General features: G+C 41.5%; 16 protein-coding genes, 1 long non-coding RNA gene and 2 other non-coding genes across 25 annotated transcripts; 7 read left to right on the forward strand and 12 right to left on the reverse strand.

Annotated features, from left to right (window-relative positions):
- Positions 1 to 23,002: 23,002 nt before the first annotated feature.
- dhps (deoxyhypusine synthase) lies at positions 23,003 to 29,623 on the reverse strand. Its single transcript, XM_070923083.1, has 10 exons — positions 29,493 to 29,623; positions 27,957 to 28,156; positions 27,567 to 27,719; positions 27,321 to 27,442; positions 27,016 to 27,112; positions 26,725 to 26,811; positions 26,238 to 26,343; positions 26,051 to 26,154; positions 25,697 to 25,822; positions 23,003 to 24,215 (listed from the first exon to the last, which is right to left on the reverse strand). Exons 2-10 carry the CDS (start codon positions 28,149 to 28,151, stop codon positions 24,120 to 24,122), a joined length of 1,086 nt encoding a protein of 361 aa, XP_070779184.1. The 5' UTR covers positions 28,152 to 28,156; positions 29,493 to 29,623; the 3' UTR covers positions 23,003 to 24,119.
- Positions 29,624 to 30,689: 1,066 nt separating this feature from the next.
- On the forward strand, positions 30,690 to 31,146 carry LOC139300340 (guanine nucleotide-binding protein G(I)/G(S)/G(O) subunit gamma-12-like). The gene is made up of 2 exons (XM_070923393.1): positions 30,690 to 30,782; positions 31,021 to 31,146. The coding sequence occupies exons 1-2, from the start codon at positions 30,690 to 30,692 to the stop codon at positions 31,144 to 31,146; spliced, it is 219 nt and encodes a 72-aa protein (XP_070779494.1).
- A 535-nt stretch (positions 31,147 to 31,681) lies between these two features.
- On the reverse strand, positions 31,682 to 35,464 carry fbxw9 (F-box and WD repeat domain containing 9). Its single transcript, XM_070923669.1, has 7 exons — positions 35,320 to 35,464; positions 35,078 to 35,222; positions 33,382 to 34,384; positions 33,136 to 33,284; positions 32,825 to 33,028; positions 32,668 to 32,733; positions 31,682 to 32,481 (listed from the first exon to the last, which is right to left on the reverse strand). Exons 1-7 carry the CDS (start codon positions 35,439 to 35,441, stop codon positions 32,407 to 32,409), a joined length of 1,764 nt encoding a protein of 587 aa, XP_070779770.1. The 5' UTR covers positions 35,442 to 35,464; the 3' UTR covers positions 31,682 to 32,406.
- A 4,785-nt stretch (positions 35,465 to 40,249) lies between these two features.
- On the reverse strand, positions 40,250 to 50,894 carry LOC139299736 (transportin-2-like). Of its 6 annotated transcripts, XM_070922610.1 has the most exons (24): positions 50,796 to 50,894; positions 50,173 to 50,248; positions 49,692 to 49,841; positions 49,304 to 49,410; positions 48,207 to 48,340; positions 47,583 to 47,664; positions 47,304 to 47,426; positions 46,930 to 47,048; positions 46,566 to 46,626; positions 46,198 to 46,369; positions 45,733 to 45,885; positions 44,871 to 45,096; positions 44,512 to 44,683; positions 43,887 to 43,973; positions 43,693 to 43,800; positions 43,434 to 43,592; positions 43,208 to 43,295; positions 42,801 to 42,899; positions 42,170 to 42,205; positions 41,512 to 41,607; positions 41,344 to 41,419; positions 41,018 to 41,117; positions 40,844 to 40,918; positions 40,250 to 40,357 (listed from the first exon to the last, which is right to left on the reverse strand). In XM_070922610.1, the coding sequence occupies exons 1-24, from the start codon at positions 50,892 to 50,894 to the stop codon at positions 40,250 to 40,252; spliced, it is 2,706 nt and encodes a 901-aa protein (XP_070778711.1). The 6 variants fall into 6 exon arrangements, with proteins under 6 accessions (XP_070778711.1, XP_070778713.1, XP_070778710.1 ...); XM_070922612.1 differs by lacking the exon at positions 42,170 to 42,205 and having other exon boundaries at positions 41,512 to 41,601; XM_070922609.1 differs by lacking the exon at positions 42,170 to 42,205.
- On the reverse strand, positions 48,090 to 48,158 carry LOC139300842 (small nucleolar RNA SNORD41). The gene has a single exon (XR_011598862.1). It is a non-coding gene; the product is annotated as a small nucleolar RNA SNORD41 (small nucleolar RNA).
- A 113-nt stretch (positions 50,895 to 51,007) lies between the features above and the next one.
- On the reverse strand, positions 51,008 to 51,074 carry LOC139300841 (small nucleolar RNA SNORD41). The gene has a single exon (XR_011598861.1). It is a non-coding gene; the product is annotated as a small nucleolar RNA SNORD41 (small nucleolar RNA).
- A 2,137-nt stretch (positions 51,075 to 53,211) lies between these two features.
- Positions 53,212 to 62,525, reverse strand: il12rb2l (interleukin 12 receptor, beta 2a, like). The gene is made up of 15 exons (XM_070922425.1): positions 62,498 to 62,525; positions 61,932 to 62,024; positions 59,128 to 59,272; positions 58,855 to 58,997; positions 58,513 to 58,655; positions 58,137 to 58,278; positions 57,478 to 57,554; positions 57,122 to 57,359; positions 56,756 to 56,950; positions 56,371 to 56,475; positions 56,118 to 56,252; positions 55,264 to 55,425; positions 55,005 to 55,074; positions 54,529 to 54,634; positions 53,212 to 54,313 (listed from the first exon to the last, which is right to left on the reverse strand). Exons 2-15 carry the CDS (start codon positions 61,996 to 61,998, stop codon positions 53,915 to 53,917), a joined length of 2,127 nt encoding a protein of 708 aa, XP_070778526.1. The 5' UTR covers positions 61,999 to 62,024; positions 62,498 to 62,525; the 3' UTR covers positions 53,212 to 53,914.
- Positions 62,526 to 63,821: 1,296 nt separating this feature from the next.
- rln3a (relaxin 3a) lies at positions 63,822 to 64,868 on the reverse strand. The gene is made up of 2 exons (XM_070922426.1): positions 64,709 to 64,868; positions 63,822 to 64,108 (listed from the first exon to the last, which is right to left on the reverse strand). Exons 1-2 carry the CDS (start codon positions 64,866 to 64,868, stop codon positions 63,822 to 63,824), a joined length of 447 nt encoding a protein of 148 aa, XP_070778527.1.
- A 4,517-nt stretch (positions 64,869 to 69,385) lies between these two features.
- rfx1a (regulatory factor X, 1a (influences HLA class II expression)) lies at positions 69,386 to 79,276 on the forward strand. Its single transcript, XM_070922424.1, has 18 exons — positions 69,386 to 69,746; positions 69,985 to 70,094; positions 70,179 to 70,274; positions 70,487 to 70,771; positions 70,983 to 71,080; positions 71,177 to 71,600; positions 72,320 to 72,501; positions 73,319 to 73,438; positions 73,681 to 73,814; positions 74,529 to 74,647; positions 74,959 to 75,065; positions 75,180 to 75,331; positions 76,115 to 76,212; positions 76,846 to 76,995; positions 77,464 to 77,672; positions 78,697 to 78,850; positions 78,980 to 79,025; positions 79,116 to 79,276. Exons 1-18 carry the CDS (start codon positions 69,386 to 69,388, stop codon positions 79,274 to 79,276), a joined length of 3,006 nt encoding a protein of 1,001 aa, XP_070778525.1.
- A 4,571-nt stretch (positions 79,277 to 83,847) lies between these two features.
- LOC139299639 (far upstream element-binding protein 2-like) lies at positions 83,848 to 91,499 on the reverse strand. The gene is made up of 18 exons (XM_070922468.1): positions 91,371 to 91,499; positions 90,565 to 90,667; positions 90,306 to 90,365; positions 90,021 to 90,056; positions 89,810 to 89,869; positions 89,601 to 89,672; positions 89,452 to 89,509; positions 89,031 to 89,202; positions 88,666 to 88,764; positions 88,481 to 88,579; positions 88,287 to 88,389; positions 87,127 to 87,248; positions 86,610 to 86,903; positions 86,167 to 86,279; positions 85,946 to 86,034; positions 85,379 to 85,588; positions 84,157 to 84,344; positions 83,848 to 83,980 (listed from the first exon to the last, which is right to left on the reverse strand). Exons 1-18 carry the CDS (start codon positions 91,497 to 91,499, stop codon positions 83,972 to 83,974), a joined length of 2,016 nt encoding a protein of 671 aa, XP_070778569.1. The 3' UTR covers positions 83,848 to 83,971.
- A 2,079-nt stretch (positions 91,500 to 93,578) lies between these two features.
- Positions 93,579 to 103,352, forward strand: atad5a (ATPase family AAA domain containing 5a). Its single transcript, XM_070923303.1, has 22 exons — positions 93,579 to 93,629; positions 93,743 to 95,559; positions 96,079 to 96,157; positions 96,292 to 96,450; positions 96,631 to 96,775; positions 96,863 to 97,123; positions 97,396 to 97,544; positions 97,887 to 98,037; positions 98,141 to 98,461; positions 98,614 to 98,710; positions 98,913 to 98,995; positions 99,089 to 99,225; positions 99,313 to 99,490; positions 99,658 to 99,825; positions 99,933 to 100,175; positions 100,283 to 100,347; positions 100,475 to 100,664; positions 101,232 to 101,386; positions 101,517 to 101,690; positions 101,724 to 102,388; positions 102,546 to 102,704; positions 102,803 to 103,352. The coding sequence occupies exons 1-22, from the start codon at positions 93,579 to 93,581 to the stop codon at positions 102,879 to 102,881; spliced, it is 5,526 nt and encodes a 1,841-aa protein (XP_070779404.1). The 3' UTR covers positions 102,882 to 103,352.
- A 550-nt stretch (positions 103,353 to 103,902) lies between these two features.
- Positions 103,903 to 108,291, forward strand: adap2 (ArfGAP with dual PH domains 2). Of its 2 annotated transcripts, none has more exons than XM_070922745.1 (11): positions 103,903 to 104,141; positions 104,553 to 104,677; positions 104,794 to 104,885; positions 105,121 to 105,209; positions 105,479 to 105,591; positions 106,452 to 106,601; positions 106,709 to 106,792; positions 107,032 to 107,094; positions 107,403 to 107,480; positions 107,592 to 107,820; positions 108,097 to 108,291. In XM_070922745.1, exons 1-11 carry the CDS (start codon positions 104,054 to 104,056, stop codon positions 108,123 to 108,125), a joined length of 1,140 nt encoding a protein of 379 aa, XP_070778846.1. In that variant the 5' UTR covers positions 103,903 to 104,053; the 3' UTR covers positions 108,126 to 108,291. The 2 variants fall into 2 exon arrangements, with proteins under 2 accessions (XP_070778846.1, XP_070778847.1); XM_070922746.1 differs by having other exon boundaries at positions 106,455 to 106,601.
- Positions 108,292 to 109,272: 981 nt separating this feature from the next.
- Positions 109,273 to 124,858, forward strand: LOC139299610 (mitochondrial Rho GTPase 1-A-like). The gene is made up of 21 exons (XM_070922427.1): positions 109,273 to 109,309; positions 110,867 to 110,925; positions 111,178 to 111,259; positions 111,467 to 111,510; positions 111,613 to 111,666; positions 111,838 to 111,890; positions 112,607 to 112,715; positions 113,618 to 113,719; positions 114,394 to 114,492; positions 114,738 to 114,846; positions 114,966 to 115,086; positions 115,660 to 115,744; positions 115,935 to 116,080; positions 116,265 to 116,365; positions 116,589 to 116,719; positions 116,954 to 117,037; positions 117,182 to 117,304; positions 117,403 to 117,605; positions 119,588 to 119,710; positions 123,141 to 123,284; positions 124,458 to 124,858. Exons 1-21 carry the CDS (start codon positions 109,273 to 109,275, stop codon positions 124,573 to 124,575), a joined length of 2,127 nt encoding a protein of 708 aa, XP_070778528.1. The 3' UTR covers positions 124,576 to 124,858.
- Positions 124,859 to 127,760: 2,902 nt separating this feature from the next.
- LOC139300655 (uncharacterized) lies at positions 127,761 to 128,793 on the forward strand. Its single transcript, XR_011598848.1, has 3 exons — positions 127,761 to 127,842; positions 127,955 to 128,032; positions 128,224 to 128,793. It is a non-coding gene; the product is annotated as an uncharacterized lncRNA (long non-coding RNA).
- A 549-nt stretch (positions 128,794 to 129,342) lies between these two features.
- c17h17orf75 (chromosome 17 C17orf75 homolog) lies at positions 129,343 to 133,317 on the reverse strand. The gene is made up of 10 exons (XM_070923736.1): positions 133,060 to 133,317; positions 132,631 to 132,705; positions 132,066 to 132,191; positions 131,732 to 131,860; positions 131,463 to 131,523; positions 131,255 to 131,374; positions 130,939 to 131,003; positions 130,694 to 130,833; positions 130,496 to 130,599; positions 129,343 to 130,100 (listed from the first exon to the last, which is right to left on the reverse strand). The coding sequence occupies exons 1-10, from the start codon at positions 133,200 to 133,202 to the stop codon at positions 129,885 to 129,887; spliced, it is 1,179 nt and encodes a 392-aa protein (XP_070779837.1). The 5' UTR covers positions 133,203 to 133,317; the 3' UTR covers positions 129,343 to 129,884.
- A 615-nt stretch (positions 133,318 to 133,932) lies between these two features.
- Positions 133,933 to 139,165, forward strand: LOC139300326 (BUB3-interacting and GLEBS motif-containing protein ZNF207-like). The gene is made up of 11 exons (XM_070923372.1): positions 133,933 to 133,973; positions 134,398 to 134,524; positions 134,618 to 134,756; positions 134,838 to 135,008; positions 135,191 to 135,266; positions 135,369 to 135,439; positions 135,601 to 135,755; positions 135,941 to 136,039; positions 137,387 to 137,614; positions 137,799 to 137,940; positions 138,403 to 139,165. The coding sequence occupies exons 1-11, from the start codon at positions 133,933 to 133,935 to the stop codon at positions 138,564 to 138,566; spliced, it is 1,413 nt and encodes a 470-aa protein (XP_070779473.1). The 3' UTR covers positions 138,567 to 139,165.
- A 3,513-nt stretch (positions 139,166 to 142,678) lies between these two features.
- LOC139300757 (zona pellucida sperm-binding protein 3-like) lies at positions 142,679 to 144,837 on the reverse strand. Its single transcript, XM_070923938.1, has 8 exons — positions 144,466 to 144,837; positions 144,257 to 144,372; positions 144,067 to 144,170; positions 143,824 to 144,001; positions 143,562 to 143,679; positions 143,381 to 143,466; positions 142,848 to 142,951; positions 142,679 to 142,737 (listed from the first exon to the last, which is right to left on the reverse strand). Exons 1-8 carry the CDS (start codon positions 144,835 to 144,837, stop codon positions 142,679 to 142,681), a joined length of 1,137 nt encoding a protein of 378 aa, XP_070780039.1.
- A 1,323-nt stretch (positions 144,838 to 146,160) lies between these two features.
- Positions 146,161 to 148,635, reverse strand: LOC139300219 (zona pellucida sperm-binding protein 3-like). The gene is made up of 10 exons (XM_070923237.1): positions 148,243 to 148,635; positions 148,049 to 148,164; positions 147,869 to 147,972; positions 147,612 to 147,786; positions 147,391 to 147,508; positions 147,235 to 147,317; positions 146,980 to 147,149; positions 146,679 to 146,837; positions 146,447 to 146,545; positions 146,161 to 146,369 (listed from the first exon to the last, which is right to left on the reverse strand). Exons 1-10 carry the CDS (start codon positions 148,633 to 148,635, stop codon positions 146,161 to 146,163), a joined length of 1,626 nt encoding a protein of 541 aa, XP_070779338.1.
- Positions 148,636 to 159,884: 11,249 nt separating this feature from the next.
- tnrc6c1 (trinucleotide repeat containing adaptor 6C1) lies at positions 159,885 to 196,746 on the reverse strand. Its single transcript, XM_070922814.1, is given in 22 exon segments — positions 159,885 to 160,421; positions 160,509 to 160,648; positions 160,752 to 160,825; positions 161,563 to 161,781; positions 162,189 to 162,299; positions 162,778 to 162,927; positions 163,430 to 163,606; positions 163,791 to 163,955; positions 164,052 to 164,292; positions 164,485 to 164,568; positions 164,807 to 164,926; positions 165,270 to 165,419; positions 165,671 to 165,889; positions 166,233 to 166,310; positions 166,443 to 166,609; positions 167,232 to 167,426; positions 168,184 to 168,348; positions 169,143 to 171,665; positions 179,513 to 179,866; positions 189,708 to 189,729; positions 190,641 to 190,743; positions 196,715 to 196,746. Coding segments are annotated over 21 exon segments (5,817 nt in total). The 5' UTR covers positions 190,704 to 190,743; positions 196,715 to 196,746; the 3' UTR covers positions 159,885 to 160,021.
- Between the last annotated feature and the right edge of the window lie 22,209 nt (positions 196,747 to 218,955).

Below are 218,955 nucleotides of genomic sequence, written 5' to 3' on the forward strand. Positions count from 1 at the left end.
TGCATTTTAAAGAGTTTTATGGACACTGTGACATTAATGATTGTGGACATTTGTGGGAGTTTTGGCCCGTCAGTCAGAGGAAGCCCAAAGTCGGCAGAAGATCACTGTGAAAGAGTTGAGACCCTCCACTCCAGCCCACGCACATGTTTGATAATAACCACTGGCAAGGAAAAGGATGGCTGTGTGTACTGGTTGTGTGTATCCTACATGTATTATTACCTTTACATAGAGCTAAACTGATCAGCAGATCAGCCTTGCTTTATTCAAAAAGTTTTCATGTTATCATAATAAGTTTATCACCACTAACCTCTTTTCCCAAAGTGCTCCAGTGCACATGTGCACAACAAAGGGAAGCACCACTGACATGACATGTATTGAAGAAGAGAGGAAAATTTCTCAGGAGACATAGCGCGATGAATGAGTTGAATATTGGAGAAGGCTTGATGTGCACAGCAGAGGGTAAACTTACACCACAAATAGAGGCCCCTTTTTGGCACTTCGAATACACAGAGTAGATCCAGGCCGTTTTATGGTGGTTGTTTCTGACTATGTCTTAGCTTGGAGCAGTAACTTCCTGTGGTCTCCACTGGCAGGTCAGAGCCAAGAAACAGTCCGGCACATAACCCCATGTAAAACTGCAAATTGTCGTTTTTACACTTGTTTTGTACAGATTAAACAAATGAGATATAACGTGTTAATTAGTGAGCTTTAGAGGTGCTGGTAGGAGGGTTTTCTACCGTTGGACAGAGCGAGGATAGCTGTTTCCCACTGTTACTGCTTTGAGCTAAGCTAACTGGCCATGCAGACGTGAGAGTGGTATAGATCTTCTCATTTAACTTTCCACCAGAAAGCAAATAAGAGTATTTCTTAAAATGTCGTACTATTTCTTTAATTAAATAAGGGTTCAAAAGTGCAGCTAGCATATTTGAGGGTAAACCTAGCCATAAAAGAAACACACAGCAGATAGTAATATGTTGGGGTGAAGGGATGTGATCAGCTACAGCATGAGCTGAGTGTGAGCAGGTTGTCGGGCAGAGGGAGCGTAGAGCAGTGCTGGAGAAGCACACAGTGAGGTCAGAGATGCTCTGGAGGATCTAGTGAGAGACGGTGGGAGCCATGGAGCTTACTGAGGATTATTATATACACATACAGGGACAGCTGTCGTGCACATGCTCACACACATTTGGAGCGCAATGTGTGTGTGTGTGTAGAGAAAGTATACATGCCACAATCCGAGCAATGTTGATGTAATGCATTACAACAAGTGTTGCAAGTTGAAGAAATGTCAGTCATCTATGTGGACATCTTGTCTTTCTTTGTACCCATGTACGCCCTTACTCGTACTCCATTAAACATCAGTCTGTGTGTGTGCAGTAGGGCTCATTCTGTATGTTCAGTCACAGTCACAGCAAAAATAAACTCTTATGTTACCATGGCTGATGTATATACAGTAAAAGCATACAGTATATATGGCAGGTTGCATTTTTTCAATAAAGTGTGACAATGGCGTTTTTTGAATACATTCAATTGTTGTCGTCTCTCGTGCTTTCTCTGTTCTGTCCTCCGTCTCCTGTAAGCTCAACATTTTGTTTTCCATCACTCTCATCTCATTTTCTCACATTCATCCTTTTTTATTGCTCTCTCTCTCTCTGTTACTACAATATCTCTCATTTGCTCCCGTTTCCTCTCTTTCCCTCTCAACCCCCGCTCTCTCTCTCTGTGTCTCTCTTGCTGAGGATTACGCCGGCATAAAGTTTCAGCCTGTTCTCCAGCAGCCAGCTGCTGTCAGCTTTCAGGCCACACAAAGGTCAAAAAGAGGTCACAAGTGTTTTTGTCTGTGTGTGTGAGACGGAGACAAGTGTGTCTGTACTTGTGTATTTCCATTGTCTGTGTTGAGGTGTACAGTATGTCGTATTTTTTGTCTGTGTCTGCATCTTCATTGATTCTGTATGTATTTATTCTTATATAGACAGTCGTGGAAGAAGTACTCAGATACTTAAGTAAAGTACTTATACAACAATATAAAAATACTCAATTACAAGCAAAGGACTATCATTTAAAATCCTACTTATGTAAAAGTTCAGAAGTTTTATCAGCAAAATGTATACCAAGTTTCAAAAGTAAAAGTATTGGGAAATATTTTACTGTTGTAGCTGGTTTTAACTGCTGTATATACAGTTTGGTAGTTCTGTCCAGTGGTCCTAGGGGTCCGACCCCTCCAAAGTGTGACTCGATAAATCAGAGGGGTCCTGAAATGATTAATGGGGTAGAAAACAAGACACAACAATGTTCTGCTTCACAAGTGTGTATTTATGTTTTGTACTTTGCTCTATCTGTGTTTGTGAAATATTGGGTAATTTGGGCCTTGAACAGTTATTTAAGTGAAACCATCTGAGAAGTTTAGAGGGAGAAACTGCTAACAACTCATAAACATCCAACTATGATCAGCCGGTTAGTCAGGGTCATCATATATAGTTGTTCACATGTGGCCCAGTACACTAATTGCCATTATGACACTTATCCAAAAATGGACAAGCACAATATATCAGTCAGTTAGGAAGAAACAAAAAAATAACAAAACAAAAACATCACACACAAAAATACTGTTTGTCCACTAGGTGGCACACCATCAGCATTTAGCATCCAGGAAGTAAGCCAAACCTCAGTAGCGTGAGGCTGTGGGTACATCCAGTGCCCTACCTGATCTTTGTCGAAATGTAATGCCACACGTGGGCACATTATCAAGCTCCCTGGAGGTTATGGCAAGGCCGAGCTGTGACGCCAGCACATCAAAGGACAGGCCCAGTTCAAAGCAGTCTGCAATTTCAGAGCAGTAAAAGCAAGAGAACAGAAGCAGAGAATAGAGCCACAGGTGGGCACTTTCTGTTTAGCCTGTCTCAGCCAATGCAGGCATTTATACTTACTATTGATGATAGATGATTGCTTGTTTCGCACCCTAGGTTTCTGTTCTCCTGCAGGCTCCTGGGCTTTAATTTAAGATTTCCATACAAACAATTTTCACCTGCACTTTTTCAGCCTTACTTTGAGACTGTTTTTGTGCCTCTGTCCTCTGATCCTGTTCAGTATCCCACAATCCCACCCAAGTTAGAGTGCCACCCATGTGACAGTACCAGGGCTGCCTGGGATGCAGCGGTGCCCGCAAGGAGAGAGAAACCGGGGGGGGGGGGGTAAGGGAGGGGGGGTTGCATCCCCATGGCAACTGTGTGTTTTTGTTAGCGCTCGTGAGTCAGACAAGCAGTGACTCACAGTCAGGAGGAAACACACACACACACACAGGCACATTCATACTCACACTCCCACTCACTCGAAGGGAAGCCAAATAAGGACAGCTACACCAACATGCACAGAGAGGGAGAGCAAGAGGGCAGGAAAAAGAAAAGAGAGGGGAACGAGTTGGATCATTTTTGCTAACCCAGAAAAATCAAGAAAGGAATTAAAGAAAAGGAAAAGTTGCAAGAAAGAAGGATGAAAGGAGCAAAAACAAACAGCCTTGATAGGAGAGTGCATGCACCAAAATGGAGGGAAGCCGAACAGCTAGAGGGCACGAGTGCGGGCACATACCCTCTCCCAAGAGCACCCTTCACATGGGTGGGGGTAGCGGAAACACACACACAGACACACCCAGTTTGTGCACACCTTGGCTTAACTTGCTAAACCACCCATTTATTGTCTGACGCCTACACATTTGGGAAGGCCACCTGGTTTTGCACAGCATACTTTGTATTTATTTGATTTTGCAAATCTTTTTTTGGTTGACAAACTGGAAAAAAGAAAGCAGTTTAACAAAGCTGAGCCAAGATGTTTTTCAGACTACAGAGCTGGTCATGTAATGTTTTTGCATTGTGAAAATGAGCAGTTTGGTTATTCCTGTGTTCGTCATCTCCGTCCCTTCTGACTGATGGGTTTATTTTCCCATGACCTGTTGTGTGAGAGGAGATGACTGACTTTATTTACACTGAGGAGTCTGCAGGTTTATGTGTGTGTAGGCTGTGATTTACATTCAGTCACAGACCATGGCTCATCCCACACTAAATGTGTGTTTTGGCTACCGTTGACCCCGATAGTGGATCACGCAGACCCCTCATTGTCCCTGCAAAGATGTATCTGTGTGTTTTTACTGCACCATAAAAACTGATGTACTGCGAGTTCTCACTACTCCACTTCACAAAGTTGACAACTAACTTCCACTCAGCAGCTTTATCACTCCCTCTCTATACCCAACATTTTTCTTGCCATCTTCATTCACTTCAATTGAGTGAGTTTAATTGACATGACATAGCTTTGGTACTAATACAGTAAATAATGACCCACAGTAGTATGTTATCACCATTATCTAAATTATAACTTTCTAAATTCTTTCACAATTTAAAACAAATCAAATAAATATGTCTCACTGTCTCTCACTTTGTTTGTGTGCAGCTTTCACCTACTTGCTCTCTGTACCTCTCCAGTGGCTGAAGTTCAGCTTAAAACAGCCAATCAGAGCCCAGGGTTGATAATCCTTCTTGTCAGCTTTATCTCCGCAGAGATAACACGCTAGAAGTATCACCTGTCCTCCAACGGCTGTGGGTTGTTTCACGTAACCTGCACCTTTTTTTAAATTCTCCTGTCTTTTTTTGGGGGGTGGGGGTGTCACATACTTGACTTCGAACAAAGCTCCGGTTAAAAACAAGATGCCTTTCTTGATAAAGATCTTTTTATGATTAAAGACAGATCCTCCCTCGTCTGGTTTCCTCCCTCCATCTCTGCTCCCACATACGACAGGTGAGCAGCAGGTGGAGAAAGCATGGCATGGGGGTGGGAGGTTTTATGGGTTGGAGAAGGGGGAGGGTCAAAGGTCACCGCTAAGTGGGCATGCCAGCTGGGAAGAAAGAGCGTTGGAGGCTGATGCTGGAGCCGGGAAGCTAACGAGGGAGGGCGGAATGTGGTGCAGAGCTGTTAAGGGTACAGGAATTGGGGAGAGTGTGCACGCCTGTTAACACACAAGTGATTAATGAGTCGGAGGAAGTCACCCGGCCGTGTGTCACTCCAGATGATGTCAGCGGTTGAACGGAGGAACAGAAACACCATATGGCCACAGATAGGCTTCCTCTCTCGTTGACCACCACAAACAAACACAGAAAATGACTGTCTTACATGTACAGTACACTACTTTTAATCAGTTCCTCAAACCGAAAAGACAACACATCCATAGACCGGTTTCACAGCTATTATTAAATAGCAACTAATTTGTCCTGATGGATCACTTCTCTTTCTTCTTCCTCTTTTTACAGCCATTAACAACATTGCTACCAGCATTTGATTCATAATAAATTATTACTGCAGCTGCTGTCGTTAACCTGTTTCAATCTTTCTCCTCCCGCCGACAGGGAGGGGCGAAAGACAGAAGACACTGTGATGATACTTGGCATATCTGTTTTTAATCTTTCCTTCTCTCTCCTTGTTTCGCATCTGTTCAACGGGGTTTCACCACCAGCCAGACCCCCAATAGCTGGACCGCTCTTCATCTGGCCCGGCTGGTTGGTCAGCTGGTTGGTCAACAGACTGATTGGCTGGATGTCTGATTGGCTGCCTTGCTGGAAGGATGGATGGATGGAGGGATGACTGGCTGTCTGTGTCAGCAGAAATGCCAAGCAGCCATGAGGGATTGGATGGAGGCGCCACTATCAGAAAGGGAGTTAAGGGAATGGGAAGGAGTCACATCACATAAAAGAGTTGAGGGGTTGTGTAAGATAATGAACTGGCGTTGAGTGCAAGATGTGAACAAGTGAGAGGGGCAGCAGTGAGGGTAGTGAGGACAGAAAGAAAAGCGAGCAAGGAGGGGGGTTTGTAAAGGTGGTCTTGGCTGGATATTTTTAGCATGTGGAGTGGGAGAGGGCGGTATCTTCTCAAGGGGTTTTTCCAGAGGAGTATATTTAGAGCTGGGGTGTGTAAAAAGACAGAGGGAGAACAGGAGGGATGTGCACTGTACACTAATGCCAGTCTGATGTAAGAGTTTGCAATAGGACCACACACATTCCTTGTATTCTCTCTGCGGCACGGCCCTCGCTTTATCTGCCTCTTACTCACTCACATCTTGTCCACTCACTTGATCATATAGAACACATACCGTATGCACGTAACACATCCTATACATAAATAAATACAAATCCAACACACACACACGATGTTTTTCACATGTCAACTCACACTCACAAAGGCCTCTCTCAAACTCCAAAACATGCAGTGTACACACACATTCTTGACCCAGTTTTGAAACAGGGGAGTAGCTTCTCAAGAGTGAACGCCCTGCAGACAGGTGGAACATTTAAAACGGTCGATGCCCAACAGCTTTTCAGCACATCAACTAACACCAGGCATTCCAGACACCACAAATCAGACAGCGATTTTCCAAATACTAAAGCAGCTAATGTGGTATAAAGTTGAAAAAGAGAAAGAAAGAGAGAGAGAGAGAGACAGCTGAAAAAGCAATGCTAATAATAATGAGAGAAATGAGAGAAGAGAGAGAAAGAGAGAGAAGTGTGGTCTCTATATAGCTTGCTAAGGATAATAGCATGCATGCTGGCTCGGGCAGACAGAGAGAGAGAGAGAGAGAGGAGAGCGAGTGCACAGCCGCAGTGACGCCATTGTGGTTCCGCAGTACTTCCTGTCTACCGCCACAGTGTTTGTGTGTCTTGTCTCCACGGCAACTGCCAACACATAAATACCAGAGAGAGGGAGAGAGAGAGAGAGAGAGCACAGGAAAGAGAAAATAAGGACAGACCAGTCAAAGTCAAGTGGATCCATTTGGAGCCTCCTTGCTGGCTGTTTTGAGCTCGGTTAAGATGTGCTGGTCTTTGGGTGGACTTTATGACCAAGTTCTGGACTGGTTTCCAGTGACATGGTCCAGCATGGATGATGTGTAGAAAAAGTTATGGCCTCAAGTGTCCCAGGACTGGGTCAGGGCTGGATGGGGAAAAGGAGGCCCGGGAATGGGGGGAAAAGTTCCCGAGGCTGCTAATTCAGGGTGGAGCTGAGGAGAGAGATGAAGGATTGACTGGTTGATTCAGGAGGCCTCCTACCAGCTGACATGTGGCTCAGTCCTCTACAGCAACCCTACACAATACTGCTACCAGGAGCCCTACTCAAGATGCTTAGCACCTATTTATATACAGAACAGTACATTATAGAGAGTGGAAGTAAATCCCCCCAAATGCAGTGCATCAAATAAAAGATTAGGTTTTACAGAAAGCTATACATCTAATAAATAAATTTAACTGAGACTAAGGAAACCTCATTAAAAATCCCAATGACATTTTTATAAAGCAAATAACTTTCCATCCATCTTTGGAACAGAGCATTTCTCAGCAGTATGTTGTGTAGTGTACTGTACATGTCAAGCCAGCTAACTCAGCTAGTTCAGCCATGTCTGTAGTAACAGCAGGACAGAGAAGACTTAACTGTGTAGAAGGCTACAGGTAAGAAGTTGGAAAACTATTTAAGAAAAGAGCGCCTGTGGATTTTGTGTATGTGGATGAAGTTTCGATGACATAAGTACCTGTCCTGCTACACTGGTAATTTTTATGAGACCGGTAGTTGTTTTGTATGCTAACAAATGAATCGTTGTTAACTTTTGCTAAAGCACACTTAGTGGATGCTGTTTTGACTTTGATTACGGAAAGTAAATCCCAGAAACACGTTTCATTTTTTCAGAAAGACTGATGATTCAAGTTAGCGAAGCTAGTGGAACAGAGGCTTGCCAGGAGGCAATGTGAGAACATTGTATCTCTATTTACTTTATTGAGTTGCATACCAAATCATCAAGACATTTAAAAAGAGAAAGGAAGCCATCAATAAATGATAAAATTAGATTTGAAAATCAAAAGAGTGGCTGCTAAGAAAAAATAGAAATAGAAAGAAAGAAAAAACAACATTGTTGATTTTACAGCCTGTAGTTTTTGTTCTGTATTGTTCTGAAGGTCAATATTTGGACTTAAAAGTATTATCTGCATGTGGTGGAGGTGCTCTGGATTGTGTTAAGCAGTGTTTCAGACCTGGACTGGCTGTGAACAGGACATGAACATGTACCGCTCTCCTTAACTGTAAGAACTTTTTGTCAATGTGTCCTTGGGTAAGGCAGTGGCAGGGCTTCTCCGTGACCACGAGCAGAAGAACCCTGTCAAACTTTTACGTAATAAGAATGCGTCTTTAGCCACCGTGTATGGTTAAATAAGGGTAATGCTGATACCTCACAGATCAGCTGGCACCCATAGCAGCTCTTTCTCTCATTCTCCTGCATTTCTTTCTTTCTCCAAAACCATTTTCCACTGTGTGTTGCATAATTGGCTCTGACTCACCATGACAACCAAATGGAAGTTGATTTTATTTATTTTTTTACTCCCAGACCCTGTGACCCCGATTAGAGACGCTTACTGTCCTCTGACTCACTGTCTAAGATGGTCACTGAGCCGAATGTCCCGTGTGACCAGTTGACACACACAAATCGAAACATGTACTCACACACATACATACAGTACACATAATTTGCAGACACATAAGATCAAATACGTTTTGAAATATGAATGCACATGTACAGACAGACACACACACACACACATAGGTCTGTACTCTGACCTCTGAGATCAAACACCAGAACATACTATGGAGCATATTTCTCAATGAAATATTAACTAAAGATGACTCCACAAATTCACCCACTGGAGCTCATGATCTGCAGTCCACAGCAGCAACTGACTTATTGTACACATGCACACACACACTGAACACACTTTACATTCACAGCTGATAATGTTTTACAGAACCATAAAGAACATGTAGTATGGCCTCAGGAGAAGAAAAAGAAGAAGAAGAAGAAGCACAGAATTCTCTTTCAACACCATTTTCCAAATACCACTACTGTACCCTCAATGCCAGCAGGAATTATTGCAGAACGTTGCGTACCAGAGTTTGCTTTCAATAAATTGGTGCTGGTGGAAAAGTTGCAAGATATGGCCTCCTTTTTACAGTTTCATACCAAGTTTATTTGGATCATGTTTCACCCAGGCCAAAAGAACTGGTATTGGTCTGAACTTAAAGTTGTCTTGTCTTCTTGTGGTGAGTGGCTTTTGAAAGCATCTTTGTTTCATCTCAGTTATTACAGTACTGGTGTTGCGTGCGGCTATGCTAATTGTCATCTCTGTGAGGCAAAATGAGAGGGGAGTGTGCACGACACGCATCGAGGTTTAGACCACAGAATGGAGAAGGAAACAGGGTTTTTTTTTCTTTTTACAAGAGATGAGTTTATCACATATACGATCCAGAGAAACTCTGTCTCAAGACTATTGATCTATCTGATTATTGAATCACACATAGACCTTTTACACTATGTGAACATACGGTCAGCGTTCATGCAGTGATACAGATGCACACACATATACACAAGGAGAACAATCATAACCAAGTTCATTCACACCACAAGTCATCTTTGCTAGCTAACAATCAGAAAGTTAAAGTATTCATTGCACTTCATTCAACCCGACTGTTATGCAAAGTCGTAAATCCCCTATGAAGAAAACATAGAAACAAAACATTATCCCATCTGAAGATAAACGATGTGTCGCGGTCATGTGTCTTACTGGCATAGTCATTTCACTAAGCTTGAGTGTATGTGTTGCTAAGAGACGCGCAGAGTGTGTATGTGTGTGTGTGTGGAATGTGTGACGTCCGCTCTCTCACAGGGGCGTGGTTGTCTGTCCAGGACTTCGCAGTTCACACACACCCAAAGGCTTCAGGGGAAGAAGGGGAAGTCATAAAGCCTCTAATAGCCCCTCTCTGAAGCTCGTGTTACTGTCTCCCTGTGGGGGGGGGGTGTAGCTGGGGGGGGGGGGGGGTTCTATGTTTGACAGGTGCAGATCAAACCAAGCTTGGACAGAAACACCTCACACACACACACACACAAATACAACAGCCTAACCCAGATCTGAAGTTGCAAAGACCATGTTTCTGCTGTTTTCTTCCCATGAGCAGTCATGAAACCACCATTACTGGTGATTTGAATCATTATTGATGAGTTATATTCTTTATCAGCAAAATACAGGAAGGAAGGCTTTCTCTTGCTATGACAGTTGCCACAATAAGTGTCACTCTAACTGTAGTGCACTCAAATTACACTTTTAAGCACATCTATTGACTCATACCCTTAGATCTCTCTCACTCTGAAAAAGATTTCCATATTGAAATAGCGTCTAGCTTTAAGTGATCTGGAAAAATCAGCCGTGCTTTGTCTCTTTTTGCTTAGATACTGTAACCCTGCACCCCTGCCCCAGTTAAAGTACCTCTCTCAGCATAAAAAAGCAGCTTCAAGTTTCACCGAAACAAAAGACAAGACCACTTCACACCAACTTTAGCATAAACATTCAGAATTGATAAGGTTACAACTTATCAAAAAAACAAAAAACTATTTCGGCATGGGTGTATATATATGTAGTGTCAAATCATAAGCTTCTTGTTGACTGCACACACATTTTCATTCAAAGCAAGATCCACAGCTTTGATTTGACTTTAGGTAAACAATCATCTTAATTGTTAATAATTTACCTTGGTTTTATATTTCCTATGTGCCTCTATTATCAATTATCTTATGAAGACACTCATCCACATTTGCACACACAAATATGCATTCTTGGATAAAAACCAAAATAACTTGTCAAACATCTCAAAACTTCTTTGCAAATTAGTACTGAAAGCATGTTCTGACATTTAAGGGTCTGAATTAGTGTCTTTAGGATAAACGTGTTCACTCTGATGTTCTTTTCTCAGATAAAGAGAGAAATGGTCACTATCTGCTAAGAGGGATGATTAAAAACAAGCAACTTTTTGCAACTCTCTACAGAACACCTTCAACATACAAGACACTGTAACAAACTCAGCATCTCAGTTGTTTGTCCACTGAAACACTGCACATTAAGCTCGCTCCTCTTCCTGCCTGCTATTGACTCAAACAGCCTTTGCTCATTTATTAGCAGCTGCGCAGCCAATTATCTCCCTGCCCCCTTTCCTGTGTTCGAGCAGCAGCCTCGGCCATGCACAGGGGAGGAGAGGGAGGAGAGGGGAGGGAGGCAGAGAAGAGACGAGGAAGGGGAGGGCTCCTCTCCTCTGACATCGTCATAAAGGAATCCCCTGCACTGGGCTGGGCCCGCCCACTCTCTTACTCTCACCCTGTCTGGCTCCCAGACACACTCCTGTCTGCACAGTCGAAGGAGAAACAGACCCACGAGAGAGAGACACGAAGAGTGGGAGACACTGAGAGAGAAAGAGAGAGCGAGAGGGGGGACGACAACTGTGAAGTTCAACTTTGAGTGTGACACTGGACATCATGAGGAAAGTGAGGTTGAGACAGAGGAAAGGAGTAAAAAAATGCTGTCTCAGGTAGGTGCAGCATCGCGTCTGCCTCTTCTCAGAAGTTGATTGTTGCCTTTTTACTGTTTAATGACTTTATGACCCGACAAACCTGTACGCTTTTCTTTGACTTTCTTTTTTTTTTGTCTCGAACCACTGGTCTTCCACAGAGAGGCACTTCACACTCACTTCACAGCAATTCCTGCAACCTGTTGATCAGGAAAGATATTTACACGGAGCAACAGTAAAATGTGCCTGCTGTTCAAATGTACTGTAATATTGCCACTGGAATATTGCCCTGATCTGAGGTCTGCCACTGTGGATCGGCTCCATTACAAAGGTCAGACGTAAATAGTTCCTTTGAATGGAGTGGCTTAATTTATGTCTGTCTTTCTGCCTGTCTGTCTGTCTGTCTGTCTGTGTGTTTGATTTAGGGATTATATCTCCACCCGTCTGAATGACTTGCTGCATAATTGCTTTGCCTCTACCTGTTTGTCTGCCTTCCTTTCCAACTGCCTGCTTACAGTATGTATGTCATCCATCTACCCATGCGTGTCATCTATCTGTCTACATGTCCATCAGTCTGCGTGCCTCTCCGCGGGGTGTTACTGGCAACGCAGAGTGGGAATAGAGGTCATAAAAAGTTCTAGACAAGCAGCCGAGAGACGTAATGGTAGTGGTGAAGCGAGGCCGGAGCCGCTCAAACATTCCTCTCATTGTTCAGAGGCCCTGTAAGTCTGCGAGCTCCCAAACCTCCATGAAAGGAAGGGAATCCAGCAGCTACTGTAGCTAACCCAGTTCAGGGCCGACTGTCTCTGTCTTGCTGTCCGCCGTCCTGTCTGGTTCCCCTCTGGGGGTGTTGGTATGGACCAAATTGGGCAGTGGAAGGCGAAAATGACGCTGAAGCACAGAGGAAAGACAAGATAAGAATGAGTTAATTTAGCCCCACAGGGGGGGATCTGTGGCTTTGCTCTCTATGCGCCTGACTGTGACTTCAGATAACCTCTATGCCAAAAGACATGGGAAAGAGGAGAGAGGTATTGTAGTTCTGCCTTTTATAGTGAGGAATCATTAGATTGGAAAACCTACTGGGGAAGGCCAAATGGATGAATGGAGGAATAGATGGAGGAAAGAGAGAGTAGAAGGAGGAGAGAAGGTGGGGATTCAGGACTCAAGCCTTGGCTTTGGTGGGGTGGCTGGGTGGGTGGGTGGATGTGCCCAGCAGCAATCTGTAGGAATGGGCCCAGGCTCAGGAAACCGTGGCGTAGTGGAATAAAAGTGTGTGTGTGTGTGTGTGTGTGTGTGTGTGTGTGTGTGTGTGTGTGTGTGTGTGTGTGTGTGTGTGTGTGTGTGGAGTTTCTGCATCCATTTGTGCATGTGTGGTTCAGTGGCAGCAGGGCGGCTGTACACTAAGTACAGGGCTGGTGGTGGTGGTAAGGGTGTTTGGCAAAGACTCAGGCTGAGGATAGGGTTACACGCATTGGGCTGCAGGGAACGGACCACGGGCTTGGGCTGGGCTCTTCACTGCTGAGGCTAGCTTTACAGCCCGAACAGACTTTGAGCTTTTCTCTTTTCCTTTTTTTTTTTTTTTTTTAAATCTGGAGCTGGAAATACTTTTTTATTCTCAGACTAATGTCCCACATGTGGTGCGTTCCATTGATTCCAGGCCAGCCAATGAACGTTCCCCCCTTGATTCAGGAAAACTGCAACAGAGAAGGTCCATAGCAGAGCGCGAGTCCTTGTTTGAATGTCAGTGAATGTCACGGCCTCAGCAGTAATTACGCCCTCACAAGAAACACGGAGCAAATACAATCTTACTCACATGCGCGCACATACCCAGACACACACACTCTGTCTGGTGGAGCCAGGGTGTGGTACAGCGTAAGGTGTGTGGGTTCAAAGATCTACGTTTTAAGTTGGTGGGATGCGTACTGCATTTTCACCACAGTTTTTTGATAGTTTTGCAGATCTTATGGTTGGAGTTAGGGAACTGACAGGGCTGAATTAGCATCTGCCCAACAGAGAGCTATGCCTTTGAAAGTTAGGTTGTTCTGCTACTACTAGACACTGAAAACGTCTTGAAAATGTTGTGTAATTTGCAGAGGAAATGCTGCCACAGTTTCTGTTGTGTCAGGCATCAGCCAATACTTTTCCACGTTTGCGTCCTCTGTTAGCCACGCTCTGCACTTATCAGGGCAAGGTGTAATTGATACGACAGCAATTATGAAAAGCAAATGTTGCATATTGACACTTTAAGAAGGGAATTCAGACGTTATTGTAACCCTTGTGCTCCAATGTTGACTTAATGTCTTGGACCATTGGACTTAGATATATCCATTTCACGTGAAGCTCTGGTTGGAAACGAACTCTGTAAAATTCTCTGATGCAATGGAAAGATACAAAAATGATTTGTTTGTTTCAGTCTGATACATAATTATTAATGAAGCGCACAATGGCAGCGTACAGGCAGCCTGTGGGTCCCCCCGCTCACTGTTTGCTCTGTGAAGCGGTTCACAGCCTGGAGGTGTGAACGATGTCAGATTGATATGTATTTGTACTATTCCTGCTTTATGAGACAGGGTGAGAACCCAGCTAACGCACATGCCATGTTTGCCCGGCAGCCCACTGACATAACTATGTTTGTTTATTGATAGCGAGTATATTATGTACGGAGAGGCAAGACTGCGTCTGGCCTGTGAGCATGTGTGCATTTCTTGGTGCATCTGTGTGTGTGTGTGTGTGTGTGTGTGTGTGTGTGCACAAGGACATAGGGAGAGAGAAGATATGTGTTGAAACAACAAGGGGTTGAGATCCAGCTGTCTCAACAGAGGCTTTTCCACTTAACTGTGTGCCCTTGTGTAAACGGCAAAGTCAATTCTGAACTCTGGCTGAAGGAGAGAGACGCTCTGAGAAAACAGCCAGTGGCCACGTCTACACTTGGACCTCCATACGTCATGTGCCCGAATATAAACTTAGCAGAACACACACATCGCGTAAACTGTACACTCTAAAACCATCAAAGCACCCACACACAAGGCCATACGCCATGAAGACACTCTCTAAAAACATTTTGACTTTACTAGGGTACATCTGCTGCCGATCGTCACTCAGTGACACTAATTTTCCTATTCTACGCCTCCATCAGGACGCAACACGTTGGCACAATTGTAAGCTGCCAATGAGTAACAGCCCACATGGCAGAACCTTATGATTATTTCTAACCATAATAAAAATCCAATTTGAGGGGAGTGTAACAACAGGATTCCCTGGCTCTACCGTGGGACTAAAAAAAAATGCCAAATGCAAAAGGGAGACATGTTGAGATCCTCACAGCGAGCGTTTGAGGTGAGGTGTTGGACAGCGTGCGTCAACCAGAATGCCGTCATTACAGGGGAAGGGAAGGAATGAGCTCATAGACATTAACGGCTGCGGGTTCGACGGGGGGAACGCGAAGGGGAAGAGAGAAACCGATGGAAAAGATGAAAAGGCAGAGAAAATAACACACAAGATGAACCACTGCCAGATGAAAGGATGGCGGGATAGAGGGTTTTAGGTTGATGGAGGAGAGGAGTTAAAGAGGAGTTAGCACACTGTCTTTGATGGGTGCTGGGGCCTTAAACGACCTCCTTTCTTGAGACGTCTTATTGTGACCATGTGGAGACAGACCGACCAAAACTGAATTTAAGGAGACGCTTACAATTAAAATCCAACACAAAATGTGTAAAGATTCACTTTTATGTAGATATTTTAGTTTTCAATGAACTGAGCGACAAAAAAAATGCTTTGCGCCACATTGTGAAAATAATACCTCTGATGTCTTAGCTCTAAAATTACACTAATCTAGCTGGGGCCTCAAAAATGCTTCACATGCTATAATCTGTGAGAGTAGACATTCACAAGACATTCATAAGAGAGAGCAGACAGAGAAAGAAACATCGGTTGTCTAATTATTTCCTAGTAGCACCAAAGTCACAGTGTGTTCTCAGCGGTTGTAATTTGGTATTATTGGTTGATTGGACCACAGACTGAGAAAGAACATTGGCCTGGAGGAAACTAGAAAGCATCTGCACACGAAACAGGGTTTTTATTCTGTGTCTGTGCCTAGTTTTAGGTTCTTAAAGACTGGAAGACAAGTTTCTTTGTTGAGTAGCATTAAAAATATTGAACTTTCTTAAAAAATGTGGCACAGAATAAGATGTTTTGAGCTATTTTGGGAAAGCTCTTTCCAAACTCTCAGACCTGGCAGCAGCAGATTGGTGACAACAATGATACAGCGTTAGTGAGTTCACTGTGTCCCTGGCACAGCTCTCCAGCAGGCCCACAGTGACAACAGACAGCCAGCTAAAACTTATTTAGAGTCTGGAGTTCCCCAAAAGTGTCCCACTGACTCATACCTTGTACATGGCAGAATATTCATGCTGCTGAAAATAAAGACACTTGAAGAGGATGGCAACAAAAAAAAAAGCATTCAACATGGATCTGAAGCTTGGACCGGCATTCAGTTATTTAAATATGTCCTGTCCAGACAAGTAAAATTCAACAAAAAGGAATTCAGAGTAATAAGTTCTGCTCCAGGGGTGATGAGTGTATGTGCTTCTCCTTCTGAGCTGGCATAGGATGTTATCAGATATCACTTGACAGACAGTAATAAGAAGCAGTAACATATAAATATAGTATCGGTTTCTTTACACAACATAAAGAATTCCTGACAATATCTGAAGAAATTTAGCAGTAGCTTAGCAGCAGAGGAAACACGGCCCATTGCTCTCCAGCCTTTTTTTTTCCACACAAAGGGGCACAGATAAAGGGGCAGAAGTAGAACAGAGCAGGGCAAAACGTCTTTAAAGGGAGTGCCACTTGACTGGCCACTTCCTTCTAACCTTATTCTCCATTCTGTCATTGAAAAGCTATTTTTATAAGAGGCCACGGGAAGTCTGGGAGTTGACGAGAACCATGCACATAGAGTACGCACAGGGCCGAGAAAGCGCAGTGACTGTGACCTGTGAATGACAAAGATGTGGCACATCAGACTACTGTGATAATTCACTCTTTCGCACAGAGGTATAGATGTGTTATAGAGGTAATCTGGCAACAACAAGATGGCAGCATTCAGTATTAGAGGCGACATTGATGGAGGTCTATTATGGTGTTTATTATTTGTTTTTCTGCATGCTTTGAAGTCTCCCTCTCACCACAAACTGTCTAGTTGTCTCTGTTGGCCAGGGGAATTCCTGGCAGAGTGATTTTTGAGACTACAGGACTGAATCACATTGCCAGGGATTTCCAATGGCTGACATGAAGAAAGCAAGCTCTTTCTCACAAACACACACACACACACACACACACACACACACACACACACACACACACACACTAATTTGGCAACTCACACACAGTCACACCCATGTTTCTAATTTGCATACTCACACACAAACACACCCATCTCGCTCTCTGTCACGAACAGATGCTCGTATGACCTGGCTGTGCGGCAGCAGGACTTAACCCACATGTGAACAGTGAGTGTCTGCCATGTTCACAGTGGTTAAGTTCTGCCGCCACAGGGCTGCAGCCTGCAGGGGGAGAGTAAAGGTCAGGGAGGGGCCGTACTGCATCAAACCACTGCTCTTCACAGCAACACCAGACTTCAGACGAGCACGACGCCATCCACTGCAAAAAGCTACTCACTATGGCTGACCTGGAGCCATTTTATACCCTCTAAAGACCCTAAGATATTAAAGCTCTTTAGATATAAAGTGTGTTTCCATACACGTTTTTATGAGCATTTTCAATTTCAACAAGGAGACTGTAACCTTTCTCAAATCAATACATTAAACAAACATAAATGCCATATTTCCATTACATTTTTAACATGTTTGTTTGAAGTTTGACTTGCGCTTTGAATTACGTCATCTCGTTGCACCTTCTTCTTCTGCAATGGTTTAATGACACCTGACTGGAGAATTAGTGCCACCAGCGCCCACATCCTAATATTAGTAAAACACGCACACACTGGCATTTTCTTTTGCAGATTTTCTGGAAATTCGGTTAAAATTTGTATTAAATACAATGGAAACTCAGTGCCAGTTATCATGAAAACTATGTATCCAAGTTTTCACGTTCTCTTTTTAACACAGTCTGATATTGTCAATAAAGAGTCAAAAACGTGGTTTTCATTTGCAAGATTGATTGATTCTTGGTTTCTCTTTTCACGGGCCCACCAAAGATACACACCTGATCACTTTTACCGTGACAGCATGTGTTGAAGGGTCTGATATGTGTGTGGTTCACAGATGACTCACTTTTGTGTTGTGAAAGCGTAAGGGTGGCCAAGAGGGATGTGTGGGAGCAGGTATCACGGTCTATAAGCTTCTGGTAATAACTGGTAATCTGTTGAATTGGCTGAAATCGTGCAGCTTCAGTGTGTCAGTGTCTGCTAAATGTCAGCTGTCTCATTAGTGTCAAGGACCGCTCCTGCTCCTGTAGGGCGAGCAGTATGTCATCTTATGTCATCATTTGTTTCGCTGGCAGCCAGGGTCTCTAAGTGGTTGCGTGCGTGTGTGTGTGTGTGTGACTTTGTTTGCATTCATATTTTCTTTTCCACTTGTTGATTTCTGCATGAGCATCAGTGTCTACTTGTTTGACTTGTGTGCATTCGTCTGCCCCCCATCACCCCCTACTGGGTCGGTCTCCTGTGCCTGCTGTGCTGATAATCAGTGTGTGACGTTGGCTGGCTCAGTTCAGCAGGAACAGGGGACTGGTCTCATTTCCACACATACAGTATAAACACACAAACACACACACACACACACATACTGCTCATTTTAATACCACTATAATGACTGCAGCCTGTTATGTCGTCTTAAAATCTGGATGTGTACGTGCATCTTTTTAAATAAATCTATTTTGAAATGACTAACAATATTATTTTAGTCAATGTTAAACAGTGATTTGTCTCGCTGTATTCGTACTTGCAACGTTTTGTCCTCAACAGATGTGTACACACACAGTATGTAATGAAACACTTCACCTGGATTTATGCCTGTTGTCTTATCACATTTACAGGCCATTAACACACAATTACAATTTTCATGAAACCACATAAGCTATTTGAATCAAAAATCAATGTCAAAATAAAAAAAGTGCATATCTTAATTTATCTTAATGTAATTTTAAGAAGGTCTGCTGTAATATTTGCTTTAGAGTTTTTGTATGTGTTGCTTTTATTTTTTGATGACTCAAATTGTGTGTCGTTTCTCTTCATTGTCTGTTGTTAATATCATATTTGTAAAAAAACTAAATACAAGGGGGACAGAGCTGCAGTTTCTTTATATGTGGTTTTGCTTTTGAAACCAAAATGTATAAATAAATACAAAGCTGATACTATGTGTAGTTTCACCAACATTAAAATGAAATATCATTGAAATAGCAGTATATGTGTCTTGTGTTTTTTCAACCATGTCTTCAATTATATAATAAATCATAAACACAATATTTAACAAAGAAATCCTATTCACCCTTCACCACCGTTTTTCTTCTTCTCTTCTCCTGGTCAGAAACAATAAATCCAATGCTGTTTTTCATTCCAAACTAAAATTTCCAAGAGATTTCTCTGAAAACAGTAGTTCCTCCTCTCAGCTTGTGTCATCAGTGTAATACGCTGACTTTTGTCTTTGGCTGGAATGAAAGTCTGCATACTCTCATGGAACCTGACCTGATTCTTGACCTAAATCTTTGATGGTAAAAATTGTTTTTTTATGATGTGTTGCTTTGGTAAGTTCACAGTACAGATATGAAACATTTACTTTATACCTCTTGTGAACTCAGACTGCACTGTCTGACACTTTTTCCACACATTTGCGCAGCTGAAAGTCTTTCCAAGGTGTTGACAACAGAGACATAAATCAAGAAAACTGAGAGACAATAATCAAGTTTCATAGTACCATGTTACTGTCAATAAAACATTGAGGGAAAACACACATCTATTCGTAGGCAGACATAAAAAAGAGAGAATTGAAAGCTGCACACTCGTAACTGATCCATTGACAACGCTCAACACTCAAATTACAGAAAGAATTCAAAAATACAAATCTAAATCTACAAAAAATAATGTTGCAATTCAATAGTAAAAGTCAATTGAAGAATGCAAAATTACTTCAAAATCTTACAAGTTTTACAATATTTTCTAGTCACCATATTCACCTCATTGCTTTAAATATGTATCTCATAATGTCAGGAAATGTTAAGATATATTTGTATAACAACACATACTGAAAAAGCTAACTGAACAATCATTTCCTTTAAAGAGAAATGAAAAAGCTGCTGTCATTCCTTTACCTTCTTTAACATTAGCTTCATCTTTTAGCTGCATCATAACATTATTTGTTATGCATTATATGTACATTACTGTACAATTTCCCCCCGGGGATCAATAAAGTATTTCTGATTATGCAACTGTTTTGTGTGCATTGGAATGGATTAAACCCTCTGGAGTCCATATTGATTTAGTTTAATTGTTGTCTTTGTTTAGCACCTTTTAAACTGTTATTACCCCGCATTGCAGGGTATCTATAAACTCAGCTTTAAGTTTAACATAAGTATAAAGCTGCCAGGAACCTAAAATACATGAAAAATGACAGGCGCCTATAAATATTTATTATAGAACAGTTCTATGTTGTAAAAAAAAATTGTTTCTCTATTTATACATACAAATATAGCAGAAAAAAGAAATAAAACTATAATACAGTATATGTACATTTAAACTGATTTTATCCCAACTCGTGTTTATGCCTTTTTCATTGAAATTAATAATTCAATTTTGAAAAATGTTTTATGGTCTTGTGAAAACCCCACATCAGCACTTTCAACAGGTTTTCTCAGCTTGTCTCTACATGATAAATAAATACTTGTGCTATTGTAAATAATAATAATTATTATAATAGTAAAAATAATAATAATGTTCAGTGTATTCACGGATGAATAGACAGACTATTATTTAAACTATCTAAACGTCAGAGAGGTAAAGGGTAAACCTGTCACCGTACATCCTCTTTATTTCCCTGTCACCATGGTGACCAGTGATAATGCATAGTGGCTTAGCTACGATTATAACAAATTTGATGTAAAACGGTGACACGGCAGTAAGCAGTCATCCGGATGTTTGTCCTTGCCATGTGGTTACTATAGCAACAGTGGCACAAGGCCGTCATCAGCCTCAGCCAGCTGCGTCAGAGGACGAGACGGCGGTTCAACCGACTACTTCCTGTTTGAGAAAGCAGCGTGAGGTAGCACACCTTTCTCTCCTCCATTTATCAACGTCTTTACGCGCCTTCTATACATTTATGGCTCTATTGTGCTCCTTGTATATATGACTGTTTATCTTTATGCCTAAATCAGCCCCTCCTCGCTCTGCAAATGTCTTTTTTCTTCCCTCGTTACACCCACGTACTTGCACTCCCTCACCTGCCGCTACCTCCTCAGGTTGGCCAATAGGCTTCCGAGGTGAGTTCCTATGGCAACATAACAGGTAAACAGAGGTGGAGATAAGGCGCCACGACAATGCAACAGGACAGGACACTCACCTCCTATTATACACACAAGGGCGTTCATTAAAAATGTAATTATATTAAAACCTTTATATTGTTGTTGCAATATCCCTACTTAAAATAATTTTGTCTCTCAAATTGATATTGTCTTTTTAGGAGGGGGGGTTGCGAAAAAACAATGTTTGTACTCTTTTCAGCCCTGAGTAGTGTTTGCAGGTATTCCTTTCAGGCTGCATACAGATTGGCCAGAGTGTATGGTTCACTCATTCACTACTCCCTAGGCAATCAATAGTAACCCCAGGAAATTGTTGCCAAGGGAATAACTAATGGGAAGCCCAATAAACAATAAAACAATTGTGAGCAGTAATTTCAGATTTCAGACACTTACCATCATTTTGTATCATCACTGACAGCTGTAGAAACAGTAATTTTCACACATATAAAATGTGGAGCAACTTTTTTCCTTCCATCGTGGAATTTTTGAGGGCACTATATAGTGGGTACATTTACACATTTACACATTCAGACTCTCAGATAAAATGGCGTACACTAAATGTAGTGCACTGTATAATAACTAGAGAGTGGTTTCAGACACAGCCCTTCACCAGTAAGGTAAACCAGACTGTATGTAGCCTGAAAGGCAAAATCCAGGGCTCGTAGTTGCTGGTAAGCTGCTTGTTGCACTCATTGGTGGGAGTATAAGGGAAGGTGAATATATCAACATTTCTATCAGCACCTCTCTTCTGTTATCTGGAATATGGTGGTTGGACATCATGAGGACACCGTTAAAAGACAATTCAAAAATTAACCAGAAACGATAAAATTGAGCAGGGAAAAAAAAACAGGATTTTGATAAATATGCAAATGTGCACAAATCTGTCCGCTGTGTATTTCCTTTCTTTTCCCTCCACTCCTCACAGATGCACCCCACCCTGCAGCTGTGCAGCAGGTCAGCTCTCCCTCTCCCTCTGTCTTTTCCTTCTTCTTTCTCTCTCCTTGTCTGGCTCTTTGGTTCTCACCACAAAAAAAAAAGCTGCCAATCTGCCCGGGAGAAGGCATAATTGCCATTATGACTGCTGCGGCCCTGCACATCACACACAGTGTACTGATTGTTCCACAGAGGAGGGGGGGGGGCACTGTCTGCTCTGTGCAGACGCCACACAATATTATCGTAGCGTGACTACAGCTCATCCACACACACACAGTCTCTATCTCACTCTTTTCAGCCCTCTCAGTCTCCCTGTAATCTTTCCATTAAGCACAGAACAAACATAAGTTTCTATAGGGCTGAAAATCCATACACCGCTGCCTTTTTAAAAGAAATCTTCTAACTGTCAAGCCCTGGGTAAACACACACTCACACAGTGCCACCGCCAATAGGAAATGATAGAAGGACTGAATGGAAAAGCAGTTTGTACAAAGACAGGAACGCCCAACTGGTGTGTGTGTGAGACACATGGGGCTGAGGTTTTGGGAAAGTTGACCTTATCCCAGTTCCAATTCCAATTCTCCATCTGTTTCCAAAAAAGAAAAGGTCTCCATTCCCACTAAAAAAAAGACACTGACACTTTAAACAACTCTAGGAAAACAAAACAGGCTTCAGTGAATATACTATATACACATTTGATACAAAAACTACCCAAATTTCCATTACAAAGTCTCCAAATATAACTGGGTTGTGAATGCAACAATGACAGCGATTAAACAGAGGAAATATCCACTCTCACAATAGCAGATTGATGCATTGAGATGGGAAACGTCTTTATCATCGCAAATAGATTATGTGGTTGATTCTGCTGACAGTTGAACGGGAAGGAGCTGAGAGTCCCACCTACTGAGCAAACGCTGACCACACATGCATAAGTTGCTCTTATGAGCCCCTCGGGAGGATCTCACAAGGTGACTGGAGGCGCTCACCAGACATTATTTGAGCTCTGAAGCAGCATTCGCCACTCAGTGGATTGTAGCTGAGTAAGTTGGATGTGAATGAGATGCTTACAACTGTTTTTTTTCTTCTTCACTTTGACAAACTCTGGCTGCAGCAGCGACAGAGTGCACAGTGCTGAGGTCTGTCTTTCGTTTATTAAGAACAGATATGGCAAAAGGTTGAAGGCTGCGTCAGAGTTTACAGAACTGATGTTTGAGTCTCTCAAGTACAAAAACAAACAGGTTATAAAATGTAAGGTTTATAAAAATAGATAAATACACTCACCTCACACACCTGCAATCCAATACAACTGTTCTGCCAGAAAGTCTACTTTTATTATGCCTATAATGTTCAGTGTTTGTTGACACTGTGATAGAGGTGTTAGTTATTTTATGTTTCAGCATTGAGGTCATGTGTGTAGTTAGAAATGTGTTGAATTTACACATTTCCAACAATGTCACCAAAAAGTGAACATTATAAACTTTTTTATTATTATTTAAAATGCAACTGAAGAGCTTCAAACTTTATTTAAAATTCTAAATATTAGTTTTCATTATGTCTTGTGTGCTCTGTAATGCAAAAAATAGGTATATCCTTTTATACAACAAAGATCACAAACATAGTCATGTGAAATTACGTGGGTCCTTTGTGGCCATCACACACACCTACTGTACTATTTGTAATAGTCCACTAAAACCCCATTTAATACAGGAGGAAATTATTCATTTATGATTTATTAAGCTATACAGGCACATATTCTATCCTGTAACAGTGACAGTAAGGTAAAGGTTTGGATAATATAAAAACTGAGATGCAAAATGGTAATATGCAAGTGATGTGACTGTTCGTCAAGCCATAACTAAACTGAAACAAATCAAAACTTTTGGCGAAATAACAAAGCCTCATGAGTCTCACAAACACTCACACAGCTAAAAACCTGATGCAGTCTAAACAGTCTCTTTGTACATGCAATAGCATGCTACCCATGCTATTTCAGCTATCTGAATAGACAGGGAAAAAACTGTACTTGTTTTAGCAAGTAAATATTGTTATGGAAAGAATAACAACAGGAAACCCTCACCACTGACTCCCATAAAATAAGGTTTTCAATTGCAGCATCGTATGCAGTGCTGCAACTGAATATTCAACAGAAATGTTTATCAGACTTATATCTGCACTTAGTCAAACAATGGAAGAACCAGAGGAACAAAACTGGTTGTTGTTTCTAACAGAGCATTTAAGGAGGCAACCATTTAATCTGTTTTCTTGCCGGCAATCAGCTTGTCAGCGTGGAGAGCGAAGGTCTCCGCCACCATCAGAGGGAAGATTAAAGACGCATCTGCATACACCTGGGAACAAAGGAAGGAGCAGCGTATCACTTTTCTGTAATGTTACATACCCACTATACTAAACTGATGCCAGTCCCTGGCCTTTTATATTTATGTTTTGGTGCTTTGATGCCACCCTGCACCCCTTGGATCAAACATTGTGCAGACACTGCCACCTTGAGGCCAAAGCAGGGACCACAGCTCCTGGTGACCACTCCAAGCATTTGTTAGAAACATCAATTTTCTTTCCAGTTTCAACGGTCCAGCAAGCTATATTCCCCTGGTTGCCAAAACGATGTTGAATTAAGACACACAGATTTATGACATATAACCCCTATTTCGGACCAAATGTGTTGTTTACTGAAGAAGTTCTGTCACACTGGCATAATGCTGTCTCAGTGTCACTGCATGTTTGAGGAGATGAGATTAGAAGATTTTTCAACTAAAACATCAACAGTTAGTGTTTGATGTCAGCTAATCACCATTAAAGAGCAAGGACAAATCCACATCTGAAAAGAGTTCAGGTGCATTATCTAGGGCAGGGGTATTCAACTAAAATTCGAAGAGCATTTCCTCAAGCAAAGGTCCGGAACATCCTAATGTCTAACTTGCGTTGTGATTTAGTGTGATATATATTGAAGTAGCCTAGTAGTTGTATCAACGTCTGCATGTAATCAACAAATGACTGTCAAATCAAATAAAGAAAGTACAATTCAAAAACATTTTGACAATACTTATTGTTACTTAACATTGAACTATACAGGTATACAATGCTGTAGATATGTATAATGTTCTTCTCTCATTAAGTAAAAGAAGGGCTGCATTTAAAAATAAAATAGAGAAAATAAATAAAATAGCTTTTGAAAAATTGTGCATCTTAAAATAAAGTGCTTAATTTTTGAAAAACAAAATAAAGTGTAGCAGCAGCTTGAGTTTCCCTTTTTCTTTGTTAACTGTTTCACATCTTGACTTAACAGTCTCTCTGCCTGTATTGTTCACTCGTCTTATCGTCTGTCACTCGCCTCTCACCTCTCTCGTCTGTCTGTATTCAGTCGCAATGTTCATCGCCTGGAATGCACAGATTTGATTGGCTGAGTAGCATCACATGGGCTGGCTTAACTCATATGCAATTGGTCTGTGAGTTTCCTGATCCGCTAAACCAGTGCCGTAAAGACTAGAAAAGCTGCGCCGGTTAAAATAGAAGCGCCCCGTCAAAATTTAAAATCCCTTAATAATTTATTGATTATAGGTCTGGGTCCGTATAGGATGGTGTCTGGGTCCAGACTCGGACCGCAGTCCGCCTGTTAGTGACCTATGATCTAGGGGCTGTCAAAAAGCATCTGGAAAATATATGAAACAACTAAGTGAAGCAGAAGAAGGGAAGACATCTCACAATAACTTCAGGAAGTTATACGGAGGATATTATTATAATAATTTAAGCTTAATGTTGACATTAGTCTTGGTGTGGTCATGGGTAATATTGCTGGAATCAATATCTGTACCTTAACGGGTTTGGCATCCATTCTGATCTTGCCCCAGGACACAGCCTCATCAGGTCTGGCTCCAGAGTCAGAGCCATCAAACTCCTGACCCGTGTTCACAAACACTGCATAGTCAGCTCCATTCCTCTGGAAGGAGACAGAGCAGAGACAATGTGTCAAAAGATCTATGTCGTGAAGTAAAAACTACAATATTTCCCTCTGAATTGTAGTGGAATATTTGAGGAAATGCACAGTTACATTCCACCACTGATGGCCAACTTAATTTCTCAAAACTTTGCATAATTGTATACAAAACCTGATGTGAAGTCATGTATGAGTGATAGAAAGTAATAAAGATCACATGAAGTTAGTTACCATGAGATTAGCATTAGATATATGATGTTTGACCAGCCCTCCTCCCAGGATGATCATTCCCGTCCTTTTGGCAAACACCGCCTGGCTGTTCAGCCTGCGAATATCTGGGGGGAAAAAGTCCACATTCATGATATGACCAACAGATGACAATGAGACAGCTGTGGTGATCCTGTTCTGTTGCTTTTACCTTCCACTATGTCCAAAACCAAACCAGGATTCTTAAAAGAGTGGAAGTAGATCATGTCGCCCAGAGAGCCGTCTGTCAGGGCAGGACTGAACACTGGAATGTTATTCTGAAACAGAATTCAACAGTATATTTACTGACAGATACAGTGATCAAAAATACACTGTACATACAAACTAAACAGGGTAAGTAAGGCCAGGAAGTAGGACGAGGAACAAAGCAGAATAAAATAAAAGTTCAATCAACAGTTTCATACTGGATTTCTAGTCCACTGATTTCACTAGTGCCCACCAACCAAAGACACCACAATTCATTCACAATCCATATAAATTGGATACAATTTCTGAATGACAAATTGTACTATGCTTGCAGATAAACTGACTTTAGACTTCAGACTTATCTTGACTAACTTCAGACTTCACACAAACTCACTAATTAGTTTTTGGTTCCATTATGATGTAATACATTACCAATATAAACCAGTACTCACCTTGTATGCCCAGTAGTAGACAGACTCAGTATTATTGATCTCCTTGCCAAGCCGATGGATCATTTTGGAGGGAGTCCAACGGGTGCCCTGAAATAAGAAGTCAAAGGTCAAAAGGTCAAAAATCACATGATGTAGACACTGGAACACCCTGACTGTGCAACTTTGTGGAAAACATTTGTTTTTATGTGACGACATCAAACTAACAAGTACAGTGGTTTAGCCTACTACATACCACAGGTTTCCACTGTGTGCAATAGACAAACAATATCCTATTCACTCAGATCGACCCACCTCTGTGTTCTGCTCCAACAACATCTGATCCAGGATGGGCATTAGCCAGTCTTCAAACTTACAGTAGTTGTCATTAGGCACCAACAGATTCCCTATCCTACATCCAGCAAAGACAGAGGAGGAGGGAGAGATGATGGGATTGAACTGGGACCAGACATAAATAAGCATCATGTCCTTTGTCATTTTGAATGTCAAACTATTTCTGTAAGGCTCAGTGTAAAATGCCACCTTTGTTGCAGTTACACACCTCAGCATTATTCTGAGGATGTGAATTTGAGAGGTGTATTGTATCAGTAGTTGCCAACCTGTTGATGCCCCTCTGGCGGAGGTCCTTGCCAGGCAGGCTGAAGTCTCCCAAGTATGTGTGAGCAAGACACTTGATGAAATCCTCCTCTATGCCTCCAGCTGTGGTTACAATCACATCCACCTAATACAGAGTAACAAGACAGATTCTGATAAACTAGTGCCCCTGTCGAATTGGTTGATTGTTTTAGATGTTGCCTGGGATGTAACTATGGCCTGGATCATTATGACAATTGTATAAATTGCACCATTTTGTGCTCTGCCAGGTAGCGGATGCTCTCTCTGACTCCAGAGCTGATGAGGTTGGAGGTGTAACCCAGGAAGATGGTGCAGCCCAACTTTGGGGGTAATTCACACTCATTTCCTTCATCTGCCTCCACTGGCTCAAGACGCTTCTCTATCTGTGGGCGTGGAGGCATTAGACAACAATGGTCAACATTCATAATAAAGACAATTATTATTATTATCATTATTATTTAGTGCTGTGAACCCCATCGATAAAGTCACATTCACCTCAATTGTACTTGGGTGGGGGAAGAAATCCCAGAGACAAATACCTCATCTGTATGGCTAACAGAGGTAAATGAGAAAAAAAAAATTCTGTAAGATACAAACTGCTACAAAGGCATTCCTCTCACCATGTGGTTGATCTCCTGGATGGCCAAACCCAACCTGCTGGCCTGGAAGCCTGTGGTGAGGTAGGACTTCAGCACTGCCTGGTGATCAACCCCCTGGTTAAAGTCGTAGCCTCTGATCTTGGGCATGTCCTCTGGGAGGTCACAACTGGGCTTAAGGACAGCCTCCATGGCAACAGAAGGGGCATGGTCTGCCATCTTTTCTGCAAAAACAAAGAGAGCATGTTAGTGGAGTGGAGATGCCCAGTAGAGCCCTGATCAAGTAACAATGGATGTCATCTCTTCAGTCTGTGGTGACAGGTAGCAGCTTTGCTCTCACTGACATGTACAGAAAAACTGAGCCATGACTGAGCTCCCCAGCTACTGAGCAACATGTGCATCTGATGCATGAACAGCTGAGAAAAGTTGATCCTTGCTTATTAACCCAACCTCACTGAAAGTTTTCAAAAAACATCCTGAAGAACAGGCTCCTCAGAAGGCCTTTGGGCATTGGCCCTGATCAATAGAGAGGAATCAGATTCAGTGGGGGCAATGTTAATATTTTGGCATATTTCATAAGTACAATTATATAATGGAACACAACTGTTATACGCCCATGAATATCCAGTTTAACCAGCCTGAGGCTGATTTTGCTGTGCAAACGCAGATTGGAGACAAGCCATTTGTTTACTGCAGTGTTTGCACATACAGTGGCTTAAGGAGAGTGTTCAGACCCCTTTACTTTAGTGCTCTATGTGTTATAGATTTCATTTAAAATAGGTTCAATTAACTTTTTACTTTATTCAGAATCTTTATTCAGTACTTTGTAGAAGCCCCTTTGACAGCAATTACAGCAATCTGCAAAGTGGTGGAAAGTAACAAAGTACATTTTCTCAAGTACTGTACTTAAGGAAGTTTGAAGTGTTGTCATTTACTTGAGTATTTCTATTGTATGCTACTTTTTACTTCTACTACATTACACAGGGAAATATTGTACTCTTTACTCCACTCTATTTATCTGACTGTTGCTGTTACTAGTTACTTTACAGATTAAGATTTCACATACAAAACATATGAAAAAAATACCATGCACTGTTAACATAATGAAAGTGCGACATGTGGGTGTTGACAGCTATAACGTCACTAGTTATCGTTCTAGATGTATAGCTTCTCCAAACGAAAGACAGTCCTGGTATATTTGAAAACTGTCGGGCAAGCAAGCACAGCTACTCAGTTAAAAACAATAACGACAACAACAACTTTACAGCAACACAATTCACCTAAACGTATCAAAAAAAAAAACGTTTTCGCCCTGTTGTCAAGGTGTAAAACTCCGCCTAACGTTACTTATGGGGAAGTTGTCGTTCATTGGACAGGGAATAACTTCGATGTACATATTGCACATATTGTGTTTAATAGGTGCAGAATAACATCGATCATAACACGCAGAATCAATGTGGTCTGATGTTAGCTAGGTGACAAGCTAACAGTGAGCTGATCTTGTCCCATCGACTGGCTTTAATCATGACTAAACGTTTGAAGACAGCGATGAAAACATACCAGTTCTTGAAGAGACGTCAGGTGATGAAGATGGTTAAGTAGTAATCAACTGTCACCAAACACAACGAACACGGTTACTGATGATTTGCATTTCTGTAAACAACTCATGGGTTGCCTGCGGCAAACGAGCTTTTCACTACGGAAAGTGCGAAGGGACAAACATGACCAATCTATTTCTGCGCAAATCCCATTAGTGAACGTTTTATTTACCTTATTCGGTTATTTTTATCATTAAAAATTCAAAAACTGACGTAAACTTATTTAGTATTGATGATATGGAGTAAATAAAAAAACATTAATTGTGAAGAATGGTTTCCGTCACAGTTTTACATTACTGTTACGGTACATGAACAGCGTGATGGTCAAACCTGAACGTTACTTCAGCTGGACAAAGGTGTTTTAAATTATTACAGCACATTTTAAATGCTCATTATATGTTTTACAGGTAAAATGTCACACAAAGTAACTACAAAGTGCAGCTTTAAGCTAAATGTAGGGGTAGATATGACTATATTTCCATCTAAAATATTAGTTATTAGTATATATATTATTAGTATAAATTCTGAAACAATGGTAATACTCAAGCACCAGTTTTTAAAAACTGTACAGCACTTGAGTAAACATACCAGTCCTTGAGCAAGTGTTTTTCTTTAATGAACACAACCCCTTTAGCAGTCCCTTATCTGCACAGATTTAATAAACATGAGTGCATCATTTTTGACTACCTGTATTAGTGCCCACTAAAACACATTTAGCCAAATTAATAAAAACTTCAAATGTCCCACCTTTCTATTACTACATAAACAGACAAGTCAGCTGTACATTTTGTAAAAAGTAAACATTCATGTTGTAGCTTAAAAGCAGAAAGCATGCTTGAAGCACAGCATAATGCTTGAGCCAATAATCTTTTCATCGCTGGTGGCTGTGAAGTGATGTGTGATGTTTGTGACATTTCCAATACTGTGCTGTATGACCTTTTATATCACAGAGCCTTTGAACTGCCCCCAACAGTGAATAAAAAGGGGGGGTACAGGTGAGAAAAGGAAAGTCAGGAGCTTCTCTGACCAAACTCTCCTGCACAACCCTGCCTGGAGTCAACTCTTCAGATCAGGTCATTTTTCCTGCTGCTCCTTTTGGCGGAAGAAGGATATTGAGTTCAGATTGCAGGATTTTTGCTGAGTCTTTACACTGAAGGCAATGTCAGGATTGGTGTGCAGCAGCAACAGTGTTGTTCAGGCACAAAAACTGCTGGATCAACTTCGAGTGGAGGCAAGCATGGAGAGAATCAAGGTATGCAAGAATCTGAATAATCTGTTTAGTACATGTATGCTGGTTTCACATCATCATACACCTGAACTGCACCACTTAAGATCAGTTGTTTGAAGATTTCCATAGTTCGGAGCATACTGACATGCTTCATGTCTCTATTATTAACATCCAATGTCAAATAGTTTTTTTCATTATACTTTCAGTATTACAATGTATGAAATTCTGTAAAATGCCATCCTGTCCACCTTTATCCTGGCAGATCTCCCTGACAGCAGCAGACTTGGTCAGATACTGTCAGGATCACAGGCGCAGCGACCCCCTGCTCACCGGCATTGCCGCCTCGTCCAATCCTTTCAAAGATAAGAAGACCTGTGTGCTGCTTTGACTGTCATGAGTGGAGATGACCAACACATAACAGACTGCCATATGGACAACTTCTGTCTGAGAGTGCAACCACAAATTTTCTACTGTCAAATGTGGACAAACAGTTTATTTTAGTATGTTAATCACTTTTTGTTTTTTAATTTACATCTACTTTTTACCTTAGAGAATCTCCTTTGAGACCTAAATTAAAGACAACACTAGGCATACTGCACGTGAGGAGAAAATGTGGAAAGTACAGATAATTGTTTTATATTGGTAATTTCTTTTTTTTTTTTTTATAATTTTCTCACTTAAAGCTTGAATTACTATTGCTCCTTTACATAACCATATAATGAATGTATGTATTACAATAGTAAGAAATGACATGGGTAACTTGACTCAGGTCACTTTAAGAGTTGTTCAGGTCAAGTGAACTATTTGAAATTATAATATGTGCTTTGTCCATTCTAAACATTCAGCACAAAGCTGTTCCATCATAAATCCCCAAAGGGCAGTGAACAAATCCAGCCAATACTGACAATAGAGTTTCAGGCCATTTAATAGTCTTTCAGTTTTCAGTGTTTTAACGGATGCATCTGTAGAGTAGTGTGCAAATGATTTTAAAGTTAGATTTATCCAAGCATTTAGTTATACATTGTTAAATAACACACACACACACACACACACACACACACACACACACACACACACACACACACACACACACACACACACACACACTGCATATGCAGACGTACCTACAAAAAAGATCATACTGATTAGCACTGCTGAGTATGTTCAAATAAATAGCTTTAGTAGTATAGTGTCACAGAGGGCTTGGATTCAGATATTTCAAGTAACTAATGCTTTTTGCATAATGTCAGTTACTGTAATGGATTCACTCAATCTGTGAGCATGTAAATACAATAAACTAGTTTCCATTCCACGCTGTTTTTCTCAAAACACAGTGTCTTTGACAGCTTTTAGTACTGGCACAAACTGGCAAATAAGTGCATGGGACAAACATTAGCAATAAACACATTTCATGTGTTCACGTGTTTTTTGTTTGTAGAAAACTCTCTCAACAAGATCACACAAGGAATAAAAAAAAGGTTGAGGGCTTTTGGCTGAGCCAACACAAATGACCTTTTTTTATGTAATGTACTTGTTGTTTACTCCGTGCATTCCATTCCGTGCTGAAAGGCCGGTATGGTGTCGATAGCCTTCAGCTCGTGTCCACCTGCCTTCAAGTCTTGCCTCATAGTCTGCAGGTCTTGCTCTTTCATTTTCTGGGCCTCCAGACTTCCACACACACATCTCCTGAGGCTACAGCAAGGACTCCAGCATCCACACTCAGCTGACAGTTGAAGACAAGACAGACCAGTGTGGGTGAGAGAGGGAGAAAAATGTCAAGAAATGAGAATGAGCCCAGATTAATTAATTACGAATACCTTTAAAAGCAGAGAAAAACACACAAAAAAAACAAAGTAAGGTGATGGTAAACTATTAAAATGATCTATAAGATGTGGTACAAAGCACTAACCCCATTGACCCCAGCTTGGTGATGCAGTGTGCATAATGTCCTTGGAGGTGCACAAGGGATATGTACCTGCAATCCAGACAATAAATTACAATTTAAGACTGTTCAGTAGCAGAGTTAGCTAAATAGGCGAAGTAACAAGAAACATGCCTCATCTTACCTTGACAGTACGATCAGATGAACAGGTGTAGAGGCTTCCAGGGGACCTGTGGATGCCAGTGACTAGAGCTGTGTGACCCACATCAAACTGGGACAGGGGTTTTAAGGTCCCCGCCTGCATGGAAAAGGAGTGGAGCATGCCGCTGTTGTCTCCTGCCCACACTTCACAGCCACTATAGCTCATGGACAGCAGGTAAGAGCTCAGCTAGAAGTGGAGGGGTTGGTTGGAGTTAGTTGTGGTATACAGGTGCATCTGAGCATATATATGCACACAACGCAAAACAACACGCGTGTCTGTGTGTTTGCATCTACCCGAAGTCTCTTCAAGCCTTTGCCTGCCCTGCGGTCATAGACAGCCACAGTGCAGTCTTTACTCCCAGAGATGATGTACTTGTCATCTGCAGCTAGGCACATTACAGCGTTACCATGGAGACGGAGGCTTTTCACCAGGGGTTCAGCAGCTGTGGACAAAATTATGACATAATCAACCTCAGAAACCAAGTGATTTGTCAAACTGCCACTATATGGAAATGGAAGTCATATGCTAAACCTGCTCACCTCTGGTGTCATACATGCTGACCCTCTTGTCAAATGTACCAGCCAGCAATACATCCGGCTGACAAGACAAGCAGAGGACAGCGGCCCCGGCCCTGATCAGGCCCCTCTCTGCACCACCTGCCTGTAGGTCCCACAGCCTCACTGTGCTGTCGAAACCCCCTGAGGCCAGCAGAGGTCCCTGAGCTGCCAGGCACCAGACCCAGCCCCGATGGGTGCTGAAGTCACCCTGCCCTCCCAATGTGTGCAGCAGCCTGCCACCAGAGCTTGCATGTAGATCCCACAGTTTAACATTCCAGTCTCTGGAACCTGTGGCACAAACTGTCCCCTCTCCCCCCACGAGGAGGACTGAATTGACCTGGGCAATGTGGCCTGAAGGTAGGGTGATGCACTCAAGTGCTGGGGGTGGGCTAGGACTTCTGGTGGGTTGACATTGTTCCATCTCTTCCTGTCTGCCATTACGCAGATTCCTGGGGTCTGCCAAGCCCTCTTGTTGATTAAGAGCACCATCTTGCCCCTCGTCAGCATCAAATACCATCCTGTGGTTCCTTTCTCCTTCAATTAGTGCTGCTGCATCATCCTCCAGTCTCTCTTCCAACTCCTCTCTCAATCTTGCCAGTTGGTCCCCACCTACAATGGGCTGCATTTCACCATCCTCACCTTCCATCGCCACCTCCATCCCTTCATCAACACCATACGCAACCTCCTGCGCAACCACTCCCACCCCGTCTACCTCATCGTCTCTACCATCTTCCTGTCGTTCTGGTTCCCCATCCTGCCCTGCCCTCACTTGTTCCCTTTCCTCCTCCTCTTGTGTCTGTCTGGCTACAAGGTGAGCTTGGCCTGTCCAGCAGGTTATCAGCTGCTCCATCTCCAGGCAAGCAGAAGGCCAGTCAAAGTCCTCCCTTGGCCCCACTGGAAAGCCAGCTCGGGATCCAATTAATCTACGTGCCCGGAGCTGCCAAGCGGTGCTGTCCTTACCCACATTACCCAATGCATGACAGACCTAAAAAGAGGAGGAAGAGGGATTCAAGAAAATATCCAATATCTGCAAGACTGATAAAGTTTTAAAGGTTCCCTGTGGAATTTCTGATCTCTAGTAGCAATATGGAGCAGTATTTATTAATGTGGCCCTGTTTGTTTGCCAGGTGCATGCGCACGGGTATGCACATTCACACAGACAACATGATACACATTCCTGCTAATGGTTTCACATTATTTCAATGATCTTAAGGTGGTGGTAATGCAGAGACACGCAGCAAACAAAGGCAGGGGAAGAAAACTGCTTGCTAGTAAACATGAATGTAAACAATGCAGGATTTAAAATAATTAAAAATCAGCTTCACAAATGTTTTATGATGAAGGAAATACATTCAACACTTTTGTTAGACCTAAAGGATACACACAATGCATTTTAATGAGCAACACTCAATGTAAACACTTTTTTTACAAGACAACTCCACAGACTACCTTTAAATTAAGAAATGTTGACTCTGGAAATCTATACTTGCTTCATTTGTCAAGCAAAAATAAAAAAAACACCTAAATGACATCAATGACACACTATTATTTTTCCTCGTCACTTTCAGGAGTATACAGTGAAACTGGGAACACAAATAAGCAAGAATATTAGAAGACAAGACATCTTTAAAGGAATGTTATTAAAGTGATGAGCCAAAAAAAAATCTTTAAAACAAACCTTTGGCAGCACAGTGATGACACACTGAGCAGGAAGGTGCGAGGCAATGTGGGTTACCATCTCCCATGGTAATGACAACAAGCCACTTGCCTCAGCAGAAGGTGAGGGACCATCTACTGAGGATGGGTGACCAGGAGGCAGAAGACTGGAAGGAATATGAAGAGCAATGTGACTCGCTTATTAATCTCATATCCTTAGGCGATATGAACAGCCAGTTAATTAAGGGTGAAAGAAAGTCTTACCTCCGTAGGTCAGGCCCGGAAGCTTCACTGCCCGGAGATTTCACAGGGTCGGGAGATTGTCCATCCTGGTTACCGTTCGTCCCTGACTCCGGTTCATACAGGTTAACCCTGACCTCAGACATCACCTTTTCTCCTCTTGGCACAAGACCACTAACTCATGTAGCTACTGTAAGCCAACATTACTTTACACTACATTTATTTTGTATTGTTGGCTAATCTAAAATATTGTGACAATGAAACGTCGACAAAATGTTAGTTAAGCTAGCTCTTTAGGGCTTAGCCTAGTGTCAGCTAAATAGCGAAGTTAGTTGGCTACATTGGTAACGTTACATTTCAGAGATGACACTACACTACTTGAAGAAGGCTTTAGCTACCCATGAATAATCCTTTTCTTTTCGGTTTAACCGGATAGCGGTATCTGCTACAGATGTTTGTTAAATACATATGACAAAAGCCTGCGTTACAGGACAAAATGACTAACTTAACGTTAAGGTAACTACCCTACAGCTGTAACGTTAGCATAGAGTGCTGCTAGCTATGTTCTTGAAAACAAGCTCAGCCTTTAGTCAAAAGTCGTCGCCCGAGTCAGTGTAACAAGACTGAAATTTCGTGTAGCAGCGTTGATGCAGGGATATAGTGCTGCAGGAATGACTCCTAAAACACTTCCGGTTCCCTCGTCTCGAAGTCAATGGGTTTTTGGTTAGATGACTGAAATGAGGTCTGTGGTGAACACAAGCTTAAGAGATTTCAACGTTTTGTTCTACGACATAAAATACGCCACTGGTGAATTTTGAAGCTTTTTCTTGTCTTAAAAAGGCGGTTGCTAACAAGTGGCTAAATAAGACTACAGTGGTTGTCGCGGACATTCAAGCATAGTGGTGCTGATGTCGAAGTAATGTGACCGTGGTGTAGTTTGTTTATAGCCTAACATGAGCTTTTTACTTCTGGCGATTCATTTACGCTTCAAAAATCACAAGTGGTGTTCATTTCTGAAGACTATCTTGTTGAACCAAACGTTTAAATATCAAACTTTTGTTTGCCACAAAGGGAACCAGGGCGATGCTAACATCCGGGTTTGCCTACAAAAAACGTTATTTAAATAGTATAGCATACCTGTAACGTTTGGTGACAAGCATACATAAACATATATGTATATACACATATGTACATATATCTACACACACATACATATACATTGCTGTATATATTTTTAACTTTATTTTTCACTTAAATATTGTAAATGTTTATTTTTTTATTTTACATTTCTTATTTTTATATTTTCTACATACTTTTATTTCTAAATTGATGCTGCTTTCTAATCTTGAATTGGAGCACCAGTACTGTTAAATTCCCCCCCGGGGATCAATAAAGTATTTCTGATTCTGATTCTGGAACACGTCTTTATTATGTGAATTGCGTATTTGTACACAAACCAATTTGTCAGTGCATTAATTTTCATTTAAACGTCACTTTAATTCAATGAGGGTGGCAACATTTCTTCTAGCTCACCAGGAAGCGAGTGCTACCTGTTGTGGTTTCCAGTTTTACCGAAAAAGATCCAGTTTCCGTTGATCACACAGAACACCATTTTTAGCCGACTCAAAGCTTAATAGAAAAAAATTTATTTTCCCCTATTCACAAAAATTAAATAAAAAGGGATACATCAGATAACATCCCACCTGCACCACAGTTGAGCAAAAAAAAAAAGAAAAAAAAAAAAGGTACTACATCAAATTCAATTGCCAGCCTTGATATCAGATTGAAACAAAGTTATTAGTTTTCCACATTCTTCCCTAAGGTATGCACCAAGTACAGACTCTCCTTCAGTCCAACCACATCAAATTTGACATAATCAAATGGTCCGCTATAAAACAACGAAAACAAAGTATTCTTTAAATAAAAAGAATAAAAAGGAAAAAAAACTTTTAAAGTCCAAAACAATTTGTGCACTGGGGCACAAAAAAACCCCAAAATAAAATAAAAATAAAACAAATAAAAAACAAAATAAATAAATAAAAAAACTGTCACATGAGCATCAAAATTAAAAAAACAAAACAAAAAAAAACTGTGGACAACTTGCATTTAAATTTACGTCTGTATATAGCTTAGTGTATCACAACATGGCGAGTGGTAAAGCCTCAACTTTTTTACGAATTCTTTGTGGCACAGGAGCTGCATCCTTCTGAAACATTAATGAATGCATCACCAGGAACATCTGTCCGGCCTGTGATCAATGAGTGGCCACTTCACATCTCAATGCTTGCCTTCCAGTTACACCTGGAGAAGATGCCATTCAGTATTCACCCTCTAGGGTGTTGCGGCTTACAAAAGTGGTCAGGGATCCAAAACACAGCACACACATTGTTAACATCTGTGCTACAAAAAACTCCATGTCACATTGGTTGAGTGGGGAAAAAAAACACATCAATTCTTATTTTATAAAATACATAATCTATTGATGTGAGCTGATGAGTGAGTCAGGAAAACATTTTAATCAGGAAATAGATTTTGGTGTTTTCCATTAGTGACGGTCTTCATCTTAGGAGATTCGAGCACCCTGATGATCAAACTGATGTTAACTGGCAGGCAAATGTTGATACTCCCAGTGGCCACTTGAACTCAGGCATGACTCAAACTATGCCCCGGACATAACTTTATTGTAGGGCTGGTGCAAAGTTACATCTAAGCATTACTCGCGTACACACCTTTATAGTAAAATACCAACAGGCAAACAGCCATACACACACTTCCATTACAACCGTCCACTATGGACAATGACTAAATGTTAAAGCTGGATAAAGACCACCACTCTCTCAAATAAGCTAACCAGTGTTAGGGGAGAACTATTAGGACTCAGACTCAGTGTATTCCCAGGCATATCCTACACAGTATCAACGGGTGAATATATGGCAACAACTATCACTAGTTTGATCATAAGCTGGAGAAGTACCTTATTAATCCAGCAGTGATTTGAATTGCCATTGACAAAGCTCTTATAAGGTAGATCCCTCCAAAAGGACCTGTTATAAAATGACTAAAAAAAGGAGCAAGACTCATTGAAAAGCATGCAATGTCCATGACAAGGAGAAGCCTTGATGGCTCAAGTAGCCATCATTTAACAAAAAGCTTAGATGAAAAAGACAGGGACATTCTCAAACACAGATATGGATTGACAGGTGCACTGGGACTTGGATCCAAAATACTGCAATTAAGATGTCTCCCTCCTCTTAAATCCTATTCAATCCATTTTTAGAAGGAGCTACATTATAAAACTATGTTTAGAGGCCTCAAGTCTTACCCTAGTCATTTTACCATTGCTTAACATTATGCTTACTTTAGCAAGCCATTAACAGTCCTAAAATCACTTATCAAAAAAACTATCTCAAGATCAGTATATTATTACTGTATGTCTTACATTTGAAATTCTAAATTTCTTACAAAAGAAAAAGTGCATTATATCAGTAAGAACCAATTCATTCTTGGTGATGTCTTATCGCTCTCATTAAGTCTGTTTTGTAAATACTCTAAAAACAAAGCAGCAGCAGCAAAAAGGATTCTCAACTTGCCTACAGTATTTGAAATCTTGTTGCAGTGAGTGATTCTCCAAACAATCAGACATCAGCTGATTGCTGTATTAATCTACCTATAGTTGGTCATCACACACACGCACAGCCTCCATTAAACTATAGGGACATTGACTAGACAATATGTATGAATGGGAGGACAAAAGAACCAAGCACCTGACAGCTTCAAATTATGGCAGCCTCCCCATACTGACGACAATTCATGTAATAAATCAAGTGAGCAACAAGACATTCACTCAAACATGCGTCACTTAAGAGGTTATCATATGCCATGCAATAACTTGGTACTGCGGTGGTAAAACCTTAGAGGACAGACCTGTACTTTTTTTTTGCCTCAAATGAGGGCAAAAAAAAAAAAAAAGAAACCTATGATTCAAGGGGATTTCAGCAACCAAGGGAAGAGGAAAGAAATTAAATTCAGCTAAATGTACATGTGAAAAGAGAGTAAGACCCATGTATATGCACACCAAATGGTCTATGTAATTTCGCCAGTAAAAGGTGCAAATAATTTGTGCACATTTCCTGCATTGTTACATAGTAAAAGCGTGTTTTTTGTTTAGCCTCTGGCACGAGCCTGTTTAAACGCATCTACATGTGCGAGTCATTCTACTGACTACGTGCATTGTGGTATTTGGGACTGTGGCACCCTATGCTGGTTCAGATAATTCCTTTTTAATGTACCTATCTGACACCCCCCCTCCCCTCCCAGCCATTACCTATCTTAACAGAATAATCAAATCGAGGAGGGGAGGTCAAAGCCAGCCCCTATTTTGTCCTCGCCTACCTAGTATCCCTGCGGTGCTGTTGGCGAAAGTCACTTTTGAGTGTGTTGGATTTAGTGAGGCGTTTAATCCGAGAGGTATATGTATATCCCCAGTTTACCCTCCCACACCCACCACCCTCCTCCCACCCTCCCTTACAGAGACACACAGGGTGCGGGGGGAAAGGGGGCCATCCGCTGAGTGGAGGATCAAGGCCAGTCACAACCCTCCAGCTCTCGTTTCTCCCCACAATCTGGGCAGTGCAATGAGTTCCCCAGTAACCCTCCCCTACATTAACCTGGAAAAAAGACAAACAGGAACGAAGAAAATAGGTTAAAATCTTATGAACACCTAGTAAATGTAGAGGTGATATGAATGGTTCAGGAGTCAAACAGATACAGTTGTGTGGGTGAAAAGTGTGATTCTGGATCAGAAAATTCATTTGGGAACAAAATGTATCATTGTTAATCAATGAGCTGGGAGTTTCATCATTTCCAGAAGGGGGTTTGGGGGTTTGTGACGCAGAGACGTTTGCTGGACATACCTAACAGGTTGGTGTCCTGTGTGGACCAGGGGGCAGTTGGGTTAGACGCCGTAGCAGGCTGACAGGCGCTCCTTCAACAGAGGAGGAAACTGCTCAGAGAACTGCTGCCAGTTCTCTTCCCCGACCTGGTCCTTGAAGCCATGCAAGATCTTGGAAATGAACAGACAGACAATCACAGATGCTGACTAAGGTCTAAAAAAAAAGAAGAAAAAACAAGAAGTTGCCATGCCTAGTTACATTTGCTAAGCTATGATTGGACAATGGTTGAATCAGGGAAGGGTTTAGCAAACAGTCAGTTGTCAACATCCACTCGATGCCTTGATTTACTTAAATGAGTGATGCTGAGTTATCACTTATGCTACCTTGAATGTGATAATTTCACAGTTTTGTGTTTAGGAACATCTGCTCTCCCTCCTCAAACAGAAAGCTCTGCCCACACTTCTCAGACTCAAAATGAATCCGCACCATGTAATCAGATTTCGAATGTCTGATAAGTGATCATCATTGAGTGTGGTGAGCCAGTAATACACATGGGGAGGGAACAGTTTAATGCTAGTCATCTAAAATACCATCAGATCAATGTGTTTGATAAGATGGGATCAGTGATGTGGTATTCCTTTTGATGAGGAACTCACCTTATAAAACATGTCTCTCAGGTCATCCTTGGGGTTGACCCAGGAGGCCACCGCGTCACAGAAGAAAATGAAGTCCTGGACAGAGAGGACTAGTTACTTAATTTAACAGTGAGGTGGAGCACCCCTGTCTCTCTAACCACTGTAACACAACAGCTTTAAAGCATATCACCTCACCTGCACCACCCCTGCAGGGTTGACGCCTATCATCACACAGATTCCCCGGAAGGCTGAATCCTTCTCCTCGTTATCTCTGATATTCCTCAACGATGTGCACCTGAGAAGAGGTACAATAAGTTTTAGTTTATCAATTCAGTCGCTCCAGGTCATTAACATGACTTGAGGTGTGTGATATCTGGATCAGAAAATAATTTGGGAACAAAATGTATCATTTTGTGTCAATGAGCTGGGTGTTTCATCACATCCAGAGTACATCTTATTTTAAATCAATAAGCTGGGTATTTAATGATACCCAGATAATAATGTTCACACATCTGACTCACCATGGTCTAATGAATTGCTGCAGCTGTGGTGCCACTTCCTGTGGACAGACGTAACCCAGTCTGCCAATCGTAATGGCTGCACACAGGGAGACAGAAGAAAAATTCACCATCGCCCGACATTTGAAAAACATCCCAACTTATACTGTGTGTGTATGACCGTGTGTGTACCTGTGTTTTCCAGCAGAGTCTTGGGTGTGTTGGGTCTATTGATTATCTCTACCAGGTGTGGCAGAACCATGCCCACATAAGGCTGCATCTCTGCACCTATAGACACAGCAGAAAGAGAACACACCATTAACCATCGGAGGAAAATGGGCCACCTGCAGTGTGGATGTCATGTGACAACTGTCACAATGTTACAGTTTTGACTTTGATGCCCATCAGGCATGAGACACTGAGCTTCGCCCCTTTTCAAACCACTAAGAGCAGCACTGAGTAAAACAAATACAGAAAATTCCTGTAGAATGAACAGTTTTAACTATGGATTCCTTGGTCATAGTAATAACATGATGAAATGAATGAAATGTTTTCAGAGCCTTCATAAAAATCTAACCAACGCGGTCTCAATATATCAAACAAGTGCAGTGCACGTTGAAAACGGGCCGACAGCTGCCATCATTGATATAAGGTGTCTGCAAATTCAAAGTCATCAACAAATGTAAAAGTGTTTATGCAAGCAATTCAGGAGTTGGCGCAACAAAAATAATTTTATAGCCTTTGTGTGATTCTTTGGGTAGTTTGTAAAAAAAGAAGACGCAAGTCACAACATCTCTAAAATAAAAATCTCATTTGATTTTGCAGTGTTTGGTCTAAAAGATACGCTCACCAGGACAATCCCTTGTTTGCTGCTTGACACTTGTGCCTGTAAGGAGATCACACAGAGTGTCACTGGCTGACTGGATCATGCACAATGGCATGCACGCGCACACGTTCACACAATACGCAAGCATGTTGAGGTTGGTTTTCGGTGCTACGCCAATACATGGCACAAGTGTTACGACAGACAAAAAAGGGACACAGCACACTGCATGACCCACAATCAGGCAAAGTTTGCCAAAATCACATTTGTATATAATGGTCTGAAAAGGATTTGCACATGTCTACAGATAGAGAGCTGTTCTGCCAGGAGTGAAACATTCCAGGTTCCAGGAATCCCATTTAATGGCAAAGGGAAAGACGAAGGCAGTGCGTTTTGCACAGACCTGCAGACTGGTTTGCATATGTTACACTGAATCACACACAAGCTTGCACGCATGTAAACCCGCATGCAAGCACTCAACTGTGCCACCTAGAGGTGTGCAATGTCTGGATCAGAAAATATTATGGGAACAAAATGTATCATTTTGTGTCAATGAGCTGGGTGTTTCATCATATCCAGATACTGGGCACTTGTTTGCAGTAAGCGCAACCAAAAAGGAAACAGAAAGGACATTAACATTAACAACCTGCTTTCTCACCCATTTGCATGGAGATCTCTCCAATGGCCCAGGTAGCGTTGTTACACACCGAGATAAACTCTGGGTTCAGGTTGAGCCCCAGGATGGGCATAAACTCAGCTGGAGGGAGGACATGGACACAATGGTTACAATACAAACAGAGCGACATCCAATCACACACACACACACACACACACACACACACACACACACACACACACACACACACACACACACACACACACACACACACTTCCTTTACAATGTCCCAACTGTAACAGTCACTCATTCAAGACATGGGACCATCTGTGGCTACAACAAGTATCACAATCGGTCAATGCTGGGTGCTCCCCGATAACCAGACAGTAGAGGGCCTGTGATGTAATTCAATCTACCTGTGGCAGAGCAAGTCAGTAAAGCACACTCACCAATGCAGGGCTTAACATGGGGGAAGCACGCCTTGGTTAAATCACCCAGTAGAGCAAAGGAGCTTTGCCTCACCTCAGGCATGGTATCCTGGCAACACAAACCAGACACCTTAGTGTTATACTTGTACAGTAAATATGTATCAAACTGTCCTGATCCATGTTTGGTTGCATTTTTTCCCCACATCAATCAAAATATGGAGAGAAATTACAAAAAACTCCCTCTTACCTGCATGCACTGGAAAAGCAGGGTCATGATGTTAGAGCGGGCCACTAGCTGTTCCACATGACCCCCCAAACCCTCAGCCAGGCCGCTCAGCAGATCCAAGGCCACAATCATAAAGTCCTTGTCAGGGGCCTCATACTGATCTGGGTGTTGGTTGTACATCTGTACAGACAGGGCAGATGAGCTTCAATGTCTCTTTGCCTTAAAAAAGATCCCTAAATATACAAACGCATTTACTTTGTGCGTGTGTTTGTGTTCTCACCATAGCCTGAGCTAGTGTCTTCTGGACTAGTGTGACACAGCGCTGGTAGACAGGCTCACAGTAAGGCAGAAACCCACTCTGCAGGGCGGTGGCTACTGATGACAGACACTGAAAGAAACACAAAGGTGACTTGTAAGAAACACAGACAGGCACAATTTGTTGTTTAGGATGTACTTCAAAAATCAACTTCTCACCTCTAGTAGTGGGAAAAGATCCTTGTCTTCGTCCTTCAGCTCGTTCCACTTGGCAATAAGGGGGGGCATCAACTTCTGAATGTACTCCTGAGAAACAATATAATTTGGTAAGATCAGGGTTTCCCTTCACTTTTTAAACTCTTCAACAAAGATGTGATTCAAGGTTTAAAATACAAAAGATAATGTAATTTGTTTTTGCAGAGTTAGATGGGAAGATCCATACCACTCATCTAGACTGGAAACAGGGAAACAGCTAGCCTGGCTCTGTCCAACGGTAACAAAATCTGCATACCAGCATCTATAAAACTCACGTATTGGCATTTTTTTTGTTGTTTTTTGTTCAATTGCACAAAAACTAATGCATAAAACAAATGAGTGGCATCAATCTTCTCATGAAACTCTCAGTAAGAAAGCAAACAAGTGGATTTCCCAAAATTATTTACAGTTAATTGTGTGCAAAGATGATTCTATTAGCTAAAGCTCTATTAGGGGCAAAAACAATCTATCAAATCTATTTTATGAGAAAAACAAAGGGGAAACGCTCTCTCTCTCTCTCTCTCTCTCAGTATGATCTTGCATGTAGTGAAATACCACAGAGTGCAGGTCTAAATTTCCCAGGACTTACAGGCTGATTGAGGTGGTGACCCACTGAGTCTGCCAGGGTTCCTATAGCATCGTAGAGAATGAGGAGATTCTTGTGCTGGTACTTCCCGAAGGCAAACACCAGCGTGTCCAGGATAAAGCTCAGGTAGGGCACCAGCTCTGTGCACGCCTCCTCCTCCAGGGTGGCAAACGCGCTAAGATGGACCAAGACGGAGGACATATTAATATTTCATCTATATATATGGTTCTTCCAGTCTATGAATGATAACTGCAGGATGTGGATCAGAGAACAATATGGGAACAAAGTGTATCATTGTTAATCAATGAGCTGGGATTTTCATCATATCCACATACGAAGGAGAGGAGTGTGAAGCTGCTCACCTACAGGCGGCCTCCTGCACTCTCTTGTTGCCATCCAGGATACGTTTAAGAAGCTCTGTCATAAGGGGTTTGAGGTAGGAGTCGGGGGGCTGGGAGACCACCCAATGTGCATAACGACTCAAGGTCCAGCAGGCAATGGAGCGCACCAGGGCCTTTTTGTCGCATAGACACTGGATGAGGTGGGGGATCAGCTCCGGCAGGTAGGGCACCATGCCCTGCATGCAGCCTGAGGCATGAAGAGAGGAGCCAGTAAAATAAATAAATAAACAAACAAACACAAGGGGAAAGGAGAAGTTACAAAAGATTTGCCCTTCAAGAGACCTTCTGCCATTAAAGATTAGGGTAAAAATCTTATTTAATTTTAATAGTTGCTTTGCAAGTGTGAGGTTTGCTAATTGAAATATTTCCTATTAGTCTCTTTACCAGAATATGCAGATATACTTTGTATACATTTACTTGCTGCCCTTTGCCTTAATTTTCATAAGACAGAATTATTTTTACTGCATTTTATCATGAGCTCACTACCAATGGGAACATAGTTGCACATGAGCATTATGAACTAGATCCCTAATTGCAATAGAGAGCGTTAGTGCCATGTTCGCTGATGAGAACATATACTGCAGGAGATGTGTTTGAGAATGAAGCGTGAGCTGAACCATGAAAAAATGAGTGGGAACTGAGAGAAAAATACCACCATTGTGCAATTGATACTAGCCCCCAGAGCCTTGGCAAATCTGGATCAGAAACAATAGGAACTATAGGTATCATTGTAAATCAATGAGCTGGGTTTCTCATCATTTCCAGATAGCTTGTGGCATTTCCGATAAAGTTTATGTGAGAACTCTTGTCCTGCGAGTCTTACCCTCAGCTATGGCCCCCAACACCAGGATGCCAGACTCCTTGATGACCCAGTCCGGGTGGAAGAGCAGACCTTTCAGGAGCGGCAGGAGGTGGGGCAGTAGCTCGTCACGGAACACGTTGGCCAGCACATCCAGTGCTGCGGCTGAACACTTTCCTACATCGAAAAGAAAACCCCAATTATAGCCTCTTAATCCTCCAACCTGCTGGTCCTTTGTATTACAAGTGACCTGACAGCAGATGTTTTAATTTTATAGAAACTAACTGTACTTGACATCTGAGTGTTTCCACTCCAGTGTTTTTGTAAGACTGTTAAACCTATGCTACATTTGAGGAGTTTAAAGGGACGTGAAGACTGGAGACGATAGGCAAAGAACACACGATGGATTCAGACCTAAAGTATGACAAAATGTACAATAACCCTCCAAATTTTGTAAAGCCTCAGTAACTGCATTTCTCCATCACTTACGCAGGTTCCAGTCAGACAGCGTGTCGTCATCGTCGTCATCATCATCTTCGATGTCCTCACCCTCTTCACCCTCCCCTCCTTCATGCTGCAAGGTGACGGTGCGCGACTTGTGAAAACGGGGCTTGATGTCCTGATCGCTATCTGGTACTGCCTCGTCCTCCTCCACATCACCCTGGACAAAAACATACAAGTTTTACTTCATATGTCCTTTTTGGAACTTACTTTTAAAAAGAGCTCCAGTTCTAAATCATCATCTTCCTTCCGTATTTTGCTGTAACTTTGAAATGCAGACTTAAAGTCATAGCGCATATAAGGGCATTTTTCAGAATAAGGTATTGTAAAACCATACAAGAACGAAGATAGCTCACCTTTAATAGTATGATGTCTATCTCTGAATACTTCATCCCATTTACCAAGATAGGTGTTAGTCTATATTAACAGAGAGAAAAGGAAGAGACTTGCTTAATCAAAACAGTCATCAAATCTCATGAACAAGTTGATAAGTGGTGATGTTGTATTAAATTATGTTTTCTTCTGTTTCTACCTTCCTTAAAACCCAAAGAAGGTATAACAAACTTTTACTGTGATAACTTAATATTTCACATTATAAAACAAAAATAAACAAAATACACAGGCATATAAATATATCAACACAGGCTCATGCTGATCATTTTTGTCATCTGGCAACACAAAACACAGTGCATGAACAGTAGTTAATATGCTACTACTCACTGCACCAGGTGTCCGGACAGCATCTCCTTACAGATGGGCTGCTCTGCTAAAGTCAGCCAAAACTCACAGGCCTCCAGAGCCACATTCTCATCAGGGTCCTGGGTTCTCTGCAGCATGTACTGCAGGAGATCAGAAAAGTACATGTGTGACACTTAAGTGTGAGCTGACACACCAAAAGATGAGTGGGTACAGAGCAAATCTGGATCAGAAACATTAGGAACTATAGGTATCATTGTAAATCAATGAGCTGGGTTTCTCATCATTTCCAAATGCAAGATTAATTCTGAGTGGAGTGAAATATGAACGTCTCCCACGTTCAATTACGTGGACGTAAAAGATGTCTACAGCTGATTGGGCAGTTGTCCAACACTTACCTGGATGATGCTGTGCATGTGTGGGATGAGACGGTCAATGCGAACCTCCAGTAACATCACCAGGGCTCGGCACACGTTCTTTCGAACCTCAGAGTCCTCATCTGCTGCCAGCGCAAACAGGCTCTAGTAGTGGCGGGGAGGAATAACAAGAAAAAAATTATATATATATAAAAATTGGGTTGAACAAAGCAAATTTCAAAAAATGAGGGAATGACAGAGATCTGGTCTGCTATTCAAACACAGCAAAGATTTACATCGGTATTCAAATACACAGCTCACCTCTATGAAGGTGTCAATGTTGTCCATTAGAGCCTGGGCTCTGCCAATGATGAACTGGTTCACACAGGCTATGGCATGGGACCTGCAGGATCAACAGGAAAATTGATTAAGTCAGTGTAATATGTTAACAGTCAAGGTCAACCAAAGGTGGATTAATGATGAAAGAGTGTGTTAAAATGCATAATGTCTCTGTTTAACAACCAATAAACAGCAACAATTGGTCCTCTTTCACACACAAAAAGAGAATGTATTTAAAAAGCCTTGACACCTCAACTTGCACAGTGCTCATGTTAGTGTGATAAAAAAAAAAATTCATTTTAGTTTGTGTGTTGGCCAAAATGTTAGTCAAACGAGCAACACTGAGGCATCACCTAAGCTTCTTTCTGGGCAAGAAAACTGTTGAAATGCCACTTACAGTGTACCCTCTAAGAATCATATTTGCAATTAATGCAACACTTTAAGTTGTATGTCAGTGTGAGGGGTACAGGGACAGTAAAATCAGAATATCTGGATCAGACAGTATGAATACCAACACCTTCATTGTTAGTCAGGTGTTACATTATGCATCACGCCCAGATGCAAATGACATAACAATCAATAATGAGTCCCTATCTTTTCCTGTACCTAATCTTGGGGCTGCAGTGCTTGAAGAACTGAAGGAATTTAGGTATCATAATGTTGAGGGGTCTGTTCAGAGCGTCGCTGTCCAGCAGCTCTGACGAGTCCTCACAGATCTTCTGCAGTGCTCCAAACGAGCCCTGAGACACGGACATACACAGAGAGGCTGTCAAATCAAACGCAAACATACAGGGACAGAGGAGAGAATGAGACTGCATCAGAGATTACAACTGAAGCAAAAGTACTGAATGCACTGTGCAGACTTCGCTTTTCAGCTCAGTGTTTACAGGAATAATTTGAAGTAACAAATGCAAATCTTCTCAGTCATGTGAAACAGATGCAACTAATAAAATTTCTATTCTATTTGTCATTACTTAGAAATTCAAGACGATTTCAGTGGTTCCTACAGAGATGACAATAAAACTAACTTGAGCTAATCATGCCTATATTTCATTCATGTGTGCCAGTACCAGAGATGTATGGTTCCAGTATGCAGTTTAACAAGCACATCTAGATAGCAATAATTAATACTGTTGGTTACACCTGTGCCTTCCCTATGATATCAATCCTTATCAAAAATGGTATGGAAAGGAACAACTACCTCCATATTAAAAGATACTCAGCCTGTCAAGAGGACTGCTGCTCTCCCAAGTGATGTTTGAAAAATAAATCCCAGTGTTTCATACAGTATCACTTAAATGATTCAAAACATTGAACATTATGAACAAAAATCATCCAAAAAAAAAAATCTGATCATGCAGATCCACCCATATAGGTGTTTTCCATTATTTAGCTTGATTAGACGTCTTCTCAGGGGGCATGTATAAACTATGGTTGATTGACATCTCTCCCACTCTCCTGTTTGTTTTGTTGCACCTGCCAGGGTGGGACAAATCAAACCTTTATCATTTGTGTCTGTACTTGAAGTTTGGGGACTTCAGGTAATTCTCAGCAGAGATCTAAATAAGCCAGAATAAGTGAAAACACCTGTATGGGTGTGTAGGGCTTTAAAGAAAAGTGACAACCCTGCTCTTATATAGCACAAAGGGGGACACAAAGGGGGAAGACAAAAGAATAGAAGGCAGAGCAGGGTAGGTGCAGACCTCGCAGGTGTTGTAGTCCTCCGAGTTGAGCAAGTTGCACAGCTGGGGCAGCAGCTCAGGCCACGTTTGAAGCTCTCCCTTGGAGGCAATAGTAGTGATCAGGATGCCTAGAGGAGCAAGAGAGGCACAGATAACAGACTTCAGATAGTGATTTATAATTAATAAGACCATAAGCAGTTGCCTTAGCATCAGCTCTGGATCAGGCAGTATGAATACAAATACCTTCACAGGCACTCAGGTTTGTTGATTTTATGCATCATCTCCAGGGAGTAACGGAAGGAAAGCAGGGGAGGAGTAGGTGTAATGGGTGTTTAGATGGAAGCTAGCCCTCAAAAATAATTGGTGATGGAGAACAGCATTAAAGCCACACGCAGACACACAAACTCACCAATTGTGGCACGGATGAGAGGCGAGGGGTCACCAATGTTGTTGAGACATTCCTGCTTGATGAAGTCAGCAACAGCTGGGGGGAAGTTCTGGTAGTGGGCCTTAACATTGTTCTTCAGTATCAGACCACTCAGAGAGCGAGTCGGCTCGTCTGAGGAGATGGAGAAAAGAAGAAAGGTGCCAAAAGGTTGAGAGAAACAACCAAACAACAAATAATGTTAGAGTGTATTTGGAACATGGTTGCTACGATATTGGATAAAGGTGACCAAAGCCTTGATTTTACGTTTTGTTTTTTTACACTATTCAAATGGATCCTAAAAACAAGTATAGATGCACCAATTAGGTATTTTCCTGTCCACATACCAGTCCTTTGGTTATTAGCCAATTAGCCATACATAGCAGTGCTCCTTTTCTTTTTTCAAATAAAAAATCTGTCATGTAAGGCTGAGATATATGTGAAAACACATCTAGCTACTACTCACCTTCAGTTTTGAGTCGTGTGAGGACAAAGATGAGATAGTTGTTGAAGTCAGGGAACTGGTTGAGTTGTTCAAGTTTCTAGTACAGCAGTTAAGGACCATTTCACTTTAAAATTCCAAATTACTACCCATTGATCTCTGTGTTAAGTGATGTGTTTGACAATTGTACAGTCAAAAAGAAAAAGCACAAACATTTTCCTCTACATGGAATCACTGGCATTTTCCTCATATACAATATTTTTGGATGGGTCACCCAAATTGTTTTTGTATTTTGTACAGTTTGTTATTTTTAATAATAACTCCATGCATAAATACAGTTAAAAGGTGTAAAGAGATTTAAAAGTATCTATGTGCAATTGTATACTTGCAAAAAAAACACTTCCCTAGCTTTGCAGCTGACTCAAGTGTCAGATATCAGAGGCTTGCTACCAGCACATGAACAACTGGCCACCCCCTCCACTCTGGGCAACAAAAGAGTAATCAACAAGCAGAAAACACTCCACTTCCAACTTAATATGGCAGAAGTAACAATAAATCAACATGGTAAAGGTTAAAATGTAAATCAGTGAGAATATCATTAATTTGCTCTACTATGCCCACCCTCGGATTACACTGTAGTAGGATACTTGTTGGACAGCTCTCTGTGTGACTGTGTTCGGTGATTGTGAGTCTTTGAGCAGCTGGAGGACCTGCTGAAGTCCCTGCTCATCTGGCTGCCACTCCATCCTGAAGAACACACATACAAAAATCAATCCAACCTACATGTTTTCCAGTGTATTCTTATAATGCACATAGATTAGTAAATAGGACTAAGGAGAAATAGGTAAGCAAGTGGCCTCTGGATCAGACAGTATGAATACAAACACCATCAGTGAAGTCAGATGTTTTTAATGCATCATCTCCAAAGTCCACATGCATATGTATGCGTAATTTATATACAGAGCACAATATGAAGCTCCATTGGATGCAAAGTAAAGTCTTTAACACCTTTACGCTATACAGATTCCTAATGCAAATCACAGACTTTTGAACTAATATGCAAAATGTCTATAGCACCAGACTTTAAGTACATTTAACCACACCTATCATGGGTTGTTATTTAATATCAAAAATGGTCCTATGCTGAGCATTTCTACAACCAGTCACTGCAATATACTACTAAAAAGGCCCCTGCTTAATAATCTGAAAAGTTACATACACCTCTGAAGACACTACTTATTGTTGTTTTAATATAATCAACTCATGTACAAAATGGTTGAGGAAGAAAGGGAATAAGCCAAAGGTTATATGTAGGAAGTTGGAGGTGCACATGGTGTAGGTTCAAGGTGCACATAGGCCCACTAGAGCTGGGTTAGGAGTAAAATAAACACGTAGCAGCGGGTGGCCTCGGAATCCCAGCATGCCAACACCTAAAATTGTAATTGGAAATCGGCTTGCGGCACAAAAACGAGGACATTAGACAACATGACCAGCTAAAATCTCTGTGACCCGGTTTAACCGCTCCAAGTTAATCCAACCCCCACCCCCACACCACCCCGGCCTGTCGGTCTAAGTTACAGAAACGCTTTGTATCTTCATATTTCCCGTTCAAATTTCAACACCATGCTTTAACGTTACAGCACGTGGACCCGAGACTTGTGATTTACCTGAGGGGTCGTGCTCAACTGTGGTTGGTCAAAGTGCGAGAAAAGTTGTCGGGGAACAAGTTATAGCTAGCTATGTAGCAGGGCCGCCTTCCCAGGTTCCAGGCTAGCAGTCCGTGTGGTTCACGATAACTAGTTACATTTCAGTGCACTGGTTAGTTTACTCTTACTGTAACGTCCATTATCGATGATTTTATAGGTTAGTTGCGTACCATTTGAGATAGCTATACACAGTTGACCTGATGCTATCTAAGTTGTCCTTCTTTCTAAGGCCTAGACGACATGGTAGTTCCAGACTGGGTGGTCACAATGTGCCCGGCATAAAAATAGGTAAATACCACCTTCTGCTAACCAAAGAACGCCCTGTACCAACTCATCCTTCAAGAAAAAAATAACATCTGTATGGACGTGTAAATCATCACGGTTAATACAACGTTAGCAGACAGTAATAGGTACAAACTTGGCGAACACGTTTTGCAAGCTGGCGTTAGCCGCTAAGCCGTCTGAGCATAGCGTTTGACTAGCAACGCTAATGCTACTAACCAGGCTAATGCTAAATAACGGACAGCTGCTTTGATATTCGCTTTATCAGAACACCTTACCCAATGAGGAGGTCCGGTCGATGTAATATGTCTAAAATGTTTGTCAAAGTACAAGCGTAGCAATACTGTACGTACAATATTGACTTGAAAGAAGAATTATCAGTACTGGGCCGCTCCTCTCCCGTGCTTCGTAGCGGTTCCTCTTGTTCAAATGAGCACGCCGATTGAAATTGACCTATGGCGGCTTCCGTTCAGTACACATTTCGCTAACTTCGCGAGATTACTGGTCACATTTTTAAAATAACGGTTAATAATTAAGTGCAAAATAAACATACAACAAACAACATACAACAAATACATAAGAATGGTAAGGATTAAATAACGTTACAGTACATTTATACATTTTTATATCATAGGTTTTGATCAGTAGCAACGCACGTAATAACTCAACTATCTTCTTTTTCAAAGATCAAATGAAACGTGCAACATAAAAAATCACAAGTTCAATTTAAAAAACAATATTTATATTTAATGCATTTCTTATATTTTTGTTGGAATTGGACATTTTATATTGAGTAGGATATTCACTAGATCCTTTGTCAGAGTGTATCCTATAGATTTCAACAGTGTTCCTAGTAAACAATGTGTTGTTCTGTGACATGCTGCTGGATAAAGGTGATGTGTTATGTATTATGGCTTTATATGTTTTATTACTAGGTGTAATACTTTATTTTGGCTGTGCGATGATTGTGCTATATGGAAATACTGTACCATATTCCAGCAGCTTGGCTGTGTTGTCACTTACGTGGACTGAATTGAATAAGTTAAAAACTCTGAGGCCAGACACACATTAAAACTGTTTTTGTTTGGGGTTTTTTATCACTTATGACAGCTGTATGTATGTCAAATATACATTAATTCATATACATATATTTCTGATAATGTTTAAGGTGCAACAATGTAAACAAAACATGCATGTGGATGAAATACAGGAAATAGCACCTGAACATTTTAATTCAGTGGGTTAAAATAGCAACAGTTCTTGAAGCTCTGTTTTTAAATTGTTTTAGGGTGGATTTTCCTTTTAAATGTATACAATATACTTTTAATAATCCACACATAATTTAATATTGTGTTTCCTGAGATGCTTATACATAAAGTATGATCGTGTATGAGCAGGTGCTATCAATGTCAGTGACAGTGACTCTGCATACTTTATTTTGGGGCTCAAGTTTGTATATGCATTTGTGTTAGGCTCAACATAAGACAAAAACAGGGGAGTTGTAGCTGAAATGAGAAAGGTGAACACCATATGGTGAAACAAATGTTAATCAAATACTAAAACAAATAAATGCAAAGGGTGGAAACCAGGGTAGAGAGAGAGGGATTGCCTTTAGCCCTCCAATGATCTGAGTCAACCCTCCAGGGTCCTGTAGAGAGAGGCTACAGAGGCCTGTCCAGAGGGTCATCTTATAAAATCTCATTTCCACATTGAAAATGTTCTGCACATTTAAACAAATACACATCTGAAATGAATATCCATAAGCCAACGTGGAGAAATCATCCAACTTCCAGTATTTCCAAAGCAGTGGGCATGAAGTGCTTTTCATAACCTGTCGTCAATTGTTCTTCCTCTGATGAGCTCCAACAATCCCCCCTGTCCTCCTCCTTCTTGTCCCTCTCCTCATCAGAGTCAACCATTTTGCTGTACTCCTCTCTTCCATATCTATGATCTGTCCTATGACACTTCTTTGTGGCAGTATCCCTCCTCTGATCATCTTGGCAGTCCATCTGTGAGCACCCATCTCCAACCACTGGCCTAGTTAATCTGTCATGGTCTGAGGTTTTCTCCATACAGGACTTGAAAGCCCAGGGCTGGATTTCCACAACCTCCAACAGAGAGATCTTGGGATGTGGCTCATAGATGGGAATGCAGATCCAAGTCAAGGGGTCGTTAATCTACAGGGAAATCACACAGAGACATTTTTTTTTGCATTTTGGCAATACACAGTAACAAACTTGACTACGTTGGTGAGCATGTAGTTGTAAACGGGATACCAGTGGAATAGCAATATGATGGCATTACTCAGGAACAACAATCAGTGTAAACCCTGTTCAGAGATGAGACCACGGCTTACAGAAGGCAAAGAAGTCCTATAATGCCAGCCTCTCACCTGGTGCTTCATCTGTCTGAAAATATGGCTATTGCGAGGATCTGGCACTTTCTCATAGAAACACGGAGGCACCAGTGGACACCTTTTGTTTTCTCCTCGACAAGCACTGGCAGACACATAAGTAAAAAAAACATGTACATTAATATATTCTTAGCTTTATTGTTCATATCAACATTGTATGAGACGAGATTGGTGAGAATTTGAATTTAATATCCTTTTTATCCTTGCTCTATGCACACAGTTTTAGCACCCCAGAACTGAATAATCATATTGTTTTTGCTTGTAAAAGTATATCTTAAAGTCATACGTTATTAAGGAAAGGATAACACCACATTTTTGTGTGAAAGTCAAAGTATTTACCAATAAAAAAGAAAAACTGTGATGTACCGCATCTCTAGATCAGACAGAGATAGGAGAGTAGAGATTCAGAAGAATAACATAAGTAAAAGACAAGTAGTTTAAGATGACTATCTCACCTGAATAAAACAACAGAAAAGCATATTACAACCAGAAATATTATTCCAAGCAGGGCTGGTATTAAGTGTGCTGAAAAAGAGAGAGAGAGAAATGAGATGAGAGAGATAAACTAATACAGCCTGAAATATGTTTCATCCAGCTATTATGTTGTAAGAAATATCAAATTCCTCTCTTAAAAACTCTTAAAACTCTTTGTCATACAGCTCATCCTAATATCGTCACATGCAACAAGGAAATAGTTAAGATGTGATGCAATACCAAATCCTTCGTGGTTCTTGGTTTTGAACCTTGTGGTGGTATTTGCTCCAGGCCCCGCCACTGTCACAGCTCTGATCCACACATCATACTCCTGTCCTGGACTGAGATGCGGCAGCTCAAAAGTCTTATTTCCATGCTGTGGGGATGCACTGACATTGTACACTGGGAGAGACAAATTGTTTGGAGTGAGGTTAGTTAGTCAGAGAACAGCTGACAGAGACACACCAAACTGACAACAACTTTAGTTTGCTAATGACTACTTTGTGTAAAGTACTGAACATAAAGTACAGCTGGGGCTGATGGGAATGTCATTGGTTTTGCAGGTATTTGTCATAAACAAAAGAATTGGACAATTAATCAAATAAAACAATTTGACCTAATTATGGTACTAGATGAAAAGTTATTTTTTACTAAAGTTATTAGAACTCATCCCAAGGGTGACATGAATGTTTGTACCAAATTTCATAACAATCCAATTGTTGAGGCATTTTACGTGGCCCTAAATGAAAGGTCAGAGGATCACCAAAGTTATAAGGACACATCCTCTGGCAACCACGAATGTCTGTGCCAAATGTAGTGCCAATCTATCAAACAGATGCTCTAGAGAAAAGTTCAGGGGATCATCAAAGTCAGTAGGATTTATCCTCTGAAAACCATGAATGTGCAAAATGTAATGGTAGTCCATCTGATAGTTGTTGAGATATGTCAGTCTGGGCTAAAGAGGTGGACAGACCATCATTGCCATCCATAGATGATAAAATGACAAATATATCTGATCCATCCATACAAAATCTTTGCAAAAAGCCCATGGGTTTCCTTTGCTAATAACAGTGTTATATATTGTTGATATGTACCGTTTTGCCTGTCTACTCCTATTTGGTAGTACAGGATCACCCCATTCTGCTTTGAGAGGGGAACAGGCTCCCAAAGCAGGGTCACATGAGTGGCAGCAATGGAGAACACCTTAAATGATGGCACTCTGGAGGGGACTGAAAAGTGATTGAGAAAGGGATATGAGGATTACAAGTTTATCTTCCATTTGATATGAGGACAGATGAGAGGTCACAATTAGCAAACAAAAGTAAAGAACAATGCATAAATACTTACTTCCTTGAAGAGAATACCCAAGAAGTGATAAAAGGTGATGGGTTTTATTGCTGCATGATACTGTGAACAGTGACACTTGGTAGGGCGTGTACTTTTTAAATTGACCTGTAGGTGGAGACACACATCAGAGTAAGACAGCCATTTTGAAAACAGCCAGCACAAGTCCAACCATAAAAACACTTTTCCAGTCCTTTTCCAGTGATTTTTAAGAATTCGCTCATCAAGATGAAAGTGTAATCAGCAATCATCAATGAGTGATGGTTTCTAAATGAATGTTCTCCAACACTTTCTGGGGCAACTCAATTAGATGTTTGAAATACTTAGGCAGCGTTGTTGTATAAGTAATCTCTACCTCTGGCTATGAAAGAGTCCACATCAAACAGACCTTTAAAAATTCCTGTTGTTTGGTTTTTGTCCACTTTAATCCAATCAAATCCTTGGCCTGGAGGAGACCCGGCTTGTTTGTACTGCACCACATATTCCTTCAGGTTGTCAGGGGGCCGAGATGGCAGATCCCAGAACACAGTGAGGTTCTCTTCATTCATTCTGAGGTGAAGAGTTTGTGAATTTTTCTCTTTACCTTAGCAAGAGACAAATGCTTTGTTAGTTCTGCTGAGAAACAGGAAAAGGAGACATACAAATTAAGGAATTAGAGAATTAGAATTTTCCAGAGAGGAACTGAAAATAGTGACCATAACCTCAACTCTAACTTTTAACTTATAGCTTTCCATACTTTTATGACAATTGATACCTGGTATTTGCATAGCAAGATAAGAAGGCACTGTGGCACCATGAGCGTTGTAGGCAGATACATTGACTGACGATACATCCTTTAGAGAGGAAGTGAAGTGGCATTGCATCTCATCACACACCAACTGGCCCCTTGGCTCAGCTGTGGACACATTCACCAGCACCGCAGTGCCGTTATTGTAAGACAGTCTGACTTCATATCCCAGAATGAGACGGCAAGCCCGAGATATAGGAAGCCTCTGGATGGGATGAAGAGAAGGAGAGGATAGCGAGGGGTAAGTTTGCAAAGTGGGACTCATTGTGGGTTTATCATTTCGATCAGAGAATAATGACTGTGACGGTAATTTGTTTACTTACCTTCCAGGTCAGACCACAGTCAAAGCTTGCAGGGTATATCCCACAGTCCCTCCATACATCCAGCTCTCCAACAGGGGCTAAACGAGAGAGGGAAAAGGACAGCAAGAAGGAGAGAAAACCAGAGAGATAATGGCAAAATCAGAACCCAATGGGGGAAGACGACACTGGTGGGGTGAATCAGATTAGAGTTTAATCTTTGCAGACTTACTGTCACCATGTTACTGTACATATTGACACTAAGATTATAGAGTGAAGAATGTAATTATGGTCATGTGTCAAATTAAAGGAACTGTTCAGCATTTTGGGAATTACAGTAATTTGCTTTTTGCTCAGATATAAATGAGAAGGTCGATACCACTCTCATGTCTGTACAGTAAGCTAAGCCAGTTAGTTTAGCACAAAGACTTTAAACAGGGGGAAATAGCTGTGGTAACAAAATCCACACGTCAGCACCTCTAATGCTCATTTCTTATTTAACTCTCCGCAAGACAATGAACAAGCGCCTTTTCCAAAATGTCAAACTATTCCTTTGATGCTTTTGAACTCAACAGTTAAAAACAACTTAAACAAACATACGAAACAATAAACATTTATCTATAACCTTTTCCAAATTCTTTGCCATGCTAAATTTGGAGACCACATCCCAAATGAGGACTCACCCGTCTCTGTGCTTTGCATCCTGTGGATTGCACTCCAGTCACTCATCAAGCCTGTGACGCAGGCACAGCGAACTTGAAATTCATACACTGTGCAGGGCTGCGGACTGTCAAATGTATAGCTGCCATAGAATCCGCCCTCCTCCTATGTAGACAGATAAAAAATGAGCTTCAACATTTATTCAGTTAACAAAGCTTTAGTCAATCAACAATTTTCAACAATTTCAAAACAACAGTTTTTCTTGCAAGATTATCTATTTTCAGGACTTTCATTAATTCATTTATTCATTCATCAGCACTGTTAACGTACTCTATTACACAGTGTGGACTATGTTGAGAGGAAGAAAAGGAAAATAGTGGAAGCCTAAACCAAAGACACCTCAAGCCAGACTTGGTCTGCCTCAGTCCGATGTCGGACATCACAGTGTCCCAAAGAGAACTGCAGCTGATCACAGGTGGAAATCCAGTCAATCTCTAATGGCTCCTGATGACTCGATTTGACTTTAGGAGGGGGCGGCTTGACTAGACACAGAGACAGAAACCCAAATAAAATTTAATTAATTTGAAGATAAAGTTAGTACCAACTTTTTTCCATTGAAACAGGTCAGTTATTTTGATTTTGGTTGTCAGAAAGGCATCAAGTACTACTATTACTATTGTTATTATTGTCATTGTTGGTGGCGTCTGTATTCATGAACGAGAATGTGCAGGACTGACTCACTGATGTCTGCTGTGTTGAACACAGCCTCCTGAGATTTGGCAGAACCGTCCTGGTTGGTGACCCAAACACGAAGTTCTCCGTTAGAAAAGTGTTCACGATGGATAAATCCATTCAAACCTGTCCCACTGATCACATGCTCCTCCCTGGAAGACAAGACAAGACAATACAAGAGGAGTAAAACAAATTCAGAAGGCATCTCCCAAAGTCAGCAGATTATTGTCATCAAAACTCAAAACAGATGACTAAGACATGGAATATTTTGGTTGTGTTTACTCAGTATTTGCCTGCTCCCAGTGCAGGGTGTAGTTAGTGGGGATCTGAGGATCCGGCCTTGGATCCCAAGTACAGTGGATATATACCCAACAGTTTTTCTCATCACATGGGATGTAGCACTTAGGAGAGGGATGAGCAAGAGGACCTGTAAAAACAAAGAGAGTAAGGGATAAAACCAAAAGTGATTGTCTGTTACTGAGTACTTCAAAACTAATAAAAGAAATAAGACATTATCTTGTAACAAAAATAGCTTCAACTAAAACTGAACATTATAATCTTCATGAAGGTAGGATTTATTGCAGGGCTGTTGAATTAGGCCTTTAAATGTCTATTGTACTCTCCAAAACAATACATGCAGATCCATTGTTGGGAATTGTTGGGTCTCTGTAAATAATATTCTAAAGAGTACGGTTGTAACGGGTTGGTATGGGACCCAATTGCGGCACAGATACAGGCAGGTATGGTTGGTAATGACTTTTATTTTCAGCACGTGCAGGGAATAATGCAGACAGGTAAAACTGGAAACAATGCAGGTCTTGCTTCTGGCCGTTAACCCCCGTCATATTATTATATTCGTCAGAGACGTCCATGGCGGGATCCTCCTCCCCAGCATCAGAGGGTGACAGAGGTGAGGAGAGAGGCAGACTGTTACAATGGTCTAGACCTGCTCTATATGAAAAGTGCCCTGATATACCTTCTGTTATGATTTGAGGCTATATAATTGAATTGAACTGAACTGAAGCAATGAAGTTAGGGGCAGTGGCACATACTTGATCCAAAATGCCACCACCATGAGTCACAACAAGCAGAGGTACTGACCCACTGAGGCAATCTTCCAGGACATTATGAGTCACAAAAACGAACTACCAAAGTATTTCAAAGTAAATATACAGCTAAAATAAAAACATGCATGAAAGTGGCATGAAGACATCAAAATAATAGCTTTGAATAGATTTTAGAGATTTCTAGGAGCAAAGGACCTTAGCTCCTAGGAATCTCTAAAATCTATTCAAAGCTTATACTCAATTCAATTCAATTCAACTATTAAAGCTGTTATTGCTATTATTAATCTCAGCTATTATTACAGATGTAACTATCATCAGTCATATTTCCATCATTATTATAATTATAGCTGCTATTTCTACTGCTAGTGCTGCCATACATCTCTGCCTGTTTGCTTGTCTGCCTGTCTTTCGTTCTGTCTATCTGTCTCTCCCCCTCTCTCTTTCTCCCTCCCTCTCTCTCTCCCTCTCTCTCTCTCTCTCCAACCCAACCGCTCAAAGCAGATGACCGCCCACCTAGAGTCTGGTTCTGCTCGAGGTTTCTGCCTCTTAAAAGGAAGTTTTTCCTTGCCACTGTCGCCAAAGTGCTTGCTTATGGTGGGAACTGTTGGGTCTCTGTAATAACATTATAAAGAGTCGGTCTAGACCTGCTCTATTTGTAAAGTGTCATGAGATGACTTTTGTTGTGATTTGGCGCTATATAAATAAAATTGAATTGAATTGAATTGAATTGAATTATACCCGGACCTCTGACCCCTAGCCCAACGGCAGCTCTGTTCTCTGTTCCTTTCTGAGAGCCACTCAAAAAAAGTCTCATTGTTCTTTTTTTCTTGGGGGCAGGGTTAATAGGATAAGATTTGGATCTGATTCAAACTTAGACATCCCATCAATATAATTTCATTTTGCATGTGTGGACTAGGTTTAGCAGCACTAAATTACTTGTATTGCCAGATCTAATGATCTGCATTGTAAACATTACTCCAGGTGACGCCATATGACCTTATTTATGTCCATCAGTGTTTTAGTCAGATAAATGTAACTACAAGGAGACAATATAGTAATAGTAATAACAAGGAGACAGAAAGAGAGAGAAGATTAAACAAAGAGAAAAATACAAAAAAAGAGTCCTGTTTACTCATACGTGCATCGGCCCATACTACCACAAACACACACACACGTACGCCTTTTTTTCTATTCATCATAAGACTGTCACCTTTACCCATTTCTCGTAAGCCTGTAGACTTTTAGTGGTGATCAATGTGATGCTTGCACACTGCACATTTCAGGGAAGCACCCTGCCTGTAACACTAACAGGAAATGAGCAGACACCAGTTTGGGTCCCAGTGATTGCGCCCTTCCATTGTCACCACTTCCTCTTAAATACAGACAGTATCGCAAAATCATACGGGGTAAGTCTACAAAGACAAAACTTGCTTGTTTTAGCCTTAAGAGCCCTTCATTAAAACATGTTAAGCTTGATATAAAGCCTTCAGTGTAAGCAGAACATGTGCTGCACATAAAACAGCCAGCTCATTCTTTACTATAAAAATTGTAAAAAGACAACCCTCAGTATCAACATAGAATGCATGAAATATACAATAGATGTACTGTATATTTTGTTGGGGACTAATTTTGTATTTTTTTGTGTTTTGTACTTAAATAGTGATACCAAAGCTTAGACAAACTCCTTTATATTGGATTAACATGTGGGCACATTTGAATGTTGTAGCTGGTTGAAATGGAGCTAAGTTGACATACTTTATTTACCCATGGGTAGTGTGTTCTTTAACAATACATCATTTCCTACAAGGTGCTCATGTATTTTGTATGTAAAATCTTACTCAGCAAAGAAAGTAGTATTATATAGCTGTTAAATAAATGTAGAGTACAAATGGCAACATTTTCTTCTGAATGCAGTGCAGTAAAAGTATGACATAAGCAAAGTATAAGCACCTAAGAATAGGAATAATTCAACTTATACAGTATTTGAGAAACATGTGCACAAGCCTTGAATAAGCCTACCTGCAAAACAATTTGGCAGGTTGACCAGCAAGATGGACAGAAGCCATCTGGTCCTTAGTGTGGCCATTACATTTGGACCCAGGCCTCCAGTGCCTGTGGAAAACACACACACACACACACACAGAAAAAAATCAGCCACAGAAGCTGTAGCCTGTAACAACTACATTCCTCCAATCCACGGTCTTTGTTAGTGTTTTTGACACAGTAACAACACAAGAATCAGCTACAAGAATCACCAACACATGGAGTCATTACATCGAAATATAACTTAGGTTACTGTAAGTTACACTCTGCAGTTTGGCATAAATAGCCTACATGCCGACAGTCTAACTGCCAGACACAGGTTCCCGTTAGGTGTACTCAAATGTAAATGAGCTAATAACGAAGTGGTACATGGCTAGTACATGAACGCACTGCGATAACAGTCCAAATACTCCATATAAATTAAAGTTACAAAATCCGGATGTCGTATCTGAATATTGTTCTGTCTCAAATTGCTGTTCAAAAGCTGTTTTGTTCTTCGATATTAGCTAACTGTTAATAGCTGTCAACTATAAATGATTTACCTCATTATGAGACACACTGAGATTCCCGTCGCACATTCTGCAGCGGTATAAACACGGTTTACAAAAGAAAGTTTATCTGGAAGTTGAAATTGTCGGTTCAGTTTACCGGGTGGCTCCGCCCAATTTTGGAATTGCCGGTGACGTGAGCAAACACGCGTGCGCGTACACACACGCACACCCACACAGCAGCATTGAGGAGTTCGGGACATTTAGTGTCTTCACATAGAAATAACACAGGCGGCTTGTTAACAGAAGCAAACTTTTTGTGATAATACAGATTTCCCACATGATAAAACAGTTACAGATAAGACTGAGCTTTTCTTATTTCCATTTTATGCTACTTTCCTCTACTCCACCACAATGCAGAGGGAAATGTTGTAGTTTCTACGCCACAGCAGTTATTTGACTGCTGTACACTAGTTCTTTTCAGATTAAGATTTGACATTAAAAAGATATATGATAAACGTATAAAATACAATGCATTGTTGAAGATCAAACCAGTGGTTCCCAACCTTTTTGGCTTATAACTGCTTACAAAAAAACAAAACAGTGTGTGGTTGAGGCCCATCGTTCAAGTGTCAACAAGGCTAAATTATCCTCAAATTAATCTTGTGACACTCTGGATTGGGAACCACTGGACTAAAATACTTTACTGTATATAATGTAGGTAAAACTAGCTCAGTATTAACAACGTGACAATGTATGGTTACTACAGGGGTCATTTGTATGCAGATACTTTTATTTTTGATACTTTAAGTACATTTTGGTGATAATATTTATGTACTTTTACCCACTTTTAAAAGCGGGACTTTTACTTGTAATTGTATATTTTCATTTAGCACTCTGTGTGAAACAAATGCAAAATACCAACAATATACTCATAATTTACATACAAGATTAGACATTATGACCTGTTGTCAAATGATCATTTTATTCCCTTGAATTCGCAGTTGGAAAGCAAAAAAGAAGCAAAAGAAAGTTTATTACAATGTGTATGGCAGTGGTTGGGTAGGACAAAACAGCTTTGCAAGATTGAACGATTAAGGCTGTTCATTACAAAGCCTGGAATAGATTTTTAACAGAAATATATATATAAACATTTCAAACACATGGCAGCCCTTTCCATACACTTCACATATACTAAAAATAACACAGCAATTCAAACAGTTACAATGGTTTAACCAAAAGACATTGGATATAAAATGACCTAAGATTCACAAAAAATGGGGGGAAAAAAGGTGAATGTGTGTGTGTATATTTGTGTTGGTTTGTGTACTTATGTATGCAATATATGTGTATTGACTCAGATGGCGAAGGTTGACTCTCAGCAAAGGGAGCTGATCTCGCTCTTGCTGCAGCCCCACTTGCAGCAGGCATTGGACAGACCCACCACCACGTCCCGGCCCTTGCGGTCAGCCTTGCGAAGGGCTTCCAGGATCTCCTCAGTGATGAAAGAACGGGTAGGCCTGCTGAACACTCGCTCCTGGTCGTCTCTGGGTGAGAAGCTTGAATCTCTGTTCCTTTGGAGGAGACTCTCCACCACAGAGTTCTGACTCAAGCCCTCTGAGGACTCCTCCTGACGGGAGCTGAATGGGTCCTCTGAAACATCCGCTGCAGTAAAATGGGCAAATGAAGCATTAGAGAATGTACTCATTAAATAATAGCCTGCCTCTGTCCATTATCTGCAATGTTGTTAAAATAATTTCTGAAAAAGGCATGATGGAGGAAAAGAGAGTCCCAGGGACATAATTTTAGGGTCAAAGGTTCAAAACTTACTAATACACAATATTGTACATCTAATGACATTTTAAATGAGAATTATAGCTCTCTGATTCCAGCATTGATTTTCCATATGGTAAACACTGACTAAGCCAACTATAACAAACAACATGAACATTCAAATGAATTGTAATTAGTAGTATTCTCAGAATTTCTTCCCCCTACATTGAAGTTATCAATGGCACATGCTCTTCTGCACAATTGTACATGATCACAAATGAGCAGCAGAAGGTGAAGACAAAAACTTCATCATGAAAATACAATTAATTCACAAGGATCGGGGGGGGGGGGGGGGGTTGATCTCATACAATGACTGATTATGTTTTAGTCAGTACATTAAATAATATACATAGTCACCAGATGAAATGCTAACAGTGATTGTAGATAAGAGACATCACAAAGTCAGTAATGGTGAAAATGTCAGCCCCTCACCTGCACTCCTGAGTGACCGTCTCCATCTTGAACCTCCGCAAGTGAAGATGACTGCCCGGATGAACTCACGGCCACATAGCTTCACCCCATATGTTGGATTGTCCATTGGCTGAGCCCCAGCCACCAGCAGACACACAGCCAGTACCAAAGCTTTCCACATAGTACCCAAGGTATATAGTGCAAAATAGAGGTGGTAAAAATGACAGGAGATTCTTTGCTTTGAGCAGCACTTAGCTTTCTATATCCCTGCTTGCTGGAGCTATGACTTTCTGGGTGACCCAGGCGTGGTTTATAAAGGGGTTTGGAGCACTGCAAGGGAGACATGCATACTGCGCATGCAGGCCTTCTCTGAGAGAAGAACAGATTTGAAAGAGAGATACAGTCAGAGACCTTTATGGAGACAAAAAGCGGACCAAAGGTGGCATAATTAATGAATATGTCAGAGGCCTCAATGATCTAATTGTGTTTCAGCATGAGAAGCACTTTTGTCACCTTTAATGTCCCTCAATATTATGACTTCAATGGATCCCTCTTACATTTAATATGTAAAACATTCCATAATCATGGGTCATGTAGTGAGTGTGAATACAAGGACCATATTGACATTAATAATATCAACCGAAGGTAAAAAGTTGGTGATATAATAAACTTTTATAGCATACTGGTAAATTACAAGTCTGTCTCCATCTATATGTTTCCCATGGGGCATGGCAATTTCCTTTGTTACATTGTGGCTATAAACTATAAATTGCTAAATCATCATGTCTCTTGTCCCCAATGATACCATAGATTGTTGTATAAGATGCATGGATATTCTACGAGCTAAATAAACTAGTCAAACAAATCAAAGAAAATCTGACAATTTATTTAAATTGCAAAATGAATCTTCAAGTTGGCAGCTGACACCAATGAATACACCATGGGGATATTCAACACGTAGAGCAACATCTTAAGTCCTAAAGGAAGAGGTGCATTGTCAAGGTCATTCCTTTCAAAAGTAAAAATGATAAAACCATATGGTGAACTGACATTGCCTGAACACTTTCAGGCCTAATTACACATGTTGCCATGAATTCCCCTGATAAGATCTAACACTTGCTGACACCACTATAGGAATATATTTAGGCCATTGTGACTGATATCACAATTATTTACATCAGTTTTGCCATTTCATCTACAAAAGACCATGTATAACTTCCATATATATTATTTTCCCTTTCTCTTGAAAATCGCTTATTCTGTCATCTCTTTGCCAAAAGGTGAACTGGGAGGACTGAGACAGGACTAGTGACATTTTCAAAGTCAGATAACATAGAAGTCTTATTATGAGTCAGACAAAAATAAAACATATTTTTATCTGTGTATCCACATAGTCAAAGGTCGCTCGTTTAGGAAATTACAATGGGGATGATGAATTTGTAATTAATGTGATGATAACAAGCAAACAAAATGGCATTTTAGGAGGGTGTCCACCCTGACATTCATTAACACAGTGTCACAGAAGTGACCTGCGGAGGTCACGGGAGCAATATGAAAATGCAATGGCCCGTACTTTTTATAAATGTGTGGTGTATCAACAATATGTACTGTAGATATTTGTATATAATCTGGTCCTATATGCTATATAATTTGTTTTATGGGGTGTTTTTGGAATGATTTACAAATTACAAGTTTGTGTTACAGTACACAGCAGGCATTGTCATTTATGTGTTCTGTCATAACTATAAAAAGTGACTTAGGGTAGTAAAATGGTTATCCAGGGCTAGCAGTAGCTGGTAGTGGGTGATTCACACTGATATATCACACAGAAATATATGTTCTGCTATCAGATGTGTTGTGTTTTATCCTATAATATTATACAAAAATTGCTGACAGAAAATTTGTTTCTTAGCAACACTGGTACTGGAGCTAGAATACCTTGCTGAAGTGAGATGAAGTGAGTGTGTGTCCAACATATTTGTAAAATAAATCTACAGTATTAGGAAGAAGACTTAATCAAAAACAAACTGTCACTAGAATCAAATCACTGTTCCTTATTTGTCAGATAAGTCATTCAATTAAGGCCATTCACTGAATGAGATTGGTTTCAATGTATCCAAATGTACCAGACAGATGTATCATCACCAAAGACAAATGGGTAGTACATGTAGTAATTGTATTGGCTATTGCCACTCTGTTTTAAATTTTAGATAGAGTTACTATGACACTATCAAATCATTAACTGCAGAATTTTGACAAGCACTAAGAAGAACCTATTACTGTCACTGGCATGGCATCCGCCTTAGTTGTAAAAATGTAATGTCTATGATAGACAGGGATGTTCCACAAATGGGCGTGGAATGCTTTGTAGTAAAAAAAAAATGCTGTTCCTGTGACTTTAAGACAATTTGACAGTACTCAGCCAATCACAGCAAAGAAGGGGGAGGGAAGGGAGCGGGTGGGTAGCAACAGTTGCCCTGGTGAGGACGAAGCGCCATAGCCACGGTAGCCCTGGCGACAAGAGCCCAGCAACGAGAATCAACAACAACAACAACTGAATCCGCCATAAAAATAAAAGAAGACATTTTACCGGTGGGAAATACACACGTGGAACCAGAGGTGAAGCTCTTTACATATAGGAAATATTTTATGACCAATTATGCTTCAACTGAATTGTGCTATTGCCTTTTTCCCTTGTTGTTTCAGTAGCCATAACAGGCAACTGCCTTCCAGTGTTAGCTGAGGTTAGCCTGCAAGCTAGCCGTCTTACAGATAGGGTCAGTCGAGTCCGTTTCTTGAATGGGGTAGTTTGCGGCCGAAACTCATTCCAGTGACACTGAATTGTGCCTGCCATGACGACGCAGCTACAGATGCATACTCAAGCAGGCCGTTGTTATGGCGATGTCAAATGCAAAAGGTACAAAATGGCGGTTGTTGTAGAGACCAGTTAGCTTGCTGCCCGTGTTACCTTGCTAGATAGCTACCATCAGTGCTGTCACGACAGACGCGTGCTCGCTTCTGCTCATCAGCAACGGTCACTCGTACTTTTTAACGATCATTTACCTGCTTTCTGTGGCGGTTTAAGACATTATGTTTTTTCCAGCAGCCGGTACAACGCGAAACCAAGTCCCTGACTACATGACGTGAACTACCCATAGGGGAGAAATTAGGGTAACGTTCGTCAAATTAAAAGAGTGACTACTTTGACAGTTTTGGGATTACTGTTAAGGCAAGGGCAGAGTTGTAACAATCACAGGCAACTGAAATATCGTCCTGTCGTTAATGGAGAGTTGAAGAAGCTGGGGCAGGTGGCGGACATTTAACATCTAATGGGCGTGGCGAAGGAGAGCGTTTTGCAGGTCCGAGTTCAGTGTAACGTGTTTGTTCACTGATTTGCTGTATGAGCAACTTTATATATTTGTAATACGCTTTCTTGTAGCAGGTTGACCATTAACGTAAGGATTATGAACCCTCATTTGGTTTTGAAAACACAGATGTAGCATAGGTTTCACTTTCATCTGTCCTATCTTTTTTTTTTTTTAATCAGTTGACAAACAAAGATGAACAAAGGCACGAAGTTTATAAGTTAGTATCTAGAATATTGTATTAAAAATGTCAACAAATTAGGGACAAAGTGTACATGTAATCTCGTAATTGTGTGTGACTTAAAGCATAACAACAGCCTGCATTGCAATATTAAAGCAATGTGGTATGGGATTTTCCCATTTTGTGCTACAGGCATAACTGTATATGTGAATGGCCTTAGGATGTGTGATCACATTACAGGTAATGAGACACCGAAATGCTTGTTCCCGTCAATGCTCGTCCTCCCCCACATTTCCACATTAGCTGCACCACCAACAGGTCAGCCACAGTAGTACCTTCTTCTTACTCATTCATTTGCATCTAGGCAACAAATGAAAAGGTTGAAATATTCCTAATAGTCTCCAAGATATGAACTGTTGACCACAGATTAAAGCTAGTTGAAAAAAATAGGGAGGGAAATTGTGATCAGATCACCATCTGATTTACACTTTTAAGAGATCATGCAACAAACATTACATGCCTCATGTCCAAGTGTTGCCCATGACATTTTACAAGTTGGACTCCAGACTCCAAAATATTAATGAATTACTCTGTACTGCTAGTTATACATACAAGTAATATTTTACTAGAAGCTGTGATTCATTACATTTTGTTGAGCTACATCCTCCAAAATGGAGAATTGTACCCCTCCTACCTACCAAAAAGCTAGATCTAGATCTAGATCTCTATCCCCTGCCTTGTCTCTATCTTAATGATTATACAGTGACTTGAAAGATCGAATGACATGTTGTTCTAACAAAACATAACCTGGAAACAAACATTTAAAATCTCACACCACCCGTCTCAGTTTTTTCCCACAGGCAGTCAGGCTGCTGAATAGCTAATGCGCTGCACTGATCACTTTTTGTAAACAGCATGTATGCAATGTTAGTTGTGAGTGCACGGGTATATGGTGATATGGGTGGTAGGTTTTAAATGTTATTGTATGGATGGTCTGTATTTATTTATGTACACAAAGAATGAGAGAGTCGGGGCACAATAATTTTACTGAACCTGAACTTGGGTTGACCATTTCAGACATCCCTAATATTTACTAGGAATGCAAAACTAGTCACCTGTTTTTGTTCCATAGGGTGATTCCCAGCTCCAGTAATGGCCACCTCAGGCTACGTAGGTGAGATCCAGCCGGCAGCCCAACCCCAGGGGACTGGTGTTAATGTCACAACAGGGCAACCTGACGCAACCTCCACCCCTCCAACTGCCACTCAATTTCTGGCTGAGATTCAGACTACTGTGGCTACTCCCACTGTTGTCACACCCACAGGACAAACTACTCCCACTGATCAAGCCACATCCATCACCAATCAGAAGCCTGTAGCTGGAAGTCAAGCCCAGTCCACAGCACAGGCCCAGCCAGCTCAGACACAGTATGTGACTGCAGAGATCCAGGGCTCCCCCACACAGTCTGGAAATGCTCAAAGCACTCCTCAGTACATTGTTGTTACAGTCACAGGTAAGGGCTGAACATCACATGCCATTATATCTCATTGGCACTAACAGACCAGGTCAGTTTAGGGCTTTGCAATTCTACATGCAAAGAAGCAGCATTTACATAATCAATCCATATTTTAGCAGTTACTCCTCATAAAATTTGAGTTGCTTAAAGATGTGTCTTATAAAGGAGATTTAAAGGAGATAAAATAATGTCACCAACTTGTGAATGTATTTATATTCCCATCTTTGTCCTTCAGAGGGCTCTCTTCACTCAAGTGACAGTGTTTCGGACTCTAGCCCCCCTCCAGCTGTGGTGCAGACAGGAGTTCCCACGCAGGTTGTTCAGCAGGTACAGGCGGCTCAACAGGTAAAACATGCACATACTTACAACACAACATGAAATTAATGTTTCTTTGACTTTTAAAACTATATAGTATTTTCATCTCAACAGAGGTCTGTGGTGCAGGCCACCTCTCAGATAGCCAAGACTGAGCCAGGCACCCAGCTCAGTGTGACCAGTCTACAGCCTGTTCATATCAGCCCGGAGGTAAGTCAAACACACACAGTTCATCATTGCTGGTCAAATATGATGTCTGATAATCACTTGTACCGTCACTGACCAACACACATTTGTGGAATACAAACAAACAGGTCATCACATGTCATCACACATGCGATATGCAAAACCTTCCTCACATTTTGGCGTAATATTAGTCTCTAATCACATCTGTGGTTGAACCTGCCTCTGCTGGCTTCCAGCTCCTCCCTAGCACTGAGGTGACAGCGTTAGTCAGAGTTAAGAATCTAGAGGAATGGCAGATGCATCATGAGATAGGACAGCCAGAGTGCCTGGCCTGGGCATCAGCGGACCACATACGAGAATGCTGCGGAAAGCCCCTCTACCTCCCGTTGGACCTCCTTCAGTATTATCAGTCACTGTACTTGCTCTCTGTACATGCGGAGAGAGAGATTGGAGCCTACTCTGCAGTCACAAGCTCAGGCCCTGATCAGCCACCACTGAGGGCTACAACTGCCACTTTCCAAGTAGGTCAGGGACACAAGGGAGACTGCTGCTATAGAGTGAAGGAGACAGAGAATCTACCTGTAGCTAAGAAATGTACATAAGTTATAATTGCAAAAGAAAATATACATGAAAAATTTAAAAATTCCCAGGTGATGATACAGTTAATATGGTCTAACTAGGCGGGCAAGAATTTATTGATTTTTGTGTGTGTATGTTGTGCCCTCTCCTTAGGTCCAGCAGCAACTCACACCAGTGCCAGTTCAACATGTGTACACCAATCAAGTGCAGTATGTGGAAGGAGGAGACACCAACTACACCACCAGCACCATGTTAGAATAAAACAGTGTCCATCATCTAACACATGTCCAGGCAGAACCTTTTCCTTTTTACAGTTTGTAACACATCTTTTCATGTCTTTCATCCAGTCGTTCCAGCGCCTTCCCTTACACTGACACACCCCTGTACACCCAGACCACAGCTGCCCAGTATTATGAAGGTCAGCCAACCTCAGGCTCACAGGCCTCCACCCCTGGTACACCTCTAACCGTCTCTGTGACTGCTGGCACAACAGGGGGTGTGTCCATGTTTGTGGCCCAGCCCACCAGTGCAGCAGGGGGAGGGGCCACTGTGGTGACCACAGGTGGCACCACCAATGGGGCAGGGGAAGGGGCAGGCACCAACGGTGGAGCAGCAGGCAGCTATGTGATCCAGGGGGGTTACATGCTAGGCAGCAGCAGTGGAGGGGCAGCTGGCAACAATCAGAACTACTCACACACCGCCCGCGCCTCCCCAGCCACTGTGAGTATTACAGAGGGCGAGGAGAGTAGCGTGCCGTCGGCAGACAAGAAGGTATGCAGAGGCGCCAAGCGCAGGAATTTCTTCTCGTTTTGTTCTCATCCACACAACCCTTTGGTGGCGCACACTGATGATGTCATAGTTTTGTCCAGTGGAAAGCACAATTAAAAATGTGGAGATTCGTATTAGTACCAGAAAATATTAGCTGCGGATGATATAATACTTTTAGTATTGATGACAACAACACTTGGTATAGCATGCAGTATTTTTAACTGTGATTTCCTCTTCAAAGAAAACAAAACCATGACCTCATCATTTTCATATCATTACAGTGCATGTGACAAGGGGCATTTTTAATTTGCCTGAAATGCCCCAACACTATATTGTTCATCCCAAATTCATCATATTGAACCCCATATGATAATAGTAACCAACCTATCTTTGGCAAACATCCCATCAGTATTCCAGGTCATTAATTCATTGCATACCAAAGTTGTATGCCACGGCACGCAAACAAACGTATTTGTGTTTTCATTCCCAAATGATCAACAAACAGTAAATGTGTATGAATTTGTTTATGTTTTTATAATTTGTTGATTAGAAAAATGTGTGTGCATGTACTGTGTATTGAGCTGAAAAATTTGGAAAGTGTGTTTGCAAATAAGCGTGCATATTTTTGTGTGCACATATGTTGATGTGCGTTTTCCTGTTTGTATCTATTGGCTTTGCTAACTGCACCAGCTATTTTCTTTTTTTCATTGCCTGCGTGTCAGGTACAGTGGTTGCTGGACAACTATGAGACAGCTGAAGGAGTGAGTCTGCCACGTTCCACCCTCTACTGCCACTATCTGCTGCACTGCCAGGAGCAGAAACTAGAGCCTGTTAATGCTGCTTCTTTCGGGAAACTCATTAGATCTGTGTTCATGGGGCTACGCACACGACGCCTGGGCACACGGTAAGATGGGTGATCAGACACCCAAAAGTCAGTTATAGAAGATAGACCACACAGGGGTGCACACGCACACATGCAACCCATTTATATCCGCTTCCCTGTATGACATGACAGGATTGTATATATTGACAGTGCAGATTTTTAAATGTAGTTTTCTTTCAAATGTGTTTCTGCTGACAGAAACAAATTAGACAGAAAACGCTGTCAGCATGACATCACAGAGAGAGCAGGCAAAGAGAGAGAGACACACAGAAGTGCAGAGACAACACTTTCTCCCACAATCTCTCCCTACCACAGCGATGCACATCAGCAGCACAGACATCCTCTTTATACGCACTGTATGATACTCATGCATATAGATCTCAATTAGTGGACACCCATGCAAAGTTCTCTGCAGGAGACCAATGGAGATTTTTCTAGGAAAATCTATAAAGCTCTGTGGAGCATTGCAAAGTGTTTGCCTAAAATGATCGTGGGAAGAAGTGTGGGAAGAGATGAAGACAGACAGCTTGTGAGTGGGTGAGTGAGTTTGAAAAAGGAGGGGAGAGTGAGCAAGTGAGATTGACTTTTTAGAAATGTTTGGTAATAGGGGTTTAGTTAAACAATGCAGTATACTATATGGTTATTGTATTTTATGAAATTATGATTTTTAAATCAGTGTGTGCTGAGACTATGTATGTAGGTTTGGGGCAGTTACCATAGGTTCATATAGACAATATAACCCCCCGTTTCACGTCCTCTTGTTTTCTCCTGTATAGATGAACTAAGGGAGATGCAGGTCCAATTCTATTTTAAAACATATTTTATGTGTTCCTGACAGGGGTAATTCTAAATACCACTACTACGGGCTGAGGATCAAGGCGGGCTCTTCACTTCTCCGTCTGATGGAAGACCAGCAACATCTGGCCATGAGGCAACAACCCTTCTCACAGAAACAGAGGTACACACATAAACATCCCTACACTACACTCACACATCTATTGTCAGCGTGTCCATTTCCTACATACAGTTGTATCACTGACTCTCACACTATAAATGTTATTTTAAATTCTCTCACAGTGCCAGACATCTGCTATATAATAGGACAGAATTGCCATTTTGTTTCACTTAATTCATCATCTTTGTGTAGATCTGAATGTTTCATCTTCGCTATCTTATGTACTTAATCCCCGTTCCTATCAGGTTGAAGCCCGTGCATAAAGTAGAGGGAATGACCAATGGCACAACATCAGGAGCAGCCCAACAGCAGCAACAGCAGCAGGGGTCAGGGCAGGTGGACATCAGCACCCAGGTTCAGCAGTACCAGCAGTTCCTAGGTGAGTTCAGTGAACAGTGAACAAATGCCTACAGGTATGAAAGTGATGCTGAAGGATTTGCCTTAAAGAATATTTATAATTCTGATGGTATTATTGAGAAAATACAATATACATACCAGAATCAGAATCAGAATCAGAAACTGTTTATTGCCAAGTAACATACATTACAAGGAATTTGCTGTGGTCTGAAGGTGCTATTGATTCGATAACAAATAAGTAGAATATAAAAAGTAAAATAGAATAAAAATAAAAAATAAAAACAAGATAAATAACAAACAGTGCAGATAACAAACAGTGCAGTTTTGACCAGAATAAAGTAAAGTGTCCAGATAAAGTGTCCAGTAGGGGGTGGGTGCGTTAATGTAACGCAGGGGGGACAGGGGTGATGTACGTTAATATAACGTATAGCTTGTGTTTGTGTTCTGGGGGGGGGGGGGTGTCAGTGTGAGTTTGTCAGGTTGACTGCAGAGGGGAAGAAACTGTTTTTGTGGCGGGAGGTTTTGGTCCTGATGGACCGCAGCCTCCTGCCAGAGGGGAGGGGGTCGAACAGATGGTGTCCGGGGTGGGAGGGGTCGGCGGCGATCTTCCCTGCTCTCCTCAGGGTCCTGGAGGAGTACAGGTCCTGAAGAGATGGAAGGTTGCAGCCGATCACCCTCTCTGCAGCAACATATAAGATGATATTATTTACAGTTGATACTGATTCCTGTGTTGCAGATGCATCCAGAGCTCTCCCAGAGTTCCCAGACATCGACCTGCAGGGGAAGTCTCTGCCAGAGGGCATTGAGCTGGAGCACATAAAGAGCTTTCAGCTGCTGTACAGAGAACACTGTGAGGTAACCGACTGAAAGGACATTGGTTAGCTGGCGGGCAACCATTAAGTATTGATGAGGTTGCCTCTTTTATCTAGTTGTCAGTGGAAGACTACTTTGAATGAAAGTACCCACTGTAACTTAAAGGGTTAGACAATAATAACTGAACGTTTGTAAGTCATATTATTAGACAACTGAGGGAGAATATTTAACATTAAACTGATCCTTGTTTTCCTTACTTTGTGTCAGTCCAGTTGATCTTCTGATAATCTATATGTGCTCACTTATTTATTGAAGTCATTGAAGTATAAGATGTACTCTCTGTGTTCTGTCAGGCCATACTAGATGTGATGGTCAACCTACAGTTTACCCTGGTGGAAACTCTGTGGAAGACCTTCTGGAGGTTCAGCCAGAGTCAGGCTGGAGATGCCACGTTGGCTGTGTGAGTGGTCAAGACTTATAAGCCTCAGTTTTTGTCCTAAACATGGTAGTTATTGCAGAAGTAGTGCAATTGTATACAAAATGCAGGAAATTAAAACTGTATGTGTGTTGGCAGTCACGATGAGTCAGAGAAGCGTCTCCCTAAGTCTTGCCTGGTGTTGCTGTGCAAGTATGAGCCTGTGCTGCGCTGGAGTCGTGACTGTGACAACAGCCTGTACCAGGGCCTGGTGGAGATCCTCATCCCTGATGTCCTCAGGCCCATCCCCAGTAAGGCTCTACAAGAAGAATGCTTATGTAGTAAAACACCATACTGTGAAATATTGAATGGTGCATAGAGTAATAAGCACATACACAAAATAACAAAATAACATGTAACAATAATTTTACCTCAAAAATGACCACACAGAAGAAAAAATACATTTTCATATCTGACATTTCTAGATAATAAATTTGTCCATTTACTTTACTCTCTTGTCAGTAGTGACAAAATAATTACAGTTGCCATGAGAGCATATTTGTCCATACATACACTATTTGCCTGTACAGATAAAGAGTTATTCTCCAACCTTAGTGCCAACTGGAAGTATTTAGAATGAACCTATGAGAGAACAAAGCAGCCGAACATTTCACTTAATATAAACAATTCTACATTCTTCTATAAGAATTTTCTTTTTCTTGGTAGAAACATTTGGACTCATGAACTGGAGAGCACACCGTTTTCCCTTACTGCGTGCCCCCTCTTCTGTGGAAACTTATTGGAATTTAGACTTATTTCCTTCAGTTTCAGTTTCAATTTTAGTCAGACAAGTTCTTTGAACACTACTATGAGAAAGAAAGGATCTGTCCTTTGATCCTAGGTCTTTGTCTTCCATGTAAATTGGAATCACATTGGAAGTTTGGTTATGCATTTACATGGCCAAGAAATCTGTTTGTCCAGCAGGAACCTAGCTATGTGCACCAGGTGTTTGATAATCCTGTATACTGGTACATTCTCAGGGGAGAAGAAAATAAAAACATGAAGTGACCTCTCTTATCTCTGTTTGCCCCCAGGTGCCTTAACTCAAGCCATCCGCAACTTTGCCAAAAGCCTGGAGAGCTGGTTGACCAATGCCATGATGAACATCCCTGAGGAAATGGTCCGCATCAAGGTACAGTCCCCATGTAGCAGCCTGCAGTTGGTGGAACAACATTTTTCTGAGACATGGAACAAGCTGCTTTTTAGGCCAATAGGATCAGGCATTGCAAAACCATACTTTTGTTGAGATTGATTGCAAGCTCAGAAATTATTAGGTGTAAAACTAAAACCCATTTTCTGTCTGTGAGTTTTCCTCCTTGTGGTTGTGTAAACACAGGCTAGAGCTGATTTTACATAAAATACAGTCCCATTATTTGCCAGCTCGGCAGTGCAGCTTTTGTGAAAATAAATGCAGCAACATTTCTAGGTCCATCATATTCTGAACAATTATTTCTAATGGGAAACAGTCTCACTATGAAGTGTTTTCACAGTGTGAATGGACTACTTCACCAGTATTATTGACCCTGACAACGTTATGTGCTTAAGTGAAATACAAGGTCATGTTGATAAATATAGTCCTGCAACACTTAATCAATGACATGCATCTCTTACATGCCCCTTCTACTCAGGCCCAGGCCAGAACTGAACATACAGTACATTGCTCACCCTAAGTACGCCAAAAAAGTGTTAGATTAGGTTATTTGTAATGGTTATGAAAAACATATTTTTGATGTTCTTTCATCATTTTCGCCTCGTGCTCTCTCAGGTAACGTCAGCCAATGCATTTGCCCAGACACTGCGTCGCTACACCAGTCTGAACCACCTCGCCCAGGCAGCCCGGGCTGTCCTCCAGAACACAGCCCAGATCAACCAGATGCTCTCTGACCTTAACCGCGTCGACTTTGCTAACGTCCAGGTTGGTTTAGTCTCTAAACGCTGTGTGCTGGTAGCATTCATGTCACCTCACATGAATTTCAGTGTTTGTGGTTTAATCTTGCATTGTTTTTGGTGTCGTGCATTGACAACTATTTCTACTGTAACATGTGGTTTTAATGAGGTTTCATGTGTTAGTCATTCCATCACAGCAATCAGTCTGTCTTTTCTGCAACTTTCCTACCCAGGAAATGTAAACCAAGCCCTCTAGCTTTTTCTCAGAAACTCAAGTAGAGCATATGGTTGGACATAGAATCCCACACCTGGAAGTGATTTAGTGTCTTGTCTAGAGACAACTTGGCAAAAAATATATTTCTTACACAAGGACTTTAACCTGAACCTTCGGTTTGAAGGATAGTCTGTCGCCCCGCTGCCCCTTACTGGTACAACTAATGCCAGGTGTGACTGCCTCTCACTGACACATTGCCCTCATCCTCTTCACCTTTTGCAGGAGCAGGCTTCATGGGTGTGCCGGTGTGAAGACCGCGTTGTCCAGCGGCTGGAGCAGGACTTTAAGCTGACTCTCCAGCAGCAGAACTCCCTGGAACAGTGGGCTGCGTGGCTAGATGGTGTGGTCTCCCAGGTCCTAAAGCCCTACCAGCAAAGCCCTGCCTTCCCTAAGGCTGCCAAGCTCTTCCTGCTCAAGTGGTCCTTTTACAGGTGTGATAGGAAACATTTGGACATTTTCATTCCCATTCTACTTAGTTGTCTTTGTGAGCACATTCTATGCTCTTACAACGGTAAATCACTGTTGTGTATGAACTGATATGGCTAGTATGAACAATATTATAAATTCACAAAACAGAATGGTATGAATTTGTTATCTTGAGATATTAGTGTGATAAATCCTGACCACAAGTAACATCCACTAATGCTCATGTCAGATCAGAATTGCAATCAGTTTAGTTGCACATAATCAGCTGTAGTGAAAGGAATCATCAGGTAATCAAGTAACTAAAGCCCTTTTCATACATGCACCTCTTAACGTTAATCTGATGGTCTAAATAAGCATCCTGGTCACTTTTACATAACAACGGCAATCTTACTAGGTTGGACCTAATCACATTTCCGTATCACTTTCAGCACGGCACAAGTCTGAATTAAATGCTGTTAGGTTAATGTAAAGGCTGCAGAGGCACAACGTAACACATGCACAGAAAGAGAGAGAGAGGATTGCAGGTCTTGTATCGCCTTCGAAGATTACTGTAATAAATATATTATCTCAGTCGTCATTTCTGATGCACAAAGAAAAAAATTTGAGTTGTTGAGTAGGTCAGTTTATAAAATGTATTTTTCTATCACAGTGCCACTGGGGCAGGAGGTTAACAAACCCTCTTACAGCCACAATAATGATAATGCTTTGAACTTTGTCATAGTGGTATGCACTGAGACGAAGATGTAGCTCTCCTCCGGTTAAATCACGAACACAAGGCGTTCTTTTGGTTACAGGCATTTATTTTGCACATCCGTGCTGTCAACCATGCCGTGAGAACTTGCTGAACATTTACAGAGACACAGGTATGCTATCACATGAACTTCGTGAGCATATCAGCACAGCAGGTCAATTAACATATCAAATAGGCATATCAAATTCCAACTTAAACTGACTCTGATGGCAGCTACAGAAGAAGTTAGAGAACATATGTGTAGCAATGGCTGAATTCCCACCATCTCTGCTCTCCAGTTCCATGGTGATCAGGGACCTGACCTTGAGGAGTGCAGCCAGTTTTGGTTCCTTTCACCTCATCCGCCTGCTGTATGATGAGTACATGTACTACCTGATAGAGCACAGAGTGGCCCAGGCTAAAGGAGAAACCCCCATTGCTGTCATGGGAGAGGTACCAACACATACACATATACACACACACACACACACACACACACATATATATAAATTAAGTAAATTAAGTATATAAAAAGAAAGTAAGCAATATTTACAGCACAACATATTCCTCTCTTGCCATTAGTTTGCCAGTTTAGGCCGGGGTCTAAGCCAGCTGGATCCTGACAAAGGTAATTGAACTATTTCTACTATCTCAGACTAACTACAGTCATGTTTCAAGCATTGTTTGTATCTAACTCATTTACCCATGCCTATCCCAGAAGAGGAAGAGGAAGAGGAGGAAGAGAGTGATGACGAAGGCCAGGAGCTGTCCCTTCCCTCAGATGGTGGCGTGCTAGGAGAGGAGTCTCTGGAGCCGCCTGCCAAGCTGGCCAGAACTGACCAGAGAGTCCTCTTCACAACCGGATCAGCTGACAACTAATCACAGAGTATCACCACTAGACATGGGTTGATTATATTGATTATACACACACACACATACACATATGTACAAAGTACACTAATTTATACACTTGACACATGTATATAGATCTTGTAAATGTGTGCACACTCTCGCTGCATACTGTAATTGTCTCTCTTGTTTACGCACACACAATCAAAACACACACTCGATCAGTACTGCTGCTGCCTGGATGGCACAACCACCTGTTGGCACCATTGATTCAATACACAATCATTGGCATTGCAATAGGATGTGGCTTCAAAAACCAGACTCTCTCAATGCAAAGAGAAACACAGAGCATTTTAATCCTCAGTTGCGTTGATCTGTAAAAATGAACTAAAGCCAGGCATGTTTTTTTTTCTCTCTTGCATTGCAACCTGTAGCCTCGCTGTCTCCTTGCTGAGAAACCTTTGCTCACCCTAGATCCTCCTAAAACTGTCACTGCCGTATTGAAGTGGTCTTGAAAATACTGTGATGTGTGTGTGTGCAAAGGTAACTCCTACAGGAGGAGGGTGCAAAGTGGACCTTCAACATTCTGCTGAATTTAGTTGTTACTAATTCATTAAATGCTGTGGGAAGCTGTGTCTTCAGAAGGGAAGTGACATTTGTGAAAGACAGCAGGTGGTTGGGATCTTTGGGTGGGTTTGTCTTGTTTGTTTGTGTGTGTCTGTGTGTTTTCTATATGAGCACTGGGGTCACACCGCTCTGCTGTTACTGTTGCTCCGTGGAGGCTGACTGAACATGCTTTTTCCATGATGGTGTGTATATATGTGTGTCTGGTTGTGTGATTGTGAGTCACGCCAAGTGTGGACTGTTTCTTCTGTAGATATTTTCTAAGGCATTCAGGTTTTGATTTGGGAGACGCGTGTAGATTTCCTGTTTTGATTTTATTCGCCTGTAAAGAAAACGTTCTTGTGTTCTTGGAGTGCCTGTCGCAGCTGCTACACACACTTGTAAAGATAAAGCTAAGGCTGTGGAATTGGGGCTCCCGTTTGTTGCTGCAAAAAATCCTCTCTTTTTTTAATGAACATATGGTTCCACGAGAGAGGTACTGTATGTGTCATATTTTTATGTTGCCAAGTGCTTCATTCCTGTCCATCTAATATGTTCCTCTGTGGCCTCATTTTCCTTTGACATGTCATTTTCTTGCCTTAGTTTAATATATTTTTCCATGTGTGCCAAACCTGTTTGCTTTTATCCCAGATCCCATTGTTTTTAAATCATCTTTCTATGTTTTAAGGAGGACTGTGCCTGAGTAAGAATGGTGATATAATTATATTCTACTGTATATTTATCCACTATTTTGAATTTTGTTGTCACTAAGTGAACCTCTTGTGCAGTGTATGGTGCTGTGTTGTCACACATTGTAAGCAACCTTTGTGTGCATTATTGATTTGTGATTGTACGTTCAGTTATCAATCCTATATCATATCTGATGACTTTTCCACAAACAGGCTAAGGCCCTGCCTCTTTGCACATATTGACTAATTGTCTTTCAAGCTCCAACAGAGTTATCTGAAATGTTTTTTATTTTCTTTGAAGTCTTAGATGTGTTTTTAATGGTGGGGTGCAGGTGTTAGATTTCGTGTGAACACTCGTGTGGTTCAGAGAATTTGGTGACAGACGAGAGATCTGATGGCTCGTTCCGCACAGTCCTCCACCGACACTCAACTTCCTCCACTGTGCTGTCATCTCACTGCGTTGCCGCCCTCCTGCCAATGGCTTTGTTTTGCTTCAAACATCCATATTCTTAAACACTGTTTGTCAAGATTGGTTGTCGTAAACATGTCATTTTTTGGATTTTTAAATACAATGTCTTTAAAAAGCTGCGATGCATGTTTTCAACAGGCATTGGCAGCCTCAAACCAGCACATCATCCTTTATATTGAGTCTAATGCTACCACAGCTGAGTACATATCACTCCAGTCTTTTAATCTACAGCATATAGAATGGCCATTGTTTACCCAGTAAGAAAAATGTTTAGTCATTTTTATAGTGCATTGTTTCTTATGTACAAAACAAATTGAGAAAAAAAGATGTTCAGTGGCAGTGTTTTATGAATTTGGTCTGCTGTAAGTATGACTGTGCCTTTGGAGGTGGTAGAATGCAATTCAGATGTTTTTAATTTTAAAGATATAAATTAAAGAATTTTTAAAATTGCACTCTTGTACATTTATTTTCTCGAAGTTAAGCAAAATTTGATTTGATTTGAACAGTGAGTACAGTCAGTCACACGTCTCAGTGCATCAGTATTTATAATCTTTGTGGTAGATAGCTGACATGCAGCCACACTCTTACACTTTGATAAACAGACTGCGGCTTCCTGGGTCGTACTCACACTTGCCTGTTATCACTTCTGCTACAATTTACGTGTGAAATTCAGAACATACACTGAAATGATGAGTACATTCAGTCTGAGGTTTCTGAGATTTGAGTTCAAATATCTCAGCCACATTCAGATGACTGGAAAAAACAATAAAGTGTCTTAAACTGCCAGACCAAATGGGACTCACAAGATGATCCTCACAGATTTTTGATGGATCTTAAGTGTAGACTCAGTTCAATATATTTTTGTCAATAACTGGGTTTAATCTTTGCAGTGCTAAGTAATTAATCTGAGGACTTATAGTGACATCTAGTGGTGATTTATCTGTGATGACAGTGGACTTTTATGTATATACTGTAAAAAAAACAAAACATGAAAGACAACAAAATGCTCAACATACATTTGAAAGTAATTGACGTATGCCCCTTTTTAATTCAGAGTATTGCTGCTGGTGGTCATCTATTAACAATATCAACACTGCTGCCAAAGGCAGGCTCACAGCTGCCATTCAGAATACAAGAATCATACCTGATACATCTCTGTATGTCAAAACCAACAACCTTATATTGCTGAATATATGTACATATACAATATATCTTAAAGTGGGACACATTGGAAGACTAAATTTAATTCTGTTACACACAAACAATGGCTGTGGGAAGACAAAAGATCAACAGATTTTTGTTGGCATCCATAAAAACCAAAAGGTATATAAAGTAAAAAGCAATCACATGCAACCTTGAGATTAAACAAAATCACAGCATGGTTCAAATGTAGTTTGAATGAAGCCTTACATGACATGTTCTCCATTGTAGAAGAACCTGCAGCTGTACAACTACAAACGACAGACCCTCCACATGAAAGTCACTACACTTTAAAGACACTGCATGACAAAGACAGATATGCAGTTGCCTCAAAGTGAATGCCCACAAGCAGTATGTGTTGGTTTTAAAAAGGTCTGACAATTACTTTTGAGTTTTCCAAGTAATATTCTTTCCGTTTTGGCCTTCCGTCCACAGTAAGCCGGCATGTTTTCAGCTCGAAATCAAAAGCTCTCAGGTAAAAAAACTCCTGAATGGACATTTCAAGAGGCAAGAGGTGCTTGAACAGCAGTGTGTGACAAATATGCCAAATAAATAAGTTCTAAATCATGGCGTCATAAACCAAACATATTGCTCTCTGTAGTGATCCTCACACTGATGGGTATTTATGGCAGGGTTGTTTATTGGAAGTCACTTGTTTCCAAGGCCAAAAGAAAAAGATGCATAACCTGGTGTACAGCGCATTAATCCTGCAACCTATGAACAATCAAAAAAATCTTTCAATCTTCAAGGACTCCAGGACGAGGTCTAATACCTGTCATAGTCTCATTTTATCATAAACCTTTGAACCCTTATGTGAATATCTGGTTGCAAAACCAGATTTGCACCTTCATCTCTCAAACTCATGGCTTTGCATCTTGGTGAATACTTTCACATCATTACACACAGTTCAGGACCTGCATGTCACACGTAGACCGACTGAAGCTGTTGTACAGGTGAAGGGTGGCCCTGCCTTACTCTGTGTAAGTGTTTTATCACCTACCTCTCGCAGCTTTCAATAGTTATTAGTCATCCCACATGCACGAATCAACACTTCTATTTGTACACTGTAAAACTGGCTCACTCGTACAAAATACTGCGAGTGAACACATCCATAAGCAAAAGAAAAACAATCCAAATGTACACAAGCTTAAACACCATGCAAGCCCCGGCAGAGGGAAATGTGACAACTTAATTAAAAAAAAAAAAAAAAGAGAAAGAATCAAAACACTGAGCAAATCAAAGCTTTAAAATGATTTATCTGATGTATTCCCTGTACCAGATACACAATATGATTATAGTCCTAATAGCTCTGTGCAATTCAGTAAATACAACACAGGGGTGTGAAGGTAAGTGCTTTAAAATGGAACTTAGAAGTCTTAAGAAGTTAATAAAAGGAAGATGAGATAGATTTATTGGCAACTCAGACACCGCCGCAATGAAGTAAGCACTTCAAAGCTTCCATGTTCATAATGACATATATAAATGTATGTTGAGGCATTGAGAAGCCGTGTACCTGTCAGGACGGGATTATCAGTCTTCTCCCTCCCCTCAGCAGCAAAGCACTAGAACGTTTGTTCAGTTCACATTTTTATTAAAAAGTATCCAGGTGGTGTTTGGTAGCAAGGAAGAGTTTCACTTCACCTCACAAGAAATAATGATAAAAAAAATCTTAACAGGCTAGACTCTGGCCTTGAGTTCAGGGTCGTCTTCTTCATCCCGTTGACTCGATTCTCTCCGGCATCAGAGGCCTTCTGCCATGAACTCTCACTGCGTCTAAAATACAAACAGTGGAGAGGAAGCACATCATTTGAGTGAAAACCACTGAAGGATCAACTTCTTACTCTAAAAGTAAAATGTATAACTTTCAGATAGATAAAATGGAAACCTCCGTGTCACATACAGAAGACAGAATGATTCCACAGAAACATAATGAAAACCTCTGTACTAACCTGTCCTTGCTGGGGTGTAGCTGGCTGTCCAGGGGCCTGTCCTGTCTGTCCATAGTACGCAGCCTGCTGCCTGTAGTACTCCGCCCAGGCTGCGCTGTAGTCTGGCTGGCCCCCTGTTGTGGATGCTGCTCCCCCTGCTGCTCCTGGGGCTGCAGCTGCTGTCCCAGGGACAGAGCCACCTGCCTGGGCTGGAGGTGACAGACAAAAGAGACATGACCCAGCTCACCACTACATTCACGTTGACTTAAAGACAAGCAGTAATTTGTGTCCATATCCATACTAATTCTAGTCAGGTTGTAGTGTGTGACAAAATGAAGTATAATCAAACCGGACAGAACGCGTACTACATTTATTAGAATAAATACATTTATTAAAAGTATTAAATATGTCAATTTGTGAAGTCTAATTGGCAATGAAAGTATGTTGATTATTATGTAGTATATATACACAGTAGAATTAGTATGTAGTATGGATTTAGAACACAGATGTTCTCTGAAGGTGTTACACTGCCCGCCATTTTTTTTCTTTAAAAACATTTTATTTATTTATTTTCTGCCGTAACAAGAGACCACCATCTTCCCCTCTGTCTTGATAAGAATACATTTGAGGCGTTAGTCCAAATCAGTTTATGGCTGGAAAAAATACAGACCTGGATACAAGAAATGCTGAATTAGCTAATTAATAGACAAAATAATATTTTATATTATAATATATTTATCATAATCAATAATAAGAAAACAAGAACCCTAACCTTTTCACAACATCATAATTTTGATAATTTGTCTTTCATCAAAATAAATTTGGGGTGTAACTAACTAAATTATTTTCAGTATCAATTGATACATTTTTGATTAATCAGTTTATCCATCAGGTGAAAAATCAGGTGAAAACATTTAAGTGCTTATTTACTGTGTACCAACAGTCCAAGATTTAGTGTGATATGAAGCGAAGAAAAGCAGCAAATCATTAAAAAGTTTGAACCAAAAATGTTTTGACCGTAATTACCAAAAAATACTAAAAACAAATAATTATTAAATTGTCAAAATTAAAATAGATTATTTCATGTGCTTTGTCTTTTTGTGTTTCACTGCTGCACAACTAATTGCCCTTTGGGAACATGATTTATTTTTCTGTTGATTTAAATTATTTAAATCACATTTCATTTTCTAGTAGTAAGGGTAAAGCAGGTAAAGTTACAGATGGTGTTCTTTGGCAAACTCACCCATCTTCTTGTAGTACTCCTCCCAGGCCTTGGTGTAGTCTGGCTGGCCCCCCGGCGTCTGTGCAGGCTGGGTCTGGTCCCCTGAAGTTTGGGCACCTCCAGCTGGGTTAGCGGGGTACTGGGCTGGCACAGCCCCCGACGACGGCTGCTGGTAGTACTGAGCGTAGTAGGCCGCCCAGGCTGCGTTGGGGTCATTGGCTGCTGCCTTGCCTAGAAAAGATGCAGGGTGGAGGGGGTGAGGTCCTCATAGGTTGAGGGTGAGCCCCTGCTACTGGCCTGGAGACCGGGCTTGGAGACCAGGGGGGAAACAGAGACAGGGTTAGCCAGAGCTGCTTAAGGTAAAGACACTGCATCTCATCACAACATTTCCATCAGTACTCCTGCTGACCTTCCCAGATTTAGAAAAAAAAAAATCATTACTCATCTGAAATGACTGGAAGGGTATACAGTAAAACCTATAGCCTGGGATGAAAGTACTGTAGTAGGGAAGATGACAGGCTAAAATGTGCAAAAATAAACATTGATCCTTGAAAACCAGGAGAGCCAGTGAAGTCAAACGTGACTCACTGGGGTCATGGGGTGCCTGAGGCTGCCACTGCTGGTAGGTGTTGCTCCAGCCCTGAGGAGTGTACTGGTGAGGACCTGGAGGACCACCACTGAGGACAAAAGAAATGGTTGATTATTAAAAACCTCTCAGGATCATCACCCTGACATGATGAGAACAATGATCTTCTGAAATGCTACCTTAAAGCTATACAAACAGTTGCTCATTAGTTGTAGCTACTCACTGTGGTGGTCCAGGCGCCCCAGGCGGTCCGGGGTTGTATGGATTGGGGTTGTAACCCATTGGACCAGCAGGACCTGGTCCACCTGGACCCGGGCCAACAGGACACAGAGGACCCTGGCAGACATGTCATAGTCATATATAAAATGAATGTACAGAGAAAAAAGAAAAGCATTTGAGATGCTAGAATCAGCAAATCTTTCGCATTTTTGCTTAAAGAATGACCAAAATGATTATTCGATTATCATAATAGTTGGCAATCAGTTTATCAGCTAGTTGAACAGTCGCACAATGTGGTGGTGTTTGTAAAATAATCTCATCCAGGATACAATGAATTAAACATCCTTTGAGAAAATTAACTGGAGATGCGACCATCTGTGTTCAGGTGAGAACTCCAGCTTCTCTTCAGTTTTCTTACATGTAACTAAAAACAAGAACGATAAGTACCTCAATCTTCTCTTCAATGAGCTGCTTGGCGTGGTCGATCTGCTGCGGTGAGCCCCGAATGATAAACAGCTTGAAGTTGGGGTCTCCGTTGGGGGGCGGCTGTCGAGAGATTTCCACAAAGGCCCCCGTCTGCTGGTTGATGGACTTGACGTTCTCCCCTCCCCGGCCAATCACGAGCCCACACTTATGGGCAGGAATAGAGAAGGTCATTTCCCCTCCAGGGGGCCCCCAACTGCCTTGTCCTCCACCTCGGCCCCTGTTGCCTGCAGGCATGCCCGGAGGACCTGGGGGACCCTGTGGATGAAGGAGAGAGAAAGCCTCATACATTTACTGTCACCCACAGCTGATAAAAATAATACTTTACTGTGCCTACTAGTTTTCAAGTGAACAAAAACATGTATTAGAGTGTGACAGTTGTGTGTGTGTGTGTGTGTGTGTGTGTGTGTGTGTGTGTGTGTGTGTGTGTGTGTGTGTGTGTGTGTGTGAGGAAGAGTGTGTGAAGAGGAGTGATTCATACCCCTTGTCCCTCCTCCCTGACCCTGATGCTCTGCAGCAGGTCGTTGATGATCTGGGCAGCATGCTCGCAGCGGTCAGGGGGACCACTGATGTGGGCAATCTTATCTGGACCAGTCCCGTCATCTGTAAGAAAGGTTTTAATCTGCATTAAGCAATATTTTTGTGTCTATATTCAGAATCAGAAATACTTTATTGATCCCCGGGGGGAAATTGTACAGTACCGGTGCTCCCATTCAAGAGTAGAAAGTAGCATAATTTAGAACTAAGAGTATGTACAAAATATAAAAATAAGAAATAGAAAATACAAAATATACACATTTACAGTATTTAAGTGAAATGAGGTAAAAATATATACAATATATTATATATACTAAAGTGTGTGACTATATATGTATTGCACTTAAACATTTAGAATAAATAGTGAGGTGGTGTATGAACAGGTGAGGTAGATACAGATTTCCAGTCTTTTCCTGAGTGTCTGACACTCAGAGGGAGGAGTTAAATCATTCCTGCCTGTGGCCATCAGGCTGATGGCCACAGGCAGGAATGATTTCCTGTGTCGCTCTGTTGTGCATTTGAAATGTGGAAGGGTCACTTGTAGTGCCCAACCCACTGAGAATCAACACCCAACTCCGTAGCTCAAGACACCACACAAGCCGGGTGTAGGCCACCTCCTAGTGGTCAAAAATCAGACAGTTCAACACAACAAAAAGGTCATGTCACTTGTTGTTCTCATGCCACTGTTGGATTTTTGCAGGCACACCCCTCGCTCAGACATTTTTCCAGTAAGAAAGGAGGACACCTGCTACACACACACAAACTCATGTGAAAATACATTTACATAATTTGAGAATTTAGAGTCAGCTGCCTCTAACAGTTTTTTTTAATCGTTAACAAGGTAATTGTTCTGGTGTGTTACATATCTTTCATTTACGTTTATCATTATGTACAGGACAAAAAAAGTAGAGTATATAAAAGAGGAGCCATGAGGCTCCATCATCAACTAGGATAGAGGGTCATTTATGGTTTCTTTTTATGAATTGGCTTACTGTGTCAATTAGTGGCATGAGAACCTGAATGTACTGTTCATGCTAAATATTACATCAACAAATGTGGAAAACGTATAAATGGAACCATTATAAAATCATCGCGGGGTCCTACCTTGTTTGAACTGTATCCTTACTCCAGCATCATTCTGGATTTTCTTGATCATCTCTCCACTGCGCCCAATAACAACACCAACTGAGTGTCGTGGTACTGGGATCTGAGTGGAAAACAGAATATTTTTTTTAAACTTGGATTTGCTCAAAGACAACTAATCCCAACTCTAATCTTGCTCCCACATACAAACTCACATCCATGCCTCCTCCCATTCGGGAGCTGAAGTCATTTCTTTCACTAAAGCCACCATGGTCTCTCTCCCTCAGAATCTCCTGCACCATCTCCTGGGCTTGCTGAAAAGGAAAACATGATGATTACAGTACATGGCAACTCAGCACCACAAATTTATTTTGATCTTGAGATGATTTAATAAATGCACCTGGACTTTATAGGGATCTCCGATAATGCGCAGTGGCTTGTCAACGTTGGGTCCCTGAGAGGCATCCTGGATCAGGATCATCTTCACCCCTGCACGCTCCTGGAATATCACACAATTAAACATTACGGTTATGTACGTGTTCATGGTTGACAGTAAAGGAGTATAAAAATGTATATTTTCTGGCTCTACCTAAGAGCCTTTTTGATATATAAAACTAAAACTAAAACATACTGCATTGGAAAATTGATCTGAAAACAACTTTTTTAAAAGTGTTTGTTCAGTAAAACTATTTTGTCCACCTCCGAGTACACATCCATCAAAAAAACAGTTTCTAAAAATGCAAAAGCAATAGCCATGTAATGTACCTGTAGCTGTTTGATGGTCTCTCCTCCCTTGCCAATGACAAGGCCAGCCTTGCCAGCTGGGATCATCATCTCATGCACCGTGCCGTCCTGCCCGTTGGTGGACTCGTGATAAGAAGAAGGGGGTGTACCCCTCCCTCGTGACACGATCTCATCCAACAGCATCTTGGCTTTCCTAGCCGGGGAAGAGCTGAACAGTTACTCCATATCCATATTACAAAATCATATCATTAGCCCTTTATAAGTCATTATATGTCATCCATGAAAGAATGGGACTTCAAACAAAGTGCATCATCATTTAAAACATGTTTGAACAGGCCAAACACACATATTTTGAAAACCTTTTGATGTATTCTAGCCTGCTCTCATTTCTGACAAATGTTAATACAACAATGAGACTATTTGCATAAAGTCTCAAACTTACTGTACAGAGTCAAGGGAACCTGTGAGAGAGACGCTCCTCTCTGGAAGGCCTCCGCTGTCTGGACACACACATAGCATACATATGTAACTAAGTTTAACACTAAAAGGAAAATAAAATTGTAAACGACAGAAATATAATGCAGACAGTACCTGGAGCTATCTGAACCTTGCAACCTGACTCTTGTTGAATCTTATTGATCTGTTCACCTCCACGGCCAATAACTGGGGGCAAAGAGAGAGAGCAAACTGTGTGTTGTTGGTGGGTCACACACTTGCAATAGTGGCATCTATTTGTTTTCTTATATCACAGAAACAGAGTGGCATCAATAAGTGTTAAAACAGAGTTGGGCTGCACTCACTGAGTCCCACCATGCTGTCTGGTACACTGTACTCCTCTGTGGTGGAGGTGGGCCTGACACCATCAGCAAGTGAGGATGAAAAAGAGGCAACAAATCAGGCAATAGTAGATTTTCTAAATGCATGTTTTGCTACAATCTTGTTTTTCTCCACTGCCATGACACAAATGTACTTCTACATAAAACACACAACTGAAAGCTATGAGATCTCACCTTTGTTGTGCAAGAGCAGCTAGCTGTGCACCAATAGCTGAGATGGGATGGGAACAGAAAGAAAGAGAGAGTGAGAAAACAGAGCATGGGAGAGGTTTTGGATTACTCATGGACTGTGAGAGACAGATAGAGGAGGGGAAGCATGGACAGACAAGGGTAAAGGGGCAAACTGCTGAAACAGGAATACTGTACAACCGGCAGTCTATATTAAATTCTGCCAACTGTGAGTTATAAACATCACAAAACAAAAAGTAAACAGAGCATAAAAATAGCGGGATTAGCTCACACAGTGCTTTGGCTGAATCCAAGTCACTCTGTGGAGCCAGCTTCTTGCTCTCCGGTTCGTCTGTCAGGTGAGGAAAGGACAGGAGGATTACCTTCTGCATCTAAAGCCATCATCAAGCAGCCAATACAGAGGTGGCTAGCATTTACATGTAATCATTTGGCAGACGCTTTTGTCCAAAGCGACGTACAAATGAGGTCAAATCTGAGCCACAGTAGATCAAGGAGACTCTGTTGAGGCAGTCAAGTACAGTCACCGATACCTGCATCTTCCAGCTGTCGTTTCTGTGCAGTGAATGGAAAGCCATCTGATGCAGTGTTATTGTTCAGGGTAGGTCCAGCATCACCCCCGATCTTAGCTGCAATCTGAAACACAAGCGTACCATTCACCGTGACAATGGAGCTATGAAAAACACTACTCTGGCCCTCAAATGTGCCCACACATTAAGACTCCTGTATAAGCTACACTGAGCAGCTTACAAGAGACTGCACAGCCTTTAGCAATATCTAAGTTAACATTCTGATCCCATCTTTAATCTCTATTACCTATCTTATAATATGAACATCATAATGTAAGACTGGATAAAGTCGCTATTACATAGTATATCATAATACATTAATGTACTGGTGCCTTGTAAGTTATTTAATTGTCCAGTTTGATGTCTATGACAATTATCTGCTTGCCATCATACCTGCGTTACTTTTACATCAACCACCCCCACAGCTAGTTTAAACGTCTTCTGTTACTACTGTCATGCCGTCTCTTCATTGATTTAGATTTAGATTCAAATCTAGCGAATTTGAATTTATGTACCGATATCCCAGTACTGTGGGTTTGTTGGGGCACACGCATAGTATTTCAGCTAACGTTAGCTAATGTACAACAAGCAGTGGCGTGACGCAACTCGCTTATTTGTGCTATTACGAACAACAGTTAACACGTAGATATGTGAAATCAAAATATTACTCCCCGTGTTATGTGTCAAACTGTGTCAACAATATTAGCCCTCAAGCTAACTATTTAGCTAGCCCTCCCTCCAAACATGCTCCTGACCGTCACATCCCTCACCTGCCGGGCCCGCTGCACCGCGTCCGCAAACGCATCTTTCTTGATGCCTCCTGCTCCGTTCCCAAGAGCTGCCTGCCCGCCGAGAGGGGCCCCGGATCCGGTTGTCGGAACCGCATTGTACTCCGACATGTTGACCAGAAAATAGAAGAGGGAAAGTGAGCACTGGATGATCCGAGCTGCGCAGCAGTGGGAAGGAAAGTCAAGAAACTGACGGGGCAGGGAAAGCAACGGAGACACGACGGCGGCCGGGAAGGTCCATTCGCGTTCTTATATCTCCATGTCATAATAATTCAAAATAACTTGGGGCATGTTACATTTAATTAGTATTTGCTTTAATGAGATCTTGTATACAGCTTTTACTTACAATATTTACTGTTTGCTTTCAGATAAGGAGAAAGTTAGATGTTAAAGCCCACCTTCAGTTTTGTGAAACATTTATTTTATTTATGAAAACAACAAGCAATGGCAATTTCACTGCTTGTTTTCCCAACCAGACCACATCAGACCAGGTCCAGTTCAAAAAACACTATACTTAGACATGTCAAATCTGAACTAGATTAATCCAGATAAACTACAGACACAGTTTCATATTTGTATACATTTTCATTATTTTCTGACATTTGATAGACCAAATGATTAATCGAAAAAGATATTGTCACATTAATCGATAATGAAAATAATGTTAGTTGTAGCTGTAATTTTATATAAAAGAATAGGCTGTTACCAATTCTATGTATAACAATCACAGATTACTGAAGGTAGTTTTATTGTAATTAACACTTATCTTGACAAATATTTTCCCTCCTTTCCCTCTTGTTAAAAATGACAAACGTATTTGACAAATGTGATCAATCGCTGAATCAGTGAGAATTTCATGCTGAATTGGCACAGCCAGTAGATGTAGCTGTAACTTTTTCCCCCTCCATTAAATGCGACACCACACGCCATCTTTGTTATGGGCGAATGACGTCAGGCGATGACGGACACATTTTCTTCCCTGTGATTGGTGGAATTCGGTCATACCAAAGGTCACGTATATTTGGCGCTCTTCATTCATGACCAGTCTGGCGCGTTTTTGAAAGAGCAACATACGTCAAGAAACATGTATTTTGAACTCCTACTCAGAACAACTGGGAAAATATCCGTGTAACGTTTTTCACTTTGCGTTCATGTATCTGTGGCTGACATGTGGAAAATGTTTGGACCACTTTTGGGACTTGTGAGGCGCGGAGGTGCTTTGAGAGTAGCACCTAGCGAAGTCTGTTAGCTTGTTGTTTTACAGTGCAATGTATATGTCTGGTGGCAACAAACAATTGTCCGCCTCACACAATGAACTTTGCCGCTGTTGATCATTCACACACACGGGGAAGTGAATAAGAAAAGGCAAGAAGACGATCTCTGAAGTTGCAGCTACTGGTTCAGCTTTATCGGTGAGTGTTTTCCTCGACCTTTGTTTTTGTGGTTGCCCGTCTTTCATATGGCACAAACACTGGAAGATCTACTGAGCGCCATGTCAGGAAGAAAAATGTAATTTTTTATGTTATTTGCTGTTCCTGGCCATCTAAATGAAATTATATAAATATGCTGTAAATAAGCATTTTATTGCTTCACCAGAACTTTTAACTTCTTGCATAGTATGGTATAATTGTTGTTTCACAGCACTCTGTGTTTTACAGGGCCGTTTAATGTTCACAGTATCAACAGTGTCTTTGTATACAGTCTATGTGTCAGATAAGGTGATGGTTGATTTTAAGTAAGATATAAATAATGGACTTTAAATGGTGCAGTACATTTGTTTGTTGAAAACATTCACAGTCGTTGAGTGTTGAAGCACGAACGGTTATTGAAAACACTTATAATCTGTTAAACAATTATGTAAAAGTCATTATTTTCTGGTTGTTGGGTTCAAACAATTGAAAGGGCATTGTGTTCATTATCCTTTCATCTTTGAAGATAACTGTTGTGGAACATTTGCCTTTAGTCAATAACTCTGGTAAAGAGAGGAAAGATGGGGAGAGAAAGGTGAAGCGTCCCAGCTGGAATTGATCCAGGGACAATGAGTTTACATGGCATTCGACCTAGACCACTGAACCACAAGGAAAACTAACACTTATTCTGAATCTCTGATGTTCTCTTCTGTGATTTACTGCTCTTTCAGACATACATGGGCATAACAATGTTTTCTTTTGCTTTAGGTCTTGTCAAATTATGGCTGGTGTTGTGGCCATGGCATCTGTCATTGAAGACTTTGACACCCAGGTATTTCTATGACACTGATTTGGCTACACATATCATGCAGTAGCTGTTGCAAAGTGTTTTTCTTCATTCTTATGCATTCTCATATTTGATTAACTTTGTCGCTCCTATTACAGCCTTGCAAGAAATCTCGCAAAGATGGAGGCAGCCCTGTTGTCAAGACAATCACAAACTATTTCTCTCCTGTACCCAAGTCTGTGGAGAAACCCTTTTCTCCTCCTCGCTCCAACAACATCATGGACTACTTCAGCCGGAAAGCTCCGTCCTCTAAAGAAAAGACCAATTCGCCAGAACAGTCAAAGGAGAACTGTCAGACGTCTCATCTTGCAGAAAAACACACCAGCCCAGAGGCAGCAGTGAGACAGCCATCTCAGAAAAGGAGTAGAAAGGCCAGCAAAGCTGCAAGGAAACTTGTGGGGGCTGAAACTGTTAGCTCCACAGAGGAGGAGAGCTGTCTGATTGTAGAAGAACCACACAATAGCAGAGACTCAGCAGCAGAAGCAATCAGCAGCTGTGGTGTTCTTGGCAGTGATACAGCAGCCTTGTTGGCCCAGTTTAGTACTGAGGCTGGTATCACTGTGGGAAAATCAGAGAGGAATGCCACTAAGATTGTATGTGTTGAGCAGGCTGAAAAAGATGACCATCATGAAGATGGTTCCAAATGTGGGAACAATGTCAAACTTACACCAGAACTGATTAGTATTGAATTATCTCCAGTCGTGAAACCGGTCAAAACTGTTGCAAGAAATTCTAGGAAGAGGCAGCAACAGGAGACAAAGCATTCAGAACCAGAGGAGAATGAAGAAGAGAACACCTTGTGTGATGTTAGTATGGAGGTCAATGTGGATGAGGCCTCTCAGTTAAACAGCAGCACAGTCACGATCTCCTTTGAGGATTTTGTGCGGAGTCAGAGACAGGTCAGGGGTGAAAAGGATGTAGAAGATGAACAGCGCAAAGAAGATGAAGGTAAAATCACAACAGAGTCAGAAGAAATGGACACTGACCAGTTGGACATCCCTAAAGCTGAAGAAAATGTAGGTTCTGTGGAGCTACCTCTCCAAGTCTCACCCCAAACTCTCACCATCCAGGCTGAAGTGCATGTAGTCTCACCTAAACAGGATGCAGCCAAGGTGAAAGGAAAGGAAAGGAAAGGACAGTTAGCTTCTATCTTCAACAGGAGAAAAGGGGTGATGAGCCCTGCAGAGGTAATATCATCTCCTCACATAGAGGCTGGACACCAACTTCTTTCTACCTCTCTGACTGTCAAGCGGAAATCCAATGTGGTTCTCCAAGAGGAAGATCTAGAGCTGGCTGTGCTTGAAAGTGAATCCACGCCCAAGTGCTGTGAGGCAGAGAGAAAGCAGTTCATGGCTGCCTTCAAACAGCCCAGTGTGGATGGTTCCAAACCCAAGCCTGGTAAGAGCCAGGGCAAGCAGAAGCAACCTGGAGAGAAGGTTTTGGATGATGCAGACAAAGTTGCTGAAGAAGACATTGTAAGTCCACCCACTGTTGATGAAGTCCCTGCTGCCTCTCAGGAAAACAAAGCAGCTAAAAAGAAAGCAGCAAGAAAAGGCAGAAAAAAAGCTAAAGAAGAAAAGGAGGCAGAAACCCCTACACCTGCCACTGCTCCCATGGAAAAAACTGAGGCCACAAGTGTTGAGGTTGATGATAAAAGAGTGGAGCCTCCTATCACCTCAACTCCCTCCATCCCATCGGTGAGGAGGTCCAGAAGAGAGACTGTAGTCAAGCAAGCACCTGAGGTCAGCCCAACAACTCCTATAAGAAAAACCAGGAGAAACAATGAGTTGAAGGATGCTGCTTTACCTAATGACAGCCCTGCAAATATGTCCACCCCAAAGATACGCAAGTCCAAACATGGTGTCTTTGTTGCGGAGATGGTGTGCCCACCTGACACAAAAGAAAGTCCAATCAGGTGACACATGCATATAGTTATTATTTAATATTATTACACATTCTATGCATCTATACACCCAGTTGCCAGTTTATTAGGCATACCTAGCTAGAACTAATAATTTTTAAGGCTGTAGTTTGTGGTGTTGTTGAAGTTCAAAGCATTATACAGAAAGGTGTTTCTGTTATTTAGCCTACACTTATTGATATAAATGGGGTGGACAAAATAGTAGAAACACCTGTCAGTTATGCAACACAATACAGGTAATCTGCACCACAAACTACAGCCACCAAAATGATCACAAACCTCTCTAAAACCGTTTAAACAAAAAACAGAACATTATAACCTTCATGAAGGTAGGATTTATTGCAGGACTGTTGTATTAGACTGCATTAGTTTTAGCTAGGTGTACATAATAATAATAATAATGATAATAATAATAATAAACTGGTAACTCATTGAGTATGTAAATGTTAAGGTTATTCTTAATGTTGCCTATGTTTTATATGTTCTAATTTAAATGTTTTATTTTTTCACAAGGATTAGATTTACCAGACTCCATAAAAACATGTCCAAGGCTGTAAGTGGAAGTGGCATAAACAGTTCTTTGGCTACTAAAGTAAGTATGATGTGTTTTACAAATTGGACAAATTCTAGATTTAATGAATTGGTGTACTGACTTGACAAGGAACTACATATTTAAAGATCATAGTTATGAGCTGAAGATGATGAAATACTCTTCATCTTTTTCAGGCATCAAATGACTCTAAAAAAAGGAAGCAGGCAAAGAAGTTGGTAGAGAAAGCCAAAGTGATTCAACAGAGTAAAAAAACTGCTGTTGAGGAGAAGGGCACCTTAAGGCGTTCCTCACGCACTGAGACCTCAACCAAGAAAAGCTACTGTGAAGATGAGGTACAGTTAAAGGCCAACAAAACGCATGAATCACAATATTCACAGGGTCAATGGAATAGTTAAATTTTTTTTACATTAATTGGTAGAGTTACTGAAAGGCCATTATGTTGACAGTATGTCATCCAAAAAACTAACTTGTGTATTCTCTAATCTTTTTCTCATCGTGGTTTGTTTTGTCAGGATTCTGTCATCTGCCTGGAGGAGGACCAGACTGCCACTTCTCAGATGGCACCAGAAAAGAGTAAAACCCAGAAGCCTTTACGCAGTCTCATTGATGTTCTGGGAAAACCCACACCTGTTGGCAAAGAGGCCAAGGCTGTCCCAGGTAGTCTCACCCACTCTAAATCGCCATTTACTGTTTAGCATTTTTGTTGAAATCTCATCTAATGGTGCTGTATTTTCTTTCTCACAGGCTCCAAAGTGGCCTCGCTAGGCCAAGAGAAGACTTCTCGGAAGGGGTCGGCGGTGATTTCCATCTTTGATGAGAGCAGCCGTGAAGGCTCTGAAAACTCCCAGGATGATGAGCAGTTCAGGGCACGCAGAGAGTTCTTGAAGAGTGGTCTGCCTGAGTCTTTTAGGAAACAGATAGCCAAGACCACTGCCACCAAGGAGGCCTACTCTCTGTCCTGTTCCTCTTTTCAACCAGTTATACACATGAAGCAACCACCATACGGTAGGATGTTCCTTTATAGAAATACACATGTTGTCATCTTCAGTGGTGGAAAGTAACTAAGTTAATTTCCTCAAGTACAATTTTGAGTCGACTTGAGTATTTTACTTTTACTTTACTGTGGAAATATAGTATTTCTACAGGGTGATATTGCAACTTTTACTAAAGTAAAAGTACCTTATCCTCAACTGTCATCTAATAGGGTTAGTTAAATAATTGAATTATTTTATTTTATTAAGAACCCAGTAAAACTTGTTTTTGTTGTGTTTTGACAGATTGCCCTCTTTGGAGCCTACTGTGGCCTGAGTCTTCATTACTGCGTCATTTGAAAGAGCTTTGGTGCCAAACATCCAGCCCTCCTTCGTCTGTCAGTGGCTCTCTTTGTGTGAGGACAGATCCAGCCCGTAGAACCTTTTGTGAACGGGTATGTTGAAATGACTGTAATGACCTGATTCTCTTGGCATGTGTCTCTAAATGTTCAGGGTCAATTCCAGACCAAGGCACATCAACTTATTGGGGATTTAGTACCTTAGTACCGTAGTACACATGTAGTAGGATCATTATTTCAGAACACATTTGTCTAGTTTGTAGCTGCTACTTGTCTGCCAGTATAGATTTGTTGTATTTAAAAAGGCTAATACAGAGAGTCTACATAAAAACACACACTTAAATGCTTATTTCTGTCTAATTTGTTTGTATTTTTGTGGATTTTGTGGTTGGTTAACAGCAGACACAATATTTAATAATAGTATTTGTCCTTTTGAAGGGTTCTGGCTGGAGGCCGGAGATCTCTGAAAGTGTTCGTCAACTTCTAATGGAGGAGGTCAGCACCTCTAACCCTCCCTTTCCTGTTCAGATGTTCATCACTCGCTTCCTGAAGAGGCGCACTGACCACCAGCAGCAGTGCACATCCTCAGGTAAAATAGAAGACCAATATATACATAGAGTCCGAATTAGACTATAATCAAAATGATTCCTATCTATCTCTATCTATATCATCTATTGCATGTTACTTAATAGAACCAGAGGCTGTAACCAGGGTCACAAGCACCACACTGCCAGCTGAACCAGTTGGAGGGAAGAGGAAGAGAATGGATGATGAAGGGGAAATGACCGTGAAGATGGCAAAGAAGCAACGGGCCAACTCTTCAGAGGAAAACATTTCCACTCCTGAGCCAACAAAAAGGGGAGGCCGTACGAGACGAGCTCAGAGATCCAGGCTGGAGGAGGGGGCGAATGAGAAAGCTAAGCCTTCAGTCAAAACAGCTTCCATCCCATCTGAAGAGGACTCTGTGGTAGTGCTCGATGACTTGCTTTCGGGAGAGGACACTGGAAAAAAAGGTGAGGCAACAAATCGGAATCACCAAATTTTTTAATTTCTTTTATAACTATGAATTTTGGGATCAACCAATTTCATCCAATTTGAAAACCTGAAAAAGTGATTCCCAACTGTTATTTAAAGCCTCAAACTCAGTCTTTGGTTTGTTCTACAGATATAGTGAAGGAGGACATGCTATGGACAGACAAATATCAGCCACAGCACTCAAGCGACATCATAGGCAACACTGCCTCAGTGAGGAGGCTGCACAGGTGAGGAACTAAAACATCTTTAATTTTACTGGACCTGCATAACAACAGTAGTCACTGTATTTGCTTTATACTTTATCTCCTAAATGGTATCAGCCCATTATGCAAATTTGCACAATGTGGGCTTGGGACCACCATTGACATCATATCAGGAACATGGGGGTGAATGTTTATGGGGGTTTTTTTCTTCTTTTTCTTTGTACAGTTGGCTAAAGGAATGGAAATTCCGTGCAGATCGAGAAGAGAGAAAAAAGCAGAAAGACAAGAAACAAGAGGAAGGCAGCAATGGTGGGAGATTAGAAATATGCCTTTCTCTTCATAACTGCTTCTGTTGGCTTGATGCGTGTTTGTTTTGACTGCATGATGGCTCTTTGTGTGCAGACTCAGACTGGGACTGCGGAGAGGAGGACCCCCAGGATGGAGAGGACATGTTGTGTAATACAATGCTCATTACAGGACCCACTGGAGTTGGAAAGACTGCTGCAGTCTATGCTTGTGCCCAGGAGCTGGGCTTCAAGGTACATAAACTACAAAAGCTTCAAGGTACATAATGTAACTACAACACTAGGATTTAGCATTCCCTAACTTCCCTCTGGTCTCCCAAGGTATTTGAGGTGAATGCTTCATCTCAGCGGAGTGGCCGTCTAATTCTGTCCCAGTTGAAGGAAGCCACTCAGTCACACCAGGTGGACAGTCAGGGGGTCAACGCCCACAAACCCACCTACTTCAACAGTTACGGCACAAGCAGCAGTGCTGGCGCTCTCAGGCCTGGATCCTCTCCCAGTATGTACAGAGCTAACATTGGGTTAGGGTTAGCACTGTTTCTGAGTTGCTGCCTTATGAGAGGATCTGTTTTGTGCAGATTTAGTTTGTGGTTGGATTTGTATACAGTACAATATTACAAGAGGGAAAAAAACTATTGGAGATTGATTGTTCTCTTCATCTTCCAGGAAAGGTTAACTCTCCTCGTAGGGTGGTTTCCTCTCCCAGGAAACATCCCCAGTCCCCAAGAGGTGCTAAAAGAGGAGGCCTGGCTCCCACCTCTTTATCAAACTTCTTCAAAATGGGTCGACCGACCAACAAGGAGACACCTAACACTAAGAAGAATGAACAAACAGGTAATGTGTCAATTTTTTACTTATATGATGATGTATCATTCGTGAAAAGTCTCTCTGAACTTTAATAGTATCTATTCTTTCTCTCTCTTCTCCATCTCTTCATATAGCTGCTTCCAAGAAAGTCATAAAAGCAAATGAGTGTGCCAATAAGCAGAAAGACCCTGCAGTCAAATCACCAACAGCTACCACCCCTAAAGAGAAAAACAATGAGGAACAGAGCAAGAAAACTGCCACATCTCTTATCCTGTTTGAAGAAGTGGATGTTATTTTTGACGATGACTCAGGGTTTCTAGCTGCCATCAAGACATTTATGACTACTACCAAGAGACCAGTCATCCTCACTACCAGCGGTGAGTAGATGGAGAAAGGTCCAAGGCGATGTCTTACTGTTTGGCCTGTGTTGATCGTATTTATTTATACTATGCCTGGGTAAAATCAAATCTTGTACGTTTTGTAGATCCTGCTTTCAGCACCATGTTTGATGGCAACTTTGAAGAGATCATTTTCAAAACGCCCTCAGTGGTGAGTGGTTGATCTCTAAACATAAATGTTTCACTGTTTATCTTGTGACGTTAATCAAGTGGGAGAGATCAGTTATCAAAGGTTAATTTTAGTGCATCAATCAGTTCTTCTTCTCTCTTTGGTGCAGTTGGATGTGGGCAGCTTCCTGCGGCTGTTGTGTCTCACAGAGGACATGAGGACAGACCTATTGGACATCAGATCTCTGCTCAGACTCACTGGCTGTGACATCAGGCAGAGTTTATTGCAACTGCAGTTCTGGACTCGTAGTGGAGGAGGCCACGATGTAACCAGGGCAATGAAGCACACTGGCAAAAATGGTAGGGAGATAACCTGGAGGAAATGTGAAAAAGTTGGTCTAATAATTTGGTTTTGCTTCATTTATATTTGTATTGTTTTGTAGATGTCAATAACTTTGTCCATATTTGTTTCAGATGAGAAGAATTTTTAAAATCAAAGCATTTCTGTCTGCTGTTGACCTGGAGAAAGTTATTAATGCCTTTTTAATTCATCCCATCTGGACTACTGTAACTCCCTATATTCTGCACTCAGTAAAAAAGCATTAAATCGTCTGCACTTAGTCCAAAATGCAGCTGCCCAAGAAGGGAACACATTACCGCGATTTTAGCATCCCTTCATTGGCTTTGCGTTGCTTCCTGAACACAGTTAAATGCGTTATTAATCACTCACAAAGCTTTAAACGGATTAGCTCCAAGCTATATCTCTGACCTGCTAAGCCCTTATGTACAATGGCACACACTTAGGTCAGCAGAAAAGGTTCTTCTCACTAAATCTAGACTTCATTTGCTGTTATTATTATTATTATTATTATTATAAATTACCTTTTAACCTAATAAGTAATTTAATTTCCATCGTTCTTTTTAAAGCTGAACTAAAGCCACAGACTGATGAGACAGCAGGCATGTCTGAGTATGCAGCGACGGTCGCATCCACTCTTCCTCCTTGTGACAGCGGCTGCACTGAGAGTATGCTGGGCCTGCTGAATATTGAACCTGAGAGAGACATTTGGGAGCTGCTCAGGGTAAACTCTTATTTACCACATACACTGCTTACAGTCAGAACATGTAATAAGCGAGATCTAAAATAATGTCCTCTTTATGATTCATATTGCACTTGATTTAAGATGTTGACTTGGTATGTGTTGTCAACAGAACCAGAATCCAATGGAGGAGGCGTTATGCTGGGAGCTGCTGACAAACAGCAGGCAACGAGGAGTGGACCTGCTCTATTCCAACATGGAGACACTCTTACCTCTACCGCTCACACAGTTGACTACCTCTACCAACAAACCGGAGCAATCTGTCTCTGTGTTACAAGACAATCCTGTAAATCCAAAAGAGCTACTGTCCACCTGCCAGCAGGTTGACATGCTGCCATCCCGTGCCAGGTTATTGCACACTGCAGAGTCAGGGGACGATGGCAGTCCAGTGAAAATGTCCAACAGAATGAGGAAGAACAAGAGGCGGCACTGTCTACCTGACCAAGATGGACTGCACTCTGACTCGGACTCAGGAGACAGTTTTCTATCTCTCAGCAAGCCGCAGGGCGCTCCTCAGGAGAAGGAGGAAGTCAAAGAGAGTTTAGTTTCAGAGACAGTGAAGAGGAAGCCACTGACTCCTGAGGAGCAGATAAAAAGTGTCCCAGTCTCCCAATGTCTAGAATCAATAGCTGACTTTTTTGACAACATGTCCTACATGGACTCCTCCTTGCTTGTTCCTCCAGTAAGGGGTGACAGTTACAGAAGACTGTCACCACTCGGTGCAGTGGTGAAAGATGGTATGACGGATGAGTCAAGGGTTGAGATTGACAGAGGGAGCTGGGAGAGAGGAGAGCTCATGGAAATCCCAGCTTCTGTGGAGGCTCTGAGCTTCCACAAGTGTCGGGATTCAGTAGCAGGGGCCTGGGACAAAGCCCAACAACTAGAAGGGGAGCTGGGAAAGGAGGCTGCAGCAGAACTCACCCTCCCTGTGGCTGCTCATCGGGAAGGTCACAGCTTCACTCAGGACAGCCCCTGTCAACCACAGTGAGTCTGCCTAGTCTGTCTTTACACAATGTTATCAACTGTTGTACAATATGAACTTCCTGCACTGTGACCCAGTCAGTATGATATTGGTCACAGAATAAATGAGCTATAACTCTGAGTTAAACCATTTCAAAGAAATGTAATTGATATGTTCCAGACTTGTACAGCAGAGGAGGGAAGTGATGGAGAGTCTGATGTTCAAAGGAGTGTTTGGTACTCTGGGCAACAGACCAGCAGCTGCTCTGGACTACTTGCCAGCTTTACGCACCATCTGCAGATCAGAGCAGCTGAAGGAGCAGGGTAAAGTTAAACGAAGGTGAGGTGGGACACGGTGCATGCATGCAACTCATGCAAATACTAGTCTGTTGAAATGGTTGCAAAGAAAACTGAGATGTTTTTTTTCCCCTCCTCCAGGTTCCTGCACTACTTAGACGCGATCCACCTGGGTCTTGAAAAGAGCACTCTACAGCACCTCGCTGAAGACTTCCCCTAAACCATAGAGGAGGTGTCCTCATGATCACACAGAGGCCTTGAGCACAAATTGGCATGTTGAGGTCCATAGGTTTTGGCTATCACATTGGAAGAAGGAACACATGTACAGGCTGTGTTGTGGTGCGAGGATGAATAGTCGGGCAACAACATACATCAGTGTTGCCTTTTGTCTTTTTATAGTTCTGACCTAGGCATGAGATGAAGTGGCTAGCTAGTCAGAGGTGTGTATGCACAAATGACTGTCTGGTGATGCTTCCACATATTTCTTCTAAGATGGAAATGACTGAAACACTGAATACAGAAAAGGTATTCTCACCTGAAGGGCACCCAGCTAAATAACCTCAAATGTCTGATTCAGCACATGTTGTGGTGCTTTCAAAGAATGCACTAAAGATTACTACTTTGTATATTTTTTGTAATATTAAGCTGTGCTGGAGTGAGTTTTTTTTTTGTACAGTAGTGTTTTATAATTGAAGCCTCATTTATTAATTTGCTTTGCATTTGGCAAAGTGTTTTTATCAAGTAGAAATTGCTTTTGAGGAGCAAGTATGTATCATTAATGATTTGTAAGAGATTAACATGTAAAATAGACTTTGCTTGTGTATTTGTAAAGGCTGTGTGTAAATTTTCCACTCAAAGTACTGTTGATGCATTTCTGTTCAAGTTCATAAAAGGTATTAAGCTTTTGACAGTCCTGCTATATTTGTCATAAATGTCACTTCACATTCATCACAGTGATTTTTATTTTTATTTTTTATTTGATATGGGGGGAGTTTAAATATGTACACATTATTCACAGTGGGTTTTGTTGTGACCAAATAAAGGTTTATCACAACCAAATAAATCAATTGTCTCACAATGTATGCTTAATTCAGTGTCTATGCTGACATGAGTGTGCTTGATGGATTGATCATATTTTAGGAACCGGCAGAACATGAAGTGATGGCTGTTTGCTTTGAGTGCATAATTACCGCCTGACGCTTCAGAGTAGGGAGGTCCGCGCGCGTCTCATTTGCGTTGTGACATCCAAAACTTATCTGTCGCAAGTTCCAGCTTTCATAGGGACATTTTGTCAGTTGCATTTCGCCACGTGTGAAACTATGTGACCACCATGTTTAGATACGACAGCGGGATCCATCGTCGTGTGAGAAGAGACCTCGATTTTGTACCGAAATGGCAAACCGAGAGAGAAACAAAAAGATCCTGCTGGAGCTGCTGAAGCTGCCGGTCAACAGTCGCTGCGCTGACTGCGGCTCGCCCGGTAAGCAATATGTTGAAAAGATCACTGTTCAGTTTATGTGTAAGGCTACATTCACAGGCACCAGTTTACTTTTAAACTTATTTCAGATATATTTTGTTCAACGTATATATTGTGTTAAACGTTCCCCAGGTTCACTATTATCAGCTGGTACAAAGGTGAGTTTTAGTTTGTCACCTCATCATGAGGTCTGGAAGAAAGTCTTCATTTCATGAAATGTAGTTTCAAGGTGATACAGTACTCTCATGGCACATATTCCTAAAATGTTTTTTATTTATTCAAAGACAAACAAAACCTGGGACTTTGTAATATCCCAGCACATGAACACAATGTACAAGGCACATAGATTTTAGTGTTTCAAGTAAGGGGCCCCAAAGTGTTGCATTTGAATCCCACCCTCTCTGCACACCTCAGATCCAGAATGGGCATCCTACAAGCTGGGTGTGTTTGTGTGTCTGACATGCTCCGGCATCCATCGCAGCCTGTCCAGTCGGGTCAAATCCATCAAGCTGGACTTCTGGGAGGATGAGCTGGTGGAGGTACGGACTGCTTTATTGTGTCCCCACCTCCTATTGTTATGTTAACATACTATTATTCAGCTCTGTGGCTGTGACCATGTGTAATCTTTATGTGTGTCTTTTTGGGATCTGGGAAGTTCATGAAATCCAATGGCAACGCCAGCGCCAGAGCCTTGTATGAGAAAGCTGTTCCAGTGTACTACTATCGGCCCCAGGAAAATGACTGTGTGTAAGTATGGAATATTTTTTTATGTGTTTATGAGCAACCACAGACTGCTGACAGGGCAGCAACACTTAAAATAGAGAGAAGTGCAACTACTGACTGTAGAAGTGAAATATAGATGGATTTCTGCTGCTAGACCAAAGCTTAATGAATCATGTTCTTGTTGTGATACTGTAGCTTATGTTGACTAGCTGTGTTTTGTCTGTCTAAGAATATTTTTATGTTTGCCCTTGAACCGCAGTGTCTTAAGAGAGCAGTGGATTCAGGCTAAATATAAAAGAATGGAATTCACAGGAGAAACCAAGTATCCACCACTTTCATATACCACAGGTGATGTTTTCACTGTTTACTGTAGAACATAAATCTTTATCAGGCTGTTGGTGCACAACGAATATGAACAATGTGGTTCCTCATACACATGCAGAACTATGCAGGAAAAACCTGTTCTTTGCGGTACAAAACTGACAGGAAGTGAAAACTGGCCAGATAGTCACTCAATGCAAAACGTTTGGCCGTGTGACCTAAATGTATTTATTCTGAGTAAGACCTGTGTGTATTGAAGCACGTGTGACTCAGTGGATTTGTTGAATTGAATCCAGGTTTCTATGAAGGGATGCTGTGGAAGAAAGGGAAAGAGAACACACAGTTTCTGAAGAGGAAGTTTGTACTGTCAGAGAGAGAATTTACCCTGACTTACTACAACAAGGAAAATGTGAGTTCCCTGCAGCTCTGACACAGCTGAACTGCACTGTAAGGCATAAATGAACAATGACTTTCTGGAAATAATTCAAACTCCTTAATACAACAGGATGTGGAGTTGATATTAATATTTCTTATGCGTGTGATGTAAAGGCATTTGTTTTGATTAGATCTCTTTTCTCTGTAACTTACTGCAGTTTTAACTAGCTTTTTAACTTTATTGTCTCATTAAAACAGCAATTAAAATGTTAGTTAGTCTATGTTTTTTTCCACTAAGACAAAAACAGAAAAAAAGAAAAGAAAAACAAGACAAGAATCTACAACCATGCAAGTTGTGCTTTGAGCTAAATGCAAAAGTCAGCATGCTACCATGCAGGTATAATATTTACCCAAGAGTACTCAGTAGTCAGTACTACATTATTACATGAGTACTCAGTACTCTTGGGTCCAACCACACCCACATACTAACATACTGGGATACAGTGATCTGCGACTTAAAACGAATGTGGGCCAGAGGCATAAAAGGGGGTGGGGTGTGGGGAGCCAATGACCCTTCCCTACTTCCTACCCCCCTACTTTCTGATGCCCTTGTTTGGACCACACCCATCTTCGAACTTGGCCTTCATATTGATCTCAACTAGTTTCGTGACTGCATCTTGCACAGTTGTGACGCTATGGCGTTGACAATATCTGTTCACAGACAGACAGACAGACATATAAACACCACACACAGACTCACAAGGTGAAAACAATACCAGCCACACACTGTTGTAGCTGGTAAAAATGAGTGTAAACAGCAGCATGCTAATTAAATCCAGTTGTTGTATCCTTTCTACCAACTCTGAAGTGCACCTCTATATATGTGTGTTCTAGGAGTCCAAAGGCCCTAAAGCTGTAATCTCCATCAAGGACCTAAACGTCACCTTTCAACCAGAGAAGATTGGTCATCCTCATGGACTGCAGATCACCTACCAAGTCAACGATCACACCAGGAACATCTATGTCTATCACGAGAGTCCAGAGGTGGGACTGCATAATTCATCCAAAGTATTAATAGCAGGTCTTATACTGATTGTCATACAGTAGCTTTTGGGCTGTGGAGAAGCTCAGGGTCTCTTCTTCTACTCTAGGAAATCGTCACGTGGTACAACGCCATCCGTGCTGCTCGCTATGCGTACCTGAAGACAGCATACCCGACTGGAAGCGATGAAGAAGTATGCATCAAACCTTCTCAAAACCAAATCAACTGACAAAATGTTTGTCACCTTTCATTAACTCCTAGCTGTTGATGCACTTTTACTTTTTCTTACTTGAAGAAAAATAGCAGTTTATTCACATCTAATGCAGTGAACTTTTACTCAGAAGCCAACAGCAATAAGAAGAGAAACTTCTTGCCTCTTTTCACTTTTATCTTTTGAAACTTAACACATGTACCTTTTTGTTTCTTTGTCAGCTGATACCAAAGATAACAAGAAACTACCTCAAAGAGGGATACATGGAAAAGACAGGGCCACTGGTGAGTTATTAAAGAACTAAAAGTTATATACAGATGTGTTCTTATATGAGATTTATTTGTACTCTCAACTGCTACTTTCACTTACACATGCATTGAGCAAGAGTTAGAGTTGTTTGTGACAGTAGCGGTACATTTGAGAGTGTGTTTCTGTTCCTCCTACATACACAAACACACTTGAATTACATTTTTTGAAAGAAGTGATTGGTATGATAGAAGGAGTTGAGGAAATGGAGGTTTGGCAGAAAATGTTGAAATATATACTGTCATTTTTCATTTAAAGGGTTAACATAAAATGTGTATTTTAACAGCAAAAGGAGCCATTCAAAAAGAGGTGGTTTATTTTGGACTCTCAAAACAGGAAGTTGTTCTACTTCAAAGGCCAGCTGGTGAGGACAAAACCTCTTCCCATTCTAACCCAATGCTGTGCAATATTTGTCAAGCAGTTTAACCACCATTATGTTTGAATGTTGAATGCGTTTTCATTATTGTGAATGTAGGATGCAGAGGAGTTAGGGGTCATTTTCATCGGCACAGAGAGCAACGGTTACTCTGTGAAGGAGTGTGTCCCAAAGCATGCTCGGGGAAACAAGTGGAAGTATGGTGTTATGATGGTGACACCGGAGCGACACTTTGTCTTCATGTGTGAGCAGGAGAGGGAGCAGAGAGAGTGGCTGGAGGCCCTCAAACAGGTCCTGTCCAGGCCCATGGCACCGCAGGATTATACCAGTAAGCAAGGCTAGAAAATACTACCCCTAGAGGATAATACTACTGACTTTGGTGATACAAAATTTTATGGCAATCCATCCAATAATTGACAGATCAACATGTAAAGTGACTGAGTTATCTGGGTTTTTCTTTGCAAAGTTAGTCCAGACAATGCACCTGTACTCACGTGTTCATGCTTACATAAACCTGTACACAGCACCTTAGAAAGTTGTCACACTCATTCATTGTGCATCCAAATGACCCCACTATAATTAATACTCTTGTTTCTTGTTCCAGTTGAAGCCAACATCAGATATAAAAGATGAACAACAGAGGTGTGTCAACAGGATGATGGGGTGACGACAAGTGATGAACTACTGCAGCAAATACAGACCTGCTGTCACTGCACTGTATCAGTACTGACTGTTCACCATGTTGCTCCCAGTGCTGACTCTCATCTTTGTGTTGTATATAAAGCATCTTGAACCATGACTGTGACCCACTCCCTTTAACTGACACTGGATCTGATGCTCAATCTCAGACTTCATAAAGTATTGTAACATCATGTAAAGTCCACTCTTATGACCAAACATACATCCTGTCACTAGTTCAGTACCGTTACATTATTATGATGTTTCTTAATTCTTAATAAAAAATTATACATTTTTCATTAAATTCCGTTTCCCCCCCCCATTTTACAGTTGGGATAACAGTGTTTTCCTACACACACACAAACAATATTTACAAATGTAATCTTTTGCATTCATGACTTCAGCAATATGCACTATATGAATATAATGTAAACAAACAAAACATGTAAACAAAACAATGTGTTATTTATAAAATTGAAGCATACCACAACAAGACATAACACTAAAAGTTAATACATCTTAATACAATTTTTAGACTATTACTCTTTACTAATGTCACATTAAGAATAATACTATTCTTAATCTTTTGTTTTAAAAAAGTATAATGATAATAATTTTAAATAGTAACCGTTTTGATAATTTACTGGGGCGGAGCCGTGAAATGCAGTTCCTCACTTTGGCGCCAGAGAGAAGAACAACGCGTTTTTAAATTTCACACGAGGTTTGTCCTGTACGGCTTGCTGTAGTTGCCGGGTGCTGGAGGTCGGGCATGCCCATGATACATCCACTGCGAAATGCTATAGAAGCGCCGAAAAGACTGTGATTAAGATGAAATTGTAGAGAAATGTGCCACAAACTACCTCTTAAATTGCATTTCTGCTGAGCTGAAAAGCCGCAAGTTGAGAGGAAGCGCGTAGAAAACACGGAGGAGCACCGAAAACTGTCCGTCCGTTTTGTCCTACAAAGGCGCCCAGAGTTTGACAGCGGCAGGAGTTCACTGCGCAGGCCTGACGTTAGGTAAACTGCTGGTGGAGGACGGCATCCGAAGGACTATATGAAACAATAAAGACCGTCCTTTCTGTAGAGGGAAGCAAGTTTAAACATGAGAAAGGACGTGAGGATACTACTTGTAGGGGAACGTAAGTAGCAGGTGTCTTTAATCCCGAAGCAGTCAAATGCTTAATTAGCTAAAATGCTAGTGAGGGAGCTAGAGGCTACAGCTAGCAGATGCACTCAGTGAATATAACAAGCAGTGAGATTATATATGCAGTGAGGGGCTGTGAAACCGGCTGGTTATTCCACAGTGTATAAGAATCATACACAGTAAGTTATCCAAAGTGTATGATTAGAATGAATATCTATGGCTTTGGTTTCTATCTGGTGCTGGTAGTCAATCAATTATCACATGGTGCATGATAGCTGTCTCACGACAGTTCCCATGTACTGTCATGTCTTGATCCTTAATGCATTACTTCTCGGACATAATCTGAGGATGAGGCTTCTACTAAATGTAGTTTAAATAGGACAACATATCAATTCCCCCAGGTGTAAATTGCTAAATTGTTCAAAAATGTTTCTAAATATGATAAGCATTATGAAGGTGGTATTTATTGCATGCCTGTTGTGGACTTGCTTAGATTGTACCAGAATACCTAATATGAGCTGGAAACTTTGAATTTAACTTGTAGACTAGTGAAAAAAAGATAATGACATAATAAATTTCATTCTGCAGTATAAAATAAAAGTATTATCTATTTTTGATTGATATTGACTTAAATGTTTATTCGATTAATAAAATAGTTGCTGATAAAATTCCTGTTGATCGACTAATCGTTTCAGCCCTAGATGGCACAGAGATGCTCTGTATATTACGCAGAATTATGGGTAAATAGTTTGTGATTTCAACATCTTGACCTTTTCCAGGATTCTGGGGTGAGAGCAGAATTAAGCCAAAAAGGCATCAGATCCCATCCTCCCTTAACTGTGTTTCACCTGGTCTGTTTATTCTCTTTAAAGCATGTGTGTTGTTGGTACTATTTATATTTTCATTTTGGCTCTGCAGGACAGCCTACATTGCCACATTAGGCAAGTTGGAACTGACTGTTCCTGAGAGAGGTGCAGCCAAAATGCTACGTGCCTACTTTAGTGTTGTGAAGTTCAGTAGGGTACAGTTTGTGGAGTCACACAGATAGCCTGTCAAGACACTGAGGGGCCAGAGGTACTGCAAACTAGGGAAAACAGAAACAAACAGAACTTGCATTCACTTTTTATTTATAATTAAATAGAATAATATTTCCCTTTTTATAGTTGGAGTTTTGCATTTCCCAGTGCAAAAAAGGAAAGCCAGTTGTGTAACCGTAGGGATACTTATTCAAATATTAATATATTAAAGAAATATAGGTCATTCTTGAATAACAGTGCAGCTCTTTGGCCAATCTATCTATCATAGGCTTAATATCAGACCATATTTCTCTACCTTGTATTGTGGCTTTTGTACGTGCTGGAATTTAGTAAGTGCTCATTTGAGAACCATGGCACTTGGTTGCAGCTCTTGTCTGTGCCCTTTCACTTAATACATTACCCAGACTGCTCAATATAAAATAGTAGAGAGCTCACATGTTAATGGCCCATTGTCAGTAAAAGACACAGGTGTAATGTAAGATTGTAATAAAAATGTTTTTCCTCTGCCCGTACAGCCAAGGTGGGGAAGACATCGCTGATAATGTCTCTGGTTAGTGAAGAGTTTCCTGATGAGGTATGTATCAACAGCCAATCAGATGATAGATACATTAGATATCATCCTTGTAGCTGTTTGCACTTGTATTCTGATCATGTATATTGAGGTTGGACAGTTAATACTGTATATTTGGCTGACGAGGGTAAAAAGGTGAAAATACAAGATATACATATATATACATATATATACATATATATATATATATATATATAATATTTCTTGAGGCCTATTTGTTATCAGATGTTTTGATAATTGTCCTCTGTCTTCCAGGTTCCTCTACGAGCTGAGGAGATCACCATCCCAGCTGATGTCACCCCAGAGAGGGTGCCCACACACATTGTGGACTACTCAGGTAAATACTCCCACTACTACAGACTGCAAGATTGATCTCGTGACCACACTAGGCATTTTGACTGGTATTGGCTATATAAAGCCCAGTCCAATACTTATTGATCGCTACTCCATATTAATAGGAATAGGTTGATTTTTTTTTTTTTTTTAAAGTAAAGCTTGATAACATGTAAAACACTGTACTGATGTGACTTTTTGACACTTTTAGAGGCTGAACAGTCAGACGAGCAGTTGTACCAAGAAATATCAAAGGTTAGTTTGACTTGGTTCTTACTCTTATCTAGTCTTGTGATGTCTGTACCCCATGTATTTCCTATGTACATCACAAGTTATTATTGCTATTTGTTTTTACAGGCAAATGTTATCTGCATAGTTTACTCAGTCAACAACAAGAAGTCCATTGAAAAGGTGAGCATGGTTTCTCTCTCTGCTGAGCTCATCAAATACGTAACTGCAGTATGTCTGGAATTTGAAACAGGATGCTGCATTTGCTTATCATCAATCTGATAAAAATTAATTTGTGTTTGTAATGAACGTTTGCCTGGCTACAGTGTTTGATGTTGTGCTTTACTCCCCTAGGTGACAAGCCACTGGATTCCCCTCATAAATGACAGGACAGACAAGGATAGCAGGTGCGGCACTTTAATAGATGCGTGTTTGTGTACAAACTGTGTGTCTGTCTTCCCCTTTGAGTCACATCAGCTAGGCTGGTGATGCTGCATCTTCAAGCTTATTAAGAACTTAATGTTAAAATGGTTTAATGTGCAGCTGCTGATCTGACACTTACCTGTTCTGGGATATGTTCCCAAGATATTATTCTAGGTTGTTTTAAGCCTGTGGGATCAGCCATTGCAATTACTTTTAAATGTCGTGGGATTTGTTAAGATTAAAGTAGTGGGAACTAGGGACAAGTTTAAGATCACTGAATGATTCAAAAGAGGGTTATACACTTACTAATTGCATGCCCCACTGTATGAAATATAGTCATTAGTCCTATTTGATAATTATTGTAAACTACATGAATGAATCTAAATTAGTTTGATATACTACATTGAACTGAAATTGTGTTTACAGGTGACATCAAGGTGGTTAGATCTAATCTGCGGTATTATGAGAACAGGTTGTAGGGCTGCAATCGATTTAATCGTTTGGTCTATAAGATGCCATCATCAAATGTCTTGTTTTGTCCAAATGAGAAAATCAGCATTCTCACATTGGAGAGGCTGCAACCAGATCATTCTTGGCATTTTTGCTTAGATAAATGATGAATTTATTATAAAAATAGATTTTCTGTCGATCGACTAATCGTTGCAGCTCTATAATGTAGTAATGAATGGCTTTATTGCAGGGTACCATTGATCCTTGTGGGAAACAAATCCGACCTGGTGGAACACAGCAGCATGGAGACCATCCTGCCTATCATGAATCAATACCAGGATATTGAGACCTGTGTAGAGGTAAGAGATCAATACACCCATGCATGTAAAAACCTTTTGAAACCACTGAGGCAGGACTGTGTGGAGGTCCCACTCAGTTAAATGTCAAATTTTCATGAAGCACTTGAGAGCGATGAATTGGCAAAGGAAGTATGAAAGGCTGACTGTAAATCCAATACTAGCAGTCACACATCGGCCCCCAGCTGCTCTTGGGCTGCAGCCCAACCCCTGACTCCACTTACACTCTGACTGAGTCATTAATAGATTTATATTACTGAACCCCTCTCTCCAAGGCCAAGGCCTGCTGACTGATGGACTGAGAGTATGTTGAGAGGCTTGGCTGTCATGGAGGAAGCTGGCCTCTGTCTGCATTACTGTTTAAGTCAGATTTCCCTCTGTCGCATGAGATGGCTCAGTCATGCCCTCCTCAGGTGGATCGTTTACTAGGTTAAAAGAGGGAGATGAGGAGGACGTGAGAGAAGGCACATACAGAGTGGATACAGTTTGGGGGGAGACTCCCAAGTCATGTGAACCAATGTTTTACTGCTTGCTCAGTGTTCAGCCAGGCCCAGGCTTGGTTGTATGTCCTGCTTCTCTAAGTTATATACATTTCTGGTTTCTTCTGTGTTTCTTTATCAATAGTTTAATTTCTGTATAACAATGTGTTGTATTTTATATGCTCTTAATAGGTTTTTAAAATCTGCATAGTAACTTGTAACTACAGCTGCCAAATAAATGTAGTTAAAAAAATACTCTCTCAAATGTAGTGGAGTAGAAGTATAAAGAGTTTTTTTGGGAAGTTGTTGAAGTGAAGGTAAAAGAAATTAAAAAGTGATCTATTCAAGTCTGTATAGATGCATTTCCTGATAATGTTGCTCCAGACTTGCTCAGGGCATTCACACACGTGCCCTCTTTTTCCTCAGTGCTCTGCCAAAAACCTGAAGAACATCTCTGAGCTGTTCTACTACGCCCAGAAGGCTGTTCTCCACCCGACAGGACCCCTGTACTGCCCAGAGGAGAAGGAGGTGAGGTCTATACGGTAGCTGCAGATACAGCAGCAGACATTTTGACATGTCCTAGCAAGACAAACACAGATGTCATTAATAACATTAATGATGGCTGCATTCCATTTTGGTATGCATGCTGACTCACGTGCTGGGCTTCCTGGTACACTTAAACAGAGCTATCATTCATATTATCAATTACACCTGTGCTTTTCCTACTGTGATATGTAAACAAAATCTTTTGAAGGATTACAAATATATGGCAGCTAGGATCGTACCTAATGCTACTGATCGTAGTTGAAGTTAGCTGGGATGCACCGATCTGATGCGCTGTAAAATACAGTTTTAGTGTCGATGTCATTAAAAAGTTCAAAGAAAATACTAATGACTAAAGGAAAGACATTTAAGGCTAGTAGTGGGTTGTTTGAGGTTCATCTCAAGTCAGCTAGCCCAAGCAGAAGCTCCAAGCGCAGCCAGCAGAAACGGCAACAAAAAAGAAAGCATGTGTCAGAGTTGTACCCAATATTGGCACATGCCCTGCGTTTGATTGGTGCATCCCTAAAGTTAGTTGCCACAAATTATTACTGTTGATTTAAATCTTTCTGCATTATGCAAGTACATGTAACAACCGACATTTCTTTGTGCCTGATCCCTGTCCAAATAAAAAAATTGATTATGCTTCTTCTGTATTACAGTTGAAGCCTTCTTGCATCAAGTCTTTAACTAGAATCTTTAAGGTGTCTGACCTGGACAACGACGGCATCCTTAATGACAATGAGCTCAACTTCTTCCAGGTAATATTTTCCAATTCCAGTGTCACTGTCAACGTAATTTTCATGACCACATAAGACTTCAAAATTTTTATCAGTAGCACAACTTGGAAAACCTGAGTGGTGTCAGGCCTCATTAAGCTGTGCAGTAGAACATAAGGGGAAAACGGCTAGACTGGTTTCTGGCAGGTTTAAACACGAACCAAATCTAAGAAAAAACATTCTTATGGCGCACATCAATGTATTGCTTGTTGTGTATGTGTCTATAGAGAACATGTTTCAATACACCACTGGCGCCTCAGGCCTTAGAGGATGTAAAGAATGTGGTCCGGAGGAACATGTCAGATGGAGTCAAGGACAACGGACTCTCACTCAAAGGTCAGACACTCCTGTTTTATTGTTTTCATATTTTCTGTTAGTCTTTTTATTCCATTCTTTTATGACAATTGCTTACTGCTGACCCCATCCATTCTCCTGTCATTGGCTCTGAATTGCAGGTTTCCTGTTCCTGCACACCCTGTTCATACAGCGAGGTCGACACGAGACCACCTGGACTGTGCTGAGGAGGTTTGGTTATGACGATGACCTGGAGCTCACACAGGAATACCTGTTCCCCTTGTAAGTGCAGACTCAAAGGTTATTTGTGGCATTTATGTTTTTTATTAACCATTTACCTTGCTAAATCAACAGGATGGCTGTTTGATGTTCCCACTGTGTTGATGATGTGAGTTTTGACCAGGTCTCATGTGCGAATCAGGTTTAAAACATTGGAATCTAAGACATTTGGTATAAATACTTAATTTCTCAGAGAGCTCAAATCTTTGCAGCTGAGACAGTGGTCAAAAGTGATGAAATTAAATGTTTTGTTTAGCATATACATAATAGCATCTTTATGTTCTCATTCACAGTCGTAGTACAATTTCCCCCCAGGGAGCAGTAAAGTATTTCTGATTCTGATAGTTTGCTATTTTGAAAATATCTCATGTTGATCACAGCTGACAGTTGGCTTATCATATCCTCTTCTTTACTGAATTGGTCTGGTTATCTTTATGACTTAAATTGATTCAGGCAGATTGTTTCTTCCTTTGTCACTTTTGAAGGCAGCATCAGAAATGTGTGACTCAGTGATCCTCAGTCAATTCTCCAGAGCTCTCTGTTAAATTATTTTCTCTGTCTGTCCCTGTATCGCAGGATAAAGATCCCCCCAGACTGCACCACAGAGCTTAACCACAACGCTTACCTCTTCCTCCAGAGCGTCTTTGACAAACACGACAAAGTGAGTGGTTAGAAATGTTGAAGATTTAGAAATACATTTTACTACATGTATTTTATTTTTTTATTATTTTTATTTACAGATACAGTTTATATTTTTAAGAATGACTACTTTTGTGTTCGATTACCAATTTTTGTACATTGCTGTTAGCCATGTTTTTCATGTCAATGTATGTGTGCTTGGCATGATCCAGGACAGAGATTGTGCGCTGTCGCCAGAGGAAGTGAAGGACTTGTTCAAAGTGTTTCCCTACATGCCCTGGGGTCCGGATGTCAACAACACGGTTTGCACTAATGACCAGGGATGGATCACATACCAGGGATACCTCTCCCAGTGGACGTGAGTATGGAACATAGCTATTAATATAAACATGCACACTCACACATATTTTAGTTTTATAAAACCTGAATACACTCGCACTACAACGTGCATCATTTTGTAGAATACACAGACTTTACAAAATTATATTCATGTAAATCTCATGGAACTGGATTCCTCATGATTTGTGTGTTTTCTTTGTTAGGTTAACAACATATCTAGATGTACAGCGTAGTTTAGAGTATTTGGGTTACCTGGGCTACTCTATCATCTATGAACAGGAGTCCCAAGCTGCTGCCATTACAGGTAAGGGAACATAATTCAATTCAACTGCCTAGCAGCACTGTGTATAGATTGACAAGTAACAAAAACAAGTAGTAAATAGTAATAGACACATTCTTCAGTTATTTTTACTACCTTTTAAATTGGCTTTGAAGTTTGATTCTTGTTAAAAAGAAACTTCACTGCATGTTGCCATTGTTCATGTGTGTTCTTCTTTAGGAAAAATATGCATTCCCTCTTCTTTCAGTGACACGTAACAAGCGCATCGATCTGCAAAAGAAACAGACCCAGCGCAGCGTCTTCCGCTGCAACGTCTTGGGGGCCCGGGGCAGTGGGAAGAGTGGCTTCCTCCAAGCTTTCCTGGGCAAGAACCTTCAGGTCAGTGGAAATCATTGCTGCAAATCCCTTGTTAAACTCCCTTTTAAACTGGTATTTTTTAGCAGTTTGTCTTGCCAGACACACACACTCACCTTGGAGTAGACCAAAGACAAATTGTTGATGTGAGCATTTTGTTAAACTGCGTGTCATTTAGTCAACTTTAGTCAACTTTTTTAAACATGTCAATAGTCTTGATGGGTGTCTGTTATTGACCTTGTTTGTTATCCACCACAGCGTCAGAGGCGGATTAGAGAAGACCACAAGTCCTTCTATGCCATCAGCACGACCTATGTTTATGGTCAGGAGAAGTATCTGCTGGTAAGAATCATATACTCATCATCTGCTCTTTGGATTACTGTTACATAATCTGGGTGTATTACACTTTAAGCATTTCAACTGCAAAATGTTAATCCCTCCATCTGCACACTTTGTCTCTCTCTTGCCTTATCTGCACACTACAAGCTCCATGAGGTGATGCCAGATTTTGACTTCCTATCAGAGGCGGACCTAGCCTGTGATGTGGTCTGCCTGGTGTATGACATCAACAATCCACGTTCTTTTGAATACTGCGCCAAAGTGTATAAGGTATGTTTCAGAGGATGGATAAATTCTCATCAGATGCACTGAGGCTTGTAAGGCCGGGTGTGTACAATCTAGTAACATTGAACGCTTGTGTTTGGCAGCAATACTTCATAGACAGCAAGACGCCATGCGTGGTGATTGCCGCCAAGTCGGACCTGCCCGATGTACGGCAGCACTACAGCCTCTCCCCGCAGGAGTTCTGCCGAAAGCACAAGCTCCACCCACCCCAGCCGTTCACATGCAACACGACCGACGCACTCAACAAAGACATCTACACTAGACTCACCACCATGGCCATGTATCCGTGAGTATTAAACCTCTTTGTGGTCTCATCTAGTTTTACACCTTTTACACCTCTGTGAGTCCTGCAGCCTTATCCACCATCAACCAACATCTTTTCCTGTTTGTGCCTATCCACCTCTACCTCTCTCCTGGGTGTATGTATCAGACAGTGACATTTTGCCCTTAGTATTCAAAGATTATACCATGGGAAAATGAATGTAATATGCTGTATAATGTGCAAGCTTGTTTATTCTGCTAGAGAAGTTAGACGCTGGTCTCAATCAGTTCTTCCGACCACTTTAGTCAGTAGATGAGGACTTTGTTTTCCTGACCTGGCTACCTAGCACCCAGAACAAATTAAATGCACATTCCGGCTCTCTTATGCTCCCTTGTAAGTCAGTGTTGTATGTGTGTGTGCAACCATGGCAAGTCCCAGCCTGAAATTCTTCAAGGTCAATCCTTTGACTTTATAAGGTGTCTTAACTCCTCAAAGCTGTCTGATCAGATTTGATTTTAGAGTAGATTAATTAGCAGTCAGTGGGACGTGCCCACTAAATCTCATTTTAGCAGGCCAGAAATCCTAATTGAAATTTGAAACTGTTAGATTTGCTGCACCCTAGGGCATGAATTTGAGTAGTAAGGCTTTGGTATAAAGAAAAGTGCTTACTGAGAATGAGTTTCTGAGTCCAATGACTGCTCAGACTCAACAAGGAGTAAATTAATCTACTGATCGAGGGTGATTGCGATAGATGATTCACAAAATAGTGGTTTAAGCTGTCAACTCAGCGCAGGTTTTCCACCCTGAGGTGCTTTTTAAATATGTAAAGTTTTCATGCATTATACGGTTTGTAAATTGAGCTAAGAACCAAAATTAGCTTTACAATTACCATGGCTACATAAACTCATAATATACATACATCACGCCAACCTTTTATGAAACTGGTCTAATTTATATGAATATATGGGGCCAGTTTCACTTTAACTATGACTCAGATCAAACTAATAGTCACACTTTGATGGATGTCTAAATTCATCAGTTGCACAAAGCTGTCTAGTTCTTGACTATCTTAGGTTGGACTAATTTGCTGTGAAGACTTTTTTTCAAACTTTATAATATGGCTGACCGAGCAACCACGTCAAACTGCTCAGCTCCGTTCACTCAAGCAGGAAATATTTATAATTTTACCGGAAAAAGAGTGTAACTACAAAAATGTCCAGTAGTGTAAAGTCTGCTGTGTCTTCTCAATGTGGCAGGACTCAGTATTTCTGCTAACACGTCAGCCTCAGGGTGAAAACGACGATGTCCTCACTGCTGTATAAAAACTCTTTCCTTTGTCATTACTCGCTCCACAACATTTTTAACAAATCGCAAATCTTCTTTATGTTATCGCCATTTATTTTTGTGAAGCTTTCTAACTTGGATCTGACTAATCTAAAAGTAAAATTAAGACTGGCTTAACACTACAGACCCATCTAAAATTTATTTTTGAAACCAGCCCATAGTCAAAAATAAATGTATTTTTTGTTGTTAGTGGTGGTTTGATGCTTCATGTTCATAAACTTGTAAACTTGATTGTAGTTACTGTTTGGGGAAAATGGTCAGAGCCAATTTGAGAGATTTAGCATTTATTTCTTAATTTGCCTCAGAAGGTTTTGTTTGTTGTGAGTGTTCCCTTCCTTTCTTTGTGGTTTTCTTCTCCTCCTTGTGTCTCCTTGTGTTTATTCTCCCTTTAAGTTTTAGACTCATTAGTTCATTATAGATGTTTCCTTGTTTATACTTTGTCTTTGAGTTGAGGAGGTGAAGTAAATGGCAGCAGTTTAGATTTCAGCTCAGAGAAGTATGTATTCTCTTTACTCTGGTACTTTTGATATAGCCTAGTGGTTAAACAAGGTTGAGGTTTTTATCCTCCTGGCTTTGGCCTCCTCCTCCTCTGTGTGTGTTGTTTGGTGCGTGTTGTCTTTGTACGGTGGTGAATACACGCATTTTTGTGTGTCTTTCCACAGCCACGCCCGTCTCCGCTGCATGTGTGCCTCCAACAGGTGCACCTATTGCCTGTGTCAGAACCTCCTCAAGTTGGAGCTGCTGCGCAGTATTAAGGCCCAACTCCGCAGGGTCGTTTTCAACAGGTTCATACGTAGAATAAGCTCTAGTATTTTAGCATAGACTCATTCCTCCTCTCTGTGTCTCCCACCCTTGGGTTAGACCTCCAGGATGGGTCACAGAGAGGCTCCCTTTTCACCCAAGCTCTCTAACACTGGTGATGGTAACAGCTCCTCTGCTTTCCTTCAGTGCTCGCCAGTGGTCAGGTTTACATTGCATATCCACTGCAGGAAAAAGGGAATATTAAATGTGATGGTAGTGATATATTGCGCCAAAACATGTTGATTTAATTAAATAGTATAGTCTTATATTGCTGTCAGGGAAATTCTCCTGTTGCTTGCCACTGTGTTGCCGCATGTCACCTGCAGGTGATGCTTGTTGACAAAGAGCGATCTTTGGTTGCATAGTTCAAAATTACTCTCTCTATGACAGAAGGTTGATCTTTTGGTTAGAGGTCAATTTTTTCCGCTGGGTTTTTTCAACCTGACTAGCAAAACAAATCAGAACTAGTGTAAATTATGAGCCTCATTGCTTCAGTGTTTTTGGAAAAATACAACAAATTTTATTTCAATTGAATCAAATAGAATAAATTATATAAAGAAATATAATTTGTCCCTTGTGCTCCTGTATATTGATGAATATTTTATTTCACATACACTGACACGGACAGGTCACCTGTCAACCAATCACTGTAGACATAGTTTCACTGATTAAAACATGATGTCATCCATAGCAACAGGGGTCAGTCCCGCCCCTTCTCTTAGCTCTTAGCTTTGTGAAAAGGTCTTAAGAGGAAATTCTTAGTTAGGAACCTTTAAGTGCCATTTCGGCCTGAATACCGCCCCTGTGTTGCTCTACACCCAAATCAAAAATGAGCTGAGATTTTATTCACTTTTTTTGCCATATACCTGGAACGCATTAGTCATGTTAGGTGTCTTCGTCTTTGCTCCAGCTCCAGCCAGCCCACCAGCTCTGTGTACAGTTTGACACAGCGAGGTGTTACCATGCTGTGGCAGCTAACACACAGGCTGCTAGCCAGGCAGGTGACAGTGTGTCGGAATCCGTGTGAAAAATGCATGATATTTGCTTGTGCAGTGCAAACTTAACTCCTAATACTAAATACCAACTATAATACATTATATCCATGTTGTTCAGCCAGTAAATTATGCTGAAGTCCAGTTACGAAGCACTTGAAAAATAAAAAAAGATATAAGTTATACGTTTTGCGTGGTAAAAATGAAACATGGATTCCAGGTGTGAAATTTGACAATTAAGGGTTAAAAACTGACCTATGACTCCCCTTTTTAGAGTTCTGTTTGCTCCCTCCTGTGCTGCAGTGGATATGCACACTGTAAATCTTGACCAATCAGCATATTATTCGCACAGAAAATGAGAGACACACAACCATTCTCTTTGGTTTGTGCTTCATTAAAACTGAAAACCTCATCGAAGTCTGCATGTCTGCATGTTTGATATGTGATTTGTTTCCAATCAAGTATTCAAATCCTTAATGTCTGTTAATTTATCTATGGCACCAACCTTCAAGGAGTGCTTAATTGATTGTGTATGATGTTTTCAGTCTCGCTTTGTCTTCATTTCCATTCCTAACACTGAAGTCAACACGCACAGGAGACACTTTACTTTGAAAATCACAGGTGTTACTTTAATTGTATCCCTCCTGTACATATACTAAAATAAAAACTGCTGTTCACTTGCTCTCCTGTGGGTTAAGACTTGATAAATTTAACAGACTGATGTTTAAAATCAAAATGTGTTTCTTTGATGTTTAAATTGATTGTATTGTACTATACCAATCACCCTGTCATTTCATCCTCTTTTTCCTATCTTGTATTTCCTGTCTTTGTGTTTTTCCTTCCACGCTATAGGTGTTCACACACATGTTTTTGGCTGCCCCTCTTTGTCTTCCTATTGCACGTTTTCACCCTCTGCTAATCTGCCTGCTTTTATGTTGCATAGCTCACCTGTTCTCTACCTTTCTGGGTAACCAAAGGCATGCCTCGGTCCTTAGCAAAATATTTCCATCTACTGGCCGCAGGGGATAGGTTTCTCATCTGTCCATCTCTGCAGTTAAGAGAGCTTGGTGTTTCGAATAAGATGGGGGAGGCTTATTGAACCACAATGCAGGGTTGAATGGCTGTTTATGGTGTTGTATTAGGCAGAAGTGTGTTGCGTGTTTGCTGATTTTGGAAAATAAGTGTTTTAGCCCAACAATGGCATAAAGTGCAGGGCTTCTGGTTGGGCTTTCATGGACCCAGGCAGAGCTACATACAGAGTGTTGCATCTAGCACTAACCCTTTGTGTTGATGCCTTTTTGTTGTTGACACTATTAATAGCATGATACTTAAAAGGCCAACCCACCACATTGAACCAACATGTTTTCTGAAAAGTGGGTTGGTTGTTATTATGCTGTTTTCATTTTACCTGGTCTGATATTGTAGTCCAAATCATCGTACATAGTGTACAAATAACTTAAGTCACTAAAATTACAAGCAACAATAGTAAATTATGTCAGGCCACTTAAGAAACGTTTTAATAGAAGACCGTGCAAAGGGAGTCTCTGGAAATTTTTATTTGTTACAAAAAAAAATCAAGTATATATAAGTATGTATAACTGCCATTCAGTGTCTGTAAAATATTTAAGGACATTATCAGGTGCAGAGAAAGTAGAAAACAACGAATTGGAAATGTACCATGTTTTCAAAGAGACTCTCACTCGGAAACAATGAGACTCACTTTGAAATGGCTCATAATTTCCAGTCAGGCTGCCATGTGGTGTGTATAGCTTTTTTTTTTTCATTGTTTGAAGTGTGTGGTGATATTTGACCAGGTATGCAGTCATGGTTGAGCTTGTGCTTTTAAGGGTTTGGGTGGTGATTGAAGTTCCCTACTTTTCAGGGTGGGTAGAGCTGAGTGATATGAATGAAATCAGGTAGTAGTTTCTACTTCATATATTATCACTAACTTGCAGTGTATTTTGAGAAAAACCCCAAAACAAATTCAATCTAGAAAATGCCAGAAAAGTTCATTTTTAGACAAATATGCATAAGATTATCTGGTTTCAGCCTCTCAAATGTGAATATTTGCTGCTTTTCATATACTGTAGTCAGTCATGATAATAAACTTACTATCTTTGGTGTTTAGACTGTTGGTCACACAAAATAAGACATTTGAAGACATTACCTCGGGCTCTGAAAACTTGTGATGGACAGTTTTCACTACTTTTTTTTTGTAAACAAAATAATATATCAATCAAGAAAGTAATTGGTAGATTAATTGCTAATCAAAATTGTCGTTAGGTACAGCCCTAGTCAATATTATATTATAAGTATCTCCCAGCTCTACCTACTATCTGAGTGTGTGTGTGTGTGTGTGTATGAGAGCACATCCCGGTCAGCCATGTGACTGGGTGTGTGTGTGTGTGTGTGTGTGTGGAAGGCTGCTGGGCTGGGTGGAGGCTGTGGGGGTCTACCTGCTGTCAGAGGAGGATTTCCGCCTGACACAGCAGGTTTCAGCCGTCTCCAGCGTGGAGGGGTCCATCTTTATGGAGGCCTCTGCTGAGCAGCTAATTCTCCCAGAAAGGTAAAGGCTGAAACCACATCCACAGAGAGGAGGGTGTTATATTTTTATACAAGTGGATGGGCGGGCAAGTAAATGTTGGATAAGTTCAATTATCCCCTATTCACATCTTGGCAAATGTGCTTATTCACTCAGGTGGAGAGTTTAAGCAAAGACCACTCTCATTTTTGCCCTTCCTCTGTCAAAAGGTTAACAGAATCTGCCTACCAGAACCTCAAAAGCTCATTAATTAACATATGTTGTGTTTGTTTGATCTGCACAAAAAAATGATGCTTAAAACAACCGGCAGCTGGCCCTATATTATATTTATAATTAACAGACGAATATGAGAGTGATCTCAATCTTATTTACTAACTCTCCACCAGAAAGCAAATAAGTGAATTTTCCAAAATGCCGAACTATTCCTTCAAGGTTAAAGTCAGCTAGATTGAGTTATAGGCCCATTCCTCTCTTCCTAGTAGAGGTAGCATGAGTGACCTGTGTGAAGAAAGTGTTTTAAGCTGGTGTCTCTCCTGGTCCTACCACAGTACAAGGGTCGGAGTGAGTGAGTGAGCGAGTGAGTGTTGTACGCTTAACTTTAGACCAATCAGTGCTGAACCTAGATCAGCTGTTGGAAGGATTTAATTTATTGGCCCAAGTTGCTGTTGAAGCTAGTATAAAACATTTGGTACTCCCTTTTTTTATTTTACACTTTGACGTTTCCTTCATTACCTTTTTTCATTGCTTGCTTTTATTGCAGTCTGCATAGTTCCCCAATGTTTGTGCTTCTTGCCAGATCAGCTGGATCTCTGTTTGGTAGCGCAGGTGTTTTCTGCCTCCCAGCGTGAATCAGAGCAGCTGCTTCTCATAGTCCAACACCTCTCCTTTTTTTCACCCAACCGCTTAATTTTCTGGTCCTGTTCCCCAAACCAAAACTAAACCAAATGTCAAGAGAAAGCATGTGTTCCTGTTTCAAGCTGGTATCACAGGGTGCTGGTATTTGTCATTTATGAGGAGTTTCCGCTGGAGAGAGCACATGACTTTGTTTTGTCATTTGCCAACTCATCCCACTGTGGTTTTAACAATGGAGAAATAAACTGTGCCGCAGCGCTCATCGTGTTAGATGCTCCTCCCTCTTTTTCTTGCAGCATTTCTTTCCACCCTCACCTGCTCTCTGTCTCTTACTTTCTCTTGCAGGCACATGGCTCAGGCGGACCTGAAGAACTCCACCTTCTGGCTGAGAGCGAGTGTCGGTGCCACAGTGTGTGCCGTGCTGGGCTTTGCCATGTACAGAGCACTTCTCAAACAGCGGTGATCAGACAGCATGAGACAGCTACTTCCTCCCCCGGTCCCTCTGTTGACTCTGCCCCTTTCCTCCTACCTGAAAGACTCAAAAAAGACTGGCTGACCAATCACCCAGGCCCATTGCCTCAACCCCTCAACTCCACCTCATCCCCTTCCGACAATGCAGCAAGGGCAAGAAACAAATGAACAAAATCATAGGTACATTTTATATGCAATTAAACATGAAGAGTGTGGTTTAGTTTTTGTTGTGGGGAAAGGGGCAGATTACTTTTGAAATATCACTTGTTCCTCAGTCAGTTTGTAAATGCTGACATTCTGTGATCTATTGGTCTAGTCCAGGTCAGACACTACTAGTCACTGGATGTTTTCAGCTAATCCAGTCCTCTTTTTTTTTTTTTTGTTTTTTTTTCCCCCCTCAGGTCAGTATTATTAGTTAGATGGTTGGAGACCAGAGAGAGGCAGCCATATACAGAAACACCACAAAGGGACTTGAATCTGTTTATAGATATGTATATGCAGTATATTGTGTATGTATTCCTCGAGAATTTTAGGATTGGACCCATAGACAGCATCACAAGCCAGAAGCAACACTGACAGGAGGTGTTAGTGATACATCTAACACTAGAAAGGTCATGGATGCCATGCACTTGTTTATTTTGTGTGTTAATTTATTAACCTGTTTCTTTGTTTTCTTGTCTGTTTTGAGTACACTGCATGAAACAGATGGAGGGAATTTACATTTTCCAAGTATTTTTGTATTTAGTGTTATCAAAGCTGTCCTTATGGTTTATCATGACTTTCTGCTTCTGTTTTTAATTTTCTGGTTTTCAAATAGAGCTTTGTCCCTCATTATATTTTTATGACGTTAGAGGCACCATAGAACAAGAGATTACGCTATTAACAACAGCCATTCAGCGCACCTCTCCCACCTTAAAACTATGAAAGTGTTTCTTCTCATTCTTCTCTTTTCCAGCATTTACAATAAAGAATTGTATGAACTGGCACAGCCGTGTATGCGTGTTATTGGGGTGAAATGACAGCAATTTAACAGCAACAAGGAAAATAAAATGATTTTAAATGAATAATAAATTACATTTACAACTACTGATGTCCCTGTGTTTGTGTGTCCTTCACAAGAGCAATAGTAGAATTGGTCATTTCAAAAGTAGACTGTTGTTGTGATCAACTGGGACTTCTGTGAAGCCGAATAGAGAAGTAAGTAAATGATGTGGCAGTGAGCGATACTGCTCTCAGCTTGCATGAGGAGGAAGTCCCATCACATACACAGGTAGATGGGACTTAAAACAACTGGTAGCCACAGTGTGAAATTACCACTGAGGGCTGACATGTCTATAGATGGGACTAAGTTGTTGTTGGAGGGCTTCCTGCAGAAAAGAAAAGATACTATGGTAAGTTACAAACTATCCCTTTATTTTTTGTGAGTATATGTTTATATTAAAAAGTGACTGGTTGCTACTTTTTTTTTTCTGGCTATAGAAAATAAGGTGGGTGACATATTGGTTCAGGCTTCAAAATACAACCTTGTTCTTCTACACAAAGAAGAATGGCAGCGCTGTAAGTACATAATTGCTGTGGTGTAAACATGAATGAATTACATTCAGACTCAATATCAAATTTCTTGTCGATGTCCTGCTTAGCACCTCTTATATAATAATTCATTGAAGGATGTTTACAGTACTAGTAGAAATTGAGATCTCAATGAAGTTGTGTTGACTTTGCTCTCTTCACAGTCACATTTGCGAGGCTATTACTACATTTACACAGTAAGTCATCAACCATTTATTACAGTTTTTATATGAGAAATTGCTTGGAAAGAAGAACTACTCAGTTACTGCACTTTTTTGCATTTTTTTATAGAGGTATTTATAATTATAGAGGTAACTATACTTGTACATTTCATGCTACTCTATACTTATATACAATAATAATACAACAATACAATCAACAAATACACTATGTGTATTGTTATAGACTAGGCTAGACAACAATATATAAAGTAGTAGCCCCATCTTTACCAGCTGCAATGTTAAAGTAATGCTTACACATGCATGCAGCAATCATTATAATCCAACAATATAGTATGGTATATTATTATTCTGAAATGGCCATTCTGCATTGTGGGTATATTTTGATGCTAATGCCAATGTATTTTGACTTAAGTTTTGAATACGTGACTTTCACTCTTAAGTATTTCTCTCTGTGGTTTTGCTATGCTTACTTGAGCAAAAAGATCTTCCTCCACCACTCTTTATGCCTAGTTAGGAAACATCAGATTGATTTAGTCAAGTGTCTGTCTGTCTGTCCGTCCGTCCGTCCAATGGGACCAGGTGCAGTCGGTGCGAGAGGTCCAGAGAGCTGACAGTAAGCGCTTTATGTTTGAGATCATCATGACAAATGGAAAGAGAAAAGTGTTGGTAAGTCACCACTGTGGTTTGACTGTGTTCTCATTAAAGATAGTCAATCTGGAGGCTGTGCGTGTGGCAAGTCTGGTTAGCTGTGCCTCCGATCACTGTATATATATGTGTGTGCGTGTGTGCAGGCAGCAGAGACCGCAGCTCTCAGACAGGAGTGGGTAGAACACCTATGGCAAGCCATGCATCTTTCTATCTCTGGGGTTTTAGACTCCAAAAGCAGACAGTAAGTAAGAACTACTAAACAACTAAAATAATCCATGTTTGATCAACTGGACTTTAACTGATCAGCAGCGCACCCATCTGCTCACACAGTGACAGTGTGATGGAGTTGCTGCATGCTCGGCCCCTCTCTGCCCCTGCCCCTGCCCCTACAGGCCACATCCACCAAGAGATCAGGAGCATCTCCCCCCACTTCTGCCTGTCTGAGGAGCTGAACAGTGAGGGGGCCACGTACCAAAACACACCGCCACCCTTTAACTACCAGAATCACAATGGTAAACTTTAAAAAGATTTGCACCTACATTTGATTTTTTCTTTTCAGTTGCACTTCAGCTACATGGCGCTAACTACTCTGTTTTCAGGTGACAGTCTCAACAGTCCTGAATGGTCCAGTGGGTTGAGCCATGCAGAGGGAAGTCAAGGAGACTATGACGTTTTACCACTTAGAAAAAGTATGATTTTAAATATACTTTAATTTAACATTTGATGATGGTTAAATATCCAAACTGGCCCTATCATGTGTTATGTCTCTTTAGAGATATGTGAGAGCAATGCTTCGACAGAGATGGACGAGGACGTCTATGACTTTCCTCTCTCTTGCAGGAGGACTTCTGAACCTCCGGGTGAGATTACATGTTTTTTTGTATTGTTTTTTTTTTCCAGCAGCTAGTTTTTACATACTTGATTATACCAAAATAATTTAAAAAACATTTTTGTTTGGTGTTTTAAAAAAAGAATCAATTTCAGACCCCACGGAGAACATCTATGATGTACCAAGCTCTCTTTTGAGGAAGATGTCTGATCACACTTAAGGTAAATCTTTCTTGTTGTTATTGTCACTTTTCACCTTGTCAACATGCTTTCTCACTTAATCTTATAAGACAGCCACAGTTGCTTAAATGTACACAGTGTGATTTATGTAGCAAAAGCCACACGTGCAACGGCTGCAAACACTTTCTCGTCTGTATGTCTCAATCTGTCAGCTGTTTTGTTTCTGGTTGTAGAGGAGCAGCTGGAGAACGGACTCTACTGGAGAATATGAGGTCAAGTGACAGACTGGAGGGTAGCAGCAGCCCCCTCTGACTCAGACACAATCCTTTGCACAGAACACTGTTGCTAATATCTGTAGCTTTGTGTTTAATTCTCTCACAGGTTTGAGAGATTAGGTATTCATGAAACAGATATAACAAGTTAAACGTTTATATGCTGGACAACATGCACAACCACAACAAAGAGGTTCAACTATGGTATTTATTTCAGCTCCTTCTATACAAGATCGAGAACCACAGAGTCATTTATAACTATAGAGAACACGCTGTACAGGAATATCTACACATATACGCACTGTGGGTCAGTCACATTATGGTTTACAATAATAAAATGACTGATTTACATGTCACCTGCTTCACAGTTTGATAGTATACACAACCAACATTGATATTGCTGTTTTACACACTTTGGACTGGTTTGAATGGGATTGGTTTGAGCTTGGTTCTAAAACCCTTTATGGGTTTAATGGAATATAGAAACGTATCTTGTTGCAGGTATACAATGAAAGGAAAATAAAACTTTTACTTTTATTCTACATTTTAATTTCTTCTCTTTAGAATATTTTTTCTGTGGGTATTAATATTGCAGAACCTTGTAAACTAAACAAATTAGTAGTAGATGTAGTGATTGACTGGTCACATAGTGCCTGCCCGTTTTGTTTTTTCTCATAAAGTCTCGAGCTGGTGAAGATTATTGTAAACAGAAAATTATATCCAAAAATTACACTATACAACACTGCATTCCCAGAGAAGGATTAAACGATTAAACTGACATCTAGTATCACTTGATAGACATACGTATATAAAGTAGCAGTATTCATCAGACAAAAATAATATAGAAGTGCAGGTATTGGGTTGAAATGTAAGCAAAAACAAGGCCTATGTAACAAGCAATGCATAAAAGTGATTTGTGCATTCTCAATATGTTTCTTCTCAAAAGAAAACTGGTACAATCAAATTAAATACAAAACAACAATAAAAGAATATTTGGACATCAACTAAGTAATAGATAATTCCACTCTAAAGAGTAGAAGCTTTAGTTTGGATCAGTTCTGTGTTGTGATCATTGTCAGTTAGCAAAACACAAGTAATAATGTTTGGTTCATTGTATTGTTATACACACACAGAAATTGAAAAGTGCCACTCTATAACTAGATCTAAACTGATCTGCACACTTATTTTGTTTTTTGGAATATAGGTCATTATCTGTTAATTCATTTTAACTACCATCTCTAATTAACAACTAACCTTAATTGTTAAGATCAGTGCAGTGATGTTACAGAGTCAATAAACTATTATTAGCCGCAAAAGACAAGTTTGTTGAGACAAGCTGAGTGTAAGTTGTCAGTGTTTTACAGTACATGTTCCAGATCTGGACACTACTCTTCTAGCTGAGATGCAGCAGTAGTGCCAGCAGAGGAAACGTATGTTTTATAACATATTTAAACTCTGAATCTGCCAAATGTTTGTCTGGCAAACTGATGTTTAACATAGGATGTAGTGCTGAGTTTAGAATGGAACTAGTTTATCTTTGTGGCTGGAAGAGCAGACTGTCTTACCAGCAACAGACAAGGTATCCAGGCCCCACCATCTGGAGTTGTGGTGTTGTAATGGAATCAGGCCTGGGCCTGGGATTGTTCCTTGAGGAACTCCTCCAGGACAGTGATGATGCTGCAGGCTTCAGGCAGGTCGCTGTGCTCCGACCTGGCGTTCTGCAGCAACACATCCCCATTTCCACAGCCCTGTATGAACTGGCAGCAGCGAAACAGGGCGTAGTGACTCATCTCTGCCTGTCGCACAAAACGCTTCAGGCTGTTCATGTCCTGGATGGCCTACGGAGTAAGAGTGGTGGTGGAAAGGGAAACAAGTTAAAAAAGGGAAGAAATCAAGATGAAAGGAAGAGTCTGCCAAGAGGAACTGAGAGGTATTGCCCAAGGTTTCTCAATCTTGTGGGCTCATGGGATTTTTAAGGCTGATGTATTTGTTTGTTGTTTTGATTTAAAGCATGTAAGTATTTTATATTATACCAATATTCAGCAGGACTGTGATGCTATAGGTATACAAAAATTATACACAAAATACCAAAGTATGCTGTACTCAAATCCATATGGCAACTAGACAATTACAAAACTGTAACTGCTGGGGTCATGGAAATTTTAGGACCTGAAAACCAGATCCAGAGCCCCAAAAAGCTTGAGAAGCCCTGGTATAGTCTATGTTATCTCACCTTAAGTTTGAAGTTCTCCAGAATCTGTCTGAGCAGGAAAGGATTACAACGCTCTGTGGCGTTTAGAAATGCCTGAATCCAGTCGTCACAGAAACGATTACTGACTGGGGGAGAAAACATCTTTGTTAGACTCTTAAACAGTACAGAGATACAAAATCATTTTTCCTCATCAAGTCTACGTCATGGAGCATGACTTACCAGTGTTAGAGAGTGTGGGTGGACTAGTGGAGCAGTCTATGATCAGATCAGAGTGTGTATCCTCTGAAATAGCCTTACACAGAGAAGCTGCTGTAGTGTCTTGTTGGGACAGGCCCTGCAAACTGGCTGCTTTGATGAATCTGTTACAGAATACAATAGACATTTAACAGCTGACAAACAAATGACTAATTATATACTGTACTACCTGGAAATAAACAGGCAGGCTTTTTTGTTACCTTACTCACCTGGACACATCAGCCTTTGTCCTCTCATCTGAATTATTGACCACAACGTGCGTGTGACTCAGAGCCTGTATACAGAAAATTGAATGGCTGAAATGCATTGTTCTGGAGAGGTTGAGGTGATTTTCTGCTTATCATATTATTTAGCTTTCTTTTAATGACATAATACATGTATTCACATTTTAATTTTTGTTATTTAATTAGGAAATTAACATTGCACAGGTCAAAGTGTGTGGATGCTTTTAGTCTCATTATTTTTTGTATCCTCCAACAGCAGTTATTTTATTGGAAATACTCTAGAGGTTAGACAATGACTCACAGCATGCAGCAAGAAGCTGATGTTGCTCTGTACCAGCTGCACCACCCGATGAATGTGCATCACAGACTCCTCGTACCACTGGCTCAGATAGGGACGCACCTCCGTCTCAAGGTTCTGCAGCTGACATACAGACAAATCAATACTGCATTAATAATGTAATGAAAAATATATAACTTAAAAGCATTACACTGCAATTACATTCTCATACCTCTGGGCTTTGCAGGCTGCTATGCAGGCCTTGGACGTATTTATCAAGCTCTAATCTGAATGTGTATTGGGTCAAAGAATTGGAACTTTTTCCTGTTTCTTTGTACAAAATTACAACAATGTGGAAGCAATACAACAATGCAGGAAATAATATTTTGTAATGGCAAAGATTATGTATACAATTAATGCTGGAGGACCTTAGACGATGCTTATAATTAAATTTGATTTCATGAGGACACTTTGCAATAGACAACTGTGCACAAAGGATATAGGTTCAGTCCTTTTTCAGAGCCGCCCATAAAGCAGATGACATATCCATTTCCATCTGCATCAGGCTGCTCAGGAGACCTTTCCTGCTCCAGGAGACAGCAGTAGCAGCCGACTGCCTGCTCTGGGATACTGGGAAGAGGAAATAATCAACATATTTCTGATAACCAACTTACTTATTTTGTGCACATCTTCATTTCCAGCTAAATTAATTCAAATTCTGTGATGGAATCAAACAGGCTACATCCAGTATGATACCTGCCTTGATTGAGTGTCCCTTTTGTTTTGTATGTAGCATTACTGAATAACATTGTGAGGGAATATGTAAAATTATTACCTGAGTTCCACAGTGGCGATGTTGCCCATGCCTCCCAGCAGGGCTCCTTTGCTCAGCCTCCTTGAAATGTAGGTGCGCAGCTCAGGTTCCGCCTCTGATGGCAGGCTGCTGTCGATTAGTGTCAGGCTGTGGGAAGGACAGACAGTCAGTATGGATACAAGCAGCCAGTGAAGGCAATGAGGAATTTGGAAGCCACGCAAGTCAATGGAGAACAGATGGAGAAAGCTGATGACCATTAGCCTCAATCAACACAACACACAACTGAGTCACATAGCTGCAACTGTGCCACCCCCCTGAGTGTCTGGGAATTTGACTCACTTTTTGCCAACTCCACTTGACACATTGAAGTGGAGACCCATTCAGATTGGGACAGCCCTAAAGGCCATGTAACTCAGCAGCACAGCAATGACCAATCAGAACAAAATCATGAATGAAAACAGCACTGATTCCATGTTGATTGGATTCCCTGTGGTAGCCCGTGGATACACCAATGCACAACAGTGAAAGTGAACGAGAAACGACCACTGAAAGCAAGGACAAGGCAGGCGGCTGGCTCCTTTGTTACCTAAAGTCATCCTGACTGGTTGTTGAGTCTGCTCGTCTCTGGTTCCATGCCACATTTTCCCCAGAAGCCTCAGATCTAAGACAATTGACAGTTTACTCATCACCTGGTTAGTTTTTAGTATAAATCTGGTTTTACCTGCATGAGTGTCACTGTCGGCAGGCTCAGGAACAATAAGGGACTACAAAAACTGAGGGGTACCTTAAGGCAAGAATCATTGACTGCATAATAAACAAAACAGTAATACATAAAGAAACACACATTACACACCAGGGACCTGGTTGTATTTAGGAAAAAACGAATAGTGATAGAGTGATGTCCTGTAGGATAAGGGGTAGCTACTGTGAACAACAATACATAAACCAATAGTAAAAGCTGATAATTACAAAATAAACTAAAATAGAAACTGGGACGAGTAATATCGACCATTACCTTGTGCCTTGATAAAGATAGATTGTGTAGTAGCAGTTCAACTGAATTTTCTGGCTGTAACCAGCAATTTCCTCGTTGTCAAAGTCATCTCTCTCTTCCACGTCAATTGAATCTTGGAAGGACGAGGTTTGGGAGGTAAACATGATCCTCCTGCTGCACGGAGCGAGCTAGCAGCCGGATAAAATGGAAGATAACAAGGACGTGTTTCTATAGTTTGGCTGTGCTATGTTGGTAGTAGGTATTATGGACGTTGGGATATCTGGCTGATATTAAAACTGTAAAAACGCCTATGCACCAGCTGCAGGAGCGTAAACGGTATCCCAGTTCTCGTTTATTTGCGTTGTGCGCATGCGTATCATCCTCTGTCATCTGTGTACGTTCTCAATAATGTCCGACTATAATATTCATTTCTATGTTGGTTCCTAGTCCAAACGTTCCATCACTGAAGCCAAACATTTATTATCATATTATATTATCATATTATACTAATTGTACCTGAAAGTGTTTTTTCGTCGTTAAAGATGGCTGTGACAATATCATGTTAGTTGTATGCCTCTACATCCAAGTGCTTTAACTTGCAATGGTTAAGCTGGATGGTTGAAAAATACATGGTAATGGTAGTGAAAGTATGGGTAGATGTCGAGGTCCATCTAATAGCAGTAAAAGCTAGTACAAGTGAATGGTCCAGTACATGGTATTTTTTTATTAAACAGACAAATAAACAATAGTTTTTGACCACCAGAGGGCGCCTTGAGCTTTGTTGGGTGCTGGAGACCTGACGCCATCTTCAGTTTCTTCATTTCCGTTCTGGTTGGTATGTTAGCTGCTCTATTTTACTGGATTAACAGGCAGTGAACGGACAGTACAGAAATAATGGGGAGAAAGAAGAAAAAGCAAATGAAGCCTTGGTGCTGGTATCCTTTTCCACATCTTACATTTGGTTTTATAACGTTGTTGTCCTCTGTTTGGTAAGCTAACGTTAACCGCAAACTGTAAATAAACCTGAGTTTGTTATGATAATAATAATAATAATAATAATAATAAGTGTGTATGGTTAGCAGGCTCACAGTTTGTAGCGTTATGTTAGCCTGCATGACATATTGTGAACTTGCTGTCAGTGTTGCTTAAATTGAATGACCAGTTTTGAAGAAAATACTATGACAGGATATTAAATACAGGCGATGTTGATGATGATGACGATGATTTGATATCCTGTGGTGTGTTGTTCTTATTAGCAAGGTGTTTTTGTGCATGCAAATGCACGACACGTTCAGCTGTGAAACACCATTGCAATGATCGAGTTTTTCAGAGTAAGAGTTTCCTAAACCGTAATCTCAGGTACTGTAACAGAGATTTTGATGATGAAAAGATTCTCATTCAACATCAGAAGGCCAAACATTTCAAGTGCCACATCTGTCATAAAAAGCTGTACACTGGCCCTGGGCTTGCAATCCACTGTATGCAGGTGAGACACAATAATACAAACCATCTTCATGAAATCACTTGATTGTATAAATATATTATATAATAATCACCTCACCGTATCACTTCTATGAAGGTACATAAAGAGACCATTGATGGAGTTCCTAATGCAATACCTGGAAGAACAGATATTGAGTTGGAGATATATGGCATGGAGGGTATTCCTGAAAAAGACATGGAAGAGAGAAGAAGAGTGCTAGAACAAAAGAACCAAGGTATTGGCTCCAAAATACCATTCATGTACAGTCTTGTTATGGTCTATCATAGAGACTTATTATGCTCTTCTTTATTTTCAGAGACTCAAAAGAAGAAGCAGAACCAGGATGACTCTGATGAGTACGATGAGGATGAGGAGCCTGGTCCCTCCTTCCAGCAGCCTGCTGTAGGCCAGCCCCAGGCGGGCTACATCCCCCCTATGACCCAGCCTGGCATGCCTCCTGGCTCTGGTGCTCCAGGGATACCCCCGGGCAGCTACTCAGGTGGGAAACAGTGAACTTTAAATAGCCATTTATAAATTCAGGTACTGTTTATGTGATGTTGAAATAGGAATATTGATGTCAATTGAAGCATAATGCAAAATATAAATTATATAAACAATTTTTGACTGGTAACACACTTGAGTTTGTAAAAATGAATCTCTTTGTTTTAGGAATTCCCCCAATGATGCCAGGTGTGCCACCGATGATGCCAGGAATGCCCCCTGTACTGCCAGGAATGCCTCCAGGGTAAATGCTTCGTATTATTATTCAAGACTGTCATTATCAAATAATCCCATCTGCATTATATCTTGTGTTTTAAACATCAAATATTTTTCTTCATGTATTTAGGATGATACCAATGGGTGGGATGATGCCTCCAGGTCCAGGGATGCCTCCAATGATGCCAGGTGTGCCACCAGGTAATGCCTTGCCAGTGTACACCTTCAGAAAGCTCTTACCTCCACATCATTGCCTTGATGTGAATTATTGACAGTTTTTTTTATTAAAGTTTGTAAATGTGTTGTGACATGTCTGTGGTGACTTGTTCCCTTATATAATTAATTTGTTCTGCTGGTGTCAGGCATGCCTCCTCCTGTGGGCCACCGTCCAGGCATCACACACATGGCTCAGGTCCCCCCTGCTGCAAACATGCTGACTCGACCTGCTGTTCCTGCTGCCACTGCCCCCTCAGCCCAGCCTGATGTCACAAAGCCTCTCTTCCCCATTGCTGGACAGGTACAGTCTTTGACACCATTTACCACTTTTCATGTCCCTCAGCACTCTGACAGGGCAGAACGTTACCACCAAGAGATGTTTGAGTAGCTCTCTGTGCTCAAACAGACTGATATAAAAGAATCTTTACCCAGCAATTTCTTTAACTGAAGAATTATTTTATTCTTTACTCTTTTCCTGTGCTACAGATGGGCAGTCGTGTTGCAAGTACAAGTACAAGTGCAGGCTCATCAAGTGCAGACTCTCAGTCCGCCTCCCCTAAAGCTCTGTTCCCTATCGCATCACAAGTATGCAGCTGTCTGCCTGCTCTACTCTGACAACCTGCTGCTTTACAATTGGCATGCACACAATTGTGTATAGTTTGCCTGTGGTGCACTTGGGCAGATTAATACTATTGGGCAGAAAATGTTTTGTAACATGCCTTTGTTTGCTTTTTCTTTTGCTACAAATCTGCATTTATACAATGCTACAGAAAGTGTTTGCTTAATAACCTCAACAAAATCAAAAAATGGAGTGCTATGCAGATTTGTAAAGTGGGCTTCTTATTTCTGAACTGCTGTAGAGCAATGTAGCACAGCATGCTATTTTGGATTTGTTTTCTTGCAGGCTTGACGAAAAAGGTTTTACTTTGGTCATACTTTGTAGGGTTAGTCTCCCGTGTGTGTAACAGTGGTGTTAACATGTTAAAGAGATAACTAAGACCCTGTTTATACACTTGGCATTAACATGTCATTATGCAGTGGGAATACAAATAAGCACAGCACGGCATGGCATAGTTAAAGCCTTATATACTGAGGCAAGGGCGTAATTTTCCACGGGGGATGTGGGGGACTCACCCTCACTTTTAGGGTTTTACTCAGAGTCTCTCACTAAAATCTCTCTAAACACCACCTTCGCACTGTCCATCAGCCAAAATCCAGAGGACAGAAGAGAGACGTTGATGTGGTCATCTAGGTCGCTTTCAGTTATTACTGTGCGTTCATAGTAATTCTCTTTGCAAGCAGCAGTGAGTGATCTTCAGACTTTTTTTGCCCTGGGTTTCACCTCTCAGGCTTAGAGGCTACTGCTCTAATCTACTGCAAAAATACTGCAAACTCTTGCACGTTTTGTTGGTACATTTTTTTTAATTGATTGTATGTTATTTATAGACAGTGTTCTCTCCTAAAAAGATGCTATCGAACTGTAGTCAACGATAAGGCAGTAAAAGTCAGTGATCTTTGTAGTGAAGAAGCAAATACAATATTTATCGATCATAAAGTATCTGGAAAGACATGTTACTGTTTAATTTTTTAAATGTAATTTTTCAATTCTTAGAGCCCCACAAATGAAGAGACTTACTTTATGATATTGCAAAATCACAGCACATAAAAGCAAAACTACTGCTTTGTTATCACTAAGGATAAAGTCAGAAAGTATGTTTTTCTGATTTGGGTGAATTGACCCAGTAAAGAAAGTGAAAGAGAAGATGGAAACATTACGATTGCAGAGACAGTCCAGGCTTTAAATGGACTAAATATAAACTTTAATAATGGGAGAAACCTCAAAGTATGACTAAATGTCCCCCCCCCCCCCCGTGAAATTTGAATGCCTTTCAGTGGAGTCTCTCTAACGTGATTTCCTCTCTCACCCCTCAGAGTCAGCAGACAGTGTCAGGGTCCCCCCACCTTCCCCCCTCGACCTCCTCTGATCCCTCAAAGCCCACATTCCCGGCCTACACTCAGGCCACCGTAGCTGTGGCCAGCCCCAATGCTGGCAGCAGTACGGTCTCCAAACCTCCCTCTACTGTGACTAGTAAGCCCGCCACCCTCACCACCTCCAGTGCAACCAGTAAGTTGATCCACCCTGATGAGGATATCTCACTGGTGAGTAGTCCAGTTGCAACTTTCTCTTTATAGTTTTTACAGTAAGTAGCATTTTGAGCAAAAAGTTTGTTAAACATAGAAAAAGTCAACTTTCAAAACATTTATTCATTTTCTTGTTTATTTCTTATGGTTGAGCTACAGAATTTCAAATTCTTCTTCCTTGTTTGCTTTCTGTGTCCTGTAGGAAGAGTTGCGGGCTCAGTTGCCTAGATACCAGCGCAGTATTCCCCGCCAAGGCCAGACCACCACTGCTGCTGCCCCGTCAGTGGGTCCCGTGGGTGGCATGATGGCTTCTCAGCAGCCCGGCATGAGGCATCCCATACCTGGTATACACCGCCTGCCTCTGGTTCCAATAAATTCTTTACATTTTACACACTTTGCTGGTCTGTTAACCAGAGCTGTCATTATTATATAAATCATTATCTGAGCTTTTCTTCATGAATGTTAATATGCTAAACTAAGATGGTGAACGTGGTAAACATTATACCTGCTAAGTCAGCATGTTAGCATTGTCATTGTGAGCATGTTAGCATGCTGCTGTTAACATTTAGCTCAAAGCACCGCAGTGTCTAGTGCTGCGTTCATGTCATTTCAAAATTCTAGTAATTACGACTTCACGTCAACATCTACGTTGTAGTTATGACTGGGGTGCAAATACAGAAGTGTCTGAAAAACAAACGCCTCACGTCAGCCAAAGTCTGTCGTTCATTATAATGAAACCTAAATTTAATGGATATGGTGTTGTCTTGTATATTGAATAAAAAGCCAACAAACCTGTGTTCTCGCAGGCCAGTATGGTGGTCCACCCCAGGGGATACCAGGCTACATGCCAGGAGGGATGCCTCCATACGGACAGGCCCCTCCTGTGGTTCCCCCAGGCTACCAGGGAGCCCCTCCACGGCCACCCATGGGTATGAGACCTCCTGTCATGTCTCCTGGAGGCCGCTACTGAAGCCTGCCTTCCTGTCTTCAATAGGTTTGGACACTCAACCCTTTTCTAATGTCCTCAGCTGCTAGTAGACACACCAGTATTGGTTTGCTAGTACCACGACGTACTGTTTATTCTACTACTGAGCTATGAGGAAGAGACACTGAATAAACAGGAAACAAAAGAGCTATAGAAGCATCACAGAGCGCATGGGAAATATTTACACTATACCTAACCAAGACTATGAACTGTTTTTTCAAACCATCTCTGTTTTGTGGCTTTTTTCCTTCTCATGTTTCATTTAGGTATATAGAAGTGTAGTAGATATGGTTCGTAGTGTTGTGAAGGCGCTGGAGTTACATGGGCAGTACCCACCCTTTATCAAGGCAAGTTTTTCTGTAAATACATTTCTGTTCTAAGCTAAACAGTGAGGCCTTCACAGCATGTAGTGCTGTTGGACTTTGTGTCCCCAACTTTGTTTGGTGAGGGCTTCAAACAACTGTTTATGCATCCATTCTGTTTTATGTTCATAGTTTTAATGAGGAAATACTCCCTCAACCGTAAATAGATGAATTACTAAATGAAAGTGGTATATGTATTGTTGTAAAACTGTATTGTAATAAAATGTGGCAAAAATGTAAGACTCTTCTTTGCGGGACGTTAGTGGGAAAAGAGACGTCACAGCAGGTTTGTACTCCAGTTGTAAACTACTTGTTTGTTGAAATTAAAAATGTTGGTAAATGTTTTCTTCTGGCTATAAGCAGTATATTGATGCTGTGTACGTGGCACAGGCGGACTAGCCACTGAGTACATTGTACAGCTGCATAACTTCCGGGTCGCTGGTGGCTGTAGTGCTAAAACCCAGATTTCTCTTCTCCCTGTAGCAATGCCATGAGGGACTGGCTGAGGCCCTGTCTCAGTGTAGCCCTGTTTCAGCCTGAGGCAAGTCTCACCATTTTCTGTCTTCTCATTCATTACCAGGGGCCCTCACAGCTTATACGCTGTTGGATCTCAATGTCCCCAAACTTGCAGCAAGTTTGGTGAAGGCCCTTGTTTGTGCATTTTCTTCAGGCATGTTAAGCTCATGTGAATTATACTGTTAAGCTCTTATGTGCTATTGAACCTGTATCCTCCATTTTTGATTGGTGAGAGCATCAGGAAGCTCCGTTTTCATTTAATAACTTTATACTGAAAGTTTAGAGCTATTAAATAAAACTATGTTCCTTTAGAAGCTATTGATATGAACTAGTCCTACAGTCCACTGCAGGTTACTGTCTCAAATATTGAATATTGATGGCTTGGTCAAAAGTCAAGTCATTTGTTACAGTCCCACGTACAGACACCATTAACAGTCTGTCACCTACAGCCATACATACACAATTAAATGTTTGTTGGGAGGTTTGTGATAAACTAATGACTATGTGCTTGTAAAATTACCACTTAATCCTGTTTGTTTCATCAGCTGTCCTCACTTGATCATTTGAATTTAACTTCTTACATGAAGGAGAATCTCTACCAGTAACAGGTTAGTTAAAAGCTGTAAGTACCACTGCTGTAATTTTAATTTCCGTTGACCTGTGTTCTGTGTGCACACGTAATGAGCTCTAATTGTCTGTCACCGAGTAAAACAAATGAGCCCACAGCAATTCTTAAAGCATTTTTCACTAATGGCAGCCAGTCATTCAGTATGATCTTGAGGAATACCTTTCTAAGAAATCATAGTTAATAGTATTGAGTGTGCAGCACATTTCTTTCCACTAGTTTTGCTCAATGTGATCAGCATCTCAATAGCTTTTGGTGCCAAAAACCTTGATTTAAATGAATGAATTAATGCTTTACACGAGTAATACACGCAGAGTCTTAACTGGTAAGTATGGGCTCATTATCACTTCTTTTAAATATGCTAATCTACTTAATATTGAACATTTCTTTGCTTAAACTCTGCTGTGTAAGAAAATATTAAATAAAAATAATAGGATTTAACAGATATCACAAAAAGCCTATAAAATCTATAAAGCTTTTACCTGCTGAAGACTACATCATTATTATTATTATTACTACATACCTTGTCTGAGAGTGTGATGGTACTGGGCCAACTTCCATGCTCTGGAAGAGATTTTTTTCTTTGCTTTTAAGATAAGTTAAAAACTGAAACGTAATCATGAATATTAATTTTAGGATCTGTCCTTCAAAAACACTCCACAGGATGTTATTTGTGATTTCTGCGCCAAAAGAAATATGAATATTTGCTGTTTTTCCTTAAATAAACAAGTTCATAAACTCTGTATGTCTTTGTGATGCTTCCCACCATGTTTTCCTAGTTTTATGCATTTGGAAACACTAACCAGTTACTCCTCTATTTATTTGTTTATTTATTAATTAGTTATTAGGCTGTTAATAGAAACAATCATTTTATAGAGGGATAGTGCTATGATCACATTAGTAATTCAAGGCACATGGGATGCTTGTAAGACTCCTCAGTTGGCAAATGAAAGAATTTACTGCAAGACTTTAAGTGTCAACTTTTTGCAGAACAAATTCATGTCTTACATCATTGTGATTTGGCCTTCATTTTATAGCTGGCAGACTATTTACCAGTTTCTTCCCCGCTTTGCAAAACATATTCATATTTAGAAGCTGTCAATGTAAAAAACATATTTCTAGTCTATTCTGCAACCTTCAGTTTAGCTGTCATAAACATAGTTTGTTTTACAAAGCTTAAATAGTCATTGCTGCCTGTCAAATGTTATGACAAATTCTGTGTTTTCGCTTTTATTTTGGAAGTTGTCACCGGAAGTCTTTTTTAAAATGTATTTTTTTTTATATAGTGTCTGCCTTCACCAGTGCACTTTACAGTTGAGGTAAAATCATGAGGGTTCACTGCCCTCCAGTGGTCACAGCGAAGAACTGCAACACGACATTTTACATTGATAATGAACCATTAAGAGTAGTACATATTGATCGATTGTACAGATATGAACACCATTTTCAAACAACCACCGTAACATCGGTATTGTTGGTACTTCTAATAGCTTCTACTTCTAATATTGTTTTAAGACCCCTTTTCTGCTGTGAAAGCCAGTTTAACCCACCGAAGTTCATCCCAGCATCAGTCAATCGAGACAAGCTCATTTTACATCTGTTTTAGCTTCCCAGTTGCGTTTATAAGCCCCTGCAAGTTCCAGTTTAGCTGCTAGATTTAGTTAGTCAGATACCAAGTGACACCAGGAGCCCCAGCGGTGTATTGTTGCCATAAGAGCGTTTATAATGTCATCACGAGCATACACTGCCCTCTGGTGGCCAAAGTGCGCATTTACAGCGGGCTGTATTAAGTAATTCATTTTGAATGTTTCAACAGGAAGTGCCCTTATGCTATTGTATCTAGCGTGCAGCTGTAGTTACTCACTATGACCACAAGAGCGCAGTGCACTTGTAAATATACGCTGGTTGAGTTTGACCAAACTAAGGCAAGTTGATTCCTCTTTGTTAACATTTTACAAGTTTTAAGCAGTTTTTGTTCGCCTTTTTTTATTTTTACAGTATTAATTGTACAGCATGATTAGACTAGCTAGCAAGTACGCTACCAAAAAAGTAGCCTAACTTACAGATACAGATGGCATTACCTGCCTCTGATTGTCACATCGCCTCCTACATTGTAGCAGTTTTCTGAGGGTAAACCGGTCCAACCCATTTGTTGTATTATAGTAATAGCGATACTGATGTATAATTGAGCAATTTACTGTAGTGTTGCAGTTCCTCACTGTGGCCACTGGAGGGCAGTGAACACTCATGATTCTAAATATACTAAAGTAAACTGTCAACTCCACAGCGTCAAGGCAGACAATACCTAGCGCCACCGTACTACAATTTCCGGCAAAACCTTCAAAACAAAAGCAAAGACTGCGGTGTTCTTAGTTATGCTAACAGGTATGTTAACAGAAGATAATAAAATATTCACAAAGACAGGATTTATTGTCCTTGTAGATTGATTTGCTGTTACATTGTATCATGTAATAAAACTATTGAAAAGGACACAAAACTTATTCACTGACTTAACACAGGATGGTTGATTAAAAAAAATAAAAATGACATAATTGAAATATTGACTGTTTATTGCCCAGATGTTTGTTCTTTGCCTACTTGCTGGGGAAAATCATCAAAGGGCCGAGAGTTACAGTGCCACAAGCTGTGATATCTGAAAGATTAAATCAAAATGTTCATATTCAAATGTTTGTTGGGACTTTTGCACAGAAATACCTCAGGTTTACACTGGTTATGAAACTCTAGTTAGGATCTACAGCATACCTTCAGGGGGCGGACGTCTCACATTTGTCTCATCGTTCCAACTTCTATAACACGTACTGTCACAACATTGACACACATCATCACTCCCATCCACATTTTTCCATCTGTTGAGAAAAGTATACAGATAAACAGGTATAAAAATCTTTACAATTTGACTATCTGCTTTAATATACTTGCAGTAGACATACTGTAGTTGTGATTTGGCATAATATTGGACCTGCAGTTCATGTTTGCTCTCACAGGTTAAGTATTTTTCAGTAATTGAGATTGTCAAATTAGTCTTTATACTGACAAAACTTAAATTTTGTAACAAATATTATGACCATTAAATTAAAAATAGATTTGTTTTTCAGGGCTGGACATTTTTCATCTGTAGTAAACAGTTAACACATAAATACATACAGTGCAGACTAAGCTGTGCTATATTAGATTTGAAATGACACAATGACCAACATTAGAGGGCCGAATTTATATTTTTAAGATGTGTCTGTAAATGATCCACTAAAAGCAACAAAAGAAAAAATAAAAATCACCTTGAATGTACATAATTGCAGGCCTTGTTGATGGGGCTGCTCCTCCACATTTCAGAGGTAGCTTTCAGCTGGCAGGTGATAAATATCTAACAAAAAAGGAGGAGACCACAAATAAATGTCATTATACAACCTTGGAGCATTTCCAAACATTTGAAATCATGCAGGTTTATAAGTGTCTCACTGAGTTCCTTGGATCCTGGTGAAACTGGAAAGCATTGAGCTGCAGCTGAAGTGAATAACCCCTTGTTCTTGGTAGGAACAGTATGTTTGATCCTCCATCTTTTGCATCAGTGAGGCACCTGACAAAAATAATTTTCTCATGCATGGAAGAGGCCAGTGGTTCAGTTACAGGTGTGTGTGCCATTTGGTCCACATCTGTGTGATCTTGACATTCATACTCAGGAATAAATCCCAAAGTAATTTGGTAGTTGAGCCACTCTTACCCGTGGTTTTCAATGAAATAGTATCTGGGGATTGATGTTGCGTCAGGTGACAGAGTGGCAACACAGTTGTCCACGAAGAGTCGTCTTTGTCCCGATTCAGGACCAGTGTAAGATGCCTCGAGGTGCAAGGGGTCTCCGAGGTAGAAGACGCTGGAGAACGTCTCACTTGTCCAGTCATCTACATGTAGACACAAACATCACTGCATGCACACTTAAAGAAAAGCCATAAGAGTCCACACGTACCGGTCATCAGCTTGAGAGAGAAAGCAGAGTGTTCTGTTGAGTACTTTGCAGAGGTGGAGAAGGTCAGTGGCGGCTGCTGAGCATGACTGCTCACAAAGTGTGTCCTGTCCCAGAAAGTTATCAAGTCAGCCATTATGAAGAAGTCTAAAACAGTAAAAACGTACTGTGCAAGGTAGTGACACAATTTCACCTTTTATAGTGACAGGAAACAGGAACTACAGCATGGGTCGTCCTCATGATGCCATGGTATCTGGCAGCTGGTGAGACGATCAGATTGTTTGAGTAGATCACAGAGTCCTCTGATATCTAGAGAGGAATATAAAAACATATTAAAACACCTACAGGAAGTCCAAACAGATACATCCATCATTGTGACACTGTCAAGCATCAGCAGCTTACAGTTAATCTGGAGCCACAGTCTTGCAGTCCAGCTTCAATGACATATTCAGCATCACCAGCAGCAACAGCTCGACACCGGCTGCTCTGTGAATGCTCGGCCTCTCCCAGAAAAAGCTCTCCAGGAGACACAAGTCGTCCGTTTTTATACAGGTCAGCCTTCACCACGATGATCATGGACACCTCTGTGCAGTGCACACGGACAGTGGATCCGTCGTTGATGTTTTCTGCACCAGTTCTTAAAGTTGCAGATTTAAATTCCCTTCCTTCAGCATCGATCATAGGTCCATCTTTCAAAGACCGAATGGCATCTGCTACACAGAAAGCGAATGATATCAGCAGTGCCAGAGAGGCAGAGTGACCTGTGACCACCATTGTGTTTATACTGCAGAAGATTCAAACACTGGAGATGATCTTCTCAGCATCTCAAATACTTCCCAGTTCAGACCAATCAGCTCACATGGAGAGGTCAGCTGGAAGCAGTTACTCATTAACTGATGTGGCTGCTGTCACACTGAGATACACGCATATGATTGGCCCAGAGCTAATATGGGTGCCTATCCACTATTTACACTGATGCTCCTTCCTTAAGTGTCAATATTGAAATAGATACTTAATGAATCTTATAGTAAATGATCATCACAGTAAATGTTGCAATATTTGGTCAATCTGAGACATGATTTTTGTTTTTTAATTTTTTTTTGTTTTTTAATGGACAGTGAAGTTCCCACTTCCATTCTGCACTTCCTCTGAAAAATGTTTTATTTCACTGACAGAAATCTTATTGTGACATTACTGTACATATTCAGTAAAAAGTTGGATACATTTCCCCCCAGAAGTAAACTTTGTTTTGTGATTTACAATCCTAGATATGCAAAATGAATGGATTTGGAGACACTTCTTACAGCTGTACTGTAGACATAATTTACTGACTTGAATTTACTTGAATCACAGTCAGGATTGTTGCCACATCAAGTGCAAAAACATTTTCTCTGATGAGACAAATATGATTAAAGATAGCTGCATGTTTGTATTCCCATTTAGCAGTGATGAGCAATATTTTGTTTCCTCTGGACAGCAGATAGAAACAGGAAAGTTAGTATTTAGACTAAACAATGCACCTGCCTTTAGATCTTAGACATTGTTTTTACTGAACCACATTTCTTGCTAAATTGAGTTTTTGTAGTCATGGGCTCTGGTGAACACTTCTATCTACAGTAGCTGCTCTCATAACCGACAGTATTGCTGTAGCTGCACTATTAGGTGTCTCCCAAATAAATACTAATTCTGGGCAGGTTTTTAGTATGTAGCATTATCACGCTGAAGTATACTCAAAGCAGATGTGAATACTAAATATGGTGTTTTTAAGTGGAAACAAGCAACTTTGCTGGAAAAAACAAAAAGTACCATCTCTGAAGTTTCATTTGGTAGTGGCATTTAAATGTTGCAGTTGGATTGAGGTCTAAAAGTTATGTTCCACATTCACAGTATAGAGTTTTAGCAGTAAGTATACAACAGGAAGACTTTATGGACCTGACCAATTTGTTTTACAACCCTACTGGATCATCAACTTCACCTGCTAGGAGCAACAAGTTTATACTGCAGACTTGTTTACCTGTAGACTGCCATTACAGACTGTTGCGTCATGTCCGATGTGCAGTTAAATCAAAAAGCAAACAGTTCAGTTTTAATTGTTTATTATCTCTTTGGGTCATTTGTATCTGAAAGGTCAGATTCTGTAGCAGTTGCATTTGACACTATAGTTTCATCCAGCGTGAACCGAGCAGTGGGGCTGACGTCACCGAGGGCTGCTGTGCCGTTATTGTCCAACGCTGCCATCTTTGATTTCAAGGTGACCTCAGGAGCCGACTTTTGAGGTGCAGCAACTTCACTTTTGTCATCTCCGTCTGTAATTAGAGAAACTAGTTTATAAAAATAAAATAAAGTCAAGTTATTTTAAAAAATTGCTATGTTCACACTTTACCTTCTAGATCTGTTCCACTTTTGAGGTCTTCAGAAGCAAAAGTCTGAACCCCCACCTGGTCTGGTGTAGATGGACCAGGAAGCAGTCTCTTCTCCAGATCTGGGATAAAACCCATTTAGGATTAAGATCTTTGCTGAGCAGAAAATTCTTTATGGTCAAAATCTTCCTCACAAGGCTCCAAATTGGCAAAGCAAATGGTCTCATTCTTATGATTTAAAGTTTCTTTTACCACCCCTTCTGTCGTTTATTCCACCTCTCCACTGGCTGCCATACAGTGCAGGTCTGCTGATTTTACTGAGAACGGGAGGAAGCTCTTCCTCAGGTAGAGGTCCACTTTTCTTCTCAACTGGCAAGACTAGCATGGGACCCACTCTTGCCTCCTGTTCCCATACTAAGGCAAGCATGGTACAGCTTTAGAGTTACAAGTCATGTGTGAAGCCTGACATTTAATGGTGAAAAACAAACTGAATGATATAAAACTGGTTATGAATCCCATGCATCACAAGATGTCTAGTTTCTATAAGAAACCCTACTTTTATTGGTCTTCAGCCCGCTCCTCCAGAAGGACTCAGTTTTGTCTGGCTTCCCAAACCCACGTGGACCAAACTTGCCAGGGCTGCTGGGCTTACTGGGGCTTTGGCCAACTTCATTTTGGCTTTGACATTGCACACACAAGTAGTCATTACTGTCAGCTGACTTCCATCTGAAAAGGATAGTCATTTCTCAGCACACACATTCCCGTTTACTCATTTTGTTTAAATTGACACTTCATACTGACCAACACTTACCTTCCATTTACAGAAGTGCATGCCTTATTTGGTGCCTCTGCGTCATTTATTGGTACAGCATTCATGTGGCATGTGATGTAGAGCTGTAAGAAAGGGCAAAGCAAGTGTGGAATAAAACTGCAATTATGACTTAAGCCAGTTCAAGTCCAGCCTCACCTCTCCTCTGTCCTCATCATGAAACCTGAAGGCATCAATGACCAAGTGGAGCTTGTCATCCTGTGTCCTGGATAAGAAGTGGGACTTTGAACCTGGAAGCTGGGAATCAACCAAGCACCTATGAGAAGAAAAGCTCTTTACACAACTTTTACATATGCAGCAATACCTCAAGACCTGTAAACAAACTTTGTATACAGCCTTCAAGTGTTTCAAGTTCTCACCCATTTTCGATGAAGACGTATCTGGGAGCAGAGTGTATGTCTGGGTGAAGTGTGGCCACGCAGCTGCTCACAAACACTCTGAGCCCCATGTGATGTCCAAGTCGGACGGAGGCTTCGATGCCGATGGGCTCACCAAGGTGAAACACGTTAGAGCTTCTTTCATAGTGCCAGTCATCTGCACACAAAGGAGTAGTAAGCACAGACAGACCCAAAAAAAAAAAAAAACCTAGAATACAAGATAAGTGAACGAAACCCACTTGTCATAATTCTCAAGTCAAAGTTCAAGGTTTCCACTGCAGCTTGGGTAGACATGTAGGGGATCCAGGTGGGCGAGAGTGAAGAACTGGACAAACTGTACTTCCTAAGAAACACAAGCATTTAATAAAAGCCATTGCTCACAGAACTTTAAAGACCAGCTTTAAAAAAGGCAGACAGACCTTTCGTAATAACACTCAATTGGAATTACAGCCTCATCCATTCGAATCACCCCCTCCGGAGAGGCCTCAGGAGAGTATATGAGGAGGTTTGTGTAGGCCAGAACGGATTCATACATCTGTGGACAGTAGATATGTTTAGAGCTAGAAGTTATAATTCACAATAAATGTCTGAATTATAGTAAATTCACTGTTACCCAGTGTTGGGTGCCGCAGTCCCCCAGTCCAACAGTGATTCTGTACTCATCTTCTGAAGACACTGCAGCTCTGCAGAAGTCATTGAGCTCCACTCCAAGGCGTATCTCATCACCATTAACAGGAGCTCCAACTCCAAACATGTCGGCTTTGATAACAATCTCCAGCGAGTCTGGGTGGCAGACCACTCTGATGGTATTCACGTGCTCTGGTTTCTCAGCTGGAGCCTTTTGTTGCTCATGCGCAGTGTGTTTGGATCCCCCTGTGCTCTGAGGTGTTTGAAGTGAAGCATGTTGCGGGTAATGTTTGGGTGGAAAAGCAACAGATGGTCTAACGCAGCTTCCTGACAACAAGAGTCCAACAAGGAGGTTAATGCAAAAATACAAGGGCGCCATGAAGGCCAAGCAAAACAGCAAAACAGCAAAACAGCAAAACAACAGCAAAACGGTGCAGAATGCAAAAGCTCCTGTCTGACCCACAAAGCAGCTCACTGCTCTGAGCAGTGAGGCTTTTTAAACTCTATGCTGACAATCAGCCTCATCGGAGCAGCACGGCACACCTGAGTCGAATCATCTGCCAATGAGCTTCACAACCACTGAGACTCCAGACAAAAGTCTGAAGACAGAAGTCTGATTTACCGGAAGTTGATATGTTTACAAATTCACACATATTTGCTTCATTGCTTGTTTAAATTCAATGTTAAACCTAATGCAGTGCATCAAAATGTTGAAAAACATCAGAAATGCAATACAGAAATGCGGCGTTGTAGTTCAAACAATAGAAAATGCCTCTACATAATTTACGTAAAAGTAAATTGAGTCACTTTTTACAAATATAAATCCATAGAGTGCACAGCTACAGTAGTCGAGATTCAGTGAGTGTTTATTGTCATGGCAGCTCCACTTTAGATGTTCATCCTGCTGCGAATGCCTTTTTCTTTGACTGTATAAATCACAGATGAAAAAATAAACATGTTTGTGTGTGTCAATCTATCTCAATTTAATTTTTTTTTTTCAACATTACTAACGTAGACAACCCTTCAACTTACATTTAGTCATTGACTTGTATTTGTCTGTGTATGCGTAGACATGTCAATCAATTAATGGGTTAAACATTTTATCCCACATATTGGCTATTCTAATTTCATATATTGTATTGTCTTACTCGTAAAGAACAGTTTTCTGTGTTAAAAACACTGTAAAAATGGGGGTTGACAAAAAAAATGCCACCAAAAGTGACCATAGAGAATTGAATCAACAGGTCTCAAGAAATAGTGTCAACAAAAACTGAACATTATAATTTATAGCCGGGCTGCTGTATTGGACTGCACTGGTGTACCTAATGAACTGGTAAGTGAGCTTTTATCTACATACATGATCATGTTCACAGGACACTATACCAAACCACTTGTTCTGGAAAGTAACTGCTGCTGTGGTTAATGTAAAAACCACTGAATATCAATAACCAACAACAAATCTCTCTGCAGCTGGTGACCGTCCTCCTGACTGTCTCTGAACTGCATTTTCACACTGATCTTGTCCTCATCAGACACCAGACACATCCGGTGACACAGAGTGAAACTGATATTCTTATATCCCCTTTTCTTACTTGATCATATCAAAACCTGGTTGTTGAAAGCAGCCAGATGAGGTTCGTCTCAAATCTTTTGCACAATTCTGTTCACTATCAGGCTCTGTAACAAAGCCCTTGATTACTTACAAATATTTTTTGTTTCATTTAATACTCAATAGGCCTTAATGTCTGATGCTTCTTCCTGAGTCTGACAAACATATTTAAAAACTCAGTTTGACAATCAGTCAGTATTTTTAACGGCAGTTCTTGCTTTGAAGTCCTCTTCCTGCTTTGAGGTGAAGAACAATAAATACAGTGATGCTGTCTACAAAGTCTCACAAGAGCCTGAAGGAAATAGGAGGAGTACAATATGACTTAGCTCTGGTTTATCTTCGTGCTTTTATAACTGAAAAGGCCATGAAGACGAGCTTAGCATGCATTCTCATTTTCATTCAGCTCTTTGAAGGTAAGAGAAATTCGCATTTTATTTACCACTTTTTGTAATACTTAACAATTTATGTTTATAATTTTGTAACTTCTTTATCCTTACATTAACTATTTATTTCTCCTACATAATGTGTATACAGTATTATTTGTTTTTATTTACTGGCAGGTATATCAGACCACAGTATGGCTTTGGTTGGCCTCTATGACACTCTACTTCGGTACAACGGTGCTTTGAGCTAAATACTAACAAGCTGATGTTTAGCAGGTATAATGTTACTGAGGGGAACATGAACATGTGCACCAAATTCCATGGAAATCCATCCAATAGTTATTAATATATCACTCAAAACCACAATGTGAACCTCATGGTGGCATTTAACAAAAAGTTAAGGGTTCTCCAAAGTCAGTAGGATTCTTCATCTTGGCACCATGAACCCATACAATAGTTATATTTCAGGTGGACTCAACTGATCGAAACTTTTTTTTCCTCCAGCCGCTGAAGAGTTGATCTTTAGGCAGCTGACAGAGAGCCAATCACTGGAGATCTCCTGTTCCCCTCTGCAGCACCACGGCAGCCTGACGGACCTCCACCTGTACCACCGCAGCGCCCAGAGCCAGACCACCCTGCTGTCGATGGCTGAGGGTGGCGAGATCAGGGTCGACCCGGGGCACAGGGGGCGTCTTCAGCTCTGTGGAGGACTGGACTCTCTGCAGGTCAATGTGACCATATCCCATTTACAGCACAGTGACACGGGACTATACATGTGGGAGCTGAGCTACAGAGAGGAGAACAGCTCTGACCAGATCCTCCTCAGTGCTCAAAAGGTTTTCTTGTTGGTTGAAGGGACAGGTATGTCTCACAATACAGTGCTTACAATTTGCTGCATTTAAACCCAAGTGCCACTGTTCAGATTTTAATATGTACTGGTGTGTGTTTGTGGTGCAGGGAGGTCATGCCAGTGCTCTCCCAGTTACCCTCCTCTGCTCTTGACCATCTTTACAGCAGCAGGACTTCTTCTGCTCACACTCAGCTGGTTGGCCATAGAGAAATGTGTGAGTATTTATACTTCATCTAACATCTCGCTGAGCACAGATGCAGATTTAACTCCATGGGTCATTTCTGAGGTTTGTTATGTTGTGAGGCGACAATGCTGTTAAGTGTTTCTCAGTGAATGTTTCTGAGCCCCAATGTGTTACAGTTCTCCTGTCTTTTCCTCTTGTCACACTTTTCAGTCATCAACTGCTGCAAATTAAAAGTACAAAGACTGATATGCAAGTGAGTCGTATTAAGTTGAATGTCAATTAAAGTGTCAGCTTTAATAGAGGCCTGACAAAAATCGGTTTTAGAGAGTTTTCAAGGCAACTTATATAAAAAGAGGCCCGACAATTACTGTCAGGATTGTTGGTGCATGAGTCACACAATCTGTGACATTATGTAAAGTGGCAAAGAGAGAAATCTGCAAAAGGAAAACTGAATTAGCAGAAAGTCAGTAATCACATGTGGACTCTCACCAACACTGACGAACAGACATACAGTGAACTACAGCCTCAGAAATGATCATCAAAGTCAATCAAAACATCTTGTTTATTGTATTGCGTTGTAAAGTGTTCATATTATTCTGTCCACTCTCTGTATTGTGTATTATTTTGCTGACTGGGGCTCAACAAGCCATTAATCCATCATTATTTTTCTCATTTTGTTTTTTCTCGTGTTTAATTTTAGAGTAATCATTAAATTATGTGAGGATAAAAACTGTTCCTTTTTTTCATATTTAATATTTAGCAAGTATTCAACTTATTTTGGTTCTTTCTAAACCACAAGAAAGGTTGAGCTGGAACACAAACAAGAGGGGTTTGTTCAGTTTAATGTAATTGTGTCTATTTCTCATCTGAAAAGACAATTTTGCTGTTCTGCGGGAATAAAATCTCAAGGGAAATTACTCTATTGAACATGCACAAACATTGACAGAGTTTAACAGCAATCTAGATAATTAATCATTTAAGTAATTATTTAAGCAAAGATGTGAAATATTCTCTGGTCCCAGCTCCTCAAATATTGGATAAAACAAGAGTTTTCTTAGAGGTCACTTTGAAATCTGGTACTGTGGAACTGTGATGGACATTTTTCACTTTCCTTACATTTTATAGACTAAAGATTAATCAATTAATTGAGAGACCAATCAGCAGATTAACAGATAAACACCAAAGTTAAAAGTAACAAATACATACTGGAGCTTGAGGCCTTGAGCATAAACATACAAGGAGTCAATATGAAGTGCAGCAGCTTGTTAATATTTCATACTGAACATAAATAGATTTCTACACTAGTCAGAAATAAATGTTATGTGTTGTAGGTGAAGGCGAGGCATCATCACAGACCACAACCTCCTGGTCCCATATATGAGGAAATGACCAGGAAGCATCAGAGCTGCGGAATCCCCCCAAATAACCAGGAGGCCCCCTCACACCTGGAGGAAGTCAACTTCCCCGTGTACGCTAACCCCAACATCCGACAACCACAGGACAACTACTACGCCTGTCCCAGGCAGCTCACCCTCCAAGCCTGACGTGACTTCTGGCATCGAGCTAATGGTGTAGAGGAAATGACACCAGCTCTACCGCAGAAACATGACAGGAGAGCGAGAGGTGGCTTCATGCAATAAAAAATGAATGGAGGCCGAGAGACAAACACCAAATAACCAAATGGCACATTTTTAACAGCCAAGAAAAAAAGGCTATTTTATTAATATTTGAAAGAAGCTCCATAGTTCATGAAAACATTTGTTTCGGTGCATGTCATTTAACAATCACATTCTATGAGGAGAAAGAGATATACAGAGAGAAAAAATAAAACATTACAAGCCACTGACTTTTCATTAAATCTCAGTACAGACATTTTTACTTAATAGTTCAAACAAAAAAAAACAACCAAAAGGCCAAAAAAAAAGAAAGAAAAAAAAGCAGCCCTAATTCCGTATCCCCCACCCCACCCTCCAAGAAAACCTTAACAACTGAGAAAAGAAAACCCTTGAGGGTGACAGGCTAGAATCCCACAGTGCTAAAGAGTGAGACGCTCATTGGTTTTAGGAATACACAGCATGGCGATGTAGCTAGGTCAATCTGAATCAGGGGAAGGAAGCTGGAGGCGGGGGGCTCAACATGAATCACCTCTCCACCCCCCCTCCACCCCCTTAAAAAAAATAAAAAATAAAACAAAAACACATTGGATCCCCAAATCCCCTGCAATAGATCAGCCACTTAGAAGTAGGCCATAAACCCGCCCCCCCCCATCTTCCACGCCCCCCTCCCCACAAACACTTGTGCATAGTTTCATGATCCTTTACAACCAGCTCATGTTTTACAAACATCCTCCAAAAACGTGAAAAATGTTCCACAAAAGTCTGATTTATCTATTAATAATACCCGCTGTGGGAGAATGAGAGAGAGAAAGAGGAAAGAAAGAGTAATGCACAATGTTCCTGATTCAGTCAGGACGGGACCTCATTAAGAAAACACAATAAAGATTCAAACATACAGCATTTTGCATGTTATTCACTGTCTTTCTTTTTTTAACAATCAAAATCATTGACCATTTTTTTTGTTTTTAAATGTAAAGCAATTTTAATATATAGATTTATATATAAAGCACTCCATTTTCATTTAAAGTCCATTATTTGGTTATTATGTAACTGCTACGGATTTAGAAACAAAGGTATTTTCTCTTCTTCTGAAATCCATAACTTTCAGTGCTTAGAATTGTTTCTTTTAAATCATCCTTTTTTTTTTTTTTTCATTTTTACTCATCATAAAAATGTACATTAAAATGGCGTGGAGTTGGTACTCTGGAACCCTGGCCTTCCTGAGACAAGATCCACTTTTTCGTGTGTGCAAGATAGTGAGCAATTATGTCTTTTTTCTTTTCTTTTCTTTTTTTTTTATATAAAGGAAAAATATATATAATCAACATAAAACATACAGGCTTCAGATAGTCCATGAAATCAACATTAACACAGAACAAAGAAGGTTAAACAGAACAAGACAACACCGTTCAATCCCAGAGTTCTGAAAGTAGCACAATAAATCTTCATTCTGTGAAGTGTTGTTTTGCACGTTTTTTTTTAAAAATGGAAGCATTTGTCCTTTTTTTGTCTCTTTTTCCAACATTCCCATGGTTTACTTATTTTGTGTTGCTGATTTTTTTTTTCTGAACTCCAGAAAAAAACAAAGTGTTTGTAAACTGTCAGTGGCCTTGCAGGAAAACAAATGACAACATGAGTGATTTTGAACATAAGTGAAAACAGAACAAAAGCTAACAAACCAAAAAGGTAGGCACCTCTGAAGTGAGCCCTAGAAGCCAAGGCTCAGTCTGATGTCTTGTCCTTCACTCTCTCCGTTGCTCAGATTTGGGAGAGCTGAAGTCCTTCTACCCCAATCTATGGCCACAGGTCTGCAAAATACTTTTTTTGCTGCATTTTTTTTATACATATGTGATTTTTTTTTCAGTTTTCGAGTTTTTTTTTTAGGTTTACAGTCTGAAAAATGGTGCAATACTCAATTATGATCCATACTTTCTTGGATTATTCCACAATGAAAGCCACTAAGGTAGATAAACATTACATTTTAAAAACACACTTATTTTAGTCCTTGAGTAAACATTTACACATGAACTGTCCCCGTCTCCCCTCAGTACTTGTATCATGTTGTTCGTTTAGCTGGATGAGGGGTGAGGCCGACACTCAGTGCAACGCTAGAGGCTAGTAACAATTAACATCAGAATATATTTTTGACAAGCAAAAAGAAAAAAACAAAAACAAAAATCAACAACAAAAGTATACTGAATTGAAAAGAATCACAAGGCGGAAATTCCTCCGCTGTAATCACGAGCTCTCATACATATTTTCACCTCACACACTAAAACAGTCATTCACACAACATACAGTACAAGCAGCCTTGTGCAAACACTCAAATACAACAGATGTAAATTTGCCTTTATATCGATCTTTGTTTTCAACAACACTCGTATTTCAAATTTAATTCACTCTGAACCGATGCTATCAAAAATCTCTGAAGTGTATGAATGAGACAAAAAACCACTACAAAAAGTGTTCACATTACATTATTGGCGCGTCTTTTGATTCAAGTATTTGTTTTCATTATTTTGTATTACTCTGATATGTTTATGATCTTGTCTTCTGGGAAATATAATGTCGAGGAGGATACACAGGGTAAGGGCTGAAGCCAGGGTGGGGGGGCTTAGGCTAAGTGGAAAACAGAGAGATCTAGCCATATACACACATACACCCATTATGTACTCTTGGTTGTATACTGTATATGAACTAGCATGTGCATATTCAACCCAGGCCTTTGTTTTTTTTTTTTTTAGAGAGATTTGCTAATTCAACTCTTTTTGGGGGCCCTGCCCCACACCCTTGTCTGATCCATGATTGAGAAGCATATTTTGCTCGAGCTCCAGTTGCCTTTGAGTCCGTGTGACTTTAAAAAAAGGGAGAGCATCTGATTTCCAACACTAGACAGGTAGATAAGAGTGCAGGCGAGGGGTGTGGGAGGGGCCGGGGCTCTCAGCGCTGGTGCTGCGCCAAGAAATCCAGGGCACATCTGAGACTCGACCTCCGACCCAGTCACCCGTCCTCCCACTCTATTCGACTCCCCGCTTCAACGCCAGTTCCTTGATTCAAGTCCAGTGTGGAGTAAATGCAGGTTTTCAGGAACAAACAAAACACACAAACAGACGACACAGGCAATAGTGATTGTTTTGTTGAATGACGTGAGTCTGAAGCGACTCTGGAAGAGGGCAAATCCCAAAAGTTTTAAGACTTGGTACCAAACTTGAGGTGTGTCCCTATTTCTGCTGATACACTGGGTCCCTGCTTGGACCCTGACCCCAAAGCCAGATGTGCAGAAATGACCTGTTGTATATTGGCTGGCGCGACCTTCAGGTTGGAGGTCCAAAATGAACCACCTGGATACAGCTGCCCCACGTGTGGCCCAGAGAACGAGCCCAGATGGGGTGAGAAGGCGGCAACTTGCAGAGAAACAGAACACAGGCATCACAGCCTCGGAGTGCACAGCTGAAACAGACTTTTTTTGTAGTTTCTAGTTTTTGCGAAAACCTTGATGATAAAGTAAAAGATGTTTTTGGTTTTTAAAGAGATGTACCCGATGTGACCCATAAACAGTGCACAGACACATACAGGACCCCCCCCCCCCCTCCCCTCCCCTCTCTCTCCTCCTGCAGCCTGGTTCTCCACTAAATTTCCAGTCCTCTGTTGGTGTTGGTGTAAGACCAGCACCATTCATCTGTCCTGCCCTTCTGCTCCTCAAGCCTCCTACAGCTGGTGGTGTACGCCCCTGCAGCAATAAAAGAAACTTAAATCTCATAACGCTGAAGATAAACTAGGATATGGCAAGGTGGAAGTAGATGTTTGTAGATCAGTTGGCACAAGACTGAAGAAGTGACTCTGTTTGCCAACCACTAGTGCCTCCAGCAGGTCATTTAGTGTTATCTAGTAGCTCTGTCCACACAGTGGGAGACTAACCCCTGGAAGAGAGGCTGTCTCGGTGCCCCTTACATTTCATCCAGGGAGGTTTTCAAGGGAAGCTGCCTGGTAGTAAAGGTTAAGAGATAAGTGAAGATTGGCAGATGTGTGTCTGTGTGTGTGTGTGTGTGTGTGGGGGGGGGGGGGGGTGGCTGTGATTTTCTAGATGGCTGTGAACGAACACCTCCTTGTCTTTGCATAGAAATGGAAGGCTGTTATCAGTTGAGGTGGTTCTAAGTGTAACTGAGTGCTCCCAGAGTTAAACATAAAGCACCAGTGTGAGTGAGGCCCATCAACACTAAAGGATGTGTGTTATGAGACAACATAGAGTGGAGGTTGGCCGCCCCAGGATGGACAGAGGAGGTTGGCTCACTATCCTGGAGAACCTTTTACTGCACTACTTTTCCCCACTTGTCTGACTCCAACAACCCCACAATAAGAACTACCCCACCAGCCTTTTCTACTGACATCTGCAGTGTTTCGTATGGCCTTGCTGCACGGCTGAGGCGTACCTCTACCTACACACTGCTTCTGCCTCAGAGGCAGTGGGAGGGGCAGGAGAGAAGCTGAACACTGCATAAAGACCAATATCAAAAAAGCCATGAAATCATCATCAGAAAACAATCATCCATATCATCAATGATAACAGCAAAAATATCAGCAAACTTCATGACAACAATAAAATAAAAATGCACACTGGCAATTCCATAAGTGAAACCAAGAAAAAAACAAAAAGATAACACATCAAACGCCTCCATCTCTGGCTAAAGTGATCCTTGTAGGAGAGAGACAGAGAGAGAGTGGAGTCGGAGGTTGCTGAGGACAGACTCTGGCGCAGCAGTAGTAGTAAATTTAATACAGGTGGGCCAGTTCTGAAAGAGCTGCTCTTGGCCTGGAGGCCGGGGGGCGGGGGGGGGAGTAGGAGGAGGGAAGCCAGTCTGTAGGGATCCGCAGGGAGGCAGCGATGCGAGCGGGAGGGTGGGGTGAGGGCTGCTGCAGAGCACTGCACTCTGCAGCAGGCAGGCACTCAGTGGCCACACTATCACACAGGTTGGCAGGGCCTCCAATAGAAAGAACACAAAAAAAGGACGAAAAAGATGGCAATCCTCCCTGCTGGACCCAGTAGAGCATAAACACGCCGAGCGTTTCCAGACACCAAGGCTAAAGATTTCAAAGTATGCAATGTAACAGTGATATTTACTTTGATAAAGTGGGTGAGGATGAGTGCTTTGGGGTCTTTCCCTGCTGCACCCATCATCAGTTCAGTTAGTTCTTTCTTTGTATTTCCCTTCACTTTGCTACCATATTTGACATCCTTCCTGGTCCCACCGACTTGAGGGAAGAAGGATTGAAAAAAACAAACAAAAAAACATCTTCACATCCATGTTAAGTTAAAAAATAAGTATATAGAGAAGCCACTAAGCAGATTGCTTTTTTGTCTTTGTTTTTTCAGTTTTTATTTGCCAGTGTTTCTTCTCCTTTCTTCTATTTGTTGGCATTAAGGGTATAACGAGCTGCGACGCTCATGCTAAGTGCTATGATAGACCACCTATTCACAAATGTTTGCTTCATACTTTTCTACCTACGCAAATTTGGGCAAAAAAAAAAAAAAAAAAACATCATCTGGTCTTCTGGGTAAAAAGGAAAACAGGCTCCTCTCATTTTGGTTTGATGCCTTCTCCCCAAGCACACATGCACACACACATATATACACAGAAACACACACACACACCTGTCCCTCCTTCTCCCCCAAAACTAATCACTGGCATAAGTGTGGAGAGTAGGCTGGCTGAAGAAGTGCTTTATGTGTACGTCCTTGTATCTTGGACAGAAGGTGGTTGAAGACCAGCTTGCTACTCTCCTGAGCTCACACACTCTTGGGGGGTGGGGTGGGAGGGGGGGGCGGTGAAGGGTAGCAGTGGCAGTTTTAGGGAGGGGGGTGCAGGGCAGAAAGAGCTTTTGCAGTTCAATCATTCTGTATAGTCTCCTCTCCTTCCGAGAGAGGTCATGGTCGGGTGCTTGGACGGTAAAGTCTGTGGCTTATATTGCACGTCACTTGAAATGATGTTTTTGCGGGTGGAGCAGGGTGGGGGGGGGGGGGGGGGGGGGGGGGGGGGGTCATTGACTACACACCAGTGGGAAACATTTACGACTTGAGGTGCTTTCCACAACATCAGTGAGAGGGTCCAAGACTGAGACCAAACTGCGAGTTGCCTGCAGATGAGTTGAGGTGCATTGAAGTATTTGTCTTTACAGTTCCATAGTAATAGCAGTGGTTCATTTTGTCATCCATCACGTCTATAACTGTACATGTGACGACCCTCAACCCCCCCCCTCCAGGTAAGATTGACAGACACATTTGAATAATTTCAGTTCTTAGTTTTTGTTTGCAATGGTTTAAGAAGAAAAATAAAAAAACAAAAACCACTACAAATAGAAATGGCTTGAACACGGCGAACAGAGTTGCATCATTCCCTTTGAGCGTTGTGTGGGGAACTCAATCTGCTTGCAAAAATGCACTGAAGTTGTGAGCTGTAGTTGCTTATGTTAAGCCGCAGCAGCCTGTACTCTCCACTCAGGTTTCACTGGCTCAGAAATAAGGGTGTGCAAGTGTCCGTATGCTTCTTCACCAAGTACAGAGTGAGTGAGGATAGCAGGGCAGGAAAGAGGTTAAGGCTAATATTAGTGCTGAGAGAAACAAATGTTGAGTGTGGACCAGCTGAAAGTTCGACAACCACTCTGATTGAAGGGCTTTACTTTGGGAATGATGCCTTTTGATGGATCTCTGAGGTGCAGTATGACTGCCTCAAAAGGCAGAGAGGGATTACGTAAGTTTAAAGATGGCAGCTCGTCATTGTGTCAGTTTGACTAAAGTACTTGTTTCACACGGCAAGCTCTCCAAAGTTCGTTTCTGTAAAAAGTTCTCTTTCTTTGTTGAATGAAAGACTTCTTCCTGCGTCTCCAAAAGTAAGAGCTGAACACTGTGACCAAAATCTCTCACTGAGATTCACAAAAGAACTGCAACTGAAATGTCTTTTAAAAATGAAAAAGGAGTAGAGGAGGTCGGCGAGGGTGAGCAGCGAGGATGTAGCCTCGGCCTCCTCTCGTCTCTCCTTTTCACCGTTACACCCACACTGATTATCTCCACAATGATTTGCAAAGTTTTTGCTCCTGTTGGTGTTTGTTAAGCCTGGGCTCTTCCTTCCTACATGGACTCCCCACTCAGCAGGTCCCCAGGCAGCAGCGTATTGATTGGGGTGGGACTCCCCATGACCCGTCCCTCCTCTCCACTCGGGGGCCCCCACAGGCTGGAATATTGCTGCACGCCACCCCACAGCAACTCTCCGCCCGTCTTTGCTCCGCCTGATCCCAGCCCACTGCTACTGCTGCTGCTGCTGCTGCCGTTGTTGTTGTTGTTCCAGTGGGGTGAGTGACCAATGGGATGGGAGGCTCCGGACCCAGTCCCACCCATCCTTGTCTGATTGGTGCCTGGAGTGGCCTGCCAGCTGGTTGTTCCACCAAGCAACTGGCCCTGTGCAAAGAAGCGGTTCACTTCCTCTTCCCCGGCAAACTCTGCCAGGATGGTGGTGTTCCCGAGCACACACCTGGATGGGGACAAGACATGGATGAGTAAAGGTTAAAACTTCAACAACTGAGCAAAACACCTTGAAGCAGTTCATTAAGAGACGTACATGTGCAGGGACTTCTGAGCCTTGGCAGCTTCATCCTTGGAGCTGTAGCGCACCACAGCGTTGCCCTGTGTCAGGTTGAGGTGGAATGTGATGAGGGGGCCGTGCTGCATGCACAGTGTACGCAGAGTCGAACCATCAATCTGGGACACAAACAAGACCACAGACAGAGTGAGGCCATTAGTGCACAGATACAGTTAAAAATGCTTAAAGGTTAAGAAAAGGCAGCAGATTGTGAACCGTTACCTGTGGAGTGAGGTTCCTCAGAACCAGCCAGCTACTGGTTCTGGTGGAGCTGTCTGTACTCCACGTGGTACCTGCTGTGTATAAGAGAGAAACACAATAAAGGCAGAGATTTGTTAGCATGAAGTTTATGCTTAATGCAATTTGTCCGAAACCAAAGTCAGTTGCTAGAACTGAATGGGTGGTATCAATTTCTACAGTAAGAAAAGAAGAACCGCCCAGTGTCAGTCGACACTTGTTCAACCGCAACAAGATTATCTTAATTCGCTGTCAATCCTGCCTACTCTGTACCTTCAAAACTGGCCTGTGGTTGTATCATCAAAGGGCCACTTGCTCTATGAGTACACTCATACTGCAAACTTCACAACCATATACACTCTGGCTCCACAATCTGACCTTAAGACAACTCACATTTCATGACAGCATAAGAAATGTCTTAGCTATGCAGTAGGTCTTAACTAATTTCAGTTTTGCTTTTTTCCCCAATATGTTCACATAAACATTAGCTTATATGTCATATGTCTACACGTCTTTGCTGCCAAATGGTTTGCAAAAACAGAATTGCAAGAATGTTAAATCTATTTATTCACTACTAAAACAATCCAAGACGCCTGTTTAATCGTCTTGTGTAATCGAGTAATTATTGTAATATAGGCACTCTCAATTCAGAATACATGCTTTTTATTGAAATGATTTTCTGCTCTCCCAGGGCTTTGCAGCCATTTCTTGTGATAATAAGAGATAATAATAAAATTAGTTAAACTGCATAAAAACATTGGTGCCTGGCTCCCTAAATATTTCACTATAAAACTACCTGTGGTGTAAGAGCTGCTCCAGCCTTGGGCGAGACCAAGAGAGTTGCCCCCCCAGGTTGAGGAAGGCTTTGTGTTGGTGAGGCCAGGTGGTGGGCGGGAAGGGGCCGTGTTGCTGGTCCGGGGGCCTTGGGGGACCTTCCACAACTCGTGGGACAGAGAGGCCTGGCTGTGAGAAATGGGGCCTGGAGACCAAGTAGATTTCATCTCAGACAGTTTACCTGCATGGAAAAGAGTGAAGAAAAGGTTGGCCTGCAGACAACTGCCCAAAATACAGCTGCTCCCACAGGAGGGAGTTCTGCAGAGCAAAATGACCGGACATAAAAGTTCTTTCATATTTGCCCAAACGCTTTCCATGCCACACACAAGGAGGAAGGAGATACACTAGATACACTAACACCACAGGGGAAATATGCACTGCATGAGAGGCAAAGCTGACAGGGAGAGAGCTCAAATGAGGGTCATATTTAATCAGGAGCAGTGATTTGAACGGACAGGAGAGATGTGGTTCTCCAGAGAGCGGTTGAGGGTCTGGTTGATACAGTAACAGGGGGAAGAGGATAATGTTGATTTGCAGTGATTCACCCACTGCAATGTGGGGGGAGAACGTTATGGATAAACCATGTACCTGCATCGTCCGTCTCCGGGGACGACAGACTGAACGAGCTAGTGTAGGCACTGACTGGCCAATCAGTGGAGGGAGGCAGAGCCTCGTTCTGAGATGAAGTGGGAGAGGAGCCTAAGCCGATGCCATCAACACGAACAAATAGACAGACACAAACAAATAAGGAAAAAATAGCAGAGAGAGAAAATGGAGTAAAGGAAAAATGCACTACAAATGATGATAGTAAGCTTATTACGAAGAGAAGAATATAAACTGGTAAATGACAATGATTACAGAGGCAGTTAAAAGTAGGAAAATGAAGAACAAAAGAATAAGAAGCAGGCTCTCTGGTGGCAGCAGCTGCATGAAACTGTCGGAAAATTTTAGTTGACTTACAATACATGGGGACACAGCTTGTTTTTTAAGATTTCTTTTTCAAATTGTGGGGGGAAAATATTTCCAGAACTTCTGCTTGGATTCTGCTGTGTTTCTCTATACTGTGACAAGGAACTTAACTTGCAGGGCAGGACCACTACCCCAAAACAATTTACTAAGTATCTTACGAAGACACTTTTCCAGCCCTTGCTCTAAAACTCTTTGACCCTGCTCTCACCTCCACTCCTGTCCCGCAGCAGGTAGCGGTTGACATCTTGGATGTTGGTGTTGATGGTGGGCCCGCTGGGGACACTGCCCGGGGTCATATTGGGGTCTGTCTCAGGGTCGATATTCTGAAGACCCTTCCACGGTACGCCGGGGCAGAACTCTGAAAATCAAAATGAAAATGTTAAAAATGATCATAAAAATGCTTTTTTTCTTACCATAGTGTAATATTAAAGATTACCTATTGATAATCTAATATCTGTGATTAACTGACCAACCAGCAGGTAACCTGCATCAGTTTGTGGTTGCTGAAGTTTAACTGCATGGTTTCAATATTTTAATTGTTTATAGATGGAGTAGTAATAGTCCTGTTTAAAAATACCCAATATTTCATGTTAAATCATGTTGTTCCCTCATCAGTGCAGTTGCTTTTACCACTGCCTCTCACTGTCCGTTTTTCTGTTGATGACAAAGTAAATCAATAATAGTGTCAGATTTTTACACCCATGTGAATGACACTGAGAGCGAGGGACACAGCATAAGTATTTTGATTCACAAGTATTGCCAACATGCCTAACTAAAGGAAACAAACTGGTTGACAGTGATCTGGCTCCCGACGGTAAATTGACAAAGCATTAATAGTGAGCGGTTCAAGTGTTCCTAACCTGGTGGCCAGTTGATATTGGTCCCATTGGCCATCTTGTCACTGCTGCTCTTGCCCTGCCCCCAGCTGTCTGGGGGGACCAGGGGGCTGGTAGGAGACTCTGAGCTGGACATAAGGTTGTAGGGGCTGTAAGAGTCCTCCAGCTGATGGGGCTTACCAGGGGGGCCCAGGTTGCCACCTGAGAGAAGTGACATTAAAACAAAAAACATTTGTAATGTGGGAAATGTTTAAATAAACAATGAAAGACATAGTCTAAATGTTAATCTTGCTTGTTTGTTCATACTACTCTTCAATTTGCATTGGATATGAAATAAAGCCTTCTCTGGTGTGGACATCTCCCAGAATTCCCTTTCTCTTCTTACCATGCTTGCCCAGATTGGGCTCTAGAGGAGAGGAGCTTCCAGAGAGGCTTTCGATGGAGTTTGGATGCGTCCACTGCGACAAGCGCGATTGAGGCTGGGGGGGTTCCTTCATTGACAGACTTCCCACCTCCATGCAGTTTACATTCATGTTTGGATTCAGTCCAGCTGAGAACAGACATAAAGATCTTACTACACAAGCCCACGAGGATTAGTGCAGTGTTATCTATTTGCCATTCAAAGAGAAAGGTTAATGCCACTCACAGAGAGAGTAGGGGCTGTAAGTGTTGGGAGATGACTGCGGATCTTTGGTCTGCAGGTCAGGGAGGCCTGGAGCCTGGGGGTGACCTGGATATGAATCCAGGGTGGATTTGGCCCCGCCAGGATGCAGGCCCGAGTGGGAGGGGGGCGGCTGCTGTTGCTGCTGCTTCATCAGCAGGGCCTGGGCCAGCTGACGCTGGTGCTGTTGGATCTGCTGCTGCATGTTATTGATTGTACGTGCAACCTGGGATGAACACAATGGAGACATATTTAGGATCTATTATGTGCAGGTGTTGTATGACAACTGAAATATACAATTGCCTTTACATAAGTTCTCATTTATTAAGGTAAAATAATTATAACTTAGGATTTTCAGTGATCAGAGTGAGTAATAAGAAAGCAGGAAAGAAAAGAAAACTGAAGGAGGGAAACTTACTTGCTGTTCTTGTTGTCGAATGGGGCCAGAAACGTTGCGCTGCGCCTGCAACATCTGCTGCTGAATTTGTAAACGCTGGTATGCCTGTATATCATCCATATAAGCATGGATTTAATGTTAAAAGACGTCACTGTCAGTAAATCCAGCCATAACCCAAAAATGTACTGAAAACATGAAAGTACAAATTTTCCGTCTAATTAAAATGCTCCCAATACATTTTGTGTTTGGGGTGCTAGATATTTGCCATATGTGCTCTACTGCAGGCAATTATATCTGATGTATCTAATAAAAGTGAAGGCAGACGAGGCTACATGAGACTCACCAGTTGCAGCTGGTAAAGTTGATTCAGAAGGGTCATATGTTGAGGGTTTATTGGTGAGGTTAAAAGTGCAGGATTCAGACCAATGTTTTTTGCTGCAAACTGTAAGAGCTGTGCTTGAACCTGTGGGCAAAGTATAAACACATAAAAAAAACAATATTTAACACAATTAAAATGTAAAACAGAGCATGTGTTTGATGCATACACTGTCTATGTGAATATGGAGTGCCAACTTGTAATATTAAGGTTTGTATAGCAAAAATAATCTGCCCCTTTACTTACATATTTAAGTTCAAAGAGGTCTAAACTGATCCATAATAAATGAGGAACTCATAGTGGAGATGTTATTAAAGACTGTAATCTGAATGTAAAATATTTATCATTGCATACATTAAAACGCTTTGCCTACTACGTGTTTGTGTAGTAAGTGAGAAATGAGGCCACGTGTGTGTGTGTGTGTGTGTACCTGAGGGGAGAGAAACTGAGGCACTTGAGCACGTAGACTAGGCTGAGAGGAACTGAGAGGCGGCACTGGCGGCTGAGGAGGCGGCTGCGGCTGCTGCATGACCCGGGCTTGTGCTGCTCCACCACCGCCAAACATTCCACTCTGCATCTGCTGGATAAAGGAAGAGTCAAAGGAGAGATAGTCAACCTCTGCTTCAGTCAAACACACAGGCCAGTTCAAGCACAAGAAGAGGCTGTTTCATGTTTCCTTGTCAGTTTCCTCGATCTTTTCCGCCACTGTTCAAACACACTAGCTACACATTTCCTCTACACTAGCTACACATACCACATGTGGTGCTCTCCAGCTTTAATATTCAAAACTATTTCATGTACAATATATTTTTATGTAACTTAATGAATTACCTTATCCATGAAGGGCAAGCGGGGGTCTGCCGAGGGGTCTTTGGAAAGAAGCGGAGGCCGAGGGCAGCTCATGGGCTTGTTGATGAGCCCGTTGTTGTAGTCGTGGCCAGCTAACCCCATCCCCCGCTTGTCCAGCTCCGTCTTCTTCTCCAGCAGGGCACTCATGGCCTGGTCCAGGTTCATGTTGTTGCTCTTCAGAGCCTCCTCTGCTGGATCCCTCTGGAGAACAAACCAGAAAGAATCAGTAATGCAGAACCAAATCAATGCCAAAACGTCGGGTATGAACAATATACGGTTTCCCTTTTCATGACTAATGTTAAAAATACAAATATGTTGTTTAGCCAGAGAATTTGGGCATTTTTATGTTCAATTCAACAGGCAACAAAATACACAGATTTTTATATCCAAACATTGAAAATAAAAGCAACCATCAAGAATAATCTTTGGAAAAACAAACATTAAATTCTGCTGCTTCTGATTTTAGGTTTATACCAACATTTATAAAATAAATTCCTAGAATTGACTAACAGCAGTGCAGCAGTTAAGTGTGACTTCAACTCACTGGGAAGCCCATGTCTGTCAGCTGTTTGATGAGACGATTCATGATCCAGGCATCTTCTTGCTTCCCTGGGACCTTTCCCTGGAATAGATGAAGATATAAAATTATTATTACCACACTAACTTAATAATATTTTACTTTGAAAATGTGATATCAAATAGTTCCTAAAAGGACTAAGGGACTATTGTATATGTAATTAGCCATGCTTCACACCTTCTGTGGGACCTTTTTAGAAGCATTGCCCCAAGAGTTACAGGAGGAGTTGCTCTCCTGGGAGGCAGCGTTGTTCCACATATCTCCCTCCTCAGCATCCCACTGACCCCCCGACAAGTTCAGCTCTTCACCTCCACCTCCCCATCCGTCTTGCATAGGTTTGGGGGCTGGAAAACACACCACAAGAGAGGATGTAAACCAAGCAGTGAGGACTTTGACTCATGCCTTATGTGATAACATTATTATTATGTTAGCCTTCAATTTAAGGAATTTATTAAAATGACTAATGTATCCTCCACCCCAAAAAGACATAACATACAGAGTATACGATATCACACATATTAATGAAAGCCTCAACTGATTCAAGTTTAACTTCAGTATCCTGCGGGTTGTCCTCCTTCAAGTGAGTTTTAAGTTTTTAAAATATATATTAAGGTTAAGACAATGAAAGAAAATAAAAGCGACAAAATTCAAGCCTGGCAAAACAACTAAGAACTGGTTACATAAAGTGAAAACACAAAATGTTGCACATTACGACATAAAATTAATCTGAACACTCTAAAATATTAGATGGCCACTAAGGGGTCAGTGTGGATTCCTGGGTAAAACGTCCAGTGCTCTTGCTTCCCTTGTGCCATATTGATGTCCTTGACTTTACTCATCAGGAGAGAATGAGTTAACTTTTTTTTCCAGCAGTAGAGCACACATGTGGTATGATTATTCCTCAAAAAAGGTATACACACTTGATAAAGACCAATTCATAAAACCACACAGGGTTAAGCTATTTACCAGGTTTACAAGATGCAGATGTCATCGCCGGGTTGCCCCTGCTATAGCTGTCCGGGTTGCCGTCTCCCCAGCCTCCACAGCTCCCGGTAGGCTTTCCCCAGGCAGATGTCCCATTGTCCACTCTGACCGGAGGGGGTGCTGGTGGCTCCCAAGTGCTCTCTGATTTTGTGTGGGAGCTGGGTCGCTCTCCCCAACCTGCCAGACACACAAGGAGAAGGGCCTGTCAATATAAATACTTCACTGCACAAAGACAAACATCTTTAAAAAAAATAAAATAAAATAAAATCACACTTTGACTACAAAAAGTTAATATTACCTCCAGCATTTTGTCTCATTTGACTCAAACAGATATTATGAGAACCTAAAATAATTTGATTACAAGATTACAGTAAGAGAAACAAATGGTCATTGCATTTTCCAGAAAAAAAAGAAAAGAAATAAGCTGCATTTTCACATGTCATTTCACAGTCTGACCTTATGGTGCTTCATTACTGGTTTGTTGAATTTACTGGCCTTGCATTTATTTTGATGGCAAAGTATGATGCGTTGGGTCAATCATTTTGTGCTCAATACAACAGTTTGTGATACTGAATTTAAAGACTAAATCATCTTAATTTACTTGTAAGAGTAATGTAATGTAAATAAGTTTAGATGTGCCTGCTGTATGCCAAAAAGTCAAACAAACATGTTTGTCTGTGTGTGAAGCATATTCCACATGTTTAAAATTTTATTTTAATAACTTGAATAATTGTATAATTAAACTACAAAGCATGTAAATGACAGACCTACAAAAACATACCACTTGCCTTCTCTTTTTTTTGTTTTCCTATTTGTTTCGTACTTGTTGATATTAACTGAACTGAAATCTAACTGAGCCTCTGGTAAACACCATCACCCCATTTATCCTTCTGTTTTGGAGTGTGAAGTGACACTCATGCAGGAAGACAGAAACCTGGGCTTGGCTTAGCAGGATGGTTGACAGAGGGAGAAGATGCCCATTTAAGATTTGGCGCAGCCTGGTCCCTCTTGGCATGAGAGACACAGTGCTGTCTCCGGGCCTGTGGCAGTGCCAGGCTCAGCTTAGCTCTCTCGCCAGGGAGAGGTCAAGTCCTAAAGGCTGCTCCAAAATTATAGTTAACATTCAACCTTGTAGTTTGACTGGCTAAAGTGCTACATTGATCTAAATGTGGCATACTGGGACAAACAAACGTAATCACCCCCCCCCCCTTCCTTCCCATAATTATTGAGGAGTTATCCCTCTTTGTTTTTAACCCACAATATATTAAACAGCCATTATGCCAGCAAAAGGCAGCATCAAGGTTTACTGCAAAGCAAATGAATGTGGAGTCAGCATGCAGGGTCAAATGAGGGACAGCAGGGGGCGTCTGCCCCCTCTCAGCTCCAAGGGGCTTGCTCCACCTCCTCCCTTCAACTACTGACAGATGGTGGCTCCCATATAATCACACACTTCCGATCCGTCTCAAACAGTTTGTGGTGAATCGCTATTTTCACGAGGCACTTTGTAAACAGCATTCTTGTGCTTTGGGTACCCATGAGAGGTTGCCAGGGTTACCCGCACAGACGTGTCCGGTGTTGTGAAATGTGAGGAGCCTCATGGAGGGACAGTGCTGGGACTGCTTAACTCTTTTAGACAGTTGATTAGATGTAAATCCAAAGAGGGCAAACTAGGTCAAGATTTTACCTTTAAGTGGATCAACAGATTGGAGCTTAACAGAGCACTGTGCTAACTACCCAACCAGCTTTCATGTTTGACACCTTTACTTTGAACAGTGAAAAAGAAAAGAGAAATGGGGATAAGCAGTTTAATCTGACCAACTTGGTTAAACAGGACAGGTGTGGGCTATGTGACACTATTACACATTACAAAATCAGAGCATTATGTTGTCTTACCTTGAGCTATCAGGGGACCCCTGTTGTGAGATGGCCCAGACTGGTGTTGGACAACAGGATCCATGGGCCCACTGGTGGGCACTGGGTTTTGGGAGTTTTGGGTGTGGTTCTGTAAAGGTGCAGGCGGTCCGTGATAGGGGTGATTGTGAGAGGGGGGATGGTTGTTCTTGGGGCCTGGGGGGTTATTGCCTCCAGTGGTAACTTTAGCCTGGGACATTCCTGGATTGTTCCTGTCCCACAGGTTGACTGCCTTGTTGTAGGTAACAGGGTCACCCCAAGCTGAGGTCCCATCATCTATCTCCATCTTACGTCGGATTGAAGGTGGAGAGGGCTCTTCCCAGCCTGTAGGCTCACCCTCAGCAGAGGACTCCTGCTTACTGCCACCCCAGCCTCCACCCTGCTTCACTGAGCCTGAGCCACCCCAAGAGCCCATGCTCCCTCCTTCACTACTACCACTGGGCCCATCCTGAGGCTTGCCCCCCCAACCTTGGGGAGGACCACTGGGACGCTGGCAAACTGGCTCTCCCCAGCCCCCACTTCCTCCAGCTCCAGCTCCAGCTCCAGGTCCAGGTCCAGGTCCTGAGGAAGGCATTCCCCAGCCCCGTGGATTTTCCTTCCAGCCTCCTGCTTCTCCCTCCCACCCAGGGTTGGTGGGACTCTTTTTGCTCTCTTCTGGTTCTCTCCAGTCCCCTGCATTACTGCTTCCCCCACGATTGCTCCAGCTGTGGGATGCTTTGGGCTGCTCTCCCCAGCCCTGGGATGTTGCCTTGGTGTGAGTATCCTCCCACCCAGCTGACTTCTCCTCTCCCCAGGACTGACCCCCATTCTTCGCTATACTGGTTGTGGGGCCTCCTGTTGGAGGGTTCCCCCAGCCACCTGGGGGCTTAATGTTGTTGGGTGGCTCTCCCCAACCAGAGCTAGGCTGGTTGGTAGCAGCAATGCTTCCACCCCAACCTGAAGCTCCCTGAGAACCAGGCACATCACTTTTGCTCCCAGGGTCAGTCCTCTGAGAAGGGCCCATGTTAGCATTGGAGGGCCCTTGGGCATCGCTTGGAGTGGTTGGGTTAGCACCCCATGATTCAGCACATACATCATTCTTGCGTTTAGTATCGTCCATGTCCCAGGAGGTGTGTTGGCGAACAGGGGTCTGTCCCCAGCCAGTGTTACACAACACCCTGGGGTCCAGATCCTGGGCAGGCAGCAGAGGAGCTGGATTATCACTGGATGAACGGTCTCTGTGCTGGGGATGTCCTTCCATGCTGTCACTGCTCCCTTCACTGGCACCAGCTGTGCTCACAGCTCTGTTCCAAGGACTAGCCTGTGGATCCTGGGGAGGAGAGCTGGGGGCATCCCAGCCTCCCTGGGCTTCTTCAGTGTGCTGCTTCCCCCAGCCTCCACCTGACTGGTCACCCCAGCCTCCAGAGTTTCCTGATCCACCTCCTCCACGGCCCCAGCCAGAGTCCCAGCCAGGTGCCTCCTTAGATGAAGGTGCCTTTGAGTCGCCACTGTTACCCCATACTGAGTTACCATCTTCTCCATTAACCTGTGGGCCCCCTGATGAGGCCTGGCCCATGGAACCCAAGCCTACAGGTGCACTACCCCAGCCAGGCAAGTTGCGGATAGGGCTGGGAGGTTCCTGCTTATTAGTGTGATTTGGTCCATCAGTTTTAAGGTTCTGAGGTTCTGAACTGAAAGACACATTCGTGGACGGGGAAGAGTGTGACTCTGATGTGTCAGAGGCCATTATGCTACCCCAGGCGCTGCCAATCCCCGAGGAGTTGCTGTTAGTGTTGGCTCCGGTACAGGTGCTGGTCTGGGCTGGTGGGGGGCCAGGTGGATTACAGAGGTTGGGTGTAGGTTGAGGTGGTGAAATGGTGTTGGCTCCCCCTGAGCTGCCTCCCCCTGTGCCACCCCCATCGTGCCCCAACATGGGCCAGGCAGAAGGGTTGGCATTAGGGTTTAGGTTCAAGTTAAAGTTGGTGGTGGAGGATGATGAAGAAGAGCCCCAGCCCCTGCTGCCTCCTCCCCCTACTGGGCTGTCACTCTTCCCTTCACTTCCCACTGATGACTGAGGGGGGCAATGGGAGGGTCCAGGCCCAGAGCCCCAGCTGCGATTGGCTGCAACCTGGCTAGAGAGCATGCTGGTTCCAGTATGATTGGCAGGGCTGGGTCCACTGTTGGCCTTGCTGCTAAGGTGGTTGGCAGAGAAGTGGCCTGTCTGGCTATTGGCCCCCGTGGCCATACTCACTGTACTACAACTACTACTAGTACTGCTGCTGCTGCTGCTGCTGCTGGTGGTCAGGCGACCGGGGTCAGTGTCCAGAGGGCATCCTCCTGGAGGGGCCTGGCTCTGGCTGAGGGTAATAGAAGGCCAAGCCTCTGTGTCCTTCTGGTCAATGATCAGTTGATCCCAGCCACTGAGATTGGTGGAAGATGCAGCACTTGTGGCACTCCTGTTAGCTGGCAGGTGTCCCCAGAGGGGATTATCATACTGGGCTCCCTGGCTGCTCTGTGGGGGCAGTTCTGTATGGGAGGAAAGAAAAACAACAGGACATGAGCAAGAGGATGAGAGAAGAGAGATATAAGTTATGTACGTCATCACACCCACATATGCTTAGTAAGGTTGAAATACCATGGCAACATGTAAGATGTCTAATTATGTGTACATAGGATGCTTTATTAATGAAAATAAATACCACCTACACTGAAAATACAAACAGACTAATATGATAGCAGAGGGAGCATTAACTAGTGCACCCTATTTAAACACTATACATTTTCATAGGTCACACATTTTTTATACACGTTTCCAAATATACTATGACTCAAGACAAGGCCAATACTCTTCACAATGTAACTAAGATGAGAAGAGAAAATATTCACGGTGTATTTTGTTTTCTTTTTTCTTGACTTCAAACGTTTATTTGCTGTGTCTGAATTCTCAAAACCAAATATTGCTGAAACTGAAATCACTTTTAATTTTTTTTTTTTTAATTCATCAACATAGTGGGAACTCACACATCCATGAAACTATTTGATAGTCATCATTGTAGATATTGTTCAAAATGTGAAGGGGCTTGTAGTCATACCATTTTCTTTTTGAAAATACTATATCAAATAAAATGTATTTCAAGACCAAAAATGAAAATAGAACCTTTAGATTTCACTGAGGTTGCACGCAACACTAGTGATACCAAGTTACCAGGTTTAGGGGTTATATTAAGTAAATAGGGTTAAAAATTTACAAAGTGGAATATTGTACCACATGCAAAATCTTCTTGCCTAAGTCATTAAATAATACATGCTTTTGTCACATATGAAATGAGAAGCCCTCATAGCAAAGTACTGTATCTTCATAACAGGTTACCCCAAAAAGAACTGTCATATTTGGGAACCAGGACGTAATCAATGACAGGGGACATGCGGATGAGTCATCCTTAACCTTCTGACCTCCTAACCACTGCAGTTATGACCTCTGCTTGATATGAAGCACAAATATTCTCCACTAGCCCTGGGCATGCTTGCTCTGACAACCACAAGTAATCCTTTAGCTTATTTCTCTTAGAACCCCGTAGAGTGAGTTGGGCGAGCTCCCCGGTGTTCCAGTGTGCATATGGATCGTGTTGATACAAACTAAGCCCAGTTGCAGATCATGATTGCTGCACTGATCAACCTGCTTTCACTTCACTGCCTCATTTCTGCTGTCCCTCGTGCTGCAGCGGCTTGTTGTTTACATATGCCTTCACATGCATGCTTAGTTTGTATGCAAAGACCCACTGTCTGTGTCACAACTACATGAGGGAAGTGACAGCACTTGTGTACCACCCCCTGTTTTCAAGCTTCCTTAAATGCTTACAACTAAAGGAGAGAGAGGAGGCAGTGAGAGAATAGGGGAGGAAAAAAACAGGGCACTGTGTTTCTCACACACACACACACACACACACACACACACAGCGCTGTCGTTCTGTAGCGTCACTCTACTGAGAAGTGCAGGACCGCCATTTTCTCAGTCCTGAACTACAGCCAAAAAGGCTCTGAGCTACCGTCTGTATCTCCACCATCGCTGCTTTAGTAGCACGCATGTCTCACTCAAAATAATAACAACAAAACATAAGAACTCAACACTGCATGCCTGCAACGCACTGTCGCTGCAGCTTTAATGTTAAAGAGTGCTCATCCACACAGTGTGTAAAAACAAGCCACCAAAACAACACAGAAGAGGCAGAGAAGAGAGAAAAAAACAGGGAGAGTGAAGAGGAAAGAAGGGGAGATATGAAACACAGTAGTGAAATACCTGTGGAGAGGTGCCTCCCAACCATCCTGTAAAGAGCTAGGTTTTGTGCGACGCAGCACCCATCCTTGTCTCAATATGTCTGCTCGGCTCGCCAAGCTTCTGAGGCTCGTTTCTGAAATGCTGCCAAGAAGTTGCACAGCTCTTGCGCGGCATGAGACAACCCCCCCCTTCCTTCCTCACCCCTCGTGCTCGGTCCCTCCCACCAACACTGCTTTGGCTGGGTCTCTCCTCTTCTATCTATTGCCTCCCTCTGGCTTTATTTATATCGTGCTCTATTCCTATCCTGACGGAGGATATTCTCCCTCTCTGAAAAAGCACTGAAAGAAGGCTAGTTGGGGGAGGGGATGGGAGGGAGCGTTGGAGAGATGGGGGGGGGGCAATATTGGTGGTGGTGGTGGTGGGGGGGCTTGGTTAACAGCTGAACGATAAAGCTGGAGACTTTCATTATGCACTCACGAGGCATGAGGTAAAACAAAACAAAACAAAAGGGGGACTCTTCTAACCTCCCCCCACCCTCACATCTTTCAACCTTTCAAAACTGTCACTAAATATTTAGCCAAGACCACTCCATCTGCAATTAGCACTGCCGCCCACAATGGAAAAGCCCTTTGAATGGCAGTGGCAGGCTAGAGAGAGCAACAAAAAACCCACAAAAGCCTGCTGCACCCCTGGTGCTGGAATGACAATTTTCTCACACATGCCTGTGTTTATGTATGAACAGGCATATCATCAGATCACACATGATGACAAATGTCTGTTTTTGTTTAAATGTATGACTACTAGCCGGGAATGCCGAGATTATAAGCATCAGCACCAAGCTTTGGACAGAAAACTGCTTTCTGGGCACAGGGCACGGACATGAAATGAGCAAGCTCATATGAATCTGGTCACAGTGCACGATTAGGGACCAGTGATCTGTCCCTAATCTGTGATCTCTGTAGCTCAAACATGGCACTGGTGGGGGAGAGGTTGCATAGAGAGACAACAGAGTAGGATATGCATGAGACTTAATAGAAGGCATGGAGGGAGGAGGATAGCATGGGTTGGGAACTTGAAAAAAAAGAAAAAGAGCAGCAGTCCCCTGGATCAAGGCTGGTATTGTTTACAAATGATCCCAGCGCCCACGCAACAACACAATAAGTCAATGTTTGGTAGAGAACAGAGTCCCTTTATGGCTGAGGTTCAGCCCACTGTGCCTCTCCAATGTGAGGACCTAACATGCGGTGAGGTCATGGCGTGCTACTGTATGGCCACTCGCTCCTTTGTAAGTTAACATACACACAGTGTAGACACTGCATCTACTGTATGGATGCATACACACTGGTAAACAGAAAAACACACACACACTACTTCCTGAATGCTCAGATCAGCAGGAACACCTTCATTTCATGCTTTCCTTCAGCCTCCAAACATGTCATTTTCCATAACAAGTGGACATGTATGTAGTAAGGTGTGTGTGTGTGTGTGTGTGTGTGTGTGTGTGTGTGTGTGTTTGAGTGAGACAGAGAGTGGGGGGCTACAAGAGTCAGGTAAAGAGGGATCATAAGGAATGAAAATACAAAGACAGACAGGACAGAAATTGAAGGACAGAGATGGATGTTGAGAGATGGAAGGAGGACGTAATCTAGGAGGGCTGTGTGGGCCTCAGCTGGACTGATCCTGGCTTAATGAAGTCCCCGAGGGGCAGAGAGGCGGGATGGTACAGAGCTGACAATGCATGCTGCCGGTCAGATGAACAAGCTCTCTGACAGTCACATACACATGAACATGTACCTCCCAGGAATGTGCAACCCCTGTGCTTAACGATCACAATCGCCACATCCCAATTGTTTTTGATTTGGTGCACTGAAAACAGCTCATAACTGTGTAGGAGAAGCACAAAGCAGCAAGGGTCACATCAGCCAAACACATGCATGTAGTTTTCTTTAATGAGACAACAGAGCTCATCAGAGGTCATTAGTGGTTTTAGATCTACTGATGGTTGCAGCACTAAAACTGTTCTTACTTGCATTTGTTACAAATATTATATACAGCATGAGGAGCTGAAATTATTTGTTGATTATTAGATGGATGGAAAATTAACAAGCAACTATAAGAATTGGTAATCACTTAAATCATTTTTACATGTCATTTTTTAATTACAATGTTTTTTTACATAATGCATATGTTAGATGAACTGAAATTAGCAAAGAAATGAATGCATCTTCTACTTTTAATCTGCAGTATCAAATAATCAAAATCATTATTCGATTGTGCAACCACTAATGTGAAATATTTTTGTAAAACAGCATTTGTCTTTTTTTTTTAGATATTGTGTGAGCAAGTGTCTAAGATACTGAACCAGCTGATTTTTGTGTCACAAAGATCTATATAAGGGTCTGAGAGTGAGGCAGGGTCATGGCAGCATTGCACAAGTGGCCTGCATTTCCTGTTTGCCTGCCTAGTGTGATGCAATATGACAAAGCAGAATAGCTGCCATCAGCTGTAGACCGAACCAGGAGAGTTCTTGTAGGACCAGCGCACACATGACACTCATCAGCTCTTTGTTACTGGCACAGTTGGGAATATGCTGAAGTGGCACAGATAGTTTGTTGGATGAATTGTATTGTCGTCTTGGAACAAACAACAGCAGCTTAATGACAGGGACTGTACAGAAATATATGCATGAAATTCTGTTTGGTATGGATGCTGTCTTTGCAGCTGCTTTGCAGTTAATGCAATGTTATTATCTCAACATTACCTCAAGGGAAAAGACTAACAGAGGGACAAAACGTGTCTTTAAAAATGAACACATCTAAGACATCTGGCCGTCATGTTTGCCTGCGAGTATCCCCTTTCTCCTCCTCCTCTAAAAGGATAAACCAGGTCAAGGGCTTTCTCCAGCATGCCAGTCTTAAAATAGCTTGCTCTCTCACGCCTCCTCTACATGAAAGGGCCCTGGGATATGGATTGTTAGCCAAGCAAAATGCAACGTTAGGAGAAGGCTATATAATGGGAAGATTGACAGACATACATATAGTATGTGCAGCCTGACTAATTCTGAGGGTATGTAATGAGGGTATATGTGAGCTGTGGTGTTGGTACAGCGGAGGTGGAGGAGCTGAACACATATGCATCCGAGAACAACAAGCATGGCAGAGAGCATGGGCACAGAGCAAGCGCGACAGGATAGAAAAAAAGAGCGAGCGCTGAACATTTGTGGTTAACAGAGAGCTGATGTTTAATCACATCACAAGACATCCCAGTCCTCTTTGAGGGGATTCCCAAGGCTCTTTTACAGCATCATCAGCAGACTTAAAGAGCACATCAAGTCTAGCATGCATACACTCTCTCTGTTCTCCACTAGACAAGCTATTAGCACATTAGCTGCACTGTTCTTTCACTTGACAAGACCTGTTTACATTAAGGTCTTTTGTAGGTGTCGGCCCTTGTGCTTAGCAAGTACAATGCCTACTGATACATAAAACCTCTATCATTACTTTATGGGCTTTAACTAGGGGGTGTTAGACAAATGAAAAGGCAGTAGATATAAATCTTAAGTGCTATAGGCAACACATTATAGGACTACAAGCAAATTGTTTGATTAGCTAACAGTCAAAATAAAGATGTCAGAGAAAGCTGGGGCTTCCAAGTGCATCATTGCCACACAAAGAGAAAACAACTGTATGCTTTAAAAAGGGATTTCTTATGTCATTTAACCAAATATCCTCAATGAGGATAACTTTTATCTTCTTTAAGGGTATTTATTTATACTAATATGAAATCTGAAGTCTTGTCATGAACCTTGACCATTAAAACATGTCAGCAGTTGCTGTTGCTTGCTTTTACAGCAGAATAATACTGTGTAAAGTTGAGCAGGGACACATGCAGCTAAGACTGCAGAGGAAGAGAATGTTTGTGTTTACATACAGGCACATGTGGACAGACCATGTTTATGAGCCCTACTTTTCAAGAGAGCCGACATGTGACCGGGTAATGAAAGACGGGGTGAGGCGAGGGGGAGCCAACGGATGGAGAGAAGAGGGAGAGGGGAGGGAATGAATGCAGCTAGTGTGCCTCTACTGTTAGCTATCAGCAAGAAATGAAAGCAGGGAGAAAGACAATCAGCAGACAAGGCTGTAGGGACAGAGTGGTGGAGGTGGGTTTACCTGTGGCACTCTGTGTTAAATGTCATTGCTGCATATTTTACAAACCACAAACCAAGCTGTGAGGTTTTTAAACTGAGACATGAGATGGTTGAAGAGACGCTTGAAGAATTGCAAAGGGAGATGGAGTAGAGAGTTATGCTCATGTGCAAAACATCTCTGTGCACCTTTGAGTTGCCTTGAATGTTACAGTTCAGCATGCAGTATCTGTAGAGGTATGCAAACCTCCCACCGGACTGTCTTTCAGTCTGGAAGGTCCTCCTGCTTGTCTGTCCTAATGCAATCAGTCAGTTCAAAGACGCACAGAGAGCAAAAGCAGAGCAGAGCAGGCCTGCCAGAGAGGGGCGGAGAGAAGCAGCAGCTTTTACCGTAAGCCATGAGTCACTTCAGCCCACAGTACTGGACCTCTGCCATGCTTGCTCTCTCCTTCTTTCTTTCTGTCTTTCTTTCTTTCCTTCTCACTCAGTCTTTCTATCAGTGCCAGGTCAGGCCCACTGAGGCACCCAGCCAACTAGCTCGCTCCATATGGCTCCTCCTCCAAAAACAGGAAATACTGTAGGGCTGGTCAGCAACGCTCAATGAAGAGTAGGAGGATGATGATGAGAAGGAGGAGGAGGAGAAAGAAAGAAGGACAGGATAAACATCTCATCGCCATGGAGATAGAACTGTATTCAATCAGCATCAGAGGGGTAGGGCGATGCGTAGACACACACTTATGGTAAAATTAGTTTTCCTTCCCAGACAATAAAAAGTGCCAAGCGCCCTAAAAAGTATTTTTTTTATTACTACGTGGAAATACATGAGAACCTGGTTTGCTGTGACAGGCAGTGCCTCAGGAAGGAAAATACACACACACACACACACACACACATATACAGATATAGCCAGCTGTGTTTACTCTCCATCCTCTACCCCTGTATTCCTCTATCCCCATTTCTAATCCCCAGCCAGGCAGAGGCAGAGTGAAAACAAACAACAGCCAGCAGCACCTGTGAAGCAAGTGCCTTCGCACTCCTCTACAGGTAAACTGCGCTGCTACAATCACAGTGCCATACAAAAAACCAGAGTGGATATAGCCACTGTCATTTGAGAATGCCAATGCCAGTATGTGCACAACCACTCTGGTTAGTCAACCAGCTGTCAAGGTGAGTTGAAAATAAAAATGGCAACGATATGTGTAAAAATACTTTTGTTAAGTGCCCTATGTATTTATAAACGTATCTGCAAATAGTCTAGTAGTATGTATATTTTCTTTTACTGGAGCTGTCTAAAGCTGGACAGACACTGTATGGATTAAGTATGATTTAAGCCTGAATTGGTCACCAGACAAATTTTAGAATCCGGCCAAATTTCTGTCAGATCGGCTGTTGTTTGATGTGCAGTTTGAGGGGGGTCGCAGTGCCTGATCAAGTGTCTGAACGATCTGGTTCTCAGACGATCTGTTGGATTTCTAGCATGTCGCACTTGTCCAGTCTGATTTCCTGTCTATCATAATATGATAATCTGGTATAAACTTTAGTGAGCTTGATTTAATATTATACACATCGTGGGCAGTCTATTGAGCCGCATAGTGTGAGCATAAAGGTTGCAGCTTCTGGCGTTGCAGAAAGGCAGATTAAAACTTGCAGTGTGAGTTAACACAATGTACGGACTAATAAAAAGGCACAGTGCATGGCCACAACTACTCTATTTGCTAGTGAATTCCACTTACCACTCTCCGTAAAGGTAAAGGCACATAATTAATCATGTCAGGCCATGGATATACTGGATATTTTGAAAGTGATTCACAACCATCTTCATCTCTCCTACAGCCGCATTTCAAGAAACACTAAAAGGTTTTGCTATATACATTAATTGCATTCCCTTTTATCATCTTCTGCAAAAAAAGGGAGTAAAAGATAGTGACTCGCCAACAGCGTGTCTAGGCTGACCTGTAGGAGGGCTGGCTGTGGAGGAAGAGGAGCAGGAGGGAGAGGAGTGTATGGCTACTGCTGCTGCAGGTTCAGTAGTGGCGGGACGTCCCGTGGTGGTGAGAGGCAGGGTCCCAGAGGGCAGAGGCTGGCCCCTCTTTAACAGCTGCTTGTGCTCCTGCTGGCGGAAGCGCGGGGGCACCTCTCTGGGCGGGTAGCGCTGCTGGAGCAGAGTCTGGGGTTGCTGTGCTGTCTGCGGCTGACCTCCGGAGGGGGCGCGCTTGCCATTGCCACTGCTTGGGGGTACAGATGGGACGGCACTGGGGTTGACGGGGGGAAGAGGAGGGGTGGGGTCGAGCTTGGCAGAGTCTGGCACTGTGGAAGTGGGAGGGAGGTGGGGGACAGGTAACAAGAGAGATGCAGGGATGAGGGAGGTAAAGGAGCAAAGCAGAGTTGTTGAGTGCACACTAGTGCCAAAACAATTATTGACTGATTAGTTGATGATTGGTAAATCATTCTGCACATCTAATGATTGTTTAATTGCATTTGTCATTATATTTGACATTTTAAAAGCAAAAAACTGTTAGTTGCCCTAGTGCATATACAAAAACACAATCACCAGCACACTTAGGTCTTTTCTGGAAAGCTGCTGTGGTTGAGCATTTCCTTCACTGCCTCTTTTCAAAGCCATGGTCACTTTTGGATGAGGACCATAATGTTAAATTCAGAAAGGCAAATGAGGTGATGTTTATAAATGCACAAGACTCGCCATCTCTCCTGGCTGCCTGAAGCTTGACTCTAGGCAGTGGTCAGTCTAAACACATGGCTGCTCTTTGGAGAACCAGAGGACTGTAATAACCTCAGGGTGGTAGTGCACTAAACCTTCAGCCTTTAGGGCCAAGACACACAACTCTCACAGTCTGCCATGGTGCCTGGTCGCAGATTAGGTAAGTGATGAGGAGGTCAAGTACCAGATAATGGACTTAGATCTGCCTGCTGCATTATTGTGGGCTATTGTCTCCATCAGGACAGTACTGGAAAGAGCGCTCACCGCATCAACATAAGCCATTCATGGTTTATGGAAGGTTATGGCCCCTGAAATGATCACTTCTCAGTGCTGTACCAAAGCTGTTAGTTATTAACTGCTCGTCCCACTAACTTTAGTTACCCGTAGCAACACACACACACACACAGACACACAGACACAGACACACACACACACACACAGACACACACACACACGACCAGCCATTTCCTATGGTCTGTGTTCAGGTTTTGCATCTCATCTTTTGGCAACATTTCGATTTGATTGTAGTCAACACAATTTTCTGTGCTCATCTTTCTTTAACCTGCAATAACTGTATATTTTGGCCACTTGGGGGTAGCAGAAACAAGTTGTCAAGACAACCTTTTAAGTTAATATGGCAGATGTCTTAGCAAACATTTATTTACACATCCAGTGTGTTATTATAAAAATATCGGTTACACCTGCTTTAAAGACAAACTCCAAATTCAGATCTGCATGCTGTGAACAAGAAAATGTCAAGCCAAAGCTGTAAAGGGTAAAGTCCTCAGCAGGCTAATATACTGTTGCTGAATGTGGAAGTGCAAGGTTAAAGGTCACCACTAAGTCAAAAAGGATGATCAGCTTGAGGTCACACAGCCGCTGCTGGGTGAGATGCATTATGGGACACAAAGCACACTGGATAATCGCCTCAGTACATTTCATTACATAATAGAATAAGCTGGTAAACTAGAATGTAAACAGGATGCAAAAAACGTGTTTAAACCTACAGCACATTAATTCAAAGGCTAAACTACTATTAAACCTTGCTGGTAATAAAATACAGGAGGGGAGGGGGGCAGCAGTAACCAAAAGAAAAATAAAATCTTTGTGTGGCCTAAATGAGTTATAAAGAGCAGTGCTTCACCATTGGCTGCAATCCCGAGTGTGTGCAGTGAAGCAATGAATAACTCGCACACATGCGGCCGGCCCGACACACACAAAAACAAAGAGTTATGTAATGCTGAGGCCCACACTGAGGGGAGAGGACAGGATGGTGTCGTAGAACATACATTCACACAGCCTTGTAAATACTGACAGACATGTTCGCTCACATATAACAACCAACTGCTTCTCTTCCTCAGTTTTCTGTGTATGTTTATGTGTGCATGCCTGGGAGAAGGGGGGGTTTCCTATGTAATTTTTGCCCCCAGTACTGCAGCCCCTCTAAGGACTACAACCACAGACTGCATGGTCTGATCCAGTTTCACCCGTATCTGTCTGCGTGTCTCCCTCTCCCTGCAGCTCAGGAATCAGGGGGGAAGCTCAAGAGCTTGAGCTCGCCTCTCATCGGATTTCTCTACATCTGCTCCATTTCCTCTCCGTTCTTGTGCTTCATCCCTCCCCACCTTCCTGTGCTCTTCTTTCCCTTTCTCCTTCATTTACTGTGATCTACTATTATCCTCTTGTCTTATTAATGTATTAGGGGTGGCAGATAACACAATATTTCCCGGCCAATTCTCCCTGCTGATTTTAAGAGGTGTTTTCCTCTTAAAAATAGAGGACTTTGTGGTTCTGCCACAATGTATAATAATAGTTATGAAGGCGATCGTTATACAGTTGGGACTCTGGTGTGTGACGTAGATTCTTCTGGAAGCTGGGGGAAGGGGGAAGCTGGCTGGCTGCTCTGTCAGCCAATCAGAGGGAAGAGACGAGGAGGGAGAGTGAGGGAGAGGGAGAGCTGACATACAGGAGGAAGGGAAGGAGGTAGAGCAGGGAGGGTAAGAGATGAAGAGAATGGTGTGTGTGTAAGACAGTCTCCACCCCCTTGCGCGCTCCACTGTGAGCTCGAGTCTCACTGCCTGAAACCAGCTCCGGTCTAAATCCTCTTACAATTAGAACACTATTTGCTTATAGTGTGCCATGCCACACTGGATTCGTCTTTTAAAAAGAATGACACTACTCCTGCCTAGTAGCATCAAAGTGACATTATATTAAAGCAAAATGTTCTAATAGTTGCAATTATGCTGACGATGAAATCACAGATTGAATCTGGCTTAGGAAGGGGCTCAAGAGACAAAAACAAACAAACTGGCATCAACAAGGTGTGGCATATTAAGCACGAGTCTCACAAGGCAGCATTTTGCATTAAAAAAGGGAAATAGAGTAAAAAGAGATCAGAGCCACTTGCACTGACAGCCTATTTGCAAAAACACAGTCCTCAGCTGTGTGGGTACACAGGAGAATTCCCAGTTCATCAAAGATAGACATCAAACCGTGGCCTTGGGGCTGTGTGCGCTTCACGCAGAGGAAGACATCCCATTTTCCACTTTAAAAGGGGTCTTAATTTTCTGAGAGAAAAGATGATAGCATGCTTGCCTGACTGTTTAAGACCTAGAGGTTGTCTAGGAAGATATCAGAGAATTGAAGATAGGTGGAAGAGAAGGAGAGGGTGGAGAGCATTGATGCTCCTCTCCTGTCTCCCTCTTGGGGGTAAGCAGAAAAACAGGCCACATGACCTTGAGGATAAAGGATCCTTCTGTGTGTGAGTTTTAGGAGTGGAGGTCTATAGATAGCAACTGCTCCGAACCCACAGGATACTTTATACTTTCATAGGTAGACTGGCCCAGGCAAGTACCTGTAATACTTTGTTCAGCTAGGTCAGTCATGCTGCCTTGTTTTGACCTGCAGCAAAACAATTACAGCAACAATTTAAAGTTAAATTAAACATACATTAATTTCATCAAATCACACACTCCTGATTGCACATTGGTCTTCAAATATCAGCAGTGCTGCTCATATGAACTTCATAAAGCATTTCAACATTTTCAAGTCAGGAGACATTTTCCCCTTGCTGGGAACATTTAATTTTGTGCAGAGCGCATGCCATTTAACAACTGATACTGGCAAAGCTTCAAATGTGGGCCTGAGTAAAAGTTCTTGGGAGATGGATCACTGCCGATTCAAATACTATCAGTGCACTACCTGGGGGTTTAATAATACCACCATGCTGACTGCTTTCCATTCATTGAAGTGGGTTGCCTTGCTCTTTGGTGGAGTGTACAGATATGCATGCAAAAGTTCAGTTTGTGAGTGATTATAAGCTTCCCATAGCAAAGACTTTAATCGGCCAAGACCTGAATGAAGCTTTTACAAACTACTTAAAGAACATCTTGTTGCTCTAAACAGGGTTGCTGTTGATCAAAGTCCAGTAGGATGCATGCCTTGTTTCGTTTCGTTCCTGATAGACATGGTCTGTTGTTTAATAAATGGCAGCAGAGTCACAAATTCTGTATAAACAGAAAATCTGGAGGAATGTGGAGTGCAGATTTAGTTACCCACACTGAATGAAAACCCATACATAAACACAAGAATGTATCATTTTTCTTGTGTAAAAAGGTGGCTCTTGCCCTTTCATCCATGTGTATCCAAGTTTCACAGATTCCCCATGATGCATGCCATCTCTTTAGCACACTGTATTTAAAGGGTGTCGTATATCTGGCGTTGCTGCTAAAGTGTCATAGCACTCTACTCTAATTGAAGTAAAAAAGGAAACATGGAAATGACTAGATCCTTATCAGATGTCTATTAAAAAGAGGATGCAGCAGAGAGAGTATCAACGAATCATGAGCGAGGAAGGGAGGCACGTCTTTAGGGTTCTCCATCTCTTTCCTCCTGTGGGCTTTAAAATGCGAGCAGCGAGCCTCACTAGAGAGAAGATTAAAGGGCTTAATTAGAAGTGAATAAATATGACACTGTAGTTAAGAGGGAAAACCCTCCCTGGCTGCTTCACATTCAACACAGACAAAAATGCTATTTAAAAGCACTTAATGTGTGACAGCACAGTGTGAAGAACACAAGGCTATATAGGTCAGAGCATTTATCAAATGGCAACTAGATATCCGAATGGTCCAACATAATCACATACCTGAGTGGTATCATATACTGTAAGTCAACACCAGTTACTCTCACCAGCAAAGTGTTTCTAGCCAGAACTATCCAACATGAAGAAGCGTCACCATAAGAGCCGGGTGACAGATAAGAGTAGGGTTTATCTGCATGCCCGCTGCTCTCAGAAGACAGAGACAGACAGCTTCCATGGACTTATCCCTCCCCTGTCCCTGGCCTTTTGTGCCAACAGCTGCAGGCAGACCAGATTCCACTGTCTGTTATGATTTAGAGGAAGTGATGTGTGAAAGAGAGTGGTACATCCTGTCCTCCTGACCTGGGCAGCACCTGCTGGGCCAACACACTTCATTGAGGCTGTAATATTGGCATCATACAGAAACTGCAATATTGGATAAATGTCACACGCACCTCATCATATGAGAAAATATTCTAAGTGGGAATATCTCTTAAACCTTTTCCACATGATGAAAAATGGTGAGTTTATCCAAAATATATTTTCATATACGTAGACATTTTTTGTATAACCACAGATTTGCCCTGTGCAACCTGACTTCTCTCTGCCATAACCAATAAACCATCCCTCCACATCAAAGCTCCCTTTACAGCCAGCTCCAGAAATTCTCATGACACCCTTTAATTCACTACTTATAAAACCACTCTACGTAATACAAACACACATTGCTGACCCGCTAACCTCTGTGTTCAGAGAAAAGAAAAAATAGTCCATCATTCAGAGGCACCAGACTAACTTAACTCTTTAACATCTGTGTGGTCTGTTTTTTGGTCAGATTACACTGTACCCAGAAAAGACTTTATGTCAAAACCAGGTCCACCTGAAAGTTGTATTAATAATAATGTAAATTATTATAAAATGACAATAAACTGAATGGCAATAAGCTTATATGCACAATTTATAGTGTAACACTCAGCAACAGCAGAATCCAGACGTTACCTTTGTTGCTCTTTAAAATGTGGTTTATCATCACCACTGCTGCATCCATTTAAGCTGTGCTCCTTAAGACGTGTAGAAGAGGCGGTGACGATGACAAGAGGCGCACTGCTATAAATTCCCCTCTGATCACACCGCAATTTATGACTCTCCAACACAAAGCGCTGGGCGTAATTAAGTGAAACAGCAAATTAATCTGTTATGAAATTACTGCCACGACACTACTTTAGAATAATGTTATCTTTTATTGCACTATGTAAATGTGCGCCTTAATGTGTATGTATGTTGTGGCCTGTCTTTGATAGGGGTAAAAATGCACAGCATGAACAGAAATACAATAGCTCATTAACCCTTAGAAATGAACTCTAGTACAGCTTGTTGATGGCAGAAGGGCACTGCTGTTGAACATAGCTATGATGGAGCCAATACTTGAGCACTACACGGGAAGTGATGGTTTAAGGTTGTTAAGTTACAACTTGTCCGGTGCATAAACAGATCAAAGCTTGACATTCACCTGTAGCATCTCCACAAATTTTATCTGCTCTGGTGTCAAAAGAGCGCACGAAGAAATAACTGATTCTGTTATCTGAGACTGCTACTTCAATAATGAGGTCCAGGTAGAAAGAGGATGAAAAAAAGAGGAATTTTTTACGTGGCTATTACAGGGGGATGGTTACTAAGAAATGTTTCACTCACTTTTAATTAAGAACTGCCAATGTTTTAACTTCTTTTCAATTCATGGGCAGGACATGGATTTAATAGTAGTTTTGAATTCATGTGCTAAAATTGCATATCTAATATCACAAAATCATGTGGTTGGTACGTTTTGCTTTCAAATTGCAAAACGAAATGCACCAGTCCTCACCACTAGTCCTCGACAGACAGCTTTCACACCAGCCAAAATGAACCGTACTAACCGGGACTGAGAGTTTGTGTCAGAGAAGTGAGCCAATAGAAGTATCCTACAAAGGGCCCCATCAGCTGTGCCGGCAAACAGGAAACTGGTGTGCATTCTCACAGTTTCACATGGCTCCGTCTGTTTCTTTTGCTCTTGCATGCCTTTTTCCAGCTCACTCAAATCAACCAAAGGCACCATGTTTTAGCAGCCGCCTCCCTACACTTTGCACAAATGTAAGCACAACAATTCATCTCATCTCTTTCCTTACAGCCCACCTTCCTCTGCTCCCTTTTCCCTCCTGCTGGTCCCAGGGTGGGCCTCTCAGCGAGACCAGACAGGAGGTGATGTAGTGTTACTATGGTGCTCGGGGTCTTCCTGGAGATCTCCTGTGTATGGATGCCTGTTTATTCAGCCTCTGCACCAGCCCTTTTCTCCTAATTAGTTCCCACTGCACCCTGCATTCTTATCAGAGACAATCTGCCTCTCTTAGTTGATTAGTCAATTAATTATTCATTATGTCAAAAATGGGATTTTTTGTCATTTTATTGTTTTTATGGTCTTTTTATGGTGAATGAGCCATTAGTCTACAGTCTCCAAAATAAAATAACACTGGCATCACAATAATATTTAAAAATATTCTTTGATTTGAAATGAGCCCTAGATTTTAAGAGATCCTTCTGCATCTCTGACTGAACTTTATATGCAGTCGTGGCCAGACTGGCCATTGTGAGCGCTGGGAGTTTACCCGGTCGGCCGCTTGACGATTGGGGCAGATGCAACGCAAAATATACATTTAAATAACCCCAGCCCCTGCTTAAATAACAATAACCGAAAGCTGGGTGGCTGACTGGCCCAGGTGAGTGGGCTGCTAGATCTGTCAGCATCTCTCTCCCAGCAAATTACTTTTAGTCCTGTCCATTCTAACTTTACCTGGCCCGCCACCATCAGATCTCTGTGGAGACATTTGAATAAATAGTAGAGGGGAGCAAGATGGACAAATAAAAAGAGAAAAAACCTAAAAGGTGGTGCAGAGAAGTCCACTGAGGCTGATGCAGCCAAATGTTTTAAAATAACAAATTATTCATTTGGTTACCAGTCAATCATCACTGCCAGTAGAGAGGAGAGAGAGCAGAGGGAGCACACCAGTGAGACCAGCAACACCAGTTCAACTGTCAAGGTTCTGCAGCTGAAGCGGTAAGACAGAAGACAATGGGGATAAGATAAGCAAGGTTTGGGTTTAGCTAGCTGGCTTTTTAGCTTTATCAGGAGCCTTTTGTTGAAACATTTTCAACTTTTTAAAGTCGATGTGCTCATCAATGTCACATTTTGTAAACCAATCACAGCCTGGATGGGGCGGGACATTAAAAATAGGTTGACGTGCTGCAGAAAACTTTCGAAAGTCATTGTTATGATTATTGACAAGTTAGCATTAACAGATTAGAGACTAACTTGACAGTTACCTAGTTATAGATGGCACTGCTGAGAGAAGTGAGCTGCTGAAAGCTGCTTGCTAATTTAATGACATAGGAAATATGTTTATTTACCATTTATTCTATGACTTGTCTACTCACCAGTCTTTTCACCAACAAATTTCTAACTGTATTATTTCTTTTACTGGTCAGATGGTTCCTGAGATTCTTGCCACCTTGCCACCAGTGCCAGCCTCCTCCTAAGAGCAACAAGTTCCCCTTGTTTTATTTTACTAACGTTATTATAATAAATATTGTTCAGTAATCTTGTTTACATAAAGTGTGGCTTGGCTTGTGTGGGTGCTGGTGTATCGCTGGGGGGCAAGTCTAGGTGGGCCAGTCTGAGATTTTTCATTCCCAGTCCGTCCCTGTCTGTGGCAAAATAATACAAAAATGTTTTCAATTAAATCAACTAACTGATAAGTCGAAGAAATCCTATGATAAATCCTCAAGTAAATTCAAGAAATGGAAAACTGACCACAGTGTCTTCGGAGTACACACACAGATATGTACAATGTGCTAAAAAGTCAAATGTGACATTTAAGGGGATGAAGATCCCAGTAAAATGAGGTCATGGCACATTGCTGTTATGAGCAGCAGCCAAGAAAATAATTGTGCATATCACAGCCTAGTTTGAACATGGGGAGAAAAGCATAGTATATAGGTCAATTTGTGGATGCTGTGAAACAACACAAAGAAGATAAGAGACTAAGAGAATACTAACGCATCTAACCCAGATCACATTCTTTAGTGCAGCAAACTGTGAGGGGCTGAGACTCAGACAAGAGGAATAAGGGGCGGGAGGGGGCACCTCTATGACATTACAGTCTCATTAACTCATCCTTTAGGGAGAGAGTGGGAGGTCAAGGCACTGACCCTTGACGAGAGAGAGTTCACAGTTGCATGCACCCACAAGAGGAGAACACACGTAAACTTACTCCTTTTTACTGATCTAAACAAAATTAGCCACCAAACTCACAGAAACACATTTGTCTGAACACAGCTTTGGGCACAAAAACACTCACACTGTAATTAGGTGTCCATTCTCTTGCTGCCATTAAGTCCGTGCTGCCAAAGTGTACCAGAAGTTCTAATCAGATTTTGCCCTGCCCATCCCTTGCGAGACATTAAGTCCCTTTCCCATCTGCCTGCTCATTTCGACCAGGAGATCTGCTCCTGGGCTAACTGACTGTCCAACACTGCCTACCCGCCTCTCTCTGGTCATTAAGAGAATTAGCTTGGGGAGACAAAGTGAAGAGTGGGTCTGCAGCTGCCACAGAGCAGGAGTTCAAAATGTGCACGCTAAGCACTCTCTTCCCTACAGAAGTCACCTTTTAGTCAACTTTATTCACATCTCTTTCTCTTCTCTTTTGTTTTGTGGTTTTCTTCGCTGCGTTTTCTTCTCTTCTGAGATTTCTCCTCACCTCTACCCTCCTAGGTATGCCTGAGGAGACCATGGGGAGGCCTGAGGAGCAGCTGCACCATCCCCATGCTCCTTATTAGTCTTGTATGGGTACCATACCTGGCCTCCATTTTGGCTCAGGTAGTAGTATGAACCACCTGGCTGCTGCTAATGTTTTTAGTTAGAGATGTTTTACTATAATAAAAGCTAACACTTCATATCCAAATAGCACAACAGAGGGCAAACTGAGGCTCTGAGGCAAAAAAGGCAATCCTGCACAGAAGTTATCCATCTAATTAGGAGGACACACAATTTAACACACCTACGTAATAAGTCTCCCCACTGTTTAAAAACATCATATCACAAACTCATAGCAAGGTTCATGGCAGACAAACCTGGCAAAATATAATTTTCCAGACAAAAAATTCTGTTATTGCATGTGCAGCACGCTGTAACACAAAGCAAACAGAAGATTCACCTTTGCAGAAAAAAACCCCACACTTGATAAAGTAATTAACTTCACATATTTATATGGGTGGCAGAATAAACTGAATAAACAAGTTTAATATAAATAGCCACGACTCACCTTTGGTTATCTGTTCTGTGGCCTGAAAAAAAAAAAAAGAATACAAATCAGCAATAGAAAGAATACTGAGAATAACTCAAAATGAAGTAATAAGCATCTTTTCCACATAAAAGTGAAAATTGTGGGCCTGAATGGTAGTGCTGCATCAACATCTGAGTCGCATTGGCTGGCTCGCCAGCTGCACGACAGTGCTGGAGCAACTAGCCAGGGCAATCGGAACAAAATGTTCAGGGGCTGGTTTTTCTCATCTATTGAAATGCTAAAAGGTTCATGTTCATTCCCACTGCTCGACAGGGTGAAAGGGCTGATTGGGCTTGGAGCTGCAGAGGGAGTAAAATAGATAACACAAATGCTCCTCTCATACATTAAGAAACACACACAAACATACTTTCACCAGCACTGACAAGAAGGGTCGAGGACACATAAAACATATTACTGAGAACAGCAGGCTAACCCTTTAAGCTAACACTGAAAACAGATGACCCACTGGAGGAAAAAGTGAAGAGGAAGGGTAGAGGTGGGGGGCTGCATGGTAAAGACAAGGATGACAACTACATAAATGGTTATGCTTCCTATGGAAATGCACATGACAAAATGCATGTGCTTAATATGCATGCGTTCGATGTGATGTAACTGCAGCAACACCTGAGCATACTGGAGAGCTGTGCTTGGTTGTGCATCACCTTACATTTAAATTAGTACAGATGCCGTTACAGCAGCTTAATCTAAGATTGGCTGAGGAAAAAGGAAGAGGAAGTCTCGGGCGGCATTTCTTTTCATTGCAGGGGGACGTTGGCCAAGCATGAGCTGACACTGTACTGGGGCTTAAAGTATCTTACCATTCTGGTTTTGATTAAATGGTAGGCAGAGGCAATTAAAGCTAAAAGATGAATGTATGTGTGTGTCAAATGAGAAGGCCCTCCACAAGCTTACCTTTTTCTGAGCAGCTTCTTTCTTTTTCTTCTCTTCTTGCTTTTTCTTTTTCTTATCTTCCATCAAATGGTTCTCTTCTCGTGTTTTTTGCTTCTTCTCACAGCTTAAATACAAAATAAAGAGAGAGAGAGAAGTGGAAGTGAGGAGAAAGGTACTGTGCTTCAACAGGTGAACACCTGCAAACATGATTGCATTACTTGCATGTATTTAGCTGCGTTGTTTAATTGTTGCTCTCCAAGGTAAAATCAGTGTCGCAAATGGCTGCTGTTGTAACACACAAGACCACATGTGTAGTAGTAATACAACCACCAGACAGAAGAATGTGGGTTTGTTTTGCGCTTCCCTCTTAAACAGCATATTTCTTGACAAACTGTGATGTTTTGAACAGTGCAAACCATGCATGTGTGTATGTTTTAATTTGGTGGTCTTTGGGGTTGGCTCTGGAAACCATTAGGGAGGCCTTTCAGGTCTAGTACAGTGGGGGCCAATGAGACAGCACGCCAGCCAGGGCAACAGATCACGACACAACTAATGAGTGGGCAGACCACAGGAAAACAATACATGCCAGTATTCTGAGATGACTTTATGTTGTTGTCAACGACCTTTATCTGTTGTCAAAGTCTCCGGTAATAGCCTTCACCTTCTCTACCCAGTCCTGAGAGGAAAAATGTTCACAACAGACACACACTCTAGCTGAAAACCACCTGACAATGCCCCGTTGTTTTATGTGCAAGTGCATCCAGCTGAGAGCTACTGTATATCTATCCTAATCCTACACACATAAAAAAGGGACAAGGAACTAGCTGGGAAAAATACATGAATTGGAATCAAGTTCCTTGAATCTTAAATGTGAAATTGTACATAAAACCATCATCAGCCTTTTCTCCTGCCATACCTATGCTGCTGCAGGCGACAGCGGTGTGTGCCATTGCCTGGCAACAAGCGCTCCCTGAGGCCCTGGTGAGCAGTCAGGTGGAGACAGACAGCGCCCTTAAGCACTGTGCTGAAATCAGTTTGGTTGCGGAGGTTCGATAATAGAATTGGAAAAAACGAGAAGAAAGATGAACTTTGATGAGCATCAAAAACTAAAGCACAAATCTGGCAGTGTTGGAATATCTAGTAAGCTTTACTTGTTTACAAGAAGTCATTTTCTGTAGCACAGGCCAACTTGGCAAAACTTTTCAGCTGAGTTTGCCAAGAGAGTCCTGCAAGATGTCATTGGTCCTAATCAAGATGATTAATACAAACTGTCATCTGACTTTCAAAATTGGATACAGTAATTTACTATTGATTTCTATATGGCTAACATAACATGATATGAAATGGTTGAGGGCGGGGGATAAAATACAAACAGCTGTGACAACATGTGTCAGTGCAGTGCAGTTTCCTCAGTCCTTGTAAATAGCTAAATATGTCAAACAACATTAATGTCTTGTTATTAGACCCTATGAGTAATAATCTTACATGTCTAATATTGATGTCTATAATTATAATGGTGCATATTCACAGCACATTAATGTGCTTTTTGCTTAGGTAACAACATTTGCAACTGAAAGTGTACAGTAATGTGTGATCAATTCTCAAACCAACACAAAACAAGATGTCAGTCTTACATCACGGTATACCTTTACTGTGGACTGTGCAGACTATTTTTTTCCAATCTGATCTTGCAAAGTGTGCAGCAATGCTTCGTGAACTTGACGACAGCAGCTGCTGACACCATCTCCAAGAGGCCATGGTCAGCTCTCAGACTGAGTGGCGAGCAAACAGGTGACAAAGGGTCACCAAGGGGAAGCCTCCTGTTCACTGCAAAGATCAGACCCCACAATATTTCTTTGTGCTCTTTATATCCTCTTTAACACTGCCGTCACATGAGGAAAAATTGTTAGACAATCCAGTAAGTCAGGAATCAAACTAGAGCACTGCCATCATTACATTTCTTAGAGGGAAACCTATGCATTCTGCTTTCTGTGTACATTGTGTTACACTGTCAGTAGAAAGTCTATCTTTGCATAATTTCAAATGGCCAATGGATCAGTAATGCACAAATCACACAGTGAAAGATATAAACAACTAAATAAATAGGCAACTGCAATCAAAGCAGAACCCCTAAATGACAATGTTGATCAACTGTTCTCAGACATGTCAACATATTTTTTGTATATATTTCTGGTACACAAATCCTATTAATCCCATCTTGCTGCAAAAAGATCTTTGTGTGCCATCTACCACTGATAACAGGCCCAAATAGGTAAAAAAACAATCAACCAAACAAACACACAAACAAACGAACGAGTGAAAAACAATCTGTGACTAGTAATTTCAGCACAGTTAAATTAGTTTGAATGTTTTCACTTTAATAACTTTATACTATAAAAAATAAAATAAAAATACTATAATTACGTATCGACAGTAACAAATTAGTTATATATAAATTTTTGGACAACTCACTCGCACACTCAGCCTCCTGGCTAGCTCAGCACATGCTTTCAATGTTCTAATGTCCTGGTGGTTGAAAAGAGCAGCAATGAAAAGAAGTTGCATGATAAATACAGCGTCTAGTAGCCCAGATCGCATGCCTGAGATTAGGTTGTTGGAATATTTCAACACAAAAACATACCGCCTCCATACACCCATCTACCAGTTCACATCATTAACACTTATTTTTACCTCCACGAGGCTGGATATGGAACCTGCTGGTGCAGCTGCCATGCTAAATATAGCTGGTGCTGCTCCTTTCAAAGGCATCAGTGGGGCTTGTGTCATGTAGGATCAGAGGATAAGAGAGATGCTCCAGTTAATGTGAGCTGCTGTCGGCCTCCAACCCGGATGAGGAGAGCGAGTGCGGAGCAAAGCGTCAAAATGATTTCAGTTTAAGAAACATTTGGTCCCTGAGCAGGACAGAGAGAGTCTCTCTCAATGAGGACTGCCGTTTCATTTCCAAACATCTGCCTGGCTTGGACAGATGTGTGTCCCTTGGACTCAAAGTGCTGACGGATGGTGAGAATGGGAGAGAATGCTGCAATGGTACCTCCTGCCTATTTGGATGCTGCAGCACCTCTGGTAATATAATGGCACTATGAATACGCATAAGACAAAACTTTAATTAAACCATTATTTAAAGATACAGACTCCCCCCATACATAACATCTATAAATAGGCTAAATAAAATCACACAGAGGAGGCTACAACAATGCAGTTTTCATGATGTTTACTCGTAATAGCGGGCTGAGCTACATCATGAGCAGCCGTTTGTAGCGGGGAAGCACAGCTCGTGTCAATATGAAGGACGTAGGTCAATGAGCTCAGCTCTGTTGTGGAATTACACCGTCCTGTCAGAACAACAGGATTAGAGCTTGGTGTCCCTCTTAAAACCAGACACTCGCTCTGCTGACAAAAGGGGGAAACAAAAACACAGTCGGACTGGGGAGAGACCAAGGACAGACTAATAAAAGCAGGTGCAAAATTAGTAGAAAATTGAGTGGAGATGGAGAGGATGGAGAGTCAATGTGTGCAAGGTGAATTGTGGACATGTAAATGCTTAGCTGCCCCACATTGGAGCAATGAAGATGAGGGGGCTACGATTGATGGGGCTGGTTTGTGTGTATGTGTGAGAGATGGGGGAAGGGGTGCTAGACGGCAGTCGCTGGGCACAGAGCCAGGAATGCCATCGCTGCAAGCCAAACAAGAGCACGGCGAGCCCTTGGGAGAACGCTCGCTAGCAACCACAGCAGCAGCCGCCACAGATATGGCAGAATGTGCAGCCCCCTCTGCTCTTCTGCACAAATGTACTTTAGGGCAACGCAGCTTTTTCAAAAATATCTGATATGCCACAGTGTTCAGCAGGTTTTCAAACACCCCGAAAACAAAACAAAAAGCAAAAGACCAAGTTAGTCAGTGCTACCTTTCAAACTGTGTGAGGGTTTAAAAACTGCTGGGTAAGCACCGACAAAGTCCTTGTGCTCTGCAAAGAGGATTGCACTCTCTAAAGTACTTGAAGCTATTCTCAGTGTGGTCATGTTAATGCTTTCTGACCCGGCCTGACGACAAGGAAAAGAGAAACTTATGCTGCACTCCTGGCACTCTGAACTGGCCCTAAAATAACTTGCATGGACACACTCCAAAAGCACTGCCTCCAGTCCCAATGTCAGTCGTTTGCTCCAAAAGTACTGGGAACACTTTCACGAGCCCAGTTGACAATTTATTGGTCCAATAGATCAAAGAACATCCCTAACAAATGTCTTATTAAAGTCCAATCACGTAGCTTTCTCACTGTTTCCACATTTGTCTTCATAAATCGGAAAAAAAAATCAAGCCTCTGTGTGATAGCCTGTACGTAAGGGAGAGCTCACATAACTCTGAGCTACAGAAAGATTGTGTGCTGCAGATTAGGAAAGAACCAAGAATCTGGCACCTTGTTACAGAGAATTAAAATTTGTTCAATACTCTAAAATGATCACAGCTAACAGCCTTAAAGTAGTAATCTGCACAAAAATATAGCCTCTACCTACTCACCATTCAAAAACCAAAACAGGATGAATGGAACGAGCATTCAAGAAAACAAGCTTTTTAAAAAACAAACCCAAAACTTCAAAATAGAAACATATTTCTTTGACAGTAATAAACTGCTTTTGACATAATGCAAGCTCATCATTTCCACTGAGGACTCCAGCTAAGCATCTGATCGCTGACACCAAACAACCCGCCAAACCAAATGACACAATCTGGCAACATGCCCCTCAGCCCTCTACTCCAGCGCTAAGCAAAAAGCCATCGAGAGTTTTGAACTGAAAGTGAGGCTATGACCTAAGCCTTATAGTAATCACAGCATTTAGTGGCCTGTTTTTGTTATCAAGCCCCCTTTGGCGCCTCTCTGTGAATACACACTGCCTCTTTCAGAGGCTTGGGTGCTGACTGGGGCCCCTGACCCGGCAGGGACAGAAAAGACCCCCACCCCCTTCTCTTTTCCACCACCATCTCTTCATCCCTTGCCAGGCCCAGGCCCAAATTAGGGACCCCAACACATCAGTAAAACCAGCGGGCCTCAAAGCTTACGTCAGACTGCCCTCTACATGCATCAGGGTCTGTACACACTTCCTACTTCTCCATTAAGAGTGTGTGCCACTGCAGGATATCAAGCTGCAGCAGGAGCCGGGCAATGATGGTCGTTTCTATGGTGAAGGAAATGCAGGAAGCAATCATTGATGCATCACGAGGTTTAAACAACTCCCTGATGCTCAAACCATGCACCCACAAGTTAGATTTCCAACAGATGCAGTTTATAAAATATTAAGCAGTCTGGCTACAATTTCAACAACCATCCCAATGACAAAGCAATGAAACGTGTAGTTAAGACAGAGGTCTCTAATATCAGCATCTGTATTTGCTACATAAAAAGTAGCCACTCCAACTCCAACACAAGTGTAGGCCAACAAACTACTAGCTATTCAATACGTGAATGGCTGAATGGATGAGGTTGCATAAGCAACAGATATAGTAAATGAAACCGGAAAAACAGCCGTATACTGTACAGTAATTAAACTCTGCTTGCTAATGCGTTTACTGCCCATCAGGTGATGCATGTTAGAGCCAGGCATCTCTCTCTCTCTCTCTCTCTCTGCAGCACGGAGCATGTTTTGTGAGAGTGAGCTGCCATAATATCCATGTCAACTCTCCTACACACCAATGCAACAGCAAGCAGTCAGCCAATGCCTGCCAAGCTACTCAACAAGCAATAACACAGGGTGCCCTTGAATCGTTTGAACTGTGCTGTTTAGTCCAACTAGTCCAAGTTACCATTACGCCACCACAAAGGAAACCTACAAAATCCGTGCTAAGGTCAGCAACCCATGCACCGACTAAGAAGAAGCACCGATACGCCACCGACAACTGCGATAAAGAGCACTCGCAGCGACGAAAACATTGATGTCAAAGTGGGCTGAGGTGAAAATATTTTCATTCCCATCACAGCTGCCGTGTTTAACTTCTACATTCCGCATATTTACCGTAAGTAGGAAGCGACAAAGGTGCAAATCTGTCGCGCTAAGCGCCCAAAAGGGATTATTAAATCCTACCATGAAGCGTTCAGGAGGTTCTCGTTGGCGGCGGAGGCTCTGCAGCCATTTTGTAGTAACTGACCGGAGCAGCAGCTCGAGACGGTTGAATCGGTGGTAACGGGGGGAAGGGGGAGGAGCTTCACATTGCCACGTGACCTTTAATAACAAAACAAACTGGTGCCACTTCCCAATGCCCCACCCCCAGGCGTTTCCATGACAACTGCAGCCCCTCCATCACTCCCCTCTCTGCACTGATGCGCTCGAGCTTGCAGCTGTGTGTCCTCGTGCGTCCTCCCCCTTCCTTACAATATAAAGCTGAAGAAGAAAGTAAGCAAGTGTACAAGTCAACAAACTACGTGTGTGAAGTGAATTGTCCTTTGGGGATAAATATAACAGCATCTCAGCCTGCGGTTTCTGCAACATGAACCCGTGCTATGTTTTTACACCAATAGAGGGCACACTTTCTACTATAAACCAATGTTGGTGTTTTGCTCCACAATGTGTTGCTGTTTTGATGTCATTTTTATTTTTGTGTCACTTTATATATGCTAGGGTGATGCCAAATCAGTGGTACTTTGTACTTAAGTACAGTTCTGAGGTACTTGTGCTTTATTTGAGTATTTCAATGTTATGCTTCTTTATACTTCTACTCCACTACATTTCAGAGGGACATATACTTTTGACTCCACAGTTCAGATTTTCCATAAAAAAACACATGATGAGCTCAAAACAAACAAGGCATTGTAGAAGACTAACCCAGTGTTTCTGACCCTTTTTGGCTTGTGACCCCTTACAAAAAAACAGTGTCTACTTGGGGCCCCTTGTCATGTTTCAGATGTGAAAGAGAAACTCCTCACTAAACTTCTCAGATTGTTTCATTTAAATAATTGTTCAAAGCCCAAAGTGATAAAAGTATCCAATATTCCACAAAAAGGTCAAGATTAGAGAAAAGTCTGAAAAATGAATATAAATTCATATAGCAGAATTTAGGTTTTTCCTTCTTTCCTACAAAATTAATCATCTCCCAATCTCCCAGATTTATATTAGGACCCTTTATAGGTGGCTCGATCAGTGTTGCGAAACACTGGTATAAACTGCCCAACTGAATATAAAATTGTTCAAACTAGCTCTACCTCGACCAGCTACAACAGTAAAATGCTGCTTAAGCACTGATGCATGACTATTAATAATCTAATAATGTTATATATAGGCATATACCATTCACAGGGTACATTTCCCTGCAGAACAAGTGTTTCTACTTTTGATACTTTCAATGTATTTTGCTTTAATACTTGTACTTTGTAGAAATGTGACTGCAGGACTTTCACATGTACTTGATCACGTGATTAACCATGTAATCTATGTATTTGTATTGTTAAGTAAAGGATCTGATGTAGGATCTGAGTTTAATTTCAATTTTTTAGTCACTCTATATGATGTCACGTTTGCACCATGAACCATATCATTAGCAGATTGTGAAAGCCTCTGTAACAATGTTCAGACCATAAACACTCTTAAATACTTAATCCTTCGAGCCAGCAGGCACGTAGGCACCTGTACATATATCTTTGTAATGTGGGGAAGAATGGAGCAAATGTGGGAAATCCATGAGGGCATATAAAGAGGAGTCGTGTGGCCTAGGTCCTACCAGTGTTTGATGGCACCTGGAAGTCGCTTGACATTTTCCTGGATCCATATTCTTAGTATAATTTCACTATTATTGTTTGTATCTTCTCTGTACAGACATCTGTTGCATGTCCATCCATGCTGGAAAAGGGATCCCTCCTCTTACTTCACCTGAGGTGTCTTCCTTTTTTCCAGTTTAAGGTTTTTTTGGGGGGAATTTCTGAGAATAGAGGGTGTCATATGTTATACAGATCGTGAAACCCTTTGAGACAGGAAATTTGTGATTTTGGGTTACACAAACAAAATTTACTTGACTTGGCCAATAAAGCTGATTCTAATAATACTCACAGTGATATACACAAACCAATACAGTAATGGCACTGCAATTACACTGCAAGTTTCTGCTGCATTTCAAGTACAATAGTACAAATATCCATCGGCTTATGCATGGACTGTAATACAAGAGATGAGCTTCAAACCACCAAATTCAGACATATTTTCAATACACTAGTCACTTCCACAAGTAAATATTTTGGTCACTTCAGAGTGAGAAATTCCCTCTGCACATGGCTCAGTGGAAACCTTATCCCCACTATTGAACTGCGGAGAACTAGATAGGATCAGAGTGCCTGCCAGGCCAATATGTCACCACTCAATGATCAGGAGCTGAATTGTCTGTATCTCATTAGCAGACAGTGAAGTCCACTCTAAAAGAGACTTCAGTTGCATCTAATGGGGAACACCCCAAAGAAATAACCATGAATCTGATCACAAAGCAGGGTGATCACCACCGTGTGCTCTCAATTACAGAACCATCTGTACTGGGTGTCGCGGGCATATGGATTATGGTTTCACCCACATCTGGATTATCGCAGAGATATGCATCACAGTGACGGTGGCAAAACACAATTATTCAGTCTACAAGATGATGGAGTGCAAGGGGAGAAGTGTGTAGAGAGGAGAGGAGGGGCGGCACTAATCACGCACCATGGTGATGAATCTTCTGTGTGTCATGGCAGCAGATATAAATAATCTATGGCCTGAATCCTTTTCAAACTTTGTGTGTTTTGTGTGTGTGTGTGATATTTCCAAGGTGTACCTCTGACCACATCCTGGGTGATACCCTCTTCTCACTGTTATATTTATAATGATTAAAATATCTATTCAACAATGTTGTGATCCTGCATTTGTTTTGCATTTTAGCTGAGGTTCTTCTTCCAACATGACTTACTATATAGTGAATGCTCAGAAATGGGTTGAGTGTCTTGCTCAAGGTTTATTTAGGAAATACTGCTGACTTGATTTTTGCCTGTCTATTAATTCAGCTTGTTTTGTGATTCAATGTACTATATATTATATTGATGTTGTCTATGTGCAGTATGTTGCAGTTGAACTGAGCTTACCATGCTACACTAAAAACAATTTCGACTCACCCTGGTTGTGTGGTCATTAAAGTGTAGTGGACTTTGACCTCTGTGGCCATGGCATATAATTTCATAGGATGGGACTGTGAAGGAGAAGAGATTGGAGACAAATGGATCGCTGGTAACTATCCTCTTCTTCACTGTATTTCAGTCATAGTACTGCCATTTTGTGTGCCCCTGAACAGGTAGATTTAGATCAACTGGTGATGTTAAATCTGAGAAAGAAAGCAGCCCAGTGTTTGCCAATACAGTGCAGAGGCAGTAGGAGACATATTAGTTTAGATGTAATTATGCTTTGTAGTTTACTCAATTTGCATGTGTTTACTTGTTAACTAGTTTAACTCCAAATGGAAAAAAAAACACCTGTAAATGCATTTTCTTCTCTTTGATGCTGGGATGGATAAATATGTCATATAACTTGTTCTGTAACATATGTAACCCTCCTGATATTGTTTTTGTAAACAAAGGCCGAAGAGATGTTTTAATCCTAGAGATAGGCCATGTTTTTGACCTGCACATGGATGGAGTACCAGTCCCTTGTAGCAAATGTCAGTGAGCTAGCATATGAATGTAGATCAGTGACACTGATAATTGGCAACTTTGGGCGTGTTCACAAACTGACAGTTGAAAAAAGTGACACTGTTTTCATTACCCTTGAGTGTCAAAGAATGTATAAATAAATAAATAATTATAATAATAAATGCCCAAATATTTGAATTCTGTATACTTGTAATGTAATTGGCTGATTTGGATAAAGCATCTAAAATGTGTGTGTGTGTGTGTGTGTGTGTATGTGTGTGTTTGTACGCGAGACATTATGTGGTAAGTTGTTGGGATCCAGACAAATCTAACCTTGCTGTTTCCACTGTGGACATTAGCAGCACTGATGAGTGCACGCAGCCAGTCAATGTGAACCCTGCAAATTAAATTATGACCCTGGCCAGCTGACCTGTCTGGCAGGAGGGTAAAGTTCAACGGTCAGATTGTTACCATATCAACCTGCCCCTGTGGAAAATGCGAGGGGGGTCAATCCAAGTGTCATTTCATACCAAGGAGGAGGCAGGTCTGTGAGACCTCCTGGGAGCAGAGAGACGTTTGTATTGATTCAGTTAAAGGTATCACCTGGCTTGGAAACACAACTTGTGACATACACACTTAGAGGTGGGTACACATGCTGTCTTAATAGGCTCATGCTTGTTGAAGATTGAAGATGTGTAACAGTAACTAAAGCTATAAATAATTCACATAGCTTATGCTTAAGTATAAAATATCAATGCTGAATGTCAACAATACAAACAAGCACTGTTTAAGTACAAATTTGGGGTATTTGTACCTTTATTTGTACATGTATTTGAAAGCTATAATTACTAGTTACTTTACAGGTTCCTATTTTACATACAAAACATTTGATGAAGTTATGAAATATAATGCATTGTTACAGATTAAATAACCCGCCAGCAGCCTATATAGAGTAGTTAAAATTAGCTCCACCTCAAGCAATTCTGCTTAAACATTAATGCATCAGTTAAAATAAAACAATAACATAACATAAAATAACACAACACACAAGTTCTAAACATATAAAGTTGCCAGGCGTATGTAATACCACCCCTTTACTGATGAAGATAACACTTCTACAGAGTCTCCTCCTCCTCCTCTTTGCCTGTATTGATGCATTGAGCTAAATCTTGTGTGGTGAGACAGCAGGTGACAGCACAGTTGCCTTAGAGTGAGTAAATTATGACATTGCTTATGTCAGCGTCAGTCTTCTGCAAACTGGAGGGAGTCCGTCAGTATGGGTCAGATGGGATGCAGGACGCCAGTATTTATGCCATCCTGTTTATCCCAAATGTGTTGAGAAACAGGCTTAACTTACACAATATTTTATTTCTTATTTCTACCCATACCTTGGCAACAGTGACGGAGCCCACCACAAGTGTGTGAGTGATCTAATGCAGGTGTACTTTCTCAGAAAAGCTGGGAAATTGGAGGATGTTGGCATTAGGAAGAAGAACTGAGGCAGGTAAAGGATAAATGGAAAGTGAAGATAATCCACATTGTTGAATGGCCAGACATTAAGTATGAAAAATATTTATTTTTCACACACTAAAGGCATAGAACCATTCATTTATTTCATGTATAACCATAAATCATTAATAAAACAGAATGGGCTAAGGTCTGTCTTTCAGCACGGAGGTAATTCTAACGCTTCTGTCACTGATGTTTGAGTTCCAAATAAGAAAAGACAATTTGTGAGTGATACATCATCATACTTCACCTCATAGATTGTGCGGTAATAGAAAGAGAGATAAGTGATGATGCTTTGCAGCTAATCAGACATGAGCTGTGTGGGTGGGCATTAGCCCCCATACAGACTGTGTTGCGTTTGCAGTGTGGCACCCAGCGCTAATCAGATTTATGGCGCGCATAAACATAATTGTGTGCCTTTATGGATTCAATTGAACAATTAAGCTCAGGCAAACATTAATTTGCCTTCTCAATGCTGTTTTTTAAAGCTGTATGTCCCCACTGTCTAATTCTGTTTCTCAGTCTCTTTTCCCTTTTTTCCCTCCCTTTCCTCTTATGGCCAACATTACATCTTCTTATGTATACTCAGTTAAGCACAAATCACAGAAATACATACTAATATGAAGCACATCTCTCCCACAGAGATAGGACATTGGGAGGAAGAGAAAGAAAGCTTGTCTGTTTGTCATCCTTCAAAGTCAGCGCATCCAATTGCTGACTGCACCTGCCAAGGTCATTCTGCTGTTTGGGGTGGGGGTGGAGGATGAAGATTGTGCTACAGCGCTAAAAGTGTCACCCCACCAAAAGCTATGATTGTTTCTATTTTCATTTGAGATGAGATTAAAGTCCTTGGGGGCAGAGATATCAATCTGTTGTAACATAATGAGTCTTTTCTAGCGAGCAAATAGACACTTGGGCCAACAATGGCCACGGTCGATATTTGTCTGCCACTCATGATTATATGCACAGAAAGCAGTAGAGGAACAGAGTGACAAACAGAGACTAGGCAGAGAGAGAGAGAGAGAGAGAGAGCTAGAAGGAAAGACCAGTCTTTCACCAGAAACAAACAATGTGTATGTGTTCGTAAAACCATCATATCATAAACTAATTTCAATTAACAGCAGCATTGCACAGAATACAAAATCTCTGTGAGCTGAGTAGTTCAATACAGTAAGGAAACAATGACGTCTACACTGCATATCTTCAGCTAGTGCTTTAATACTATTGGGAGCACAGAAGTGTTGGGTGGAATAATACTGTAATAGTAATAATTGCTGCACACACACACACACACACACACACACACACACACACACACACACACACACACACACACACACACACACACACACACACACACACACACACACCACACACACACACACACACCATCCTCTTCACCCAGCATCCATGTGTCAGAGTGATGAATGTCTCCTTCCTGTGAGTGACCTCCTAGGTCAGCAGTAGTGGGGCAAATGCAGCCTAGCTGCCTCATTTCCCCGGCAGCTACAGCAAGGTAACAGCTCAGGCATAATTCACCATTCGCTTGGCCAAAGCTCTAATCGCAAATGTAATCAAACTGGCTGGGGTGCTAAAGGCTCTGCAGCACGGGCTGGACTAGAACAGGGTGGGGTGGGCTGAAAGGAGGATTATTTGTTTCATTGTTTTTGAAGCTGGAGCATGCAGTCTGTATACACATGCACAAGTGTCTGATGCGACACCTTCATGTTGATCTGCATCCAAATTTGCACAGCGATGCCTCACACACACATTCCTACACAAGGTCTAAAGCTTTTATTACACCACATCATGATACAGAGCACACTGCACTTACATCAAGTCCACCATCTGCCTATGTGACAGACCACACTTTAGCAGACTGCTGGCATACATGTACATATGAAAACATACTGGCCATACTCCATGTTTCACTACACACACTTCAGAGAGAAAGAGGGGATTAAAATAAAAAAGCAATAGAAATAAACCGAGTGAGGAGTCGATCAGTTCCAACCTATGGGAACATCCTGTAGGGTTATAAAGGAAAACTCCATATGCCTCATGCCAAAAAACTGTTTGTTCCATTCCATCATGTATGCCACCTCTGCCTTGGGATGTGCCTGTAAATTATACATAAGTATGTCATTACGCACAGAAGCCAATGACAGTGGCCTAATGAATATGGGCAGCGTTGCTGTCTGCAGCATCCCCTCACTGGAGAGATCCTATCTAGGCCACAGCATCAATCTTCCTGTCAGTGCTGCAGCAACTGCTATCTCTGCCTTGCCATCATAAACAGATATATTATTCATGAATTAGCATTATTGTCCACTTAATTATTCAGCAGGTCTTAATCACCCGGCAGATAATCTATTCCAGGTCGTGGGAAATTAGATAAGGAAAGATAACGTTGTTTCAAGGGTCTCACCGTCTTGAGGCAAATGTGGAGTGTTTTCTGCTTGACTGGTTGTGAATTTATGAGAGGTTAAGAGTGTATGGGAAAGGTGTTTTGGGAGAATTATTTACATTATTGTCAAAAAAAGTCTGAGATGTATTTAGATAAATGGGACAATAAGATGAGATTTTACAAGGATGATGAATTACAATTAGCACCCCAAGGAGTGTGCACCTTTAAGTACTAATGAGAACATTAATTTCAGAAATCTTCTGCCAATGAAGGTAAAGACTGTTCTTAAGGCAAAAGCCAAGATAAACACAATGTTAATGAAATAACATAATGGTCATTTCATGCACACACACAGGCAGGTTACTCTTGCAAAAAAAAAAAAAAGCTAAAAGAAAATCCTCTTTGTGTTTTTTTTACAGCAAAACCTCATACTTTCTCCATGTGCTTCTCTTTCATAGTCCCTGCTGCTGTCCTCCACCTCTGGCTGTCACCTCATCTCCCCTTCCTGCAACCATCTACCTTACTCTCTCTTCCCCTCCTTGTTTTCTAGTCCAAGCACACACGCCACAGAGGGTGATGAATCATTCATAGCAGCACATAATGCCCTCGGCCCTCTCCCCAGAGAGGGAGACAGACAGACAGAAAGACAGTGAGACAAGCCGAGACAGAACAGAGAGAAGAGGGTCGTAATAGAGAGGCTGGAAATGAATGGGTTATGCAAGACAATATAGTGTGCGATAGATTAAATAGATTGAAAGCATGTTATAGGGAAGCTGGTTAAAACATTTGACAATTTAATAACGTCTGATCTACTGATATGAATAATTTTCACAAGACTGAGACTGTTTAATAAAACCTCAAGTCAAAGCAAAAAAGGAAGCCGTTTTTGAGGTGTCTATATGCTTGCATCCATACCCTATTCACGTATAACATAAGGTATGAAGCTGTTTGAACTCTGAGCTGCAGCCTTGCCTGACTCATGTTGTGCAGACAACCGTTGCTCACACACAGAGAAATCCCAACATTTCCAAAATGTAAAAAACTAGAAAATTCCACTAATTCTAAGAGTGATATAGTTTCAGTGACACAGTGGAACATGTTAATACAGAACGTTGTCAAACAGTGTTGTGGTTCCCAACCTCCTTCTGTCTGTTCTGTCCCCCACAGACCTGTCAGGTGATCTCAAGTACCCCTTCATCAACACCACTCGTCACATTCCAAATGTGTTCATTTGAATTGATTTTAAACTGGATGCTATTTAACACTATTAATTATATATAATTGGATATTGTTTCAAGATTATAATATTGTTTTTTCCCATACAATTGAACTATCAATGTTTAGGTCAGTTTGGTTAAGTTTTCTGTTGTACTACTACCACTCTGAGCAACAGTTCTGTAAGTTTTATTCATTACTTTAACTTATTTAATTCAACTGTTTATTTATTACTTTCAGCGAATAATTTATTCATTACTTTTAGCGAAGTATTTGAACTGTTTATTGATAACCTTTAGCTAACTACTGCTCAGACTTCTCTGCTCACATGCTTAGTAATTTTCACTCACTGTCAGTTGCATTACAGCTGACTTAATATGTGCATATATATTTTAATCATATTGTAATTACCTTTTTATTATTATTAGTTGAACTATTCTACAATATTAGCCTCTGGCAATTGCAGAACTGCAACTGGGGTCCAAGACCTCTGGCTGGGAATCACTGAAGATCAAAGTTTTGAGCTATTTAAGGAAATTTTAAAAGCGATCTTGGAAAATGCTAAATAATGCTATTGGCCAAGGCACACAATGATTTCATAAATTAACTAAAATAACACCTAACAATATTGATCGTGAACCAGAGACCACAGAAGTCATTTCTGGCATGCAACAGCCCTGTGGGTACAGTAGCATCTGCTAAGAGCAGCCTAAGGATAACCATTGCTCTAATTTTGGTCAGCAGACCTTTAAATCACACAGCTAGTAATACACTTATCGTCCCCTGAGACCGCCCCGTGTGGGGCAGCAGACTCAGTGATTGAAGTGAACACATGGTCAAAGGGAGGGGTCTTCACTTCTTTTTGAGAGCAAATGTGTCCTTGTGTCTGTGATATTATCAGCAGTGGGAGAGTTAAGTTGGAAGGTTAGAGGCAGACAGGGGAGGCTAGGTTGAATAAAGCGTGTAAAAGTCTCTTTCATCAGCTCGCTAAGGATTTTTCATTTCCCCAGTGTGAACACCCCTCTTTCCTCATGCTGCCTCCATTCTTCTCTCCACCTTTCCTCTATTACCTTTACTTACTTGTCAAATTGTAAAAACAAAATGGCCTGTTTGCCTTGCACTATTACATTACAGCTACGCCAGCTCATTTCCCTTAGGGGAAATTAATCACTTAAATCAGCTGTTGCAGTGAAAAACTGAACACTCTTGGGTCATGATGGGACACCGTTAAAAACCACTAAAGATCCATTTAGGCAAGCACAAAATGCTCCAGATCGGCAAAATTAAAAGAGCCTTTTAAGAACTGCTCTGGCAAGCAACCCAGCAGGTCATTCATCTCTTTATGGCCCCTTAAGATATTAGGCTGACTTATGGCTATGCCACAGTGGGGAAAACACAAATATTCACCACACAAACATGCTGCATTTGATGTATTTGTATGAATGTACTGGCCTGTTAGAAAGTGAGACAATGAGCAGTAATGTTGTTTATCATCACCATCATATTAAAGCACTGTATTTATTTGTTTATCTGTCAAATGAGTTTGAGATAGACTTCTGCAGACTAGTTGTTTTGTACACAACATAGGAATCAAGAGGAAAACCCAGTGGCCTGCGTGACAGGTATGGTCAGATGAGTGCTGGAAAGTACCAGAGAGTTACAAGGAAGGAAATATCAACATTTATGATAATGACGTGTTGTTTATCTATCTGTCTATACAGGCAGTGGTGAGCATGCTAGTGCTTGAGTGGCACATCCATATTTGCAATTATTTCTGTCATGGCATGGCCCTTTACATGTCAAGTGCCGCACATCATGCTTACACAGATACAACAACGTAACATTTTGCTACTCATCACAGAAAAAATACACACATAGCGAGAGGGGGTGGGGTGGTGGGGGTGGTCTTGGTATATCGTATCATGCTGTGAAAATGACTGAAGAATGACAAAAGTGAAATCCACACTGACAAATGCAGCCATTACACCACAGAAGGCCGCAATATGACAAGCCTTGCATATATGAGAGAAGGAACAAGCGCTCTTAAGTCTTCCATTATCCAACACCCTCTGCAACCTACAAAAGCTTATTTTCCCATCTCATCCACTCACCAAGACTCTCCTGTCTTCCCCTCTCTTCCCCTCTCTCATATACAAATGTCTTCATTGGGAGTCTGAGGGCATTGAGTGTGTGTGTGTGTGTTCTTTCCACTGTTATCTTGACAAACTCTCAAGCTCCTAATTGCTGCACTACAACTGGAGCTGCTGGGACAGACCCTCTAAACTCTCACCCTGTTTTCACTCTTTTCAATGAAAGGTGAAGAAGAGGGAGAAAGAGAAAGGTGGAGTGGCAGAGAGATGAAAAGAGGGAGGTAAAGAGAGAGAACGAGGTGACAGATGCAACGTGGGAGAGACAGTAATGAGTGTCACGTATGTAGGAGAATCTGGAAAAAGAACAAGCAAAATGTGAGAGGATAGAGAAGAAAAGAAAGATTGATATTGAAATATGCACACAAAAGAGAATCTGTCTTCATCTCTCTAAAGTCAAAAATCTGAGACATCATACTATTACCATAGTAAGTTTCATATCAACCTGAAAGAAAATTTTAAATCCACTTAATTTATTGTCTGGGCATGCTATGTGGCATTATCTCATGAACAGCACAAAGGAGAAAAGTCATTATCACCTTCAGGATCCATGGATATGAGCAAATTGATTACTCGCTCAATTTGTGTACTTCCTTGCAATAAGCATAGATTAGATTTTTTACAGAAGGGTAAATGAAAAAGAAATAATTTCATTAAGCCTAGCAAAGTAGAGGTATCCAGGTGTGACAGCTATTGTTAAAATGTGCAGTTTTTCCACCAAGTAGCTTGCTGGCTCATATTTACAAGCCTAAATGGAATAAGGTATTATTAGAGTGTCTGACTATTTACCTTATTAAATGGGCAGTGAGGAAATCCTCTGTGCTCTCTTGTCAGCTTTTAGGAGAAGGCAGCCGGCTAGACGCCTTGGCCCAAGGGGCGCAACTAACTCACTCAGGCCCCCACCGCTGGTTGCCATAGAAATAACGGGAGGGAGATACAGGACCTGCCAAATGGAAAATGTCAATTACTGTAGATATGTAGATATAGGCTCTGAGTGTGGGGCATCCGGGTGGGGGTCTGCCAGCAAGAGGAGAGGCTGAGTAGGCGCTGGTGTGCCCACCGTCATTTAAACACAATTCTTCTGGACACAGGAGGCATCTGTCTCTATGTCTGTCCACTGTCACTGACACAGACATACATAGTGAGTGAATTCATGCGTCCTTCTTTTCTCTGAGTTACACAGTGGTGATCAGGTGCCGAGTGTGAATGTGAGAGGTGTCAGAGAACTGGGGGGGTTCTATGGCAGCAACGAGGAGTTAACTCCCCCCTATAATCCACATATTGATCCCTCTACTTTGCCCGGGCCACGATCAATACAGGCAATAAAACCAAACCCAGCAGACTCTCTGGGGAACTGTGACAGACCCTGTGGCGAGATGTGTGTGCATGTACTCGTACATCTCCCTGTGTGTCAGCAGCATAGTGTGTCAGGTGGTGGTGTGTATAGTGTGTGTGTCCCAACACAAATCAGTCAACTGGACAGTCCTCAGTGACTGTCATGCGTGCTTCCCTCTCGGGACACTCTGAACATTCAACATGACAAAACAGTCACTGTGCTGCATAAATGATCAGGCAGCTGCTGAGGCTCCAACCAGAGAGAAGTTAGTTGCATCACAGCATATGCTATCACCGCTCATGCACATACACACACACATTGTGCACGAATGCGTAATTGCACAATCGCAGATACATTTACGCTCCATGAGTGTCTGATATACACTGCCACCCGCAGGTGAGTCACACATTGACCAGTAACAACATCTAAACAATAAACTTTCTGATGTTGGGCCACATTATATTTTATATCTACTTGCAGAAAATATGAATACTCCTATAATATTTGAGACAGTCAACTATAAACTGGCTGTGCTTTCTCATACGCACAATAAACAGATGAAGTCATGCATGCAGCAATATAAAAAAATCTGGAAAACATAACATCTCGTTAATATATGTCGGGCTTATTTTGTCTCTCTCTCTCACACACGCACACACACACGCACAGAGAGCCAATTTCCTAACCCTGAATAAAAATCTGAATTAACTATGAAATTACAGCAGGGAGGATGTTTATAATTCACTATACATCACAGGGTTTGTTATTGTTACTACCCCCATCGTCTCGGTAATCATCATTACTTTTATTGTGGCTGTTAGCGTAGCATCATTAGCATACTGTATTGCTGTGGGTGAGGGGAGACCTGAGGTGGATTGTGATGCTCATAATAATTGGCATCGTGGGGCAAAACTATTGTTACACAGGCAACACAATTACGCAATTTTGCATCTTTTAATATCTGTTGGAAATTATTGTTCTAATGTCAATCAAATGCATGAGGTGCGTGAGGTGCAATGGCATAGTATTCTTATATTTATGGAAATCAGCCCGTGAAAATCATATTGCTTTGATTAGACATCTCCCATGCTGTGGTTAATACTATTAGCAGCAAATATAATGCATCATTTTTATGTGGAATCCTATACAGTGAGTTTTTCTGGGGATATTTTGCGATAAACACATTCTGAGGAAAAGAAATGTTCACACGACTCCAGCTGATGCTTGTAAACAGAGAATTAAATTTGACCTGATGGTGGGCTCCCGGCCATCCACTCTGATCCTCAGCAGTAGCAACTGCAGCAGAGAGAGGGAGAGAAAAGCAGAGGGAGGGAGATGAAGGTGATCAAAAAAGAAGGATGAGAGAAAGAGTCAAAACAGCAGGATGAAAACTGAAAGATTTGAGAAGTATTTTGAAGGAGAGAAAAACATATACGAAGGAATGTTGAAAAAAAAAGTAACTTAAAATTCAGACAGATGGGCAGACAGACTGAGACACAGAAGCTGTAATATTAAAGAGTAGCAGAGTGTTGAGCCGGGCAGACGAACCAAGCCTGTGATAACTTGACAAATCCCAGCGCTTGTGCTCTTGAGAGGATTGTGCTTCATTAACAGATAAAGAGTGGAGAAGAGGAAGGAGAGGGGCGAGGGGAGACTGGTCCGCTCTTTGTTCCTCCGCCTTTACTCATTTTACTGTTATCTGCTCCAGGGAGCTTTATTTGATGACATGACCTTTAAGTTGCAGGAGCATGAATTGACAATGAGCACAAGTTTCAAACAGTACGTTGATTTGTGTTTCATCTCCTAGTAGGATGCTCTCTTATCACATCCCCTCCTGCAGTGGGAAGGATAAATAAAGGTGTGTGTGTGAGAGAGACAGACAGAGAAAATAGTTTAAATGTGTCAAAGATGCTGTGTTCACAAATTGCTGTCATGCATCACTTTGAAGAAGATAATAAAATCTACCTGACTATCATGTTTAAAGGATTAGTGTGACATTTTGGGAAAGACGTGTATTCCCTTTCTGGTGGAGGGTTAGATGAAAAGATTGATACCGCTCTCATATTTGTCTGGTAAATATGACTGTGTGTTGAGACAGAACGCAAGGCGAATTTTAGAGGGGGTGCGATTGCATACAAAGTCAATGGAAGGACGTGAGTGGGCGTGAATTGGCCCCGGAGCGGCGGGAATGGCGCAAAGACCAGTCTGCGAGAGCTGAAAATGTTTCAAATTCCCTTTTATCAAGGGGCTTTATGAATCTGCTTCATGAACGTACAGAGTGGAGAGGAAAATAGAAAGAGACTGGAGGGAAATAAAAGAAAGAACTGGATTTTCTGGTGAGTTCTGAGTTCAGTTAGAGAGGCTGAGCTGAACATAAACACACACAAGCATCACAAGCACAAAGACTGAACACATGGTGAATTAGCCTAGCTTTGTTCAACAGCGACTGGCAACCACCGGAGAGTCCTAGAATTTACATGGCCGTAAAAAATTGTCATTTTTACAATTACATTTTTGTAAGAATTAAACAAACAAAATATAACATGTTAATTAAGGTAGGTGGATTTTAACGTTGGATATGTGTTTCTCCTGTTTCCAGTCTTCCTGCTAAGCTAGACTAGCCACCTTAAGAGAGTGGTATCAATCTTTGTCAGATAATTCTCAGCAAGAAAGCAAATAAACATTTTTTTACCATAATGTCGAACTATTCCTTTAAGAAATAACATTTAGACAGTAGTTGTACATGAGTCAATACGATGCACTTCACCTCGTCAATCCCAGACTCCCCTGGGAATCCCTGGAGAGGTCAGAGGTCAGGGCTTCAGACAGACCAGCCTAGACCCAACCCCTGACATCATAACCTTCACGACAGCTGATCAATAACCAAATGGCTTCCAACCTTTTAGCACTTCCAAAAACAACGATCATTCCTAAAATGTATTACCAAAAGCACTGTAATCATGGTGATACTGCTGGGAAGAGAAGAGGATGGACTGTGATGAATAAACATTTTGAGTATAGTGCATCATGTCTTTACATCTTTACACACAGTTTTCTCTGGGTGAAGCATCGAGTCTTTGCTGTTAGAAACCTGGTGGTGGATTTTTAGCAAAGAAATATAATATACATGCACACTTTGTGCTTGTGTATGTGCAGAGAGTGCTTTCATTATTAGAGTGAAATAGTAGGGAGGGTGTGAAGTGGATGATAAACAAGGGTGTTATTTATAAACCACAGATCAATAACCATTACAATTTTAATTTCATTGCAACAGAGGTTAGCTCGTGTGTGTGTGAGGGGGAGAGAGAGGGGAAGGGAGAGAGAAGGGAGACTATTTTGACCATTATTACCTTTAGACAATATTTACAAGAACACACACACACACAACACACACACAACACACACACACACACACACATTGCGCTTGTGTTAATTTTCAGCGCTGCACAGCTCTTCATTCTGGTGATGAATGGAAGGCTGAGGTCTTTTTTTTCTATCAAATCAGCTCTCTCTCAGGTGATTGAATAAGAGTTCCTAAGAGAGATTTAGATTGATATCACGCCTCTTCTGTTAGAGAGGCAGGAGCAAAACACGCCGTCTGTATTCAAGACAGCACACGCTCATTCCTTTTATGCTTCTTCTTCTCACATTACCTTTACATATCCACAATCCCTAACAGATCCTCTGTATCCATATTCCCGTCATACATATTTTTTCTTCACTTGCAAGTTGGAAACACCAAAATGAATGATAGGTGGTAAAGCAGTCCTGTCATTGCGTACTTTTTTGGCCCAACATTTAACCATGAGCAAATTGCTTTTTTGTATTCGGTAGACTGATTTTCATTTACAAAAATATATTTCTTTTGGCGATGCTAGCAGCATGGCTCTAGGGATGGCAATGTTGGTCCTCCACTTTGTTCCAGACTAAAATATCTCAACAACTATTAGATTTTGTACACACATTCATGATCCCCAGAGGATGAATCCTATTGACATTGGTGATCCTCTGACTTTTCCTCTAGCACCACCACGTTTGTCTTGTGTCACCATTAGGTAAAAATAGAAAGAACAGAAAGCTTATTTATTGACTGGGATTGCCTCTCTATATATAAGACTTGCCCATGAGACCCCCTTGTATCTGCCTCCATCAACAAAACCTATTTACTGAGCGTATGCTGCACCACTCAGCCTCCAATCAGTCCTGCCATGATCCTCTGTGCTCTGCCTAACCCCTGATGTACTGAGGCCTGGGTGGGCAGTGAGTTAATTGCCATTTCGTTTGGCACCACGACAGAGACTGCATGCTAAATAGAGCAGTTTCCCTGGTAACCCACATTAAACACAATGTCTGACAGGTAACAAATGTTTGATGGTTGATTGCGTTAGTTGGGTGAAATGCCATTGTGTGGGATGTCAATTTCCTAAGTGAGCTCTGAAATGTCTGGAAAACACCTAGCAGTCGCAGCTCTGAAACCTGATATTGACTGAGGAAGCTGTGGTTTGGTCACAGCTCCGACTGTAGACAGAAAGTAATCATGGTGAGTTATACTTCATTTCTTGCTCTCTCTCTCTTGCTCTCTCTCATTCTTTCCCTGATCAAACACTAACTCCACGGGGAGTGATAGACACACACTGAGCACACCTGTGCTCCTCACCACACAATCACAGCAGTGTGTGTGTCTCTGTGTGTCTGTGTGTGTGTGTGTGTTCCTGTAAGGATGCTAAACTCCAGTTTGCCTCTGCAATCAAGAGACGGAGAGCACAGAAATACAAAGCAAACACAAAAGAGTCCATCCACCAATAAAAAAGGACAAACTCACAAGCACACTGTCTGGTGTCATCTTGGTGGGAATGAATCTGTGCCCGGCTGAGTCCAGGCACAGACCGGGGATGGAGAGGGGATTATCGCAGAATGGCCTATTCTTCTCTCCACAGCAGCCAGACAGACAGCCAGCCGGCTGGCCGAGATGAGCTCTATTCACCATTCCTATCTCGTAGCTGCAGCCCTGCAGGCTCATCCATCTCCATTTCCCACTCCCTGTCGTCGTGTCTCCAGTACCAGCTCAGCCTTAATCAATCTAATTACCAACCGCAGAATGGACCCCAGACCCATCTACCTGTCTGTTCAACCTTCCAGACCCTCTCAGTGCCTTTGCTCTAAACACCCCCCTCCTATGTAGCGCTTGATTAAAAAGTACCTGACTATCTGATTGTTTACAGTGAAAAAGAGAGGAAGTAGATGGAGAATGAGAGCAAGATTTCACAAATAAGAGCAGGATTCATTATTCTAGTCACTTGGAAAGTGGAAATGAACATTCGTAAGATTTTGTTGTTTAATTATCTGCAATATTTGTGTAAATTATGATTTAAAAAAAATGCACATTTAGATTCAAATTTACTGGAATTAGTTGTTAAGTTGTATTTTACATTGTTTTTGGTATTTCACTGGTAATAATTTCCCCTTTTGCTGCCAAATTGTGCCCAGTGATCTACATTATTATGTGACATGTTTGTAGATTGGTTGAGTGCTTATTGTTGATACTTATTTATAGAATATGTTAAAACCTAATATACATATTGTTATCAAATGCATGAAATATATAATTAAACAAACAACAATTACTCTAATTAAATGTTAAATGAAACCAAATATTAACATCAATTTAAAATACACAGTCCAATATACAGTAAGAGAGTGAAAATGAACTTGCATGTACTCTCCTACAACTTACTGATTGCTACAAAGGAATCAAATTACATTCCTACTAGGCCTTTATAATATAAAGTGTGACCAAGCGAGGAGAGAAAATGAGTCTGTGATTTCTCTCTCTCTCTCTCTGATAATGGCAAGCTAATTAAACTCCTGGCATTTCATATTCATGACTAATTAGCTAAACGAGATGGCAGCTACAAAGTAGGCTGCTCTTAATTAAGCCGGAGAATTTGAGTTACACCTTGGTGCGGAGGTGTGTGTGTGTGTGTGTGTGTGTGTTTGTGTGTCTGTGTGCAAGCATCTAGGCAATATTCATCTTGTCTTGTGCCCTGGCATTATCCAAGAAGCTGACCCCTGTCTCAGTGGAGGCAGAGGATAAAGATCATTTAATGCTGCCTCTATGTACTGTACAGTACACACCATCTGTGTTGTTCCATAGTGTCTGCAGTCCTATTTTATACCGGGCTAATTATCAAGGTGTAACTTGTTTTACACAGCAGCTTAAGGGATGCAATGGTACAAACTGTGGGGAACTTTTGCAGTATAGCAGTACCACTGTTGCCTTACAATAGTATTGTGAAACACTTTTTTGGAGCAAAATACAATGAACAAATTAGCTATAAAACAGGATTTAAAACTGCCTAGTAAAACAAAAACAAATCATCATAGTAGTACAGTATCTTAAATTTTAGCTGCTCTGCCTGGCTGTGATGGTTGAAGCTGTGGATGCAGTTATTGCAACAGCTACGGCTGCAGTTTTGGTTGTTTCTATGCTATGGATATGGTTTTGGTAGCTGTACTGTGGCTACTTTTTACTGCTCCTCTTAACATTAGCCAAGAAGGTATCGTTAAGCCAGGCACTCGATTTGAACCACAGTGCTTCTATCACATGTGACAGATGTGATACCAGTAACACCACAGGTGTCCAAGAATAGCTTCACCACAACGCTCAGCCAGCACAACCATGTCAACTCACTGCAACTGCATGTAGTTACATCCATTTAAAACTGTGTCACAGCCACGATAACCATAACTATTACAAAGAATTGCGAGATTCCCACTGTGACATTCTGGGGGTTCCTTAGAAAACCAACAATGAGCAGGATACTCAACTTTTGGTATTTGAGGTCAGGTGCTACAACAATCATGTGATCTTTGAGTTTACTGTGCTTGGCTTTCTAAAATGAGCAAACATTAGCTCAGTGTTTTGTTAGATTAGAAAGCTGCAACTGCTCACACTTAGAGTACATGTTTCATTAGAACTGCCCTGTTCAATCAGGGTGTCAATCAAAAGTGTTTTAGTGATATAATTAAAACGTTGGCATGACAATGTTGAAATATAACATTAATCTGAAAATGAATATTGACATAGGAGTAAATGACAAAATACATGATATGATGATTGGAAACCCCAAATAAATGCAGTGACAGGCATATTTACTCAAATGTAGCAATCAGATTTGTAAATGACTCATCAGTCAAATGTCTGTGGTGCCTATTTTTCTTAGATCATCACATGATTTCCTGCCAAATTGATTTATCCTTTGGAAATCTTTGTTGCCACGTGTTGCTGTGTTTAAAGAGGATTGCTTCCTGACAAGAAACTGTGACAGTTTGTCCTAAAGTCAATGAAATACTCTCTACTCTCACTGAAGCGAAAACAAGCTTCTCCATACTTGATGGAGGTGTTTGTGCCATGTCGTGTCTTTTTCTGTTGATTGGCATAAGCTCCACGAGCATCATGTTGGCTTTCCAACAGGAGGCTAGCAAGGCATGACAGCTAAATATCTGCTGTTGATTAGACATCAGTATTGATGAGGAAGATGTCAGTAAGATAAGCACTGTGAGTAAAGTTAACATTTTGGGAAATTAGCTTACTCAGAGTTAGATGAGAAGATCAATACCACTCGTATCTGTTAAATATGAAGCTACATCCAGCAGCTGGTTAGCTTAGCTTAGCACAAAGACAGGGGGAAACAACCACTCTGATTCTATTGGTAACATCCATCTAGCAGCATCTCTAAAACTCACTAATTAACTCCTTATATCTGACTCGTACAAAAACCGAAGCGTAAAAATGACAATTGGCTGTTTTACCAGACTATCTTATTGAGCAGTTGCCAGGCAACCGGTTGAAATCCATGATGTTACATAACCCATAAACATGAACTGTAAAACGTAATGTTTACACTTCAGATTTTGTACAAGTTAAACAGACCAGATGTAAGGTGTTAATTAGTGAGTTTTAGAGCTGCTGCTAGATGGATGTTTCCATTAGACTGAGTCAGACTTCCGCTTGTTTTTACACTTTCACATTTGTAGTTTTTTGTGCCACATATTTGAACTAATCCTTTAAGGTTGATTAATCAGATGTCCATTATGCAGAGCTAGCTTAAGATACAGGGATATGTTTTTTTGTGCTTTTGCCATTCTCTCTCCATTTAGACAGGTCTTTTGTGCCTGTGTGACTGTATTAATTTGGTGTATTAGGGTTTATATGCGTGTATCCCTGAGGCAGGGTCCAACATGGCCATTAAATTGGAAAAGAAAGCCTCTGTTTTGTCAGCTCCACAACAGGATAAACACGTCCCTCAGGCCTCAGTCTGCTCCCCACACAGCACAACTTAGACACACTGTTCAACCACCGGCTCCCATTTAGTCATATTATGTCTTTTAGGTTGACTGTCCCTGACACACACACACACACACACACACACACACACACACACACACACACACACACACACACACACACACACACACACACACACACACACACACACACACACACACACACACAGGACAGGACTTCTGCAGTTTTGTATACTGTAGTGTTCAGATGGGAGAAAGGTGAAGCACACATTTCAGCATCCTGGATAAAATGAGATTCATATGAGTTTGTATTACTTTAGAAATGTGTACGTGTGCTTGTGTGTGAGATCTTTACTCTGTGGTGTAAAGCACATATCTAGACAAGAGGGGAAAGAAGAAGAGAAAGGTGAATAAAGGATAAGAAGAGAAAGCACAGGTAGGTCTAACTTTTCTCTCCTCTGTTCTCACTCGTAATCTCAGCCAGAAAATCCTCTTTCATTCTTTACAAGATTCCCAAATCCTGGATAAATCCACAGCAAGACATAAGTGCACTGCAAACCCCTCTCTGACTTTATAGAGATTTGCATACTTCAAAGTGCTCGGAGCCTGACTACTTTCATGTGGTCCTGTTGGACCAGCACATTAGCTACTGTATCTGTGCATCAGAGCTACGATGAAATGACGCAGGTACTAAGAAACATGAGGTGGTTTTGTTCTCCATATTTTACCTTTAATTAAAAATATTAAGATTACAGGTGACCATTTTCTAAAACATATCATAACATTTGAGACATTTCATGCAACTAGTTTCAGGTCATGAAACTATGGTATGAAAATATGAAAATAGTATGTGAAATGTACTTGAGCTAATCTGTCCTAGTGAATCTCAAAAACAATTTTTTTTTCTTGTTATCCCACAGATGAAAGAAGGGACAGTTTTGGAATTTTTCATTTGGAAACACCAACATCCTTGTTTTGAAGCAATTGTTTGATTGCTAATTGTTATTTTGGGAAATACGCTTATTCCCTTTCTCGTCTAGTAACCTCCTGGAGTCTCTGCTGGTAGGCTAGCTGCTTTGCCCTGTTTCCAGTTTTTATGCTAAGCTAAGCTAACAGGCTGCTGGCTTCAGCTACATATTCACTGCACATATATAAGAGTGATATCAATCTTCTCATCTAACTCTCAAGAAAGCGAATAAGCGTATTTCGAGTTGGCTGCTGAACAGAAACCTTTTTAAAGCAGGAAACTATCAAATTTACATGACCCTTTTAACAACGTCAACATTTCCTTATTGTATGCCTTCTGGGGTTGATTTCTTGACAGCATAGTTTATGAATGCAATGCTATTCAGCTACCAGCTCAAGTCAGATATTGGACCTTCATGGAAAACATGGAAAACATGGAAATCTTTGGTAAGAATCCGTTCTCTTCATCCATTTTTTCTGCTCAAAACATTGACATTTTGCACATACTATGGCTTGGCAGTCGATTTAACTCACACAAGCAGCTTCCTTTGTACTTGATTAATAAAAATAAATGGAACATATGCATTGTTTCTGTCTTGTGACCTTTGCCATGTTTAATTAAAAGTAGGAGAAAATACAGTATGTGAGTGTCGTGTTCTCAGAAAAAACTAACTAAGCAGCATGCTTTTAGCCACGGGGAATAGGATGTAGGTTTCCATCCACTGAATAAAGGACACTAAGCCCTTTGGTTTTCATTCTTTGTATCATAGTATCTCTGCATCAATTCCAACAATCTTTAAAGC

The sequence above is a fragment of the Enoplosus armatus genome, chromosome 17 (genome assembly GCF_043641665.1).
Source record: "Enoplosus armatus isolate fEnoArm2 chromosome 17, fEnoArm2.hap1, whole genome shotgun sequence".
In the NCBI taxonomy this organism is placed as follows: Eukaryota; Metazoa; Chordata; class Actinopteri; order Centrarchiformes; family Enoplosidae; genus Enoplosus; species Enoplosus armatus.

Coding starts and splice junctions, on each gene's coding strand:
- dhps (XM_070923083.1), bottom strand. CDS start 28,151: ATGGCAGACCATGCCCCTTCTGTTGCCATGGAGGCTGTCCTTAAGCCC. Junction 26,812..27,015: donor TGTTGGAGCAGAACACAGAG/GTGGGTCGATCT, acceptor TTCTTATTTCAG/GGCACCCGTTGGACTCCCTC. Junction 25,823..26,050: donor TATCTAATGCTAATCTCATG/GTAACTAACTTC, acceptor GTCTCCTTCCAG/AGGAATGGAGCTGACTATGC.
- LOC139300340 (XM_070923393.1), top strand. CDS start 30,690: ATGTCAGGATTGGTGTGCAGCAGCAACAGTGTTGTTCAGGCACAAAAA. Junction 30,783..31,020: donor CAAGCATGGAGAGAATCAAG/GTATGCAAGAAT, acceptor TTATCCTGGCAG/ATCTCCCTGACAGCAGCAGA.
- fbxw9 (XM_070923669.1), bottom strand. CDS start 35,441: ATGTCTGAGGTCAGGGTTAACCTGTATGAACCGGAGTCAGGGACGAAC. Junction 35,223..35,319: donor TCCGGGCCTGACCTACGGAG/GTAAGACTTTCT, acceptor TATTCCTTCCAG/TCTTCTGCCTCCTGGTCACC. Junction 33,029..33,135: donor AAGGCTTGAAGAGACTTCGG/GTAGATGCAAAC, acceptor CTCCACTTCTAG/CTGAGCTCTTACCTGCTGTC.
- LOC139299736 (XM_070922610.1), bottom strand. CDS start 50,894: ATGGAGTGGCAGCCAGATGAGCAGGGACTTCAGCAGGTCCTCCAGCTG. Junction 47,427..47,582: donor ACATTGACACCTTCATAGAG/GTGAGCTGTGTA, acceptor CGCCACTACTAG/AGCCTGTTTGCGCTGGCAGC. Junction 41,420..41,511: donor GACTCTGCTGGAAAACACAG/GTACACACACGG, acceptor CCCTGTGTGCAG/CCATTACGATTGGCAGACTG.
- il12rb2l (XM_070922425.1), bottom strand. CDS start 61,998: ATGGCCACACTAAGGACCAGATGGCTTCTGTCCATCTTGCTGGTCAAC. Junction 56,476..56,755: donor AACAACAGGAATTTTTAAAG/GTCTGTTTGATG, acceptor CTCCACCTACAG/GTCAATTTAAAAAGTACACG. Junction 54,314..54,528: donor TCAGACAGATGAAGCACCAG/GTGAGAGGCTGG, acceptor ATTTCCCTGTAG/ATTAACGACCCCTTGACTTG.
- rln3a (XM_070922426.1), bottom strand. CDS start 64,868: ATGTGGAAAGCTTTGGTACTGGCTGTGTGTCTGCTGGTGGCTGGGGCT. Junction 64,109..64,708: donor ACGGTCACTCAGGAGTGCAG/GTGAGGGGCTGA, acceptor ATTTTACTGCAG/CGGATGTTTCAGAGGACCCA.
- rfx1a (XM_070922424.1), top strand. CDS start 69,386: ATGGCCACCTCAGGCTACGTAGGTGAGATCCAGCCGGCAGCCCAACCC. Junction 71,601..72,319: donor TGCCGTCGGCAGACAAGAAG/GTATGCAGAGGC, acceptor CCTGCGTGTCAG/GTACAGTGGTTGCTGGACAA. Junction 78,851..78,979: donor CCATTGCTGTCATGGGAGAG/GTACCAACACAT, acceptor TCTTGCCATTAG/TTTGCCAGTTTAGGCCGGGG.
- LOC139299639 (XM_070922468.1), bottom strand. CDS start 91,499: ATGTCGGAGTACAATGCGGTTCCGACAACCGGATCCGGGGCCCCTCTC. Junction 89,203..89,451: donor GGTTCCCTTGACTCTGTACA/GTAAGTTTGAGA, acceptor TTCCCCGGCTAG/GAAAGCCAAGATGCTGTTGG. Junction 88,580..88,665: donor GAGATCCCTATAAAGTCCAG/GTGCATTTATTA, acceptor TTTCCTTTTCAG/CAAGCCCAGGAGATGGTGCA.
- atad5a (XM_070923303.1), top strand. CDS start 93,579: ATGGCTGGTGTTGTGGCCATGGCATCTGTCATTGAAGACTTTGACACC. Junction 93,630..93,742: donor TTGAAGACTTTGACACCCAG/GTATTTCTATGA, acceptor CTCCTATTACAG/CCTTGCAAGAAATCTCGCAA. Junction 100,348..100,474: donor TTTTCAAAACGCCCTCAGTG/GTGAGTGGTTGA, acceptor TCTTTGGTGCAG/TTGGATGTGGGCAGCTTCCT.
- adap2 (XM_070922745.1), top strand. CDS start 104,054: ATGGCAAACCGAGAGAGAAACAAAAAGATCCTGCTGGAGCTGCTGAAG. Junction 104,886..105,120: donor CCCCAGGAAAATGACTGTGT/GTAAGTATGGAA, acceptor CTTGAACCGCAG/TGTCTTAAGAGAGCAGTGGA. Junction 107,095..107,402: donor TGGAAAAGACAGGGCCACTG/GTGAGTTATTAA, acceptor GTATTTTAACAG/CAAAAGGAGCCATTCAAAAA.
- LOC139299610 (XM_070922427.1), top strand. CDS start 109,273: ATGAGAAAGGACGTGAGGATACTACTTGTAGGGGAAC. Junction 111,667..111,837: donor ACAAGAAGTCCATTGAAAAG/GTGAGCATGGTT, acceptor TTACTCCCCTAG/GTGACAAGCCACTGGATTCC. Junction 112,716..113,617: donor ATATTGAGACCTGTGTAGAG/GTAAGAGATCAA, acceptor CTTTTTCCTCAG/TGCTCTGCCAAAAACCTGAA.
- c17h17orf75 (XM_070923736.1), bottom strand. CDS start 133,202: ATGTTTACCTCCCAAACCTCGTCCTTCCAAGATTCAATTGACGTGGAA. Junction 132,706..133,059: donor TATCTTTATCAAGGCACAAG/GTAATGGTCGAT, acceptor CAATTGTCTTAG/ATCTGAGGCTTCTGGGGAAA. Junction 131,524..131,731: donor TCTGAAAAAGGACTGAACCT/ATATCCTTTGTG, acceptor GACCCAATACAC/ATTCAGATTAGAGCTTGATA.
- LOC139300326 (XM_070923372.1), top strand. CDS start 133,933: ATGGGGAGAAAGAAGAAAAAGCAAATGAAGCCTTGGTGCTG. Junction 134,757..134,837: donor GCTAGAACAAAAGAACCAAG/GTATTGGCTCCA, acceptor CTTTATTTTCAG/AGACTCAAAAGAAGAAGCAG. Junction 137,615..137,798: donor CTGATGAGGATATCTCACTG/GTGAGTAGTCCA, acceptor TGTGTCCTGTAG/GAAGAGTTGCGGGCTCAGTT.
- LOC139300757 (XM_070923938.1), bottom strand. CDS start 144,837: ATGGTGGTCACAGGTCACTCTGCCTCTCTGGCACTGCTGATATCATTC. Junction 144,002..144,066: donor CTCTCTCAAGCTGATGACCG/GTACGTGTGGAC, acceptor GTCTACATGTAG/ATGACTGGACAAGTGAGACG. Junction 143,467..143,561: donor ACCAGGATCCAAGGAACTCA/GTGAGACACTTA, acceptor CTTTTTTGTTAG/ATATTTATCACCTGCCAGCT.
- LOC139300219 (XM_070923237.1), bottom strand. CDS start 148,635: ATGGCGCCCTTGTATTTTTGCATTAACCTCCTTGTTGGACTCTTGTTG. Junction 146,838..146,979: donor CGGGCTGAAGACCAATAAAA/GTAGGGTTTCTT, acceptor TGCTTGCCTTAG/TATGGGAACAGGAGGCAAGA. Junction 146,546..146,678: donor TGGAATAAACGACAGAAGGG/GTGGTAAAAGAA, acceptor GTTTTATCCCAG/ATCTGGAGAAGAGACTGCTT.